This window comes from Epinephelus fuscoguttatus, linkage group LG5, assembly GCF_011397635.1.
Source record: "Epinephelus fuscoguttatus linkage group LG5, E.fuscoguttatus.final_Chr_v1".
Lineage (NCBI taxonomy): Eukaryota > Metazoa > Chordata > Actinopteri > Perciformes > Serranidae > Epinephelus > Epinephelus fuscoguttatus.
The window spans coordinates 13,483,050-13,706,874 of NC_064756.1; the positions used below are offsets into that span (position 1 = coordinate 13,483,050).

The 223,825-nt window shown below is 41.4% G+C and overlaps 6 protein-coding genes and 1 long non-coding RNA gene across 12 annotated transcripts; 4 read left to right on the plus strand and 3 right to left on the minus strand.

Annotated features, from left to right (window-relative positions):
• Window positions 1-11,280: 11,280 nt before the first annotated feature.
• LOC125888700 (uncharacterized) lies at window positions 11,281-21,153 on the minus strand. Of its 2 annotated transcripts, none has more exons than XR_007449356.1 (3): window positions 21,030-21,153; window positions 16,434-16,567; window positions 11,281-13,391 (listed from the first exon to the last, which is right to left on the minus strand). It is a non-coding gene; the product is annotated as an uncharacterized LOC125888700 (long non-coding RNA). The 2 variants fall into 2 exon arrangements; XR_007449357.1 differs by having other exon boundaries at window positions 16,430-16,567.
• An 831-nt stretch (window positions 21,154-21,984) lies between these two features.
• ccnl1a (cyclin L1a) lies at window positions 21,985-31,474 on the plus strand. The gene is made up of 10 exons (XM_049576201.1): window positions 21,985-22,371; window positions 22,621-22,695; window positions 23,462-23,571; window positions 25,593-25,713; window positions 25,927-25,991; window positions 28,553-28,652; window positions 28,811-28,915; window positions 29,193-29,446; window positions 29,603-29,701; window positions 29,869-31,474. The coding sequence occupies exons 1-10, from the start codon at window positions 22,000-22,002 to the stop codon at window positions 30,341-30,343; spliced, it is 1,776 nt and encodes a 591-aa protein (XP_049432158.1). The 5' UTR covers window positions 21,985-21,999; the 3' UTR covers window positions 30,344-31,474.
• Window positions 31,475-38,973: 7,499 nt separating this feature from the next.
• veph1 (ventricular zone expressed PH domain-containing 1) lies at window positions 38,974-163,403 on the minus strand. Of its 4 annotated transcripts, XM_049576196.1 has the most exons (16): window positions 163,262-163,403; window positions 150,930-151,041; window positions 149,806-150,429; window positions 149,418-149,636; window positions 143,794-143,968; window positions 112,439-112,602; window positions 110,904-111,113; window positions 97,749-97,969; window positions 94,484-94,699; window positions 90,944-91,320; window positions 84,198-84,337; window positions 83,758-83,892; window positions 67,564-67,681; window positions 49,018-49,154; window positions 45,680-45,733; window positions 38,974-45,321 (listed from the first exon to the last, which is right to left on the minus strand). In XM_049576196.1, the coding sequence occupies exons 3-16, from the start codon at window positions 149,941-149,943 to the stop codon at window positions 45,139-45,141; spliced, it is 2,487 nt and encodes an 828-aa protein (XP_049432153.1). In that variant the 5' UTR covers window positions 149,944-150,429; window positions 150,930-151,041; window positions 163,262-163,403; the 3' UTR covers window positions 38,974-45,138. The 4 variants fall into 4 exon arrangements, with proteins under 4 accessions (XP_049432153.1, XP_049432152.1, XP_049432154.1 ...); XM_049576195.1 differs by lacking the exon at window positions 150,930-151,041; XM_049576197.1 differs by lacking the exons at window positions 94,484-94,699; window positions 150,930-151,041.
• On the plus strand, window positions 125,586-136,441 carry ptx3a (pentraxin 3, long a). The gene is made up of 4 exons (XM_049576205.1): window positions 125,586-125,932; window positions 128,849-129,017; window positions 131,623-132,065; window positions 134,427-136,441. Exons 1-4 carry the CDS (start codon window positions 125,791-125,793, stop codon window positions 135,092-135,094), a joined length of 1,422 nt encoding a protein of 473 aa, XP_049432162.1. The 5' UTR covers window positions 125,586-125,790; the 3' UTR covers window positions 135,095-136,441.
• Window positions 163,404-166,294: 2,891 nt separating the features above from the next.
• On the plus strand, window positions 166,295-177,812 carry LOC125888694 (lysosomal amino acid transporter 1 homolog). The gene is made up of 8 exons (XM_049576207.1): window positions 166,295-166,422; window positions 166,703-167,094; window positions 170,444-170,573; window positions 171,745-171,832; window positions 172,248-172,357; window positions 172,464-172,565; window positions 173,763-173,948; window positions 175,564-177,812. The coding sequence occupies exons 2-8, from the start codon at window positions 166,892-166,894 to the stop codon at window positions 175,678-175,680; spliced, it is 936 nt and encodes a 311-aa protein (XP_049432164.1). The 5' UTR covers window positions 166,295-166,422; window positions 166,703-166,891; the 3' UTR covers window positions 175,681-177,812.
• Window positions 177,813-180,208: 2,396 nt separating this feature from the next.
• Window positions 180,209-210,897, plus strand: golim4a (golgi integral membrane protein 4a). 2 transcript variants are annotated; one of them, XM_049576199.1, is made up of 16 exons: window positions 180,209-180,880; window positions 193,219-193,293; window positions 195,586-195,635; window positions 195,963-196,016; window positions 197,093-197,243; window positions 197,693-197,775; window positions 197,993-198,076; window positions 200,691-200,912; window positions 201,016-201,294; window positions 201,853-202,139; window positions 202,856-202,932; window positions 204,632-204,699; window positions 205,147-205,356; window positions 205,598-205,666; window positions 205,868-205,957; window positions 209,667-210,897. In XM_049576199.1, exons 1-16 carry the CDS (start codon window positions 180,694-180,696, stop codon window positions 209,820-209,822), a joined length of 2,142 nt encoding a protein of 713 aa, XP_049432156.1. In that variant the 5' UTR covers window positions 180,209-180,693; the 3' UTR covers window positions 209,823-210,897. The 2 variants fall into 2 exon arrangements, with proteins under 2 accessions (XP_049432156.1, XP_049432157.1); XM_049576200.1 differs by lacking the exon at window positions 193,219-193,293.
• A 4,826-nt stretch (window positions 210,898-215,723) lies between these two features.
• On the minus strand, window positions 215,724-222,508 carry LOC125888695 (uncharacterized). Its single transcript, XM_049576208.1, has 7 exons — window positions 222,276-222,508; window positions 221,715-221,844; window positions 219,876-219,969; window positions 219,145-219,275; window positions 218,420-218,562; window positions 216,173-216,370; window positions 215,724-216,072 (listed from the first exon to the last, which is right to left on the minus strand). The coding sequence occupies exons 1-7, from the start codon at window positions 222,284-222,286 to the stop codon at window positions 215,955-215,957; spliced, it is 825 nt and encodes a 274-aa protein (XP_049432165.1). The 5' UTR covers window positions 222,287-222,508; the 3' UTR covers window positions 215,724-215,954.
• Between the last annotated feature and the right edge of the window lie 1,317 nt (window positions 222,509-223,825).

Here is a 223,825-nt window from a genome sequence, read left to right on the forward strand (position 1 = left end):
CGTCAAGGTCACTGTGACCTGCTGTTTCTCATAAATGTAATTCCCTCAAGAAGGTCTTGAGGGAATTACCTCAAATTTAGCACAAATGTCCACTTGGATTCAGCGATGATCTGATTAGATTTATGTGGTCAAAGGTCAAAGGTGAAGTTCATTGTGACCCCATCCAGCTCATTCACATGAATGTCATATCTCAAGAATGCCCTGAGGGAAGTTCTCTTTAATTTTGGCACAAATGTCCACTTGGACTCAATGATGAACTGATTAGATTTCAGTGGTCGAAGGTCAAGGGGTCAAGGTCACTGTGACCTGCTGCTTCTCTTAAATGTAATTCCTCGAAAAGGCCTTGAGGGAATTTCCTCAAATTTGATCCAAACGTCTACTTGGACTCAACGATGAACTGAATAGGATTTGGTGCTCAAAGGTCAAGGCCACTGTGACTTCACAAAACATGTTTTCGGCCAAAACTAAAGAATTCACAGGTTAATTATAACAAAATTTCACACAAATTTTTAATAGTAAAGAGACCGTCTTGTTGTCCATCTTGAAACTGTGCTGACTGTATAGATCTACTGTGCTGCTGGGTTGTTAATACATGTGAAGCATCCCTGTTGTAGCAGCTTCTTTGCAGCATCATCTATAGTCACAGGCATTGTCAACTGTCATGGCTACATATGACCCTGTATAGGGATGGATGTAACTACAGCTTGACTGGTGTGTGGAGGTATACAACAGCAAGGCGGTAATTCTAGCTTTGTTATTTTCTTTTTTGTGTACTGTACTGTTAAATTAAAGAAATAAGATTGCTCTGACCACAAGTAATTTGTAATTAGATTACTTGTTTTTGTTATACACACAAAACATTGGGAACCTTTGGTACTAGAAGGTCTCAAGTATCACTGCAGTACATGACTCTCACGCTAAGGGTTAAAAGTCTTTCAACTTCAGTTCTTTTTAAGAACTGTGTTTCACTTCACATGTACTTCATCTTAACCACTGACCCACTTCTTCTGCAAACACACATTAACTCCACAAATTGCATCACAGAAACCCAACATGCCATCAAGCTTTTCTATGTCACAGTGATCAAAGACAGACTGTAACACAACAGATAAGATAATTTTGTTTGGCTTATTGTATTCTGTGCTGTTCTATTTCCGATCCCAGAAAGTGACAAACACACTGTAAATATAAAAATGTCACACGCAGTACATGCAATATGACAGATGAACACACACATGCTAAACACATGCTATGCAGAAGAACAAGTTCCTGCACCCACACGTCCTTACAGGTTATTGTTCATTATGGGCTTCCTGCCTTATACCCATGGAAAGGAAGTGGTCACTTTTTAAATACAAATGGCAGCTGTGTACATACACACGTACACAAAAGGATATACACACACAAACCATCCATGCTCCTCACACGTACATTCAGCCAACAAAGAGGAAGTGGTGTTTTCTCATTTGATCCAACACACGCAATGGTAGTCTCTCATAGAGTCTCTCAAACCACAAGCATAATACACACGCACACACAGGCTCAAATATACACATTTTCACACGCCAAACCTTCCTTTTTTTTTCCTTTGACACCCACATCCACTATTTCTCTTTTTTCACACTCGCACGCATAAACGCACACAGGCACACACACACAGATAAACACACACCCACAATGATCCCAGCCTGTGGCCCTGACGCTCAGTTTGTCTGATCTTCTGGAAAACAAGGTAGCCTTGGCCAAACCTGGCTAAAAATATGTCACATGCAACTTCGGCCCCACTCGTTCAAGAGCCAAATCTGGTGTTTTATGTCCTAGACAATTCAATTTTTGACTGCCAGAGTTTGATGACAAGGCCAGTCATTGTCCCTCTCAGTGACAAAGCTTTGCATAACCACAGTCCCCCTCTTATATTATGAAAAGGGTTAAGACATTGTTTCTATTTACAGCTCGCAATGTGGAACAATAACAATATCTTTTTTTTAAGGTTAGAGACTGCGGGCAGCACAGCATTTCTTTGAGATTAAATACATTTACAGGAGCACTGATGCATTTTAGAGTTAGAGAACAGTGCCAAATCTTTTCATAAACCTTTCCTGGCAGCTAGAGAAAACTTCAAAAGGTTTTCATTAGACACATTTTCAGGTTGTATGAGTGTTTGTACCCAGCAGTTTGATGCACCGCTGCTGTCTCCTCATGTCTGTCTCTCTGCGACAAAGCTTTGTGTGACCTCCCTCCTTCCTGTTTACATCATGAAGAAATCAACACTTCACAGGCGCTGTTAGGACTTTGAATTAGAGACAGGCCTTAGGATGTGGGCTGGAGTAAACAGAGTTTTCATCATGCGCTACATGATGAGAAGTGCATTTTATATGGTCAAATGCAATAGCGTTGTCATTGTCATTGCACACTGTTACACTGGTGTGATAATGTATCACTTGTCTTTATCTTTGATTTTGTAGCTGGTTGCTGCCCTAGAAGAGCAAGGACCCCAGAATGCATTGCACCTGAGGGAGCAGATGGAGGAGATTTGAGGAAAGCAGGATTTCTAGTTGTGCGGCAGACCCTACTCCGTAGCCTGTGCACAGGGCCTACACCATTGTGAGCATTTACACTAGTGCAGTGGTGTGTCTGTGTCACTCTGCAGTTACACCTCCAAAACACCAGTTGGCTGCAGGGTTTTGTGAAGTGCCGTAGAGTTTAGTGGATTCAAAACACACATAAAACATGGCTTAATAGAGACAATTTCAAACACAAGTCCACAAATTGGCTTCACTATAACTCGCAGCATTCACAGACAAAGCACTTGTCTTTTGCTGGGCACATTTTCCCCACAAGTACAACATGCTAATGTTTTTAGCGCAAGCCTATGGCATTTTACATTGTATAAATCAGCCTAGTGGCTAGCGAACATTTCCTCTACTCATATGAAGCCAGAGACAACAGCAACATTTAACAAAGGTAATCTTACAAAATTCAGCTCCATTACAACTCACAAGGTTCAACAACAAAATATCTGTCTTATACTAAACACGGTTTCCACGTTTACAAGGCATTCCACATATTAAACATGCTAACGTTATTAGCAAAAGCCTATGGCATTTTACATTGTATAAATTAGCATAGTGACGCAGGGATTTCCTCTGCTTATATGAAGCCAGGATAAATCACACACAAGATTTATAATGCTATTTTTGTGGAGGCTTTATTGTCTTCACAATTTATTGTTCTTATCTGTGAAATTAAAGTAAATAAAAGCTTTGTTTCCACTGAGAGAAATGGTTTACAGTTTACAAAAACAGACAGGAGGCCTGCGTCGCTGCAACGTGTAGTTACATTTCTGGGGAGGTGCACGTCGGGCTACAGTGTAGATTATGGTGATCTACATTGTACATCTGTTAATTGAAACTGAAAATATAAATGACCACTGAAGACAACACAATATTACAATGCAGAATCATATTGTTGAAATGCATTGGTAATAGGGAGCTTATGGTCGTTATATTTATAATAAAAGGCGTCTTTAATATTTCTTCTTCTCCTCTGCTCTCCAGCTTTCCTTTCCTATCTCCCTTCTTTTTTTCCACATCTCTTATATATTATATTTTGAGAAGAAATCAGACCAGATGACATGACAATAGATTATTCTGTCATTGCAGAGAATATGGCAGACCGTGTGCATCACTCAGCATATTGATTATCCCTGTGCCCTCTTTTTAAGTGATTTTTTCTTCTTGTCTTCTTTTTTCTTCTCTGTTGGTTGCTTTTCTTCTTCTACAGCCACTGTCTACCTGTCTGTTTCCTCTCTGTGACTTCTGCCTTCCAGGAATTAAGGACTGGGACTTTCCCCTTTTTTCCCTGCATGAAACACTTCTCCTATCAGCTTATGTTACTGTCTGTGTGTCTGTTTATGTTGCATATGTATCATTAATTCCCTTACATGCCTTCCGCATCATTGGGAAATGCCATTATGAACACACACTCTGCCACTGACACACACACATATGCATGCATGCAGACAGTGTGGATGGCACTGTGGTTAGTCTGTGTGTGCTGAGGGGATGAAGAAGGAAGAAAGACAGAGAGAGAGAGAGAGAGAGAGAGAGAGAGAGAGAGACATTAAACCCAGACAGTGGGGGTGAGACAACAGAAAACAGTGACACATTAGGTGAAGTGTCTTCCTACTGTTACCCACACACTGAAAAATATATCCACCCACAGCAGTCACTTACATTATGAGTAACAACAAAAACATAGGGGTGTTTCAATACACTTAAAATCACGAATATGACATTGTGACAGTTGATGAGTTTCTGTAGTGTAGTAAAATTGAGAATTCCAATTAAACCCCTTCAGCTCCCACTGTGTCTGGTATTGTGTATTCCCCTCCTACCCACGTCCTGTGCAAAATCTAGACAAGGTAACAGAAAACATGTTGCCCCCATATGACATGAAACCGTCTGAAGTGTGGTAACATTTATCTTGATCTCCTTGTAATTCTTGCAGCAGATTTGTATGAGCCAGTCTAAAAACTGAATGCTGAAAAGCATTTTTTGTTATTATTATATTTATTAAACCTTTATTAAACCAGAAAAACCTCTTAAGATTAAAAATCTCTTTTTCAAGAGTGCCCTGGCCAAGACAGGCAGAAATATAAGTTACAGACAGACAGCATAGAACAAAAATACAGCTCTGAAACAAGCAATATAAAACACAAAGTAAGATTACTTCAAAGAAAAGCCAAAAATTATGATAATAATGTATATCAGAGCTCAACCATAAAACGCACAAAAGGGCAACTGATTACAAAGACCAGATAAGATATGCCATAACACTGGCATGTAGAGGATTGTGTACAAAAATCCTGACATGGCTGAGAGGAACCAAAGAGTGCAACTTTAAGTCCGTCTGCAGAGGATTCTACATAAATAAAGATGTAACGTGTAATTATGCAATGAATAAAAGTGATGAATAAATAAGCAAGGAGCAAATCCAAAACTGTCCTCAGATTTATTTGGCATTGTTATCCATTTAACAGTTTTTGACAAAACACATTAAAAGTTAAATTGTCATGATTAATTGAAACCTAGTCCATACCCATTGAGTGCACAGTTGCCCACGTACAGTTTCACATGGTGTGTGTTTGGGATACAGGTCATAGGAAATTGCAGATTAAATAGTCAACTGAACCCATTAAGAAGAGCAATGTATTCAGACAGAGTTTTTGTGAATTTGATAGTACGATTGCAGCCACAGCGATCGGTCGCATTTTAGCCATTTTTAAGCATTTTTCTGTTGTTATAGCGCCACCCAGTTGCCAATTAGAGTTAAATTTCTCCAGTCACCTTGAGGCGTCCTGTTCTACATATCTACCAAGTTTAGTAAAAATCGATATGGCAGTTAGGCCTAGATAAGAAATTAGCTCTCTAGCGCCCCCATTTTGTTTGATGGGGTCAATAATGGAGGGGTCCCCTCAGATTATGTGTGGTCATATGCCTACAAAGTTCCGTGGGGGAAAAAAAGTGTGGAACAGACACACCCACAGACAGAGTTTTCATCATTATATAGTAAGATAGTAAGATGGCGGCACGGTGGAGCAGCGGTTAGCACTGTCACCTCACAGCAAGAGGATTCCTGGTCCAAACCTAGGGTAGGAAGTTTGAGCACTGGGGTGGGGGAGCCCTTCTGTGTGGAGTTTGCATGTTCTCCCTGTGTCAGTGTGGGTTTTCTCCAGGTACTCCGGCTTCCTCCCACAGTCCAAAGACATGCAGGTTAATTGGTGACTCTAAATTGTCCGTAGGTGTGAATGTGAGTGTGAATGGTTGTCTGTCTCTATGTGTCAGCCCTGCGATAGTCTGGCGACCTGTCCAGGGTGTACCCTGCGTCTCGCCCAGTGTCAGCTGGGATAGGCTCCAGCCCCTCCTGATCACCAACAGGATAAATGGTTATGGCAAATCAGTGAATGAATAAATGAAAATGTAAATACCCACAAACTGGAATTATTGTTTAAATTCTTTACCAGTTGGAGGAGAGAGAACAGGTGCTATGAGGACTGCAGGATGAGCTGCAGGATGAGAGGAGGAGGAGACAGGAGATGCACCAGGAGCTGCAGCGCTCCCAACAGTGGGAGGCGCTACAACGAAGCCAGGCTAAAGCTGAGTTACAGCTGAACTTGTAGATGTGAGTATGTCATCATCTGTGCATGTGTGTTGCTAATGTTTCTCCATCGTGTGGTGTTGAATTGCCCTTACAAGATTAAGAATTGTCACAGTATATGTGAAAACAAAGAGGGATTTGCACTTGATTTGTAATATTCTACTGGTGTGTTTCTGTGCCAGTGCTATTCAAACAGAGCTGGATTAAATTTAGCAAGAGTGTGTTTGTGTGAGTGTGGTCGCAGCGAAAGGAAGTGAGGGAGAGAGTTGAAACGCAGGAAGAGAGATAGAGACAGACAGAGTTAATATTTGCTTTGGCAGCAGAGTGTGCAGTGATGGATCTCTGTGCCAGCACCGTCTAAATGGAGCTGAAATAAATTGTGAGACAAAAAGTGAAAAGAGGGAGGCAGCACATAGGGGGAAGCAGGATGAGGCGTACATATGAAGAGCCTGAAGGAAGGAAGTGTGTGTGTGAGTTTGTGAGTGTGTGTGTGTGAAGGAGTGAATGAAAGAGGGTGAGGGAGTAAATTACAAACACGCACAAAGACAAGATGGGAAGGCGAGCATCCTAAAGTGATGAGCAAGAGTGACTTGCATGTGTATATCTCAGTGTTTTATGTGTGTGTTACCACATGGGTGCAGAGGAGCAGTCACGACACATCTGACCACTAACACACACACAGTCACGTACACTAGCACACACAATCCCACACAAACAAACACATTTATTGCCTTCTAGCTCATCTTTAATTCTCGCCACGCGTCTGTATTTCATTTTTATCTCTTCCCACTGCTTTCATCTACTTTATAATTAAGGTTTGTGTCATTTCTGTCGGGAAAAATAGTTTAGTTTGGAAAGCTGGAGGATGATTCAGCCGCAAGTCAATCAATATCACAGGAAACTCATGAATCGAGGAGGGAGATGGGCATCCATTCCAAGTTTAGACAGGTCACTAAGTCAAGTCAGTACCTCCTCTTCTTCTCATCACCTCCCGTCCTCCTCCAGCTGCAGTCTGACAGACCCCTACCAGCCCTCCCTTTTTGTTCACCACTGTCTCTTTAACTGCCTCCCTCTCAGTGCCTGTCCTGATAGGTTCAGCCAGTTCAAGGTGCCCTGATGCCAATTTCACAGCTGACATGCTCTTTTATGTCATTCGTGGACCTTTAGCACAGCAGCTCCTTCCCCCCACCACCCTCTTCTTTCTGTTCTTTCTCATCTAATTTAAAGGGCCCATTTTTTTATACTGTGCTGTGTCTGTAGTTTTAGAGCAGATCAATCAGTATAATCCCTTTAGATGACCTTTGATTTTCTCTTTCTTTCTTTCTTTCTTTCTTTTGTTTCTTTCTTTCTTTCCTTCTTCAACACTGCTCTTCAGCTCTGTCTCTAATAATCTCTCTCAGTTCTTATCTAATTTAAACCTGAGCTTCCATCATCCTGTTCTTCAGAAAAGTTTTATTGATCTCTGGATGTTTGTATGTGTGTGGTGGTTAGAGATAATCAGGTTTTGATCATGACCTTGTGATATTGCTCTGTTGCCAAGACACTGTTGCAGCATCGAGGCATGTTCATTACCAAGTGTTGGAGTATATGAGTGACCTTTCACCCAGTCAGCTTTCAGGACCTGTCTCTTTAAAGGTCCAGTGGGTAGGATTTAGTGGCATCTAATGGTGAGGTTGCAGGACTGAAACTTTGCCCGTGTGCCAAGTGTGTAGGAGACGAATACACACACGAATGCCCCTGTTTAGAGACAGTGTTTGGTTTGTCCATTCCAGGCTACTGTAGAACAACATGGAAGACACCGTGGAGGAGGACCTGCTCCGTATGTAGATATAAATGGCTCATTCTAAGGTAACAAAACACAGTGATTCTTATTTTTAGGTGATTATACACTAACTAAAATATAGTTATGAGGGTTTAATAATATTTCTGCCAATAGATGCCCCTATATCCTATACACTGGACTTTTAAGAGTCATTTTACTGTAGGACTATACAATAGCAAAAAACAACAAAAAAAGTTTAATTTAGCTAATTGTTTAAAGGACATATTTTATTTTAACTTTTCCATAGGTTACTTTTACCAACAGATACTGAACCTGATGACCTCATATGGCCCCAACTCATGGTTGTATCCATTAAATCAGCACATTATAGTCATCCCTTTACCAAGACTTGAACAGTACTTCCCATAGTTCATCAACACAGTCATGATTGAAAAGTGAAGTCCAGGAGGTTTCATGTTAGTCTCTGAACATTTGAATAGTCTTTTACATTACAATATAATTGAACACATAGATTTGATAACAACATGTTTGTGTGAATCTGTTTTGTTCAGTCTATCAGTAACTTTATTGACAAAAATAAGTTGAATGAAAAGTTTATATTATGTGTATTTATTTATTTATATCTGCTACAGTGTTTTGTTTCAAACGTTCACAGTCTATGTTATGGCACATAATTAGGACGCCTAGGTGTACGGTTAGGGGTGGAGTTAGGAAGCAGGGAGAGGCTGATGTTCCACTTGGGGTATTGGGTAACTCCCCTTCCTAGGAGCTCACACACCTGAAAAGGCGGCGGTTGACTGGAGTCGGAGCTGGCTGCTGGAGACGCCGTCAGACTGCCACGCCACATTTCTGCAGAAGATTCCAACAGACATTCAGAAATCTGGAGACAAAATCCACCGATCCGGGAACGCCACTACACACCTCACTTGATCTGGGGTCGCGTTTAACCCCCCCCCCAATGAACTAAAATCACAGCAACGCTGCTTGTGCTGGCCCAGCCTGGCCGTCGACCGGAGGGGACACACGAAGCGTCGGGTCAGGGTGGCCGCCTACAGTAGCGGTCGGGTCTGATGAAGGGTGAGTAACCCATTTACCCCCTAGACAGCTCAGAGATATACACACATTAGGTAAGTGAGGCATACGTTCAAGTCCAACTGCACACCGCAGGGAAATAACGAAGGTTACAGTTACCAGCGTTAGGAGTGTCAGGTAACGAGTCAGGCATAACGTTAGGTGTCTTGTAACAGTCTATCTCTCTCGCGCCCAAATTACCTCCACAAAAAAAAAAAAAAAGATAATGAGCCCCTTTAGTGAAAATCAAGTTTTTAACCTTGTTGACATGGCCATATGATGGTTTTTATATACCACAAGACATATCGTGAGCAAAATAAGCAGTCAACACTGAGCATTTCTGCATTGGAATTGCAGTCTATCAGTTAGCCTACAGCCTCAACAACACAAATTCAGCCTGTCACATATATAAGGAACTAATCCTGTCGACTTGTGAAACGATGGGTATCAGAGGTGAAGTCAAATGTAGCTACTTATCACTATTTTACAAGATAAGTTTAACTTTCACATCATCTTGTCAGAGCTGGCAATCGGCAAAAAGATTTATCTAACATTAGCAACACAACACATTATTAGCTGTCTGATAACGTTGTCAAGTGGAAGGGTCGTGTTATCTATTACTGCTATGTTTGTTATGATGCAGAGAGCAGTCAGAAGTTAAACATTAGCAGGTACGTTGGAGCTGCAGGCGAACAGGGTTTGGGTAGACATAGAGGCAGGGACCTATTTGCATATCCATAGATCAAGTATACTAAATGAGTGGAAGGTGTAGCGCTACACCTAAGCCATTTTATGGCACTAAGTGTTTTTTTTCATGGCATAATCCCAGTGGCAACCACCAGGGCTGAAATTGAAGTCAACACAGAGGTGCCACAAACTGCAGTTCTTAGAATGGCCACTTGAGGCTGTCTCCAGGAGTGAGCCAATCCCCATAGACACCCATTGTTTAAATGCCAAACTTTAGAGTAGAAATAAACATGTTTTAGCCTGGTACAAAAAGTGGTTTTGATCTCTATGACTGACTCCTCCTTCATGACAACTTCTGGCTCCAAAAAACCAAGATGGCGGTGTCCAAAATGCTGAACTCGAGGCTTCAAAACTGCAGTCCACAAACCAATGGGTGATTTTTACAGTCTATGGAAAAAACTTAAAATACGCATATACTGTAAATTTGTAATTTTGATGAACAGAGATGGGTTTTTAGGTTTAATCAATACCAAGAGAGGAACTTAAATAACTTACAATCATTCTAGTATAATGATGATGATGATGATGAAATTTTTAAAGCTTATGGAAACACTTAATTGCACAGATGGACACACATGAGCACACACCCAAACACACTGTGAGTGCCCAGAAAGTCTGAATCTCTCCTCTCCCTCACTGTTTCGGTTTGTTTTGTCTCTCTGCACCACCCAACCCTCCCATCATCTTGTCTACCTGTGTCTAGAGGAAAGACGCCTGACCTTTAACCTCCCACTAACAACATTGGAGTCACACACATGCAAAGTCAGAGTGTAGTGTGTAGTGTTTGTGTGTGTATCTGCAAGTTATATGTTTTAACTGCATTTGGGTGTGTTAGACTCCCATAATGCAATCCTCAACGCATCTCTATGTTCCATACATGTTGATTAGGCTCTTTGACTGTGCTTTTGCACATGTGTTTATATAGTTGTGTATGTGTTGCCGCTGGAATGTGGTTTACAGTGTTAAGATTAAAAGCAGGGGCTCTGTGGGTCTGCGTGTGACTTCCATCTAATAGCCCTGTAATCCTGCTCTCACTAGGAGCCCCTAATGATGGCTGTCTCTCTCTACAGCTAGACTGGCATGCAAGACATCACACGCACTCACACACACACACACTCGCACACACACATGCAGGATCTAACACATGCCTGCATATAAACAGGCAGGAAGGAGACTTGCTCTCCAAGTCTTGCACACACACAGAAAGGAAGTGGCCGAACATGTGTGTGCAAACTGTCACACGCACTCTCACAATAATTGCATACAATGGCGTAAAGCGTGACACATTGAACATGGAATGTGGATACATTGGCAAAAAGGCACTTATTAACACATACACACGCTGACAATTACAAACACATAAAAAGAAAAACATGTGCAACATATGAGTGTAAACACATTTACTACATGTCTTTCGTCACCGGAGATTTTCCTCCAGATTTGGACAATGCACAGAGAACCCTTCATTAGAAATACACTGTATGTGCAATGACAGTCAGGCAGACATGGTAGATAGTGTACACAACATGTGCATACCTGACAGTTGAGAGATATATTCTGTATTTTACCCTCAGAAACACACACGATGCCCATTAGAGCAACATATGCTTTGGATCATCCCTTAACCTGTAATTATTCTGCATGATAGCAACAGGGAGCTGTTCACAGTGTGACTTATCAGACCAGGACCAAATTACTGGTGAAACTGACGGACTAGTGTAGTTGAAAAAAGCTCAGAAGTGATCATGTCTAATAATGCGCTTAATCAACTGTGACTAAGGGTGCTTTCAGACCTAGAGTTGTCTTGCTTTGGTCTGAATCAGGGACTAATTTGTTACAAAGCTGTATAATTGTCTAGAGTTGGTTCATGTTCTCACGGCAGCATTTACAAGTGGACCAGATCAAATGCCTTGCGTGAGAAAGCTGCTCTTGATTGGTCAGAATTTCCATGTGGGAAAAATCCAGGAAGTAAACAAAATGTTGAAGAAGAGTACACTTGCAAGATAAATGTGACACTTTCTAATGTCACAATGGAGGGACAACTACGCAGGTTGATTTTAGCGCTGCTCATCGTGGACTATATTGCTGTCATTGTTCATTTTAGTCAAACCATACAGTTTGAAAACGAGGCGCGGCTCCAACTAGAAAACAATGTTTTGATGCATTGGATGTGCTGAATGTGCATATTAAGGCAGTACAGGAGGAGGTGCACATTAATAATCCTCCAGGACTGTAACATGCTCATGTTTAACCCAAACAATGTGTCATGTGACTGCAGTTGGTTGAGATCCAGGTCGGAACACGTTCTCACCACAAATGAACTGCACCAGAGTTTGTTTGTAACTGGATCAAGACGGTCCTTTTTTAAGGGGGGAGGGGCTTAAAGAGACAGGCACTGAATCGGCACAGACTGTATGAAGAGTAAAGCGTAAGTAGTAAAAACCCCAAACACAAGTACAAACCTGATAATGGACATATCAGGTCCCCTTTAAAAACCATATGTACCACATGTGTCTGATGAGTTGTATGGGTGAGTTACATCAAGAGTCCATGCAGCCTGCCAACAGTCATCTTCCTGAATATTTCATTTAGTATCTTTCAAATTCCACCATTTTGGGATGCATACAACAAATGTCAAACAGCAGATGGTCAAAATGACGTAAAGAAGCATTCAAATGGCACGTGTTTGTAATTAAATGAGCCAGTGTTTGATAGGAAATACATGTAAAAGGTGGAGACTTAGAGTGAGTAGCTTTCCTTTTTCTGGCTGTCAAACAAAAAGAGCTGTAGTTTGATTCAGTCAGATCTGGTTCAGTGAGAGAGGCTCTATTTCTCAGTAGATCTGAGGATGTAAACAGTTTAATGTATCACATGTTTACCTCCTGGCACCAATAATTTTCTGTGTGATTTGGTTTTGTGATTCTGGAAAGAAATGCACACACACTGCATATGTGTATATGTTTTAATCTGCATCTGTATGAACAACATCATCTCTATTTGAGGCTGTAGACTGATGTGTTTGTATGCTGTGTTTCTGTGTGTAACATCTTGTGTCACAAACTAATTGGTGACTATTACATCCATGTATTTTTTTGATGGGTTAGTGCTTGGAGCTGTGCTGTACATGCTATTATTACTGGATCGCTGTGACTGTGTTAGGGTAGCTTGCCTGTGTGGGTCTTGTTGACCGAGTCTCTTTGATTATGTCAGTTACTCAGTGTCAGTGAGCTGCTCAGAATGACCACCTTTATATTCCGCATCCAAGTGTGTTTCTCTCACTACAAAGAATGTCCATCTTAAATCACTCAGCCTCATATTCTGTCTCAAGATGCTAACATCATAGTATTGCCACAAATTGTGGGTTTTGCTTTTCAGTTAATGTACCAGTAAAACATTTCTTTAAACCGGAAAAAGGTGAGGTTATCCTCTTGAAGGAAAGTGAATATTGTTTCAAGAAAGAATCAGTACGAATGAAAATTACTTGCTGAAATATTACTTCCTGTTCTACTGTTTCTCTTTTAACACACTTTAGGTGGTGTTATTCCAGGAAACACTAAGATACAGTGGCCGTCCCCTGCCTGCAAAGACGAAGACAGCAGCCGCAGCACAGATGGAGGAGGAGCATGGAGTCCTGGAATGGAAATAAAGTCAAACATAGCGATGGAGAAGAAGGAAAGACATGTTATTTTGATAGTAATTTAATATTAATCGTATTATTTTAATAGTGTTTTTGTTGTTCCATTTGAATTTAATAATACAAGCAATTTAGTTACATATCGCTTCTATTGCCTACTCTAAAAATCACATGCACATACTTATAGACGTTCACAAAAGAGTTGTACCGGACTCAAAATTATGTCAGTCAAATCAGATTCGGCTGTTCAATAGGAATATTCCATTATTCTTTTTTTTTTTCATTTCACAGAAAGTTTTAAAGTTTAAACGGGCACAGCAGAACGTTTTGTGTGACGACATTCATGCAACATAGTACACAAGCTAATGGTGCTAACAATAGAACAGAAATGAGCAACATTTTTTTCCGACACTAGATATCAAATAAAATTCAGAGACTGTGTCGTATTAACTTGCCGTGATCTGTAAATTCACCACTTCTAAGCAGAAGAGAGAAGATAATGTTATTTCAGAGCCTTAAGGCCTCTACACATGATCAGCTGTAAAACCACTTTGCGCTGGCTGTCCCATTGTTTGTCTATGGAGAGGGTGGCAGTGCCTGACAAAGCGGTACCACTACTCTTGGCGTCGCACACCATTTGGATTTTCCACCCGATCGCTGCGCTCAGAGTTGAAATTATTTGAACTTTGACCGCGCCGCTGCGCCGCACCTGGCAGTGAGTGAAACGTGTTGTTCTTATCATGTGAATGTCGCTTTACAGTGCAAAGTTGTTGTTTTTTTTTTGTTTGTTTTTTTTAATAAAGTAAATAAACTTAAACTTAAAATCCCGGAACCAAGCGTCCCCAGAAGTACACTGCACAGCACCCTGAGTAGCAGAAATACAAAAAACAAAAATGCTCAAATTGAAGTACTCTCAGTCGACTAAGAGGTCTTTGAACGATGATTCGAATCTCCGGCTTTCAGGGGGCAGCCCTTATAAACACAAGATACAGCTAGCCCTTCTCATACAGCAGTAAACTCCCCAGACACACACTCTCTGACAGACATGCACTTGTTTTCTCACAACCCGACTCACGCAGTTTCAATAGCACGCACAGGATTTCACGGACAAACACCCACGCACGCACATAGTGTATACACATGCATGTACACACAGGCACATGCAAACACACACACACAGCACACACACAGAGCACACACAGCCTGTCACAAGGGCAGGGCTGAAGGAGCATGACAGCGTGTCCCTTGCCACCCGTGGACACAAACAAAAGGCAGGCAAACACAAAAGAAACTGTAAGGCAAGCACCCCCAGACACACACTCACTTACTCACACATGCACACATAACAATTACCCAGCCCTCACCCCCAGGCATTGTGTGTTATTGACATCATTCACTCTGTGCAAGGTCTTTCCATCCCTCCCCTCCCTCTCTCTCTTCCTCTCCCTCCACATTCTGGATAAATAGGCATGATGGGAGAAATGCGTAAAGGGTGTGTGGCATGGAACTCATTTTCCCGCTTACTGGCACACATGGAAAGCTTTTAGCTCGACTTCCCCGTGTCCCTCTCTTCCAACCCATCTGCGAGTCAATGCGCATGCACGTTGTTCTCACAGAAAGGTGGGCAGATAATGATTTTATCCTGCCAACGTTTCCTCTGTTTGCCAAAACACACACATATGGTTTATCTGCTAAAAGTCCCGGTCTGTACGGAGAGGACATTCACAATCAACAATCCCCAGCTGCCCCTTTATAAAAATAAATAAAAAATAAAAACATATTCCATTAATGTGGCAAAGGTAGCGTTTTCTTTTGTGCTCTGCAGCTGACTTCTTGTGGCCTTCCTGTTTTTGAGAAAGTGATTGTGTGTGGCCTTGTGTGTGTTTACTCATTGCACGAGATTCTGCCATGTGCGTGTGTCTCCAGTGAGTGATTGTTTCTGTCCCAACACCACCAGGGCCTTTTTTTGCAATCAAGAAATTAGAGCTGCCCCCTGAAAGTCGGAGATTGGAATCATCAGTCAGAGACCCCTCAGGTGACTGGGATTGCTTCAAGTTGAACTTCTGTTTTTTACGGGTTTTGTTTTGTTTTTTTGGATGTCGTTGTGCTGTGCAGTTTATTGGTGGGGACGTTTGGTCCCCAGATTTTGCTGCGGAGTATGTGCTTTTGACTTTTACGATACTCTTTGGTTCAGTCAGCCATGGACATGTTGCGGTGGCAAATACATTAAGAGATTTTTCACTGTGGGGCTCTGAAATAACAAAGTCTTCTCTCTTCTGCAAAGAAGTGGTGAACTTAAAGCCCACAGCAACTTAATGCGACAAAGTCTCCGGCTTTGTTTGATATCTAGTGTCAGAAAAAAATGTTGTTGGACATTTCTGATTCATCGTTAGTGCAGGTAGCTTGTTTGATTACATAAATATTGTGGTTACACTGAACGACTGGCTGACTTTTGTTCAAACTTTAAAACATTAAACTTTAAAAGACAGGCTTCCCTAGTGTAATGGTTGGAGCACTCGTCTTCCATGTGGAAGGTCCAGGATTTGAATCCCGCTGGGGTCGACGTCAGCAAAGGCATGTGGTCGCAAGACGTTCCAACCGCCAAATCAAACGGGATGAGATTCCTTGAGGAGACTTCGGGATAAGAAATTAACTTCAGAATCTGAGCTAAGTCCTCAAACAGGGAGTCTAAAGCCCATTGTAGACGGGAGGTTCCAGATGTAAAAATGTGTTCATATGAAATTTAAAAAGACGTCAAATATTCGTATTGAACAGCTAAATCTGATTCAACTGACGTAATTGTGAGTTAGGTGCAGCCCTACAAGTAATGTCACTGAAGGACATCAATTATACGGTCATCATCACAATGTAGTGTGCCAATTTGCCAATTTCTGCTCCAAAATGAGTCTTTTCCTGTTGCTCTGCTGTGAGAAATAAAGAGTAAACTATTCTTCTAAAGCCTGTATTCATTTAACAAGTAACAAGTTAAAAAATAAAAAATTAAAAAGAGCTTGACAATCTAAAGGTCCACTTACTCACTTGTTCCAAAACTTCTGACCACATCACATGGTCTTCATCAGCAGGTGAAGTTTGCTCAGTTGGCAACTTTACATTATTCTGAGCACCTGTCATCCACTTTGGCTTATACGTTGAGCTTGGCAGTTCATTCCTTACTAAGAAAAACAGCAAAAGAGGAGTAAGTGAGCTTTTGTCAACTTCAATTTAGATTTAAATTAGAAACTGTCTTATCAAAGAAACAAGACCATAAGGCCCAATCCCAATACACCCCCACCACTTAGCCCTTACCCCTCCATTTTGTGTACTCATGCCCAGGGGTAGGGTGTCCCGATTCTTGTTGGGAATGAGGAGTAGAGCAACAAATTGAGGTATTTGAGAGGCCCAATGCAAGTCACGTGTTATGAGAAAACAGGAGCATGTGTTTTTTTTCCATTAATAAAGATAATAAAACACAAAAGCCACTGTATTATCTTATTTTAATGTTGTAACAAAAGAAATGGCTAGTATGCCAAGTCTTGATAGCTAACTAGCTAACTAGCTAACATTACATTGTTATTGCTGATTTTGACATATTTTCATGTTACGCACTCCCCCGTTGATGATAAATGGTAGTGAAGTAGCTGCACTTTCTACCGCTCCTCCAATATCAGTGCAGATTGGCAGGGTAGGAGCATAGGTTGCTAGTTGCCTGGTAATGTAGCAGTGTTCCTTTTCATTTGATGACTTGTTTGCTCAATCAATGGCGTGAAACTTAAGTTGTGAATAAATCACGAGTGTCCTCAAAACTGCAAAAGGATGCCTATGGCCTACGTGAGGTAAATCACCACTGCAGAAAACGGCATATTTGCAATGTTGTCACATCTGTTTAGGTAACAAGGGTCTTGAAGGGTTGTCTGATTTCATGTAGAAAGCTTTCAACCACTACCCCTTTTAACTCTGTTTTGAGGGGCATGGTGGCGCTCAGACATAAGTGAAAATATGAAATGGGATTGGACCTAAGAACTTTTAATACTTGACATTTTTAGATGTAACAGACACCTATGGTCAATTCCAAAACCGTATTATTATATTGAGCCCTACAGACTCTTTTCACAGCACACATTTTGACTTGTCAAAGCAGCAAAAACACAAGCAGAATTAATACAGTGACATTAATGGTGGCTAAATTCTATTTAGCTGCTCTCGTTGAGGCTCCAGTATCATGCGTGCTGTCTCACTGTCACACTGACATGGCCTGCCAGGTCACTTGAATAGAACAGGGCCATCATGTTACTATTTACACCTCTACTTTTCCTGCTTTGACAGAAGTGCCTTTTCCATACACATGCAGACCCCTTGATAACTGCTCACATTCTCCCTGCACATGCACCTCTGACCACTGACCTTTCCTTTTATCCCTGTTAAACTTTTTCCCTCCGTGACCTGCTTGTCTGCGGTGTGTTTGAAGAGATAACCTCTTCCTTTGCCAGTCAGAGGCATTAACACACTCTGCCTGCTCCTACTCCATCCCACAGTACACACTCTCCCTGTCTTTGACACAGTCACTGTGTGTGCTCTGACCGCACACACTTTCTGTCTCCCTCAAAACACAAACACCCTCCTCCTTCTCTCTCTCTCTCTGTCTGTGGCACACACACACGCACAGATCTGTGTCTTTGTCAATATTCTTTTCATCTCTTTGGCCTTCTTATTATTCAACCCCTCTGACCCTGTTGCTAAAAAGGAATTCCCACTCAGCCTCTCCTCCTCTGCTTTCTGTGCCTTCACTTTATTTTTGATCCAGTCAGCTCTCTTTTCGACTCCCCCCTGCTCTTTTACTGGAGCCTTCTCCTTTGCTCGTGCCCTTGCTTTGTAGCCCTTGACCTGGTGTCCTTCCTGATTTTTGTGTGTGTGTGTGTGTGTGTGTGTGTGTGTGTGTGTGTGTGTGTGTGTTTGAGAAACAGCACTGGGGCATGTGTGTGAGACTCAGTCGAACACTCTCTACCTCTTGATGTGTGTGTAACAGGCACACGACATAAAGCCCCATTACGTTGACACGAATGATCACTCTTAAACATTCAGATTTAATCACCCTTAACAAATGCCCACACGCATAAACATTCATATGTACACACACACACACACACACGCATGCCTTGCACACACATTTGGAGTGTGATCTCCTCGCAGCAATTATCATAGCAGGGCAGGCATGCACACGTGTCCCTGGGGAATCTGTGCAAGTTGCTGGTAAACACACACACAGTCACACACTCCAGGGAGTGGCGTGTGTGTATAACTAAGCCCTTGTTCGTCACTGGGCGTCCCTGAACGCCTCTCTCCTGCGTCGTTATGGTCGTTCCGGAATTCTGCCGTCCCGTGAGCCCTCCCACACCCTATAATTAGTGTCACCGGGGCAACCGGAGAAAGAATGCTCAGTATTCTTGTCGTCGTGGTAACTGCGTAAGTGTGGGGGCCGGAGGTGCTGGTTGTAGGTGTTGGTTAATGACAGGGACAATGAGACCTCAGTCTGCCACCTCATGTGGCATATTAGGAAAAGTGTGGTAGGTAAATTCATGCGTGTGTGTGGATATCTGTCCGTCCCTTACGTGCCACACAGAGACCCCTATGCCATGTTTGCATGGTTACAGCTATTGCTTACAATAGCTTCATATGCATGCAGACACACACATGCAACCTCAGGAAATAACCAACCATGGCAGGATTAAACTGTTAGTGGGACCCAGGGCAATAATTTGCTCTTGGTCTCCTACTGACCCCCCCACTTCCTCCCGCTGTGAGTTCTATATGTGCCCCGTCGTCCCCATGTACACTGCACAACTAAACCCAGTCAAAAACCAGAGCTCCTGATGCTGGAAAACTACCCAGCCCCAGGATTGCTGTGTGTCAGTTAGTTTGCGGTAATTTGATTATAAACATCTGCATTTCAGAGTATGCACCATGTGAGCATAATACAGACCAGTTCAGTAGGTCACAAGATGAATCTGAGTTGTTTTGTTACATACATTTAAATTCATCTCATTTTTTTGTGAAATATTAGTATAAGATAGTTTTACCTCCAACAAATATTCAAATTAAACAGTCTGAGAGGGTGAAATCACTGTGATGAGAGGTTGCAAGTTAACACTGCTTCACTTTAAGGAGCCAAAACGTCGGAAACCAATCATAATTACAAATTAATTGAGGTCTTAAAATAACGTTTTGACTTTCTACAAGACAGAGCCTCAAGTTTAAGTAACAATGCAGAATCCACCACAGTTTATATTTTAGTTCAGTGGTTCAAATTCCTTAACAAATTTGCCATTAATCAATTACCAACTGCCAAACGGCTTGCAGTAAATTTGGGTTTCGGGGCCCTGTGCAGGCCAATTACTCTCTTTGCCAACAACCAACAGAGACATATGGCAAGCTATTTTAACATTTAATCGCTAAGTCTGACTATCCGGAATACCATTATAGATATCAACAACATCATTTTGACTAGTAGTAATGTCATTGTGACTAGTATGAATTTTAATTGAAGATATCTATAATGTCATTCTGACTAGTCAAAACTGAATTACAGATATCTATAACGTCATTCTGACTAGTCAAAACTACAGTTACAGATATCTGTAATTCAGTTTTGACTAGTAAGATTCAAACTATTTTTGCCATTCATGTGTATGGGGTTTGTCATTATAGATACCTACAATTACATTATGACTATCTATAATTCCAGTTTGAGATATCTACAACGTCATTTTGACTAGTCATAACTCAGTTACAGATATCTACAACGCCATTTTGACTAGTCATAATTCGAAATCAAGATATCTACAACGTCATTCTCACTATCTGAAACTCAATTCAAGATATCTAGAAAGGACCGTGTAGATATCTTCAATTGATGATAATTAAAGATATCGTGAACTTGAATTATGACTAGTCAAAATTAAATTGTAGATATCTCAAACTGGAATTACGGATATCCACAATTCAATTGCAGATATCTGCAATAACAATTGCAGATATCTGCAACTACATTGTAGATATCTATAATGACAAACCCCATACACATGAATGGCAAAAATATTTTGAATCTTACTAGTCAAAACTGAATTACAGATATCTGTAATTAGAGTTTTGACTAGGCAAAATCTAATTACAGATATCTTGAATAAGAGTTTTGGCTAGGCAAAATTATGTTGCAGATATCAGTAATGAATATCCAGTCTAGAGACAATGTTACTTACAGAAACACACTTACATGATACCAGTACAGGCCCGTATGTTACTTGTCGGCAGTACAACTGTGTCAACCATTGCAAAGACTGTACTGCAGCATCAGGTCGTTGGTGGGGAACTGGTACAAGGTCAGCATATGAGTCTTTACAGGACAGATAATTACAGGAAGCTCACTGCTTCACCTGGGGCACAGAGTTTTAGAAACCTCAACTGATGGGTCTCTAGTTCTCTCTGCTGTCTGTTTTTAGTTACTGCAACACTTCAGGATACACAGTCCTGGGGCTGGCTGAACACTGAGTGAACACAATGTTCCCTGTACTCAGTGTTCATAAGAAGGTGCACCTTTGACACAGCCCATGCCGGGGGCTTAAAAGTAACTTGATAATTTACCTTACTCCATTTTGCTTTGTTCTCCCTACTGAGGTTGCTGTAAAACTACAAAGTTGATGTATAAGTACTGACTTCCGGTACACTGTGTGTAAATGACGCATAATGATTTCATAATATAATCTGCTGAGGCCCTCATATGACACCTTTCTGTTTTTTTTCTCTTAATTGGCGGATGGATATGTTCCCTGCGTGAGAAGTCCGGACTTTCCCGTAAAATACGTCACTGAAACCGTTGGTGGTGAGTCGCTTCCTCCTGTTGCCTTCGGGTGATGCCGGAAACTAAATACTCACTCCAGTAATGAACACATAATAAGATGTTCAGTACTGCTAACATGTGATGTGACATTTAAGAAACCAAAAAAATGGGAATATTGCTGTAATTGATTATAAAACTGAGCCTCCATTCAGTACAAACTTCCGCTTGTTGATTAAAGTAATTGAGACACGTCAGTCACATGCCTAACGTACATTTTCTGGTATTTTCTTAATGTTTGCAGAATCAGGGGATCGATAAAGATTTATTATAATATTGACAACTTTGAGCAGCAACTGTTTTTGTTTGGGTTAATTTGTTATTATTTGTCATCTAAAATACTGGTCACCTGGGGAAAACTGAGCTCAAGTAGAGGTCTTGAAGGAGGCATGAGATAATTTACCATTTTTATGAAATAAAGAAAACAAAGGAGACATTATTGTTTCTCAGGTCTGTCTATAAATTATTTATTTGTCTAATAAAGTGAGATATATAGTGAGAACTTTGTCAGAGTGTACGATTAAAACCTCTATACAGGTAATATAAAAAACAAAAATAAGAACGGGTAAATAGGTGACCGATTAATTAACAGTGAGAGTTTTTAATAAATATTACATTCTACTACGCTTTGTGAACATTTAGGGAAAAAAGATTTAATTTTTGTTATTGAGGGGCTTTTATTTTATCTTTAATTGAGGGACTATTTTACCACCGCGGATGCGCACAAACGTTTGCGTGACGACAGGATGGTACGTCACATACTTTGTCATTCACCCTGCTCCGCCGTCGTTCCGTCGAAGCTGGCTGAGCCGTTGCAGTTTGCTGATAATCGCCGTTTTTCGGGTGAAGATGGCCGCAGGTCCTCTATCTGTATCCTCCAACGCGTCCACAAACAACGATGGCATTCTCATTGGTGACAAAGTTTATTCGGAAGTGTACCTTACGATCGACAACTCGCTCATACCGGAGGAAAGGCTTTCCCCGACGCCGTCGATGCTCGACGGCCTCGACCTGAACACAGAGACCGACCTTCGCATCCTTGGATGTGAACTGATTCAGTCGGCGGGCATTCTTCTCCGGTTACCACAGGTTAGTCCTCTCAAATAAACTCACTTTCCTTATATTATAATGTCGGTGTGTGTTTTATTCACAACAAGCACAAGATGAGTCGTGTTTGTTCCGGTCCTCGCGACACGGCCTGGTTGTTAGCTGTTTGCTAATGTTAGCTCGCTCGCTTGGCGTGGTGTTAGTCAAAATGGCGGCGGCCCATTGTGCAAGGTTAGGCCGGCTTATACAAGACAAAGTACTAACGTCATGCTCTGTATTTTTTCTGGACAGGTGGCAATGGCAACGGGGCAGGTGCTCTTCCATCGTTTTTTCTACTCCAAGTCTTTTGTGAAGCACAGTTTTGAGGTAAGTCAGCAGTTGAGAAAAACCTCATTGTCAGGCCGCTGATAATGTTAGCATAGCATAACGTTATGGTTACGTTCGTGGCAGCCATATTGTCGATACGTCGAGTTTTTTGAATTACTGTAAGACAAAGAGGGAACATACTGGATATCAATACGAAACAAATCAAAAAACAAAAAGTACATTGACAATACTGAATTTGTTTGGTATATTAATGTTCTATAGATGTACATTTTTTAAAGTAATCAAGTAATGACTTATCAAAGACACTATTAAAACTTTTTTTCGAAAATCAAAATGGTGGTTGGGTAGCTGGTCAGGGCTTACAGTCTAATTGGAACTAATCTCAGTAACGTAATAAGTCTGTCTTAATTGGTTGTGTGAGATGGACTGAGAAAGCAAAATTAAAGTGCTGGTCTCCAGAAGACGCAAATATATAAATAAATCTTCCATCACACTTGCGTCATATGGACAATGTGATGAACTGACATTATGATAGGAAAGTCATGTATCATGTAGTATTAAGGCAGTGCTGTTGACAGATATATAGCATCTCGCACAACAACCAGTTTTCTCACAGATATTAAAATTGTAGCCGAAACAGTATCAACAGGCTAAATATAACAAAACCTATTGATGGTTGACATTTAGGTCTCTTAAATTAATGTTAAGTCAAATTTACTGGTTACATACTTTTTATCTCTGGCTGTACGTTTTAGGTTATTGAACTCTTTCTTCCCACTTTCTGCTTCAATTATCTTCTCTCCAGATTGTTGCCATGGCTTGCATCAACTTGGCCTCCAAGATTGAGGAAGCCCCGAGACGAATACGAGACGTCATCAATGTGTTTCACCATCTGAGACAGATCAGAGGCAAAAAGTAAGTATCGCATTTGAATCCAGTTTTCTCTTTTGGGAAACAGTAAATGATAATTTTTGTTGTATGGAACATGTTGCATTGCATTGTTTTTTGTTTTATTCAATATAATGTTGTATGATGTCAATCTGTTTTTGCTGTGAAAGTGCTCTTCTGTTTATCCATGTACTCTAAACCATTTTAAAACTTTTCAGTTTCCGCTTCACTGGTAGTTTCAGCAGTGTAATTGTCTACATATAACATCTGAGTTTGACATTACACTGAAATTTAAATCTCAACAAACTCACTGTAAAAAAAAATGGTATGCATTATAAGCATGAGGACAAGGCACCAGCGCTTTCTTTGCTTGTGCCCTTGTCTTCATAGAAATCTGTTCATGTTAATACTATAAACCTTGGTATTAACTTGGCTTCTTTTTTCCCTTGCAACCAACTAACAGCGACCAGCTACATTTACCAAAGCCTGGGTGATGTGGAATGGTACGTAAGATGAAGCAGTCGGCATGACAACCATGATGCAAGGGGGTCTCTCCACCCCCAGGGCCACCCCACCCCCTCCTGTGGGAGACGCCCGTGGTCAGAGCCACCGCGGGGCACTGGGATCGGGGATGACAGGTTGGCCGAAGGTCCTTGGCCCCCGGGGTGCCTTGAGGACTCCTGTGGTTCAATCTTAAGCTTTGGGTATCTGTCCGTATATCTGTGGACCATTGGGTAATGTTGTCTCCTTTACTGACTGCTCCTCACCATGCATTTTGTTTGTGCTTCAAGAGTAAAACCCCATTCACCAACTGTTACCCATGGCTTTAATAAATATATCATCTTGATTGTTGAAGTTAGGATAATAATTGGATAGTTGTAGTCCAAGCAAGTTAAGTTTTTGTTTAGGGTCAGTGCATGCACTGTAGCTTTTGATAGTTTGGCATCGTCTGTAGTTAATTTGAGTCGGCATTCAAGTAAATGTACCAGTAACTGTGATGCACCTGTCACAAGTTTGTTCATTAGATTTGGATTTGGACATATTTAGCCCCAGATATCACACTGATAGGTTTTGTTTTTTTTTACCATGCATGTGGTTTATGGCATGACAATATTCACATTTAGATGTTTCTGATTTAAGACCTCAAAATACAGAAGTGAGTTGTTGGTTCTTTTTAAATGCTAAATCACTACTCATACGTGCTGGAAGTGGTAGAAGGAAGTCAGTCTGATTTATCAAGTTCTGTTAAATCTGTTGTGATGTAGATCGTAAATGGTACATAAAGAAGGAGGCTGTCAGGTTACAATAGGGAGGCTAACACAGTGTGTAAACATTTACAGATCGGAATGCATGTAATCCATGCTTTTGATTTTAAATAGGTGAGGCATTGTAATGATTGCTAGAAAACCGCCATTTGTAGATCTGTTTGTCTGCATCAGTAGTATCTAAAATAATATGCTGTTTGCAACAGAATATTTCATGTAGGTCGGTACATCATTTGGTTTGCTGTGACAGCAAAACGTAGTCATAGGACAGAGAAAAATGCATTTTCACTGAACTTTTCTTGTTTGAATCTGGATATCCTGTTATATTTTTAGTATAAATTGAGTAATTTTTTGGTTTGGCTTAGTTAACAGTATTAATTACACTGATGTATGCAGTGCATTAGAATAGGTGTGAATTACTTGTGACTCACTGTAGTTGTTTTGTCTTTTTAGTTCACAGTTCATGCTTGTAGAGGGAAATGTTTCTGTGTGGTGATGTAGTGATGTGACGGACGGTATGAGTTGATATTTCTGTTAAAGCTATGACGCAGGGTGAATGAGGTCAAGAGCTGTCTACAAATCCCATATGCTTTCACTGGAACCACAGGAGTCCACAAACCCCAGCAAACTGTCAGGCATGCTAACAGTTAGACCTGTTGCTTTGAGTTGGTTGAAACGGAAAAAAAGAGTAAAAAGAGTACAAGAAACCAAAAGGGCACTTTCATTTATTATTTATTTCGAAAGGGGGAAACATTATTTTATTTTGATTCCTTTATAAACCAGGACTCCAAGTTCATTGATACTTGATCAGAACTACATAAATACCAAAAACCAAGTCATCAAAGCAGAACGGCGGGTCCTGAAGGAGCTGGGCTTCTGTGTGCATGTCAAGCATCCTCACAAGGTGAGTTAAAGCCACTTTCATAACTATTTAAATTCTGTAGCACAGTGACGTTAAGCTATTGAAGCTACTAGTTTGATTCTTCATGCAGATACAACCACACAGGAAGCAGCTTTAGCTGACTAGTCTCACTTCTCAGAACAGGCTTGAGGTTGAACAGTGTCACACCTGGTGGTGTTTCCGTGTTTTTAACATTGAGTCATTTTATGATTCCAGGTTATCGTCATGTATCTTCAAGTCCTGGAATGTGAGAAGAACCAGACACTAGTCCAGACCGCCTGGTAAGTTCCTTCCTAGTTCCCTACTGACCACCCCCCACAGCAGCAACCTGTGTCATGTCTGCAAGAAGTGCCACCAGACCTGGGCTAAAAATGAAGTTGAAAGAGTTTCAAATGGTTGAATCACTTGAAGAGCACTTGATTTATCTGCTAGGATCTTGGGACACCCCCATATGTGGAAGCAACACCTGTCAGATAAGTGATATGGAAGTGCCCCTCATGTTTTGAAGCACAAATTTGAAAAGCATTCAACGAACATTTTGCCCAGGTCTGACCGCGACGTTCCCTCACTCCATTTTAACCCTTCCACCTCTTTTTTTTTTCTGATGGAGCAATTTGTTTTATTGCAAACCTGTTTCGTGTCTCACTCTCTTGTCTGCCCTTACATGGCTTTGCTGTAAAGTCTGTTTGATATGCAGTGCCCAGAGAACTTGGTTTAACTTTGTCCTTTCTCTCTACTCTTTGATTAAAGGGTAGTCCATGCTGGTAAGTCACATAAAGAACCTCTGAACTCTGCCTCCTCCAACCACATGACCTCAGGAAGCTCCCCCCATTGGCTGGCTGCCCCTCTCCTGACAGCCAATCCCAATGCCGAGATTCACTGAAGGGGGCGGGCGGGCCTTTCCCAACAGCCAGCATCGTCTTGTTTTCTCTTGGGTGTCCAAAAGGATTTGTATTTGTTGGTCTTGCTACAAAGGTTTCAACTGTAATGCCCATTTACTAAGTAGCAACATATTCATTTACATTCTTTTTTTCTAGTTTACTTGCATCTAGCATTGAAGTAAACTTAGCCACAACAGAATAACTTTTTTTTTTACCAGTATACCTGCCTATTTTTTTTTACATTTTCAGTAGTACACTTTGTCCTGTCCCCAACTGACGTGGTGTCCAGACATGTGTCTATCTTACAGGCTGATCCGGTTTTGCCTCCAAGGACCTGTCTCACCCACGCAGCAGTCAGAATCCAACGGCCATGTGTTATCCGTAGTAGCGTTGGCATAGCAGTTTTACACTGACCTGCCAAAGTGCAGGGCAGGTCATTTGATGAAGGCAGGTTAGACTGGAAGTGATCCCTGTGTGGCAGGTTGTCAACAAGTACTTGTGGCAAACACCCAGTGGACCAGTACATGCAATTTGAATGGGTGGAAATTGACACACACAATGTATGCATTTGGAGAAGTGTCACCACTTAAAAAAAAAAAAAAAAAGAAAGAAAGGGGGACATTTCACTGCTTTGTGATTAGTTGTAGTGTTTTCCCTGGTTGTAGTTCCTTTTTGACATTAATCTTAATGGGATCAGTGTTAGTTTATCGGGGTCTTACCATCATGTCATGTTATCACATGTTTTTGTGTCTTCAGGACTTCTATGTTTCTTACGGACATAGATGCTCACACCACCCTGTACTTGCCTGATTCATATCCTGGCCAGTTTGTCTTTCCTAATGCTCTCCCCATGGCTAATCCAATTTGTCCATTGTCCCAGACAACCTACTGACACATAATCTGTTTTGGTGCACAGAGGCTTCACTCAGCCTAAGTAGTGAGGCATAGATTGCCACCTAATGTCTTTTAGATAGTTAAAGGGGAATCGGGTTGCAGATGGGTACAATCAGTGGTCTTACGGGGGTCATTTCAAATCATGGCTGGAAAGACGTACTCTAACCTTCCAATCAGTGTTAAAGGTTGCAATCCTTATGGCTCAGACACAGAACGTTCAAACTTCTGAACTGCTATTAGGCCAATGTTGCATCATTTGATCACCTCAACATGACACTGACTACAAAATCTAGCTGTTGTGCATGCCACCATACATGCTGTGCCTCCCCAGTCCCTCAGATATAACAATCTGAAAGTGGCAACTGCATTCTTGATGAATGTGTTGCATCCTCATGCCTGCATGTCCCCCCTCCCCTCCTACAAGGCATGTGTCATTGTCTCAATCATCATTAGTCTTAATCTAGTTACACTATAAGGTCATAGTGTGGAAAAATGGTCTTGGCAGGTCTTCAGTAGTTTTTTTCCCCCCCCATTTGTGTCTTCATGCTTTACCTGTGACATACAGCACTCCCATGGATGCCCCAGAGAGAAATGGACAAAGTTAAATTCAACAGATAAAAATGCGTATCGCTCTTCAGTACTGTGTAACTTAAGAATGTGTAACTGCTTTTGTTATAGCTATCAGGGCTCATGATTAATTTGATGTCATCAGTGCCTCTAATGGTCAAATCCACAGCAGCTGATTGTCCAGCACATCAGTTAGTGTTGGTGCTTGTCTAGAAGTCACCCACCACAAGTTTTTTGGTGGTGAAGATTTCCTATTAGTAAAATTTTCCTAAGGTATTATCAGTGATTAATAATCTTAATCTTTATTACAAAATAGAATTTTAAAGCCCCGATGAGTAGTTGGCATTTTACACGAGAAATGTTTCATATTACTGACCTACAGTAACAACTTGCAGTTAAAGCTGTGACAGGTCTTAAAAGATGTGGGAATGGGTGAGAGGTGGCTTTGTTTAGAGAAGATGCTATGTTTTTGTTTCTATGTGTTCTTTTTGCCTCTATAGGAACTACATGAATGATACGCTGAGGACAAATGTGTTTGTGAGATTCCAAGCCGAGACTATCGCCTGTGCCTGCATATTCCTCGCTGCCCGAGCCCTGCAGGTAAGAGGAACTGTTTAGATAAAACACATTTTCACCTTGCCATTAATTCCTATTTTGCTGGTTTTGTTTTCACACCAAGTGTGGTTACATCACATCCTCTGTAGCTTTACAGTATAGTCCCTCCAAATGTTTTAAACTAACGTGAATGTTTTTCCCAGATACCCCTGCCATCCAGACCTAATTGGTACCTGCTGTTTGGAGCCAGTGAGGAAGACGTGAAAGAGGTCTGCATCACCACCCTTAGACTCTACACCAGGAAGAAGGTAGGCTTTTTTCTTTGAGAGAGTACTATATTAGTATCACCTTGGATCATGACTTGATTCGCAGTAATTTTAAACATTGTGTTTCTAAACCCCGTGTAAATGTGCCACAACATCAGTCTACTAAGCTGTAAACAACACTGGTATAGACTCAATTGCTGTACACCTTCAGGGAAACCAGCTGTCACTATGAACCTATTGACAGCAGTCTGATAAACCTACCGGCTCACAGTAGCCAGTACTCTGTGTTGTGTGTAAACTCAGTGTGATTCTTCCCCAGCCTAACTATGATCACCTGGAAAGGGAGGTGGAGCGGAGGAAGACGTTTTTGGCAGAGGCCAAGCTGAAGGCCAAAGGTCTGAACCCTGACGGTACCCCCGCACTGTCCACGCTGGGTGGCTTCTCTCCTGCCTCCAAGCCCTGCTCCCCAAATGTGGTGAAGGTGGAGGAGAAATCCCCAAACCCCCAGACCATTAAACCAGTCAAGAAGGAGCCAGACAGCCGGACCCAAGTCAACAAGAGTCCACACAATGGGTAAGAAGGAAACGTATTGTATTGTGCTGTATTTCAGTGTTAGTCGTCCCCACATGTATATTTGTGCCTTCATTAAGGTTTTAATTTTTTCAAATCTTTTCTTGACTTCCACTTACATGTGTCTTTTTAATTTCATAAGCCAATTTTTTTTTCCAGTTTGAGAAAAGAGGTGAAGATTGGGAGGAACAGCAGGAGCGGAAGTCGATCTCGTTCAAGAACACGTTCCAGGTCCAGATCTCGCTCCCCTCGCAGACAGTAAGATCACTTATGATATGTAAAGACATTATAGTATACTGCTCTAAGTGCTGACATGATAGTCTAACTCTTAACTTTGAATATAATAGGGATGTATTAATGTCTCTTACTTTTGTTAAACTAGCGGAATCTATTTCTCATCTTCTTGATTTCTTTTGTTTCCACAGTTACAACAGCAGACGCAGTCGCTCAGGGACCTACAGTTCTCGCTCGCGTTCTCGCTCACACAGTCGCAGTCCATCACCTCGGCGACACCAGCCCTCACCCCTCCTCCCCCACCTCAAGTCCAAGACCAGCCACCATGGCAACAGCGACTCCAAGCCCAGCGGGCGCCACAGCAACAGCGGAAGCGGATCAGGCCACAAGAGGAAGCGCTCACGCTCTCGGTCACGGTCCCGCACTCCAGTCAAAGTAGACAGGGACCGGGACAGAGAGAGGGAGCGTGAGAGAGACAGAGACCGCGGTTCCTTTGACCTTTCTACAAAGAAACACAAACACGAGCGAGGAGGCAGTCACCGAGGAGACAGGAGAGAGAGGGAGAGGTCACGGTCCTATGACAGGGACAGAGAGAGGGAGCGTAGCCACAAGAGCAAACACCACAGCAGTAGCGGGCACTCAGGACATAGCCGTCACCGCCGCTGAGACAGCACGCACACCAGGCAAGATCTAGGACTGATAGTCACCCAAGTATTTTCAGTATACTCAAAATAAAATCCGATTGGGCATGTTCTCTGAAGCTGTTGAATACAGTCAAGTCAGTAAATATCAGTGTAACTCCTGGTGTGTTTATTTAATGAAGTCGTGTTAACAGACACATCTTGCAAGTATTTCAAAAGACATTGCTGACATGTCTTGGGGGGGCTGCAACCAAGAACTTGCAAAAATCCACATATTGAGCAAACTGCAGCTGTTAAAGCCAAAGCTGCACCTCTGCCATGATTCAGAGAACCTGCCTTCTTTGATTGTATTTTGGGCATATTACCAGCCTCATGCCCACAAAGTTGGGTTTCTGGGTTTCTCATATGCATCATGAAAATCACCATTTAAACTATATGATTTACAGGAATGTTGATTCTCTTCAACCTTTTATTTATTTGGTCAAAGCCAAATAGCAAAACAGTTTTATTATGAAGTTGTTGTCCCTATGAAAGACTGTAATACAACCTTGACATTGGAGGCATTTATGGAAACACTGACATTGCCTGAGTCCTACACATAGCGTTTGCATGCACAGATGTCTTGGTGATAGAATATTCATTGCTTTGGCTCTCATTTACACAACGACGCACCTGTAGCTGATATTTGGCAGAGGTGTTGTATGTTGTGTTAGTACAGATTGAATGTGTGCGTCTGAGGAACCCAGGCTGCTGCAGAATCTACCAGCATTTAGTGGACTGTTTGTAGGTTTACTAGCCTTTTGTCACCCAGGTCAGTCATGATCAGTGGTCAAGGAAAGGCACCAATGCAGTGTGACTTCAGTCCCAGACCTGTCGTCGTCGTCGTCGTCCTCTCCACCTATAGTGGGTTTTTTTTTTTCAGTTTCCCATGATACCTCCGCCCCTCACACCACTGTCATCCCTCCAGCCTACCCTTATGTTCTTGGTTTTACATGTAAAGTTATGGACTTTAGGAAAATGAAACTTATTTACAGTGTAAAGACAGATCGATATCTGCTGACAAAATGTGAACGCTTTGATTTTTAAAAGCGGACTGCTCAGTGGAAGGATGGAATGAATAAATGTAAAATAAAAGCGATACTTCAGGAAAGATCAATGTTTGCACATTAAGGGACTGGTGGGTGAGTGGTTTTTGTTTCTTTTTTCTTTTATTTTGGACAGATGTATGTTGCTAAAGCTGTGTTTTGTACGGTTTCAAAAGAGCTGACTCGTTATAGACATTTTTTCTTTTTTTTCTTTTTTTTCTTTTTTTTTTTTACAGCAGGGGCTGCAGACTTGAGCTCAAAAACTTTAGGGTTGTCAATTTGTTACACTGGTTTTTAGTCTGCATGTGTTCATGTCCAATTTTTATTCAGTAATAAATGAGTTATGCCACTGAACTGTCTGGTCTTTATTGAACTGGTGCCTGTCACAACTAAATCCTAATGAGCAATATAACAAAGTGTTGTAATAGGAGTGAAAACCATTGATCGGGATTATTATTAAGAGCATGCTATTTCAACTGCCATCTCAAAATGCCTGTTGTAAGAAGAGGCAAAGTTATAGTTACAGCCAAGATGTACTTGATTTGAGTCCTATTTCCCCCCCAGTGTCCAAGTCAGTTTTGCATAAGGTACAGTTTTTAAGAGTATGTTATGACAGCCAGAGGGTGCTGTTGGCCTTATCAAGACTTGCCATATTTGGAGCTGACTCCTGAGACAACTTCATGGTGATGGTTCAGGGGACACATCCACATTGGCTACTCACTGTCTGCCTCCCTGTTCCCAGCATCATTGCTCCATTTCTGGAAACTCTGAGACCAGAATATTGTACTTTTTACTCCACTGCATCAGTTTTAAACCCTTAGTTAACTAGTTGCTTTGTAGATTCAGATGAACACAAAATATGAATGAAGTATATTTTATTTTTAAGTATTAAGATACCCAGCACTATCCAGCTGCAACATCATAGTAAATACATTTATGCATCAATAATTATAAACTCATAATACCAGTATATGATTCTGAATTGAATACCTCTACTTTTGATATTTAACGCGTATTGTGATGCTAATACTGATGTACTTTTACTGGAAGTAAGAGTTTGAATGCAGTACTTTTACTTGTCACATAGTATTCCTACACCGTAGGAATTGCTTCTTGGACTTAAGTACTTCTTCATCCACTGGTGATAACATCTGCCGGAAAGCCCAATGGCATGAGGAACATACACACTGACAACATTGTCAAATGACTTGCATATAGTGACACAGGAAGCCAGTCCACACTCTGCCAGAGCATTAGATAACACTTTCTATGATGTAATTCAGTGCTCACTTGAACTGATTTGTGAAGATGCACTGACAATAACACATCAATGCCTCAATCACGGTGCTCCAGTAAATCTTTCCCTGTTGTAAACAGGTAACAGGGAAGTAAAATATTTCGGGCTTGTTAGTATAGTATGTGGACAAATATGTGAAAAATTTCATACTATAGTGTGTCATCATTTTTTTCATCACAAAAGTCATAGTATCTCATAAATTTGTCATAACGAAAGTCATAGTATAGTATATCATTTTTTCATCAAAAACGTCATAGCATAGTAAGTCATTCTTTTTTCAACAAAAACGTCATAGTATGATATGTTGTTTATTTTTCATCAAAAAAGTCATAGTATAGTATGTCGACATTTTTTGACCAAAACGTCCTAGTATAGTGTGTCTTGAATTTTTCATCAAAAGAGTTATAGTATAGTATGTCGTCATTTTTTCATCAAAAGTATAGTATAGTATATGGTCATTTTTTCATCAAAAAAGTCATAGTATAGTATGTCGTGATTTTTTGATCAAAAAAGTCATAGTATAGTATGCCGTCATTTTTTGATCAAAAAAGTCATAGTATAGTATGTCGTCAATTTTTCATCAAAAAAGTCACAGTATAGTATGTCGATTATTTTTCCTCAAAAAACTCATAGTATAGTATGTTGTTTATTTTTCCTCAAAAAAGTCATAGTATAGTATGTCGTCATTTTTCCATCAAAAACGTCACAGTATAGTATGTTGTTTATTTTTCCTCAAAAAGTCATAGTATAGTATGTCATCATTTTTTTTCATCAAAAAAGTCATACTATAGTATGTTGTCATTTTCTCATCAAAAAAGTCATAGTATAGTATGTCTTGATTTTTCATGAAAAACATCATAGTATAGTATGTTGTTCATTTTTCCTCAAAAAATGTCATAGCCTAGTATGTCGTGATTTTTTTCATCAAAAAAGTCATAGTATAGTATGTTGTCATTTTCTCATGATTTTTTTCATCAAAAACATCATAGTATAATATATGTCAATTTTTCATCAAAAATGTCATAGTATAGTATGTCGTTTATTTTTCCTCAAAAAAGACATAGTATGTCATTTATTTTTCCTCAAAAAAAGTCATAGTATAGTATGTTGTGATTTTTTTCATCAAAAAAGTCATAGTATAGTATGTCGTGATTTTTTTTCATAAAAAAAGTCATAGTATAGTATGTCGTGATTTTTTTCCATAAAAAAAAGTCACAGTATAGTATGTCATCATTTTTTCATCAAAAACATCATAGTATAGTATGTCGTCATTTTTCATCAAAAATGTCATAGTATACTATGTCGTCAATTTTTCATCAAAAAAGTCATAGTATACTATGTCGTGATTTTTTCATCAAAAACGTCATACTATAGTATGTCGTTTATTTTTCCTCAAAAAAAGTCATAGTATAGTATGTTGTTTATTTTTCCTCAAAAAAAGTCATAGCATAGTATGTCGTGATTTTTTTAGTATAGTATGTGGTCATTTTCTTTTCAAAAATATCATAGTATAGTATGTCGACATTTTCTCATGATTTTTTTCATCAAAAACGTCATAGTATACTATGTCGTCAATTTTTCATCAAAAAAGTCATAGTATAGTATGCCGTTTATTTTTCCTCAAAAAAGACATAGTATGTCGTTTATTTTTCCTCAAAAAAGTCATAGTATAGTATGTCGTGATTTTTCATGAAAAACATCATAGTATAGTATGTTGTTCATTTTTCCTCAAAAAATGTCATAGCCTAGTATGTCGTGATTTTTTTCATCAAAAAAGTCATAGTATAGTATGTTGTCATTTTCTCATGATTTTTTTCATCAAAAACATCATAGTATAATATGTCGTCAATTTTTCATCAAAAATGTCATAGTATAGTATGTCGTTTATTTTTCCTCAAAAAAGACATAGTATGTCATTTATTTTTCCTCAAAAAAAGTCATAGTATAGTATGTTGTGATTTTTTTCATCACAAACGTCATAGTATAGTATCTCGTCATTTTTTCATCAAAAATGTCATAGTATAGTAAGTCGTGATTTTTTTTTCATAAAAAGTCATGGTATAGTATCTCGTCATTTTTTCATCAAAAACGTCATAGTATAGTATGTTGTCACTTTTTCATCAAAAATGTCATAGTATAGTAAGTCGTGATTTTTTTTCATAAAAAGTCATGGTATAGTATCTCGTCATTTTTTCATCAAAACGCACATACTATAGTATGTCGTTTATTTTTCCTCAAAAAAAGTCATAGTATAGTATGTTGTTTATTTTTCCTCAAAAAAAGTCATAGCATAGTATGTCGTGATTTTTTTAGTATAGTATGTGGTCATTTTCTTTTCAAAAATATCATAGTATAGTATGTCGACATTTTCTCATGATTTTTTTCATCAAAAACGTCATAGTATACTATGTCGTCAATTTTTCATCAAAAAAGTCATAGTATAGTATGCCGTTTATTTTTCCTCAAAAAAGACATAGTATGTCGTTTATTTTTCCTCAAAAAAGTCATAGTATAGTATGTCGTGATTTTTTTTCATAAAAAAAGTCATAGTATAGTATGTCGTGATTTTTTTTTTCATAAAAAAAGTCACAGTATAGTATGTCATCATTTTTTCATCAAAAACATCATAGTATAGTATGTCGTCATTTTTCATCAAAAATGTCATAGTATACTATGTCGTCAATTTTTCATCAAAAAAGTCATAGTATAGTATGTTGTGATTTTTCATCAAAAACATCATAGTATAGTATGTTGTTCATTTTTCCTCAAAAAATGTCATAGCCTAGTATGTCGTGATTTTTTTTATCAAAAAAGTCATAGTATAGTATGTTGTCATTTTCTCATGATTTTTTTCATCAAAAACATCATAGTATAATATGTCGTCAATTTTTCATCAAAAATGTCATAGTATAGTATGTCGTTTATTTTTCCTCAAAAAAGACATAGTATGTCGTTTATTTTTCCTCAAAAAAAGTCATAGTATAGTATGTCGTGATTTTTTTTCATAAAAAAAGTCATAGTATAGTATGTCGTGATTTTTTTTTCATAAAAAAAAGTCACAGTATAGTATGTCATCATTTTTTCATCAAAAACATCATAGTATAGTATGTCGTCATTTTTCATCAAAAATGTCATAGTATACTGTGTCGTCAATTTTTCATCAAAAAAGTCATAGTATAGTATGTTGTGATTTTTTCATCAAAAACGTCATACTATAGTATGTCATTTATTTTTCCTCAAAAAAAGTCATAGTATAGTATGTTGTTTATTTTTCCTCAAAAAAAGTCATAGCATAGTATGTCGTGATTTTTTTAGTATAGTATGTGGTCATTTTCTTTTCAAAAATATCATAGTATAGTATGTCGACATTTTCTCATGATTTTTTTCATCAAAAACGTCATAGTATACTATGTTGTCAATTTTTCATCAAAAAAGTCATAGTATAGTATGTCGTTTATTTTTCCTCAAAAAAGTCATAGTATAGTATGTCGTTATTTTTCATAAAAAAAAGTCATAGTATAGCATGTCATGATTTTTTTCATCAAAAAAGTCATAGTATAGTATGTCGTGATTTTTTTTCATCAAGAGTTATAGTATAGTATGTTGTCATTTTTTGATCAGAAAAGTCGTAGTATGGTATGTTGTCATTTTTTCATCAAAAACGTCATAGTATAGCATGTCGTGTTTTTTTCATCAAAAAAGTCATAGTATAGTATGTCGTGATTTTTCTTCATCAAAAAAGTCATAGTATGTCGTTTATTTTTCATCAAAAAAGTCATAGTGTAGCATGTCGTGATTTTTTCATAAAAAAAGTCATAATATAGTATGTCGTTTATTTTTCATCAAAAAAGTCATAGTATAGTATGTCGTGATTTTTCTTTATAAAAAAAGTCATAGTATAGTATGTCGTTTATTTTTCATCAAAACAAGTCATAGTGTCGTATGTCTTTAATTTTTCATGAAAAAAGTTATAGTATAGTATGTTGTCATTTTTTCATCAAAAAAGTCATAGTGTAGTATGTTGTCATTTTTTCATCAAAAACGTCATAGTATACTATGTCGTGATTTTTTTTTAATCAAAAAAGTCATGGTATAGTATGTCGTGATTTTTTTTCATAAAATAAGTCAGGATTTCATCCATTTTTTCATCAAAAACGTCATAGTAAAGTATGTTGTCAATTTTTCATAAAAAAAGTCATAGTATAGTATGTCATCATTTTTTCATCACAAACATCATAGCGTAGTATGTCATTTATTTTTCCTCAAAACAAGTCATAGTATAGTATGTCGTCATTTTTTCATCAAAAACATCATAGTATACTATAGTATACTATGACTTTTTGGATGAAAAATTGACAGCATATATGCTGTCAATTTTTCATCCAAAAACGTCATAGTATAGTGACCAAAAACGTCACAGTATAGTATGTTGTTTATTTTTCCTAAAAAAAAGGTCATAGTATAGTATGTCGACATTTTTTGACCAAAAACGTCACAGTATAGTATGTTGTTTATTTTTCCTAAAAAAAACGTCATAGTATAGTATGTTGTTTATTTTTCATCAAAAAAAGTCATAGTATAGTATGTCATCATTTTTTCATCAAAAACATCATAGCATAGTATGTCGTTTATGTTTCCTCAAAAAAAGTCATCGTATAGTATGTTGTCATTTTTTCATCAACAACGTCATGGTATACTATGTCGTCAATTTTTCATCAAAAAAGTCATGGTATAGTATGTCGTGATTTTTTTCATAAAGTAAGTCATAGTATAGTATGTCGTTTATTTTTCATCAAAAAAGTCATAGTGTCGTATGTCGTGATTTTTTCTCAAAAAAAGTCATAGCATAGTATGTTGTTTATTTTTTTCAAAAATGTCATAGTATAGTATGCTGTCAGTTTTTCATGAAACAAGTCATAGTATCGTCAGTTGTCCTTTTTTCAACAAAAACATCATAGTATAGTGTGTCGTCATTTTTTCGTCAAATACGTCATAGTATGGTATGTCATCAATTTTTCATCAAAAACGTCATAGTATAGTATGATGTCAATTTTTCATCAAAAATGTCATAGTATAGTATGTTGTCCATTTTTCATAAAAAAAGTCGTAGTATAGTATGTTGTGATTTTTTCATAAAAAAGTCATAGTGTGTCTTCACTTTTTTCATCAAAAAAGTCATAGTATAGTATGTTGTCAATCTTTCATAAAAAAGTAATTGTATAGTAGGCTATGTCGTAATTTTTTCATCAAAAACGTCATAGTATAGTACGTCATAAAAAAGTGATAAAGTGTCATAGGTATGTCATATAAAAGGGGACAAAAAGTCATCATATATTGCTTCATAACACAAAAATGTCAGAGTATAGTTTGTGAAAATGTGTAAAAATGTCATGATATAGAACATCATAAGATTTTTTTTTAACGAAAAATGTCATAGTATAGTGTGTCATAAAGACTTTTTTCATGAACATGCTTCAATGTTCCAACTAAAACTTTAATAGCTCTAAGAGGTTTGATACTTCCTGCTGTTAGCAGTGAAGAAATGACAGACTTGATGCCCGTAATCAAATATCATACACTCACACTACTTCTTGCCAGAAGTTCCATAATACTTCACACTGAGTCATCCTCTAAAGCTCATGGTTGAGCTGGTCCACCTTTTTTCCATTCCTGCGCAACAAATCTGTCTCTTGGAGTGCTTTTGAATGCTTGAAATGAGAACATAATGGCAGTTTGGGAATGTCAAGTAATGTGCTCTGCCAGCCTCAGTTCAGCTGATGTGTGAAACTGGTTTCTGGATCACAACCATCATGACAGACCGACTGTGGGAGAGAGATCCAATCTGAAGGGTGTGGAGTTGGAGAAAGCTTTTTGGATTGAACGAATAGCACCAAACTACATACACGGAGGAAGGAATGCTTTGGTTTAATCTGAGGGCATATGGAATAATTTTAGTAATTTTAGTATACTGCTGCCAGTGTTTGTGTGTTTGCATCCTCCCAGGAGAGCACTGAGGCAACAGATAGAAGCTTTTGGCCTCAGGATCACTATCATTGTGGGCAACGCTCAGTGAGTCAGCCCAGTAAGTGAATTCAACTGGACAAATTAGCTAAAGCTGGTCTCGCATAGAAACAATCCCGTCTCTGTTCAAATCAATTTCCTCCTTTCTTCTTGTGACGATCCAGGAAACCATTATTCAATTTCTTTGATTATCTTATTTGTAGTTCTTTTTTACTTCAAGTGATCAAACCCAGACTTGAGACATTTCACTGTTAAAGATTTAATGTATAATTCTGTCAGGAAAAAAAGAAAAGAAGACAGTGTCAGACATGCAAAAGGTGCAACAAGCAAATATACAATCCATAACGATAGCAGTTTAACTGTACATAAAAAACATCATTCAGTTGTTTGTAGTATTATTTCATAGCTATATAAACACAATGGAAAAAGCAAAGGGAAGACAGAAGTCACATTCTTTGTTCAGTAGTCGTTCAAGACATCACTGAAGTGTTATTACAGCGCTGGTAAAAAATAAATATTGACCTTATATCAAAAATCAAACACAAAATCAAATGTAATTTAACGACACTCTAAAGTAAAAAGTTAAAGCCTTTTCCTATGATTCTTTACACGAGGCTGATAATTATGTTCAGAAGTCGTTTTATACATTCAGAAACTTTAACACTCATCATCTTCACATATACAGTGTGTGTTTGTTGAGATCTACAGCAGTTTCCATCTTGATATCTACTTTCTAAACTGTAAATGTAAAATCTCATTGTGCTTTAACGTAGCGAAAATAATAACTCACTACTCTCCAGTGTGACGAACATTAGATAGATAGATAGATAGATAGATAGATAGATAGATGCTACAGTTATCTATCCCTCAGTCTATTTACACAGCTGCCTACAAATGTATTTCATTACGAGGAAAGTACCCTAAAACAATTGCTCATTTTGGCTGTAACACGCCCCCCCCCCCAAGGCTTGGAAACTAGACCCACATGGCAGGGTGAAGGTGGAGAGCATTCACATTGTTACTGTACATTGTAACTTTGACATTCATATGATCAGACATTCACTTCAAACACCAAGGAATCAACACTGTGCAACTGAAAAGGCTAAAGTCAGCTTCATGGTACATTTAGAGTGAAGAGTAAAGGACTTTCTGAACCTCACTGACGGGTGGCAGTGGACTTAACGTTTGCTCGCCAGCAGCTGCAGTCAAGTAATATGTGTGTGAAAGTGTAGTATAGGTTAGCACATATACTTTTGTTTGTTTCAGCCCAGAAAGGTAGGAATTTTCCGCAAGACAAATTAAGGAATTGTCAGTAAGTTTGAAAATCCTGGTGTCTGTGAAATGATAATGTCTGACATTTGACAACTTTGTTTGCTTTTGGACAAATGAAAAAAGGGCAACCATGGTTGGCTTAATGTGAGATGTCTGATTTCACTATTCGAGTCTGCATCCATGCTGATGGCACTGTGAAGCTATACTTAAAGGAATAGCTCATTTTTCATAACTGCTTATCCTGTTAAGGGTCGTGGGGGGACTGGAGCCTATCCCAGCTGACACTGGGTGAAGGGTGGGGTACACCCTGGGCAGGTCACCAGACAATCACAGGGCTGACACATAGAGACAGACAACCATTCACACTCATGGACAATTTAGAGTCACCAATTAACCTGCATGTCTTTGGACTGTGGGAGGAAGCTGGAGTACCCGGAGAAAACTCAAACTGACAAGGCGAGAACATGCAAGTTTCACACAGAAGGGCTCCCCCACCCTTGGATTCGAACCGTCTTGCTGTGAAGCAACAATGCTAACCACTGTACCACTATGCCGCCTACAGGAATAGTTCACCCCCCAAATGACCACTTGTGTATCAATTACTCACCCTGTCTTATGTTGAATTTTGTGAATCCAAAAATGGGGAAAAAAGTCTTGATAAATTAAAGTCATTTGGGTCCACATTTAATGACAGCAAAACAAACTCTCACATAACTCTTGTAGTATAATCCAAGTCTCAATTAACACTAAACACAAAGGCCAGCTAAGGTTGATGGTCATAAACCAAACTATAGGACAAGTTGAAATTTTAACCCGATGATGACACTGAATTAAAACTTAAAGGAGCATCAAATGATATTTACGATATTATCCTCAGAGGGACATGAATGCTTGTACTGAATCTGACGAGAATAGTTGTTGAGACGTTTCACTCAAAACCACAAATGTCAACCTGATGGTGGCACTAGAGGAGAAATCATGGGGTCAGCAAAGTCAATGAATGACTCTACAAAATCTAAATCCAATAGTTGTTGAGCTATTTCAGCCTGGACCAACGTGATGGACACACCAACAGGAAGACTGACATAACCATCCCCAGAGCCACACCACTAGCAAGCCTAAAAAAAGTCATCTTTTGCAGTTATTGTGAGAAATCCCCCTGACTTTGGGGTGCATAGCCAGCTGTGTATGTGGGTCATAAAAAAAAAGAAAGAAAAGGAAAGGGGGAGGGGGACACAATCAAAATGTGAAGGAGAGGCATGATGTAAATAATATTATGTGTCAGCAGATGCAGGTCAGCTCTGCCATGCAGGGGGTGAGGCACAGGGACAGCAAAAAGTACAAACAGTGGTAACATGACCCGCTGGGAAAGGCAGTGTTATGACTGCAAGTACACAGCTGACAGGGTTTTAGCTTTACGACAAGGTAACACCAAAGAAAATGCCCTTGTCTGTCACACGAGTTAAGATTAAGGCCACCTTAAAGTATTCCGAACAGTGCGTTTTATGTAATTAACCAAAGCCAAAAGCATTTGATACCACAGAGGAGAGCAACGCTTCCACCTGTGGGCAGACCCACACCTCACATGTGGATCCAGATAAAGATCAAAATCAGACATCATACGAAATAATTGATTTGCCACAGCCGACCGTGAATGTTTGTCTGGTGCAGGCAGTCAGAGCTTAACTGGGTCAACATGTTTGTCATTTGCTTCCTGGCTAGTGAGGAACATAAGGGAGTAAGACTGCTCCATATTCATCCGTACCACTACAGACTGGTTTTACCAGTGGAAAGTTGTAAAAAGGTAGAAACTGAGACTCTTCTTTGAGTCCACTGAAATCAGAGGAAAAACTGGAGGTTAAAATGTTAACAGTCAGATGCTCACTTCCACTGTAAACTCACAAGCTTTTAAACTCTGACCTCTGGAAAGAAGGTTGCGATTGCTGCACATCACCTTCAGTCTCTCGCTGTCTAAACAAAAACCTTCACTGAATCATCGATCGAAATTAAATCAGTATGACTGGACTGGCATGGTCTCGAAATCCACAAGGAAACCTCTAATTTATTTCACTGTTTTCTTAGAACTCTGTTGCCCAAACTTTACTATTGAGCAACAGTTGAGCTCCTCGTAAAACACGGAGGGAATTGTTGCAGACGTTTCTTGTTCGGAAAGCCAAAAATAGCCTGGTCCATACAGTACTTAGATTGCAACAGAACAGAAATCTGACCACTGCACTAACTCTTAGGGGACTTGCTTCATAAGTTACTTTAGTACAAGAGCAGAAACAGAAAATAGGATCTGAATGTTTTTTCTTTAAACAAGGCATTCTTATATGTTGGATGGAAAATTTCTGATTTTTAAATAGCTCAACTTGAGCTGTTGCAGACTGACTGGAGGAAAATAGATTTGTTAGTGATGAAAAATAGAGAATAAATCAAAAACACAAAAAAATACTTGACACAAATTAGTTTAAAATGTTGGATAAATTATGTATATCCATATTTTACATGAAAAAAATATGTATATTAAATAAACAGTTACACATTTTAGGAAGCATGCTTTTTCGCTTTCTTGCTAATGATGATGACAACATTGTAGTCATGTCCGTTAAATGTCTATTAAAGAAATATGAAGCTAGCGAGCTGATTAGCACATTTGAGCATAAAGGCTGGAATAGCTGGAAACAGCAAGCTTGGCTCTGTCCAAAGGTCATTAAGTTTTGGGAGGCTTTTACATCAGGGACCTGAGCCCGGATCTGAGTTCACTTGACAACAAAGTCCAGTTTGTTTAATTGGTGTGAACACTGAGAACCATATTCAGGCACATACCCAGGCATAGTACATTGATCCATGCCTGAGTCTTCTTGAGTAGGTGGTCTGGAGTATGGTTCATGTGTACTTGGGTACAGATTGCAACAGGTGTGAAAACAGCTATTTCACCCATGTAGCAGTTTATGAGTAAAGTTGCACAGGCATTTCTCAACCCCGCCAATCTCCTCCTAAATCTACATATGCCAGCAGCATGCGCTGAACTGCACTGCACAGCCATGGGTGATAATGTAGGAAGGGAGAGGATCGTTCTGGTACTTGATACGGATAATTATACCTAATATGAAAATGTCTTTGTGCGGGACTGTTTCTTGGTTAGGAGCAGTGACATCCCGAAATCTTGCAGTCACCATGGGGTTGCCTGGCAACCAGTAGATACCCCAGGAAGTCACCGCACCTGGCCAAGACATAGTCCCACAACACCTGAAAAACCCTAGACTCACAAGTCAGTCTTTAGACGCTTCGCTTAACTAAAGACTGATGACTTTCTCCCTGATTTTGTGTTTAGATGGGTGGATACAATTTCAGAGTTTAAAAAAACTCCCTACATTGCAGAACCAATAGTAAATCCGCAGGGCGGTCCTTCGGTGGCTCGCTGAACTCTTGTGCTCGTAAACATAGTCCAACTGTGTTAAAAGTTAAAACAAAGTCGCTGTAAGTCCTTCATTTCCACAATCATGTGGACTGAGCACATGTTTGATAAAACGGAGTTAAATCTCTCAGCATCCATTTTCAAGCTCTCTGTGTGTTTGTGTCCTTGCAGACGAGAAAAGGGGGAGCGCACGTTTCCGGGAGGGCGTGTCCTTTTCAAAAATGCAAGAGGCGTTGCTTTGTTGCCGGCCGTTTTCTCTGGTGTGTTAATCACACTTTAGAAAGGAGTGTCCCCAGACTATCAGAAGGCGGAGCTCTCTGATTATCTGGTGGCGAGACTAGAAAAACCCCAACTTGTCATGTTTACCAGCAGCAACAGAGTTGTTTCCAGCCACGATAACGTTGTTACCTGCTGCAACAGCATTGGCAGGTATTGTTTTCACTTTGTGAGTCATCATGAAGAAGTTTAGTCCTGGAGACACCTATTGTAGTGGGAACTACCACGGAAACCTTTGTGAGTACTTTTTCAGGTGTTTATATGTCTGTCTGTCAAAAATATTGTCACTGTGATAACGTCACAACCACGCAACCATGCCTCCAAGAAACCTTACAGCCGTGCAGTAGAGAGAGATCACATCTTCAAGAAGGTCTTGGGCCGGTCGTTGCTGTGTTCACACCTGCCCAAACAAACTGCACTTAGGAGGCAAACTAACTTGAGTTCATCTGTACTGAATCAAACAGGGCAGATGAGAAAGCACCCTTAGAGGTGCTCGTATGAGGCTTTTGTTACCTTTGGACAGAGCCAGACTGGCTGTTTCCCCTCATTTCCAGTCTTTATGCTAAGCTAAGCTAAGCTAACCAATGTCTGGCTGTAGCTTCATATTTAGAGCACAGACGTTAGAATGATATCAGTCTTCCTATCTCACTCTTGGCAAAAAGTGAAAACATGCATCTCCCAAAATGTTGAACTCTTCCTTTAAGACTTCATCATACACTCTCTCACACACAGATACAGACACACACAACCACACACACACAGTTTCAGGATTGAATGCCCTTCCCATCTGCTGTCCATTAGGCTCCTCTTCATCATCCTTCCTTCCTTTCAAGAGAATCTGTTCAGTCTCATTATTGCTTCAAGTCCTTATGAGGTCGGAGCTTCTATGAAGTCTTTATTGCTAAATACTACTCTGGCCTCAAATTCATCTCAATCATCATGCACCATTAAACCCAGAAATCCCAAGTTTCCACAGATGCTGGTTTTGTTTGGTTGTTGAAGCTCGCAGTCATGTCTGGGCTCGAGCGGAGGAAGTTGAAAGTTCCGCGCTGTATGATCCAGTCAGGTGAAACTTCAGTCTTTAACACTTATGTACTGTAACACACATTTATGATGGTCCACAGCTGTAGATGGATCACGAGTCCATGGTGTAACCATCCTTCATTCTGGTTGGATACACACCATACAGCCTTTTATTGCTGGTTTATTTCAAGTCTTTAAAAAAAATACTGCATGAGTTTTTGTTTGTTTCTGACAGGCGTTGTATGCTCCCAATGACAGATATAAAGTTATGCTACTGGCAGTGGATGTTGTTGTGTACAGCTAAACAAAATAGTACTCAGCATAGTGTGTAGTAACATCACACAGTGTTTGTGTATGCATGAGTTTGCAATAGTCCGCACATGTACAGTATGTGTCCTCGTCAGCTGACTGTGTTGCCGTTGCTCTCACAGGTAGGTGGTCGCCTCTCTGTTCTCCCTCTCTCTGGCCTGAGCCACAGCCACGTTGATGCACTGCAGCCACTCCTCAGCATGTTTCTCATCCTGAGCTTTCAGCACGTATGTCTTGCTGTCAGTGAAGATCTCAAAGGCTCGTGGCAGACCGCGATCACGCCGCTTCTTGGCTACCACCTATGGAGAAACAATAAGAAAGATGAGAAAGAGACTTCTGCTGTCTGGGAAGAGATGCTGCTGTCGTTTTTGAAATGGATATGACTTGGTTTTATGTAGCCTGCTTCTTTCTAGTAATTGTTGTAGTATTTGGGGATGTGCCTTCCTAAATCGTATAAAATCTGATTGAGGAAAATGTAGACCATCCACAAAGGACACTGTAACAGGAACAGATGATATTAAATTGACAACAAATTAACCTCCTTTAAAGATTAAAAGGAGGTAAATCACCAATAATGCAAAAACATGTGATCAGTGGTGACGATTGACGGGTTTTGGCAGCAGGTTTTTGAGAGATGATCACAATATAACTCCTCACCTTGACACTCTGGACCTTGCTCAGCTCAATAGGGATGTCATCCAGTTCGTCTTTCTGTGGGGAGGACAGACAATGAGAGAAGTCAAAACCATCTTGTAAAAATTCTCAAAAAAATTCCAAATATGTCAGTGTTGGATATTATGTATTTTGATTATCATTACTGATACATAAACATTTAAGCACCATTTTAATGCTGATGTTGGTTGACATGGAGGACATTTTAGCTTTTCTATATACTGTTAGATTTTTGTCATCCTATGTAATGTCTGATATTTTATAAGATTATTTTATGTTTATGTTATGAAGTAAAGTACAAGTACCTCAAATTTGTATTCAAGTACAGAAAAGCAGTAGAGTTGTATGATTTTTGTAGCTTGATGTGATTTTTTTGTTTAAATAAACCACTCTTCAGCCATGTTAAAAGGGTCTTTGTGCATTTTAAGCATATCAATATGTCTCCATACCACAATGTCAGGGGTAGCCTCCTGTTTTCAGCATCACAATACTGTGTCACAGTGTTTCACATGTGTGTGTGCTACCTCAGAACAAACCATTCACAGGATGAACAATTACACTTTGTTCTGCTGCTTTTCCAGGACAGGAAATTAAATTCTCCAGCTCTGCTGCACAGCACATCTCTGTTTCTTTGAGTGTCTCATTTTGAACGTGTGTGTGTGTTTGTGAGCATGAGGAGGTGTAGTTGTGTGTGTATTGCACCACAGCCATGTCTTTTGACTCCATCGTTAGTTATGTGGTTATAACCACATAACCAGAGCTTGATGCAACACTCATGGCAACTGCCCACATCCTTTCTGTAGTTTGTGTGTGTGTGTGTGTGTGTGTGTTTGGGAGAGACTTGTTCACAGTTTTACCCCCCGGCTGGCTGTGCTGAGGGTCTGATGTTTCCCACAGACGATTCATGTCAGTGGATTCATGAAGTGATTCAACTGGACATGTGATTGATATTAGCCATGTGGCCTATGAAAAACGATACCCTAAAGAGAAAGTCCGTCAAGCTGTTGTCTCATAATACTAAAATAATGACTTAGAACATCAATCAAACACACCTCATCTCAACTTTTTCTTTTGCTATGATTTTGTACCTTAAATATGTAACGAATTAATTCTTTCATTGCATTTGACAGCTTGTATTTTGGGGTACAGTGGTGCTGGTATGAAGCCAAAGACTTGAGATTATTATTCATTCATTCATTCATTATTATTCATATGTGCACATATTCATATTTGTACTTTGTAAATACATGATATGCCGGATTTTGGAACTCACAAAATGACCATTTGTATATATAACCTACCCACCCCAGGTTACGCTGAAGTCATGGCGAAAACTTGAACTTACTCACATGCCTCCATGATGAACGAAGAATCCAAAAACAGGGAAAATTCTTGAGGAATTGGAGGAAAAGGGGACTGCGTTTACTAACAGCAAAGCTATATGAAAACATCTGTTTACAACCTCTTACGCAACTCGTGCACAACATGCACTGTTGCCAAAACATTATATTTAAAGCTCTTCTGCATATGAGTAACAAGCAAGGACAAGTATGTGCATTTGAACTCCGCTCGTGCATTCCACTGAGCAGGGTTCAAATGCACGTGCTTGCCTTGGCGTGCTCTCGTCCATGCATGAGACCGTTTACACCTAAGTGTTTTAAGTAGTGAGGTTTTGTAGCTAAAATGCATGTGTTTGGGAAGTACTGAGAATACATCTGGATAAACTAGACTTGGTTATACTGCACGAGTTGTGTGGGAGTTTTATAAAAAGAGGTTTTGATGTACGTTTTACTGTTGTTAAACTCGGCCCCCCTTTTACTCCAATTCATCAAGAATTTTCTCCATTTTTGTATTCCTTGTTCACCATGAAGGCACGCAGGAAAGACCAAGATTTCTTCCCCAAATCAACGTGACACAGGGTGAGTAATAGCTGTACAATGATCATTTTGTGGGTGAAGTCTTCCTTTAGGGAGGAAACTGAGGATGAAGTGGAAGACACAGGGCAGTAAGCTGTAATATGGAGAGAATTGGTATTCTTCTCAGATAATTTGACTCACTTGGAAATACATGCATCAATTTGAATACCAGAGTGAGATACAACACTTAGCTTTGTGTGGTTTTGGGGAATTTTTCAAACCTCTCACTGTGTCAAAGCTGCTCAACCAATCACTGTGGAGAAAACAACACAATTTTTTTTGGATCTTAATCTCACTCTCCATTTGGGAAAAGCTCTTTCACAACATACCAACCACCTCCAGAACGCGCTGGCAAAGATGGACCGAGTTCTGAGAACAAAGACGCAAAACCTTTCCAATCTGTGGCTTCTGCGAAAAGAGAGGAATCCATTACCATCTGGCTAGGAGCACAAAGACTATTGTTAGGAGTCTTAAAAAAAAAAGAGAGAGCTCAACTCTACTTCTGCATTTCAACCACCAGAGAATACCCCACTGTTTCCAGATACTCCACTGAGATGTCGTGCCTCGTGCTAGTTTTTGGGGTTGATTGTATAAACATGTTCTAAAATCCAGAGGACACCCAATCTCCTGTTGGCTGTGGAAATTATTTCAATTATAATTAATTGTTCCACTCTGCCATAAACCCAAATATAAGCACGGCTACACACAGGTGTAGTTAAACTTCCCAATAAATCTGATTTTCTCACGAACCGAGCTGACTGACAATATTTTTCTTCCGTCAGCTGGATAAAATCAAACTTAACCTTATTTTTTAGCAAACGTTTTCAGACCTCTGACCTCAGCAGATTTTTCATTGTGCTGCTTTCACTCTGTGTTTTGATTAAACAAACTTTCCCTTTGCACAATAACTCCGATCTGTGACCTCAGCCTTTGCTCGACCCTTACAGTAAGTCTCAAGCAAACTCGGGGAAGTTGGAGTAAAAACTTTGTTGTTGCAACCCGGAGGAAAATCTCCTCACCTTTGCTCGGATAAAATTGGTCTCTCTCTCACTTGTGCACACGTACTGCACGAGGCAGCACCTCCTGCTCTGTTTGCTACTTGTGCGTAATGATATCTGCTTCGAGTTATAGTGGGTGAGAGTGACTCATGTTGTTGCAGCATCATGATTTGGCCTTGGGAATCCCCCAAGAGTCCAAACCGGGGCCAAAGTTTGTTACACTCGGATTCACCAGATGCTCCTGAGGGACAGTTGAGCTTATCACGAGATGAGATTTCCACTGTTTCATACAGAGTTTCATCATGATTCAAACGACACGGAACAGGGAAACATTAATGAAGATTTTCTGTGTGAGAGGCCAGAGACGGTGTGCATGTGTGATGAGGGTTCACTTTCACTGGCTACGTACTGATTTGCCTCTCCGGAAGAGTAGCTGGTTTCCTGCCAAGGTGAAGTAGCGGGTTTTCCAGCGCTTGATGAACTTCCAGCGGACCTGCTTCTCCTTCAGCTTCCCCTCGATGAGAGGCTGTCCCTCCTGGTTCACGACTAGGGGGCAATACAGGCACAGAAGGACAGACGGGGGAGAAACAAAAAAAGAAATAGAAAAAGAGACAGAAAGAATATAGATTAGTATTACCTTATGTTTTTCGCACATTTACTTTACATTACAGCAGACCATCAGTGGATTGATCTGGAGGTCTGCCACTTTGATGCATTCATGAGCTGGTGGGAAAATCTTACATCTGAGACCTGAGTCAGCTATTGAACAACCCTGTTTTCATGAGCTACGCTGCCAGAGACTCTAGCCCAAACCATAAACAATATGTAAAAATTCTGGTTGTGAAATAAATAATGTGGCATGTTTTGCAACCAACCAGTTACCAGCCAGTTTCAGGCCTCTGCATGTTGATTTTTACACCACAGGGCAGGCCAGATCCAACCCACAAGGCTATTTCATAAGACCCCCTACAAGTTTAGAATTCATTATTACATCTGCCTCACAAATTTCAATTTTTTTTCAATGTTTTTCCTATTTGGATTCTTTTTTACAGCAATAAATTATTTTTCTAGCAATTATTATGTATAAATTACCTAATTCTGGACAATGTCACTGGCATTACTCTGCTAGACATGTAGATAAATACGATTCAGTGTGGAGTATGGTTTAAATTTATGTTTACTTTAACGTTTGTCAAAAATCACCACCAAGTGTTTAAATGCACCCTGCCAGGAATGAGCAACCTGGCTTATGGCCTGTGAGTAATTTATGTCTGAGAGTCCTGCCATAGAGAAATGAATGAAAACCAATGGCTGCATTAAAGAAATGAGGAATGTAGGTTTTGGACATGTGCTGGTAGTGACGTAAAGTACATGAGTATATATACAGTACTAGCCAGAAGCACCCATAAGACATCAACTGACCTTTCACTAAGCCCCGCCCCTTTATGACGATCCAACAAGTTGTCAGAGTAAGCATGGAGCCCACACTGTAACTAACTGCACTCCCTGAAGAAATATTATCATATATTTGGAGAAATGAAACAGTGATTCCAGAGAGAAGCAAACAGAGGGGTCTCCAGTCTGTGTTTGAAGGATATATCCAGGATGTCAAACTGACTCAGCAGCAACAACAGGTTAAAAAGACAAAGATAGTTAGAAGCTAAAGCCGAACTATAGGCTACAGATCACAGTGTAAAAGTGAACCACCACATCACTGCTGATCGCCACACAAGACAATGAATATAAAGGGAAACTTTGCTGATATTGAACCAGCTGTGTCGCATCGCAGTGTGTGCAGATGAATGGTGTTCTTCGCCCCTGTGCTGCTGCCAGTCAAACAACATTCATCTGCACACACTGTGATGACACACAGCTGGTTGAATATCAGCAAAGTTTCCCTGCTTCCCTTCACTGGTTCCTGTACAGCAGGGTCGGCCTTTTTTTCACTGTTATAATCATTAAAAAGCAAAAGCAGCATGTGTATACATTCAGTAGGCTATACCTTCAGTAGCTAGCTAGCTAACCCTACACTTTTCAGGGTCTGATTTTGGTTTTGGAACAGGGAAGAAACATATATCTTTTTCCAGCCTCTCCAGGTAACGAGTATCATTAATACACGACGTGCCCCAGACACCACATTTAGCTCCAAATCCACAATACCAGCCTGAAAATGAAGGAAATCTGAAACGACTGCATTAGAGTCAATGGAGCACAGCTGTGTTGTTGTCAGACCCTGGTCTGAGCCGGGCCAATGCTATGATATGATTTGCCAGTCTGTTGCCGGGGGCAGGACTTAGCAAAGGGTCAATTGCGATGTGAGTAAAGGCACTAAATGTGGGGAAACCTGCAGGTCTTTAAGGTCACAAAGCACCTGCCCGCTTCATGCCCCCCCCCCAATAGCTTTCTCCAAAAAGTAAACTTAAGTTAAGCATTTGTGCATCTAAAGCACTTCGGAGCCGCCGTGCTGATCTGAGACTTACAAAATTAATTCTGTTCTGGTCTCAGTTTCCTTTACTTTTATTCATTCCTGTTTCTATAGCTCTTAGTTGTAAAGCATTTTAAATCTTATTTGCATGAAACTGTGGGACACAAACAAACTTGAACTTATCAACTTCCAGTCCACATTAATGAATTGCTGAGTTTAAATCAACAAAAGCATTTTGTCTCACTCGTGTGTGTGTGTGTGTGATCAGATCGAGGGGAACTCCCACAAAGTGAAGTCTGGACTGGTCTGATTGGAAACACTCACCCACATCAACCTCCTGCACTGAGTTGGATCAAGTGGCGATTTGAGTGTGTGTGTGTGTGTGTGTGTGTGTGTGTGTGTGTGTATAATTGCATCTATCACTGTGTTTTTGTAAATGGGTGTTTTGCTTGCATACAAATGTATCTGCTTATTTTGTTCTAACATGAAGAAACTGTGTCAATCAAAGTGACCACAGATTAATTTCCAGTAACTGATTGTGTGACTCGAGAGACTGCGATCCCCAGACCAGACCACAGACACATTTGGGCTGGTTCACTTCTGGTGACAGTACACCAGGACTTCAGATGCTGACCACCAAACAGAGCCATTCTTTGTATCCACGACCATGAGTAAAGCAGTGGAGAGATTACTGCGATCTGATTAGAGAGTGTGTGAATGTGTGGGAATGCTGTAAAGATGATTCACAGAGGTGCCTGACGCCAAACAAGACAAACCATCAAAGGTCATCTGTTTCACATCATTGTAAATCAAATACCTTTCAGTTTGTTGACAGATGGCCAAACTAAATTGTTACAGCATTATAAAGACATTACTGTAGGGTCGGAGAAGTTTTTATGGGAATTTAATAGCATGTTTTCATAATTTATAGACTGATGAATCGATTACTTCTAAATAAATCAATATAGATAAACACTACACTTTCTTTAAGAGGATCAGACCATTTTTTGTTTGTTTATTGGGCAAATAAAGCCAAAATTATCTTAAATATTGTTATAGGTAAATGACATTTTTCTCCTTCTTTTGTGGGTGAATTGACTGTTTAGTTTTAGAGACAGCAGTAGCGCATCCATAAATCTAACAGTAGTTACATTTACAGCTGTGACTAAGACTGATGAGTGTTTAGTATTTGTACACTTTCTAAATTTCACTGATGATTTTGTGGGATGCCAATCACCTGAGTAAAACCTTCACATTCTTTCCAAATTATCAGTCTGTGTGTGTCATCTGCACCTTGACTTCCTGTCGGCCTGTTTAGACAAACCGTCTGTGTCACCTGACAAATATTTCTGTTATATTTGGGGTGTAGAAATAAACTTGTCAGGTGCATAAATCACAGTGCCCCACGCCGTCTCTTTGCTTTGATGCAGACACCTGGAAAGTGATCCCTGGATTTGTCGTCGGCCTCAGGGCAAGCACTTGAGTTCACCTCGTCTGAGACAGGCTGATGTCAAACGAGACCCGGACACAGATGACACACATGCACGCACCGGGTCACAAACAAATCTGCTGAGTTTTGGATTCAGTCAGATCCCAGTGTGTTGTGTTTCTGCTGAATTCACGCTTCTGTTTAGATCTGTCCACATGTGGTCAGATCACCTGTGACACATTTTTTTCTAAATCTAAATAATGCCTCTCTATCAGTGTCTCCTGTGCTCCATTTTGAGCTTCATGGAAGTGACTGACAGGATTTCAAAATTGTGACAGGAGTCAAGCGTCCAACCAAAGTCATTCCCAGAAACAGCTGTCCCTCCAAACCAGCCTAATTACGCCCTCAAGCCCAAATATGAAAATGTCTTATCCGTATTTGTCACTATGTTTACTCTGTTGTTATGTAGTATGGTTGCACTTGTGTATTAATGTGCCTGTAATCTGGTGTTTTTTGGCTTTTGTGAGAACAGTGTGAGATGTGTCGTGAAAGAAAACTATGGGTTTAAACCACACTTGACAGTGCACTTACTCACCCTTGTTAACTATCAAAGTTAGGAAAAAATGTGGTTGTAAACAAGTAAATTCCCCCACCCCTCCAACCCCCACCCCCACATACACCCTCCTCTCATGTTAAATGTCAAGTTTCAGACTTCCATAAGTCATTACCAAAAGAAAAACTGCATCTTGTAACATGTCTAGCTCTGTGAAAACAAAAACAAAATGTTAAATCAAAGTTTGACTGCCAGGGGCCGTCACGTAGCAACTCCTCTACTATAAATATGATGAAATGGTTACATGTGATTAACAAGGTATTACACTTTATCCTTCATGACCACAACCTTTCCTGATGATATTACCAGAATATCTAACAGCACCCTTGAGAAGCGCTCTCTGAAATCACTTCCGTGCAGTTCAAGCCTCCATCTGTGGTAATGACACTCACTTAAGCTCTGGCACAGCGTGATAAAGTTCCTCTTAAGCCAGGGAATCTCCTGAATTTGCAACATAATTCCTGGAGGTGAGAACTTCTGTCCAGCGTGTCTTCACTGATTGATGGTAAAATGATGGAGGGTCTGTCTTGGGGTTTTCCATTTTTCTTTCCTTTTGGCAAACAGGGGATCTGTCTTCCAGACATGAGTGAATGTGTGCGCAAATCCACATGTAGAGGCATGAGGGAGTGCATGTGCACATGTTTAAGTGTATGCACGTTTCTGAATGCTTAAATTCCAAGGTCCAGTGTAGGACTAAAGGGGATATATTGGCAAAACTGGAATAAAATACAATGAGTATGTTTTCTTTGTGTATAATCACCTGAAAATAAGAGTTGGGTTGCGTTTTTGTTACCTTAAGCAACCTACATTTCCACCGAACAGTACGGTTCAGTTCAGTTTGGTACCTTTTTTGTCTGATTCCACTGTGAAAAGTTGTGGATGGAACCAATGGAACCGTTCCGTATCGTCTCCATTTTTGGTCCCCCCTCTGTTGGGGTACCTAGCACACAGATCTGGTACTAAAAGGTGGAGCTGTGAACACTGCAGTCTGTTGATTGGTCAATAGAGGATGGTCACTCTGCTCAGGGCTGGTTTTGAGGCTCATGTAACCACTGTTCATACTGTGGAGAGTTTTATTGACTGTGACAAGGTGGAGTCTGAGAGATCCCCATGTTGCACTGCCATGTTTCTACAGTGGCCCAGAATGGACGCGATGAGAGTGTCGCAAAACGCAGATTTTTTTGTATGTAAAACTGCTTTATATTGTGGTTTTACCAGTTTAAATCACCAGGTCCATTTGTTTTGGAGAGGATCAGACCTCTGTGGATAATTCAGTTATCAAGCTATCAGAGAAAATCCGTGAGCACACATTTGCAAATGTTGGGCAAGAGGATAGTCTGCAATGTGCTGGACAGGGTAGAAAAAACACTGATTTGTGACGTTAAACTGCTTTATTCAGTTTTAACCACCTGGTTCATTTGTTTTAAGGAGGAAGAGACCTCTGCGGATAATTTGGCTACCGGTAAAAACCTCCCAATCAGCAAACACTGAAGGAATTCTAACCAGTAGAAGTCTGAGCAGGCTGCATTCGGCAATCATCACCGCTAGATGCCACTAAATTTCCCTAAATCTTACACACTAGACCTTTAAGGCAATTATTGTCTTGTTTCTGGTGGTTTCACACAAACCACTTAACTCTGTTGTAAGTTTGGTGATTAGGTGACGGCATGTAGGAGCCATCCAAGTAAAAATACTCACCAGTGCCAGAAACAGCAGAAGAGAATGAGGTACATGTCTAACCTGCGTACCTTTTTCTGGCATGTACAAACACACACACATACACACAACCCTGCTCATTACCACTTACTTCAAAGGCATTCCAGTAGTTAAACTCAACAGTATATCATAAAGCATCATGGAGTTGCAGTAACCACTGGCTCCACTTTGGCCTTCACAATGGAAAACACTTCACCTTTCTCTCTTTTCTCCTTTACTATTAAAAACACGAGACCAGCTCGTTGCTTGAGTGTAATCACAGCGAGCCACTTAGGCAAAGTCAGCAAGTTTTTAATATGTTGAAGCAATATAAAGCATTATAAAGTAAAATGTTGGCTGGTGGCAGCTGGTAATGTGAGCAGCATGCATACATGGTAAATATGTTCAGTGTTATGTGCTGTGTTTATGATGAAAATACAAAAGTGGGTCACCTAAAAGTGAAATGTTCCAAATCCAAATTGCATTGGGTCCAAAGTCAAGTTGTTGCATTTGTTTCAGTGAGATGAGATGAGTCATCGTTGTCATTTACTGTAACTTGACCTCATATACTGGATGTAGCTGGACAGCTTTCAGTTGGACGAGTAAGAAAGTTTCCAATGGACTGTTGTGGTTTGTTTCCTGGCTTCAACTACATTGTTGTGGGCTTGTTTCATGGCCATTTTCATTTTGGTGAAAGACCTGTTCATATGTTTCACATCTTGAGTAGTGTCTTATATACATGAGCCATTTGATTTTGCATGAATACAGGTACTGTGGCACAATCACTGACTTGAAATATGACTTGGCTTTTTTTTTGAGGCAGTTGAGCAATCCAGTAAATTTTCTGTAAAATTCTGATCACACGTTCAAATCGTCAGTAGTAAGTGATAGTTGGGATCTTTAGAGGGGCTTATCCACAGTCAGTGTATTACATACAGATGCTGGTGGCACGTTCAAGTTCAATAAAGTAGGCCCGAGTATAACACCAAAGCTAAGCAATGTACTGCTGTGGACAAGGGGCTGCAGCAAAACATATTTTAGCCGGTTTATTGGAGGTTCCCAGCAACAGCTGGAAGAAGATCAGAGTGCAACCTTTGTCAGTTACACCCCAAAGATATGGAACACACCACCTATAGATATCAGGGAAGTTAGCCCGATAAATATTTTTAAAAGAAAGCTAAAAACGTATCTGTTCAATTTAGCCTTTAACTAGCTCCGACTTTCCTAATACAGGTCTGAAACTCGTTCTTTTTACACTTCATGCTGCTGCAACTCTTTTAAAATCTTACTTGTCTGATTTATAGTTTTACAATTCTATGATTTTATGACGTCATGATTCATTATATCTTATGAAAGATGGAAAGATGAAGACGAGACTGAGATGAGTTCTATTTGATCCACAGTGCCACAACTGGGTGGTCGTAGATTCTGGGGCAGCTGTGGGCTGTACCCGGCACAGATAAAACCCGCAGTGAGGTTAACTCATGAAGGGCCATTCGGTTTATCAATGTCTGTTGGTGAGTCTGTGCCCACTGGGAATTACAGGCTCTGATTGTTAGTGATGTCAGAAGGCCAAAAGGTGACACAAGAACAAATACTATATGAGATCTTGACTGATAGGATCTCAAATCACCACCACTTTTAAATGAAAATTGTAGAATCACTTAATCCATGTTTTAAACTGTTTTTAAATGTCCTTTTATATTGAATTGCCTTGTCTGTTTTATGTCCATTATGTCTATTGTCATGTGTTCACTCAGTGCTTATACTGCCCTTATTGTAAAGCATTCTGTACTGCATTTCTTGTATGAAAGGTGCTATATAAATAAAATGTATTTATTATTATAATTAATTATTATTTGGCAACTTAAAATAGTCCCATCTCAAAATAATCAATAGCAGTTTAAATGTATATACTGAGAGTATTTTCACCTTGCCACAGCAGCGCTTTCTGATGCGAAGCTGTTATCTGCTCCAGTTCCCCAATCTACACTCTTGTCGAAGCCACTAGACTCCATTGACAAAATCAATAATTTTAGCTTGCTGAACACAGAGGCTGCTGGTCTGATGCTGCCTGCATCAGTTAGTTATTTGTGTTACTGTGTGAGTTTGGTGAATCAGCACTAAACCTTTTAAACGTCAAAGTCCCACAGAAACAAAACCAAATCAACCGATGAGGCAACGGTAGACCAGCAGCTCAATAATATTAAATCAAATTTCTCCATGGAGTCTGGCTTTGAAGGGAGTGAAATGACAGCCTCAGTTCCCTGATTTTCTCAGGTGGCTAAAATATGCTTTGCTGCTGACCCCATCCGCAGCAGTACATTGCTCAACTCCCGTGGCAGTACCCCTGCCTGCTTCTCCAAACTGGGGGCATGTTGACCGACATCTACTATAATACACCAACTATGAATAAGTATCTCATACAACCCCACGTCAGAGGATCCAAACTCAATCTGCTTCTGAAAGTGGTCTAATGGTGGCTTGGGGTCTAAGATCTTTTATGTATAATGTCTTCTTTTCCATTTTCCTACATTTCCTCTCTTACTCCCAACTGTATGTCATCATTTAAAACCAAAATTGGCCCAAATATTAACTATCAAAACACTGTTTAGAAATGCACCAGAGAGCACCTACTCTTAAAAATGTCAATGGTGTTCCAAAAATCTATTTCATTTCATTTTTTTTAAACTTGTCCTGCACAATAAAGACCACATGTACATAATGTACTCAATCAACGCTCCACATGAAACGTTACGTAGCCCCTTGTCCTCAAAGTTATGTAGCTGACTGGTGACAGCTGACTAATGATCGGCTAAAGTTTCTGTTGGTTCAGGCCACTGAGTTCATTCATATGAGGAACACAAAAATGTCAGGCCTCAGGTGGTAGAGGTCACAGAGGGGTCGATTATTTAACACAGTAGGCTGCTTGAATGCATCGCAGGGTAGATTTATAGCCATGTTGGGAGAATTTCTTGTTCCAGGAAATAACATGTACCGATCAGGACTACTGTTGAATTCTCCGACTGCCAAGATGCATAAAATAACTCCAAGTCCTTATTTCTCTAACTCTGGCTTACATCACACATGCTCATGTGCACAAGTGTATGCTGGCTGTATGTCTATACACACATAAAAAAAACACTGATGCCTCTTAGTCTTGGAATGTCTTAATTTCCTGTTTCAATAAACACTCTAATCACTGGATACTGTAGCTCCATATTGCGGCGAACAGCTGACTGTGTTTGTGTGTTAGCTAACGTCAACAGTGATGCAACATGTGCTGTTTTATACAGGTTTAATAATAGTGATTTTAGCTCTGCAGTTACAGGAGGTGTGTCTGTGCCTGACCTCAGTAACAGATACACTGTACATGTTGGAGTGACTCTGCTCTACTGTGTTTTACCCAATGTCTTTAATTATGGGTGGTTGGTTTGAAATGATCAACAATATCAATGTGTTTTAATAAAATGATTTCACCATAATGTGCAGGGTTATTTAAATACTTTAAACACTTGTGACTTGTTTGGGAAACAAATAAACATAAAAAAGTAGACACATTATTGACTTATCAACAAGGAGAATACAAGTGTGACATCTACACACTGACCACATGTTGTATAACGGTGGTTACCAACTGGTCCAGCCACAGGATCCAGATTTCTCCTTAGTCATTAGTTCAAGGTCCACACAGTTTAAGATACTCAGCATCATACTGGTGTTTGGCCATGTTGTCGAGCTATTTTGCTGTCTCTTTCAAGTAGCTGTCCGTTAGTCACTCACTCTACAGCAGGAAACAGCGCTTCAAAATGAAACCTTTGAGCCGGAAATTCATTGTACTTCACAATAAAGTCACAAACATGACACATTCACAAGTCACTTTTGGAACGAGACGCACCAGTTGAAAACCACTGTTGTTTATTATGCTGTATATATGTGTCTAGCTGCAGTTGTTTGAGTTTAAAAGTGTACTAATGTTCAAAAAACATCTTTTCTCGCTCAAATTTGGTGACGTGAGGACATTATTTTCCCTGGTTTTGATGCGCCTCTGAGATTTCCATTTTCACAGGAAATTTTTGTATGTTAGAAAATACTCCATTGAAAACTTTACAATCGGTACGTTTACATGACATTAGAGAAAATCTATTTATTGTGTTAGTACGACTAAAACCGTTTACATTTAAAATGCATGTATACATGTTAGTCTGAGTGAAATCCTATCAACGACGAACACACGCAGATAATGTGATTGGGAGACGATATTACTCATGCATGTATACAATCAATCGGACCCATACTGGCCGAGGCGCTCTGGACACGCTCCATAGTGTCCGCCCTGGGCTTTGACACGGAAGTCTAAAGCATTAAATGCGTAACAGAAGATGAAGCCGGTAACAACATGGTGAAATCTACATCCAGAGCCATGCATTTTTGGAGAGACAAAGTGTACAGAGCTGTAAAGATTGCCACCATGGTATTGCCAGGGTTTGCCAGTAGCTAGCCACAGCTAACATGTTTGTCGATTGTTTGGTCTGTGATGTAATAGGTCAACAGGAAAAAGGTCCAATACTAACAAGCTGAAGGTGGGCATATCTCCACCTATCATACATACAGACATACTTTGGTCCATAAATCGATTCCCCTCCAGTGCTTGTATACTGGGACAAGGACAGGAGTCAAAGGGCTAGTCAAGCTATAACTGTAGCTGTGCATGTAAAAGTACTGATTGAGGTCTAGAAAGAGATGTTGCTGTTGAATTCTCGAGGATAGGGAGGAGGCAAAAATCTCAGACACTGTTTGGCTGGTTACTACGATAATATACTGTATATATTGCCATTTGGGTGAACTCAACCTTTAAGTTTATACCAGACAGACATGCAGAGCAGTAAGGCCATCCGGGGCTGTAAGGACACAAATGCTTCAGTAAACACATGGATCCAAATGCACACACGCTTCCAATCACACAGTCCCAGTGGGAAAGATCTATTATTCCTTCTCTAAATCCTGCTGTAATGTAGAGAGACTGGCATGAGTCTGAAAGGTAATCATCCGTTCCTTGCAGTCATTCAGCTGGCTCGGTGATTACACTGGTTTGTTCTGAGCAGCGGAGCTGGAAGAATGGCTTTCATTTGGCTTTTGTATTGTTTGGATCGGCCAGGCTGACGTGTGTGTTTACTTCTGTGAATGTGTGTGTTTGTGTATTCAGAGAAATGGCTGATGACAAGACAATGACATGTGAGAAGGCGAAAATGAAAAGCTGTGAACTCGGCTTAATGACAGCTTCCATATAAATGAACCGAATGAATAGCAATCTCAAGATCGTTTTTCAGTCACTATATCATCTTACATCTCAAATACTGACAGCTTGAGAAACTTTCCCAAGTGGATTAGACCAATGGCTCGTTGTGCTTTCAGATGAGGTCTTTCTGCCTTTATACGAAGCCAAAGCTTGTTAAACAGCTCATCTAACACTGTCATATAGTGTCATACTGTCAGTTTCCATGCTGACTTTTACTGCGAGGGAAAAGACATGTGTGGGTTGCTTTTCTGTCCTTTAGCCCCAGAACATTGTACTGAGCTGCAATGCTCCTGGCAGCAGAAATGACCACTGAAGTAAGACGTAAAACTAATCAGAACTGATGGCAGGATAAAAAAATAAATGTGGAAAATATGGTCATAGTTTAGCCCTCATCGTGCTTTAATGTTTCCTCTATTGGCAGCAGAGATTATTAATAATTCTAGTTAATAGTAGAGTGAGTTTCTCTTGCCTGACTGTGATCTGTTAGCCACAATAAAAACTAGTTTGCTTTTATGTAAAGGTGTCAGGTTAGAACTGAGGCCATGTAGATATGGTGTTGAATGGTGGATTGTACCACAATAACCACCAGCACCATGTTATGGACAAGAATACAAACACATTTGGATACATATGTCAAAAATAACAAGTTTTATTGAGTTTTGTGATGTGCATCATATTTTTTTGCCAACAATTTGTCACTTATATTCCACTGATCGACAGTTGGTGGCGATAAAATGCCAGCGAATGCGGCAATGCACCAGTAAAAGGCAGGAAAGAAGAAGGCAGCTGTGGCGTGATACAGTGCATGGCACAGTCAGGCGTTTTTACGTGGGAATATGAAAGCGTCACGGTTGAGGAAATGTAGTGCCAAAGGAAAGGGCTGTCTGATGGCAAGGTAAAGCAACAAAAATATTCTCAATGCATCACTTAAACCGAGACTTAATTTTTAGTAGGCCTTTTTTTTGGGTGGATAAGACGCGTTTTGCCGAACACCCCCATTCACAGTAATACATTGCTGAGCTTCTGGGGTGCTAGTCCCGTCTGCTTCTGCAAATAGGGACCACTGACTATGGATAAGTACCTCATATAACCCCACTTCAGAGGGTCCGAACTATCTTTTTAAGTCAACCTGGTTCTGAAAGTGGTCTCACGGTGGCCTAGGGGTCTAGGATCTTTTACGTGTCGTGTCCCCTTCTCCATTTCCCTACATGTCCTGTCTGACTCTCAAATGTATGTCATCATTTAAAGCCAAAATTGATCTAAACATAAACTATTAAAAAAAATAAAAATGCACCAGAGAGCAGCTACTCTTAAAAAATGTTAATGTTGTACCAAAAATCTATTTTTTTTTAACTTGGCCTGCACATCTGCGCATCTGAACTATAACTTCAAAAAATATTTATTCAATTCACCAAAAACATGACTGCCACATATACTACTGATGAAATAACTTAAATTAGGAAGTAAAATAATCAAAATATATAACAAAGGATAGGCTGTCTGATGAAAGTGTCTTATGTGAGAGGGGATTATTTAAAATACTTTTTTAATTCACTTGTAAAGCTGAACCAAATTGTTTTACAAGATGAGGAAAAAATAGGGAGTGCTGCACTGTGTTAAGGCTCCATTTAGTTAGTTGTAAAAAATCAGGTGCTCCTCAAGAATGGGGCAAAGAGTCACTTATAGATATGACTGTCCAGCTCACTCAGTTTAAAAGGTCCATGGTACAGGCAGGCAGTCCAAAAATGTATCTGAGGCACTCTGACTGTAGTTAAAAACCCTTTATTATTACATGGATAAACCAACGTTTTTTTAACTAGAGAGTAGAGAGTCTAGAGAGAATCTGAAAACAACATGCTTTGGTTTATCCATGTATTAATAAAGGATTTACAGTCAGAGTGCCTTGGATGCACTTTTGGACTGCAGGTCTGTAATATGGGCTTTACTCCGAGTGAGCTACCCAGTCGTGGAGATACATATTCAGTACGTAAGTATTTGTGGTCATATTCTCAGTCTTAAACATGGCTGAACCAGAGTCATGTGATCTGCTACTTCAGAACGGTTTAAGAACAAATATTACTGATGAACATTTTATATCCAGTGATTCACAAAATAAATGCCACTGACCAGCCATGTAGCAATCTGGCAAAATATGTGTTTGTTTGAGCCAGATCAAGGCACGATACACACGGACATGGTCGCACATGATCAGGATCCTCATTTAGAGCCGGGGAAAAACCCTGAAGGTCACTGTGACCTTTGACTTTTGACCACCAAAATCTAATCAGTTCATCTTAGAGGCAAAGTGGACGTTTCTGACAAATTTGAGGAAATTCCCTTAAGGCTTCACATTCACAAGAACGGGACGTGAGGTTGGATAACCTGAAAACACAACGCCTACAGCCACGTCTGTCGTCGGCACAGAAAGAAGCAGAAAAAATTGTCTTTGCAAACGTGTCTTGAGGAAGGAAATGCATTCGACACATTTGTTAGACCTCAAGAATACACACACTTTGTTTGAGTGTTAAACAGTTAATACAACACAAAAACTCCACAGGGCACCTTTAGGTTTAGTCTGTATTTCTTATTCTAACTCACTATTTACATGTTGTATCATTTAGGGGTAGTTTTCTCAACACTGTACAGTAATTATGTTTATTTGTAATATCAAAATATCACACTTTATTTTCATAGATCTCCAAATAACCCAAACTCACCATACCCAAGTTGTTTTTCTCATTATTATTACTACATTAAACCTGTGAGATACTGATGTGGTAATCATCTATAATCTGCAACTTCATCCCTCCAAAGTACATAAACATAAATAAACACACACACACATGCTTACACTAAACTTTTACTGCATCCCATCTGCCAGCTTCCCTCCACCAGCAAATGACTTCCTGCCCGTGGCTTTAACTTTCTGGGAAATACCTGCTGACTTCTTATTAGCTGCCATCAAACGGCAGAGCCTACAAAAACATCATGTTGCTCATAGGTGCAGATCTGATGACAAGTTTGGGGGGGACACAATCAGTTGTGATTTTTTTTGATTGCCAGCATATTTCACGATTTCATAGAGGCTCATCACCATCACCAAGTCATTCAAAAAGCACTACAAAGAGAATCATATGCTTAGCTTTACTGTTTATTTCTCTTAAACAGTCAGTAGTACATGGAACCAGCCATCACCCTCCTTTTCACTGCTTCGCTGTTAGTTAATGCTACTTCTAGTTTAAGGGTCTCAGGCATGTTATGTCCACTCACATTCTCATCTCTCGCCTCTCACGGATTCCCATTTCTCCTCATCATCTTCCCTTTCTCCCAGTATATAGGACTACTGTATACATTTGTTCAATTTCAATCATTTAAGCCATTTAGAACTGGGGGGGACAATTTGTGTTTTTCAGAATTTGGGGGGAACATGCCCCCCTCCCCCCATCCGAGAGATTTACAGCTACTCATTACACTTTTCTTGATTCACTTCCTCAGACGTCAGTCTATCTCATTTTCACCTTATCTCCTCTCCCTGTCTGCTTTTTCCATATTTCTTCATCATAACACATCTGCCACAAACTGCCCTCCTCTAGCTCCTCTTATATAACTAATAACCACTTCCATGTGACAGAGACCGACAGAGAGATATTGCACGCGCAGATTTAAAGCCTGTCTCCCAAACTCTGTCACATCTTTCTCCTCTGTCGCTCCCCTGAGGCTAAACTGTCACTCGTCGATTTATAGACTCTAATCCATTGTCTCATCACCTAACTGCACACACCATCTTTCGTTGTTTCTTACATTGGGAATAGTGGCAGCCACCGTTGTGTAAGTTTTTAAAGTGCTTCATACATTTGTTTTTAATTTTTGGTCACATTTTTACAGTTTTAAGTCGCCAGTGTGTGAAGTAGACAGACAGAAAACACACACACTAATCTAAATGTGATTTAAGGATGTAGTCACTACTCTAAGTCTGACTCGATCAGGACTAAGTGCTCATCGAAGGGGGGTCGCTGGTCCAAAGTAAACTCATCAGAAGTGAGTCATGATGGCACTGACTGACTGATTACTCTGACCCTTCAAATCACACTGGCAGCTCCTAAGTGAGAGCCGCTCTCTGCTCCGTTTTCCCTGACTCTTCTGGGAAAAGATTATTCCCTTTTAAAGGCATTTTGAGTGAAAACATCCCATGGAGCTCGGCTCTGTGATGGTTTTACCATGACACCCCTGGGAAACACCACTGTGCCCAGGAAAGCTGGTGATGTGATTGGACATGAGAGCCCACTTTACTTCTTCACTGCTCTGTTTAGAGAAGACAGCAAGAGGTAGGAGAGATTCAAGGGAGACCACACCGGACTGCTGTCTGTCAAAGTGAGTAATCTGATGTTAATATATGAGAGAGTATGTGAGGTGGAGAGGGTGAATTTATCATATTCATTCTTCCTGTCTTTTCTTGTGTGTTTCCTCTTTGCCTCACCTTTTAAACACACTTTCTTGGCTATGAATTTATTGATTTTGTTGGTTTAGTTCGCCCAGCAGTGTGTTCATACATAATCATAATCATACCCTGTCATTAACTTTCACCAAGAACTTATTCATCTCCAGAGGACATGATCTTTTGAAGTGTTCACTGATGCCGTGACAAATGTCCATGTCTAATCCCTGTCTGTGTTCTCTTAATGACAACGTTTTACTGCTGCCACGACAACAATCGTAAAAATTAAGCTTAGTGTTAGTTCAGGCAGGACATGAGGTCAAGCTCAGCTCACATCCCAGCTACATCAGCTGATCTCAAACAACCCAATCAACTGATGGAGCAGCTGATTGATGGAGGGGAGTCATCTGATAGATCACATGATTCCTTTCTATGCAACCAATTGGTGAATCTCATTCAGGGCGCCCTATTTAAACTGCTCTGGCCTGCCTACTGTTGCTGCTTCCTCTGCAAGCCACTTTGCAACCCGCCTCCACCCCAGCTCCTCCTTTTCATGCTGTGTCTGACTCAGGGGTCGAGTTAACCGGATATTCTCGGTCATTGACCGGATTTTTACAACAATGACCGGAAAATCTGAAGGCCGTCGGTCATTTTGACCGGTTGCAATTACCACTCCTGCCCACTTGGCAGCGGAGTGCACAGTCAGTGGTTTAAGTGGCTGCCGTTTTCACACTGTCTGCAGAGAAAAAGTCATTCATCTGCTTCATGTAGCGTTGTTGACATAACGCCCTGGACACACCGGACACGGAACTGAAACACGCCGCCCAGCAGCGGAGGCAGTTTTCAGTCAGCGCCCATGTTAACCTACCTGACTGTCCACACAGGCCGCTGAGCAGAGCGGAGCGCCCGCGGAGGCAGCGCTTCAGTTCGGCGTCTGGTCTATTTTTCACGGGAGCCGCGAGCGCTTCTGTCAAGCTGGATCGAGCGGATTGTACCAAACAGGAAGTCGAACACAGAAAAGATGAGAGAATCCGGCCAATTTTCAAAATAAAATAACAACAGCACGCACTGCGTGAGGAGAAAATACCGTGTTTATAATTTAAAATAACACAACAGTGCATAACCGAACACATTTTTCAGTACCCTAATCACTTCATTACAATTTTAATTTTGTGTCACCGAGCCTACAGGCATAACTACATAACGCCCTGGACACAGTGGACGCGTTAGTGCCGTCTGGTGTGTCCAGGGCGAAGCCCAATGGCACGGGTGTGTGGATGTCTGTCCATCTTTTCGTTCATGTCCTTATTAATGCACACTTTATAACTTGCTTGTTGGATTTCTTAAAAACGAACGAATGAAAACTAAATGTCTTTGAATATCTTTATTATCATTTAAAAATGAAAATTAAAATGACAGGTAAAAATAGATTAATGACAAAATGACCGGCGACGAAAAAGTCTAGCGCAACGTCTGGTCTGACTTATCAATGTCATTTCTGTTTATCATTGATGCTGCTCTGTTCTGTTCCTGGGGGGTCTTTGCTGCTGCTCTCCCTGCCTTACCCCCAATTTCCACATACACTGTCAGCGTCGCGCAGTGCAGCAACGTGGATCTGGAGTGACCGACGACGTGTACCCTCGCCTACTGGATGTGTTTCTGGAGCATCACGCAGTGTAGCAGAGCCGCAAGCTCACGTGGGAACTGCGAGATCACGCGATAAAAAGCAATTGATAAATTGTGAGCCCGACCAAAACAATCGTTCATTCAGAAGGAGAAAGAAAGAAAACAAGTTCAACTTGAGATCGCCTTGCTGTTCACATTAACATTACCTCACGATTTTAGAAAAAATGAGAGTTTACAATCTGTAGTCCGTGCATTGTGTTGTATTTTGAAATTTACCAGATGCTATGTGTGTTCCGTTTCTGGTTTGGTGCGATCTGAGCTACATGGCTTGACATGAAATGGAAGCGTAGTCGTTGAAAAATAGACCTGGCATGTATCTCCGACTAAGTGGAGTGCCGTGCAGCTTCTAGGACGCTCCAGAGACGCTGCGCTCCGCTCGCTGTGGAAATGCAGCTATTCACTAGAATAGGAGCGTATTTGCTATGTAGTGCGCTACGCTGCGCGCCGCTGACAGAGTATGTGGAAATTGGAGGTTAGGCTTTCCATGTAGGCGCATGGAAGGGCAGGGAGGTTTGTTCTGCCTGCCTTAGGCTCTCTTTGTAGGCCTAGGAAAAAAGGAGAGGCCCCAGAATAGAGTCATACTGCCAAATATAATACTGCACATGGAAATGAAGTGTTCTTTCTTAGTTATTCTCATACACCCAACTATTGTGTGCGTACTCTAAAGGCCTTTACATTCTCCGCAAGAACAGAGAAATTTGTTCTCTCTCGCAGGGCTGCAGGGCTAGTAGTCTGAGTGGGTGGAAGTTCGCTGCATAGATCAGCCTCTCATTGGGCGGAACGAGCCACCCGCTGAAGTCCCGCCCTACCAACTCCGGTTGTGTAGCAGTTTTCAAGCGCACCGTTGCTGTGGCACCGCCAAGAACGATTGTGATTGGTTGAAAGAAATAAAAAAAGCCGGGGCATTTTTTTCTCCAATCTTAAAGTGAGAGTCAACCCAGCCAGACCTTTCTTTTCTTGAGAAAGGTCTGGTGAGCGAGACTACAGGGCTAGTAATGCAATTTATCTTGCAGCTTGTTCTCGACACATCATCTGGGCAGAACTTTCTTCTTGTGTGGTGACCAAGAACTATTGTGTGATTGGGCAGAAATTTGATGTGGGCGTGGTTAGTGTGGAAAAGCGTGTGTGACATATGCGGCAGTGGGAGGGGCCTATGGGGAATTCCCAGGAGTTCTGCAGTTGAGTTTCTCGTGAAGTATGAAATGTCCTGGCCAGAACGAACTTTGTTCTTATTATTGCCACCTCGAGAAAAAGAACAAATTTTTCTGTTCTTGCGGAGTATGTACAGGGCTTCAGGACTTAATCATAGTCATGTATGATTTGGCCCGTGTTTAAGAGTGTGTGTGTGTGTGTGTGTGTGTGTGTGTGTGTACCTGTGGCCTTCTCAGGGTTGTTACACATGAAGCAGAGCCATCCTCCCTCTTCCTCACTGTAGCCAAACAGATCAAAGAAACGCACCTCCTCCAGCTGAATCTGGAGACTGTCCATGTCCTGAAGACAGACAGAAACAAGACAGAATATTCACTGAATGTCTTGTAACTACACTTCCTTATCAATATTGATACAGAAATTATGCTGACGCATCACAATCGGAAAAGCACAAGTGTAAGTGATAAAATGAATGATGGCTGGATTTCATTTAATGGCTTAAGTTTCAGGGGCCTGTTATTGTGCACTCTGGCTCACTGTCACAGTGTACTGGGACAACTGAATAAAACAGAGCCTTGCTTAATGTTATTAGTAACACCTGTGCTTTTCAACTAAACTCCTATTTGCATGGGACTAGTATTACCTGGGGACCTCATGTGAATTATAGATCACAGCCCTATGCATGTGTTTCAAGCAGTGCAATAGGAAGGAATGATCGAAATCTGTATTTAACTTGAACTCACTGACATTATCCACTGGATATCATGTGCACAGTCATTTGTGACTCCACTCTACATAACAGACTCACCACACAGCACCATGAGCAGTGATGTACAGTGTTAACCTCCTTCTTGCTTTTAAATGTGGGTTAGACAAACAGAAATGATTCGACCACACACAGTCACATGTCATTTATCTCCTCATCTTCTGAGAGTTCGCTCTTCTGATTGATTTGAACCTGCTTTCTTGCAAACGGGTCTTCACGCTGTGAAGTGAGATGAGCCTCCTGCCCTCAAAACGCCATGAAAACAATTACTCATTTATAATTGCTGATGCAGCCTCCATAGTTCTCGACCAGGAAAGAGGCAGAAACAAGGTGTAATATTATTACACGACCTCTGTGTTTGGTGAAATATGTTAGGTAATTTGCCATGGGATTTTTACTTGACAAATTACAGACATGGTGGATTTGTGCAGGTTTAAGATCACAGACGACCTTTGCAATTATTACAAATCACCAGAGGTCCCACGGTAATACTAGTCTCACATGAACAGGGCAAAGTCAAAACGTCTGCTGTGTAAAGGCCAATCTGCCATTTCTGAGTCTGATCAGTCGAATGATATTTTCATTTATTTAGTCCTGCATATTAGATCTGCACAGTGTACACACAGCCTACAGTAACACTGGATTTGATTAGCTGTATATTTAAAAAACACAGACTGCATCATAAAATTTCTTTAATGATTTCCTATAAAGTTTTTCCAGCGTCCTTTTGTGCTTTGTATGATATCTGTGGAGACAGGAGTGTCAGCGTAGATCAGCACAAACAATTACTCTTCATCTTCAGCTTGAACAAAATACTACTTCAGGGCCATGTGGGTTTTTTTGGATGCAAAAATAAATATGACAACCACAGTAGTGCTGCTCACATTGCACACCTCCACCTCTAACAACTGGTGCAGCCAGATGAAACAAACAAAGGATCTGAAGGTTTATTTACAGTATCAGGTTTATACTGTTTTTTTTTCTGTTTTCTCTACTTTCTACTACACAAAATGCAATAAAGAGAAAGAAGAGATGGAAAGAAGGAATTGGGAATTTACAGGAGAGTTTAACCAGCCGACATAAATATTTAAAAGCTTGTTAAAGCAGCTGTACATGCAGAAACACACATACACGCAAACACAAAAAGCACACACTAATGATAAGTGACCCTCAACTCTCAGTGGTAAAATCCTTGACATTCCAGTTATGGACTGTGCAACTGTGCATCAGTGTGTGTGTCTGTGTGTGTGTGTGAACAGAAAGTAATGGAAACCAATACAAATCCCTGCAGACCATCTGCACATGGTAACAGTTATACTTCACTTGAAGCACACACAAACACACTTCAGTGACACTTAAACCCATGAGATAATACATATTTATCTTAGACTGGTCTGGAGAAAAACAGCACCATTTAAAGAGATGATGGATTACTGTCATCAGTCTTCATGACAAAGAGGCAGTCATTCTCCTCCTGCGTGTGTGTTCATACTGTATTTACGCATCATCTAAGGTCAAATCCGCATGTACATGGGTAATTTTGAAAACAGGGCTTTCCCTTCTTTGTTTTTCTTGTTTTCTTTTTTTTTTTCGTCTAAAAAGTCCACTCAAGCAGTGTTACAAAATAAAGTGAAATCTGTCCAAATGAAGACACAATTCAAGCCCTGTCAAAAGCATGGCAAACCAACAGGCCGTGATGTAACTGTAACCCTAAAGCTACCCAAAGAAGAAGAAGATGTCTGCCATTTCAGGACATGAGGCCTAATTTGTGAAGCTTCAATAAGGAGATACCAGCGTACAGTCTGATGTCACAAGCCAAAAACTCTGTTTTCCCTGTCTACACATCAACACTGAAAACGGAGTTTCAAAGAATCCTCACTGTGAAAGGAGTTTTATAGAGGTCTGTTTTCTGTGACCAAAAACGCAGATTGCAGTTGGATGAAAAGCGAAAAGGCATAGACAAAGCTACGTTTTTGTTTAGTTTAGTTTATTTAGGACCTATACATGCACAAAGTGGAGAGGTGTCAGAGTGAGGGGGCTGCCCTTGGTGAGGCGCCCCGAGTGGTTGGGGGGTTCAGTGCCTTGCTCAAGGGCACCTCGGCAGTGCCCAGGAGGTGAACTGGCACCTCTCCAGCCACCAGTCCACGCTCCATATTTTGGTCCGGACGGGGACTCGAAGAGGTGACCCTCTGGTTCCCAACCCAAGTCCCTATGGACTGAGCTACTGCGGCCCCCAAATACACATTCAAATACACATGTGGACAGGGCCTAAAACCAGAATTTCGGTTAGGGGTGGGAATCACTGGAGGCCCAACGATACGATATTATGAGCCCGGTCTCATTCTGAAGTCATCAAAATCCAGTGCTTGGGCAGTGACTTGCGGTGTCAGAAACCAATGAAAAAAGGCGTCTTTTAACATCGGCATGATACGGTCACTTGTTGTTATAGTTTAGCCGTGCCCGGCGTCATCAGGAGGAAACGCAGAGGGACAAGGACGAAAGTTAAGGTGGCGAAAGTCTGAGTGGGGTGGCAGGAGGGGCGGTGGATGGGTCCAACAAACACCAACTTTCACCCGAGAGAGCGGTGTTCACATCCCATAAGATTATAAAGCTAAATCCTGACCTAACCACTTGCATTTGTTGTTGAAGGGAAAAAAAACCCCCAAAAAAACGTCAATTCACTGTGTTGTACCGGCATTTATTTTCAAAGAGACTGTATGCAAACATTAAATTTCCTATGAAAACGAAAGACGAGAACCTGACACTGTGTTCAAGAATGTCAACAACCAACGCACCCAGGGTACCTTGCACAACGTACGTGGAGGTGGAAAGTCCATGACCAAACATCAATATGTGACAAGGTCAGAGTGAGAATGTGTTGATATCATACCAATTTTAAACATTTTAAACACAGCATAAGGAGTATTGCAAAAACATGTATTGCAAAATACTGCTTTTTGAAGCTTTTTTCAACCTTAAATTATGTCTCCAAAAGGAAACTTTGTCAACATGTTTTAACTAATGAGTTTGTTCATCTCACTTCAGCATTTTTTATTGCAGCAAAATGTAGTGGACTGAAAAAGCAACTGATTTTGTTATTCTACAAGGCTACCAAAAGTTTAATATGTATTTGCAATATTAATAGCCTATATTAAAAAAACGATATTTGGCATCCTTGTATCAATACAATACCGCTTCATCCTTTCTCCGACCTGTGAAGTCCTGTTAGATTTTCTGATGATCCGTTTAAGAACGACAGTAGTTCTTCTCACCGCAGCAAAGTTAGACACACATGTAGCGCCCAGAGGCAGCAGGATCTGACTGAGTGTAAGAAAAACAGGTAGCTGCGATGGTTGAACTACCAGTGTGTTTGACCTTTTGACCTATGCCCCCGCAGTCAGTCCTTGATGTTAATGAGCGAGGATGTAAATGAGAACGCTGCTTTTCATGTGTGTATTCCCATTTGTACCACACACACACACACACACACACACACACACACACACACACACACACAGTACTGGAACGATAAGCGCCTGTGAAAGAGTGGCAGGGCATGTAGATTCATCCATACATCACAGCCTCTCTTTGTGTTGTTACAACTTAAATAATTGAGGTGAAAGGGCTTCGCCTGCGGATACAAATAAACCAGGACCATGTGTGGCTGAGAGAAACAGGCCATCTGTGGGTTCAAGCCAACATTACTATTCTGATATGATTCAGGGGACAGAGCGGTCTTCAGGAGACACATGTTGCAACTGTGAGAAATCCTGATTATGATTACTGGAAAGTCCAGACAGAGACAATGTGAGAGGCAGAGGGGAGAAGAAAGTGCAAGTAGAATGGACTGGATACAGAAAACTATACTATATTCAAGTACAGTTTTGAGGTACATGTACTTTACTTGACTATTTGCATCCTTAACAACCTCACGCTTGTACTGAACTAGATTGCAGGAGGAAATATTGTGCCATTTAGTCCACTACATTTAGGCTACAAGTTAATTTGCATGTTAAAATTTCACTGAAACACACAATGAGTGTATTGAATACCATGAATTCATATAGGTTTAATTACCAAATGGTACTTCACCAATTTCAAACATGAAATTCAGTTTACTCATCATGTCATCTAGTTCTCACGACGCTCTGGAGAGATCTTTCTAAAGTCTGAGAAAGTAACTCTAATGACATCATCAGGATCATCTCAGTTTCTGCTTGAGGTGAGGCTTTGAAAGATGTTACACAGATAGGGTCTATTAAAAGATGCTATCAAGTTGCATTATGGGAAGTGAAGGATTGAGGGTTTTGGGGTGTGACTCACAGAGGACAAAAATCAGAATATCTTGGACTCTGCTTTGACTTTGGCTGGTTTTAAAAAAAAATTGTATTCACATCTTTTAGCTCTGTTTTTGATCTTTACCAATTTCTCAGGGAAATATCCAACACATTCTCACTCCAATCTTGTCATGTATCGACATTTGGTCATGGACTTTCCACATTCAGATATGATGTGAAAGGTACCCTGGGTGTGTTGGTTGTTGACGTTCTGAGATACCGTGTCAAGTTCTGCTTGTTACAGGCATTGTCTTCTTTCAAAATAAGCTTCAGTTTTCACAGGAAACTACAATCTCTTTAAAAATAAACACACTATGTCAGTACAGCAACGCAAATTGACATTTGTTTTCGTCCAGCAACAAATGCACATGATTTGGTTTTGGCAACAAAAACACGTGGTTAGGTTTAAGAAAAAAAGAACAGGGTTTGGCTTTATAATCTTACGGGATGCGAACACCATCCTGTAAGACATTCACTGCCTTAACTTTCACTCTTGCCCCATCGCGTTTCCCCCTGACCCCGCTGAGGACTGCTAGAATATAACGGCAACCAGCTGCATAGCATGCCGACATTAAAGGACGTCTTTTTCATCAGTGTCTGATGCCACAAGTCACTGACCAAGCACCAGATTTCGACGACTTCCACTCGACGAGTGAGTTTTTGGAGCTTTTTCACCAAAAATAGCTGCCTGCTGTGACCATAAACGAGACAATGAGCGTTACTAAAAGTGAACCAAAACAGTAGAGGGCCAGACAGCTAAACAATGAGCTGGAACTCAGCGTAAAGCTTGATAAAGCTGAGAGGAGCATCAGACTCAGGTGATGATTCTCTGCAGGTTCATCACCAAGAGCAACCACAATGTCACATTGTTTTTACATTTGATACAGTATCTAAAAATATTGTTTGTATGCCACTGAATTTTAGACATGAAAAGTTTAATCCAGGATATTCATTCAAGGAAATAATACTGAACAGATAAATGTTTTTAAAGTCAAACTGTGCTCTTAAAAACTGCCAATGTTGCCACATGAGGCTGACAAACATACTTTTCTTCTCACTTTTACTCACTGAAATTTTGGACTTCACACAGTAATCTTCATTCCAACAAGTTTTGGCTTTCAGAAGAGACAATAAAAAACAGTATTTTCTGGATTACAGTCCAACACATGCCCAAACAAATGCTGAAGTAATTAAAATAGCTTTAACATTGTTTACTGATTACAAAGCTGATCTGAATCATCTATTTTCTAAAAAGCAACAAAGCAAAGACAGAAGCAGAAATACTATAAAAGACAGACTGTGAGTCAGACGTTGAGCAACAATGTGTATGAGGGTATCAGTCACTGAAGACAAATCTGCTGCATAACAGTGACAAGTAAATCATTAAATGATATGAGTAAGATGTGCATTTGCTTCCTGAGTCTATTAACAATAAACCCCAAACTGGAGCCAGTGTGTGCCAGGCTCACCACAGTGCTGATGATTTGTATGTGGTTTTAACGAGCCTTTAAGAAGAAGTCCCTGTGTTGAGAGTGACAAATGTGCAGCCTGGCAACAAGCTGAGGAGGACAAACACAAACCCATATTTGATCCATCAGGACCGGAGAGGTGGATTCAATAAAGAGATGAAGAAACAATGACTGGATTATGTGGGTCTGAAAATAATCCATCTATCCTCATGTAACCCCCTGTACCCTTCAGTACGCCCCCTCTCTCCTCCTGCACCTCAACCCACCACCCTCCCTCTGTCGCTGTTTGTAGATCGTCATTATAATTTGATCAAGATGCGAGATTGTAACTGCCCATGAAAACAAATGCAACTATTTTTTTCTTATGTTTAGTTTTAAAATGATATTTTACTTGAACAGCAGAAAAAAATCAGTCAGCACAGTGAGTCTCATCCATTGTTGTCATTTTTGTTGAAGGGAACTCTACCAATTTTACACATCAAAGTCGTTTTAATAAAGCCTTTTGTAGCTCCAGAGCTTTGGAATCTGTGTAAATTCTAAGTTGTGGCCAAAAACACACTTTGTGATGTCGTTTGTGCCAAAATTGAGAAAAAGTCCCTCAAGGCTTTCTTCAGGCATGGCACAGAAGTATTGAGGGCTGAATTAAAAGTAGTTATGAAAGGGCATGTTTGGATTTCAGCCCAACTTGAACAGTAAAATGGCAACTTGGCCCGGGTAGAAGTAGATGAAATGCTTCGTCTCATGTGTCACAGAAGTTCCTCCCGGCTAGGCAGTGCCAAGTACTTTCTGAGGGAATAAGAACGAGACAGATGCAAGGTTACAGTTACCTTGACCTTTCGCATTTCACCACCAAAACGAGTTTATCCTTGACTCAAAGCGGAAATTTGTGCCAAATTCCCTCAAAGGTGTTCTTAGGATATTACGTATACAAGAATGAGACAGATGCAAGGTTCATGGTGATCTTGACCTTTGACCACCAAAACTTTATCAGTTAATGATTAAGTTCAAGTGGACATTTGTGCCAAATTTGAACAAATGCTTGAGATATTACGTTTACAAAAATGGGCTGGACGGATGGACAAGACGGACGGACAACCCGAAAAGTGGGAAATGAGCTTACCATACTTCTGCATGAGGCTAATGTCACCAGGCTACTTTAGCAGCTACAATCATAACGTATTGGAATTGAAAACAAGTCACACGTCACTCTTTAATGTCACCTACAAAACACAACCTCCCAATGTGGCGGTCTATTTAAGCTGCAAAATCTTCCCAGCTCTCCCTTTGCCTCGTCAGTACCACTGCTGCCCTGTATCAGTACTGTTGCTCGCTCTTTCAGCCCCACCTCCACCAAAACATCCACCTGCAGGCTCAGGCTAAAGGGGGAATATTTAATCATCACTCCCCAATATCTCATGTAAACATATCTGCAGGGTGCGATGAGACTGGAGTCTAGATGCCAAACTCTAACTATGTTCTGCTGCTGAAATAAACATTTAAAATGTGAGTTGTCTGACTGAACTGAGTCACATTATGGGTAATGCAGGAAAAAGATGATGTTTCTGCTCATGCTGCATCAATTTAGATATTTTATTTAATAAAAAAACTATGACATGAGTAAATGTTAGGAGTGCAACCAACATTTGTATGTGGGGCCCATGTGGGTAGAAAATGAGCTGCCAAATGGGCCCTATATTGGATTGTCCAAGGGTTCCATAAAGCCCCCATACCAATTGCCAACATGGGTGGTTTTACCCAAGTGAGCCCTAGATAAGATTCCCATTTTGGGCCCATATCCAGTCAGTACTGAGTAGGGATGCACCGATCCGATATGTGGATCGAATATCGGCCCCGATATCGTCAAAATAGATGGATCGGGGATCGGAAAATGCAACCTATACCTGAGGCGATCCTTTCCTTTTAAATTTATTGCAACGCAAGCTACGACATACATCATGGAGCGAAGGAGAGAATCTGCTGTGTGGAGGTATTTCACACTGAACACTCCAACTAGCCCAACGGCAGCCTGTAATGTCTGCAAAGTGAATGTTGCTAGGGTTGGTGGTAGTACCGCCAAGTATAATACTACCAGTCTAATAAATCATCTACAGAAACATCACCAAAGGGAGCACCGAGAGTTCCAGCAGTTGAGCAGGTCGAAAGGAGCAGGAGGTAATACTACACAGCAGTTAACATTAGCAGATGCGCTGCAAAGAAGAGAGAAATTCCCCAGCAATAGCGCAAAAGCTGTGAAAATTTCTGAAAAAGTGCTGGAGTACATTGTTTCGGATGGACAACCAATGACGGTTGTTGAAAACGTGGGCTTCCAAGCCAAGGTAGAATTTGCTATCGCGCAAATATTTTTCCGACTGTTCCGCACTGTCGGAAAAGTACCAGAAAGTGAGCAAACACTCAAGTCAAGTCAAGTCAAGTCAAGTTTATTTATATAGCACATTTCATGCGACAAGTGCAGACTCAGTGTGCTTAAAAACAAAAACAAAGGTACATTGTACATGACGAAACAGAAACATTATGATAAGAGTGACTAACATTTATAAAAACACACAAGATGTAATCAAAGGTGTTGGTTAAACAAGTTTAAACAGTCAAACAGTTAAAAACAGGAGATAATAACAATAATAATACTAATTCAGTAAACCTAACTAAAGGCTTGTGAGAATAAATATGATTTAAGTTTGCTTTTAAAAGAAGACACTGAAGTAGCAAACCGTAGTTCAATTGGCAGCGAATTCCAGAGAGTGGGACCATAATGACTGAAGGCGCCAAAACCTGAATTGGAGTTGATTCTGGGTATTGTGAGGAGACCTTTGTTTGATGATCGAAGGGATCTCTCTGGTACGTACTCGGTGAGCATGTCAGAAATGTAGGAGGGAGCTAACCGATTAAAACATTTATAAACAATAAGAAGAACTTTAAAATCAATTTTTTGTTTTACTGGGAGCCAGTGTAGTGATGATAAAATTGGCGTAATATGGTCAGACCTTTTGATTTTTGTTAGTACCCTAGCAGCTGCATTCTGAATAAGCTGGAGTTTGTTTAATGTTTGTTTTGGCAGTCCAGCAAAGAGGGCATTGCAGTAGTCTAGTCTACTAGAAATAAAAGCATGAACCAGCTTCTCAGAATCTGATTGGGATAAAAAACATCTAACTTTAGCAATATTTCTCAGGTGATAAAATGCTGTCTTAGATATATTAGAGATGTGCTTGTGGAAGTTGAGGTCGGCATCAAGAACCACACCTAAGTTTCTGACATGATCACATGGTTGAACAGATAAGGGAGTAAGCAGGGATTGAATTTCATGCCTCTGGGCCTTAGGACCAATAACAAGAATCTCTGTCTTGTCCCGATTAAGCTGTAAGAAATTTTTGCTCATCCAGGAACTGATATCTGAGATGCACTGGATGAGATTGTTCAGAGGGTCATGTTCATTGGCAGAAACCGATATGTATAGCTGTGTATCATCAGCATATGGCTGATATGAGACTTTATATTGCTGAATAATGGACCCAAGAGGAAGCATGTATATATTAAATAAGAGAGGACCTAAAATCGATCCTTGAGGGACACCATATGTAATGCTTATCTTATCTGAATCAAAATTACCGATGGACACAGAGAAAGATCTTCCAGTGAGGTAAGAAGAAAGCCAGTATGGAGCTGTAACTTTAAGGCCTACACAGTGTTCAAGACGTTGAATAAGAATTTCATGATCCACAATATTGAACGCTGAGCTTAGATCAAGAAGTACCAGAACAGAGACTTTATGATTGTCTGTGTTAATTTTGAGGTCATTCACTACTCTAATCAGAGCAGTTTCAGTACTGTGGTTTACTCTGAAACCAGAATACTAAGTGTCAAACAGATTGTTATTTGACAGATGCAGATATAACTGTTGGTAAACAACCTTTTCAAGTATTTTCCCAAGAAATGGAAGATTGATACAAGATGTAGATGTAGATTAATCTGTTTCATCTTGTTTCATTTTATCTTAGGAAAGAACTGTGTAGTCATCAATGTCTGATGCCTCTAGTCTTTTCTGTTCTACATGTAAAGGTATATAGCTTTTAGGTCAGCTTTGGTATCAGATCGGTATCGGGTATCGGCTGATACTAGAAGCCACAGCATTGAAACCGGTATTGAAACTGACAAAGCTGGATCGGTGCATCTCTAGTACTCAGGCTGCCGTAGCATAACCCATGTGCGGCCCACTTGGGTAAACCCACCCATGTGGGCAATTGGCATGGGGCCATTATGGAACCCTTGGACAGTCCTGTATAGGGCCCATCTTTCAGCTCATTTACTTCCCACAGGTAGGTAGGTTGACTGTGCTGTGGAATTCTCTTTTAAAAACCTGAATAAAAAGTTAATTTACTACAAATTTTAAAGGCTTAATTTTAAAGAATCTTAATTGATCACATAAGTCAGAGATATACTAATCAGGAATTGTCAGTTACTATTTGTGTGTATTGCGTACTCCTTACAGCCTGGTAGCTACCTTTTTATAAAGTCCCGACCTCACCTCCTGAACACTGTGCCCAGGAACGTCCTGAACACAACAAAATAAGAAGAACATCCAGGCAGAGGGCAGAGCCTCTGCAGATAAATACACTGACACACATTTGTAGTGGGTCATAAGTCCATACATGGTTTTGTAGATAATCCTCCATATCATATTTTCAAGATATGGCACACAGTTAATTTCAGAGTTCAAGCAGTGCCTGTTGAAAGTCAGACTACATGTTAGTCTGGTCGATGTCATTTGAACATGGAAAGGGAAGGAGACGAGAGACAATAGGAAAAGAGAATGAATGAGACAAAAGGAAAGGACATAATGGGAGATGAGAGGACAGGGTTTCTGGAATAATTTCAACCACAGAGGGAAAAATAGAAAGGGAAATTGTAGGTGGAGGCAGGTGGAGTAGAGAGGGGAGTGTGAGTCAGGAGAGAGGTGAGTGGATGAGAAGTGGGAGTGTTGGAAAGGGGAGTGGATGAAGGCAATAAACAAAGCACAGGCTTTATTTTTGTCTCTCTTAACGTTCATCCTTATGTCTGTCTGGGCACAGATGTCATTATATCCATTTCAAACAGACACAGGCAACAATTCTCATATGTAAAGCTCTTGCTGTCCTCTCCCTATCCTGCCCGTCTTTTGCCTTCCCTTCCCCATACGTCTTCATCTGATCCCAGTCTCAGCTCTGTCTGTAGCCTTACTCTATCTCTTGGTTTTCAGCCTTACTCTTACATCCTCATACTCCAAACTTTATCTCCACCAAAGTTGTATCAACAAGCGCTCTCACTCTGGACTACAGAAAGACAAATGGCGAAACAATACTTGTCAAATATCTCCACTCTCAGGCTTCCACTTTGCTCAGTCTCCTGTCATATCTCATGCCATGTCTTCCTTGTTTTCCTCTTTCACTTCCTCTTTACTCTCACCACATCCTCTGTGAAATCTCTCCACAGTTTCATCCTCCTATCTTTTTTCAGTCTGCATGTTCATGTCTTCCTCCTTCATCAGTGTTTAATCTCTCCAAATATCATATTTTTTGCCTCTACTTGTGTTTATCCTACAATACTTTGTCCTTTCCTCTCCTTCAACCATCTTTTTTCACTCTAAACTCTCTCATTCCTTTCCTACCTGTAAAGGTTTGGCACTTATCTTCCTTTTTCTTTCATGCTTTATCTTAAAAATGTCCTCTTCTTTCAACCTTCATTCTCCACTTTCCTCCCTCGTACTGATTTATGTCTGTTGTGATTAACACAACGATGGTGCAGCTCTCCAACTTTGTGGGGCCTATTTAAGTTAATATAGTTTTATCTTTATCTCTTGACCCCTCACCGACTCTTTTAGCCTCTCTCTTTTTACTATTTCCATGTTTAAACCCATTGCCTTTTTATTGTTACTGTATATTGCTCAACCTCCTCCGCCTGAGAATCTCACATCCATGTTTTATCGCTCATCCTTACCTCCTCCCATTCCTCACATCTTCACTCGCACCAGCTTTCTATTATCTCTGTGTGATAAAACTACTAAACTAAGTTGTCAGAGGCCATGCATAACTCCCTCTTAAATCTCCGAAGCCTCATAAAGCCCTATACTCTCCCTTTAAATCTGCCTGTCAGTGCAGACATAATCGATAACCTTCATGTCTCATATGTATATAATAGCCCTCCTCCCATTGCATCTCTTCTCTCCCGTCTCCCACTACATGTGTTTCTGATTGGGTGATAGTGACAGGAGTGAAGCTGTAGGACTAATAGAGAGGGAAAGAAAGCAAAGAGGAAATGCAGAGCATATGGATGGAGGGAAAGGTCATGGCCTTCTTCCTCCCCCTCTCCTGTTAAATCTCATCGTCTCTTCTCTGTGGTTTTTCGTGGCGCTCCCTGGACAATGAAACTGAAGCCATTTTAACATTAGCGCTGTCAACATGGTCTGACAGGCCGCTCGGGTTTTTATAATGCTAAAAAAAATTATGTTTAAATAAAGACTACAAATCTCTCACTCTACAACCTTCCCTACATGTGTGTTTTTGATGTTTTCAGGAGCTTAGAGGGTACTAAAATAAAACACACAAGATTGTCGCCACTGTCACTGCAGTTCCCAAACTATACTTCTGTTAACATTTGTGTTCAATTTTTTGCATTTTCCTTTTGACCAACACATTCTCACTCCAACCTCATTATGTATCAACGCAGTTGGGTTTAGGCAACAAAAACATGTGGTTGGGTTTAGGAAAAAGAACAGGGTTTGGCTTTATAATCTTACAGCATGCAAACACTGCTTTCCTGGCTGAAAAGCAGTGATTGTTGGACCCATCTCACAACCCCTCCCACCCACCCTACTTAGACTTTCGCCGCCTTAACTTTCATTCTTGTCCCGCCGTGTTTCCCCCGATGCCACTGGCCACCATTAAACTATAACGGCGACCGGCCACGTATCATGCTGACGTTCAAGGACGGCTATTTTCAGTGTCTGACACCGTCACAGTCACTGCCCAAGTGCCTGATTTTGACGACTTTGGAGTGAGACCGCGTTGTTTTGGTTGACAACTTTGGTTGGAACACAGCCTCTGACTGGATGACAGAAATTGCTAGTGGACATCAACAGAGGACATTCAGAGTCAGGCTTATAATTATCAATATATTTTTTCAAAGTTTCCAAAAAAACACAACAGTTCAAGGGTGGTTTACGAAGCTTCTGAAAAGGATGTGATTGCACCGGAACCTTCGTTGTAACAGCACAACAATTAGCTTCTGGGAAAAAAAATAAGTTGGCTAACAGCCTGTACACATGCTAAGATTTTTCCGCCATTAAATCCATTGTTTTCAATATAGATGTACAGAAGACGCGCTCAAAAGTGAGTGCAATGCTCAAGCATTCCATGGGTGCGCCCAGACTGTTGCAGTGCCCGTGGGGGGTCCCAGAGTACTGGCTGTCCTAGTGTTAAAGCAAAAAGAGATGTCAGAAGTCTGTCAGTCTGTTAGTTTACGCTGTGTTTTTAAGGTTGATGCATCACAATGATGCAATTTCATTAACCCTCCAAACAATATAGACAACATTTTCCCAAGCCAAAAACAAACTCTGGTATCAACTTTCCCCAAGAACTGATCTGTATTTACAGTCTCATGCTAGCTTCCACATGTCAGTACATCTGTAGTTTTTAATTTTCTGTTTGTGCACAGCTCAAAGAAGCAAGATATAACACACTATCTTTAAGAGTCACCCAGGCTAGCTGTTGTCCCCTGTGACCGGCCTTTGCTGACTATAGCTTTGTATTTTTCCTACAGACATGAAAGTGGTCCTAATCTTCTCATCTAACTCCTAAGCAACCAAACAAGCAGATTTTAAGACGTCAAAGTATTCCTTTAAGGTTTGAGTGGTCCAGTTGGGCCCAGTTGAGAACACCAGGGAGCATATTTTACTGGTGGCTAAGAAGGTAAATCAGAGGTTTTACTGGAGACTGATACAGTGAAACCAGTAAAGCAGACGTTTACGACCATGTTTGAACTGTTGAGCTTCACACAGTGTGAGTCTTCCTGCCCTGCAGTGTGAAAATAACTAGGTGCATTTACCTAAGTACTGCACCTAAGTAGAAATATGAGGTACCTGTCCTTAACTCGACTTAACATATGTTCTTTTCATGCCACTTAATACTTCCATCCTACTGTAGTTCAAAGGGAAATATTGTGCTTTTACTCCCCTACATTTATTTGACATTTATTTAGGTACTTGTTACTTTACAAGTTAAGATTTTTGAGCACAAATCATATGAAGAGCTGATGATATATGACGTTTTGTTATTAATAGCTTCCCAGCAGTATGTGCAAGCACAGTTGAAAATAAAATGGCAACTATTTTGACATTCTGAGATTCATTCAGTTCTATTAGCACAGGCTGAGTATTACCCAAGTATTATAGAGTCCAGTAGAGGGTGGAGCCTGTGTGAGAGAGAATAATCAGCTGATCCAATCATTAATCATTAAATACAGTCCTTTATACAAAAAAGAGCTCCACCAGCTTCATCAGTAACATCCTGCCTTTACATTAATGCGTGAGTAATAATGATATAATATATAATAGTATAACAATAGCAAGAGCTATCTGTCTGCACTGAAGCGATAGTACCTCCAGTTTTGAGGCCATTGTTGTCTGCTGGGAAACGGTGGACTGCCCCCTCTGGGTTGGGAGAGTTACTGCCCCAAGCAAAGGAGTTAAAGTATCTAAGGGCCTTGTTCATGAGTGAGGGTAAAATAGAGTGTGAGACGGACAAGGCAGTTTGGCGCAGCGTCAGCAGTGATGCAGGCACTTTGCCAGACCGTAGTGGTAGAGAGGAAGCTGAGCTGAAAGGCAAAGCACTTGATTTACCAGTCTATCCACAGTAGTGATTCTAAGACTGAGATTGCGGATACAAGCGGCTAAATTGATTTTCCACTGCAGGGTGTCTGGGCTCAGCCTGAGAGTTGGGTGAGGAGCTCAGACATCCAGAGGGAGCTAGGAGTAGAGCCGCTGCTCCTTCGTGTCGAAAGGGCAAAAGGGGCCAGGCATTTGATCAGGATGCTGGTTGCCTCTCATTTAACAAAATGGTAGGAGGCCCCAGGGCAGACCCAGAACACACTGGAGGGATTGAATATCTCATCTAGCCTGGGAACGCCTCAGGATCCCCCAGGAGGAGCTGGAAAGTGTTGCTGGGGAGAGGGACGTCTAGAGTGCTTTCCTCAGCCTGTTGCCCCAGTGACCCGGCCCCGGATAAGGGGATGAAAGTGAATGGATATCTGTCTGCACTGAGTACTTTTAATACTCAAAGTAAAGGTTCTGAATACTTCATCCACTACTGCTTCCCTGTGTACAGTTGGTGTGTGTAATTGTGTGTGTTTATGAACAACTGGGTACGCTCATGCTCCATATGGTACCCATAGCTGGTCCATCTGATTGCAGCCACAACACATGTTCAGAGAAAGACAAACGACAGCTGTATTTTCTTTGTGGGTCTAATTATTTCCTCGCGACCATTTAGCTTGTCACAGTATGAAGGGGCTGCACGAGGAACACCACCCACATCCACGCACATACAAAAACAGACACTGAAATGGACACAGGCAGTAACACACACATCCACACACAGACATGATTAAGATGTGGAGTCGGGGTGAGCGGAGGCCTTGTATACACAACTGCCCATTTAGCGCATTCCATATTTAAACAAAGTGGATGCTGAACTTTGACACCTTCCTATGTTGGAGTTTCTTTGTGCTCCACCGCTGATGACTTCATCCCCTCTGCTTGAGACAGACAGACACACACACGCACATACTGTAGTTAAGTACCTTTCTGTGTGGCGTGGTGTGCTGTGTCATAGCCATGGGGAAGCTGTGAGCTCCTTTTAGCTGAGTCTTCTCCCAGAGGGAGGCGAGCCTCTGGACACACTCATCTCTGGAGCACAGGGCAACACTGGATTTACTCTGGTCAAAGAAAGAGAAAAGAAAACAGCAGGGAGGAAGAAAAAACATTAAACAGAGATATGGCCCAGACAGAGATGGAGGAGAAGTATGGGGGGCAAAGAAGAGGAAAAAGGTCAGGAAAACAAAGGTACTGTTTTTTGCCATTTTACATGAACAGATGCAATCACAGTTTGCATTCCTAAATATTTAACTCGACTGTAAAGCTCTTCATATTCCCCTAAATATGATAAGGAGGCTTTCAGAATAAATATTTAACTCAAAGCTTATATTTTTACAACTTCAGTGAGCAACTGTTTTCTGTGCACCTGTAGGTGTAGCAGCATGATGTGTATCCAAAGATGAGGCTGTCGGCTGGTCAGGTTGAAACAGGACTTAGCGTACAGACAGTAGTGGCCCTTAAGAGGACAGGAGAACGACAGCTTGGCCACACATCCTCGATTTGAATCTGTCACACAGACACACACAAAGACACATTTAAAAATGGTAAAATTATTCATCTTTCGCAGATGCTCCAATTGAAATTCCTAAGCTAAACCAGAGTCAGTCTGTGGGCTCCTCTCTGTCCCCTTGCACATATGGACTTGTGTAACCTTGGGAACATATTTACAGAGTGATTCATAGCATGCAAGGACACCGAGTCTCGCAATCAGGAAGTGTCTTCTTTACTCAACACCACCTCCCACAAACTCCCACCTATCAGCGAGGGAGAAGAAACTGGTGAAGGGGCAACAGTTTGTGCTTTACATGGAAATCATCAAAATGAAATACTAACTTAGCTACTTAGTTACTCTTTGGAGTGCTTCATTTTAATATTTCATTTTTATTTTATGTCAAACAAACAAAGTCATATATTAAGAACCTTATTTTAGCTGAATAATATGCCTCCTGCATAAAAATGGATTCAGTGCATCACATTTGTTTCTTAGTTTCCTGGTAAAAAAAAATATAGGATTTCTTCTGTCTTTTAAAGCAATGACTGCAAATTTTTACCAGCTGTCACGAGTCATCATGTGTGTGTGTGTGTGTGTCATCATGGAGAAATGAGGTGCTGGCGACACCAGTTGTAGCGGGAACTACCACAGAAGCTGTTTTGAGTACTTTGGCAGGTTTTTATATGATTGTCTGTGGAAAGATTTTGTCAACACAATAACATTGCAACTGTGCAAGACAGAGTCACACTCTTTTGTGTAGATAAGATCAAAATGACATCAAGTTCAAAGAAAAGTGTGTCTTCAGCAAGGGCCCTGGGAGTGGGGAAGGTGATAGCAGCTGGAGCGATTCAATAGCAAGATGGTCTCTGGCTGGTAATAAATTTAAATCACTTTAAAATAAATCACTTGATGGTGAAAGGTTATAGGAGGGAATTGATACCATGCAAAACATGGATAGTGTGCACATCCAGCTGAGTACAGCTGCTGCACAAAAAACAGCTTGCAAAGGAAAAGGGGAAGTTCGCACAATGAAAAACCTCCCAAAGACTAAATAGCTGAACATTTTTATCGATAAGATCTTTGACAGGTAATATGAACAAAAAGCAGGTTACATATACAGACAAAAATGACAGCTCAACCTACATGGAGTCTCCACTAGTTGCCTGGCAACTGCTTCCAGCTGAGAAATAGTGCAGCACAAAATCCCCAGTAAAACTGCAAATTGTTCGCCTGATATCAGACAGAACTGTCAGCTCATTACAGTCTGAAGCTCTGGTGAAAGTTCAGCCAGGAAGACTTTTCATGCTCAGGCTGTAAGTTTCTTTCTCACCCTGCCATTCACTCCTTGCATGCATGCTCACTCACTACCTCTAGGTGTCATCATCTAGGTCTGTGAATTGAGCCCGTCAGCTGTTTTTCGGCTGATTCACAATCAACCAACAGCACAGCGACACACCTTCTCTGTCAGCCTATCATCTTACTGCTCCTTATTTTGAATATGGTTCTTTCTCTGCCGTAGTTCTTGCTAGCTGCAGTCGAGCGCACCCTCCACCTCCGCATCACCACCCACTCTTTACGGATTCATCATCCTCGTCTGCCTCAGCACTCATCAGCCTCAGAGTCATCAGCCACCTCCACCACCAGTGTCCGGACTCCATGGGGGGGATTTATCCTGCTGCCAATGAGATGTCCCTCAATAACCAAATATCTCCCTCTGGTGTCCAAGCACAAAAGACTTCTGTTAAATCTTAATTAAGTATTATCTTCATTCTTCTGTCTCTCCTGATTGAACTGTGTCCCTCATCAGTCTGACATTGCTTGTACTCTGACCCATTTGCGTCGCAGAGGGGGATTTTCCCTAATCAATCACTGGAGCCCAGCGTATCCGCCTGCATCTTATATATATTAAAGTACACACTGTAGCCATGCCAACATGCTGGTTTTATTGGGGTTTGGAGCAGAGCTAAGTAAAAACAAACTGAAATGTCAGGCGATATTAAGAAGAACTCTTGACAACAGCTTTAGTCCCTTGTGGCACTCATCAGATCGATTGCTTTTGCAAGCAAGAAACCACTGTTTCACATCACGGTGCCTGATGAATCCTTCAACTCGGTGGAGTGCGCAAATTCAAAGGTGTGGACCCATACAAGCACATTTCTGTACAGATTATACACATTAGTTTTGGAGGTGCTGGTAGGTTGCCTTTGGACAGAGCCAGGCCAGCTGTTTCCTCCTGTTTACTCTCTTTTTGCTGAGCTGACCGAACTGGCTGCAGGCTGTGGCCTCATATTAGACTGTCAAACACAAGAGAGGTGTCAATTTTCTCATCTAACTGTCAAAGAAAGAGCGCCTCTCCCAAAATGGTTAAAGGAATCAAACATTTTCTAGATCGTCATAAACTTGACGTTCATTTCTCATTCTGGGCATGTTATCTTTGGAATAAACTCAAATGCCTTACAAATGTACAAAATCAACTCATAGGAGACACTGTGAAAAAGAAATGGTGGTAACTACACGTGTTGAACTACAGTGTGCGTCTGTTTATCCTCCTTTATTCGTTAGCACATGTGTTTCTGAGAAAGTTTGTTTGTATCCAATAGCCGGTGACGCTGTATATTTTTGTGTCAACGTGTGAGAGTGTGTGTGTGGATGTTTGGATTGAGGATACATGTGCATGTGCACTCTTCTGTGTAATCCTCATCCCTTGAGACGGAGGGTCAGCAGCTCAAGTGTAGGTCAGCCAGCAGCATGATGACATCATCCAGCTGAGACCACTTGTGACATCATATCCTAAGTGCTGAGGGGTTGATTCTCATTAAGAGACTAAGAGAGGCTATGTGAAGCACCAATTATGGATGTAGGGATGGATGTGCCTCTACATGTATGTGTTTAACAACTGTATATTTACATTCATTTTTATATTTAATCAATTAACCAGAGGCCAAAGGAGGAGTTTGTTATTTTTTGTCTTGTTTCCTCTTTTACGTGTGTGCGTACATGTGTGTGTGCATGTATGAGTGACTCTGTGTGTGTGTAAGGTATGACTCCTGGCTGCCTCTTAGTTAAAATGACATTAAGGCCAAAGGCGGAGTAATAACATCCCCTCCTGTCAATCAAAATATCATCACCTCGTTTGAGTCTGGTGCTTTGTGTGTGCATGTGTGCGTGTGTGTGTGTGTGAGAGTGACTTTTCTGTTCTTAATATGTTCAAAAAACTGAAGCTGTGTCCCAATAGGTGGGGCTCTCTGCTGCAGATGGCTCAGACATTAAAAAAAAGGACTGTACTGTCTAATTGCATATCTATTTAAGTGTGTGTGTTTTAAAGTGTGTTAACTGGTGTGTATTGTTGAATATGTGCATGTGAATGTTTGCACATATGGTGTTAGGTGTGTAAGGTGCCAGGGATCTTTTTACCCAGCTCAATGTATTCTATGTCTTAATGTGTCTTATCTTGTAAAATATGTGCATCCGATATATCACAAGCATATTTCATGTTGGTGTTTGGTTGAATTTAGCTGTGTGAGTCATAATTTCAGGAAGGACTGGATCAAGTTTTCAAAAAAAAAATCCCAATCAAAAGGGGAAAGGTGATAACAGGCGCTGCTCCAGCACAAGATGACAGTGAAGTCTTAATTCAAACGAAGCACATCGAATTGAAAAACGGAAAATAAGCAGGACATGAATGAAAATAAAATATCAAATCCCTGAATATGAGAAGGATGAGAGGGGAATTGTGAAAATGGATTACAAAGTTTTAGAAAGTGGATTAGATTAGTTTGGAGACGTAAGAGGTTTCTCGTTACATTGTTTTTTCACATGAACCGATTCACCCTCGTTTCTAGTCAGCACACTCTGCTTGAACTAAGGTACGAAAGCACGCGTGCACACACACAAAACTGCACCATATATACATGCACTTCATGCATACTAAATATGTATGCATAACATCCATCTGTTTCTACTTAAACATGACTGCGTTGTATAGATGTAGCTGAATTTAATAACCTTTCCCACTTCAAAACAATTCTCTGCCTCTATACCTTGATTAATATTTCCATTAACAAATTAGCTCCGTGACATTAGCCCTATGGAGTTTGGCTCATAGTTTTTATTATAAGACTACATTGTTTCCCGGCAGATTAAGAGCAAGTACAAGTTCACTGGAGTCAGCAGCTGAATAAAAGGATTGGCAGTACTCTATATTTTTCCCATGAAATAGCCAAAAGTAACAATAAATTGAATCTGAATCAAGGATCAGATATTGACCACAATGTTCTTATGCATTGTTTGCTTTTATGCATGGTGGTTTGCATGTAATGTAAACCTATGGATGAGGTCAATGGGGGACAAAGACAATAAAATGAATGTCATGATTTAATGTCAAATTTAATATTCTAGGGGGAGATAAACAATAAATAAACTAGAAATACCACCTCATGTTTGTGTGCCTCTGCCAGCCAGTCAGGTTACAATTTCCATCCATGTCTGTCTTACATGAAGCCTTGGCTGTAGACAACGCCTCAAACATGGAGGTTGCTGCAAAGAAGCTACATATTCTGAAAAATGAATGCTTCACACACATCTTTAACCCAACAGCAAAGAAGATCTATACCTTCAGCACAGTTTCAAGGTGGGCAGCAAAGAGTAGTGTCACCAGTTCAGTATTCGGGCAGATGATACAGGATGCCCAAATTCAAACTGAATCGTAATTTGCGCCAAACTCAATTGAGATTTTAAATAATGCCCTTTGATGCGTTTGGGGTTGTGATTTGCTTTGCTTATGGTGCTCTGTTGTGTGCCAGTGTTATGTGCAATACATGAATGGGTGATGTGCAACACTGTTAAGTCGGTGAGGATTCTCAGTCATCCAGGTCATGGTAATCGTAAGTGCTAGATCGTAGGTAACTGGACTTGCTTGAGTTCTTGAAGACGTTTTGCCTCTCATTTAAAAAGCACCATCAGTTCTAATTGACTGGTGCAGAGCTGCAGGCCTTAAACTCTGTGTGGGTGTGAATCCTTACAGAGTTGTTATGGTCACATGTGAGTCGTTGACCCACCTGGCCATCTTGTGTGTCGTTAGGGTTAGATGGGTCCAGGTGAGAATGGGCGTTGAGTTGTCTCGGGAGGGATCCCAACGAACACAACCGACTACGTTAAACAGAGTAGGCGGCCTACAACACCACCTATCACCAATGCAGTCTTGGGATCCCTCCCTAGACAACTTAACACACATTCTCACTTGGACCCATCTAATGAAAACAACACACAAGATGGCCGGTGGGTCGACTCACATATTTCCTTAACGACCATGTAACTCAGAGCTCACACATGACTTCAACAACTATGTAAGGGTTCACACCCACACAGCATTTAAAGTCTGCGACTCCTCACCAGGTCGTAAGAACTAAAGAAACCTCTTGCACGCGAGCCAAAACGTCTTCAAGAACCTCAAGCAAGTCCAGTTGCGTATCGTATTGTAGCGTAAGGTATTTTACCCAACCGCACCGCATCATACGGCATCGCATTGTTATCACATCGCACCATATCGTAATGTATCGTATCCTATTGCATCATAGCATAGCGTAGGGTACTGTACTGTAATGTACCACATCTTATTGTATGGTATCATATCACACCAAATGTCGCCTCTACTATTCCTGAGGTATGAAGTCAAGTTTTCCTTTGACATTTTGGATATAAAATGTCATAATTTCACCACTTTACCCTGTTAGACACTTGTGTGAAATTTGGTCTCAATTAGCATATGAGTTCTTGAGTTAAGGCCAAAAACATGTTTTATGAGGTCACAGTGACCTTTGACCACCAAAATCTTGTCAGTTCATTATTAAGTCCAAGTGGGTGGTTGTGCCAAAACTGAGGAAATTCCTTCAAGGTGTTCTTGAGATATTGCATACATGACAATGATGGACGAACAACCTGAAAACACAATGCCCCTGGGCACAGCTGTCGCCGACGTGAAGGCAAAAAAATGTTTGCTGTTCTTCTTAGTAACTCAACTGCCATTGCCAAATTGTTGGAGCTCATAATAGAGATATTCCCCAGGAAAATAATATGATCCTCTCCACCAGCTGGGCTGACGGTGCTCAATAACTGGAAACAGCTTTTAGCACACAAACAGTCAAAGACGCCATGTACGATATCAGGTGTCTGTCCGGACAGGATATAAATTATAAGTGGATAAAAAAATGTATTCAGGACTGAAACTACCAATGTGGCAGAGGAAGAAAAATCACATTCATATGCCCTCTGGACGGGATTAAAATCACCGATCAGCACATGCAATATTAAAATAAAACTATTCACCCGAGGGACATAAATCCTTGTCCAATTGGTGCCCGATGTGTGTGTATGTGAAAGTGGGAAGAAGAGAGGGGAAGAGGAGGCGTATTCATACCACATCATTAATCAACCCCAGCAACCACGTCTGACTGTAATCTCATTCAGGTTCAGCAGGTTACACAAACCCTCCCTCTGCTTCTCTCCCTGTGCTGCACTTCTCTTCCTACTGCACAAACCAATAACACTGTCATCAAATTATCTCTAGTACTGATCTCAAAGAAAGCATGCTCCGACAGAACGGTTTGTCATGTTCACATTACCGTCTATCACACACTGCTCTGGTATGGGGATCTGCCGCACCATGTCTCCACAGAACTCTCTGATCGTCTCCATGTTGTCTCTTAAATGGATGAAGAGTCTGTCAGTGTCCTCCTGCTCCTCCGTCTCTCCATCCTTCTCTCTGCTTTGACCTTTCTCAGCCTCTTTGACCCCTCTGTCCAGGACAGCAGAGACAGGCATCGAGCCGTCACCTATCAGTTTTCTTTCAGTGGGTGGTGCTTCCTGGTTTTCTGAGTGCGATTTCACCAATGTGTTGGGGATGATGTTGTCCGGGTTTGGCTCCAGGCCCTCACTGTCCTCCCCGGTGTCTGAGTTGATGGAGCGGGAGCGCACAGCGTGGAGGGCCAGGCTCTTTGACCTATGAAGAAGCAGGAAATAAAAACAGTCACAGTGAATTTTGTTTGCTTCCTGTTTTTGACTCCGTAAAGCAAATGTTCCACTGTTTGTTCCAGGGGTCTGTGGGCAAACGGCTAAAGGAAAAACTTCAAGGAGACATTGTTGTCAATGATTTTGTAACAACTATGGGAAACAGCAAAATATCTGAACTTCAATGCATGGCAGGAGTATTGCGGACAAAAGCCAATCTGGTCTCACTCTGAGGTCCTCAAAATCCGGCGCTTGGGCAGTGACTTCCGGTGTCAGACACCGACGAAAAAAGCCACCGGTAGCCAGCAGCGTTAGGGGGAAACGTGGCCGGAAAAGAAAGAAAGTTAAGACAGTGAAATTCTGAGTAAGGTGGGTGGTAGGGGTCCAACAAATGTCAACTTTCAACCGGGAGAGCGGTGTTCGCATCCCATTAGATTGGGCTTTTGTTGCCAAAACCCAACCATGTGTGTTAGCTGCTGAAGGTAAAAAAAATGTCCATTTGCATTGTTGTAACAACGTGCTGTGTTTATTTTGAAAGAAACTGTATGTAAACATTAAATTTCCTGTGAAAATGGAAGTGTATTTTGACAAGACAATGCATGTAATGGGCAGAACTTGACACATCAACGCATCAACAGAACATCAGTAAGCAACGCATCCAGGGTACCTCGCATGTTGTATCTGGACAGAAAATCCATGACCAAACATTGATATGTGAGAAATTCGGAGTGAGAATGTGTTGCAAAAGCATGATTTTACTTTAATTACACTGAAGCGATTCAGCACTCCAGTTCGAGTTGCTTCACTAATGCCCAGTGTACCATGTAACATAGCAACGTCCACAAATCATACATGCTAACAGACACTTGCCCACACTTTTTTCAGCGGTTTACAGGACTACTCACTTTATAACACAGCAGGTACGAACCATCCACCACCAACACTGACAAGGTGAGTCAACATTCTTGTTCTAAGAGGCTATTTGTTTAATAGACTACTTATTATATGGCTATTTATCAAATATGTCAATAATTTTATACAGTCTTACTATGTCTTATCTTACTATATAATGATAAAAACTCTGTCTGTGTGTGTGTCTGTTCCACATTTTTCTCCTCACTGACTTGGTCAATCCATGTGAAATTTGGCACAGTGGTTGAGGGTTATGGGAGGATGCGAATGAAGCAATATGACATCACTTGGCCAAAGGGGGGCGCTATAGCAACCGACTGAAGTTGCAAACTTTGAATGGGCATAACTCATGCCCCGTATGTCGTAGGGACATGAAACTTTGCACAGAGATGCCTCTCCTCATGAGGAACAAATTTGCCTCAAGAACCCATAACTTCCAGTTATATAGATTTTCCGCCATTTTGAATTTTTTTGAAAAACACTTAAAATTGATCTCTTCCTAGGAAGTTTGAGCGATCTGCATGAAACTGGGTGAACATAATCTAGGGACCAATATCTAAAGTTCCCTCTTGGCAAAAGTTGGAAAACTTACTAAAACTGAGCTTCTATAAGGCAATGAATATTGCGGAGGGCGTGGCTCATCACATAAAGGTGTATAACATCTCAAGGGTTTCACCAATCACCACGCAACTTTGTAGGCATATGACCACACGTCATCTGAGGGGACCCCTCCATTATTGACCCCATCAAACAAAATGGGGGCACTAGAGAGCTAATTTCTTATCTAGGCCTAACCGCCATATCGATTTTTACTAAACTTGGTAGATATGTAGAACAGGACGCCTCAAGGTGACCGGAGAAATTTAACTCTAATTGGCAACTGGGTGGCGCTATAACAACAGAAAAATGGCTAAAATGGGACAGATCACTGATCCTTATCTCTTATCTCACATGTAATGTCACAGTGTTGGATGCTCACGCGGTAAACATATGTAAAAGTAATCCCTACGGGCAAAAACCTTAGGCTTCAGACTGCTCTGAATACTATTTTTCCAATGTTTTTTCCACTTTTGGGACCTCAAGTATTGACATTGCTGTATGTAGCTACATGCTGTAATATCAAGGAAACGTGCAATCTTGGTTGCCAATGTTGTAAATTTCTCCCATTTCGGTTGTGCATTTTTTGGTTTAGATGCTTTTCTTTCTGATTTCTTTCACAGTAGAAAGTGCCACTACACTTCGTTATAGTTATTCTCCCGGCTGCAATGACGATGCAGAGAGCTGACCAATCAGAGCATGCTGGGCTTTTTCGGGAGGGAGGCCCAAAGAGACAGGTACTATGCCAGTGTTTCGACACGGGGTGAACACGTGCTCCAGCAGAGACAGTGTGAGAAAAACACAATTTTTTTAAACATTAAAGCAGGTACACATGTTCTAGCAGAAAGCCAAAATACAAGTATGAACCTGAAAATGAGCATAATATGTCCTCTTTGAGATGCCAAAACATTGTGTACTTTTGCAGCAGAAACACATGCAACAGGACTCCATGCTCTCCACGGACAGTACAGTCAAAGAAGTATGAGAAAAGCCACGTGTTGATTTTTTGGCTTTGTACACCAGCATTATGGATTTGAAATGAAACTATAGCGATGTTGTTGACGCAAGGACTTTAAGTGACAGGTGTTGTGTAGGAGTACTGCAGTGTGGGACTCTCGGACCTTTCACGGTCCCTTAATTTAAGTACAATGTAGCAGGACAAGACAAGCAGTACCTGCGAAGTACACAGGCCCCTTAGGAAGTTGATCCAATTCCTGAAGACCAGACTGATGGCAAAAAAAATGCCTACTGATATGTGTTTCATTCCAAATCCAATGTATTGATGTAGAAAGCAAAAACTGTAGCATTATCTCACAGCTTTCAATCTTACTATACAAAATGTAAAGATATCCAACATGACTGAGCTTCTGTGATGTGTGTTCTCAGCATGTGGACATTTTTATTGTATTTCATTTTTTATTTCTGATTTAATAAACAGTATTTCTGTATCTTTGGATGGTCTGTCTTTGGTTAGCCTCAATAAACACATACAGAGAAACATCGTCTTGGCTCAAAGGATCTCTTGTTAATTTGACTGGAAATCAATAATCCACCCACACAGTGACAGAGATAACAGTCTATTCTTCATTAAAATAAATTCTGACAATCCAGCCAGATCTGCGCAGAAACCCGGCATACCAACCGACCTGTTGAATCTCATTTCTCGTCTCTCCTCCCTGACGGCTTGGCTCAGGCTGTAGCGACGCTGGGGGGCAGGAGAGTCCTCCTCCACCTCCTCCTCCACCCCTTCCTCCCCCATTTTCTCCTCAAAGGCCTGAATTTTCACTTGCAGCCGCTGCTCTGACGCCCTCCCTCCCCCTGGAAGAGATGCACAGGGAGACGGCGGGCATGCCTCGTCCACCCTGTGACACACACACACACACACACACACACACACACACACACAGGGCAAAGGGGTTGACTTGGTTTGCATGTGGTGGGCACGTGAGATGAAGCTGGACAGACACATTTGGATGGATTTCAGTCGCCTCACTCTCCCCCTCCCTCCCTCCCCCTTCTGGCTAGCCTTTCTGTAATTCTTGCTTTCTCACGATGACTGGCTCTATTTCTGCGTCTCACCCCACGTGTCTCCCTCTCTCCCTCTTTCGCTGGCCACATCTCACCTTCTCCCCTCTCTCTATGGCTTTGTTTTTCTTTGTCCCTCACTATGGTGCCTGTCTCCTCTCTTTTGCTCTCTAACCAAACTAATTATTCCCTCCCTCCCTCCATCTCTCGTCCTCTCTTTCCCTTCCCCGTGTTTTTTCCATGAGCGGCCTTTATAACTTTATTAACCAGTCCACTTGTTTGCTGAAAGAGGACTTACAACTGCCCCATTGTTGTTTCTCTTCTGTCCTCACCCCCTGCTCTTTCGCTAATAAACCATCCTGCCTCTCTCAATCCCTCGTTCCCTCTATCTCTCATCCAGAAGACCCCAAGCAAAGCCTCTGGAAGCCTCCAATCCTGCACATGATGTTCTTATTTCGGAGAGAGCAGTGCGTGTCATTCCCCCACTGCAGCCAGTTGAATCCCAGTCAATTTGTGCACATTAACACGCAAACACACACACACACAAGCTGTACTCCCATTTTGTGCATGCATACTGCATTTTAAAGCCCGTCTCATGACTTCCACTTATTGTAAATATAGCTATGGCATGAGAGAAGTCACTGGAGGACAGACTTGGAATGCGACATAAAGAAAAACATTTTAATGGTCTACAAATAAAAGTGTGTCATTACAAACCCAGATTTTTAAGGGTTTAAGTGCCACAAAGATAATTGAATGTGTGGGCGCAGAATTCTCTTGGCTTTGTGCAAGTTTCAAATAAGCTGCAAAACTTTTGTCTGCTCTCTGTGACGAGATGATTAAGACACTTTTTGTTAGGCGAATACTTGTGGTTCCAACAGGGATCAGTATTTCAACTATATTGTCAATACTGATTTCATTATCAATTTTGCTCCTTTATTCAGCTGTTTACAGTTTAAGCACTTTATCAATTGCCAATTATTAACCCTAAAGCCTTTTAAAAAATAAGTAGATAAACAACAAGCATTCTCATCCACTTATCTGGGACTGGGTCGCGGGGGCAGCAGACCAAGCAAAGCACCCCAGACATCCCTCTCCCCAGCAACACTTTCCAGCTCCTCCTGGGGGACCCCAACACATTCCCAGGTCGGATGACATATATAATCCCTCTAGCGTGTTCTGGGTCTGCCCGGGGCTCCCTACCAGTGGAACATGTCCGGAACACCTCTAATGGGAGGCGCCCAGGAGGCATCCTGATCAGATGCGCGAACCACCTCAACTGACCCCTTTCGACACAAGGAGCAGCGGCTCTACTCCGAGCTCCCTTTGGATGTCCGAGCTTTAAGGCTGAGCCCAGCCACCCCACAGAGGAAACTCATTTCGGCCGCTTGTATCTGCGATCTCATTCTTTCGGTCACTACACAGAGCCCATGACCTTAGGTGATGGTTGGGACGTAGATGGACCGGTAAATCGAAAGCTTTGCCTTCTGGCTCAGCTCCCTTTTAAATACAACAGTCCAGCACAGCGACCGCATCACTGCAGAAGCCGCACCAAACCGCCGATCCATCTCACGGTCCATTCTACCCTCACTCATGAACAAGACCCCGAGATATTTGAACTCTCCCACTTGAGGCAGGAACTCTCCCAACCCGGAGGGGGTAACCCACTGTTTTCCGGCAGAGAACCATGGCCTCAGATTTGGAGGTGCTGACTCTGATCCGGACCACTTTAAACTTGGCTGCAAACCACCCCAGTGCATGCTGGACAACCAGTGTTTAGTTTTCAAAATTTGCTATTTAACTTTCACTTGCTATTATTATTAGTATTATTTTGTATATATTGAGGAAAAGCTCAGCTGTATTACTCATAGAAACATCACTGCTTGTACAAGCACCAATAAACATATGAGCTAAAACGTTTGGCAATGTTCACAGTGAATCTCTAGTGGTCTGGAACTACTTGTTACAGTACAGTTTTTCTTTATGTATAGTATAGTACACACAGATCAGCCAAAACATTAAATCACTGTCAGGTGAAATGAATAACATTGATCATCTTGTTACAGCGCAATGTTCTGCTGGGAAAACCTTAGCAGATGTCATTTGACATGCATCACCCATCCAAACAATGGCTTGGCCCCCCCAGGCAGGACAATGCACCATGCCACACTGCAACAACTGCTCAGATATGGCCTGAGGAGCGTGACAAAGAGCTCAAGGCAATGACCTGTCAACCAAATTAGCCAGTTTCTAATCAGATCAAGAATCTGTGGGACGTTCTGTTACCCAACCTCACAACCCACAGGACTCAAAGGATCAGACGCCAATGCCCTGGTGCCAGACACCACAGGACGCTCCCAGAGGTCTTGTGTCTATGCCTCGACAGGTCAGAGCCAAGTCCAATCCACAGTGGTGCTTCTGACCTGTTGAGGCATAGACATAGGACACTCTCAGAGGACCTGTGTCTATACTTCAACAGGTCAGAGCCAAGTCCAATCCACAGTGGGGTGTCTGACCTGTTGAAGCATAAACACAGGACCTCTGGCGTACCGCCATGTCCTGTGGATACTGAATCTGATTGGAATTTGGGAAATTTGGAGGTCAGGTCAATGCCTTGAGCTCCTTGTCACGTTCCTTAGGCCATTCCTGTGCAGTTTTTGCAGCGTGTTGCCCCACTTGGAGGGCAACGTGCCATCCAAGTGGGGCAACGTGCCACGCCGCACTGCATGTTGCCCCGCTTAGAGGGCCACTGCCATCGGGGAGTGCCATCGCCATGAGGGGGTGTACTTAGTTTGCAATGGTGTTCATTGCCTACTAGCAATTTCAGTATTTAACACATAAGAGGATGAAAACAGCCTCAGACTCTGTAAATGTGTGTCTCCTTACCTGCAGTGCATGGCTGTGCTCTCCTCCAGTCTCCTCCCCAGCAGTCGGGCTATAGCAGTGAACGAGTTGCTCATCCTGTAGATGTCTTTACCGCAGCCTCCCAGTAAAGATGGGTAGCGGTCTGTCAGAGCTCTGATCTCCAGCAGCAGTGTGTGGTGAAAGCTGTGCTCCATGCTGCCTAGACAGGACACCAGGTAGACCAACGAGTTGTGTGCATGGGTCTGGAGAAAGGAGACAACACAGAAATTATAAGAAATGGAGGAAATTAAAACATCTTTTGTTGTGCTACATGTTGGCCTCACCATATAACTAAATGAAGATATAAGAAAGTAAAGAAAGAAAGGATAGGATTGCCAACAAGTTGTTTTACTGTACAAAAATCATTCAGTTTAATGGTTCTGTCCAATGGTGTGGGTTGTTTTTGAGTAAACTGAAAACGACTGAAAATGGGACCAGCGTTGTGTTCGAGGACGGCTTGAAAGTATCGTGTCACTACATGTGTTTCGATGGAAAAAAAAGAGAGCATTTTATCTAATTCGACACACATTAGTTTTACACTTCCAAGCAGTTTGGGAGGTTTGGTGCAACTTTTGTTTCTAAATCATGACAAACAATAATAAATACAAACACATGCTCTCGGCAAACTTGGCACTACTTCCCCAATCGGCCTTTGTAATAACACACATGCACAAACATTTCATCATTCTCAGCCTGCTTTTTGTGTACAATTTATCCAGAGCGTACACAACCTGATCACCTTGTCACAGAATAATACTTTAAAAGGTTTAACCCCTTGTTACGCTGTTGTTGTAGGTTCACTTTTTATAACACTAGTTATAAAGTGTTTTATATGCACTTTTTTCTGTAGTACTCCAGCTTCCTCCCACAGTCCAAAGACACGCAGGTTAATTGGTGACTGTAAATTGTCCGTAGGTGTGAATGTGAGTGTGAATGGTTGTCTGTCTCTGTAACCCCTTTTACACTGCCAGAATTTCCACGAATGTTGGGCCGTTTTGCCAGCAAGCTGCGAGCGTTTAGACACACAGAGCCGGATTGTCGAGTTGATCCGAGGTGCCCAATTTTCCGCCTCGTAGGGTAGACATATTGGCGGAACCTTTTTGGTTTAAAAAGAACGAGGCGGCCTTCCGCAACGGGAGGGGCTGTTGATGAGTTGTGGGAGGAGCTGTTGATGACGCCGCACATGTGACCCAGTGGCGGTGGATAAACAGGAAACAGCTGATGGCAGCTAGTAGCAAGAGGGAAACACAAACCTGACAGACACTACAGTAAAGATGAACAACTGGGGAGACAAGGAATTGTGCGCCCTCCTTGTCCTCGTACATGAAGAGTCCATTAACCGTCAAATGAAGGGGACAGTGAAGGACGGGCCGACTTATGAGAGAATCGCCGAAGGACTGACCAGCCGTGACTTCCCTCGGAGTACGTTACTGTTTATGTCACGCGCTGAGTTACACATTTTGTTACTTGCTCACGCCCCCCACTTCCCCGAAAAAGGCACATTCTGTATAAACAAAAGTAGGTAGGCAGCATTTTGCCGCACTCCCCGATTTTGTTTTTATACTGCCAATACTGAAAAAGACTGATTGGGCTTTCCTGCAAATTTGCACAATTCCTGTTTAAAAAGGGCTTATGTGTCAGCCCTGTGATAGTCTGGTGACCTGTCCAGAGTGTACCCCGCCTTTCACCCAGTGTCAGCTGGGATGGGCTCCAGCCCCCCCTGCAACCCGAAACAGGATAAGAGGTTACGGGAAATCAATTAATAATGTTGCCTTGAAAATGCAACATTTTTGTTCTCTATTTAAATCCATTTTGGCTCCTAATAAAAAACAGACGTTTTAAAGTGGTGCAAACCAGTCAACACAGGAATCATTACGATAACAGATGATCACAAGTGACATGATTCGGTAACAGCACTCCTGCAGTGTTTTAGGGCCGAACCAGAGCCAACACAACCTCCATCTGAGGACAAAAACAAAAACAGGATTCTTTTCAAAAACTCTCCACACTTGTAAAAACTCACGCTGCTCGGACTGGAAAAATAAAGACCTCCCTCTCCTCCTCCGACTGAGAGACAAACTGATTGATTGATGGAGGGACAGAGAGACAGACAGAGCCAACCTGTGCTTACAAAGCTCAAGCACACCTTGTAACGAGGAGACAAGAATGCACTTACTGCACAGTTTGGGCATGTTTCACAAGCACTCTCTGCTGGATGCTATATTTATACATGGATGCTAAAACTACCAGAAAAGGCAGAACTTGACTTTATACTGTAACAACATGCCAAGTAGGTATTTAGGAGTTTGTGGGCCTGGAGTGCAGACTGCAGGTACAAAGACTTTCCTGGGACATGCGCTACTTGTACACACAGTTCAGGCATTTATTGTTGAGAAGATTTTACTTTTTAAGGACTCGCTACAAAACTTCCAAACATTACAACATGAGCAGAATTGGATCATTTACAGTTTGCAAGTGAGACATTTTACAGTAATTCCATTAAAAGCCTGCCAGGTCCTGCTTAATCATCAAATGTCACAGATCATGTTTAATTGTCTGGAAAAAAGTACTCGGCTTTGATTTTTGATGTCTTAAACACATCGCTGGTTTCACTCGTGGCCAAATTCTTATGTAAACCTGCAGCGGAGCACAATAACAGGAAGTTTTTTAAAAACTAGGAACTGTTGTATTTAATTATAACGTTTAATGTTCTCCAAAAAAATATGGCAGAGTAACAGATATTCCTCCAAAGTGCCAATCTGACAGGATACAGATCTGGGGAAATAACAGCCTCATACAGACAAGCACATAAACATCCTCTGAGAAATACACAACTTGGCCTATTCATTTCTTTCACTCCATTATCATAATTCCAACAACACTAGGAGCCAACCTCCACTGGCAGTAGCACATGTGTTTGTTTGCAGGAGATATCTGTTATAAATTCATTACGAAAATACCAATGATTCAGAATTTACCAAAAAAAAAGGAAGGAAAACAATGCACCGGTTCATCGACAAGCCAAATCCTTCCTCTGCTCACTAACCTCTATTTTTTTCTATCTTTGTTTGCTCGGTCGCTTAGTTTCCCCTGATTGTCCATCAGTGCACTGAGCTCTCTGCTTCCTTCGGAGCTGCAGTCTGGCACACTAACAAGCCCCATGGAGATACTGCTGGGTGCGTGAATGTGCGCTTTCCATGTCAGAGCGCATTAATTATTTGCAACAATGAGTATATATTATCAAAGACCGGATGATTTAACATTTGAAATCTGAAAATTTCTATTTGAAAGAATTTCAGCAAAGCACATCAAAGGTGATACAGTACGAAAACATCACACTTCCCTCATCAAAACCTGAGGTTAAAATTAATCAACTGATTTAACACCCCCTGATAAATGAGATAAAGAAAAGTATACCGCCACCACAAATATATCCAAGTATGTTACTACATCTTACTATATAATGACAAAAACTCTGTTCCACATTTTTCTCCTCACTGACTTGGTCAATCCATGTGAAATTTGGCACAGTGGTAGAGGGTCATGGGAGGATGTGAATTAAGCAATATTACGTCATTTGGCCAAAGGGGGGCGCTACAGCAACCGACTGAAATTACAAACTTTGAATGGGCATATCTCATGCCCCGTATGTCGTAGAGACATGAAACTTTGCACAGAGATGCCTCTCCTCATGAGGAACAAATTTGCCTCAAGAACCCATAACTTCCAGTGATATAGATTTTCCACCATTTTGAATTTTTTGAAAAACACTTCAAATTGATCTCTTCCTAGGAAGTTTGAGCGATCTGCATGAAACTGGGTGAACATAATCTACGGACCAATATCTAGTCCCCTCTTGGCAAAAGTTGGAAAACTAACTAAAACTGAGCTTCTATAAGGCAATGAATATTGCGGAGGGCGTGGCTCATCACATAAAGGTGTATAACATCTCAAGGGTTTCACCCATCACCACGCAACTTTGTAGGCATATGACCACACATAATCTGAGGGGACCCCTCCATTATTGACCCCATCAAACAAAATGGGGGCGCTAGAGAGCTAATTTCTTACCCAGGCCTAACCGCCATATCGATTTTTACTAAACTTGGTAGATAAGTAGAACAGGACGCCTCAAGGTGACTGGAGAAATTTAACTCTAATTGGCAACTGGGTGGCGCTATAACAACAGAAAAATGCTTAGAAATGGCTAAAATGCGACCGATCGCTGTGGCTCCCCCTGTGGCCCAATGTTTTGTTTTTTCTAATTTTTGGTGTGACTAAGTCATGGTAGGGTATGCTGTACATAATCACGGAAACTGTCAGTGTGTCATTCTGTCTGTCCCATGTTTTTCAAAAACTCTGTCTGAATACATTGCTCTTCTTGATGGGTTCGGTTGACTATTTAATCTGCAACTTCTTATGACCTGTATCCCAAACACACATCATGTGAAACTGTACATGGGCAACTGTGCACTCAATGGGTATGGACTAGTGTTGATTATTTCAGTCAATTCAATTTCTTTATAACTAATTGCCAACTGTATGTTTGTACAAACAGTGCCTCCACTGTACTATGATACTTTACAGACAGTTTTGAGTTACATTTATAAGTTATATTTCATTTCTATGTTGGAAAAATAATGTTTTTCCTGGAGTTATGATCACGCTCAACACCACTGGCTTCACACTTTTTAAATTACCCATAAGGACTGCATGTCATGTTCTCTCTCTTTGCCAGTTGTTCCTAACCTTTTGGCTTCTCACTTGCAATCTGTGTCAGTGGTTTTATATTTTTATGTGCAATGAGCAGAGAGTTATTTTTGCCTTCAAAAATTGTTATTTTGAAAAGGTTTTATAGCCCTGAAGAGGTAAAACACCTGGCTCTCGGGTCATATAAATACTGTGAAAACATCAAAACACTCAATCCACACAGTCCACATATATTCAGAAACTGTGCCTTTAAACCAGGACTTATGTGAAGTTGTGATGTCACAAACGTTAACATACTAAATGGGTCTCTATTTCCTGTTGAAATGTTTAGCAATGCATGTGAATGACATCAGCTGATAGGAAGTAAACAGGGACACAAGCTGTCAAGCTCAGAGCAGCCTGGACTTTTTCTGGAGAGGGGCTTAAAGAGACAGGCGCTAAAAATGGAGCGTTTCAGACGGAGGGTGAATACGGGTATATTCTAGCCTGGCAAGACCACCCTGATGACGTGAGCTCAACATTTCTGTTTTGCTCTGGCCTCACTGCCGCCAAAAACACTTTCAGTGGGCAGGAGTACTCACCTTGACAGAGAAACTCTTTCGGCCAATCAGTGTAACAAAACAGCAGAGAACATTTTCATCGCCAAGGGAGCCAGATGATAAATAAAATGTTGCCAAATCTTTTCCTCCAAAACACTCTGTGAGTACATACTCTTCTTGTTTAATTGTTGTTACTGACTCTATTTCTGTAATTACTTCACTTCTTGCTGTGTTAACTCTGCTAAGGAGCAGGAGCTGCTTTACTATTCTGCAAGCTGTGGCCTGCATTTTATGTTACAACGCAGTCCCTGATTGGCTGTTTAGGATGTCAGGATCCCTGATTGACCCTGATTGGATTTTAATTTCTGGAAAGTGTTTGGGGCAGCAGTGGGGTCAGACTGGCACAGAGAGCACAAAAGAATGTTAAGCTCACGTCATTAGGAAGGTCTAACAAGGCTAGATATAATCAGGCAGACAATATAAGAAGAAAGAGTGTTTTTTGAGCATTAAAGAGTGTAAACACTTTCCAGTAGAAGCCCAAAATACAAGTATGGACCTGAAAACAAGCACAGTACGGGACCTTTAACTCACACATATGGAGTGCATGTCATGTCCTCTTTCTATGTCCATTGGCTGGTAACTTGCAACCTCTGTCAGTGAGTTTTATTTTTATGTGCTATGAGCAAAGAGTTTTTTTACCTTCTCAAATTGTTATCTTGAAAAGATTTTATAGGCCTGAGGAGGTAAAACTGCCCGACTCCCAGGGTCGGGAACCACTGCTCCATTCTTAAAAACAAATTACTTAATAAGTATAAAGTAGGTTTCATCTCTTTTCGGCTATAATACTCACATAAAGATGGTACACAATGTTAACAATTTTTAAACCAGTGCACCTTCTTAATCTTTAATTTGGTTATAGTAAAGTTATTGCTGTATGGAATCTGTGTGTTATATGTGTATCAACATATGTTACACAGTTTCATTTTACTGAGGATAATACTTTGGCTGTATACTTTGTGGTGATGTTGTGTTGGACTGTATGATATTGAAAGCTGTTTCTGATGCTTTGTCCACTTAATGAACACAGGAAAAGAGGCAGTATATCAAGGTCACCACAAACTACAGCCTTAAAAATTACGATAGAATCCAATCAACACGTTTTTGATACAGCTTTAACATCAAATAAAAAACATCTTTTTCAAGAGCTGAAACAAAATTATGCATTAACAACCAGGACCACTTTAGATAATTGCAACTATGGGACTTTTATGCCAGGGACATAAAACATACTGTAAATTTGGATGAAATTAGAACCAAATCAAAAGAAATACAAAATAATACCTACACTATATCAATGTCTACTAGAGAAAAGAGGAAATACGACACTAAATGTAAAGCTGAAATGGGAACAAGAACTAGGTGCTAATATTTCAGAAGATGAATGACTGCATATGTGGAGAACACAACAGTCTACAACACCTTCTCGTACTTGAAGAGAGCACTGCCGGAAGAATAAAATTAGATTCTTTATCACACCACAGATTAAGAGCAAATACTTGTCTATGGCACAACCATGTTGGAGAAGATATGGAGCAATAAATGTGGCTCATACTCATGTATTTTGGCTCTGTCTTGAAATTGTACAGTTTTGGGTAAATGATCATATGGTTATTATTAAAAATTTGGGTTATAATATACCCAGATCATGCATGGTATTGTGCTTAGGCAGTATGACAAGAGGAACTGTACTAACAGAAGACAGATACCTATTGAAAATCTTGTTGGCAGCTTGTTAAAAGGCCATCATGACAAGATGGTACAAGGCAGAACCACCAACACAGGATGACTGGCTGAAAATTGTGAATGAAATACATGATATGGAGCTGTTAACCCACAGGATGAGGACTCAAGAGGAGCAATGTTGAGAGAAATGGGAGTAATGGACAGAGTTTACATGTCAATGACAAGATGAGAGACTGAGTACCTAACTGTCACAGGGATGAATAGATCTTGAGAGACAGAGCAATCCGGACCTTTTTATTTATTTCGTACACTTATTTTTTGGTATGTATTCTGTTTTTTATTGTTTTTTTCTCTACCTTTTTATAGCATTTTGAAAAAAACATACAAATACAATGTTAAAAAAATCATATTTGTTTTTAAAAACTACACTTTACTACAGGAGTGTTGGGTTGGACAGCGTTACAGTATACAGGGGTTTCTTTTTCTAAGTTCACGGACATTCTGACAACAAGCCCAAAAACACAATATAGACCAACTCTCTTCAGGAGGTTAAGGAAGCCTGAGTGTGTTGTGCAATCTTGTTACAATCGAGTACAAATGCACCCCAGTGAGTGTGTGTGCGTGCGTGTGTGTGTGTGGCACAAAGGCGAAACCCACAGGAGGTACTCTCCACTGCCATCACCAGGAGGCCTCTGCAGAGGCATTTCCCAGAAAAACATGGGTTATTTTCCAAATGGTTCCAATGTGAAGAAAGACAGGACACTGAGGTCTGACCAACTGCGTGTGCGTGCATGTGTGTATGTATTTGTGTCTGCGCTCAGGCTGGGTTGGCAGGTTTTTCGACAAGAAGATTGAGGAGGAAAGGTTGCCTTGGAGTAATAGAAAACTGCATTATGGTTTCCAGCTTCGTGATCTCTGTGCCTGTGTGTGTGTGTGTGTGTGTGTGTGTGTGTGCGTGTGTGACAGTCATGTGATATTTTCTCCTTTCCTTAATTTCCCCAAATTGTCGTTAAACTGCCTTAAATGGACCCAGAGGAAAAGAGGGAGTGTGAGCCCTCACCCTGTCCTGCTGTCACCTTCTGATGAAGGCACACAAACATTGTAGACCGACTATAGTGTGTGACTTCATCCTAAATATCATTGCATGGTGTTGCGTGGACAGAAATAGTATTAGGTCCATACAAAGTTGATTCGACTATCCCGTGCTCTATATACCAGGCCTGTCCCATACGTGACCTCGGCACTCTGAACACTCACACAAGCCTTATTTACAACCTGTTTTCCAGCAGCAGCATCCTCCAAGTTATTTTTGTGATTGCACAAATGTTTACTGTCCAGAATGAGAACATCTTTGCCGAAAGACCTTCTCTTTGTTGGATAAAGCAAACAATCAAATTCAGTATTTCCACAAACGGTGTTCAGCTCAGAGCAGAACAAGCATTTTTTGTTCATGTTGTCTCTTAAAGGCACAACCTTTAACAAACACAGATTTTGGTGAGTGAGCATTTTGATATCAGTGAAGGAGCATACATCCATCTCCAACCTGAGATGGCGGCGAAACCAAAAGGCTCAGACAGTGGATGTAGCATAGTGTTGTGTGATCTTAAAAATGCTTAGAGAGATGCAAACCTCCAACTGATAACAAGTAAAAACAAACATTTTTATTCCCCATTGAGGTCTGCTACATATAGGGCTCATGTCAGACATGCTTACCTGATGTGCCTGTTGACGCCATGGTGTGTGGACTATGTATACACACTACACACTATCTGGTGTGTGTCTTGTATCGTCCTTTTTACTACCTTCAGTCTTGCGTCCTCGTAGGTTTGCAAGCATTTACTGTGTTGCTATGTGCTGTACCGTAGGTTTTGTAAATCCTGGCCAACAGAAGGATCTACTCTGAACCACTTTCAGATGGGAAGGAAAGATAACATAAACAGAAGAACTAAGAGTGTTAATTTAAACCATCGGATGAACAAGACTAAGAGACTCCAGCCACGTAAGCAGCTGTGAGGCCGCAGCCTTCAAACATCCTCACAATGACAATGCAAACATGCTGATGTTTAGCAGGTGTAACGTTTTTATCACTTTAATTATGCATGTTGTGATGTATTAGTTATCATAAAGATTTCTTCTTATTTGTGTGTGTGTGTGTGTGTGTGTGTGTGTGAGTGTACTTGAATGCAACACTGACAAGCCCATGCAGATTTCACAGATGCGCCCCCATACTCTGTTACCATCTGCTGTCTCCAAATTCGTCGTAGGTTGACTTCAGCTAAGCTCCACCAAAAATACTTTACTTTTTATAGTAAAGCGTGTGTTATATTTGGCATAAATGTGCCATATAAGCTCCCCAAAACACTAACTAATGTTCTGTGATGATGTTGGATGGTTAGGGATGTATTTTAAGCAAGTAGCTGTGCAGGTTTCTGTGTAGGTAACTTTAGCTTGTCAGCCGTTGGTCGCGGCTAATCCAGGTGGAGTGGCTATTTGATTTGCAGCAAGCCGAACAGTGACTGAGAGTGGGTCATTATTTAATCCACACAACCCAAGAGTACTAACCCATTACACTATCATTTGCTAATTAGCGCTAAACACAAAGCATGGCTGATGCTGACAAGAATGGCATTAGGTCTGCAGATATGTGATCATAAACTGAAAGACAAATTAGAACAAATTAGAGCTTTGACCTGATGATGGTGCTAGATGAAAAGCCAGAGGATCACCCCAAGTTATTTCATCCTGATGGGAACATGAATGTCTAACTGAATGTCATGGCAATCCATCCAACAGTTGTTGAGGCATTTCACTCAAATACAGTAATGTCAGCCCCACAGCAGCACTAAAGGAGAAGTCAGGAGATCACCAAAATTAGTAGGATGCATCATCTGGGGATCATGAATGTCTGAATCCAATTTAATGACAATTGTAGTGGACGTTTCAACATAACATACAAGTTCCTAGGCCACTTAGTTTGTGAGGTGTCTCGGTTTTGACTCGTGTTTCTGCTCCTTTTCTGGAGATCCACATGAGGCAGGCAAAAGGTGAACGAGGTTAAATGAGGATACAAAAAAGAAAAACAAAATGGCAGGTCGTTCTTCCAGAATTACATCTCATATGATACGGCCCCCTTCGATCTCAATGTCCTATTCTCATCGTATTTCTGTTATTACACTTCAACACTGCATAACACGGTCAAAAGCGCATTACAATTCAAGTCAACACAAACTTCACATCATCTTAAACGCACAACATTGTGCACAATCTCCTTTTGTCATGTGCACTAAACTGCATTACAGCACCACACCTGGCATAGCTTAGCACAGTCCACGACTATACACTATCCAAATGAACAGAAATGGTTGTGTAAACTTGAACACCATCATACAATAACTGTTGAGAAATTTCAGTCTGGATCAAACTTGTGGACCGACTGACATTACTGTACCGTCCTCAGAGTTATGCTACTGTCCAAAAATGAAGGTAGGCTCAATTCTTTTTTCTTCTTCTCCTCAAAGACAGTCAGACGGCTGATAAGACCATTAAGTGTGTTCTCATCAGCGTCCTCTGTGCATGTTAGTGTCTGAGACAGCTAAACCTACATCACTCCCTCCCTCTCCAGCCCATCAGTCAGCAGCGATGCCACCCTGCAGTTTGCTCCAGTTTCTAGGCTAATTAACTTGTAATCAGCTTCTCAAGTGTTTTGGGGGCCAATAACAGTCAGTTAATGGTTGAAACACCAATTTTTACGTCAGAGGTGCCATTAGAGGCAAATGAGCAGCCAAGTCTGCAGGGCAGCCAAGTGTTTAACCCATGGGTTGGCCAAAATGAGGCTCATGGGACAAATTTAGCATGCGCCGTAACAAATGTTGATACTGTAAGTCTTCCAGAAATGTATATTAGCTGTAGCATGATTATAGTTAGGAGTGTTTTCAAAATTGAATTCACCACTGCACCAGGAAGCTCTGCCACACATGTGTAGTTCATTGAGGTTGTCCTGTTTTTTCTTCTCTACAATAAAAACTGAATTTCCTTTTCTCACAACATCTATAAAAAGTACCTTTCTTGAGGTTAATGTTCCTTAAAATTGTGTCATGCTTGCGTCATTAGGCTGACAGTGCTGCTCCCTAACTGTCCCCACCAGGACAGTTGTTTGTTGTGTTTCTTAATTTCCATTACACTGTAGAAAGACAGATCTCTCTGAGCAGTGGGAATGTGTTTGTTTAGGACAGGCGCTGAACACTGATGTAGGTGTTAGACAGCAGTTAAAACCTCCGGATGTGCCCGGCCAGTCCGGTGGGTGAGTGTGTTTTACACTTGGCAGGACAACAGAGAGCAAGTCATGTGAGAGCGCAGCCAGTTCCTCCCTACTCATTGAAATAATCACTCCTGCGTGTTTCATTGTGTGTGTGTGTATCCACTGCTAAGCAGACATCAAGGGCATTAATTATTCCCATGACATTTTTACATGATTGTGAGTATCTGTGCAGCCTGTCTCTGTTTACTACAAACAGCCTCGGCAATACAGACATTTACTGCAGAAAGCAAACAACACGTACCACCTGTGTGTGCCTTTGTGTGCCAGCTCAGAAGTTCAAATAAAGGCCTTTGTATTTTTTCTATTGTTTTTTTTTTTTTTAAATCAATCAATCATCTGATAAAAATAAATCGGTACACAAAGAAATCTTGCACACTGAACACAATGTGATTTATGGTTCTATTCACTGTGAAAATTCCCAGTGTGAGACAAAATAGAAAGACACATTTGCCCCATTGCTTCCCTGTGCGTACTGTGCGGCTGTTAAATTGCACTCTGGTGTAAGCATCATCATTGCTGTCATGCATTTCTGGACAGGCTAACGTTACTGTCTCTATGTTATGGAAGTTTATCTCGGTGGCCCCCCGTCCACTTCTGCCCTGTTTCTCTCTCTTGTTGCAGATGTATGTGTCTCACAGGTTACGCCACATTTTCTTTGCTGCTTTTAGGTCAAACAACTCTCCAAGGGCTTTTAATGGATGCAAAAAAAAAGGCTGAGAAACCACCCTTTGCGACGGACAAAAGTCCATACAATATGAGGTCATATGTTTTTTTTAAGCATGCAACAATTTGGGACAAAAACTACAAACTTCGTTTGCAACTTCCTTTGGAGCCGTAGACATATCGCGTCTTTGAATCCCTGGAAAATGCAAGCTCGGGCACTGGGCGCTACTTTTGTGCCTTTTCTGTGCCAGCTTTCAAGAGCGCGTTGGCAGGTTGCATCTGAGGTTGCTAAGCAACCCCAACAAGCATGGTAACATAGTCTGTTTACCTGAAATCCTGAGTGCAGAGCTGATCTTCTTCCAGGTGCTGTGTAGGCCTATCGTCCGTGGGACAGATGTAAAGCTCTGGGTAGCCCTGCACTAACATGATCAACTTCTCCTCCATATTTACCACTGACTGATATTTACGGAGGAGGGGAAAGACATCTCTGGCTGTGATTGGTTGGTCCTTGTCACATGACATGCGGTGTGCGCTGCTGTGTTCCAAAAGTCGAACTCGGTTTATCTCAGGGGGCCCTGGAAAATGGGCTCTTGGGAACACTTGCACACCACGATGGTGTCGCTTTGGCATTTGAGTGCGCCTGCCTCGGGTCTACATTGAAAACACTGAATTTGAAGATGCAAAAAATGCAGCATGTGCACGGCCCCTTAAACACTGAATTTGTTTTGTTTTGTTTTTTTCCTTCACTCTTTCTAGTACCTCGTCTCACCATGCCCTTTCATCGGAAATAAGTGTATTTTTTTCTTTAAATAAATAGTTTAATATTTGAGAAATACTCTTATTTGCTTTCTTGCAGAGAGTTAGAGGAGAAAATCAATACCACTCTCATGTTTGTAAATATGAAGCCAGAGCCAACAGTCAGTTAGCTTAGCTTAGCACAAACACTGGGAGCTGGGGGAAACAGCTAGCCTGGCTCTGTCCGAAGGCAACAAAATCCTTCTACCAGCCCGCTAAAACTCACTAATAATACATTCTCTATACTCTCCCAGAGTCTACTGAAACACATGCTTCCACTTTCTCTATAAATTGCAAATCACTGCTGCAAACATATGTAAACTTGGTAATTTGTGTGAGTTTTGAGTGTTTGTGTGTGTGTGTTTGTACCTCACTAATGATACCGACGGCACCATGGATTTTGGCCACAGGACCCAGGAGAGCAGGGCATTGTTGTCCCACAATCCTCAGCGCTGGCAGGAAGCTGACCAGCGAGGAAGGGCTGGCCTGTGACACGTCCACGAGCGCACCCAGCAGGGCCTCAGTCAGGGATTGGTCTCCTAGATAACTGACTAGCGTAGGCACCTGAGGGCTCAACATCTGTACGAGTGAGAGGCAAGTAAAGAACGAGAAAGATGAAAGCATTACTCATTATTTGTCACTCTTGTCACCACCACTCACTACCAAACAGAGGCTTATGTGTCTTTAATGAAGGCTGGAGGTGAGACGAGGGACAGTGGAGCGAGATGATAGGACTGGTGACTAATAAAACAAAAGACAAAAGCTTGACTGTAGCACTGTCTGGACAAACTGAGCGAGCGAACAGTTCCTCCTCATTATCTGGACTGGTCACACTGGACCGGATCAGACTAACAATGCCCACCATTGCCGGCCCTCCTGCTGCTAGTTTATGAGTCACTTGTCCTGAATAATCATATTAATATCAAACATTACTTGTTCATCAAAGAGAAGATGTTTCACTCCATTAAACTGAAGTTATGCAATTTCAAAGTTCAAATTATTACTTCTAATCTTTTCAGTCATTTCCAGTAAGTGGATATTAGGATGCAGAAGATTTGGTAACTTTTCTGACGGATGCAGCCACAACAGAAATATTTTGGACTGTGCGGGGGGTTCCGATTAGAATAACTCCAGATGGCTGGTTTTGTTTCTCCAGTGCTTAACGTGTGAGTGAGACTGTCCATGTTTTACCACCATGTGCTCTGTTTCCTGGTATGTGGTACTTTCCTCTCGTGCTGAACATCAGCAGCTCTGCTCCAAAATGTTCAGGATTAAGGGAATTCCTACTTAGAAATGTGTACTCCACATGCAGTGCTCCACATTTACTCACTCCGAACAATGTTCCAGTGACTTTTTTTCAGCATTTCAACATGAGCTCATTACAGGATATGGCGAAGTCGAATGGTAAGAGCTCTGATTAAGCTTGACTCATGGGCTAAAATGGTACAAAAAAAGCCACACACATACTCCACTGTAAGGCAAAGCCAAGTTAAATGTAAACTTATGCCAAGGCCATAGACTTTTGATTTAGTTGGATCGTGTTTTGTTTTCAGAAAACACCACAGTCTGATGTACTTCATTATCATTTACATGATGGTATGTAATGCTGCTGAAAGGCTGCTAACAGTATTTTAGATGTTACAAGGCTTCTTGAAAATGTTATTACTGATAACTGACAAAGATGGGGCCAACAAAAAGTTTCAAAACATATGAGGAATGTAATTTATATTTCAATCGCTGGTAAAGTAACAGTGCTTTAAGCAGGATAATTTACTTTGGCCCATGTTATTAAAAAAAAAAAAATAACACAGTCTTTTGATGGACAGCGAATAGTTTGATGATTCCCACAGTACATTGGAGCTTACTGCTACTATAACTAAACAAACAACAACACAAACACTCACTAGTGGATGTTGCTCTGCAACAATTTGAATCAGTCTGATGAGGTGTTGTTGCTCTGGGGACTCCAGCTGAGACATCATCGCGGTGAGGTTGCCTAGGTGACAGTGGATGGTATCTGGCTGTCTGGGGTAAACTGAGGGTAACACCCGTAACAACATGTGGTTACCTGCCGGAGAGACAGAGAGACAGAGTTGCTTTCAGTGAGCTTTATTTGGATGTTGAAAGAGGTTGCCTTATAAACAGACAAAAAAGATTCGGTGCCCAGTGTGAATAGTAGAATTTGAGACATGAATCTTGTCTCATAAAATTCCCAAAATAGAAGAAATTTTAGATTTAATTCTATGTAAATGAACCCCCAAAATTCCAGTCTTTTGCATTACACTGATAGTTGTTTCTATTACTTTGTCCAAAACATTGACATCATTGAGAGTAGTCTGGATGACAGAAGCACCTCTCTGTACCATTTGCATCAAAACCCCGTTTCCACTGAGCAGTACGGTTCAGTTCAGTTCAGTTCGCTACCCTTTTTTCTTTATTTCCACTGTGAAAAGTTGTGGATGGCACCAATGGAACCGTTCCATACCGTCTCCATTTTTGGTCCCCCCTCTGTTGGGGTACCTAGCACACAGATCTGGTACTAAAAGGTGGAGCTGTGAACACTGCTGTTGATTGGTCGATAGAGGACGGTCACTCTGCTCAGGGCTGAGTTGTGGCTGGTTTTGAGGCTCATGTAACCACTGTTCACACTGAAGAGTTTTATTAGTAGACTGAAACTATGAAATAAAGGATGTTTTGCTGCCTCTTGCAGCAGCTGGAGTCTGAGAAAAAATAACTTAATTCTCACTGGGCCGACTGCCGGCGACTTTTAAGGTGTAACGTTTGCTTGTAATGTTACTCAATGCATGAGTTGACGACATGAATCCATCAACACACCTTCAATTTCACTGTGACAACTTTGACCATCACTTTAGTTTTTATATGACACACACTTTTCGTAATGAGTGGATCTTCAAGCGTTTAAAAATATATATTAATTTCAACCGGATTATGTGAATAATCTGCATATATCCCAATCCTCACTTGAAGAAAAAAAAAAGCGTTGCAGGGTGTCGTTCCTGTGGGGTCTGGCCCGCTGCGATAGCCTGAGAAGGACTAAATGCACAAACCTGCTATTTTTACATAACCAATGGAGAGAGACTCTCACTGCAGCCTGTTTTAGTTTGTTCTGAAAATGTCAGCGTGCAGCCTTGTTCTGTGGACGATAAATGAGATGCAGACTTCCATCTGTGTCAGTGTCAATGAGGAAATACAGTAAGTACTGGACGGAGCAGTGAGCGACAACAACCCCGCCCACACAAAAGAGTACTGTTTGCAGTGGAAACGATAGGGTCTAGGTAGCATGTCTGAAGGGTTACTTCTGGTTCCAAAGGTACTATATCGAAAGTGTTTGGTGGAAACAGGGCTTTAGACTGCGTTAGTTTTATCTGATGGAGACTTCCTCCATCAGACTTCTTGTTATTGATGTCACTACATTCCCAGACTCCAACAATTAACTCAATGACTATAATTTTATTACTAACAAAAGGACTGAAAGCCAAAACTATGAAAATCACACCCATGTCGCCTGAAACCAGAATTTTGCTTTAAGCTGTTTGTGGTGTAACTGTATTGTAACATCATGCGCATTTCAAGATCCCCGTCATGATAAAACATCTGTGTTCTGTAAATAAGACTTTCTCCATTTGTTGTCAATATTCCTTCAATGATGCTGATGCAGGGAAAAAGAAAAAGTCAGTGATGACGCACGACTGGACATAAAGGCATTTGTAAATCAGCACGCAGCCCAACAAAACCCACGGCATTACCCAACAGCCTTTGACTCACGTATGACACATCTTTAAATGATTCACATCGCAGAACAAAGACCCCTGTTTTCAGATGGTAGGTTCATTATTGGTGACATTTCAAGATTTCAGACAATGGCTTTTGTGTCTGATGGTGAACCGAATGCCAGACAACAAGAGATACTGTAATTTTAATGTGTAACCACAGAAACCTTTTGGAGCTCGTATAAAAGTTATATAGAATAGAGCTATTTATAACAGATGCTGCAGGGTTTAAACCACCGACAAATAATATATGGTGTTGATGTTTGGGAAATGATTCTAATAATCTATCATATATTCAAGACAGATGGAAAAACTAAGTGAACAAAGACAGTCTGACAAACGCAGGATTAAAAGGTGATAGACTGATATTTAATGAGAGGTAACAAATGGAGGGTGGTTAATCAGATTTCATCGATGCTAAAACATAAACACAGCAAAAACAAGAATGTCTGTGCTGAATCCAAACAGCAACACTTCACTTCCAAGGTGCATGGAGAAGAGGAATGTCAAAAGTCCTGAAACAGAGGGCTCAGCCGCAACAAGTGAACATGCCATCTGCTGTCATTTTAACTTGACCAGCAGACTTCATGACAAGCTGATTGGCTGTTGAAACAGGTGATGTGCTTTACGGTCTAAACCAGGTGCCAGTGATTTGACCAGCTGAGTTGCAGGTGACACCATCAGCCGGCTTCAGTCGAGCTCAGATGGCCAGTTCACACCGCTGCAGCTTTTCTCTGCAGCGTTCTAAAATGGTTTTGTCTTGTCATGAATCTTTGGTCTGAACTGGGTTAAATGACCCGCCCTACTCTCCCTCTGACTGGCTAGTACGTGTTGCCTTCGTTGGTTGGATTTGTAAGGTTTAGGCAAGAGGAGTGAGACTGGTCAGGGTTAGGGTAAGAATGTCAGGGTAAGCCAATCAGAGACAGAGTAAGGTAGAGTAGGGCAGGTCATTCTTTCACTGTCCTTAGAAATGCATATTCGCCAACAGGACAGATTCAAGATGCTAGTTTGGCCAGTGAGCACATCAACACGACAAGTTGATGGGCTCTGCCAGCTCCGACACCGATTCAAGATGCCGAATTGGCCAAAAAACAAGCAACAAGGTCCAACAACGGACGACTGGTGCAAACAGTGTCGGACACAATGCAAAAACAAAGGCGACAAACGTTCACCGACATCCTGACACTGACCAACGGCCGACCATCGGCTTGGCGTGTCAGGGCCCCAAGACAACTCAAAACCACAAATGTGAACCTCATATTGACAGTAGAAGAAAAGTCAAGGGATGACCAATATCCTTGTCCAAACTTTCACTGCAATTCATCCATTTCCATTTCATTCTGGACTAAACTGATGTACCTGCAAACCAACTGACGTCACCGTCTCAAGAGCCATGCCCCAGTAAATTTCAGTCCATGCAGTGACAGCAGATTTGCCTTTGCATTGACGTCTTGAGGCAAAATGACAGCAGTTATCATATGTATTTATCATTAACATCTGTTCCATGGGATTTTCAAACAGCCAGTACGTGGTGAACTTTTGTCTGTCTAATAAAAATCTTACAGCGGGAACCTAAATAAATGGTTTGGCATAACAGGTGATTCACATCTATAAATCACTTTAACCACAGGCTTTATCCTGCAGGACTGACTGTTCTGTTCTGTACTGTACTGTACTGTACTGTGTTGAGGCAGAGGAGGGAAGAAGAGTGCACATAAATATAGAAGTTGGTCACTTGTTCCTGTGATGCCCCTTTCACTTCCCTTTAATCCTAGATTACACCGTGCAACATCGCAATCACACACCCATCTCTACACTTACCACACAAATCACCATAAAACAGAGACAGATTCAGTTCATGTACAGAAAGAGCGAACTTGTAATGATCATAAAGTTAGGGTTGTAGCATTTACAGGTCTGTTCAGAGGAATGTTAAAAGGCAGGAGGAGGATTTATAGGAGTGTGCCTGTTAGAGCACAATCGCCCACATCGAAACATAAGGTGTAGATTTTGGGGGAGGATGCAGGGGACGTGTTGCCCTCAATATTTAGAATAATGGCATTTGTCCCCCCAATGAAAACATGAAAGTACAGAGGACTTTTATTTTGATGAAATTAAAGACATTTCCGACGTAAACTGACGCAGAAAAGACAAAAACTGATACATAAAAAATCACCAGAAAGCAGGAAACACAGACAGTACACGCGAAACAAATATACTCTTAATTATTGAGTAATTTCACTTATTAACCAATATTTCATTTTGTAAAACCATCTTATTTGACTCTCACTGTGTCCTCCCAGAATGTCCTGTGTGTGCGTGTGTGTGTGGTGTGTGCACAGTATCTGACCTTCATACCTTCATTCCAACAAAGCCTACACCCAACCCATCCTCATGACTTACAAATCTCAATAAAATATCCTGTAACGACCTTTGGTTCTTGAGCACACAAAGGCGACATTTTTCCCCTCAGACATTTTCCTGATGAACCCACTCATCTGTCAAACTATTGTTAACTTCATGTGAGGAGGCGGGAGAGGACGTGACAGCTTTCTTTTGCTGTGCTGTTTTCAAATCGGCACATAAGAATCCCAAGGTGAGTTGCAAAAAAAAAGAAACAACATTTACCAATTCTTTTAGAGACAGTGTGAATAAAAACTGACTTTAATACAGCTATTGGCTGTATTGTTACCTAAGAGGACACTAAAAGAGTCTGAGTCATGGGGAAAATGATTTTCAGTGTCTTTGCTGTAATATGGCAGTAAAAAGCCATTTCATCCCACAGCAATGACAAAACCATAAAGCGAAGGCATCACTAACAGTGCTGGGACCAGTGTATCAACATTAGTAACTTTCCGAGATCTCTATTAAAGATGCATATTTCATTTTATGCAATTTTACGTGACATTTTAGCCCTCGGAAGGATAGCACATGACAGAAGAGCAAAAAGAAGGTGTTTGACATTTCCCTAAAATCTAGCCCTGTTTCCTACTGTATAAAAACGACCATATAAAAGTCAATAGGAATCATTTTTAAAAAGGCAGGCTACTAGTGCTAAAGATGTCCGTTGTGGCAGCTCTGACGCAATTAGTAGTTTTAGACTAGGACCACAACTACGGATTATTTTTATTATCAAGGCATCTATCAATTAATCTCTTGAGTAATCACTTAGATTTTAAAAAGTCAGCAAATTGTGATCAGAAATACCAAGGAACCATAGTGACATTTTCAAATGTCTTGTTGTGTCGGACCAGCAGTCAACAAGACTAAAGGCCCCATGTCCACCAAAGCATTTCTTTTTTTCAGCTGAAAATGTGAAGCGCTGCTCAGGCTGTGTAAAAAGTAACAGTGATGAGTGCAGCATTTTACCCATTGTTGAACATTTTTCAATTCTTGACAATCAGGAAGAACACCAAATGTGTGGTGCCCAGCACCTCATCTCATCATAGGAAGATGAGGTCAACATGGAAATGCCAAAAACCGTAGTTCCTCTAACGGCCACTTGAAGCGACCTCAATTCCCATTGAACCCCATTTTAAAATGCCCAACTTTACAGCAGAAATAAACAAGTTTACAACCTGGTACAAAAAATGGTTTTGGTCTCTATAGCTAATCCCTAATCATGACAACTGTACGGGGGTTAAACTTTCAACTCACTTATTTACATTTTATTAAGGCTGAAAGTTACAAATAATTAAGGGCGGGCAGCTTTGAGTGACAAGCTGTCTGCCAATCCAACCCTCACTCATCCACAGGTCTACACTCTCATCCAAATATGGTCACTTCTGGCTCCAAAGAAACCAAGATGGCAACAGCCAAAATGTCCAACTCCAGTCTACAAAACGGCAGTCCACAAAGCAATGGGTGACGTGATAGCTATGTCCATTATTTTTACAGTCTATGCTCATCACACTGCCAGCATTTTTAGCCTACTGTAAATATTAAAAAAAAGTGCGAGATGAATAGTCATCAGGATTCTTCATGTGGAAACCATGCGTGAGCGCACAAAGGTGTTCCAGTCTGGACCAAAACTGTTGCATCAAAGCCAAAGACTCAAAGATTCTGTGTCATATTATGGAAGAGTAAGCCAGAAAATATTTCACATGTAAGAAGCTTTTGTTTGAAACAATGAATCACTTGTCATAATTGTCGCATCATTAATTTTCAAATAGTCAATTAACTGACAGTTGTTGCAGCCCTGTTTCGGACAGAGACTGGAACATTCCATTACAATACACATAACGTGCCAAAAGACACTTATGCAAGCTGAGTTATTGTAGAGGACAAAAATGCAGAGATCAGCACAAATGATATCCAATGGGATGTTTCTGGATAGCTTTACGACTTCAACGTGTTTTCTGTAGTAGCTTCCAACACTCATTTCGTGTATGTACGTCCCGTAAGTCGTATTTCACCCAGCTCGAATAACCCTAGGCGGGTGAGGGTGGAAGAAACTGTCAAAATGTTTCATGCATAAAAAATATTTTACATTTAAATCATAAAGGGAAAACCATAACACTGTACCTAATGCACACAAGTGCAATTCACTGACACACACACAGACAGTGTTTCCTGCAAAGTTTAAACTCTGTGACCACCCCCCCCTCACCTAGATAACTTCACCCGTACAGACTCTCTGTTGGTGTGTGAAAGACAAAATGTCCTGTCCTTTCTGAATGGAACCACCTCCTCCTCCTCTTCCAATATTGTTATTAAGAATACTCATGATGGTTTCAGGATGTGATCAAGCCCTAAAAGACACATTACTCAGCATTCCTGTCTCTTACTGCTGAGTCAGCAGAAGTTACCGGTAAGTGCAGCTGGAGGTGTAGTTGATGCATCTGTGTGCTTCATATCATATGATACAATATCCCCTGGTATAAAGTCCTTTCAATAATACTTAAACAAAGGAGCAGGACATTTGTCATTGCATAGGCACTTCATGAACTGAAGCCGTGATTAATTTATGTTTAAACATCTAAAACTACTGAGTTAAGTTTTGGAAGGGCTGCCTTGAATGGTTACATGCAAGGAGACGAGATGCAAACCCTATTCTCTTGTGCCAAAGTGAAACTCTCTGCTGAAGTCAAACACTTTGTCTGACCCACTCCACAAGACTTTTCATTGTACTTGTACGAATGAATTTCCAATGCTGTAATTTTTCTACAGAAGAAAGTCTCACCTCCAAACTAATCACTCTGTCCCTTGAAACTGACCCTTTCTAGATGGAGGATCATATATGACAATGGATAAAAAATGCTTTCTACTCCTCCTGCTCTCGACAAAGGCATCATTTTTTTAGTGACCTGACATTTTTAAACATCAGTATACAATTTTAACATACTGTATCTGGTAACAATAAAGCCCCTTCTCAGACAGTAAAAATATTTGCCTTAATATAAACAGGAAATCAGATAAAACACCTGATATACTGTAGATTTTATGGTTTTAAAACAGCAACAAATTCTCACTCCAACCTCGTCACACGTTTTGGTCATGGACCATCCATGTCCAGATATGACATGCAAAGTACCCTGGGTGCACTGGTCTGGGACACTGTGTTAAGTTCTGGCTGTTACATGCATTGTCTTCTTTCAAAATATGCTTCCGTTTTCACAGGAAATTTAATGTTTACATACAGTCTCTTTCAAAATAAATGCACTATGACAGTGCGACAATGCAAATTGACGCTTTTTTTCATTCAACAACACAAACACTTGGTTGGGTTTAGGAAAAAGGAACAGGGTTTGGCTTTAGAATCTTACAGGACATGATCACCGCTTTCCCAGGTGAAAGTCGTAGTTGTTGTTAAACTATAACAACAACCGTCCACTTATCATGTCGACTGTAAGGATGCCTCTTTTCGTCAGTGTCTGATGCTGCAAGTCACCGCTAAAGCGCCGAATTTCGATGACTTCAGACTGAGACCAGGTTGAGAATAGGCAGTGGAGCCAGATTTCTCAGATGAATCATGCATGAAGGTTTAGACTCCTGCAAGGTAACATCTGATCTTGTAAATTACATAATATTTTCTCACGATTTCTTCAGTATAAGTCACATCAATCAAAGAATGCATGCATTGCATAAGACACAAACATGCACAATATACCTTCACACACACTGAAGTGATTTCTGCTCTGGTCTATCAGAGGAATATGTATGATGTGTTTCCAGTTGGCTTGGTTCCCACTATAGGTCGCAGTCATATGGAGAAACGTGGAAACATTTACTCGCATGCACACACATGCTGTGCATATACCCACACATGTTTTGTGTGTCTTTTTCAAATTTTATCTTTAAGCATATACCATCTGTCTACTTCTATATATGATAAGGCATTATACTCTTTTAAGCTTTATATTTTTAATCTAAGTATGGGCACTGCCACTCTGTTTCAGTGCCTTTCTAATTTTATTCAATAACATAAATAAAATACCTCCAACTAAACCTGTGTTTATTCCAAATTCCAAATTCACTTCACCATTTGTCCAGCATACATACAGCTTTATGTTTCATTTTATTTCATTTCATTTCCATCCAAAGACATAAAGTCAAGGTTTCCCACTGATTTTTTTGCCAAAATTCCAGCTATGTCCTTACTTGATCTACATTCTTCAATGTGGTATCAATTGAAAGATCAGAACCCATGTTTTCATCAGGTTTTCATCACTTGTTTCTGTGTTGTGATTTATGAGACACATGTGTGTCCTCCTTTGCTCTCTACGTGATGTTTTCACAACTTTTTAAATTGTGGCCTAAGAATGTAACATAAATATATAATATAAAGAACAGTGTGGTTCACAGTCTGTCCAAAAAAATAATGTTACTGTTAACAGCAGGGATGTGAGGATAAAAATCAATGTGCTGACCACTGTCGGAGAAGAGTACTTTAATACACATCTGAAACACTGTGTTTCACTGCCCTCTGTGGCTGAGAGCTTAAAGTTTGTTGTACCTGTGACCACACCCAACGGGGATGTCACAGTGTACTGGAGTATACCTCTATGTCACAAATCCTTCACAAGCAAAATGTTGTAACAACTTAAATTGACAAAATAAATTGTCCAAGTCTTGGTGGTGGTGCTTTTTTTCTTTGCCTGGTCAGAGACTGTTGGCAGTGGATACTCATGATGATACTCACTTCATATAAATCCCAAACATACAACATGTCATACATGCATGTACTAACAATCCCAGTCTTAAACACGTGGTTAAGGTTGAGAAGTGGTCACAGTTAGGTTTAGAAAAAAGATCATGGTGTGAACTAAAATAATACTTTTGGTACGTAATTTTGTAACCTCCGTAACATCATGTACTCACAAAATGTATTCACCCACAAAAAAACAACAACATTTGTGTGTCAATTCATTTATTTTTCTTGCATACCTCCACAGAAAACGATTGGTTGGGGACCACGTTTAACAACAGCAAAGCTTTATCAAAACATCCCCTTACACACTCTCACACAACTCATGCAGTATAATCCAAGCCTCATTTATCCAGTCACATACTCAGTACTTCCCAAACACATGCATTTTCATAAAACATCCTCACTATCAGATTCTGGCTTTGAAGTGGGGATAGATAAATTTCCTTTTCAGTTCAGTTTTACATGGTAAGGTAAGGTACATGGTAAGGTACTGAGCAAACACCTGGATAAATGAGACTTGGGTTATCCTGCATGAGTTGTGTGAGAGTTTTTAAACTGATGTTTTGCTGTTGTTAAACGTGGTCCTCAATCAATCAATAAATTAACATTTTTAACGTTTTCCATGGAGGGATGCGAGAAAAACATAGTTTCCTGATGAATTCAAATGAACACGGCACAACAATGATCATTTTGTCGGTTAACTATTCCTTTAAGTTACAGAGCTTGAAATAAGTCAGCAGTGACTTTTGCTTTGACATGGGACACAAACAACAATCTCCTGGGTGAAAGTCCTGTGTTTGTTTGACCCATCCATCCACCCTGACCTACGTGTTGCTCTTTATACTACATCACTTGACTTCCTCCTTTGCTCCTGTCATAATTACTACAGCCAATAGAGGTCGCTGCCTAAACTATAAAGGTAAATATGGGTCGAGCCCGGTCTCACTCCGAAGTCGTTGAAATCCGGTGCTTGGGCAGTGACTTGCGGTGTCAGAAACCAACGAAAAAGGCGTCCTTTAACGTCGATATACTATGCCACCAGTTGCCGTTATAGTTTAATGGTGCCCGGTGGCAAAAATTAGGCAGCAAAAGTCAGATTGGAGTAGGCTGGAGGGGCGGTGTATGGGTCCAACAAACACCAACCTTCACCCGAAAGAGCAGTGTTCACATCCCGTAAGATTCTAAAGCCAAACTCTACTCTTTTTTCCTAAACCTAACCATGTTTGTTGTTGAAGGAAAAAAATGTCAATTTGCGGTTTATTTTGAAAGAGACTGTATGTAAACGGTAACTTTCCTGTGAAAACAGAAGTGAATTTTAAAGAAGACAATGCATGTAACAGGCAGAACTTGACACGGCGTCCGAGAACGTCAACAACCAATGCACCAAGGGTACCTTGCACGTCATATGTGGACGTGGAAAGTCCATGACAATATGTGACGAGGGCGGAGTGAGAATATCTTGATGAGTCGTAATAAGCTTGGAGAAGGTGGTCTGAAACATATTGCTGCAGCTCCTGAGTAAAAAATAAAACACATCCCATCTTGTCCATTACAGGATTTTTTACTGAGGACGTACCAGACAACAGCAGTCTAGAAATGTGCACCCAGTTGACAGGTGTGCAGAAAAATAACATCCTGCAACAGAAAGTGTTAAATTTCACACTTTCTTTTGAGAAAATATAACAGCTTTAATGAACTGGCAACAGGTTAAACCAATATTGTGTCCCATCAAGTGGCAATAGAGAGCTAAATGAAACAGCTTTTGCTACTCCACACAACTTCCTCTCTGTCTGCGCAGCTGTCTGAATGAAAAGGCTGCTTCACAACAGATAACAAGCGAACAAGTGTGTGTTTCAGTTGGTATTTGAGCGAGAGAAAACAGACACAATGAATAAGGGACACAGACAGACAGAAAGTTGGAGGGAGGGGGAGTGGGATGAGAACGGGAGAGGGGGCAAATCCTAAAATCTCATGAGGAAGTCATTATTTCCATCCCCCTGAAAACACACGCATACACACAAGAGTATATACACTCACAGCAGATAAATGCACGTAGAGTATATACACAGAAATACGCACATGGTGAGGCTGACAAATAAATAAATAAACACAGCAAAGCAGGAGAACAATAAACCCATTTAGAAACCCCCGACGTCTGGGTTCCATTCAAACTTCCTCACACACACACACACACACACACACACACACACACCGTCTCGGCATGGGGCAAAAATCAGGAAAGCTTGTGCTCTCTTTTTCTCCTCCCCCTTCCATTACCTCTTTCCCCTCTCACTCCTTCTCTCTGTGAGTCGCAGGGGCTGCAGTTATATCTGATTACGACATACAGGCTACCTCCAACGATGCATTACTCACCGCCTCGCTCGCAGGCTGGAGCGCCGCTTCTACATTTCTGTGCTTGCGAGAGCCACATGTTTTCACAAGGACGGAAATTTAGAGAAATTTTCGAACATTTACTTATTTCCTCAAAGGATGTTCCCCACGTGTTGGACTGTATGAGTTTGTGTAATAACAGGGTTTAAAGGGGGACTATGCACATTTCCAAAATTGGTACAGTTCAAAAATATTAGTAAAAATGAACAATTCTCTCCCAATTCCCAAGTGCTAAAACTCAAATTTGTGATGTCATCAGGTATAAAGTCTTGAGCTGTTTCATAAACAACAAATGCTGAAAGATGTATAGTTGACACTGAGAGCACCCAGGGGAATGTTTTGAGTATATGGGTACTTTTTCTGTGTCCGAACTCCCATTAATTGTCTATGGAGCAGCTCCAGACTTTACAATTGATGGCATCACAAGTTTGACACTTACCTATATGGTTTCTGGCTTTGACAGAGAGTGGCTCATGTTCACAAAAATTCCTTGAACTTTCCTAGGCCAATTGGAAATATTATATTGGGATTCTTAATTTAGGTGGTGTTCCCCTTTAAGGTTAATCCTATAATAAGGATTAAGAGTGTGGCTCAAAGACAATTTGGAGTAAGATCTCAGATTTATAGTTCAGGTTTGTATAAGGATTAGTTTAGACAAAGCAAAACACCATAGAGAACATTGTGTAGGGCCGCTCCAGTTAGGTAATCGTGAGTCCACATGTTAACAGTCCTTTTATTGTCCAGGCATTCACAGTGAAGCTGCGTCTATGTCTTCTGAAAGACAGTCCACTTTGCTTATTTTCTGGTGGAATATTGCTCCTGTAGACCTCAGGGAAAATGTCATCTTTCCCAGTATAAAGATCTCCTTGGTTACGTCCGTCCATTGTTAAAGGCTTGGAGGCTCAGATTTGTACAAGTTCTTTGTCATCGTTTTTTTTGCACGCAGATGTTGGTAGCATCACATATCAAAAAAGACTGTCTGCCCTCTAACATCATCTTGCATGCATCACAGATATGTATTTTGATCACTATTGCAATTTGCATGTTGCATGGCTTTTCCCTGGGTACTTCAGCTTCCTCCCACAGTCCAAAGAAGATTAACTGGTGACTCTTTGTTTTAGCCCTGCGATAGTCTGGCGACCTGTCCAGGCTGTACCCCACCTCTTGCCCAATGTCAGCTGGATAGGCTTCAGTGGCTAGTGAGGGATAAGTGACATTTTGGACACTCAACTTCGGGTCAACCTGAAAAGAGAAGTGGCTTTGATAGTCTGGCTAGAATGTGGCCTGACTAAAATCTGTTTGATCATCTAACTGCTTGTATTTCTTTCATGTCACTGTGTTCCCAGATCTCAGCATTTAATTTATTGTGGTAAGTTGACCCAAGCTGTAATAAACCAAAGGTATCCTTTAAGAGTAAGCACGCAGCGCTGAGGGTTATGGTCTGCAGGTTAAGTTTATAGATGAATAAAGTAAATCAATGGAAAGTACTCATAAGAACGATAGTAATATACGTACGTGTGCGTGTGTGTGTGTGTGTGTGTAGCGCAAGCAGCCCCTCTCTCTGGTTGAAGCACTCTACACTGCCGGGCTTCCTGCCAAAGGATTGCTCAGCATTTAACGAGAAAGAATGAGAGAGAGGGAGAGAGGGAGAGGAGAGAGGTGGGGAGTCATTATGGGGAGGAGGGACAAACACTGTTTGAGAGAGTGAGGGGTTGAAAAAGAGAGTGGTGGACCTGCAGCACTGTAGAAAGTGAGACAGACCTAGAGCCACACAGCCAACCTGAACACACACATACATACAGACACACAAAGACAAGCAGTCAGACCTGAAACTTAACAGACACTCACTCAGCCTCACACACTCTCACTCGCAGGCCTCATACACGCTACTCTACACGCAGTCAGCAGCAGCAGCAGCAGCAGCATGTTCCGGTGGAGGCTCCCCCAGGCAGTGTGTGTGCTGTCGGCGTGCGTGTGTCTGGTTCTCGCATATGAGGATGATATTGAGGTCAACTACGCTGACACAAGTTACTACAATGAAATCACAGATGGAGAGACACCAGAACGTAAGTGTTAAACTGTGTGTGCACGTGTGATTTGTCGGATTAAGGTTCTCAGATGGACATGGTCGCACTTTAATTCAATTCTGGGGCGTGAAATCGATTTCCTGTAGGATTCATGCATGGGGTTGTGTGAGAGGAGATCAGTCTCTGTCATAACTTACAAAAGTGAGGATCAACATTTGACATGCTCCTGAGGGTGAAACTGATATGAGCAGACCCTTAGAACTGACAGAAAGTGCCGAAAAGTAGTTATCACTATGATTTAAGAAGTACCGCAACTATAATATTAGTATAAGATGACAGAGAGCAGACAAACTGAGGGATGGAGGAGAAATAAAGGAACAGTTGGGGTCCAGTTATACTATAGCCGCTTTACAGGTTGCAGAAAAAGACAGAAAATAATTTGGGGTTTTTTCAAAAAGGGTTAGTGGCTTCAAATACAGCTTAGAAAAAAAGACAAAACAAGTACCACAGCACGTAGAGCACACAGACTGTTGGCAGAGACAGGGTTTGTGTATGAGACGAGCAGCATCAAAGAATATGCTGAGCCAAAAAAGCAGAGGGCTTTTTCAGCAGCCGACCGGGACCGACACATATTACAGCATGAATGACTGGCCACCAAATTGCAGCAACACCACAGCATATAATTACAAAACTCTTCTCTCAGCTGTTTTGGAAAGCATCCCTGTTTGCGAGAGAAAAGAATGTGTTCAAGTGTGTACATGAAAGGGAAAATGCGAGCGCGTGTGTTTGCATGCGTGCATCGCACAGCTTGCATTTTTCGTTTGTTTGTTGTTTTAAAGCTGGCAGGAGGTATAATTGCAGCACCAACAGCTAACAGGCAGGAAACTTTGCTCTGGGCACAGCCCATGATGTGATTAAACCTGATTGAAGGGGAAAATGAGAGTGGCCTGAACAAATGACTGAGAATAGTGAAATACCAGCTCTAAAGAAGCAAAATAGCGTCTGCCAGCCAAAGCGAGAAAAGGTGAAGGCAAAAAACACAATTCATACTGAGCTTGCTGGACTAGGGGGGAAAAGTCAAGTCACGTGTGTTAAATATAGTTTGTATGCAGGTGTGTGAGGAAGGAGAGGAGCCTGTAGGAAGACACAGATCACTGCTTTGACCTGCTCATATCTCTGAATCTCTGGGTGGAATTTAAATTAATGAGGGCAATGTGAAAGAGGTCACGACACAGTCCATTTTAAAATGAATGACAGGCTAAAACATGTAGCAGATAAGTAAACCCAGACTGGTGGCAGAGGGAGGGTACAGGCTGTAATTCTACTCCATTTGACTGTGTTCTTCTGTGTATTGAATCTGTATGTAAATATACAGTAGATACAGTCCTGAGATGAGTTCTTAAAGAGGTCGCTCACAGAAATAAATGTAATTCATTCATTAAAGAACAGCAGAAATACAAATGTAATTTCTCTTAAACAAAGTGGTAAACACAGAGGCAGAATTGATTACACAAGCCTTCAAACCCCGAAGGTCAAAAGTACCAAAATGCCTATAAAAGGTCATTTTACACTCTGTTTACCCCTGATCCATCAAAATCCTCTAAAACCTCTAACAGACATGCGCAGAGTGCATGAACCTTCCGTCTAATTTACTTTGAACCTTGGGGACAGGCAGCCAAAACAAATCCCGCAGTCCTATGATATGCCCCTCTAGAATATGTCTGCAGGTCATAAACAGAGTTTGAGTGGCTCAAACGTTAATCAGAACGGTGTGTGACACATATTCTCAGTCCCCTGGCTTCGCTTTGTGTCTCCCCTACTCTCAGCCTTTTCATTTCCTTTTCAGCGTGAACAGAAACTTTCCTTTTCCTTCCTTTTCTTTTCCTCCTCACTCACACAGGAAGTCAGATTATCTTGCCGGAAAAGCAAAGCAAAGGGTCAATTGTGCATCTGTGTTTCTTTCTCACGTCCTTATCTCTCCCCTGACAACCTCACTTCGTCCTTTATCATCGGTACTCTTCCTTTTACCTGCTGTTCCACTATCTGTTCCCACAATCTCAAAGACATTCTCGTCTTGCAGCATTAACAGATTTCTGCTCTACCAGCAGACATGAACATATTATGGGTTTTTTTGTCTTTCTTTTTACGGCCCCCAAAGTTGCTGTCAAAACTAGAAAGATCATAGTATGTTCAACTCAGCACAGCTGAGAAAAGTTAAAGATATTTCCTGTGTGCAACTCTCTGAAGCCACACCTGCGCTCGCATCTGGTAAAGAACTACAAACAGTAACTGCAGGAAGAGTTCACTTCTCCATTGCTCTCGAGCAGAGTATAAACACAACGACAGAGGAGTGCTTGAGGAGTTAAAATCTTGGACACTGGTGGAAGAAATGTCCTTCTTTCCATATCCACAAAGGGGCGTGGGAGTGGGGGGGGGCATAAATTAGCTTAATGACACTGCCCGAGCATTGCCTGAGAATCTCAGTTTTTAAGTTTTCTTCAGTATCAAACTATTCCAATGACAGTTGTGTGTACAGCCATGGTTACACTGCAAACAGGAACTACTAATAGCTAATTTGGCATACTATAAATGGTGCCCATTCACCAATATGTAAACAAATACAAGCTAAAAAGTGGTTAGCTAGTTGCAGCTGACCCACGGCAACATTCTACTTCCTGATTACATCTCCCAAAACTTTATGAAAATTGTGGCTCCAAAACAAATGATGGCATGAGTAACTAATGTTGCACTATTAATACTCTTTTACATTCGAGTAGACAGGGGGTGTTGGGGGAGTGCACTTGTCTCCATTGTGTCCGTGGGAGGCCTGGTGTTAGACTATAAAAACCCCTGTCCAGTCAAACAGGAAATCCTCCTCTCCATTCTGCAGAAACCCCAAGTATTTACTCCTTTTCTCTTCTCTTCTCCTCTCTCTTTTACCATCCCTCTCTCCAGCCACACTGACTCCAGCCCCTTGCAATTCTCCAGAGCTAATGGGACAGAACAAATGGGACAAAATCTTCTCGATGCTGGAGAACAGTCAGATGAGGGAAAACATGCTACTTCAGTATGCAGATGACATCATCAAGGTGGAGATGGGGTCACTGCGTGGAGAAATGCTAAGGTTGGTTGGACAAAGGGATCAGCGGTCCAAGTAATTACACTCTCAAATGAGATGAAATGAGCTTTCGTGACAGTTGCACAAGTTGCACTAAAAATGTGAATTGAACTCAGTCATGATATTAAGAGGTTAGGAATGAAACCCAAATGAAACATAAAAACCAGTTACCTTAACCTGTAATTCAAAGGTTTACTACACTGGTGATGAAAGAGTACAACCTTTAAGTGCAACCCTGTTCACACCTGGTTTTTAAAATGGGGCTTGGGTGATTGGATCACAAGTGGACAACACTGAATACAAGTGTGAAAAACCACAAAGATGTATTATGATCCCATCATTCAAACCACTTTCCAAGGTGGTCTAGGACAGTGGTTCCCAACTGGTGGGTCGCAGTCCAGAAGTGGGTCTTGGGTAAATTCTGAATGGACCGCAAGTGACTCACGAACGTGTCAAGTTTGTAAAAAACACACTTTATTTTTAAGAATGGTGAATTTCTGGCACAGAGCTTTTATTTTCAAATGTTGTTTCCTGCTGTAAAGTGAGAGACAGCAAATTTGCTTGATGACATGACCATACACAAGTATGACGCTGAATATATTAAATTGTGTGGACCCTTAAAGGGAAATTTCAGATTATTTCAACCTGTCTCCTATCGTCCTAAATTTGTTTCAAATGACTAGTGACATAAAAATAATAGTTAGCATGTTAGCCATTAGCCTAGATACAGCCAGGGCACATAGAAGCGTCAGACCTGTTAAAACGTAAGTGAACGGGTAACCTTCAAGTGCAAAGTTAGTCCACTAAACAAGCTTTTTTTTCCCACAAAGACCGCCTCATATTGTTAGGATAAATGTCAGAGAATATATAGAAAATGACATGTAAACGTGTTGTCTTACCTTACCGGTGTGGTGCCATGTTTGTTTACCATTTAGCTCTGCTTTCCAAAGCGTGGCCGAAATATATCTCGCCAGCTCTAGATAAAGCCCAGCTGGATACTACTCCAGGTGGAGGTGTCTCGTCCTCGGTCACACCCAGACCTTGAAAATAAGGCTGCAACCGGTCCCATTCCTTGCAACAGAGGCATTCCTCTTCTGTGGGCACTGGGGCACAGCATTCACAGGTACACCACCAATCTCCAGAGCTATGCAGCCTTGCAGCAGCCATTCCTCCTCTGTCGTCCTCTACCTGTTGCGCCTCTCTCTCTCTCCTCCTCCGTTCTTCAATCAAATTCCTCCTCCACAAAGTCGAAGTCTGGCAAAAAGTCAGCCATTATTCTATAAATCTTTCATAAAATAAATGAATGAACTTTTCAGGTTACTGTCCGGTTCTGCCTTCCAGCTGTTGCTGCTTGTTCTTGCGAGATTTCGGGCACGCTATGAGATCACTGCTTGTTCTCGCAATATTTCGGCCGCACTTAGGAGAGCAGAGCTAGATGGTAAACAAACATGGCACCACACTGGTAAGGTAAGACAACACGTTTACATGTCGTTTTCTATATGTTCTCTGACATTTATCCTAACGATATGAGGCGGTCTTTGTGGAGAAAAAGCTTGTTTAGTGGACTAACTTTGCTCTTGAAGGTTGCCCGTTCACTTACGTTTTAACAGGTCTGACACTACTATGCGCCCCAGCTGTATCTAGGCTAACGGCTAACATGCTAACTATTATTTTTATGTCACTAGTCACTTGAAACAAATTTAGGAGACAGGTTGAAATAAACCGAAATTTCCCTTTAACTCATGACTAAGGAGAAATCTGGACCCCTTGGCTGGACCAGTTGGGAACCACTGGTCTAGGACACATGTGACCACAAATCTTTTGTATAATGATAATGCATTCTGATGCATCTCCAGACAAGGAATACACCATCAATTAATGCATGAACTTTGTGGTTGTTGGTGACAGTGTTCCAACAGTTGGAATAACCCATATATGTATACAGTTCTTGAAACACATTTGTTTTCTTAGCTGTGCAAAACAAATCTGGTGCTTGGTGATGGATTGATGTAATAACTGCACAGAACCCTTTGACCTTCCGGCGAAGGTGACGTTGGCGGTAACAAAATGTAAACACAAGTGGTCAGCTGGACACTTTGGAGATGAATGATACAGGGGTGAACTGCGATGTGTATCAGCTGTCGACTTGTGATCTGTTCGCCCAAGAGGCATTTTAAAATCAAGTGTAAACAGGGCCTACTAGTATTGCTATCCTTGACCCATGGAGGTCCTTCAGATTAGGGGTTGTGGCTACTTCTTATTTTCATTATTAAATAACTTACTAATTATTTTCTCGATCATTTGGTCGGTACATTTACCATTATAGACAGCCAAGAAAAATAGACAAGTGTTTATATTTGAGAGGCTTAAACCAGTGTTTTTCTTTGTCTCTTTTTCTTTAAAATTATTGAATGCTTAATCAAAATTGTTGCCAATTATTTTTTTGAATTACAACTTTCCAGTTCCTTTAAATTTCAATGGTTTTAAAAGTGAACTGGGAACCAGGATTGGTTTCAGGCCAAATTCTGGTGCTAAATGAGCCTTGGCTGGTGAGGACTGAAGCGCTTCATTTGAAAAGGTTTAAATCTTTTACATTGGTCTTTTTGGTCAGGTTTGTAGCCCAGTACGGAGGCTCCTGTGGGGCTGCAGTGGAGACAGCAGGAAGAAGGATGGCCTTGCAGCTGGAGGGCCGCCTCAGAGAAACTCTGGAGCGCCTCAAATCCAGAGATCAGACTTCGGCTGCCGCTGTTGGGAATTCTGTCGGGAATTCTAACCACCTGGAGGCGATGGTGCAGCAGCTCCTCACCGCAGCACGAACACAAGCTTCCCGACTCGCCAAGCTAGAGACCAGCTGCTTCAGCAGCCCGGGAGCTGGGATGGGGATGAATACAAAGACAGGATCCCAGCTTCCAGGGAGTGGAGGGGCAGGGCTCCGGGTGCAAGAGGTCACATCACAAGAGGTGACTTTAGACGGAGTGCTGGTTGCGCTGCAACAGACGAGGGTGGAACTGGGGGAGGTGCTGAGGTCATCAAGGCAAAGATACCTACCCGCAGGTGAGATATCCATCTTACTATCACCAATATCTCTGTCTGTCTTTACCTGTTGCTTCCTGTTCCTTTGTATTTGTCTTCAAGTTTCTCCACCCAAACAACCTTCCATCCTCATTTTTTTTTTGCTGCATTGACACATTCAGGTCATGCTTCACGTAGAAGAATGAGACCCCCCTCTGTACTGGGCTTTGCTTCTGAACGTCCAATAACATGCAGCTTATGTTTGTCCTAAATACCTTTTCCACTTATTCTGTATGTCTCCAGGCGTGTTGTCCTTCTCAAGTAGCAACCTATCCTTTCCCCTTCACTTACTAACATTAGTTAGAGTCGATACAGTCGAATCAAACATGGAGAAAAGGGGCTAGGGGGCAGGCAGGGGGTCAGCCGTATAATACTGACTTACTGCCTCTTGTTTTTGTTTGTTTAATACTTATTATAAACATATTTTTGATAGTCATCACACAAGAAAACTCAGGGTCAAACTCTCAACTCAGGCAGTGTGGGACTTCATCCATCAATCTAAACCTTGCCAGAAGCTATTTTCACTGACAGATATTTAGAGACTTTCAGATGTTTAAAGATAACAATACTGTAGAAGCCAATACATGCATGAAAAGGTAAGGATAATACAGAACTCTTGCTGGACCGACTGTGAACACAAATTATTCCCAGATTCAAGACACCACAGCATATGGTTTCCATTAGTAGAGCTACTACTCTGGTTTACTGTCCATCCTTGAATTAAACACTGACCAATAACAACGTAACGCTACAGATTAAGTGACTAAGTGTGAGTAAGTAAACTTAGACCAAGTTTAGTCCCACATAGTCAACACTCATGTCAGTAAGAAAACATATATTTCCTAAAATTAATCAAATAAAAGCTGTAAAAACAGGATATGCTAGATTACTCATCTAATGCACACACACACTCATGCACACACACCTTTACAGTCCAGTAATGTAAATCTGGCCTACATACAGAGCCGAGGGAGGTGTAATCGTTAGCCAGTCGCCACAAAAACCACACCAAAGCACCCTGGGAAAGCAGAACCAGATGGAAACCATCATGAATACACACACACACACACACACACACACACACACACACACACACACACACACACGCACACACACAAAGCATGTTCAATATGTTTTTTTCCCCATTATTTTTTGAGTGGCAGAAACCTGAGACAAACGTAACATCAATAATTGGGATCTAGAGAGAAAAATGGACGTGAAACATGATGAAGAGAAAACTCAAAAGAGAGTGATGAAAAAGGCAAAAGAAAGGATGTCAACTGGGATGAAAAGCAAGAGCTTTCTACATCATGAATTCAATGTGTGTAATGTTAACACACATGCGTGTGCGCGCACACACACACACACACACACTCGATACTACTATACCTCCAACAGAGCTCATCAGCACAACATGCATTAACACTGCTTTATTTAATGGAGAATAATGTGCAGTTTCTCTCCGTGTTTTTACGTACCAAATGATTAACCTTACCTTACTTAAAAAAGTAGGTTTGACAATGAGTTTGGAAGTGTTTCAGAGTGACTGTTTGAATGATTAAAAAGAGAATAGGGAAAAAAAGTGAAATGAAGCTGAGAAACCAATGAACCAGTTGACCCAGAGATGGAGGTGTGTGTATTCATTGATGGGGCAGGAAAAAAACCTCCCATGATTCATGATCTCAAAGCATGAACTGAACTTTGACTGTCATTTAATCAACCCGACTTCCATATCTGATACTGCCATCTAAAAGTACTGTTTCAAAACAGCACTCAGTGTGGTCTCACTGAGGAGAGTGCACTGTGCACATGCAGGAAAATCTAGCTGTAACTTTGGTTGTCATTTCAGTGCAAGTCTCAAGCAATCTGCATTAAATATTCAGTCTCATTCTTAAAATAAATTTTCATGTGGAGTCCCACAGGGTTCAACTGTGGGCCCAGTTATTTTCTGTTTGCTCAAATGAAATGCCTTAAATGCCTTCTTCGACAACCAGAAGACATGGCTTGCTTTGAGTTTTAAATGATCAAATAGTAAAAAATAGGGGTGGTTGGTTTTCATTGGGACATTATGCAACTGGTTAATGTTGAAAAAAAGGCCGATAATTAGACCTGAAAGAAATTATTCTGGGCTGTACATGACCTGCATATTCCTGAAATGATTTTCAAGCAATATCTATCACCAATACTAAAAATAAGATCAATAAAAATAGCACACCAAAGGAGAATGTCATCAGTCTATATCTCGTTGCCTCCAGCAATGAAAAAGGCAACCTAAAGCTGCATCTAAAAATGACGATTCTTATCCACTGACACTGAACATTATCACCTCTTCTTGCTGTTTAGGTTGTGAGATGGCGCTCCTCTTCCCCATGCGTTCCCATCGAATCTACACCTCCGTCATACCAGATGTCCCTCTCTCCGTCTCCTCCTTTACCGTCTGCATGTGGGTGAAGCCAACCACTGTCTCCAACAAAACCGTGCTGTTCTCCTACGGCAACCGTCGCAACCCATATGAGATCCAGCTGCTGCTCGGTCAGACCTCTGCATTCTTCACCATTGGAGGAGAGGCTCATCTGGTGGAAGCACGAGGTGTGGTGTCCCCAGGAGGCACATCAGAGTGGATCCACTTGTGCGGTGCTTGGTCATCTGAGCAGGGCCTGGCGACTCTGTGGGCAGGTGGGAAAAAGGTGGCCTCCACACCTGGAGTGGCCGAAGGACACATCTTACCCGACGGAGGCTCACTCCAGCTGGGGCAGGAGAGGAACGGCTGCTGCCCTCCATCTACAAGCAGTAGCAGCAGCGGGGTGGCAGGGTTTGAGGCAGGCTTCGATCCAAAGATGGCGTTCGCGGGGAAGATGACAGGAGTGAACATGTGGGACAGGGTGCTGTCAGAGGAGGAGATTTCCCAACTGGCTTTGCGGGAGGGGCAGGGCTGCGAGCAGAGGGGGAACGTGGTGGCGTGGGGTGTGACGGAGATGGTGCCACATGGAGGTGCTCAGTTCATCAACTAACAGATCCGTACTCCTCGTCATGGAAATTTGCATCAGCATCATAATTGTCATCATCATTGTGAATATCAGCAGCATCGTAATAAGCTTTTTCATGCCGAAAATGAAGAGAGCAACTTACAACTGCTTTTAATCATCTTCGTCCTTATAGTTAAATGTTTTAATTATTACGTTATTACCATGACTGTTATTTCCTTCATCATCTCCATCATTACTATCATGAACCCTAATGCTGCAACGAACTTCATATGAGAGAAAGCCAATACTGTGAGAGACTGAAGTGTATTTTTGAACTGAGGCCATAACACACACGCACACAAACACGTACACACACAAACACCCACAGACAGATGTACATTCAGTTTAGAAAACTTGTATTGCAGCAGGAAACATGCTGCTTTTCACCAAAGACTCAATTAGACTGCAAGATAGACAAAGAGTCTATTGTTAACGTGAACGGGTTCTGAGCCAGTAAACAGAGTAATCAGCGGACAGCCACGGAGCAGAGGAAGACAAGAGGTCACAGAGAATTACAAGAGATGATCTTGTAACTGTAGAGCGATGTAGTTTTTAGAGGAATAATGTATTTTCTCTCTTCCTATCTAGATTTCTACAGAAATGGCGACTGCAGTTAACCAAGCACCAATGCAAAACATGCTAAACATTAATATTTTGTTTTCTACCTTTGCAGTCTTGCAGGTATTAGAAGTTGGAGATTCATCTATCCCTATTACAACTGAAAGCAGAGGTACCGTACTAATGTTTTTGTAATGCGCTGTCATCTACAGCACAACGTATGATGTACAAAATACCTGTGTGACTGAAAACTGCTGTACTTGCTTTCATCTCAAGTATAGAAAAACCAGCAACTCTAGAGCTTCAAAACTCAATAATTTCAGTGACTTATTTCATTTGCGTGTTTTTCCTGAATTTGTGAAAGCTTTTAAAGCATTTTTAAGACCTTACATTTCCAAACTTGTACTCATCAAAGTGTTTACATTTATAAGAGTTTCATAATTCCAGTGCTTTGTAAGTTAAGTTTGTTTGTTCTCATTTAATTTTAGGATAATATATGCGTGTCTTCTTTTTTGATGCTGCATAATGTAATAGTACGACTGTTTTATTTGCAATGTAAGTTTGACATTGTTTGTTTGTTTTTATTTGATAAAAGAAACTGAGGACCATGTTTACACAATCTAATCTTTTCTGAACTAAACTGTCTTGTATTATACTGTAAATTGCTTTTGTTCTTCTTGTGAAAAGGTGAAACTGAATGTATATTGTACATAAATCTATTTTGCATAAAAGTTGGAGTGTGAGGTATAAATAAACATTTCAAGTTATAGTATATTCCTTGCATGTCAGTGTTTTTTCTGTCATTTCAAAAGCTTACTAAGACCATATTTGACAGTTAAGTCTGCTTAGGGTTTTTAGTTACACTCTAAAAACAGACCACAGTTGTCGCTTTGCATTCATCCATGCACTCACTAACGTTCACTGATGGCGGAGGAGCTATATTTGCTTGTTCAGAGGCACTCCAGTGTCAGTTGTAGAAAGAGTCATACAGTAAAAATATGATGGCACCTATGCTGCTACAATGTTAGATGATACATCTGCAACTGTATCTTAAATATATGGAGGCTAACATTTAAATTATTCCTTCTAGTCATAGCAAGGGAGTTCAAGTATCTCGGGGTCTTGTTCACGAGTGATGGTAGAATAGAGCGTGAGATGGATCGGCAGTTTGGTGCAGCCTCTGCAGTGATGCGGATGCTTCATCGGACTGTTGTGGCGAAGAGGGAGCTGAGCCAGAAGGCGAAGCTTTCAATTTATTGGTCCATCTACATCCCAAACTTCACCTTTGGTCATGAGCTCTTGGTAGTGGCCGAAAGAATGAGATCACAGATACAAGGGGTCAAAATGAGTTTCCTTGGTGGGGTGGCTGGGATCAGCCTTAGAGATAGGGTAAGGAGCTTGGACGAAAGGAGGGAGCTCGGAGTGGAGATGCTGCTCCTGCGTATCAAAAGTGGTCAGTTGAGGTGGTTTGGGCATTTGATCAGGATGCCCCCTGGACGCCTCTCGTTAGAGGTGTTCCGGGCAAGTCCCACTGGTTGGGGGCCCCGGGGCAGACCCAGAACAAGCTGGAGGGATTACATATCTCATCTGGCCTGGGAACACTTTGGGTCCCCCAGGAAGAGCTGGAAAGCGTTGGTGGGGAGAGGGACGTCTGGGGTGCTTTGCTTGGCCTGCTGCCACCACGACCCGGCCCGGGATAAGCGGATAAAAATGGATGGATGGATGGATGGATGGATAGATGGACGGATGGATGGGTGGCCTCTAGTCATAAGGCTCACAGCAAGGACACACTGAGTTTAATTGATGACATACAGTAGTATTGTCTGTTGATCCAAAGCTTGTTAAGTATTGGATGTCTCTTTTTAAAGCATCTTCCAAACATATAATTCAAAGTGCATTACATAAGGCAAAAAAGCATTAGATCACCATTTGAAAACACAATGTAGAGAAGTGATACTCAATTAATGGACTGCAGGCCAAGGATGCTGGGTTGCCTGCAAGGCTTTTCTCATGTACTCTTGGTGCATTTTCCTACAAAAAGTAATGCACCAAAATTCATACATATCCCACTTATTGCTGAGCCAGTAATTCATGCATATCTCATGTATTTTGGAAGGTTGCGATCACATGATCAATGCACTAAAGGGAGTACAAAAGGAAGCAATCATGAGTGGTCTAGTAAGGAGACAGGTTGGGGCGGTAAACAAGACTATCCCCAGCGTTCTGATCCATGTGAGCTTTGTGTCATTTTAAGGTACATCCTCACCATGTTTCTTTTCCCATACCTAACCACAGTTTTTGTGGCTGTCCAGTCCAGTTGCATTGGTGTGTGGCTATCTCCTCTGCCGTCCTGTTTTGGTTGTCCATTGTACAGATGCACCCAAGATAAACTTTTTGTTGCCCTAAGTAGGCGCCGTTTCACAACAGCCCTAAGACTTTGGAATGTAAGTAAGGTGCCAGAGTGAATGCAAGCATCAAAACAGAGCTTGTTTATCCAACAAAAAAAGTGCCAGAACTCCTGACCCCTCCAACAGAGGTCCAGGCTAAGCTTTGAATGTCCTAAAATCCTAGAAATGTCCCTGAGTACACCTGACCTGTGCAGGACTGCTCCGACTGGCCCACGACCTCCTGTCATTTTGCAAAGTGGACCTCAAGCAAAGCAAGTTGAGCATTCCTGATTCAACGGAAAGTGCTGATCCCCATGAGCTTCCCCTTGTCATGTTACCATCTAGTATTGAGAAAGAATTGCTTCACCACATAAACCTTGGATTTAAATTTATAGTAAAGAAAAACGTTATGGGGGGGTCATATCACGAGAACAATACATTCGTCTCCATAGAAAATGCAACAGGGAAAAGTCCAAACTCTCAAAAGAGCAGTTGTGCAAAGCCTGAATCCCACAGATTATGATATATGGTACGGATGATATAAATTCAAGACATATGGCGTAAAGACCCTATCATTAAATACATGATCTCATTTTGATTAAAATAATCTGACAATGACACTGAAAATACATCAGCAACTGCAGACACATACATGTTGCTGCACTGCTCACATGTGCTTACAGTTTAGTGAAGCACATCCTGCTACGTGCCCATTAGTGAGATAGACCAGGTTTCTCCCACAGCTACTCTGCGTAGTCTCCAACTGATCCTGTAACTGTGACCTGTTACGAAATGGAAACGTCAGGTTGCGCACCGACTTTCATTCAACCCGCCCGCCCCGAACTTTCCTCACTCTGCCTTCTCTTAACCTTACAAGCCAGGGTACAGTAAGTACACATGTTTCGCAGCAGGGGAGCGAGAAAAGATGTAAAACTTTGACAGATGACACATTCCAAACTTCAGTGTTACCTTAAGATCGGATTTTACTTTGAGAAGGAAGGAACTCTAGGTTCTAAAATCCTTATGGGGCCAAAGCGATGCCATATGTTTCTGTGTGCAGGTACCATTGTGTGTATGTGTGTGTGAGTATGTGTGACATCTGATAACGGCCGAGTCCTGTTGTAGCTTACTGTAGCAGGCTATAAAACCTTCACACTGTATCCTGCCCCTGGCTTCCTGTAACTTGTAAACATGCACGCACATCCTCGTAAACTTCGCTATACATTAAACTGTCAGGTATGACAACAAAGTAAAAAGGCAGCCGACACATTATCTCACAAAGAGCTCAGAGAAACTGATAAAATTAGTGAAAACACTCGAATGTGGTGACCTCAGGCTTCGGTAACAAACTTACAATATAAACACACACACATGAACCGTCCATCCATCCTGCTAGCTCGTGTAACCAACTCATCACACCCCCATCATCAACATCACCCGAACCCCATTACATCAGCTCGCTTCCTGAACAGAGGGGCTGCTGGGAAAATGAAGGTCATCTGTTATTGCTTCTATGAGTTCTGTGTGTGTGTGTGTGTGTGTGTGCGCAGTTTGGCATGTGTTTGTAGCCCTGTGTTTATGTTGTGTTGTGTTTATGTTGAGGTTTCAGAGGGGAGAAGAGAAGTAGAGGCTTGTTAAAGAGGCAACATGAGGTTGAAATGTTCAGAGCGCAGTAGATGAGTCTCAGCAGTGGGTTGCAGTAGGGGGTAAAAATTTGAAACTGCCTAGACTGCATTAAAAACTGCCCAAGGAAACATAAATCTGAACTCACTTTAATAAAGCCCTCGAGCAAGCCTTGTTCACTTTCATCCTCTCTCCACTCTCAGTATGGGTGTGTGTGTGCATGTGTGTGTGGGTCTTATATTCCAGCTGTAATAAGGCCCAACATCAGTTCATGACCCCCTGTCCAGCTGGATCACAGCCACTGGAAGCTTAAGTGTGTATTTGCATATAACTTTCTATCTCTCCCATCTTCTCCTCCTCTTTCACCCCTTATTTCTCCTCTCTTTTTTAAAATTTTTGTTTCTCTCTAAGTTCAAGAATAAGGCCAGGTCTCTGTGTGTTGGCAAACACCAGTGTCCTGAAATGTGATATTATGTGATGACTACTGGGAAGCAATCTCAGGGTCAGAGTGTTGAAATAAACATTATAACTGTATCTCTCCTGAGCTGCTGACGATCAGGAATTCGATATGTGTATTAGGATCCTTTCACACCTGCCCTGTTGGTTCGATTCAATCGAACTCAAGTTTGTTTGCATCCTAAGTGTGGTTCATTTGGGCAGGTGTGAACACAGCAATCGCACTCGTGGGTGCGCAACAAAAAAACCGGACCAAGACCTTTAGGAACTTGTCAATTAGGTAAGCATGCTCCATCGATCTTCTCACTGAGACGCATTATATTTTGTGGTCTGATTAACTTGCGCATGTATTTCTATTTCTTCCCACATGAAACTTTTGCAGAGCAGATTTTGCAAGATTTTAAATTGTGCATTATTTACATCCATGTTTACTCACTTGCAGTTTTCTTCCTTGCCTTTGTAGGCCGAAATGCTGCACTTCTGTGTCATCACCACTAACAATAGTCAATCAGTGTAATGCCGGGTGTGATGATGAGTCAAATGCATGCTCGCTTGCATGTACACCCTCATGTGCATGCTTAATACAAGCAAAAAGCCAACCAACCTGTAAAAACATTGCTCCATGGTGTTACTTCAACATTAGGTCATGCTGACTGGAAACTGTTTTCAACACCATCACCAAAAGAAAAAGTAGTTTTTTCAGTCTCATATAACTACCCCAATCATAAAAACACCTGCAATCTGTTTTCCCGTAAGCATGGACCACTTGGTATCTCTATCTTCAGCCACAGTTTTATAAACCAAAGGTGTAAAGTGTCCTCCAACTATCTGCCGCTCTGAGCCCAAACCCTGGCTAAACTTCACTTGTAAAATAAGCCAGACAGCGGAGTTCTAAGCTGTTTCATGTGCTGAGCTGCTGGCAGAAAATGTGCTCGGTGGGAGCATCACTGTGGTGGGCGCCTCACTCTGGTGCTGGGTGAGCTGATTAGCACCACGTGATAGTGTGTGTGTGTATGTGTGTGTGTGCCTGCAATGATTCGCAGAGAAAAACACACCTACACATGCACACGCACAAAGAGCCACACAAATCATGTTCACATAATGTGAACTAAATTATTTATAGAGAAAGTAAACTGTTCTCTATTAACTGAGCCCCTGCATGGTAACCCCTCGTATAAATGGAGCGTGTGTGTGTATGTGTGTGTGCGTGTGTGTACAGGCCTGAGGGGTAAACAGATCTCCATCAGGCAGTGCTAACTGCAGGTCTTTAGACACCTACAACACACTAATGAGTCTGAAAAGCATCTGTTGTTTTGAAAAAAAGGGGTTAAAAGGGCAGAAAAAAAGCTTTCAGGGAGTCATAGCTTTCTTTAACCACTGACCAGAGGTCAGCTCGGCTGCCCTCTCAGACCTTCAAGTTGTATTTCACTACTGAAAAGGTGGTCTTTTCATAAACTGGGCTGTCTGTGCAGCAGAAGGACTCAAATACTTATGACCAGGGAAACAGAGAAAAACGGCTGTGGCAGTCACCTTTGCTCAAGAGGTAAAAAACCTACAACTACCAGAATACACTGCACCTCACCTCCCTCTGCTGGGTGACGTAATACGAACTTGGCTGTTTTTCCACAGGAAACAACATGACGTCCGTCTGGTAGCAAACAAATCTCAAATTACAGTCAAATGGTGATCCCAAATATGTCTTCTAAAATCATATGAGGCGAGAAATAGCCAGTAACAGAATCTCTGGGTGGCACAGTGATGCACAGCAAGAGGGTTCCTGGTTCAAATCCAGGGTGGTTGAGCCCTTCTGTGTGGAGTCTGCTTGTTCTCTTTGTGTCAGTGTGGGTTTTCTCCGGGTGCTCCGGTTTCCCCAACAGTCCAAAGACATGCAGGTTAATTGGCGACTCTAAACTGGCTGTAGGTGTAGGATGTACTCAGTGACAGCTGGGATGGGCTCCAGCCCCCACGGACCCCCAACAGCATAAGAGGTTATCAGCAGTGCTTATTCTTACTGTTTGATCTCAGTTTTTTCAGCCTCCTTTCTTACAATATAGGAAACAGTATAGAGCCCACTTCCTGTTCACAAATTCTCATATTTCAGCCAAACAGTGCACTAAAATATGTGTCTGAAGAGATTTCAGGAGGTAAAAAGGCAATACAGTAACAGAAACTTGGTTTATATTTGAGCAACACTGCATAGTTTTACAGTTTGATCTGAGTTTAAGAGAGAAAGAAAGGAGAGAGGGGAGCATCTCTCGCTTGATCCACTTCTATACTCTGTGTCCGTGGAGGCGGGCATATGGAAATGTGGAATTACAATCTGTAGTTTGAGCAACAGTGAAAAATTTGAGATTTGAGCTAAGAGATAAGCAGATATATGTGGTCGCTGGTAAGATGGAGGGCAGTTTACCACAGTTCATTCACACATACTGCCGACATCGTTATGATACAAAGCTGGTTGAAAATCAGCAAAGTATCCCGTTAACTGTTAAGAAGGGAAGTTGAAGAAGATACTGATCAGGTCAATGCCTGGGGACAATTCCACCGTACACTCCTGGAGGAATTTCAGATCACATTAGTTCTGCTTTTAAAGGGGGAACTTCCTCACACACTGGGGCTACATTCATATTAGTTGGTCATTGGGTAAACACATTAACTTTTCTTCAGCTGTTTGGAATTAAATTCCTCGTGGGGCTGAGTACACAGATGATGTGTGAGCTGTGTGAATTGCAAAACTTAGGTGAGATAAGTGGAAACGTTGAGTCAACTCACAAATAGAATAATATGTGTGAAGAAGATGGAACGAAAATGTATACAGCAGTGTGGTAAATCAATTCAATTGATTGATTCACATTTAACCTGAATGTTTAATATTTTGATAGAAAAAACAGAGAAATAGAACCAAGTTTAAAAGATGTTTATGCAGCACAAAGACAAAAACAACATGAATTGGACAAGTTGCCTTTTCTTCCCCACAATAACTACTTCTTACGTCTAAATTTCCATGCTGCATCAAAGGGCCATCAGGGAAAAGATGATTTGTAACAGCTGTTATTTACCATCATTCTTATCCTCAATGAGCTGGCAATCATTATAAAAGCATCCACCACAGCTTAGGATAAGACTGCGGTTTGCTACTACGACTGCAGCTTACAACAGCAATTCATTTTTCCACTCCAGTAAAGCAGCTGATCCCATTGTTGCAGGTCTGCTAACAGCCCTTACAGTAAGAGCACACAAGGACTTCTTCCACCAGCCAAACCCACATGTCGACCACAACAACTACATAAATACAACAACGTTATTGACGGCCTTGTTGGAAAATCCTCCTAATGTTCATTCTTGTGCAGAGCTTTTCTGCAAAGCTCATTCTGCAACTCTCTCTCTTTATAGTCTCGACAAAAGGCACACGCCCACGTGCACATTTCCCTAAGTGTGTAAAAAGATCTGTATCTATCTGGGGCAGCAAAAACTAAGCAGAGGAGAAGAGCTCTATTGCAAAGCATTGAATGTGAATGGCTAAAACTCACTCACTTCCTCTTTTTTACAGAAATATAGAGTGGTGTGTGGCAGCAGGAGGACTAAAATATCCATGTTTGTTAATAATAAGTGCACAGAACATCCTTTTTCTGTGTCCTAACATGTGCATGCGCGTCCTACCTCCCAGCACGCTGAGCGTTATGGCCTCCGTGTGTTCAGCCAGCAGATCGGCTTTGGCGATAGCAGCCAGGGAGAGATAACTGGACATGTTCCTGCTCAGCTCCCTGTTCCCTCGCTGCAGGAACCGCACTGCTACCGGGACGGCCAGCACCATGACTGACGGACAGCTGTAGTTCTGAGGGGACAAAAGGGGACAGGAAGTAGATGAGACAGCAATTATCATACATTCAGGGTAAGAAGGAAACACAGGGGGTCTTACTTAGGGAGTTGCCAAACAATTAATATTAACAGTAACTTATTTTCTGTTTGATGGGGATCCAGCTTTCTGGAGTCCTGGGTTTGCATACTGACACAAGAAAACGTCAGTGTTCTGTCCTAACAGTGTTGACTTTTATTTCTTATTATTTGTCCTGGCCCAGATGCACAGTCGCCTGATCTTTGGAGGCACTGAGATTGTGACGTTAAAGGAATACTTCAGCCCCCACATAACCATCTGTATATCAGTTACTCACACTGTGTCACATTGAATTTGGGGAGTAAACTTTGTTTTTTGTTTTTGCATGCCTTAACCGTGAATGGAGCATCCATAAACAGAGAAAGTTCTCAATGAATGGGAACAACTGGGGACCGCATTCAACAACAGCCCCAGGGGCCCCAGAACAGAGCCATAACACCAAATAAAATCCTGCACCAAATATAATATTGCAAACGTGAATTAAATTTTCTTTGACAAAAGTGTTCCTGACTGAACTATATCAAAAAATCCATTTAAGAACTTTGATACAACTCCTGCAGTTTAATCCAAGTCTCATAATTCAAGTTTATCCATTCGTATGCTCAGTTCCTCCCAGACACATGCACTGTAGCTAAAATGTTACCATTTAAAACACTTCCACATACATAGCTCATGCGTGCTACTCCTCAATGCTTGAGATTGTTTATGCGGAAGTGTTTTAAATGGTAAGATCCACGTTTGGGAAGTTCTGAGTATACAATAAGACGAATGCGACTTAGGTTATACTGCACAAGTTGTGTGAGAGTGGATGCTTTGATATAGTTTTCCTGGTGGCACGGTGCAGCAGTGGTTAGCATCGTCGCCTCACAGTCTGTATATTCTCCCTGTGTCACCGTAGGTTTTCTCCAGGTACTCCAGCTTCCTCCCACAGTCCAAATACATGCAGGTTAACTGGTGACTCTAAATTGTCCGTAGGTGTGAATGTGAGCATGAATGCTTGTCTGTCTCTATGGGTCAGCCCTGTGACAGTCTGGTGACCTGTCCAGGGTTAGCTGGGATAGATGCCAGCCCCCCGTGACTCCCAGCAGGATAAGCGGTTACAGAAAACGACTGAATGAATGTTATTGAATGCTGCTCCCTTTTACTTCAATTCATTGAAAATTCCTCCATTTTGGAAAATTCTTCATTCATCATGGAGACATGCATGAAAACCACATTTTCTTTACAGATTCAACGAAACACAGGGTGAGTAATTGACATACAAATGGTCATTTTTCACACTCGATACACTAGACAGTGTGAACTGAGAATGTCCTCACTACTGTGAGCCACGCATCAAATAGATATTTTGTCATCTCAGGCAAAAAGCAGCAGCTACCATTTTCCTCAGTATGAGAGCCAGAAAGATAAAAACAGTCTCTAAGACAGATTTACATCACTGACATTTACTATGAGATTGAAGTATGAAGAGGAGATAAGTGTGTTGTATTGGAGGATGCAGACACATGCAGTTTGTCCCTGTGACCATTTACACAAGGAAGACTGAGGAAAAGGGATTTGAAATGCACTAGCACCCTCAACAGGACAGACTGATGACCATGTCTGTTTGAACATGCACATGTGTTTGTGTGTGACACAGACACAGAACGACGGAGGAAAAGAAACCCCCAAATGAGATTACTGCTGATCCAGACCCCCTCAGGCTACTATCCTTCTGGAAAAGGCAGAAGAGAGAAAGTCCCTCTGCTTTTAAGCCTTTTAGCTGCAGAGGTCTGATGGGAGAAAGTAGGCAAGATTCACATTTACATTTCCAAGACCCTCAGCAGTGATTACATAAATTATATTAGGTCCTTTGGATATGTTTTATGATGTTTCATTAATCTGCGACATTCACTGCACCCCTTGGACATTAGATTTTATTCTCACGTACAATCAAAAACTCAATGTTCTTCATCTACTTTGACCTCAGAATACCCAGAGTGAGAGAGTACTTTCAACCTGATCACTGCTGTTTTGGAGTTTAAAAATTGTACAGCCTTAATCTCAGTGTGTCTGTCACACCTCTGTTCCGCCACTAGATGGCAGTGCAGACAATGTATCCACAAAAATGTTATTATTCCACCAATCAGCATGATCCATCGAACAATCTAACCAAATTCATTTAGCAAGTCCTATTTTTAATGTATACATACAGCACATTTTGGCTGCCATTGCATGTTTCTGATGTATGGATATACAGATTTATTTATTTCTCTCATGTCTCACACTGTTTCATCTTGTAAGGGAGAGTCACTTTAATCTCAAGCATAGCACTGATGAAGCAGTCCATAAAAAGTAAAGAGAAACACTCTATGCCATCATGAGCCAGAAATCTGTGGGGCACATACATGTGTTGCGCACAAGGTAGCAAGCTAATGAAAACCTTCCTTCCTGCAGTCTGGTGCTTACTTTTTGCTCCTCTCTGTGGGAGTTTCAGTGGAAGGGTAAGAAAAGTGTTAGTGCATCTGCAGATTCAAAATGACAGGAAGACAAAGAGAGTAGAAGTAGATCAGAGAAAAGATAAAGATAGTTGGAGGGTAAGAGAAGACAGAACGTGTGAGACGGGGAAATACTGTAGGTAGAATGAAATCAGGAGGAAAACAGATTGAGAGAGATGGAGAAAGAACGAGTGAATAGCTTGCTGATAACTGTTGGAGTTAAGACATCAGAGCCAGGAGCTGCTGTCAGAGCTGTCAGAACTTTTAGTCTCACCTCTGTGTGTGTGTGTGTGTGTGTGTACGTGCCTTTCCTCTAGAATCAGTCTCATTACGATGGTATTAAGCACATTCCTGAAGGAAATGGAAAAAGTGGGAGACAGTGAGAGTGAGAGTCCCTCTGCCTTTCGTTTGAGCTGTGGAAGTCTGATTGAGGAAGTGAGCAAGATTTTGATTTACATTTTAAGGAACCTTCGGCAGTGATTACATAAAGTATATTTGCTATTGAAGAAAAATCTCACCTTTGGATATGTTGCATAATGGATGTTATAATTTACACTTGTGCATCCACTTTCCCTCAACCCTCCTTATCTAATTATACTTGAGAACAAAGTCTTGCATCACTGGCAACCCACAAAACGTTGCGTAAAAGGTAAAAAATGTATTTGTATAAATTCATATACATGGGCACAGGTAAAATTAGCTAATTGCAGGCGGACAGTGAGTGAGAACAATGACATTTTTTTTTTTTTTGGAAAAATCAAAGATGAATACAATAGCGGGGTGTTTTCAATATCCTAAATCAGCTGATATCATCAAGCCTAATCAGCCGCCAATTGTAAAAGACTACGACACAACCTGTTTTCTCCATTCGTGACATCCCGAGCTGCCAGTGAAAGTGACTTTTCCTCAGCTGGATTTGTGATTTATGAACGGACGACCCAGCTTAAAACAAGGACTGTGGGTGATATTCTTTTTCTGCACAGCAACCTCAGAGTCGATGATTAATTCTGCCAAATAGGCTACAGTTAATTATGAATGAATTGATGTTACATGTTCCAATTGCACAGTAAAAAGAGTAAAAATAAGGCACTTTAAAATGGAATCACTGTGAGTGTTTAATCACAGGTCAGGTCGCAGGACTTATATTAACAATCGGGGCGGGTGAGGATTTGACTTGGATATAACTGCAGGTCATGGGTTGATTCTGGTACTGATCTTTGCAGGGGCAGGCAGGTGGGGGTTTGTAAAACTAGACCCATGCAAGACTCTGCTTCCCAGTACCTGGAATGCCTTTCAACCTGACCTGAATTGTAGCTGAAAGGTAGTTCAAATAGACAGTTGAGAGATCGTATCTTATTGTATGGCTGTTAGCTACAGCACTGAAGCTTAGGTTTAGATCAGTGGTTCCCAACCTGGACGGATGATTAATGAGACAAAGAAAAAATGTTTTGCAACATTTCTCTTGTCATTGGTTTTGGGTTGTTATGTTTCCGCTTGTTCTTCCCATTCTCGTGAACATGATATCTCAAGAACACCTTGAGAATATTCCTTAAACTTAGCAGAAATGTCCTCCTGCACTTAAGGATAAATTGATTCAGTTTGGGCAGTCAAAGGTGAAAGGTCAAGGTCACTGTGAGCTCATCTGTCTCACTTGTGAACGCAGTATCTCAAGAACAGCTTGAGGGAGTTTCAAACACAAATGTCCACTTGGACGGCAAAAAAAAATGCTTCAAATTCAGTGGTCGAAGGTCAAGGTCACTGTGACCTAACAAAACATGTTTTTGGCCATAACTCAAAAATTCTTACGCTAATAACGACAAAATTTCACACAAATGTCTAAAAGGAAATAATGATGAGGTTTTAACATTTTATATTAAAAAGGTCAAAGGTCAGCTTCACTGTGACATCATAATGTTCTGCATAAAACACTTCTCTGGCCATTATTCAGCATCATATCTCAGGAACAGAAGGGGGACATTTGTTCAGTTACTGAATTGGTCACACTAATCTTGGGTGACCTTGAGACTGTGTTGATTGTATAGAACTTCTTTTTTTGCCGGGGTGAAGATGTTTGTGAAGCCTCCAGGTTCTCACAGACATGGATGTAAACTGTAGAGAAACTTGACTGGTGCATAGAGGCACACAACTGCAGGGCAATAGTTCTAGTTTTCCTCTGAGATTTTGGATAGTTTTAACTCATCAAGCCTCCAATAGTTTTACAGATTGAACAAACTGAGAGGTTTTAGAGAAGAAACTCACATTATGTCCATCTCATTGTCTCTTCTTGAGCTGCTTCTACCTCTAGTTCATTACTGATTTCGGGATTGTCATAGTCAGATGGATATTTTTGGACAAAGTTGAAGAATGTGCCTTGGTATGTGCGTTTCATATCTGTAGTTATGCGTGTCTGATTAGCTAGCTAACGCCACTGCCTGCAACCTTGCTCTGCAAGATGTGCACTGATACACATCAGACTGTGGCCAGTTTTAGGTATACGGGAAATGCCCCTGATCAGGGGTGTGTATAAGCTGTAAACCAGTTTATATGTGCCACAACACATCTGGTGTCAAGCAACAGAAAGGTTAAGAACTCTTAATATTTTCGTTTAGAGTGCAAATTTAGTCTAATTTAGTATTGAAGTATCACATTACACAGAGTGTTATTGCGTACAGTGACACATTTAAAACACTCTGCATATTAAATTGGCTGTTCCTCAAACTTGTGCCACACTTGTGCCAGTGTGGCCCTTTTATACCACGTGGGCAAACTCAATTTCTCAAGTGTCGACAGGTATGCGTAAAGGTATGTACTGTATGTGCAGTTTGAGCTTCAGGCAAAACAAATAGAGAAGTACTTGGGATAGAACACTACAAAACAATGTCGTGTATGTGTGTGTGTGTGTGTGTGTGTACCTGCAGGATACAGCTGGTGATGTCGGACGCTATCTTGGCATGCGGCGTGTCTTCTGTGTTTTCACCTTGAGGGGTGAGGTTGTGCTCAAGACATGACTCCCACAGCCCCACCAGTGCCGTGCTGTGTTGCTCGATGGAGCCTGTCTCCCTTATGGCCGTGGTGATGCGCGTTATGCAAATCTCCACCACTGCCTGGTCGTTGTCATTGGTCAAATAGTCCTGTCAGCCAGCAGACGGTGAGAGCATACAAAAGGACATACCGGGCATGATAAATGAAGGACAAAGAGATGAATTATGGATAAGAACATGAATGATTAATTAAAAGTGAAATTCGTCCTGTAATATCTAGGATAAGTGTCGTCTATGCGTGTTGGTTACGCCTACTGACCGGTGAGCAGGAGATGGCCTTGATCTGGTCCAGAGCCTGAGACAGACAGGATTCGATCTCTGTGTCCTCCAGAGAAAACAGATCCCCCGCTCTGGATAGATCCCTCTGCCCCAGCACCTGGCTGAACAGCTGGTGCATCCTGGTCCTGGTGTAGGACTCCTTTCAGTCCAGTTTGGGACTGGTGCTGCTCGATTAAGAACCCTTAATTGAGACTGAATATATCCCTGACATAATTATCAAGGAAGGGAAACTTTTAAACAGAGTCCTGGTTCTCGGGCACAATTTAGAGAGTATACAAAGTCCAAGTCTGCATTGTGATCCCAAAAGATTAGAAAGTACATCTACTAAAACAACAAATTTTCAAGCAGTATTTTAGGCATTCTGGGTCCTTGAATGCACCTTAATTGGTAAAATAACTACAGGAACTAATTGAGTACATGACTAATATTTGAAGAATGATTCATTGCTTGAATTCTCGTTAAATCCTCTTCAGCACAGTCCAAGATCAGGTAGGTTGGACAGGAGTGGACCAGTTTGGCCCGATGTTTTTCTGGGTCTGCCTGAGGCCCGTTACCATGGAGACAAGGCATACTCTGGAGAAGGCAGTCTGTCTACGGCAGAGTCCTGAAGGAGAGAGGGGGAAATGAGAGGGAGATTAAATTAGCAAAAGAGAACTAAATGCTGAGATATTCATTTTGTATACAAATATTAATATTCAGGCAAAAAATAGACTGAGCTGCTGAGAGTGAGAGATTCCAATGTGAGCAAGGAAGAAGAGCTGTAGAGGTTTAATTCGGGACGTTTCAGTGATTTCTGGTCTCAAGAAACAGACTTGGACAACTTGGACAACCGAGAAACAGACTTACAGTAGTGGATGCAAGACAATATTAAAGGGTTAGTTCAACAGCTTCTACCTTCTTCCTAATATTTAGACAAGAAAGAAAGAATAAAGAAATTGGGACCACTGTTAAATATGAAACTACTATCAGCAGTCGGTTAGGTTAGCTTAGCATCAGGGGGGAGAAACAAGAAAGAGCAAGCTTCAAGCACCTTGCTGCACATCAGGGGTACAGGCGGGATGCTGGCTGACGTGCCCATGCATTTTACGACCAACACATACTCACTAAAATCTCGTCACATATTGACGTGTTTGGTCATGGACTTCATCCAGATACGATGTGCAAGGTACCCTGGGTGTGTTGGTCGTTGACGTTCTGGGACACTGTCAAGTTCTGCCTGTTACATACAGTCTCTTTCAAAATATACACACTACAGCTGTACAACACCACAAATTGACGTTTTATTTCCTTCAACAACAAACGCACGTGGTTATGTTTCGGAAAAAAGAACAGGATTTGGCTTTAAAATGTTACAGGGTGCAAACACCGCTCTCCTGGGTGAGAGTCGTTTTTTGTTGTACCCATCAACCACCCTTTCCGCCCACCCCACTTGGACTTCCATCACTTTAACTTCTCCCGCAGCGTTACCATCTGACACAGCCAGGCACCGTTAAACTATAATGGTGACCAGCCACGTTTCACACAGACGCTAAAGGATGGCTTTTATTGTCAATGTCTGACACTGCAAGTCACTGCCCAAGCGCCGGATTTCCATGACTTTGGAGACTGGGATGTTTCGACCAGCACTGCATGCAAGACTTATACATTGCTTCCTGTGTGAAGTGTGTGGTGCTGGAAAGAGGTATTGTAAATTTTGTCACTCCCTGTGTCCACAATGTGGCGCTAGCTACCTTGTTGACGATATATCTCAGAATGTAACTATTGCTGGCGATGCCTTGCTTTCAAACAAGCTTCGTGTGAAAAATAACTTTCAACTGTGACTGCACGACATGAGAAAGATAAAATCAAGCGGCAACTTCCAGAGCTATAAAATGAAGCCAACGTGGAAATGCCAAAACTGCAGTTCTTTGAATGGCCACTTGAGGCTGGCTCCAGAAGTAAGTCATTCCCCATAGACCACCATGTTAAAATGCCCAACATTACAGGGGAAATAAACAAGTTTACAGCCTGGTACAAAAATATTTTTGGACTTAAGAACTAATTTCAACATTCATGACAACTGCACATGGGGGGATTTTCATAAAAGTCAGCCATTTACTTTTTATTAAGGCTTAAAGTCATGCATAATTAAGGGCATGCCCACTTTGAATGAAAGGCTGTCTGCTAGGCGTCACTTCGGGTTCTTAGTCAGATCCACCCCTCCCTCCTCTACATCTCCACCCTCTCATCCAAATATGGTTATTTCTGGCTCCAGAAAACCAAGATGTGATGGCCAACATCCCGAACTGGAGGTTTCACGCAAGTTGTCACTGGGATGACGATTAAATTGTGCAGCCCTACATACTACAACAATGTTAGAAGTATCTCAAAAATGTCTGCTTAAGCACTCTTACTACCATCCTCCTGCCTCCAACCCTCCCACAGCTTTCTCTTCTTCTGTTTTCCACTTTCTAGAGGGGCAGCAAGTTAATAGGTGAACTAAATAACTCACTGCTACAAAACCGTACATACCTACCAAAATGCACACGCACATGCACACATGCATGCATGCACTCTGGGAATGTGTGACTACAGTTTCACAGAGGTGTTTGCTTTAACTGTGCAGCCTCGGGGACATTCTGGGTGACTGTCCCTGGGTGAAGTTACAGTGGTGGAAAAAAGTTTTCGGACACCCTTAAAATTTTACACAATCTGAAATATTATCATGAAATATTTGTGGAAAAATCTTTTTTGTGTTTCAAAAGGTGTGGCTGCATTACATAGATACAAACAAATACAAAATATATTTTTTTGTTTATTGTTTACAAGAAAAACTAACAAAACTAAATTCTTGACAGTTTCAATATGTCAGTTCTCAACATTGTCGGTATCAAAGTCAACAAATAACAGAGAATGTGTTCAAAACTGAACAAAAAATAAATAAACCATCACATCATCAAATTAATATTTAGTAGTCCTGCCATTGGCACGTAGTAGAGCTCTAATCCTGGCTGGCATGTTCCCCACGAGCCTTTCACACTGTTGAGGGGTAATCTTGTCCCATTCTTCTTGAATTACTGCTTTTAATTCTTCTAAATTCTTTGGTTTATGCTTTGAAACAGACCTTTTGATAATCCACTACAGATTTTCAATGGGGCTCATGTCCGGGGATTGAGCTGGCCACTCTAAGACCTGGATACTGTGCTCCTGCAGCCAGGTTCTACTGGCCTTGGATGTGTGGCAATGGGCATTATCTTGTTGAAACATCCAGTTTTTACCTCGACGGAACAATGCATGCGCAGAAGGGAGCATGTGGGTTTCGAGAATGGTACAATACTTGGTAGAGTTCAATGTGCCATCACAGACAGTGAGATGACCAACACCAGCAGCACTCATGCATCCCCAAACCATGATACTGCCTCCACCATGCTTGACAGTAGGTACTGTACATGCTGGAGATAATGCTTCGCCTGGCCTTCTGCACTCACATTAGTAGGAGGAAGATAAAGCTGGAAACTGGACTCATCTGACCACAAAATCTTCTTCCAATTCCTGGCTGTCCAGTTCTTGTGTGCCTGGGCCCAACGACGCCGGGCTAACCTCTGTCTCTCATTGATCAGGGGCTTCTTGATAGCCTTGCAGGACCTTAAGCCATGATCTAAAAGTCGGCCACGTACAGTGCGGGTGGAACACTGGACACCAGTTTGGTTTGACCTCTGCTGCTGAAGCTCCTGTGATGTTATTCAGCGGTTTTGCCTGCACATGCGGATCAGGATGCGGTCATTTCTTGCTGAAGAAACCCTTGGACGCCCAGATCTTGGTTTGTCTTCCAAGCTGTTGGTTCGTCTGTATTTCTGCAGAGTGTATCCAACTGCTGAAGGACTGCATCTGCACTTCCTGGCTATCTGGCGGCAGCTGTACCCTTCCTGGCTGAGAATCTTTATCTTCAGGCGTGTTTCCTGCGTTAGGTTCCTTGTTTTAGCCATTTTTGTGTCTGAAGAACTTTCAAATGTGCTGGCTTTATGTAGACACGAAGCTTGGCAACAAAAATTGTGTCTTTTAATAAAAAGAACGACCTTCATCACTGGTACCAAAATGACCCAATACTCAAAATGTCTTATGTATTTTTATGGAACCAATCAATTTTAAGTTTTTAATGGCTTTTTTAGGATTTATTTAGTATTTTGGCTGTGACTGTACTAAAAGAAATTGCACTTGAAGACCTAAGAGTGATTCTTAATGCAATATTTCACAAATGCACGGGGTGTCTGAAAACTTTTTTCCACCACTGTATATTGTTTGGTTCAGGGTTCAGAGCATATTTGACACTATGGTGGGCTCAAATTAAACACGTGACCCCTTTGGAATAAAAGGTCAAAACAGTATTTTAATTAAGAATCTTCAAAAAAGGTTTTAACTGTGTTCAGGCTCCTAATGTGATTTACAGTATTTATTTATTTATTATAATACAATAATTTATAATGTTAAAATGGTTCAATAAGAATAAACAGTGCTCTACCTTTAAGTATCATGAATGGAGTCAGAGTTGTGGGAAGTCAAACGCACTATGTTAACCATTATCGCTGTGTCTGTGAACCTCAATTAAACATTAAACGCCAGGAGGGGCAACCGGAAGGACAGAGGGCAGACTTGCATATAAATACACAAATGTACAATTGACATATGCTTGTTTCTGTATCTCTGGCTTCACACAATGAAAAACCCATCTGTCCTCCCACATAAAAACCTGCACTCACATTGTGCAAGGAGGAAACACACACATTCCAGTCTGTCTGCTGCCTCCCTTCAGAGGATGAGCAGCTAAGCGTATGTATCTGTGTCATCATTGTCTATTTGCTGCACCCGCTTTTCTCTACAGTCAGACGTCATCTTGTCCTCACACACCATTTCTCTGAAAGTCACGTTGGAGCGAGTCCAAGCTAGACCAAAGGAAGGCACAAAGCGGAGCACTTGGGAGACCGTTGTCTCTCCTGCCAAGCCGGTGATGACCATGGAAACCCGCCCATTGCCAGGATACCACATCAGGAATTCTTATTGGTCCGAGCCAGGCTGCTGGGACCAAAACAACAAAACAACCATAAACACAGAGTGAAGCAATTTATCTGTCACACACAGACAGAGTCACACACACACACCTATTATCCTTGTTGTGTAGAGCAACAACCAGAGCTATTTCTGTGCATGGCTGGAGGTGCAGTGTGTTGGAGAGGTATCAGTCACCAATTACCTGCAACATGTTCTGTACATATACTGTATATCTCTCTATTATCTTGAACTTCATGACACAACAAGATCTATAACCTAAATTACAAGTCAATTAGGTGCACCTAGCTAAACCTACTCTAGTTTAAAGGCTCATTTAGGCTCGACATTAGATATGTATATGGACACGGACAGATCCTTCTGTCTGTACACGGATATGGGCAATAAACCAGGGCAGTACCACCAGAGATCTGGGGCAGTGTAGCATATCTTAAGCGAGACACATCTGTAGGACATGACAAAGACATTTTAAAAATGGCGGAACAGGACAAATTAGTAATATAGTGAAAGGCATTCTCTGTCCACATGTTGGGATGTATTTAATGGGCTCATGGACCACGTGTCAGTGAAGATTCTTAGTCATTCAGGTCATGGTAATCTTACATGCTATATCGTAGGCAACTGGACTTGCTTGAGTTTATTGAAGATGTTTCACCTCTTATCCAAGAGGCTTCCTTAGTTCACAACTGAAGAAGCCTCTTGGATGAGAAGTCGTCAAGCATCTTCAAGCAAGTCCAGTTGCCTACAGTATAGCACTTAAGATAACCTTACAGACCACCACCATCTGCAACGCTGCCCCTGTTAAAAGGTACCTATAATGACCTCCTCCACCTTTGCTATGTTTGTTTTTGTCAGTAACTTTTGAGTCTGCCATGTAGTGGATGTATCTATGCCAACATAAAGAAAACATGGAAGTATGTGGGCAGTGACACAACATTTGAAATAACTGTATTTTCATCTCAGACGCATGATAATAAATAGATACCGGACCCTGACATGGCGCCTTTCCAATGGAGTTGCTCACCTGGTGCATACGCCCGGAAAAGTTTCTAGCTTCACGGTTACGTGGTCCACTAAAAATGCACAGTAATGTTTCTCACGCTGGCTCAGCCCGCAAGTTCCCGCTTGCCTCATAGATTTAACATTGTGATAATGTCACAAATTTCATTTTTCTCAGCTCGAGGAAGGTTACGACCATGGATAAAAAATGCAAAATAAGACAAGTCATAACTGCCTTTGATTGTAGTTCAAGGTGTCCTGTCAACAGTCTCACAGACCTCTCTTTTACAACTGGTGGTCTATTAGGAAAATGCCTTTTAGGCTGGAGGGGATTTTTTTTGCTGCAATACCATGAGTGGCCACTGGGGAAAAACTGGAATTAAGGCTGGGCTGCGCTCCTGTGGGCCTGATTTCTGTACGTAAAGTGAGTATAAATGTGCCTTAATACAACAGATCTGCAGTAAATCCTGATTTGACGAAGGTTATAATGTTCATTTCCTGGTAAAACTGTTTAACAGAGATTGCGCATTAGGGCTGCTACGAAGTCCCCTCTTTACGCCACCTTTGCATTTCTACATAGAACACAACAACGGCGGCATCATGGTGCTCTACTGTGTGGTTTTAGACAGCAGACCGGTATCACGGAAATGAAAGAGGTGTGACGGGCGTGATGTATACCACCACAGCATCAACCTCTGGTGTGACATATAACGTACACGTCAGCAGCACTTTATAAACAATAACAATGACATTAGCACAGGAATAACAATCATTTACCCTAACTGTTATATGGCAGCTGATCTCGTCCTCTGCTCTGAAGGTAAGGAGCTCCCAGACCTCATTGTTTTCCCAGTTTGCGGACATTTTCAGCCGCTTTGAGTTAGCTGCTAACTGCTACTAATTGCTTTTTAAATCTCCAACAGTGGGACAACTCTGCCCCCCCCCAGCGATTGTACCTTTTATACAGAAAGGCGATGTGACATAACAGCGTGAAATTTCCGCTTTAAAAAGGCACTGTAAAAGGGGCTGGTATGATCATCATTAAAAGGGGCAAAAGCTTGTTCTGACCAGGAAAAAAGATGGAAAAAGAAAGGAAGCTAGAAAGAAAGAAGGTAAAACGCAGTGGGAGAGAAATGTAGAGGATCAGAGAGTGACAACAAAGAACAAAAACAAGAAAAGAAACACCAGGAGAAGTGCAGGAATGAGAGCTGGGCACAAACTGAGAGTAAAAGGAAAGACAGGGAGCAACAGAGGAGCTGACAGAGACAGAGAACCAGAGAGAGACACAGCCAGAGGTGGATAATGTTTCGCTGTCCTGAATTCCCTGTGTAACCTGCAGACAACTCGCATACTGAGCTGCCATTATTCTACCTGAATGCCTCATACACAAAAACTCACACTCATACACACACACACATACACACACTTGTACAGTTTGATATTTCCACATTGCCATCCTCTCTCTGCTCACTAGTGAACTGTTGCGTTTATTTACCGTAGCCTTTCCTGCTCTCACTATGTCACACACCGCCTGGGTGACTGAGTGCCAGCGTGTGCGTATGTGTGTCCATCCATGTGTGTGTGTGTGTGTGTGTAAAAGCAGAGGAAAAAAATGGGCCTGAGGAATTTCAGTTCTTAAACAATCAGCTAGTTACTATTAATCACCCAGCTACGGCTCAGCAAGCTCAGGAATGCAGCCTTTACACACACTAACACACACACACACACACACACACACACACACACAGAGTTTGCAGCAGCAGCTTGTTTCCACCTGTAATTTCGAATACATACTTAAACTTAAATGCCTCGTAATTAACCGAACAGCATATTTGAATTGTGTTTTTTTATGTTCTTCTTGTTTCTTTCATGCTTCTCCAAATACCTAAACTCTTCCAGTGAAATTAGACTCAATGTAAAGCTCTAGCAGACACCCACATGTTGCAGGAGTGGGCCACTGGGTGAGGGGTAACAGAGGGGGTGCATGCTGGGGGGCCGGTGAGAGGGTTCGAGGCTATGTGAGGACAATGTGACTGAAGGGCCTCTCTCCTTTTCCTCCACCGCTGCCACTACTTACTGTCTTCACTCGGTGCTCTGAGAGACTGAGAGAGAAAACACTGGCTCTTTTGTATGACCTATAAGACAGACCTCCCTCCCCCGTCTCTCCCTCTCACTCTCTCCCTGCTCAGTCGGCCCTATCCTTCTGTGTAATGTGCACCTGCTCGGCCTGCGAGACATCTCACACACACACACACACACATACACTCACAAATACTTTAGAAAGGAGCTGAGTGAAAGGGAGAGACCAAAGAAAAAAGCTTTGCATTCCAGTGTTTTCTCTACATAACTGCCTCATATCTGACTGAGTATCCTTCTTTCAGACTTTATTTATGCACATAATTATTATGAGGATCTGAGTGTGTGTGTGTGTGTGTGTGTGTGTGTGTGTGTGTGTGTGTGTGGGGGCAGCTTTCAACCCTGCTGGAAAGCTGCTTTTCAAAGGACTATTTGAAGCTCCTTACCTCACACCATTAAGACAAAGATTAGGATTTCCAACTGGCCGTCATTTTGCCAAGACATCCTCTGGAGTTTCACTCATTGCTGTTTGCTCTAATTAAGGCTACAGGGTCTGGCACTGTATGTGCGGTGCTATTTTGTCAGCTTAACTCTACTCGAAAGAGGGCATATTAACTTATTGTTTTGGGCATTTCTGACAATATGCAAACAAGAAGCATGTGTTTTAAAATGGCACTACAATAATAGGTCTTAGTTAGAATAATAGATGCAAAACCACATGCTGGAGTGCAGAGCAAAAGTCAAACATTTATGGCGCTTGTTGCTGGGTGTTGGGAAAGTTGGAGGGAAATTCGGAGCTTCTCCATTAAGAGTATGCAAGTGCTCCAATGAATAACTTGCTCCTTAAATAGCCACAGTGAGATACAAACATGTACAAGCTCATTTGATCCGATGATTATTTCCACTATCGATTAACACACTGGCGGCATGGTGGTGTGGTGGTTAGCACTGTCGCCTCACAGCAAGAGCATTCCTGGAGTTTGCATGTTCTCCCCGTGTCAGCATGGGTTTTCTCTGGGTACTCCAGCTTCCTCCCACAGTCCAAAGACATGCAGGTTAACTGATGACTCTAAATTGACCGTAGGTGTGAATGTGAGTGTGAATGGTTGTCTGTCTCCATGTGTCGATCCTGTGATAGTCTGGTGACCTGTCCAGGGTGTACCCTGCCTCTTGCCCAACGTCAGCTGGGATAGGCTACCATGACCCTCAAGAGGATAAGCAGGTTAGAAACCCTGGAAAATGGATGGATGGATTAACACACCAGTTATTTTTTCAGTTAATCAATGAACTGTTTGGGCTATAAAATGTCAGAAGATGGTGAAACTTGCCTGTCACAAATTCCTTAAGCTCAAAGTCAGATTTTGTTTTGTTCACCCAAAAGTCAAAACCCCAAATATATTCAGTTTGCAGTGATATAAAAGCAGGGGAAAACTGCAGATCTTCACATTAATCATTTCTAATCTGATCAACTATCTGGTGGTTTGAGTGCATCCAAACTGGTGTTGCTTGTTTTCCACGTTCTGGATGTTACAGGGTCAATTATACAGCAGTAATATGTGTAACAAAGTCAAATGTACATTTGCAATATTAGGTATTATAATTACACAACATTTGTTTCAGGAGTTATTACCTGACACGCTTAGGCCTCCAGAGTCAATATGTGGAACTCTTGATACTCAGTTTCTGTACCCCTACGTTCACCTCTGGGGGTACCCCACCTATAAAGAGGTGTCTCACTCCTTACCTCTCCCCTTTTGCTGTTGTACTCCATGGGAGAGGTAAGCAACTTTGCTGTCATGGTAATTCCGTGTCTTAGCGCTGTTAAGCTATGTCTTGAATTTCATTTTTAAGCCTGAACTTATTGTAAAATATGCGAACATATTCCTGTTTCACTTAATTTGTAGGGACTCGAGTTTAAATGATCGTAATTGACAGAGGATTGCTTGCTGTCACCTATGTTTTCTGTGTTTCATTGTACTGAATTGAATGTAACATGGCCGCCCTTTTGCTGTTGTGCTCCATGGGTGAGGGGCTCGAGTTATATGGTCGTAATTGACAGAGGATTTTGTTTTTACCTCTTGCTGTCGGAGTTGTTGGGAATAAACGGAGATTGCCTCCAAAGATATCCACGGTCTGGGCCTCTTCATATCAACACAGCGCAGACATCACTAGAGTCAACCGGTTATGTGGATACACCAGTCATTGTGCTGTGCTCAACTAACCAAGAAAAGAAAAGCTGTCGTCTTTTAACAAAAATGTTAAATTACAGTCAGTTTTCCCCATGGTATTGAAAACGGTATGGAATATTGATATTTTTAAAGGTTTTGTATCGAGGTTAGAAAATCCAGTATCCCGACAACACTTATCTGAACCACATCTGGACTCATTAAAACAACCTGCTGAGCATCCCAAAATTAGTACCTGCGTTGACACAACTAATCCTACATCACCACATTGAACAGCCATACTGTATCTCCTGCCACATCCTCCTGTCACATCCTGAGCAGAAATACATTGTCCATACTAACGCTATGATTAAAGGCTGGTTGGTAGTCATTCCCTATAACTGGGCCAATCAGTTATGTAACCGATGCCATGAATATCATGAATAAGTAAGATGAATAAAAGTCACAAAGAAGAGATTCCCTGAGGACTTCTCTCTGGAAATAGGTCCACACTGCCGCAGAGAACTCAGTTAAGACTTCTTGAACGACAGACCCCCGAGGTTCAGCATATGAACATAATGTATGAGTGTACTGTATTGTATGTGCGGGTGTGTGTGGGGGGGACAAAGGGAAAGTTCTCCATTATTTATGCCCTGCAGTTATGCAGCTGTGGAGCAACGATTGGGAATTACAGTATGACAGGAACCAGCGAAAATAGCTACTGTAAAAACACACTGAAGTCACTGAGAGATAAAGGAAGACAGAACGGGAGAAATGGCGAGACAGAGATAGGAAACAGAGACTGAGCATGAGGGGAGCACATATCTCGCTTTCACTCTTCAGAGCGGTCACTGTGAGCCTGATAAGCGAAAGCAGAGCCAGACCACAGGAACACTTAATGTGACACTTAAGGATGTCACACTGCCTGCTGCAGAAGGAGCAGATATGATATGAATACCAAGTTAAAAGCAGTTCAGTGTGCATGTGCAGCCTTTTCTCCTGTCGATGGACCAATCAATGTGCTGTCCCAGCTCCATCACAAAGTGCTGCTATTACTGCTGCGACAATCTGAGAGGATTTCTTCATAAACTTTCAGCTTCAACCCAGATTGGTCTCACAGAAATATCTTTTGGGACCCACCGTGCTGGATTCCAAGGTGAAACTAATTTGAGTCTCAGACAGGGAGAGAAAATATCATAACAAAAAGAACCCTCATCTTCAGAAGGCTGATTTGAACTGGCTTCACTGTGTTTGTGGATGCGAGTGTGTGTGTCTCTGTTGGCATGACTATGTCAAATGGCACTGAATCCAACCAAAAGTGTTACAGGCTAAAAGAACTCCCCCCGCTCCCTCTTTGCTCTCAAGTTTGGCTCCGCTGCGCTGTGAGACTCACGGCCGCTGAGAGGATTTCCATAGTGGAGAGGGGAAGTGCCGGCTGGAGTAGTGCATTACCGCAACACTCAGCCAACTAACATACACGCACATTTTCTAAACCATTCATTATTCATCACTCCCCGCTGCCTTCAGCAGCCCAAACTCACAGGCTCTGCCCTGAGAGCTGAACGGAAGCATGTTCTGGTTTTAGCAGGTCTGACCCAGGAGTAAGGGCTTAAAGGAATAAATTCAGCGCATGAAATATTAGGACCTCATGCTTAATAGGGAGCCGCTCTCAAATATCCTGAATACATGTTTAATATGTTTCTAAGTTTAGACGTCTTTTCATAACTTGCATTCACGGCATTATTTGGATTTCCTGCTTCCTGAGTGAGTAAGTGGATTGAATAGGTGATTCAGCCGATGATGCATTACAGCTCTCACTTGCAAGGTGCATATCCTGGAAAACATTGTGCTAATGCATGAAGTTGTTTCCCTAAAAATAAACACAAGCTTATTATCTCTGAAGCCGAGAATCACCTAAATGCCGTCAGCACGAGGAAACGCAAAGATGACTCAACATAAACACATCCTCTCATTAAAAACTGAGCGAGTCCTCATTCCTAGATAACATCGTCTGTGAAGCCAAGACACGTGACAATCAAAGACAAAGTACATGAATATATGTGCTTTAAATGACACAATAAAATAAAGTAATATTTGATTTTTGCAGCCTGGAGAGATGCAAGTGAACAAATATGGGAAGCATGTGTTGGTGTATCTGTCAAACTGGCAGCCTCCAGCTGGAACATGACAGATTTGGCCAAAATGGAAGATGAATGAAAACATTAATGAATGAAGAAGGCAACAGTTTTATGTATATGGTCAATTTCTTTCACAGTGTCGGTGAAAAGAGAATTTAATATCCATTTATCATAGACATAATGCATGAAACAATCAGGACATTGTCCTTCTTTTCCTGGGATTTCAACATCTGTCTGACTCAGAAGTCTGTGACCTTGAGAAGTCCCCCTCCACACACACACACACACACACACACACACATACACACAAGTGGAGCAACAGTAGATTTCGACTTGGACAGAGCATTAGCAGAAGAAATGCACAAACTAAATGTGAGTAATGCGACTGAACTTGCCTTTCAAGCTCTCAGAACACATTCCTCTGTATTTACACCGAAACACTCTCTCTCTCTCTCTCACACACACACACACACACACACACACACACAAACATACAGAGAGAGAGAGAGAGAGAGAGAGAGAGAGAGAGAGAGAGACTACATGGAAGAAAAGCAGGTGTAAAATAAGTAGTCAAGGATACAAAATCTAAATATATCCACTACAAAGTGCTGTAAGTCTGTATCACACTTTACATATTCACTGTAGTATAGCAGCCTGTTTCTATAAGGGCAGATAGGCTACTGTCAGCATTATGCAATTATAAACAGGTATTTAACATTATATGCATTCAGTACCTATAGCAACAACACCTCTCCAGTCCACCTGCACGCCCCCCTGTGCAATCACATTTATTTCTGACGCGTAAAATGTATTTGATGTCCGAGCAGGAGACATCTGCGCCCTGCACACCGATCTCACCTCATCCAGTCAACTTTCCCGACATCAAGGAATGTGGGTGGCATTCATGCATTCAACCCCGGCAACGCGTTTCTGTCTCTAAAGACAGAATGCCATGCAACAAGAAAAAACAAAAACCTGATTCAGTTCCTTGCACCTACAGCGTCGGACAGCTTACCTGCTCCGTGCAGGACGAGGACGCGCGGACAGTGGATGCGGAGCTCCGTTCAGTACCTCCAGACCTCGGTCCGAAGCGGCACACAGCAACACAAATTACCCATGCACAGCTTCAAGTTCCCCCCACAGAGCAGAGCCTTGTGTTCATGCTCGACAGCCACCATTGGTGAGCGCGCCATCGCGCGGCGGCTGGCGAGAGCGCGCCGCGCAACAGGTGGATGGAGGGAGGGACAGGTTGGGGTGCTGCATTCAAGTGCTCTCGGGAAATATAGCATGACTTTTGTGACCTGTCGGAGTACCAATTTGATCAGGCGTCACTGCAAATTAGGTCACGCGCTTTTATTTGTGAGGTCTTTATTAGGATAACATGGAGTGGATTAAAAGTGAGCATCAAGTCATTTCCCAGTAAATGTTTTGGATGGTTAAGGCTGTATGAAAGCCCTACAGTCCGTCATACATCAGTAACACAGTTGATATGCTTAGATCTGGCATTTGTTCTTTGTGAAACATTTAACTCACACATAGCCTATTTTATCTCTAACAAATTCATCCAAGCATCGTTCACTTGTTTTCAGTTTCTGTAACTCTGCTTCTGCTATTGCAGCATTTCTATGATAACTTATAAAATTAATAAAACAGTTTTTCTGCAGGGTCAATCTTGCTCTTGTTTTCACCAACCATACTTGAAATTATGATCTAGCCTAATCATTGTGGGAGTTTACAGGGAGCCTTTAAAGGCAGCATGGTAGCACTGAGGGGATTGAGGGAGAGGGATAGATGAAGCCTAATGACTTCATGGCTGCATTCCAAACCTAAGTAAATTATCCTTAATCCCATTTCCCAGCTCAGACATACTGTTTAATGTTTTCTTGAGAACCATAACTGGTCTGCTGGCAGGAAGTATGTATATGTGGAGGAGGGGAGAAGATAAAGGACATATTACATTTATTAACCTATCTTATAGTCCAGCCTACAATTCACAGTAGGCTATGTCTTAAATTATTAGTAGTAGATGAAGCAGTACTAGTAGTAATGATTTGTTATAGACTAAATAACACAATAATAGCCTATAGGCTAAAAATCTAATGAGAAAATGCCCAACAAAAAGAGAAATAGGCTAATTTTTCATCACAGCTGTTTGTGTAGTTGGTAAAAGTAAGAATCACTTTGATTTATTTACCCTGGCTTCCGACGGCACTGATGTGAGGTTCATGTGATCGGCAGATGGTGGTATTTCGGTATTTTCCCAGGCATCATCCATCGGAAGTGAAGCTAGAGAACATGTGTGCAGTTTCCGGTCCATCAGGGTAATGTAGGCCGATTAGGCACTTTGATTTCAAAATAAAAGCACGGGATTTGTCACCTTGAAGAGTCTGTAAGGCTGGTACAAATCAGCAAATGAAAACCCATTTGAAATGTCCAAATTATTAGACTAAACTAAAAGAAATTTGTGAAAAAGTTAGCATAAGGCATAAATATAATGCTCCTGATTAGAATTTCTTTTCTATATGTAAAAGCCACTGAAGTACCTAAATACCACATAGGGTAAAGGGTATTTTTTTTTACCTTTTTAATCTCTCGTTATAAGCCTATTTTTTTTAATGAGACATTGCAGTTAACAGTTAAACAGTTTTAATTACAAAGTAGGTCTAATTATATTCCTTCCATTGTTGGGAAGGTTAGGCCTTTTTTTAAAGATAGTAGATTACAAATTCCTGGTTAGCCTGTAAAAATGTCATAAGTAGCTTTTTTAATTACTTCATCAAAGTAATTTTAACTTGATTACTTTTTGATCAAACCAACTTTTCAAACAAACGTTTTAAACTGGGCCGTAAAGCTGAAAAATGTCTGGGAATAGGCTATGACAAAAGATGGCATTCCTGCTCGGCAGAAAGATGCAGACCTTAAATGAGACCAAAGTTAAAACATGCCTTGGCTTTGTTATTCTTTGGTTTATCAGTTGGGGCCATTAAAGGTTGATACCAGTGACTAAGCTGCCACTTGGGAAGGGTTGTTATGTTTAAAGATCATCTGGAAATAAAGAGTTTTTCATAATACCAAACTAGAATTTGCCACCTTAGGTGGTACCGATTAGTGAAAATTCTGACCTGGGCCAACAGACTAGACCCGTGAAACACGATCACCACCGATTTCCCATAACGGTTTCAACCGCAATAAACAGAAGTTTCCACTATTGCACCATATGTGTTTCCGATCTCATCCCACCTACGACATACACCATGTCTCTTTCTGGTACATCATCATGAAGCACAGCATTCCATATTTTAAATTATAATGAATTGTTTTAAGTGAATGAAAAAAAGAAGATGATGACAATAAGAGTAAATATGCTAATGGAATAGTTGAATAGAGTAGAGTAGACAAGTTGCTAATAGAATCAGCTCACACACACTCTATCTCCACGTCAACCCAACCCTTCACCTCCCTTGCACTACAGTCCACTACATAACTCTCAAACTTAAAACGAATGATGACATTACAGATATGAAATATACAGAATAATCTATATCCAGTTTAGATGCAGGTAGACTTGTAGAAGAAGTGTGGCACAAACTGAGTGGAAAAAACTGGTTGTTGGGTAGTAGTACTTCAAATGCAGGTATAATACATCAGTATATCCTCTTAAAAAGTGTTTTTTTGAAAAGATTGACCCTGAAAACTAAGGAAACGACACCAGATATGTTGGATATGTGTACATAGACCCTCCAATATTCACATTATTTCACCAAGGCCATGTAACTGTAAAATGCTGATTTGCTTTTGACCTTGAAAAAATTCTCTTCCACTAAATCCATGAAGGTAAATTTTAATATATAATGCAGGGGGTATTAGAACCAATAAAAATTATAAAACATTACATTGCAATTTCTCCTGGGTTGAGCCCATTTTTGAGTTAGATTGTCTGGACTACTATGCTCGTTAGAAAAGAAATAACTGTCTGGAACTGTTTTATTTTGAAACTCCTCACCGGATGTTGTCATGTCATCCAGGATGTCTGCTCTCACTTGGGGACCACCAGCGATGGATAACATGAAGCTAGGAGCAAATCCATAATGAACCCATAGAAACATGTGAAGATGGGGGGAAAGTTTACGAGGACTCACAGACACTCTGCAGTTTGTACCGACTCCATTTTGTGAGGTGAGCTGCTCACATCACCTCCATTACATCCGTGTGTGTGTGTGTGTGTGTGTGTGTGTGTGTCCCTCAGGTCTATGCAAATTAGCCTCGGCAGTGACAATGACAGTGTCTGAAGCTAATGCAAATTAAGCTAACATTGGCTCTAAGTGAGCAGATGTCACATGTATGAGAGGTTTAACAGAAATACAGCCGCCATTGCTAATTTGGGACTAATTAAAGCAGCTGTGACACTTCTCAAATGCTGTGTACTTGATTTTCGTTTATTTGTTTTCTCTTTCAGACTAAATGACACAACAAGTCTTTACACATCTACTTAATGAGGTAGGTAGGTGTGTCAGACCTGCTGCCATTAGCTTTGGGTGCTGTAGCCAGAGTAAACAGTCATTCACTCACCGTCTGGAGGCAGCAGGAGGAGAGACCCAGCAGCTGAGGGGCAGGTAGCCCGGCGGACACAGCCCGGCATCCCGCCATGGCCACAGCGCGCTTCCCCGGGAAGAGTGTGGAGGTGTCTGCCTCCAACTGGACAGCTCCAGCTCTGGGCCGGCCCGTGTGTGTTAACGGGACCCCGTGGATCCTCTACCTGCTGGAGGAGTGTGTGGATAATGTGTGGGAGTACTGCAGCGTGGTGATAGGGCTGATATCCATGTTCTGCTTTCTGCTGTCCACTCTGCCGTAAGTAAAGCTGGGATTATCACTGTTATTAATCTTAATTCCTAATCATTTAAAGGGACTGTCTGGGTGCGGTTACATGATGGCTTCTCATTCAGAATGAAATAAATCTGAATGAAATCATTCGGAATTAAAGTTTTTCCAGGTAGTTTACATGGGAAATATTCATTCCGAAAGAGGGTTTACACAGGGATCAGCTTAATCGCCTTTATTTGGGTCTGGGCAAGGTTTGGGGCAGGGAAGGTTTCTGATTGGATAGGGGGCGGGGCGGATGTTACGTGTACCGGAAGAAAACACTGTAATCTTCGCTCAGGATAACAAGATGCTTGACAACGCCATTCTTAGTGCCTTTTTCGGGCTTATTTTGCTTATATTCTTGAAGCAGCAGTACGACAGCAACCTTGTTCTGCTAATGCTTCATCTGTTGAGGAGGAGAAGGGAGGTAGAAGGTTGGAGAAGGGAGATAGAAGGCCGTGCTGTGGCGAATGGAAACCGGTGAGTGCAACGAGTCCGACTGCTCTACAGCGTTGCCAGGTGGGAAAAGTAGGATTATCGTACCAGAGACTCAAAATTATCGTATTTTGAGGGAAATTATCGTACATCAATCATAACCAAAATAACAATCCTACTGATGCGCTATAGGCAAATATAGTCACTCTAGTGTTTACTTTTTTGGTTTACTTTTTTTCCATTTTCCTTGCTTCTGTTGTTCCTCTTCTTCTTCTTCTGTTTTGAATCTCATTCTCGCTCGACTTCCTGACGGGTCCTAGTGCCTCGTGGGGCGGGTACAGCTGACCATTCAGCCAATCATGCTCATTGTTCAGAGACAAACGTCACCTGTCTCACACTAAGCAAAATGCGATTGGCTGGAAACATGTCACATGGGAACAGATGCCTTCAGGGCTCACAAAAAAACTCCGGCATACTGAAATGGTCAAATTATCGTACATTTGGCCTTTTTTGGGATTATTGATCGTACATCGTACAGAGGGCCAAATTATCGTACAAATACAATAATTATCGTACATCTGGAAACGCTGCTGCTCTATCTCAGCCCATTGCTATGCACGCTGTATACGTCATCGCGCCAGAACGGCAAGGAAACGAGCATGCGCAGAAAGAACGGAATGGCTGGAATCAGGTAGGAGGTGTATATAAGACAGAAATATTCGTCCATTCGGGTTCTGAAAAGGAATATCCACCCCTGTGCACCCGATTAGATTTTTTTTCGGGTTGGCTGTTTTCATTTGGGTTGTTTACAAGGAGCATTTCTATTCACGTTCTGTATTGTAGCTCAGTCAGCAGGTATCATTTTTTGTTTTATTCTAACAACATGAACATTTCTGCCACAAAAACACAGTTGTTGTTTTTTTCTAAAACTTACCTTTCTTCTACAATTGCACTGAGAAGTGGTGGAAGTGAAATATTACACTGTACCCCATGGGTGGGGTGAATTGGAACAGGCACAGGGTCAGCTGTAACACTTGCTGGAAAAGTCTATTTAACACAATTTATTCAATACAAGTCTATCTATACACTATGAATTTACATCAGGTGATGAATAAATATCCGTACAGGTATCCATCCATCTGTTAGTCTGTCATCGATATTCAATGGTTGGACCGATAGATGTGCATAGATTGGGTAACCTAGATCCACATGTCAAATATGATTTTTGAATGTATGAATATTGACAAGACAAGACAATTTATTAGGTAACACTAGCATTTCAGTCCTCCTGGACTTTCGTCAAATGTGTTCAACTCTTAGTTCAAATACTTATGTTCAAACACCAACATATCAGTTTCGTTTTACTCTTGGAGAAGGTCCAGGAGGACTGAAATGTTGGTGTTTTCTAATAAATTGTGAAGCTGAGCAAGAGCAGTGTGCGGCCGTTCAAAGACTCAAGTGATATTTTCCAGCACACCTGCATCTGAGACAGCTGAGTGTGCAAATACCTTTATTCAAACCAATAAGATAGCTGACAAATTAAAAATATAAAGTATATTTATATAATAGAGGACATCAGTTCAAACTGAAATTAAGTTTGAAGTGCAAAAATAGAGACTATTGGAGGCTTAGCTGTAACATCCTGTTACAACTAATCCTGCCAAGTGGTAGCCTAGTTCAAAATGGTGCTATGTTTTAGGCAACAAGACAGTTGTTAAGATGATATATGGTTGGATTCAGTGACTTGCACAGACAGCTCAGTAATCGAAAACCAAGTATGATAAAGAAATTTACTTATGTCTGCTGAAAACACTCTTTGTTACTGAACTCAACTGGCCAGAAGCGCGAATAGATCGACATTGTGTAACCACATAAAAAGTCCATCTTACAGTTTACCCTTCATTAGGTTGTGCGTCGCACTCCCCTGGAGCACTGGGATCTGTACTGAACAAAATTAAACAATGTGGCAATCTAGGATTTCATACTTATACACAACTCTATAATTCATGTGTGTGTCCTGTGTGTGACTTTGCCTCAGGTGTTGGGGTTTCCAAGAACATACAAGTTGTAACACGGTGCATTATAGAGCGATTTGATCTTGCCTTGGTGTCCATGAATTTACTTCAGTTTTGGCTATTAGTGGATGCTTCACCTTTGGAAAAGACTTGTAAAGATGTCAGATCAGAGACTCAATAAAATTAATTAAATTAAATTAATGAGTTAAAATTATTATTTTATTTGAACAACTTGTTTATTTTCCAGAACAGGTTAACCTGTGAAATTCAGGAGATTAGGAGTGAAATGTTTTGCATGTTTAGAGAAAAACTGTCTGTTGACACATTGTGTACAAACTCAAGTATAATCTTAACAAAAGACAAAGATCTCTGTGTGCACAGTTGTGCTTGGGAACATTACTATTAGCCTTAGAGACTGAAAGGTTTAACACCGTCCCAGAGGAGGACAGAATTTGTTGTGTAATTAAGATGAAGTTGAGAATGAGGTTCACTTGTTGTTTTCCTGTCCTGTATATGAGGACATAAGGCATGTACTTTTCAGTCAAATGACCTCTATCTATGTTGATTTCTTTTGGCTGGATGACCATGAAAAAATGAGTTTTGTTTACTTTTTTTTGTGGCTGAATTTCTTTACCCGGTCTGGGATAGAAGGCGGAGTATTCTGTTCTGGACTGAGTAGTTAAATAACTTGTACTTTGGATTGTTACTGTAACATCACTGTAATGGTGTCCTGTAAATCCATGAGGGTTGGGCACATGTAAGTGTGCATGACACAATTAAAAATCAATCACTAATCAAGTGTTAAATGTTGAGGTGAAACACTTTATGTGGTTAAAATTGTGTGGATTTTTCATTTTAACTATTCATCCATCCATCCATCCCTCTAGGCAGGTCTGGGAGGCCTATCGCAATGGTAAAGTGGAGGAGGCCATGTCGTTTGGCTTCCTTTTCTTCCTCTTCAGTGGAGACTTGACCAACTTTGCAGGCTGCTACCTCACCAGCCAGCTGCCTATCCAGGTAAACACACACATATTCGCCCATCCTCGGTTTGCATGTCTGTAACTCCATCCCCCTGTTGTTTGTTCCTGGCAGATCTCATTTGTAGTCATATTTAATTTCCTTTCTTGTCCCTGACCTTCGTGAGTTATTACATTTCAGACAGCCTGTGCTCAGGCCTTCTTTTGGCTGCAGGCTGTGTCTTTTTTTGTGTGTTTGCACTGTAAACACTGTGTTCAAATTCACCGTCAGTTTGCGTATTTCAAAAAATGAAAACTATGTAGTGTTGACGTTTAACCATTTTGTTGCCATCTTGAAGAACATTCAGAGGCACATTATTCCTGGGGTTTTGAATTTTTATGACTATTGACCTCTGGTGAGTGAGAAGAGGATTCCTGCACTCTGTCCTATTACTTGGGCGGCTGAGATGCAGGGGTTAGCATTGTTGCCACGCAGCAAGAGGGTTCCTGGTTCGGACCCTGGGGGAGCCCCTCTGGGTGGAACCTGCATGTTCTCCTTGTGTCATTATGGGTTTTCTCTGGGTACACCGGCTTCCTCCCACAGTCCAAAGACATGCAGGTTAATTGGTGACTCTAAATTGTCCGTCTCTATGTGTCAGCCCTGTGATAAGTCTGGTGACCTGCCTCTCGCCCAGCGTCCAGCCCCTCTGCAACCCCCAACAGGATAAGCGGTTACAGAAAGAAAATAAATGTCCTACTACTTGCTATAAACTTTAATTAAATACACAACTTTTTGGTCCTTAGACCTTCATCAGGTAAGGTATAACTTAAACTGATGAAAGTCTGAGGACTGAAACCTTGTGTAAATAAAGTTTATTGCAAGTTATAGGATAGTGTGTAGGAATCCTCTTCTCCACACCTATGGATAATTTCTTCCTATGCACCTGTCTACAAGTTATTGAAGGTGTGCATGAGCCTCTACATTCTAGAGTCTTGACCTGAATTGGTTGAATTGAAAATGACACCCGACCTCAACACCAGTCACAATCTTTTAAAGCTTGTTCTCGTTTTACCCACTCCTTTTCCAGCCGTCTTAGCCCTCCTGTCTCTATAGAGCGAACCACAAAACAATAGAAACTAATCTACTTGTAACCAACAAATGTTTTGAGTTAGGTTTAAATCAGACTTTTAAAATAAATTGTGGATGTCCTTTCTTCATGTTCTTCTCTCAGGTAGTCACAGTGGTGTTCTACATCTTCACAGACCTGATCCTCATCTCCCAGTTCCTCTACTATAAGATCAAGAACAGCTCCAGCAGAAGTAAGCCCCGACATTTTCTCTGCTGCCTGTGTGACTCAACCGTATCATGACTCTCCAGATTAATGAAAAGCACAACTATGAGGATGGAAATATTTCCTGCTGTTGACTCAACATGTTTAATTTGAGCTGCATGACAGCCACCTGCTGACCTCAGTGATGACAGGGACAGTTAATGCCATGATGTGCCTTAGAGCGGTTACCACCGTAGCCAAAAGTAAAGCCTTTTACGCAGCTGTTGTTAGCGGCTCCTTGTAATGTCACTGATTCAGCAAAAAGTGATCTGTTGCACTTGTCTAGTGTAAAACAAGAGGTAAATGTATAGGAGTGTCAGCTTAATGTCAGCTCACGTTGGAGTAATTTGCTGTGCATGTCCTCACTGCCAGTTCTTTGCTTTGTGTTTGTGTGAGTGCTCCAGAAAGCCCTGTGCTGAAGTGGCTGTGCTTCATGTGGTGTGGCGCTGCTTCGTTAGCTCTCCTGGCTTTACCCAAACTCATCATAGACAATAGTGCAACTTTAGACACCCAGGTAGGTAGACTGTGTGTGGTGTACTGTACATATCTGCATCCGTTGTGTGTTCTTATGTGACATTTTGATCCTTCTCTCCCTCTATCTGTGTCCTCATCTTTGCCAGAGTCCAACTACCTCTAGATCAGTGGAAATCAGTGGCTATGTATGTGGATACCTGGCATCTATCTTCTACCTCAGCTCCCGTTTCCCTCAGCTCTATAAAAACGTAAGTGGCAATTTGTTGTGAGCAGTGGCATCCTGACGGGAGGTCTTGGACAGCTTCCTCGGGGTCTCGTCCCAGGGGGTTGTTTGTGGAAAACTGCACTTATTATAGGTCAGTTAGTCATAAATGGGGGACTATGTGTTTGAAGAGGGAGGTGGGATTTGTGTGTTTGTGTACACTTTATGTGTGTCAAAATAAGAACCAGACGTGGAAAACAATGGTGCTGTTGTCCCGGAGAAACATCCTGGCTCAACTGCAGCTATTAATCACCAGAGGGGAGCGTCTCAGTGTGCTGCTAGTGCCAGAGAAACTTCTGGGCACACATGCACGCGGGCGCAAACACGCACACGCTTTCTAAATCATTTAAGTCAAATTTGCCCTGTGGGAATTCATTCATGTTCAAACGTGCTTGTTTTTTCAGCAGACAGCCCAAAACATTTTCACCATTATCACTCCTAGTAGCAAGTTGCTCATCCAGTTCGATGCATCAAAACACGATTATTTATGATTACCTTCAGTATTACTGTGACACTGTTGGGGACAGACTGAACTCAGTAGCCTCAACAGAGTACAAAACTCCATTATTCAGTCGTGGTTAAATGTTTCTTTGGTTTCACAATATTTGATAGATGCTCTCATGGAAAGAAGTGATGATTGTTATTCAGATGTATTTCAGCTACACTAACATAACACACATCGTTCCTGCTGTTTGCTCGAAATTACACTCTTGTCATTTACGACAGAATAAACTAGCAGTGTAATCTGTGCATTTTTTTCTTTTTGATGCCCAGTGCCATGCCACAGAAAATATAGTACCTTATTATTGGTAAATATCCTTTCAGGGGATTTGTTGATAGCAATAAAAAAGATAAAATAACACCAGCTGTATCATCAGGGAAACGGGCACTGCCATCTTGTGCCAGCGACATCATTTGGAGCCCGTTTTAGTTTGGCCCATGTCCCACCTGCTAACATCAAGGGGCTGGGTTGACGATCTATGCTGCAGCCAACCACAAAAGGGTTGATCAAGATGTTTCGGCTTCACTTTTGGGAGCTGTCATGCTGTCTATCGTTATAGACAATCTTTGGTTTTCACATGTATACGCAAGTAGATGAAGCTTCAGTAACAGCAATAATGGTCTGGTCTGGTGCAGGCTGTTTGCTCTACTAATGAAGTACCGTAAACTCTCTTTATTCTAGTTTCAGCGACAGTCTACCGAGGGCACCTCTTACCTGCTGTTTGCCCTGGCCATGATGGGCAATGGGACATATGGGCTGAGCGTCATCGTGGTCCTGCCTGCACTGAAGGGGTCAAAACAGACTTTCATCATCAAACATCTGGCCTGGCTCATCGGCAGCCTGGGGGTCCTCATACTTGACTTTTTTGTATCCTTTAAAGCACCAGGCTTAGCCACGAGCTGTCTGTCTGTGCCCTCTGATAATACCTGCATGTGAAAACCTGAATCTATTATTCAGTTAAATTGTAATTCTATTTAAAGGTCCAGTGTGAAATATTTAGGGTGATGAGGATTGCAGATTGCTTCCCAGTAAGAATAACACTTAAGTGTTAGTTGTTCAGGAGGTTTATACTGGGAGCTGAATTATCCATAGAGGTCACTTATTCTGCAAAAACAAACAGACCGGTGATTAAAACTGGTAAAAATACTTAATAAAGCCATTTCACATTATGAGTTAATCGCCATGTTTCCATCAGCCTGTTTAGATGCGTATCTAGAAGTATCGCATTGGAAAATTATGATGGAAACACCAAAATTCGAATTAAAATCCCCTGATTCGCACAAACTAAAATACGCATGGAAACAGTTATGTTCGAATTAAGTCTGACGAAGCGCGCCTCTCTCCATGGTGATATCCACACTCCAGGTCGGGAAAGTGGTAATGCATTTACAAGCTGGTTGCCAACCGCCAGAAAATGTAGAAGAAGAAGAATGCGAGACTTGTTTTGTTTCCGGTTCTGCGGAAAACTTGCATGAGTTCGTAGTTTTCAGCAAATTCCGTACATTTAATGGAAACACACAGGATTCATATTTCTTTTAATGCACATTTCCCAATGATTCGAATCACTTTTGGATGGAAACATAGCTAGTGTTTCTCCATCGCTGTTTGGCATGATGAAGACAGGCTGCGAGCCCATCATCTGCCAATGTGTGCTCACCTTTTTATCCCTGATAACTTAAGAACCAGACATTCAAAAGGTTTTTACTGGATTCCGAATTTGCTGCAGAGGTCTCTTCCTCTCCAAAACAAACAGACCCAGTGATTTAAACTGGTAAAAAAAAAAAATCTGTGTTTTCCAGTGCTCAGTCAGAGAGGGGCTGCTAACTACTGTAGCCGATGCACAAACGAGAAAGGCCCTGTCTAGAGTTGGCATTTGGTTTCTCCATTCTGGACTACCGTACAATCATGGTGGTGCAACGCAGCGATCTTCCTAGATGACGACCTGCTCCCTGTGTAGACATAAATGGCTTGATCTAAAATAACAGAAACACAGTGATTTGTATTTTCAGGTGATTATGCACTAAAGAAACCATACTTATAACCATATTATATTACAGTCGCTGTCTGCCCCCTAAATCCTGACCCTGGACCTTTAAGAGAAAACAATGTTGTTTAAGGCCCTGATCACAGAGATAGACATCAGGTTGTCAAATAGCCCCCGAGTCATCCTAAAATATGCCTGGAAACGGCCATCACTGAGGTGAAGCTCCTGGACCAACTGGTGGTACTCCCCATGATCCACCCTCTTTTTTAGGGTCTCATGTACCCACACAGATCTCTGTTTCCCTGTGCCCAAAGAACTATTTACTGACGGCCTCTCACCCTCAACCAGAGCTACAGCGAGTACCCTCTGCCTCAACATTTTAGGAACTAGATACTAATTACAAGGTGCAGCAAGCGTTGTTTTTACAAGTGGCAAAATGCTTTCTGTGTGATCGGAGCCTAACTCCGTATGTTTCTGTTTGAGCCTTAACCTGGTCAGGTGACTGCCCAGTTTGTCATGTACAGGAAGAACAACTCTGCCAAAAGCAGCAAACTCCTCAGCATCCCAGAGGTGGAGCCTCTGCTGTGTGAGGAGGTGGAGCTGTCCGTGTTATAGGACACAGAAAGGATACCAACGTGGGCGAACCCAGTCGAGAATGAGCCGCTCAGTCTACGGTTTGTTTCTGATCGTACTGTCTGACGTCACTGATTCACTTAAAACACTTCAGCGAACAGAGACATTTTAGAAGCATCGTAGAAGGTGTTACCAGCCATGTTATATACGTTTATAGTCTGATTCTCTGCTGTTAGGAGGACGAACATGATCAACTCTTGTCTGGTTTGCTGTGGTGACAGGACAGGAAAAGCTACACTAACTATCTGATGATACATTTTTCTTAACACCAGGGATCTTGTTAAATTAAACACCACTTAAGAACGTTTCTCTCTGTTTGTCTCTAGGCAGGCAAGTTAGCTTCAATGAAATCTTTTTCTGGTTATGAGTACTGTCATTTTTGATACATTCCTCCACGGGGATTTCTTGACTCTGTTTTGGATGGAATATTTTTATTGGCCTCATGGGACCATACACACCCAGAGGAGGAGGCTTAGTGCTAGACGTCTCCTCACAAATGCAAGCTTTATGGAAGGATGAAGTGCCTGGTATATTTACACGTTCCTGACAGGGTGAATTCTGCTGCAGAGGATTGCAATAGTATACTAGGATGAATAGTATGGGACTAAAGAATTGGTATTTGAGTGCTATAAAATATGAAGTTTCTTCTTTTTTTCTGGTGGTGATTTACAGATGGTTAATCCAGTAGTAGAATCATAGTTTGTATGACATTAAGTAGCCAGTGTGCAAACGTCTGCAGGGGGGCATCACTCCACCTGAGGATTTAACTACAGGTGTTTTATGACCTCATTTCAATTTCAGAGAAATTATGCGCCTATGTGCTTTCTTGGTCCAAGCACCCTGCTGTCCCACTGAAACACGTTGTTTGTGCCTTTTTAAATTAAATACAGTCTTAATATAAATGCACTGCATTTCCATTTCTTAACTAAATTATTTTTAAAATTAAATTAAATTTATTAACTATTGACGGTGATTTATTTGAGCCACAATTTTTCTTAGAAAATGCAGCGAAACTTTTTCCTCTTTTTACCTTCTCTTACTCCTAAAAACATGATCTGCCTCTGTCGGTACTGTGAGCAGCATTAACTGTTTTCTTGTAACATCTCTGTGACATCCAAAAACATTCATCAAAGCAGACATTACCATTCGATAAATTATTCTCAGATGGATCTAAGAATAGGACGATTAATGGGATGTTGTTGAAGACTCGTTAAAGTAATGAGGCTCAAAATTATTTTGCACATTTGAGACATGTTTCTGTGCTGTCGTGCCCGTTTAAAGAACTTGTCAAGTCACATTTATTTTTAAAACACTTTGTTCTCATTAGCATCACTGTGGTTCAGAGAGTAACACAAAACAAATAGATGGCAGCAAAGAAAAGCAAAAATAAAAACAGGACAAATTGTCTTATTGATGACGAGCACTTGAAGTTAGTGGATATTAATTTAGATCATTAGCAAATCTAACAGCCCATCCGTGTTGTGCCAAATGTGTGTGTGTCACCTGGTCATCTGCATCACTAAAGTACTGTACGTGCAGAGATCTGCAGATTCCTCTACCTCGTAGTGTGGGCATGATTTATTTCTCCCAGTGTGGAACCAGTGTGTCTCCACATTAATCGAGCACACACTGCATATAAAAATGTGAAATATACAATTTGGTAGCATTTAAACGACAATGTTTTTAGAAAATCACAGTTAGGAAGTATATGTTTAATTTGGAATTCTGTAGATATTGAGGCATTTTTTCTGAATTTGTTTCCTGAAAAGGAAATTTATTTGCAAATATATGCAATAAGAGCAACATTTTTTAGGTTTTTGCAGATTATTTTTGTATTGCACGATTTATACGTTGATCCCTGAGTCTGATATACTTTTTAATCTAACACAAAAAGTACATATTTATTGTACATATTATTACCGTATACTGTAGACCATGTAGTATTTAAGATATTAGTTTTTACTTAGTGGTGACACTATTGCTATGATATATTTATTTTCTTTAAGTGTAATTTATAATCATATTGTAATTCCAAGCTATGTGCCAGGCCACAGTGTCCTCTGATATTAACTGTATGTAAAACCACTGTATGTATATTGTACAAAACTTGAATAAACTGCAACGTACAGATATTTGTTTGTTGTTTTTAAGAGAAGCAAAAGAAACAAGTGACACATTTCTGTCATAAACCAGACATTAATGAGCAAGTAGATAATTTTCTGTAGATATTAATCATATGTCATATTGTGAATGCAGGCTCTGTTTTATGATGGCATGAGACTCAACTGTCACACTGCTAAAAGGACTTAATCACCCACAAACGTAACAACTACAAGCAAGGGTGTGTAGGTTTCATTTCCACATTTGAAACTGGTGGGGGCCCTCTGCCAGAAAATTTTGTGTGCCACTTAATTTCCTGCATTCTGGTGATTTTTTTTGCACCAATTCACATGTAAATGCTTTAATTTTGTCAAAACAATCCTCTGCTACTTTTATAATTTTAGTTGTGGGGGGGACAAAGCACACGTTCTATATATTGAGGGGGTCATGTCCCCTGCATCCCCATTAAAATCTACATCTATGACATAAGTGTCCTCTGCTCGGTTTGACAAATGCATAAGTTTTTAATGCTACTGTTTTACACTTGGACATGTTATTGGGTTTATTTACATTATAGATATACCACTAATTGTTTTGCATGTTTATGCATCCAAAGTTAATATTTAAACCGAAACATGCCTCATGCTGGATTGTATTGTTGCTTTTCAATACATTCCTAATCCCATGAGTATTACATATACCATATAGGCTAGTCAGGTAATTTGAGACACTTTTTGGTACATTACCAAGAAAACCTTTTAAAACTCTGAAGACTGCCTAAAGTGTCACTTTTATAACTTGTTATGGTTCTCTGATATATTTCTATAAAGAAAATATGTTAATATAAACTTTGAACCTTCAAACACATCAAATACTCAAAATACACAAATAAAATTTTCAGGTAAAACGGAACAGTCATGTTTGTTTTTAAATGGTTAAATCTATTTAATAGTTAAGTCATTTATGCATTAAATCATTAATGTAACCTGTGGCTAATCATTAAAAAGATTGTCCAACTTTTCCGCCTTTTTTCCTCCTTGGTTTTCTTGGTGCTGTATTGTCTACAATAGACGTGCATGTGTAACAGTGATGGCTAATTCTGGACCATTGTTGCTCACATGGACTCACTGCATCATTTTTTAAATACTTAAATACTTGAAATCCTTACATATATCTGCAGTATCCCAAAGTAGGACACAATGGCATAACTCGTGATTTTACTGCATCATCTTTAATTTTTTTTAAGTGTCAAAAATGCCAAAACAATGTCATTACTATTACAGGGTGGCACACAATAGCATAACTCTTGAGTTTATCGCAGCTGGTAGCTTGAAAAATGTCACATTTTATTCTCAATTCTTTTGTCCCATTTTACCTAAATACATTAAGTACTAACTCAAAACCCTTTCCCATAAAAAAAGTAAAGTGTATTATGGTAATATTTTGATTTTAAGTCAAACATTTAATAAATTCAACACCAGTGATTTTTTTTGACACTTTGCTCTGCACATACTATTTGTGTCAGACCAATAAATATAGTGTTTCATATAAAGGAGATTTGTAGAAACGATGCAGTATGTTTTCTGAGTGGCTGCCGATATCTAAAGAGCCCAAGATGTGAAACCTTATCTGTCACAATTTACCTGACGTCCCAAATTACCTGACTTCACCTAATTTACACAGCAACAATCAAAACGAATCTACAAATAATTATAGTTTAAAATGATTTATGTTATGTCATGTATAATTGTTATTTCATAGGGGAGGTATCTTTATAAGACATTTTGGCTACAACCCTCTCCTGCACACTTTTTTTTTTTTTTTTTACATTTAATTTCTGTTTTTCCTGTATTTTCCATACATGTATGTGCAAATAAATAAACTAAACTACAAACCTAATCATTAACCAGAACAAGACAAAGAACAAAACTAATGAAATTGAAATGTAAAAATATGTGGAAATGCATGTATTAATAATAGATGATCAATAATTCAGGAATATGCTCTGGTACATACTCAAAAAAGGGATCCCACATCATGCAAAATTTCCTCAGGGAGCTCTTTATTATGCACCTGATTGTTTCCAGTTTAACAAAATTAAGAATTTCCCTTATCCTCAGAGTGTGTGCAGGAGATGTCGGGGACTTCACTGGAGTTACAGCAAAAACTGAACTAAATTAGTGAGGTGATCTCAGGGCTTGAAATCACTGCAGTGTGACTCAAAGTCATACTGTATTTTAATACTGATCAATTCATTATTTGCACAGTATCACAGGTCTGTGTTGGGGAAACAAGCCTCCACCCTCTCATGCCCTGCTGCTTTTTGATCGAAATCTCTGGCGACCAATTGATCAAATCTTTTCCTGTGAGGGCGGGAATAGGGAAATTTATGATTTTTCGGAGGAGGGACTTCCTCCAGAGTTGTACTCGGATGGCAGGCAGCTGCTGGGCTGACACGTAACTAAAGTTATAGGTGCTATGGAGGCCTCGACGGGAACTTGAGGTTCTTACTTTGCCATTATAAGCTTCTTTGAGTGGCGTCGGAGGAGCTAAAGTCTGCGAGGGGGAGACGAGGACGCAGATCTGGAGTGGTCAGCCTCGGTTTGTGCAGCGTTTGAGCAGAGAGCAGGAGTTTGACGGGAAGTCAAGAGAAAATCTGAGCGGCTACTTTGAAGTCGCAGGGGAGAGTCGCGAGTGGATGTGGCCGTGCTAAAATAATGTCTACATCTGGAAATAGCTGCACTTAACTCGTACTTGTGCGTGGAAATGCTCGGGGAGTGAGGGGACCGGGGTCAGCTTCAGCTTAAAGCAGGAGGTGAAAAGTTGAGTCGGAAGTTTCCAGCAGCAGAGACGGGGTTTGCTCGCGCAGACAGCGGGGAGGGGTGCGGGTCCACCATGGGAAGCGGGGTGTGCTCCCGGAGGCAGCGGAGGATTTTCCAGTGTCTCCTGCTGGTCACCGTGGTCTGCGGGGTGATGTACGGGGGGATGATATCCTATGAGATGCACAAGCAGCTCAAGAGGACGGAGGCGATGGCACTCAAGTATCAGCAACATCAGGAGTCCCTCTCGGCACAGCTACAAGGTAAACACAGTGACGGGGATGTGATTTAAGTTTGTTCAGGTGACCGAGGTGAGCGTGAGAACTCGGTGTCTTCTGGGTGTAGCCAGACTCCATTAACAAAACTGCAATTTTAAACTTTTCGAATTATCTCTGAAATGCTCACACCTCTTAAACCAAACCTCGATTCATTACCATCCACATTTCAGTTCGGCATGTAGTAAACACCCAAACACGTCTTACACCAATAAATTATTGTCATATAAAGGACATTTAACACTGCAACGCATGTTTGGTGACTGGCTGCTAATGTTAAAAGAGCCTAAAATGCAAAACCATATTTGTCACATTTTATATGACGTCCCAAATTACCTGACTTCACCCTACAGGTGACAGAAGTGAGCGTGAGAACTCCGTCTCTTCTGGGTGTAGCCAGACTCCATTAACAAAACTGCCAATTTTATTGTTTTCGTGTTTGTTGTGAAATGCTTGCACCACTTAAACCAAACTTGAGGATTTATTATGGTGTATTATGATTCATTACAACCCATAGTTCAGTTCGGCATCCAGTAAACACCTAAAAACGTTACATTTTCTGGTGTCATATTGCCCAAAATAAACAGTGGGTGGATGTTGTAGCACGCAATGCCAAGCGCTTGTTTGTGTTTGTGTGTCAAATGCCATACTGACTGCCGTCTGATCCAACTGGAGTGTAACTACACTCTAGACTAGAGGCAAGCAGAGATTTAGTAAGAGCCTGTCTTTGACCTTTGACCTTACGTGGCCTAATCCCGTGATAAACCAGGTTAAGGTCTGAGCAGATTGAGCTGTAAAGTTCAACAGAGGGTTCATTTGGCTGGGCGGGCTCGGCTTCTGCACAGACCCACTGTAAGACTGAAATTAGACCCCACACAAGTGAGGTTTACTGCTGACTGGAGGTGAGAGACACTCACATGCACAGCTCACACACAAAAAGATACATCTGGTTGTAGTCACTGTGTCCCCAGGCTCACCTCAACAGTGTACAGATACCTTTAAGTCACAAGGTCAGCTGGAACATCTGCTTCTGTCAGCCACAGCTGGAGGAACACAGGAGGAAAAGACGGCACACTCACCTTGATTTCAAGCAAAGGTGTAAAAATGTTACTTACAGTGTTGGCTTTGTTTTTGAAACCATTTGAGGTGTGAGGCAGCTGGGTACACAGCTGCAGCATCCTGATATTGTGTGTTGACAGTATTTTTTTGCATCACTTTTGGTTTTGATGTGGCCATATTGTAATGTCCTCTAGCCTCCCTGTCAACAGCATAGGTCCTACCATATCAACTCTGGGGATACATTAGTATTAGTGGGACTGTAAATATGTTGCGATACACTGAGTATTACAATAAGATATACTGCGATTTACGACCTTTTAAAATTGTAAATTATGTCCTCAAAGGAAAACTTTGTCAACATATGTTTTATCTAATATGATCAAGTTTTCAGTCTGTTCATCTCACTTCAGCCATTTTTTTTGCAGCAAAATGTATCTAGTTAACTGAAAAGCAATTGATTGTAGGCTAAAGTTTAATTTGTATTTGTCAGAATAATAGTCTATGTAATAAAAACATCGATAGTTGTGATTCGATATTGTTACACAAAAATATTGCGATACTATGCTGCATTCATTTATCCACTTGAGATATAATAATTTTGCATGTTTTGCAAATGTTTTTGTCCCATGTTAACATAAATTACTGATGTAAACAAACCTATCATTGCAGCATAAAACACTGACAACTAAGATTTAGTTGAATAAAAACCATGTGAAAGATGGAGAGTGATAGCAGGTCCAACTTAGAGCTACAACTGGTGATTATTTTCGTAGAAAATTAGTAATAGTATCATTTTAAATGTTAGAAAATGGTGAAAAATGCTTGCTACGATTTCCTAAATCCAAGGTCGATGTCTTCAAGAAGCTTGTTTTGTCAAAAATCCCAAAATGATCAACTTTAACAGAAGACTAAGAAAAGAAATCCTCACAACTGAGCAACTGCAACTTTAAATATTTAGTAATTTTGCCCAAAAAAATGACTGAAATTAATGAAAAATCAAACTACTTGAAGATCAGTTTTCTGTCAGTCTATTTATCAATGAATCGGAAAATCATTCCAGCCCTGTGTTGCAAATTTTGATAGAAAATTCAGTACCAGTTTGTTTGGATCAGGGATTTTTCTTTCACAGTATCCCTGGCTGCATTTCAAAATGTGATAAGATGCCTGCGTTCTAAAGCTCTGTTGACACAGAGTCACCAGTTTATTCAATTAGTTATGAAACATCACTAAAACTGCATCATTCATATTTGGACTATCATGTTTGCTTTACTGCCATGGTTTTAAAATAGCGACACACACTCCCACCCTATGTCTCCCTATATTACCAACAGAATGTTTCTATTAAAAACCTCACAAGCTTCTTGTGTGCCCCCCCCCCTACATAGATTAAACCGTCTTGCCCTGCAGTAACCTCACATATTTACTCCCTCCGTATGAACACACTCTGCTGTGCTGACAGGATGTGAGGTTTTGTGTCATGCCATTATGCCATGAGTTTAAAATTACCAGCTGGGTGGAGAGCCGGCTCCTACATGGCTCCATGTTTTCAGGACAAGGTTTGTGCCCACATTAGGGAGTCGAATAGTGTGTCAGGGTTTGAGCCCAGACTGTGGACCTGTTAATTTAATGCAGCCTTTGATCCACCTAAACAGCAGTTATCTCTTTTATCGTCGTCTACAGCCTGGTTCAGCAGACCTAACATCAAGTCGTGCTTAAGCTCGTTCCTGTCGTGTTTGTAAAAGTATATGTATGTTGCACAGAAGCCCGTGTTTGTTGTCATGTGAAGCACCCGGTGACTAATATCATGTTGTTGTTGTTGTTGAGTGGTTATGGCTTCCAAGTGTGCAGCCTTATATAAGAAATATTTTTACTTCCTCTGCATTCATACTTTTTATTGTGTTCATTTCCAAGACAAAGATAGTTGGGTGGGGGCGGACAGCTGCCCCACTTTTAACAAGATGAAAAACAAAGTACCTCAAGTAAAGCGGTGTAAAAACCCCACCTCAATTGAATCAGTTTTCCCCGAGGTCATCAGCCTCCTTAAGTCAGTTTCAGGTCGACGTAACACAAATGGATCCTGTTTCATTTTTTCAAAAAGCCGCAGCAAAGCCGATGCATCCAGAAACAGAGAGCCTAACAGTATAATGTGACACTCTGAATGAAGTGGGTATTGCTTAACTCCATTTGTATCTCTCAATTTGTGCACCACACCCTGACTTTCATTGTGAAGCGATGGATCATTCAGTCAATCGCAAGGCCCGGGCCACTTGATCTCCATGGCTGACGGTTGATCGCTGTTTTTTGTGTCCTATATTTAGAGGTGGGCCATAGCTCGGGGCCTGCGAGCTGGCCACATTGATTCACTGTCGCCCACTACAACCACAGGCTGGCAGTTGTCAGTCATTTAAAAGGATCAACTGGCACTTTGTGGTTTTGCATGCACTCTGACAAATGTGTCCCTGTGATTTAACACCCATTCAACCCCCCACCCCGCACACACACACACACACACACACACACACACACACACATCATTGTTTGTCATTTGCAAACATTAATCAAATGGAATAATTGCAGCCGTCTCTAAGTGAGTGTTGTAATATTTTTACATCACCAACACTCTTGTCGCCTGCTGTTCATTGTAATGAGCGCTCTTGTCTCAACAGTTGAAATGCTTTGTTTTTATCCATGAGAGAAAATAAATGCTAATGGTCTTTGCATTAGATATGTGCTTTCTCCTTGGATTTACCAAACCCCATCCTTTTGTGTGGTTTTGCCTGTATTTTTTAACAATAATGAGACGTTCAGGTACGCTTTGTACATCCGGAATACAACCAGCGGCATATGTGAATGTTAAAATGTTTAGGCCTTGTTTACATGAAAACAAGGAAACAACACACGCCTGTGCACATGTGCTTCGTTCTACATAGCAGTGATGTATAAACAAACAAAATGGCAACCGCACAAACATTTGTCTGGACGGACAATGAGGTGGAGTTGCTACAGTAAATCTACACCTTGCTGGAGAAGCATCGACATATTGCAAGTTTACATGACAACGGAGATGGTGCCGTCTCCAAAAAGTTCCTTAGACTTTGTGTCTAGGATTTTTTTGCAAGATTTTTGGGTCAGGGGTCTCAAATGTCCAAATCTCTCTGCCCTTCGACTCTCATCTTGAAGTCCATTATTTGCTTGATGAATAAGAGAGTTTCTTGTCAGGTTCTCACCTGTCCAGCCTGTGGAAACTCACAGCACCTAGCTTTTGTCTTCTGAGTATCTTTTGTGTCAAACATTTTAAAAATAACCAATTTCTGTGTAGTTTTATGGGTTTACGGGGTTGAAAGGGACTAGGGCCACAAGTGAAAGACGTATTATTGAGTTGTGTGAATAAAGGCACAATTCTGACTGTAAGCACACGTGGGCCTAATCCTCCTCTCTGTGGTACCTGTGTGGGTCATGGTTATGAGAAGGAAATAGAAATAAAGCTGCAAGAATTTCCATGAGAGGAGGAAGTTTGAAAGCCACAGTATATTTTTTTTTGCCAGCTTTGCGCAAGTTTCCTCTGCCTGCTCATACAAGAGAGAGTTAAAAATAAAAAAAGATCTGCAGTTGTGAATACATATTTTGCTTCCATGGCCTGAAATACATCCTGGATCAGCTAGTGGTGTTGCCCAGTGCGGGGCTTGACCCGGATGTATAGAGGATTGTGTGAGTCAGATTACCCGCTGAGGGCAGTAGGCATTCTGTAAGGTGTTCTTCCACAACATACATGAACCATGTGCAGTATGGGAATAAGATAAGATCTGTAATCAATCTCACTGCCTTTTAAATTGCACTGGTCTCTTGTGTGTGTGTGAGTGTAGACAAGGGAAGAAGTGTGAACACTCACAGAAACACTCCTCAAATGGAATCTTGGAGCCCATTTCCCCGTGTGATTGATAGTATTCACAGTGCACACCAGCTCCGCCAAATCTAACCAGTCCAGTCGTCTCCCCATCTCCACCAGTAGGCCAGTAAAGGTCACCACCATAGAGAGCTCTCTGTTCTTGCTCTGCCGATGCACTTCAACCACACCTCGAGGGAAATGCTTCACTAGACTGAGGGGAAACCCTCAAACAATAAATGTTAGTTCTCATGGTCATTGAGGTTTGAATGAGATAAGGGCTGGTGAAGAAGCTTGAGGAAATGTTGTTTTAGGAATAGTAGTCTGAACAACATCACTCATTTTACAGTGGGAACATTCAGTAATGACTGGTAGGTTTTAGGTTGTAGTTTGTGATGTTGTCATATTGCAATCATTTTTATATATATAAACATATCTGTATATCTATGCAGAATCTGAAGGTGATGGGACAAGATTCCGCTTTCCCTTTGTAGTCTGAGTGGTATTAACCAATTACATTTGAACGGTAGGTAAACAGTCTGTAGGGAGAGGCTGAAATACAGTCTCGGAAGTCGTTGGCTGTTGTGCGACGATGATTTAGCTTTATATTAGCTTTTAAAAAATGTATTGGCATGCATATTAGTTTATTAACAGAAGAGGAAGTCTTGGCTTGCATGTCTGCTAGAGCAGTGGTTCCCTGGCTGGTCCAGCCACAGGGTCCAGATTTGCGAGACGAGTAAGCGAGATGCAGTAACAGGACGTGAATGTTAGCAAGCGAAGAAGAACCAACTTTTCAGAAACTAAGGAGAGAGAGAAGAGAAGGGGCTTGGTGTATTATAGGAGGTTCCCTAGCAGACTAGGCCTATGTCAGCCTAACTAGGGGCTGGTCCAAGACAAGCCTGAGCCAGCCCTAACTATAAGCTTTATCAAAAAGGAAAGTCTTAAGTTTAGTCTTAAATGTGTCTGCCGGTGTCTGCCTCCCAGACCGGAACAGGAAGATGTTGTTCTTGTTCTTCTCTCTTTACCTCATCCTGTTATGTTTTATAAGCACTTGTTTATGTGAGGCACATTGACTTTCTGTATGAAATAGGCTATGTAAATTACGACTTTCCCTCTTGGCACTGGTAGTGGATTTTAATAATTCAAAAGCACATTTAAATAACATCCGTTTTTAGACTGTAGCCTCTCTGTAGCTGCTGCCCTGCTTGTCCATACTGTCCCCTAGAGAGAGGGTGTGTGTGAGGAGTGGCCTAAACGGAGCTGAGCTAAGAGCAACATGGCCTCATCTTTGGCACTTCTCACTGCTCAGAGGGTACAGAGCCTCCAGCAAGTCAAATAAAACCACCCCAATCTCATGTATCGTACATATGATCAAGCTCAGAGACGTTTGAAAAAATGCATGCAGTCAGTTCGTATTATAAGAAATAACTTGGAAAGGAGCTTATTTAAAGTTTGTTGGATTTAAGCCTTTTTTTTCCCCCGGTATTAAATCTGAAGGTCACGTTACCTCTGAAACAGTCTTATGATGTGGAGTTATGAGCATTACACATAATCCTATAAAACTTTGTATTGTCAACACTGACGAGGTCTTGGCAGCGTCCACTGATGGCTCACTGATCACAGTGTCTAAGAGGTGATGGGCACAGATTTAAACTTCAGTATTTTCCAATGTTTATACAGTTGTAACAGTAAAAATAAAGTTTATCTGTATAGCACCAGTGTTACCAAGTGCTCCATACAAAAGAATCAATAAAAAAAGATACAGGAATAAAAGTGCAGACACACCCAGATAATGCGATTGGGAGTCGAATTACTCCTGCTTATATACAGTCATTCAGACTCAAACTGGCCGAAGCGTTCGGCACATGCTCCACAGTATTACCTCTCTCAGTGATAGCCAGCTCTGAACTGTAGTTGGGAACACCTGGCTTATTAACATTAAATTAGCTTTGCCTGGTATTAGCTGGTAACTAGTTTCTAGCAGTCAAGGCGTTCAGGTGCCGTTCACCAACAGTGCCTTTATTGCAGCCTTCACCACACAACAACAACCGTGGCCTTCCCATGAGGTTGATCAGCAGCCCTGAGCTTATCTAGACACTTAACTCTGCTGAGTGATGTCACTACTTGCTGCATGCGCCTTCACCATGACACCCTGAGAGAGCTGCTTCCCTCCACATACACACACTGAAGCACACACTTCACACCCTCACAGGTCACCCAGAAGGCCACCAGCCACAAAGAGGAAAAACAGTGAGCCAGCAACAACACTTTCTGCCACGAGCTTTGACCCAGAAGTTGAAATCATTAAATGCGTAACGATAGAAGAAGCAGGTCACAACATGGTGAAATCTATATCCAGAGCTGTGCATTTCTGGTCAGATGAAATGTACAGAACTGTAAAGTTGTCCATCAGAGTACCAGTTTGCTGCTAGCTAACCATAGCTAACTTGTTTGTCGAATGGTTTGTGACGTAATAGGTCAACCGGAAGAAGGTCCAATACTAACAAGCTGTAAGCAGGCATATCGCCACCTATTGTAGCAGAGTTGGACATACTTCCATCAATAAATCAATTCTCCTCCCATGCTTGTATACTGGGACAGGGACAGTAGTCTGATTAACTGGTGTAATCAAGCTTCACCCCTAGCTTGACTAAACTGTGCTTGTCTGTGTAAGACGTGACTCAAGAGGAGTACATACAGGTAAAATAAGATCAGTCCTAGAATTGAACTCTTGGACCTAACGAGGAAATGCTGTTATCATTTGAAAGACATAACCATCAGACAAATACACTCATAAACCCTACTGGAACCAACCCACTGCTGAAATCTGTTTATCAAACTGTCATGACCCACTGTGTCAAGTCTCAAGGCTGCACTTAAGTCTCACAAAATGATAATGGAGCGCTCGCCGACATCTGCCGTCATTAAAAGGTCGTTTGTAACTCGAAAGGCGGTTTCTTTGCTTTGATTTTTCCAAAAGCCTTACTGCATGACAGGGCTTTCCCAACGCTGTAATGAAACTGTCTTTTGTAAGATAGAAAGCTAAAAACGCATGTTTGGAAACAGGTCTGTAGATGGGGAGATCAAGGCCAGGTTATTTGAGAAGAGACTGGACACAAGCAGTCTTTAAATAGTCAGGGACACAGCTGGTAGAAAGGTACAAGGTATTCACTATATTAAGCAACCACATTCCAAAGTTGTAATAAAAATTTCGAGGGCATTACATCAGCTGGACTAAAGGAGGGTTTAAAATGAAGCACATTGTTTTTTAGAGTATCATTAGAAACTGTGGTGAGATGGCTGACAAAAGGAACTATTGGGGCAGGACGTGGAAATGTTGGACCTGATACCTTCAGTTTAGTCAGTGAAAAAGCTAATAAGCAGTAGCACTCATTAGATGAGTCTCTAGATGAGAAAAGCTATTTGGGTTAGTTGGAATTTAATGTTTGTCCTTTGTAAGTTGAGGTACCTTAATACACCTCACTCTTACTGTATGTGTGTGTGTGTGTGTGTATGTGTGTGTGTTTCCCTTCAGTCTCTCCTGGTTTGTGTGTTTATTGACCCTATTCGTGCCTGAGTCATCTGTGTGAGCTTTCCTCCGGTTCAATGTCCATTTTTCTTTACACTAATTCTCTCTGCCCACATTTGCTTCTCTGTCTTTGCCCTTCTCCGTTTTGTCATCTTGATTACGAGATCGTCTATCTAAAACTTTATCCTGAAATCTGTTGCGTTGGCACTCAGGAGGAAGAACAGCCACATCATCAGTTAGAACAAACACCCAGCCCCCCAACCTGAAGCAGGAGAGTCAGAGAGAACGTGTAAGAAACTGGAAGAAGAGATTTTTTGTTAAGCTGGGTGAGTCAGAGGCTGGCCCCAGACCACGACAAGGGATTAGTGCCAGAATAGATTGTATTTAAACTGTGATTTAGAGTTGGACCATATTTTCATATGGGAGTAGTAAAATAATAGGCTACATTACTGAACAAATGGACTGCACAGAGCGTTTATAACCAAAGTGTTGATGGGAGCTGCTACTACTGTCACTTGGTACTTATCAACACAAAGTTTCACAATGAGTCACATTAACAAACCCCCCAAAACAAGAGTTCAGTGACACTTAACTCAAAACCATGTGGTTGTGAAATCTCCCCTTTGCTTAGTGAATGTGAGAGTACTGTTCATAATGGCTGACTAATTTTTGTTTAAATTTGAAGATGACTCACAAATATTTCTTTTATCACTAGAAAGTGTTTGCAGATCCAAAACAATAAAATCACACTAGTACACTTGGAAATCAAGTTCAGTAAGCCATTAAAGTAAGAAAATGTCATCTACTAAATACATCTTACTTTATAATGACGAAAACTCTGTCTATGTCTCTGTTCCACGTTTTTCTCCTCACTGACTTGGTCAATCCATGTGAAATTTGGCACAGTGGTAGAGGGTCATGGGAGGATGTGAATGAAGCAATATTACATCAGTTGGCCAAAGGGGGGCGCTATAGCAGCTGATTGAAATTGCAAACTTTGAATGGGCATATCTCATGCTCTGTACGTCGTAGAGACATGAAACTTTGCACAGAGATGCCTCTCCTCATGAGGAACAAATTTGCCTCAAGAACCCATAACTTCCGGTTATATAGATTTTCTGCCATTTTGAATTTTTTGAAAAACACTTAAAATCAGTCTCTTCCTAGGAATTTTGACCGATCTGCATGAAACTGGGTGAACATAATCTACGGACCAATATCTAAAGTTCCCTTTTGGCAAAAGTTGGAAAACTTACTAAAACTGAGCTTCTATAAGGCAATGAATATTGCAGAGGGCGTGGCTCATCACATAAAGGTGTATAACATCTCAAGGGTTTCACCCATCACCACGCAACTTTGTAGGCATATGACCACACATAATCTGAGGGGACCCCTCCATTATTGACCCCATCAAACAAAATGGGGGCGCTAGAGAGCTAATTTCTTATCTAGGCCTAACCACCATACGGATTTTTACTAAACTTGGTAGATATGTAGAACAGGACGCCTCAAGGTGACTGGAGAAATTTAACTCTAATTGGCAACTGGGTGGCGCTATAACAACAGAAAAATGCTTAAAAATGGCTAAAATGCGACCGATCGCTGTGGCTCCCCCTGTGGACCAATGTTGTTGTTTTTTTTTTCTAATTTTTGGTATGACTAAATCATGGTATGGTATGCTGTACATAATGGGTATGGACTAGTTTATTATTAATTGCCTGATTGTCGAATAAGGCCAGTGATGAAAGTGTGGATAAATAAATGAACAGAGAGTCTTTTGTATTCTGTAACAACTTTGCATTTACACTACATGCTGCTGCCAGACGACTAACTAGATCAAAGAGACACTGTCATAGTACCCCTACACTAAAATCCCTCCGTTGACTCCCTGTTGAGTATAGGATCCATTTCAAAATCCTCAGTCTTTCTTACAGAGCATTACAAGGTCAGGCTCCCTGTTATGTAGCTGAACTACTTCATCTGTATTCTTGTATATTGTTGTTGTGTAGTGTGAATTCTTTTTTTTTGTGTGTGTGCAAATAGTTTTGCTAGTTGTACTCTTGCTACATGGCTCACGTAGTCACTTTGTCTTTATGATTTCTTCTAGTTGTACATTGCCCTTGTCAAGCACTTTATGACCTATGTCAGTGGAAAGCATGATTGTAAATAAATTTTACTTACCTTTCCTTACTTACTTACTTAAAAAAGTTTTCCACCAGATGCAGACATGTTGGACTGTGCAAACACAGCCTTCCTTTGCTTTCCATTTATGAAGCAGTTGTCACAATTTTGCACATATGCAAAAGCCTATTAATATCAAAGTCTTTCATAGTGTTTAAAAGCTGTTTTTCTCCTTCCAGTCAGAAATTTGGGCATTTCTTTTGAGGATGCTTCTCTACACCAGCCTTGTAAACTGTTGGTTAGTTGGGTTGTATACAACGTATTCATGAGGCTGCACAGAGCCAACCACATACAGTCAAGACACCGTGTGTTGCAAACGTCTGTAAAACCCCAAGTGAGACACATATTCCGAATGCGCTGCACACATGCCCAAAGAATGCTCCTAAAACCTGATCCCACATGTCTTAATCAGAAAATGGTAAATCTGGTAAAAGGCGTAATTCAGGATATCCAGACTGAATTTGCTTTTTACATGGCACTTATGAAATTCGGAATATTCAGTCATATTCCGAATAATAATGGGAAATTAGCATGCGCGTAAACAGTCATGGACAAAAACAATTGACATACATATACATAGTCACTTTTTAAAGCATCACATTGCAGTATATGAGCATGTTTGCAGTTTAAATGCTGTTTTATAAAAATATTTTTTCTTCCTGTATGACTCCATCCATCTCCCCTACTCTTCCTCTTCCTTCCTCTTTTGTTTAATTTGGTGGTTGTTATTTGCTCCAACCTCCCTTCTGCCAGAACATGTACAGACGCGCACACAGGCACACTGAGCCTTGATGATCTGATTTTATAGATAGTTTAGGCTCACCGGAGTTTTCTAGATCGCCAATCAGTGAGGCTTCATGTGAAAGAACACAAGCGAGGATGAATAGAGCAGGTGAATAAAACAGACCTGCAGGATGAAAACCCGCCATTAGCTGTTCATTTGTTGCATTGTTTGTGTGTGTAACTATCTGTTGTATCAGCTTCACAACACTGCATTACACTGTATTATCTCCAGTCTGTGCTCTGCTGCTACAATGACCCTAATTCCCTGCAGGGATTATTTCCATTTCACTGGATTGAATCTTGAATCTTGTGAAGGTGAAAAATGGCGGGAAAACAAAGAATGTGTGTGACAGGGTGTGTGAGTTTAGAGGACAGCTGGAGAGATTACAAGTGAGTGTAAGAGCTGAAGTGGGATCTCAGTCAACTCTCAGAAAGTCTCCTGTAATCACATATACTTCTTCGTGATTGTACTACTGCTGGTGTCAGACGCCACCCACCAGGCGCAGAAGCAGCCTGAACCAAACTCGTAGTATTTGTAAATACCTTTTGACCACCGGCCTCGTGAGGAATACCACAGCTGTCTGCGGATACAGGAGCTGTCATGTCTGGATATCACAGTCTGACTGAATAAACATCACACCTGGCTCTCATATTAACCATAACATGCACATCCTATTCCTCTCTAAAAATGAATGTGTAAGCATTTGTGTGTGTAAATGTTTTGTGCAGTGTACATGTTTGTGTTACACCTCTGTTTTTGTTTAGTTTGCCTTCCACCTGCTGCAAACAGAGTTCAAACTGCTGCTCACTAATCCTCTGTGTTATTTCTCTCCACCTCCCTCCCCTCGTCTATCCCCTCCGTCTCCCTCCACCTCTGCTTTATATGTTCAGTGGTGTACGAGCATCGCTCCCGGTTAGAGAAGTCTCTACAGAAGGAGAGGTTAGAGCACAAAAAGGCCAAAGAAGGTGAGAAAAATAAAATCTACACTTCAGATCTTTGTGAAATTATTATTGTAAGTCAACTTGGACAAAGGCATCTGCTGAATAGAAGTGCGAATGTGCGAATAAATTGTAATGCGATGTAATGTAATATAATGTAAGTATTTAACCAAGTTTTTACCCTAAAGGAATACTTCACCCACAAAATGATCATTTGCATATCAATTTCTCAGCCTATGTTATATTTAATTTGTGAAGAAAACTTTGGGTTTTTTGTTAGGACTGTCATTCCATTAAAATATTTATTTTTATTTTTATTTTTATTTTTTTATTATTATTTTTTTAATTTAATTATATGATGGTCCATGCAGTTAATCTCAAATTAATTTTCGTCTGTTCTAAATGTACCTTAAAGGGACATTTTCCTTGTTTTTAATACTCTTATCAACGTCGTAGTGGACAAATATGCTTACTTTATGCAAATGTATGTTTATTATTATTATTGCAACAATCCAAAATAATGGCAAATACTGTCCAGATTATTCTCCAGAATAACCTCAAATTTACTGCAAATATGCTGAAAGCATACCATGGCAAACTCAAACCCAACAAGCAACAACAGACTGACATATTTACCTTAAAGTAACATTACTTAGTTAACTAACACAATGTAAAAATGTACTAAACATCCAGTTTTTTAAAAAAACAGCTGAACGTACTCCGGTGGTAACTCACTTCACATCAACAGCAAATGCAAATAACTTTGGTCTTGTGGAGAGAAACATCTGGCAGAGCTTTGACGCTGAACGCGCCATTCAAAAAACTACAGGGTGGGCTGAGGGTCATAATTACAGAATGTATATGTGCATATGTCAAAAAAAAAAAATTAGTGAGGAAGTAAAGGAATTTGTGTTAACTCCTTATTAATACGCTAACTTTGACAGCCCTAGTTTTTTACATACATCAACAATGAACAAAATACTATATTACAACATCTGTTAACAAACTCACACACAACTGCAGTATAATCCAAGTCTCATATATCCAGTCATATCCTCAGTACTTCTCAAACACATGCATTAATTTGCTAAAACCTCATTGTTTAAAGCACTGAACTCTGCGTGTGTATTCCATTGAGCAGAGTTCAAAGGCGTCTGTGCGTGAGACTGTTCATGCAGTTTTTTAAATGTTAAGTTTTTAAAGAAAATGCATGTGTTTGGGAAGTCCTGAGCATACTGGGTAAGTGATGCGTTATGCTGCGATGCTAAACCTGGCTCATGAAACCGCATCGACTAAGGCTAGCTTTTACTCAGTGCCTCTCCCTACGTGTTGTATTAGACGTGACAAATGTGCCTGGACCTCCTTGGGTGAGTGTGACGTCTCCTATCTGGAGGGGGGATGTGGTTGATTCACCACTAGGCCACTGCACTCACTCCTTGGACCAGCTTGCTCAGACCGGACGACTCCGCTGGACACCCCTCAGATACCATTCCATCGGACCAGTCGGCCGGCCAGCTAGCTCTTCTTTGTGGTTATTCAGAGTGCATTTGTATTAGATAATTCGTGGTGGGTTGTCAATGTCAAACGCTTTCTCAGTCTCTTTTGTCTTCAGAGTGTCTTGCCTCTGCCGTCTCCCTCGTGGCTTGCCAGTTCAGCTCAAAGGCCTCTCAAAAGCTCTCCCTCTAGGTGCGGCTAATAGCGGCTAATGAGTCATTCCCACCAACCCACAATGTGACTTCACTGCTGACCCTGCCTCCTATCACTTACCTAAACCACACTCACATCTAAAAGACATTTAGTAATCTACCAATAAAGCTATCATAACATAACACTTAAGCTACACTGTACAAGTTGTGTGTGAGTTTGTTAACGGATGCTTTGAATTAGTTCTGCTGTTACTTGAAGTCATCAAGACTTTTCTCCTGCTTTGGGTTCTTTGCTCACTGCAAAGGCATGCGGGAAAAACAACATTCTCTTCACTAATTTAACGTAACTCGTGGTGAGTAATTGATACACAAACGATCATTTTGTGGGTGACGTATTCTGTTAAACATTTCCACATCACCATCTGCAGCAGCTGAGCGGTGCAGACCTATAATAGCATGTGTTTTATTTTCAAACAAGATAAAGATGTGTAAGAGGGCTTATGATTCAGGGAGATATGATTCATTTTTGTCGGTGGACTGAAGTTTGGGATTTATGGTGTTTACTTGGCATCAGATTGGAGCTCATGCTCAAAAGCAAGTTAGTGACCAAGTTCACACACACTTACTTTACTGTAAAAAAAAAGATTGACCTGTGGTGTTTCTGTTTTTCTAGATTATTTGGTTTATAAACTTGACGCACAACAGTTACTCAACAAGGAGAAGGTATGTTTCCACACAGTAGCCACGGCTGCTGTGACTAAATATCATCATTTAAAACTGTCTTAGAACTTACAGTATAGTCTGTCTCGTATCACCTGACCATTGTTTTCAGTCCACTTGTATTGCTTTGTTAAATCCTGCTGCTACAACTACCGCCATCAGCCATTATTCATCTCTTCACTGTGATCCGTTGTGACAGATTAATGACAGAATGTGTTTGTGTGTGTGTTGTGACAGATATTAGTGAGCCTACAGACACTAGTTTGATTTCTCTCAATAACTACAGAAGCATGAAAGTTCTTCATAACCTTTGTTTTTATGTTCAAACAGCAAGAGGCCAGCAGCAGGCTCAACACTCTCCAAGTGCAACATCAGATGCTGAAGGTATAAATCATGATAATCCCCTCACACACAAACACATTGTCACACTGTAGGTCTCTTTATCCTCTTCATTCACACACACACACACACACACACACACACACACACACACACATACCCTCATGTTTAACTGTCTTTCTTCCTGTTGTGTTTGTTGCACACACCGTCTGACCTTACCACACTACATCCTTCCTGCCTTTTATGTGTGTGTATGTGGGGCAGGGGGTGTTGCAGTGTAAAATGTCAAAATAACTTGTTATCTAACATCTGTTTAAAAAAAATCAGGAAATGCCTTTTGCATAATTATCATGCAGATCAGGAAAACAGAATTAACACTCATATTTTGTTTGCACCTGGGTTGCTCAGAGCTTTGGATCCACTGCTAGCTGTCCCTGTACCCCAGACGACATGGGGAAGTACAAAATTAACCCAAAAAATTGCCATTAAAGCAAGATTTTGCAGAGTGACTGAAACTGGTACAAAGCAATGCATAAAGTTTTTCAAACTCAGCACAACAGAAACACAAATTTGCTAAGATAACCTGCCAGCACACACCAGATATTTGTCAGTTCTTAGACCAGAAGCCAGGTCCAGCCCTCACCTCTTTTTCATTTTTTATCATTCTTGTTAGCCTGTACTTTGGGCCGTCACAACTTGATAACAAGCACCCCCAACTCAGGGCTGTCTGGTCTCAGGGGTCCCCTTTTTTGGGACGTATCTCTGGCATAATGATGTAAATGCAAATATCAGGGCACTATGATAGCATATATAGTCATACAAGTATGAAATTTGGCATGGAGTATCCTGACACAAAGGGGAAAGTAGCAAAATAAGATCTTGGGCAAAGCAGATGCACTGTGGTGTCTGAGCACGGTCACAAAATACCAACAATTATACAAGTTGAATGAGGGAGAAGAGACCTATTCTCATGTTTTTTTACTTCCTACAATTTTAGTCATTGTAAAACTGCTCTTAAATTTCATTCCAAGTATTTAATCTAACCTGCCTCAAGCTGTAGAAACCTTCATATAGGCTTTACATATTGTCATATGATGACAGTAGTTTCCCCTCTGTGTCAGAACCAGCACGACGACCTGAAGAAGCAGTTTTACGATCTGCAGGAGCAGCACCAAGTCCAGGGTGACGACCACAACCGGCTGCTGGACGAGCACAAAGAGCACTACGAGAAACTGCAGCAAATGAAAGAGGTGGAAATCTCCCATCTCAAAGGTACATATGGTCACGCACACAAATGTATTTTAACACTACTCAGTCACACACAAATACAGTGCAGCTCTCTGTTGTGGTGCTGTCATTTAACACTCTTACTTTGTCTCCACCTTCTGATGTAATGAAATACTGCATGTCTGAAGTAGTGTGAGTGTTTTATGTGCAGGCTTTTATATCAACACTAGAACAATGTTTTGTTGTACTGCACCATTCAGTATGTGCTTAAAACCATCCTCTGACTCGAGCCTCATTACGTCAAATTAAATTTTTATAATGCTGTGGGACCAGAATTTGTGACATGAGTCATGAGGATAAAAAAGAAACATGAAAAACATAAGTGGTCCTATTTGTTTTTCCAGATGTTTTGCAGTAAAGTATTGCTCTTATTTTATGTGTCCAGTGTTTAGCTGCATGCTCTCTGTTAATGTTTGTTGTTTGTGTGATGGCAGATAATGTATATAACCTGAGAGAGGAGAATAAACAGCTGAGGAAAGCCCACCATGACATTCACACACAGCTACAGGACGCACAGGTGAGACTAAACCTGCTCTGTTCATTTTCCTTTCTCATATCTGTTGACTTCCTTTTAGTACGACGAGACAAATAATTTACCTCTCTGAAATGAAAGAAGGAAAGTTGTCAGTCATGAATGTGTGCCAGTAAAATGAAAGATTTCTGGTAGTTAAATTTCAGCCTTACATAAAGATAAATGGTTTACTCATGCGTCTTGGTCGCACCTGTGTGTCCAGATTCGGCATCAGGACCTGAAGGCAGCCCACGACAACCTCGCACTGACACTGGAAGACCACAAGAGTGCGCTGGCTGCAGCTCAGGTAGGACTTCACCGTAGAGATGCAGCCTCATTGTTCACTCCAGTCACTGAATACAACAGCTGATTGATGCTAAATTGCTGCATCACAAGTATTTCAGTCACATAATTTTCTTCCCATCAAGTGTGCAAATGTTATTACCTGGAGTAATTGAAGGCGGCTCTAGGAGAGACTTTGACATATGGAAAGGCTGAAGAGATGCATTTTAATTCATCATGAGAAATGGGTTTGTGTGTTTAGCATGTTAGCAGTGAGCCTACAGAGAGTAAGGCAGTGTTAATGGAGTAAAACAGCCAGGTGATGGAGAGTCTGTGTTGCTGCTGTACAGCTTGTCAATAATACAAATAAGCTGATAAAAGACAAGGTCATCCTTTCGATCTGGAGAGTAAGTCCTGCTCTGCATTCCTCTCAGACTTCCTTTAACCTTTCCTTTAACCTTCTCAAGAAAGCAGAAACAATGTTTACTGCGGCCGACTGTATGATCCCCAGTGGAGGAGAAATAAAGATGCCCGAGGTGTTGCTTGGTCGTTGGGTAATTAGATCAGATGTTTGCTGTTTCTCCCTGAAACCGACCTTTGAGATGCCTGAATGCTTTATTGAATATACAGTGCGTCGCTGATTTGTTTGAAATGCTCTCCTCCTCTCCGTCTGCATTAATAGATACTCAGTCACTCTGCTCTCTCTGTGTGTCTGTCTGTATTTGCTAATTTATTTTAAAGCCTGTCCTGCTTTCAGGGCTTCTGGTTGGACGGACACACATGCACACACACAAACACACACAGCTCTTTGCTTCCCTCCAGGGGGTTTAGTTTAGTCAGGGCTGTCAGAGCAGTACATCTAAAGCATGTTCCAGCCAATCAGCCAGAAAGATATAATGGAGAGAGTGGAGCGAGATAAAGAGAGAGGGGAGGAATTTGGCAAGAATTTTTAGAATTTAACCCTCAGGCTGAGTTTGACTGTGTGTGTGTGTGTGTGTGTGTGTGTGTGTGTGTGTGTGTGTGTATAAAGATAGTGTCCTTTAATGGTACACTGGTCTAAACTGGATGGACGATTTCAGAAGTGTTCAAATGTTAAAATGAATGTGTTTTTCCATATGCAGGTGAGTTAGCGTCTGAGTAGGGCTGCCCCCCTAGTCAACCAATAGTCATCATTTAGGGCCATTAGTCGACTATTCGCCCACATGTTTACAATATTAATTTAATTATTAAATGATATATTTTGGGCGGGGCAACACAATGGTTTGAGTTGAAGGTGTGAGAAAGAATAGTATCAGTAACATTGTTAACACTGTGCTACATTACAGAGAAATACAAACCGTACTAATGAACCTTCATTAATATAGGCCTATATTTTATCTACAAGTGCACGTCACACACTGAGCGAGCCGCCTGTTAATGACGCTGTGGGCAAAGCAGTAATGATTGTGCTAAGTGGCTAATGGGCATGTAGCTACTTCCATGTTTCAGATGATACGTCATGTTTGTAGTCGACCAATGAAGATGAGTTTACATATCACCTTGGGTTCGTCCTTCACCTTCTCAAAATGATCCCACACTTTGGATTTCCTGCCCGACATGTTATTAACTAGCCTGTGGAATAACCGCAGGTACCAGCCCTGGAAATTAACGTCACCTTTCAAATTAAATTCCCACATGGTCCAGTCATATAGGTTTTGATTGTTTTGACAAGGTGCAGCTGCTATTAGAGTTTCAAGTTTTGTTTTTCCTGCGACTAAGTGACCAATGAAATCTTGCCGACTAATGACCTTTCTGGTTAACTAATGTTTAGTCGACTTAGTAGGGAGCAGCCCTTCATCTGAGCAATGGCTATATATAACTTTCTTGTGTGGTAGTTGACCATGCTTCCCGAACATTAGAAGACATTTCATTTGACACTAGGGCTGTACCGAATACTTTGAAGCTTCAGAGTTCCATTCATAACATTGACAGTAGAATTCTAACTCCACATTCAATTTTCCATGTTTGTTCACTCTGTTTAATCCTGGTATTTCTGCACAGTGTCAGATAAAGATACGGCTACACTAACATTATTAGTATAATGCTATTTGCAGAATTAGATTATAGTGGTGGCTGTGTAGGATTGCGAGTCAAATATTTACGATAACATTAAGGTGTTCAAAGGCCCAAAAATCAAATTAATTGAGGGGCAAAATAGACATAATAATTTACAACAAGTTTTTATCTAATGAAATATTTTGCTTCTGTCCATATTTGTTCATGTTTAGTCTTCAAATACAACATTTTCACACCAGTCACACTTAAAATGTAAGGGGGGAAAAATGACATTTGGTTCAGTCCTGTTTGAAACATTCTCACATTTAATAGCTTACAGTATGTTTATAGGGCATCAGGGCTGGGTAGGCCAGTGTGTTCAGACATCACTGACTATTTGTTGGCTTCTTTTTGAAATAGGAAACAAAGGTTTTGTAGAAGAGCATGTTTAAATGTTTCAGCGTGAGGCATCATAACTTAAGTATCATATCAGCACTGGTATGGAAAGATTTCAGTCGATATCCAGCCTATTCTGTCACCGTCATCTCACAATTTTCCCAGGCATTTCTCTCTAAGCTCTCCTGTGTGTGTGTTGGTTCCTTCAGGTGCAGGTGGATGAATACAAGCAGCTGAGGGAGTCTCTGAACAGGGCACCAAACATAAGACAGCCTGAACAAAACCATGCCCCCCAGCATCCGCAAGCAGCTGCCATAGCGCCCGAGTCCCATGTTCACGCAGCCCAACAGACCGCAATCCTGGAACAGCCACACAAAGACAAGCCTGCCCATGAGGACCATCACCAGGATCACCAGGACACTGAGTCCAGGGTAAAGGGGGATTTTTCGAATCACATTACTATCAAGAGAAAAGGTACACTGTAAATATAAAAACACACACATCCTATTATTTTTCTTGTTGCTTTGTCCTCAGTTGGACCATCAACAGGAGGAGATGCACGCCCAGTTCCAGCTCAAGTCCCATCCCACCGTGTCCCAGCACACCTTGTCAGACAAAGAGGAGGACAGAGAGGGAGAGGCTGAGAGGAGGAGGGAGCTGGCAGAGGAGGAGATGGCTCAAGCGGGACAGCCTCAGAAGCTGGAGGAGGACCCGGACCAAACGCAGGATGAGCAGCAGGAGGAAGAGGAGGAGCAAGAGCAGGAGCAGCCAGATGAGAACGCCTTGGACCAACAGAGACACCAGCAACAACCGGTCAGAACTGGTGTAGACAAATTAGTTTTATCCAAAGGGCTTTGATTTTCTGTATCTCAGTTGAGTGTCATTAGTTTAGAGTGGGCCGATTTCTGGTTTTGTGGGTCTGATCCGATGTGCGAGCTTCAACCTTACACTGGCCCACACCTAGTTTACAGTGACTTGTATATGGTATCGTTAAGTTTTTTCCAAAATAGCTTAACTGAGCAACATAACAAATTATGTAATCATAAATTAGTCACATGTCTTTGCCATGTCAGGGACACAGCTTCTGCTTAAATTAAGTGCGAATCATTTATCTTAACTCCCAGAGGAGCTGGAATAAATTACAACCTTCCCTCGCTGTTTACTTCTTTGATTAATGACAGCCTGCTCATTATGTGCTGTGCTCATTGTTTTATTTCATTTTCATCTATTAAACTCTCCCAACAGATGAATTAAACCATACATCCACATTTATGTCTCAAATTAGCACCAGGTCTGTGTGTTTAATTTGCTCTAATACTTTCCCGCTGCTCTACATATTTGTCCTCTTCCATCTGTTTGTCTTCTCCAAAGGGTCCCCATCCGGAGCTGCATCAGGACACCCAGCTGCAGCACGAGGCGCACGCCCAGGTGGAGCGTGTGAAGTCGGCCTACGAGCAGCAGCAGGAGCAGCAGCGCCTGGAGGCTCAGAGGGCTGAGGAGCGCAGGCAGATCCAGATGCGACAGGAGGCCCTGCAGGCCCAGAGAGACAAGGTGCTGAAGGAGAGGGAGCAGAGGCTGAAGCTGGAGCAGGAGCGAGAGCAGGAGCACCACAGGGAGGCCGACAGACGGGAGCAGCTGCTCAGAGAGGAGCACCAAAGGTCAGATTTTGAATCAGAGCTGGAATTAATTTAATTCGGGTGCAGGAGGGTTTTGCCCAAATCACAAAAATAACATTAAATACTTTAACTCAGAGGGTATCAAGCAAAGCAGATAATTTTAGTTTTATACAGGTTTTAGGATACCTTTGTGGGAGGAAACCAGCGTACCCGGAGAAAACCCACGCTGACATGGAAGGAAACATGCAGACTCCACACTTCTTTATCTTTATCTACATCTACATCAGCCCAAAAGCCACATGGAAAGTCTGCAGCTCAGTCAACGATGGCTGTCGCCCATTTTCTTAATTATATTTTTCAAAAGGAACACTTAATGAGACCAGCATCAATTTTACTGCCATGTTTGCCACTCAGCAAACTAATTATTCTCTGAGCCTGGCAGTAACACAAACATCCATAATCCATAAAGAAACATTTGACGCTTTGATTAAGTTTGTGCAACGACAAAGGGAAAAATTCTATTTGTCTTAATATGCAGGTGTGTAAATGAAAGTGCAGACTAGGACAGTTCAAACAATATACAGTATTGATTGCTCAAAACAGGGCTGCTTACCAAAAACTGCTTTATGGCAAGCAGGACATTTTTAAACACACTCTAGTACACGTGCATATTTCTTGATATTAATAGCTCTGCAGTGAAGTGGCTCGTAACGCCTGTGCTCTTCTGACCGCGCTGTCATTGTCATTGCTGTCATTAGGAAGAGGGCCGAGTACGAGAACATGGACAATGATATCGTTCAAGGGGAAGAGGACCGCCACACTGACGACGAAGAAGGTGAGACAGGAAGATCGCTAGTAGGAAGTCCTTGGATCCAGTTCAACAGTCAGATACTTAAGAATGCTTATCATGACATCATATGAGGAATATAGTATCACTGAATGTTTGTCACTGTCTGATGGTGTTAGATGAGTTCACAGTAGCGGTTGGTTCATATCGGGCTGCTCGGTTATGGCAGAAATCAGAATCATGATTGGTCAGTGTTGAAATCACAGTTATTTTACATGATTACGCATTGACTGTGGAAACATCATGCATTTATTTAACTTTTAAAAAATGTTAAAAGTGGATTTTCTTGAACTATGAATATATTCAACTGCAGGTGGCTCATTGGCTGCAATTCTTACTGTGACATTAAGACACTTAAATACAGAAATATTGTCATTAACAACAAAAATTGTAACAAAAATAAACAACACTAATGTCAGTAATATAATTCTCCATCATAATAATCTCCTGTTGATAATTCCTGAACTGCAGCTTGCGCTTGTTTCTACACAGCATGCACGGCAGGCTAAAATGCACACTGAAGCGCTGCTCAGGCACTTTGACCCCATGCTAATTGGTATTCTATCTGAGTGTGGTCAGATATCTGTAGCAATAAACAGTCAATAGCATCATTTATTACTTAAGCATGGTCGAACATGCCGTGGGAGGCCGCCTGAACGCTGTGGGGGGAAGGGATGCCTTCCAGTCTTTTAGCCTTGGAAGCAAACATTACTCTTTCATGTGGGCGGGGTTGTTGTCAATCACTGTATTTCCTCCTTTATCAGTCTGCTTCCTTGTTTTATCGTCCACAGACCGAGGCTGCACGCCGACATTTTCAGAGCAAAATAAAACAGGCTGCAGTGAGAGTTTCTCTCCATGGGATATTTAAACATAGCGGGTTTGTGCATCTAGCTCTTCTCAGGCAAGCTCAGGGGTTTAGTGTTGCTGTAGCCCACAGGTACAATGCTTCCCGACGCTTTGGGGTCGCCCAGTGAATTAAGTTCTTTTTTCTCCGACTCCAGCTGCTGCAAGAGGCAGCAAAACATCCTTTCATTTTATAGTTACAGTAAGAAAACTCTCCACAGTATGAACAGTGGTTACATGAGCCTCATAACCAGCCACAACTCAGCCCTGAGCAGAGTGACCGTCCTCTATTGACCAATCAACAGACTGCAGTGTTCACAGCTCCACCTTTTAGTACCAGATCTGTGTGCTATGTATCCCAACAGAGGGGGGACCAAAAATGGGGACGGTATGGAACGGTTCCATTGGTGCCATCCACAACTTTTCACAGTGGAAACAGAAAAAAAGTGTCCTGAACTGAACTGAACTGCTCAGTGGAAACAGGGCTCTCATTACCCTAATCAACACATTTGGGTGATGCCCCTGTGAATAATGTTCGCAGCCATCCTGAGAGCTCCGCCTTGTGATGTAATGAGAGCTCAACAGCGGGTTATTTTTAGAAATGTCACCAGAGGGTCTGAAAAGTTGCTAAATCTAGCAAGAAGGTTGCCAATTTGGCCACACTGCTGTAAAGGAGAGGGCTGCACTGGATTTATAACAGAAGACAAAAAAGAGAGCGCTGCTGTGAAACGAAAAACAGAACAATTATCATTTAATCTTTATCTTGTTTTCATAATTGAAAATCAAATTCTGTCTATCGCCCAAACCTGGTTCATATTCAGTGGATCTGTTTGTGTGTTAACAGACGGTGACATGTTACACGAGGAGGAGGAGAACCAAGAAGTGGATCACAGAGTGCCGTCACATCAGCAGGTGACTGTCTATCCATCTGGCTTGCTCCCTTCTGTCAACACATCATCTGTCTATCCCCTCAGCTCACTCAGTCACTTAACATTCACACCGGCGTATCATGTGTCATACGTCCATTCAGCCATCCATCCGCAAATCGATACTTTCATCCTTCCTACCCACTGTCCTCCGCTGCCATGTTCATCTCCCCTCCATCCATCTTCCACTTGTCAGTCAACCCAGTGATGTGTTAAAGCTCCTGAATTCCAACAAGGCAATTAATACAACATCAGAGTTTTATCTGCCAAACATATTCACTTATAAATCCTCCACACTGCAGTTTTATTGTGTGTATTTTATCATATCCTTTGCTCTTGTTCTAATATTAATGCACCATGTATCTTATGCAAATATGAGCCCACTATCGCCATTATTATTCCATCTCCTCCTCACTCTCTCTAAATGTTGCAGGGTGCTGCAGTCGGTGATCTGGACCCGGAGGATGACCCCAACAACCAGGGAGAGGACGAGTTTGAGGAGGCCGAGGACGAGCGGCCGCAGCACAGGGTCGCAGAAGAGGAGGAGGGGGTGGGGGAGGAGGAAGAGGGGCCAGCAGCGCCGGCCCAGCACAAAGACACTCACCCGGGCCCTGAACGACCTGCTGTGGAGGAGGGGTTGGTGGTGAGTAGGAGGCCGGAGGAGAAACAGGGCATAGGTCACATATACAGACACTATATTCAGCGTCAACAGGTTACAGCAGGAGGAAGGAGATCAGAAGTTGGGATGGGAGAGTGATGCATTTACAGCCTCACACACAAACACTGCTCAGGGTGGCATGATGAAACTGTGAGAGTGTGAGAACTGGAGACTTCTGGGTGAAAGAAATGATTTTTACGGTGTTTTTTAACTTGTGTGTGTTCAGATGGCTGGAAACCCAGATCAACAGGAAGACACGCTGGATGATCAGTACCAGGAGGAGGCAGAGGACGAGGTGTGTAACTCTTATGCTCAGACGAATTCTGTACATATTGAGTAAAGTACAGTAACACAAAAGATATGATGGAGCAAAACGTGCATGTAGGAACGACCGATTCACTCTTGAAACGCATGTCATATGGAACAGTTTAGTAGAATTTAGGTGTAAATATTGATCAGTCAGTGATTTGTTTTTTGTCTCGGTAATGTCTCAAAGGCTCAGGAGGACATAGCTGGTGGGCAGAAGAGAGAGGAGGAGGTGGAGGAGGAAGGAGAGGATCCATATAATGAGGAGACCATAGATCAGGTGGGTTTTTCTGAGGGGAACCAAAGTCAGACAATTTCTTGGATTCTCCTCAAGGCATCAGAAATTGTAATATACCGTTAAGTAGCGCATTGTTCCCTCAACCCAAACTGGTAATAGTTTTTTTCAAAGCTTGCTGAACATTAACCTGTAAGGTGCTGCATGTGTATCATGGGAAATGTATGGTGCACAACTGCTACGAGCAATGACAGCAGACAGTAAGCCTATCAAGCCCAGAACGAGCCTTAGCAACGACTAGCTGTTGCTCACTTTAGCCTGTTAGCAGACTCACAGCGCAGGTTAGGACATCTTCATTAAAACAGTACTGAAACTGTCAGTATATACTCTGATAAAGAACCTCTTTATTCTGAACCTGCCTTTTACATAGGCATCTCTCCTTCTGTCTTTTAATATTAAACCTGACTTCATCTGTCATTTCTGTGCTATTCAGGAGATGGACTGTCCTATTGACGATATTTAAGCTGTTATTTGGGGTTCATGGGAATGGGGTGGATTGTGATTAGGTGTCTTGCATTGTTCCTCGTCATATATAAGCTTTGTTAAGTTTGATACCTGTTGTGAATAAACACTCATTGGCATCACATCCAAGTGAGAGATGTAACACCTCCATGCGACAGCAAACAGGCTATGTGTCGCTTGTTTGAAAAACTGCTCTGGCTCTTTTTTTGGCAAAGCTTTGAGCACCTCAAGCCTATTTTTTGAGCAACAGCAAGCTTTTCCTTAGGCTCACTGAGGGCTCAGTAGGCTCCTTGATTGTTGCTGTCACTCGCTGTTTGTTAGGAATAGGTGTTTAAAGGCTGCATCTTAACGTACTTTCACAGTTTGAAAATTCAGCCATGATGGTTGCCGCTTAGGCAGCTACCAATAATAATTATTATCCATTAGGGTTGGGTCGGTTCTCGGTAATACCAATTCGGTTCGGTACTCCGTCTTGGACCGGGTTTTTTTTTTTTTGTTTTTTTTTTTTTTTTTTTTAGACCAATTGGACCGCATACTCAGGCGGAACGTATGCGGAGCGGATGCCACGGAGGTCCGTCTAATAAAAGTGGACATCCGCAAGCCCTGTGCACGCAAAGCATGACCGCACGGACTCCACTCCGCGCGCCAGTGTCACACAAAAGACTGTTCGGCATGTATTTTTCACATCGCAGGGATTTTCAGGGACATTTTTACACGCTTATAATACGCCCGAGTCTGTGGGCGCCTCTACTGTAGCCTGGAGTTTGTTTAATAGTGACGTGGAGTCGATAATGGCGGACAATTCAGTCTCGACGAAATCAAAGAATGCGCCACTATGGCAACACTTTGGCTTTGAGCCAGACAAAGGAGGCAACCCTTGTTTGCACTGATTGAGTAAGCTGCAAAATTTATTTGTAAGGAATAAAAGAAACAACTTGTTACTGTCACTCTGTTGTCCTAAGGTCATTTTTTATTTTAAATGAGTCAATTGCACCCCCAAGTGGCGAAAATCCAGTATTAGCAACTTGATGCGTTTTGGTTTTTTTTACAAAAACCGGACCATTTTTTTTTTTCTCATACCAACCCAGCCCTATTATCCATTTCGTCATTACTGGGTAGTCCATTTTTATTCTTTGGGATGTTTTATTAGTTCCTTACCTGTGCAATATCACACCCAGAAACAGCTGAAAGCACCTGTTGTACACAATAAAATATTTTGGTATCACATCTGCAAATATGTACAACAGTGACATATTAGTTGTGTTGCTACGCAGGGTTGGAGATGTGTGTGCCTGCCTGTGTTTTGTCCCTGTAACTTGAACCTCGTCCGTGTGTGTCCTGTTAAATGAGGGGGATCAGGTGTTGAGTCTGATGGAGTGTCGGGTCACCACCTGGACTGGTTTATTCAGTTTGTCCTGGGAGGAAATCTGTTTGAATGATGAGGCTCACACACATTTTTAACCTAAAAATGAAAAGCTAATGCAGTGTATTTACATCTTTACCATAGTGTTATAAAATGGGTGATGTATGCTGGGTTGGTCTTGATATTTGTAAGAGGTCATTTTAAGAAGTTATCTCCAGAGTTGGGTAATGTACAAACTTTCTGATAACCTGCAGCCCACCTTGCTGAGGTGTCCTCAAGCAAGACATTTGCCTCCCTACTACGCCCTGTTGTGTAACTGACTCCTGACCTCCTTAGACAGTGACATTAATTAATTTATAATCAGTAGTTTTTTGCCAGGAACACTGTGCTGTGTACCTGTAAGGTCCTTAGTCTCCTCACTCCTTTAACTGACTTGTGTTTCATACTCTGCCGGTCACCCAATGAGTGAACGTGCTTATGTTTCTCTGTAATTTGAGCTCAGTGGAGCTTTGACTTCATTCAGCTTCATTCATCTGCAGCTGCACAGTTGGTCTGGCATGAGGTGTTGCAGTTGAACCTTTGCACAAGTGTATCTGCCTCCATTTATTTTCAATAGAGTCAAATTTCTCTGTTACAATCCTTTAGACAGATAAGCAGGAGAAACGTGCTACTGTGTTAACACCTTTCCCTCCATCACAAAGGCACAAAGCATGAGCACCGTTTCCACCAAACACTTTCGGTAACCCTTCAGACATGGCACCTAGACCCTAGATCCGTTTAGCGTTTCCACCACTAACAATACTAAGTGTGGGCGTGGTTGTTGTCACCTTACACGATTTTCACCCTGATTTTACGTTGCGGAGACTGTCGTAATCTTTTCAGTGTTCATACCTGGCAACGTGTGTTCCTGTTGCCAACTGCGTTACGACCTGTGTGTGCACACCACAAGATTTCTCCACCGAGCCCTCACCGACAGAGCCCCAGATAACGCGGTGATGTCACCAAACTTGGAGACGACACATCGTAAAGGCATGGATATTCTTCCCAGTGTTGAATCAGATCTGCCTCCAGGGCCTGGGTCCAAACACAACGCGCTCCCTGTGATCCTGTGGATGCCGCCATTGTTGTTGCTTGCCGGCAGGCTTGTCAGTATTGCCAGATCTTGGCAGAGAAACAAGCCCAAAAGAAGCGACTACCATGCGTTTAAGTAACTTATTAGACTGATAAATACATAGAGGAAGGTGACGTTTAGAGAGCAAGCCTAAATAAGCAACTCCACCTTAGAAACAAGCCCAAAGTCGCGGCTAATAAGCAGCTTGTCCTCCTCACGTTGCTTCTGTCCTCCTGCGTGCTGACGTGGGACGTATCCCGCCTCTCGTTGGCTGATGCTCTTTGTCAGTCGTGTCACACTTCTCCAGTTCTCTGGCGTGCCAGATATCCAGTCCCAGTCACAGACGAGGAGGCGACTTGCTCGTAGGCTTGTTCACACATGAGGACTCGTCGTGGCAGACTATCTGCCGACTCACCTCCAACCCAAGGTGGCTCTCAAGATCCTCTGCGACGTCAAAATCACTGTGAAAATCGTGTAATGTGAATTAGGCTTTACTGTCACTGTCAGCAACTTGTTTATTGGCCACAGAGCAAAAATGCCTCCATATTTGGTTGTCTCCACTCCTAAATTGTGAAATGGCATGAAATCTGAATTGAGTTTATAATGGAAATAGGCATGTTAAAACAGTGTGAAGCCAAATAATGTAATTTCCATATAAGTTAAATTTTGTCTTGATGTCTGAAATCATCCTCTTTGGTGGAAAAAAATCCCAAATTGGATGTTAAATAGTCTCATTGTGTGCTTGTGATTTGCTCCAGGACGACGTAAAAAACCAGGAGGGACCAAGAAAGGAGGGGGATCACAGAAAAGAGGCCGAGAACAACGAGGAAGAGAACTACGAGGAGGAAGAGGAGGAAGTAGAGGAGGACACAGCTGGTCACGACAAGGGAACCAATCGGAGGGCAGAGATGTGAGACGGACGCAGACTTTGACCAGTTGCAGTGCCTTTTTTTGGCCGCCTGTAGAGCCTTTTCGGATCTTTCTTCCCTTTGTTTCCCAAAGGAATAAAACCAGCCATCCATTCAGAGTTCCAATTAGGAAAATTGGGATACTACGCCTGGAAGATGGGATGCTATTCCAAACACTGTGGGGATGGAACTGAGCAGCTTACACTGTGGAAACGGACAGAATTTGTCAGGCGTAAATGGGATGTATACTGTATATTTTTTTCATTCATCTGCTTCTCTGTCTACTCACTCATCTGCCTAATTGCCTGCCTGGTTCTGTTTTTGAACAGCAGACAGGCAGAGAATGTATTTCTATCATGTGCTGTCTTTGAGTATTTGTAAAGAAAAGCAAAGATAAATTATGTTATTCAGATGTCCTCATGTTCAGGCTTTTGTATGTCTGTTTTATGCAAACAGTTTTTATTCTTTGTAGAGCTCAAGTTTTAATTTACACCTTGCATTCCAATAGATCAAGTCATTTTCTGTTATTTATTGCTGAACGTAACAACTCTGACAATCGTTAAGGAAAAAAAAAAGGTGCAACATTTCTTTTTCTGAACCAGTCGTAATGGCTTTCACCAACTATTTGAAGCTGATCCGCAGGAGAATTTCCACTGGATATTTCTGCAAAATGCCAGTCAAAGAGACATTTCTGGTGAAGCCGCTCTGGGCTGAAAGTGTCACACTGACATGTGCCTTTCCATTCTTGGAAACCTCCTCTAGGTCTTAGTCATTTTTACATGTGGAAGATCATTTCAATAGGACGGGAGGAGACACAATGCCAGTTAGTGTTCAGCCTCTTGTGTCTTGCTTCAGCGTAGCCTTAAAGGGAGGGCTGTTTCACGTCGACTGCTGGTGTGAATTCATTTCACAAACCTTAATTCAAGTTACTGCAAAATCTTTAGTCTACTGTACATTTCATAATCAACAATTTGTACATGTTTTCCACCAGTTACATTTGATACAATAAGCAGGAGGTCATGATTGTATTGCACCATGTTTGCCACCTGAATCGTGTGTGTGGAATAAAGAGGTCAGAGGATTTCAGGTAACTGTGATTGTGTCGTCTGATTCTGTATGTTTTTGAAGATACATTTGAAAGTTGACACCAGTCAGACTCCAGTGGAGGCTTCATGTGTGGCGGAGCTACTAGCCTAGATAGAAGCTCAAAGGGCAAAGTATTAGGCAGTGCTAACTCAAGCCCTGAGGTCATTTCAGGATGTTAGCTGCCTTAGTTGGATGTTGGAGTAGCAAGTAGAGCTTTCCCTAGGGTTAGGAGTTGGGCTGTGACCTGTTTTTACCTGTATCCTGCCTGTGGGGGGGGAAATGAACAAGTTAACAAGTCTTTGCTGAGAGGACAGGGCTCTTTACGTTAGAGAAATAACACCAAGTTGGACTAGTGCTGCCATAAAGCACTTTTTATTTCTTGTTTATAAATTCTTTATTAAGGGGACAGTTCACCCCCAAATCAAAAATACATATCCTTCCTCTTACCTGTAGTGCTATTTATCAATCTAGATCGTTTCGGAGTGAGTTGCAGAGTGTTGGAGATATTGTCCATAGAGATGGCTGCCTTCTCCCCAGTATAACCAGCCTGGATGGCACTCAGCTTGTGGTGCTCAAAGTGTCAAAAAATACATTTAAAAAACTCAACAGCAATGTCTCAACAAAAATCATGACCCTGTTACTCAAGATAATCCACAGACTTTGTTGTGAGCAATTTTATGTTTGAACTATTTTCTTTCTACTGAACAACACCCCTCAATCGTATCACAGTGCAGAAGGACGAGTGCATCTACTCATGGACAAGGGGCTCATACCTGGACAGCATGAGATGTACACCTAATGGTACTGTATATGGTATACTGTATATGTAACATTAATGGCGTCCTCCTTGGCTGAGCTGTAATGTTAGCTAGCTCAGTGGGGCTAGGTGAGCTAGTAGTAGATGCACGCTTCCTTCTGCGCAGTGATACAGTTGGCAGGAGAAGCTCTGTTGTTCTTACATGAAACTCCGCCCAACAAATTCTGTGGATTATCTTGACAGATATATAGATGTGGTCATAGACATCTCCACAGCTACAACATTTATCAACTCACACTAAAACAATCTAGATTAATAAATAGCACTACAGGTAAATGTGTATTCTTCATTTAGGTGTGTACTGTCTCTTTAAGGTAACTATTAAATGTCAGCCATGAGAGATGTAGTCCAAACTCTCTACAAGCTAAGAAAAGCTGCTTCTTTACTTCCTCAGCTGTTAGGAAAGAGATTGAGATACTGCATTTCTGGCAATGGACCAGTCCTCACTCCAGCAAAATTTAAGAATAAGTTGTTGAAGGTTGAAGGTTTATAAAGTATATGGCTAATTTATTTATTTTTTTCTGACATTTTAAAGGAAAAACAATGAATTGGATAATTAAGAAAATAATTTGACAGATTAATTGCAAATAAAAATGGGGACGTTGGGACGATAAAAAAAAAAATCAGTAGATTAAAAAAACAAGGTATAAAACTGAAAATATGAATTAATTTATTTAAATAAATAAATATCTGAAACTTAAAGAAACAAGGTCTAAAACTGAAAATATGAATTAATTTAAATAAATAAATAAATAAATATCTGAAACTTAAAAAAAACAAGGTCTGAAACTGAAAATATGAATTAATTAATTTAAATAAATAAATAAATATCTGAAACTTAAAAAAACAAGGTCTGAAACTGAAAATATGAATTCATTTAAATACATAAATAAATATCTGAAACTTAAAAAAACAAGGTCTAAAACTGAAAATATGAATTAATTAATTTATTTAAATAAATAAATAAATAAATAAATAAATATCTGAAACTTAAAAAAACAAGGTCTAAAACTGAAAATATGAATTAATTTATTTAAATAAATAAATAAATAAATAAATATCTGAAACTTAAAAAAACAAGGTCTAAAATTAAAAATATAACTTAATTTGTTTAAATGAATACAAAATTAAATATATAAATAATAATTCAAAGAGAAACACTCCCTCATTCATCACTTTTTGTTTGTAACATTGCTATTTTTTTCTTTGAGTGTTAAAAACTACACTAAAGCTTTCACTGCCATATTTTACTTTTTAATTCACTATTTTCTTTTTAGAATCGACAAAACTTTTGGCGCATATTTGTCACCATACCTCGTTGAGTAGGCCTATTACTGGCGACGGCATGTCAAAGTGCTGAATTTTTACGAGGACTCAGTGTTACCATAAATATTTACTCCTGGATGAGGAGCCCAGTCAGCTGGAGGGACCTCAGAGATGTACTGCTCCTCTTTGACTAAACTGCTGATGAGAACAGTGAATCTGCAGCGTGCCAGAGAGCAGCCTGTGCTCCATGAAAGATGCAGAGGAAGTTGTCAGGATGCTCCGCTGCTGTTGTTGTCCTGTTGCCTGACATGACTAATAAAACAGATAGATTGGTGTATCCCTAACATGACTTGAGCTGCGTGCAATTCCTCTGTCAAGTGTGTTTTCAAACAGAGATGATGATTATAAATATGTATCAAGCAGAAGGCAAAAAAATTGTTCACGTCTACACTGCAAACCACAAATGTTCCCAAGTATAAATCCTCTCACCTCCTGTTCTCTCCCCTCTCCGGCTGAGGATGACGAGGTGAGAAGATTGCGCATGAACTCGCTCACATGGGAAATGAACCGACAAATCAGGATGAAATGAAAATCAAACGAGAGGGGGTTGACTGAGAGAGGCAATTACCTCTAATGAACAACATTTGTCCTCGGCACACAGTCTCAATCAAATCATCCCTCCTCCTCTCAGGCTCTATTTCTGCTCTGCCTTTCACTTCCTGTCATCGTCCCTGTGCTTTCTCTCCATTTCCTCCCTCTCTACCTCTCACCGTCGTTCTCCCCCTCTCTTCTCTATTCCACCCTTCCCTCGCCTCTTTTCTTCCTGTCATCATCCCTCTGCTGTTGTGAGACTGTTGATCTCCCCAGAGGGGCTTGCGGGATGCTGGAGGAGTTTGAGAGTAACAGGTGTCTCATTACTGTGCTAATAGCAGGCCACATGGAGACACACACACACACACACACACACACACACACACACACACACACACACACACACACACACACACACACACACACACACATTTTTACAGTGACAAGCAATGGCAGAGATGATAACTCCTCCACATTGCTCACATTCTTGTGCTCCCTCTCTCTGTCATCATTTCATGGGTGAATTACCAGGCATGAATAATTTGAACGTGTCGAAGCCTAGAGCCGAGTCTATCTTGAGACGCATGCCCACACGACTCCTGCCACCAATTCTCAAATCTTCCATTTAACACCAGTGCGAGATTTACTTGAAAGCTGAGGCTCCGAGCTATGAAAAGATTTTTTTTTTCCACCCACGATTTTTGGGAAAATCAACTCAAACTCCTCTCCTATTACCGCCTCACTGACAGAGATCAGAGCATCGAAATGTGCTGCAAAGATAATTGACGACATCTTGAAACATCACTGGAAGACACCAGCTTCTCTTTGTGACCCTGGATCCTGTCTGCGGTACACGAGGATCCAGTGAGCTCATTATACTGTCTCTCTGCAGCGGTAATGATCCCTCATTCATCAGCCGCAGACTAACTTCTGTCTCTATCTCCCCACACACACACACACACACACACACACACGTAACACGCAATTGCACAAACAATCTTCCACACTTAAATGAATCCCAATGAGGCATGTAACTGGCAGTTTGTGCCTGGCTGTATGCTTGTTAGAGAGATATCGGCTGCTTAAATTGTGTTTCTTCGCATTACTGTGAGGGAAGAGAAAGTGAGCGCTCTGTGTGTGTGTGTGTGTGTGTGTGTGTGTGTGTTTGCGAATGTGCCTTGTTCATACTTGAGACGTGTACGTGCATGGATGCTTGCTTGAGGACATGTGTGGCAGTATTCATGCTTGTGTTCTGCGGCATCAGATAACAAAGTGTGTTTATGTTTCAGGTTGTGGGCTGAAAATGAAACCGTTATTAAAGAATACACTGCTGCAATGTATGAATAAATTAACTCCAGCAGACAGGAGGGGGCAATGTGTGTAACCCCCACAACTCTGCTCTTTGTATAACAGCATGTATGACACAATATGGACACCATTTGGTTTATTTTTTTATCCAAAGCACTTTACAAAATGACACGTACTTTTAGGTGGTATTAAGTTGTGCAGATGTGAGTGCTTTCCAAGCTACCAGGGATTACTCTTTATGTCCATGCATTGTGTGTGAGTATGTGTGACCTGCTGCATGAGGCTCACGGGTCATTACCCAGTCAGTCAGAGGACACAAGAGGCCATTATCCCGGGCAGTCTGGACACTAAATGTTTGATAAGCCTCGAAAGCGGATGTCCTGTTTCTCTTCTCATATATTACAGATGTACACGAAAGATGCAGCGACAGATTAAACTCTCAGGAATCCATGAAAAAAAATTGGAGGCTGTGTGGATTGTTATTCTGCTCAGCAAGACAAAGTTCTCCTATGTATGTCTGGTGCAGCTGGTAGCAGATAGAGAGTGTGAATGTGTTGGCTCAGCGGAGTCCTGAGAGATGTCGAGCTGCTGGAGATGAGTCATGTAGCAATCTGATTATCCGTCTCTCTCTCTCTCCCCCCTCCCATCAAAGCAAGAGTTCGTCATAACAATTCGATCTCTGGGCTGCTCGGCATTCAAGAACTGAACACAAAAGGATCCAAAACACAGCCAAAGAACTGCAATATATTTCTATTTATTATCAAAATATGGAGATAGGATGCATATAAAAAAATCTTACTTACAAAGATATCAATAATCGTAACAACATGCAACTGATACTACATATAAAAAGCATTTTGCATGGCCTTGGAGCAAATTACCACTGTATTTCGTGTGACTGCATTGTCAGTGTTTTCGGCAACTGTTGTGACACAGTGTGAGTGAATAAATTCAACAGCTCTATTAAACCTTTAGTGCAACTTCAGAGTCCTTTGCTGAAGCCTTGTCATCGCTTCAAGTGTTTTAGGATGGATAACTGACTCCATACACATCCACCCGTGGAGAGAGGGTCATAAAATGTTGCACATTCTGGTGGTTTCTGGGAACTGTAGTCTGGTGGGCAGAGAGTCTTCTGGCAGCTTGGGGATTCCATCCAGGATCTCGAGCTTTGGCAAACAGAGGAAAACACTGCACAAAGACAAAAGCAGAATGACAAAGATGACACTTTCTACCATGGCTGTCCCTTGCTTTGATGCACTCTCTCTCTTAACCATCTTCATCTCCTCACCGTGCACGGTAGTCCTGAGTGAAGGTCACTGGATTGCGGGTCAGGTTGAGGGAGCGGAGCGGGCTGTTCCCCAGAGCTCCCAGTCCCCCCAGGGAGCCAATGGCATTCTCAGACAGACAAAGGTGCTCCACTGCTGGGAGCTTTGGCAGCTGACGCAGACACACCAGGTGGTTACGGTGAAGGTTTAGCATTCTGCACCTGCTCAAAGGAAGCATAAAGAGGGCTTTTTGTGGTAACTGATTAAAAAAAAACATTATATTGGATTTGGAGGCATTTAAGGAACTATGTACCACATTCACAGCATTAATATAGCAGCAAACAGCTATTTGCTATGTAAAGATGTAGTGGAGTAATGGCGTCCCGAGCTGGAAAGGCTTTCTCTGTATGGAGAAGGAGTATGCAGGAGTATACAGTGGGGACACAATAACAGAGGATATGAACATTATTTCTTAACTAAATCTTACCTGTAGTGTATCACCCTTAACGGTCTGAATTTTCCCACGTTTACATGAGTCAGTAAAGAGTGCTCAAAAGTTACTTAAACGTAAGAAAAAAACAAACAAACTCATAATTATTTCATGCAGAAACTGAAGGAAATAAAACAAGAAAATAAAGACAACATAAACCAAATACCAGGTAAGCACTCTTGTCGAAGGAACTGCTTTCACACCCCACTACAGTCGTGTTACCAGCTGACCTCTCTTCCCGTTTAAGTGCAGTGGCCTTGTGGGTAACCTGTGAGGGCGTGACATGTGCTTCACTGTGTATGTGGAGGGAAGCAGCCCTGCGTTCCAAATTGCATACTTCTACTATATACTTTTAGTATGTACTGCAGCTGCCCTTAAAAAGTATGTAGTGTAGTATGTAGTATGCATGCAGTATGCATACTATTGGGACACACTACATCCGCCATCACATCGCTCCCTGAACTCCGACCCTCTTGCTCACTTCCGCCGCCGTCCGTAGCGCCACATTTGAGTATTTTGTGTTGTTGTACTTCGTAGATGCAGAAAATCTCCTCTCGCATACCGTCGGAGGTGCTGGAGAGCTCTGTTGCTGTTATTTCGTAATGTATGTTGTTGTTTCTAATAAACTGACATGTTCACGTAAACAGTCCCAAGCCTATTATTAGTGACCTGTCTATTGAACTAGTCACCAGTAGGCATATTAACCCCCTTCACACACAGCTCTCTGTTGCTGGCAGATGTTTGTTGTTAAATATATTTACAGCTATGCAGCTGCTGGCACTATATTCTGCCTGCACGTGAAGCAGCCTTACATTCACATTACTTTTATTTGTAGTGTAACATACTTGCACATTCTTACTACATTACTTAATATGTGTTTGACTTTTACTATTTATATATTTACTAGTCTATTCTGCTCATACCTGGCCCATAGTGTATTCATATTTGGTCATATTCATTCATTATTTATACCACACGTACACCACTGCCTATACTGGTAGAATCTTCTATATTGTAGTCATAGTTGAACCCTAACTTTGATTATACTATAGTCACAATAAAGTTGAATGTTGTATCTGTGTTCTTGCAAAACTGTATGATATGTGACAGTATATAATCAGATCATTGCAGTCCTAATATCTTGTGTCTTAGTATCTTAAATTAAATAAACCATGTATGAAAGGAAGTGTGGGCGTTGGTTGTACACGCAGCTCAGTAAGTGTGATGTTTCCGCTGCGCAAAGGATTGTGGGTCAGAATGGCCAAAGAAGCATGCTGACATGCATACTGCGAAATATGGCCGGATGTAGTAGAACATCCTGGTACTTTTGGCATACTGCATCTGACATACTATATATTGGGACACACTAATTCTTTTTCTGGCATACTAAATAGTATGGTAGTATGGGTATTGGAACACAGGGCTGCTCTCTCAGGGTGTCATGGTGAAGACAGCAGGCAGCAAAGGGTGATGATAGTCAGCAGAATAAAGTGTCTAGATAAGCTCAGGGCTACTGTTAAAGCCATGTTAATAAATAAATCCATTGTTAGTGAATGGCACCCAAACGCCTCGCCATCCTTCCTTCTGCAGAGTGGTCCGGACCGCTAGAGGCTAGTTACCAGCTAATAACGAGCCAAGCTCCCAACTATGGTTAAAAGATGGTTAGCTGTCACTGAGAGAGGTAAGAGCAGCGATACTGATGTGTTTGACAAGACAGCTCTAAACTGATTGTTCCCCAGGTGAGGGAGTTGTGGTGCAGTCTGGGTAGTGCGGTTCGTACCTTGGCAGACGTACAGAACTCAGGTTGGAGAGGGAGTTGTCAATCAGTTGTAGTTTCTCCACACGGATCAAGCGGCGGAGGATCCGGAGGAAATTCTCTTGCTGGAAGGGGTCGCCCAAGTCCTGGTAGGACAGATTTAACTCCTGTGGAGAGACAGGTGGTGAAATCATGAGGGTCTTCATCCCTCTGTCTCTGTCACAGCTACAGCTTCCAACATTTATGTTGCTTGCTGTGTTTACTCTGCCATGAATTTACTCACCCTGTCATTCCAGATCCAACCACTCCCTCCTGCCATTCACATCATCTGACCTTCACCTCCCACACACTCATCTGCTCCCCACGTACCTTATCAGCCTAGCACTATACATAACGGCCCATTTGCACTTATTCCAGTCACACTGCCTAGTTTGCATTTGCTCCAACTTTCTTGTCCGGCCCTTTGCTTCTGTCTGTCCGTTTTTGTTCTGATTGTTTGCATGATAGACAAGTTGTTGAGTCTTAGTTTGCCTGTTTACCTGGGTTTTCACCATGCGTGTTTTTGACCTCAAACACAAGAACTTTTTAGGGCGTGCTTCTGGGTTTAAGCTTGTTTCTGAGCATTACAGCCTGCTTCTTTCTCGCTCTTTTGCTCTTTCACTTTCTCCATCCCTCCTTAAGTCTTCTCCTGTACTGTATATATTTAACACAGGGACACACACACACATACACAATGCTTGCTGACTTACCAGACAGTTTTCCCAATTCTCTTGCAGCCTCTCCTCCCATCTTTGCCCTTCCTCCTCTCGCCTCCTCCTCCTCCCTCTCTCCACACAGATGTCATCCCCCTCTCTTTGAAACAGCTCCTCTTCTGATGGCCCTTTCATGATGACAGTGCCATATAAATGTTCACATCATTATCATCCATTAAGCGAAGAAAAAAACAATTCATAATCCTGCTTGCAGTCCTAACTTTATTGGTTCAGAGTCTTTGTCACAGCGTGTAAGTCTTCATCTACTAAATCAAATCAAACTTACATAAAATGTAAGCAACACAACAATGGAAGAGACACCACAGCTTGAATTATTCATTCTTTGCTAAATTAAATCATTGAACAGTAAGTAGGAGTCTGTGTAAAAGCTGATTTGAAGATAAGCTTTAGTAATCAGGGTCACTGCAGCATAATACAATATCCAACTTTGCAGTGACTTGTTGTAAGATTCTTTTTACTCCCACAAAAACTGACTACAATTTCCCAAAGAGATACTCTTGGTGCAGCGGTGCATGACTTAGAAAACTGTTCTCCCTCTTTTATACCACATGAAGTTCTTACATGACATTTCCCTCCTGCTGTTTCATTTAATCCAAAGTTACTGCAGCAAACAGAGCACAAAGACAGACTACTACAGAGGCTGTATATATTTTTCATTATTAAAGTACAAAGGTGACAGTGGTGATTTTTCTCAGAGTGATTCAGACCTTCTCTGACCCTGGGGCAGGTCAGCTGGTCACCTGTGACATCAGACTGCTCCAGGCGATGCCAAGACACAAACCGGAACCGACTTGATGGAAGCTGATAGAGAAGGAAGAGGAGAGCAGGATGAACGATGTGAAAACTTACAGGGCCAATAAGAGACAACTTCTATTGGTCTATAGTTGTGGTGCCCTCCTTGAGTAAATCTGTAAAAGGGTGAGACACAGTTTACAATATTGTGCACATGCAGTGAGTACATACACACAGAGGCCTTTGGATCATTTACTACAACGTCTCACTAGTGATGGAAGAAGAGGAGACACACTAAAGCTTAATCTACCATCATTTCCTATTAGTGCAACATAAACTGTATTCCCTCAGAGTGCAGTTAGTACGTAGCCAAAATCAATGGGTCATTTTTAAGACCATTAAGCAATACTGCAACACCTGTTAACAAGGTGAGAGCGTTAAGTTATCACTCAAACTCCTTCAGACTAGCTGATGCTCGAAAACATCCACTAATGTTTTATCATGTGATGATGGCAGCCTCCTCATTTCTTACCTTTACTTCATCCAATATCTCTCTTTGCTTCCATACACAAATATTCTTCTATACAATTCTTAACTCCTTATGGACAACAGTTACTAACTATGGTACACGCCAAGCACATGCAGCTCCCCTTAAACAAATCTTGCCACCCTTTGGCGGCGCCATTGTCTGTAGCTGACTAGGGTCAGCCTACACTACAGTATTTTAACACTGGTCAAAATGGTGGTACTTGTAGAGTCTAATAATTTCTGAGGGAACCACAGTTGTAGAGACATAATTATTTATCAATTAAACTGCTAATGTAACAAGTGAGTTCACTGTGTTTTTACTCCAGTGGGACTAAACTCCTCTCCCAACATGACCTTTTCAACCCCCTTACACTCGTCTTGTTCACCCTTACTTTGTCTGTGTAACCTAACACCTTCCTCTGTTACTCTAGACAGCAGGAGTGACCCCGCTCCACTTGACCACCGCTCCTCATTGACTGGACCCTCACAAAACAGACCCAGGTCGTCTGCTAACATCATATAAAAAGCGCAGAAGATAAAATGCTTCAAACATGACAGCCTCACCAATCCAAATGTTGCAAAGCTGGATAAAATATGACCAATTCAGAGTCAAATGTAGGCTACAGATGAAATAATGAAGGGCTGTGAATAGTTAGAACAGAAAAACTACTGTACAATTGCTTAAATAATTGGAAATGTATTAAAATAAGACACTATATTTTACATTATACTCATGTGCAAGGCAAAATCAGCATCATTTTCATCCATTTTCTACTTTGCAAAAAAAAAAATAAAATAAAATAAAAATTCCATAGATGTAATTTGCTTCAGGATTTACACCTTGCAGAGCAATGAGTGCATGTGAGTATTTTTACCACAGGTACAGAACTCCATATGGAACAGAGGGAGGATTAGGTGCGAAGCTATTTTTCATCTTTCTTTATTCAAATAGTCAAGAGGGTAAAAAATCTCTCTGCATAGCAATCTAGGCGAGAGGCCAGCGGCCTGAGGGTAATGGAGAGTGCGGAGAACAGACTGGGAATATTAGGTTCAGCTCAGAGAGGGAGAACGTGTAGAGAGGAAGGAAGGAAGGAAGGAAGGAAGGGTTGGGAGATGAAAGGGTGGAGAGAAAAAGGGGGAGGACACAGGAGAGGTGAGAAGATGGAGGAGCCAAAGGTATATACATGAAGGGAGAGTAGGGCAAATGCCTTGAGGAGCAGCAAAGAAGGATTGCTGGCTTATTTTGTGCATGTGTGTGTGTGTGTGTGTGTGTGTGTGTGACTCACTGGTGTAGACACAAGTCCAGAATCAGGACTCTGGTCCACAGAGAGAGGTCTGTGTGTAACCCCGAGGTCAGAGTACTGGGACGAGTGGGATTTGGGAAAGCTGCCACTGAGAGTGTTCACACCTGAAGAGCTGAGACAGAGAGACAGGAAAAGAAAGATGGGGGGGTCAACCAGGACATTATCGCGTCTTTGGGCTGCTGTCTTATCGTAATGTAAGCCCTGGTGTGTGTGCTGAAACCCTGACCACCGGCCGAGTGGTTAGAGTTACGGTGAACTGGGCCTGACAATGCAGATTAGGACCCGTTGCCATGGCAGCAGCGGACACCTGAGCAGGTGCTATTAGCTTATAATAGTCGCTGTATGTGGGGGACAGCTTGCAGGACACTGGTGGTGCCTCTATAATTGATACTGCTGATAAGCCACGCTGCTATATAAATAATTATGACGTTTTAAATATAATTTAAAGCATATTATTTTAACATAAACTGTCTGTTTGGAGGCTGTAGCCTGCATGACCTCCGTCGTCTCACGAGCCAATAATGTAATTAAACATCGTCTTACCTTTCTGACATGTCCCCAGCGTCTCGTGATAAATCCTCCAGGCTTTCTTTAACACATGCTGAACGGCTCGGTGTGGCCCTGTAAAGCTGCAGCTGTTACCCATGGAGCCCGCTGGGTGTGTTGGTATTCACCGAGAGAAAGTTTACCGTCCTGTCTGCTCCGGCTCGGGAGACTGACACCGGTGTGGGCCCGCTGCTGCTGCTGCACGCGACACACCGTTGCTGGGTTGCCTGGCAACAGTGTTCAGGTGTGTCACACAATAGAGGTAGGGACTGTAGGGCACTGTGGCACTACTGCTGCTGCTGCACAACTCAGCCTCTTTAGACCAGGAGAAAATTAAATATCAGCTCTTAAATGAACTGACAGGTCAAATACCTTCAACAAAAGAGAGCAGAGGGAAAATAAGAGATGCTCTTACTTTGTGTTGATATAAAAATTTAAATTTGTCATGAGGTTTCTGTCTTTAATTGTTTAGGCCCATCTGTAGCACACTATAAAATATGATATGCTGTTATTTTTATTGCTTAGTCACCCATGTTTACAGTGTCATGGCCCCATGCCCATACCCAAGTGGCCCCCAAATGGGTCATGCTGGGACTACCTGGGTACAAAGTACGTATAGGTCCAAAATGGGTGTCTTATCTGGGGCCCACCTGGGTAAATCCACCCATGTCTGTCAGGCCTTGAATGTGATGTTCTGTTTCCTGTTTTACTTTGAAAATCTGTTGTTTGTCTCCCCATGTCCTGTCACGTTTCCCGCGGCCCTGATTGGCTAATTGCTTTCACCTGTGTCTCATTATCTCCCCTGTCAGAGTGTATAAGTCCGTGTCTTCCCTTTGTTCTCTGCTAGATTGTCTTGCCCTTCATGTGAGCTTTCCGGTGTTCTTCCTAGTGTGTATTCCTCATGAGATTGCCCTTTTTTGTATTTAGACCAGTGAGTTTTTGCCTGTTGATTTGGATACCTCTGCCTGCGCTGACTGCATTTTGTCTACTGACTGGACTGTATTAAAACCCTGAACTTTGAATTTTGTCTTTTGTTGTGAGTCCACCATTGTGTCTGATAATGTTAGCAATTGGCATGGGGCCAATATGGAGCCTGTGGACAATCCCATATAGGGCCCATTTTTTGAGCTTGGTCTCACTCCAAAGTTGTCAAAATCCAGCGCTGGGGCAGTGACTTGCAGCATGAGAGACCAACAAAAAATGTGTCCTTTAACGTCAGCATGATGCAGTGTGAAAAGGACAAAAGTTAAGGCGGCAAAAGTTTGACGAGGAAACCCAACCACGTGTGTTTGCTGTTGAAGAAAAAATATCAATTCGCAGTGTTGTACTGACCTAGTGCTTTTATTTTGAAATAAGACTGTATGTAAACATCAAATTTCCTGTGAAAACACAAGCGTATTTTGAAAGAAGACAATGCATGTAACAGGCAGAACTTGACAAGGCGTCCCAGAGCATCAACAACCAATGCACCTAGGGTACCTTGCACATCGTATGTGGACGTGGAAAGTCCATGACCAAAACGCCAGTATGTGATGAGGTCGGAGTGA

Excerpts from the sequence above, each read along its gene's own strand:
- ccnl1a (XM_049576201.1), top strand. The coding sequence starts at position 22,000 with ATGCGCACAAACGTTTGCGTGACGACAGGATGGTACGTCACATACTTT. Across the intron at positions 28,916-29,192 it reads GACTCTACACCAGGAAGAAG|CCTAACTATGATCACCTGGA; the intron begins GTAGGCTTTTTT and ends ATTCTTCCCCAG. Across the intron at positions 29,702-29,868 it reads TCTCGCTCCCCTCGCAGACA|TTACAACAGCAGACGCAGTC; the intron begins GTAAGATCACTT and ends TTGTTTCCACAG.
- ptx3a (XM_049576205.1), top strand. The coding sequence starts at position 125,791 with ATGTTCCGGTGGAGGCTCCCCCAGGCAGTGTGTGTGCTGTCGGCGTGC. Across the intron at positions 125,933-128,848 it reads AGATGGAGAGACACCAGAAC|CCACACTGACTCCAGCCCCT; the intron begins GTAAGTGTTAAA and ends CCCTCTCTCCAG. Across the intron at positions 132,066-134,426 it reads GCAAAGATACCTACCCGCAG|GTTGTGAGATGGCGCTCCTC; the intron begins GTGAGATATCCA and ends CTTGCTGTTTAG.
- veph1 (XM_049576195.1), bottom strand. The coding sequence starts at position 149,943 with ATGCACCAGCTGTTCAGCCAGGTGCTGGGGCAGAGGGATCTATCCAGA. Across the intron at positions 143,969-149,417 it reads TCACCAGCTGTATCCTGCAG|AACTACAGCTGTCCGTCAGT; the intron begins GTACACACACAC and ends TTGTCCCCTCAG. Across the intron at positions 45,322-45,679 it reads GCAAGGTCCAGAGTGTCAAG|GTGGTAGCCAAGAAGCGGCG; the intron begins GTGAGGAGTTAT and ends GTTTCTCCATAG.
- LOC125888694 (XM_049576207.1), top strand. The coding sequence starts at position 166,892 with ATGGCCACAGCGCGCTTCCCCGGGAAGAGTGTGGAGGTGTCTGCCTCC. Across the intron at positions 170,574-171,744 it reads CCAGCCAGCTGCCTATCCAG|GTAGTCACAGTGGTGTTCTA; the intron begins GTAAACACACAC and ends TTCTTCTCTCAG. Across the intron at positions 172,358-172,463 it reads GTGCAACTTTAGACACCCAG|AGTCCAACTACCTCTAGATC; the intron begins GTAGGTAGACTG and ends CATCTTTGCCAG.
- golim4a (XM_049576199.1), top strand. The coding sequence starts at position 180,694 with ATGGGAAGCGGGGTGTGCTCCCGGAGGCAGCGGAGGATTTTCCAGTGT. Across the intron at positions 195,636-195,962 it reads AGTTACTCAACAAGGAGAAG|CAAGAGGCCAGCAGCAGGCT; the intron begins GTATGTTTCCAC and ends ATGTTCAAACAG. Across the intron at positions 205,357-205,597 it reads CTGTGGAGGAGGGGTTGGTG|ATGGCTGGAAACCCAGATCA; the intron begins GTGAGTAGGAGG and ends GTGTGTGTTCAG.
- LOC125888695 (XM_049576208.1), bottom strand. Across the intron at positions 219,970-221,714 it reads CTGGACTTGTGTCTACACCA|CTTCCATCAAGTCGGTTCCG; the intron begins GTGAGTCACACA and ends CTTCTCTATCAG. Across the intron at positions 216,073-216,172 it reads ACTCAGGACTACCGTGCACG|TGTTTTCCTCTGTTTGCCAA; the intron begins GTGAGGAGATGA and ends GTCTTTGTGCAG.